The sequence below is a fragment of the Lathamus discolor genome, chromosome 4, assembly GCF_037157495.1.
Source record: "Lathamus discolor isolate bLatDis1 chromosome 4, bLatDis1.hap1, whole genome shotgun sequence".
Lineage (NCBI taxonomy): Eukaryota > Metazoa > Chordata > Aves > Psittaciformes > Psittacidae > Lathamus > Lathamus discolor.
Window position 1 is genome coordinate 111,464,582 of NC_088887.1, and position 288,358 is coordinate 111,752,939.

The 288,358-nt window shown below is 41.8% G+C and overlaps 4 protein-coding genes and 3 long non-coding RNA genes across 15 annotated transcripts; 4 read left to right on the forward strand and 3 right to left on the reverse strand.

Moving 5' to 3' along the window:
* Positions 1-656: 656 nt before the first annotated feature.
* On the reverse strand, positions 657-32,654 carry LOC136012822 (uncharacterized). The gene is made up of 5 exons (XR_010611980.1): positions 32,491-32,654; positions 28,272-28,376; positions 12,820-12,993; positions 8,050-8,247; positions 657-886 (listed from the first exon to the last, which is right to left on the reverse strand). It is a non-coding gene; the product is annotated as an uncharacterized LOC136012822 (long non-coding RNA).
* Positions 32,533-34,368, forward strand: SLN (sarcolipin). Its single transcript, XM_065675872.1, has 2 exons — positions 32,533-32,660; positions 33,704-34,368. Exon 2 carries the CDS (start codon positions 33,811-33,813, stop codon positions 33,904-33,906), a length of 96 nt encoding a protein of 31 aa, XP_065531944.1. The 5' UTR covers positions 32,533-32,660; positions 33,704-33,810; the 3' UTR covers positions 33,907-34,368.
* A 12,878-nt stretch (positions 34,369-47,246) lies between these two features.
* Positions 47,247-90,362, reverse strand: ELMOD1 (ELMO domain containing 1). 6 transcript variants are annotated; one of them, XM_065678656.1, is made up of 13 exons: positions 89,942-90,097; positions 73,985-74,079; positions 67,721-67,861; positions 62,608-62,753; positions 62,428-62,456; positions 61,131-61,228; positions 58,897-59,026; positions 55,736-55,869; positions 54,519-54,587; positions 54,179-54,202; positions 52,047-52,097; positions 50,431-50,564; positions 47,247-48,684 (listed from the first exon to the last, which is right to left on the reverse strand). In XM_065678656.1, exons 4-13 carry the CDS (start codon positions 62,750-62,752, stop codon positions 48,512-48,514), a joined length of 987 nt encoding a protein of 328 aa, XP_065534728.1. In that variant the 5' UTR covers position 62,753; positions 67,721-67,861; positions 73,985-74,079; positions 89,942-90,097; the 3' UTR covers positions 47,247-48,511. The 6 variants fall into 6 exon arrangements, with proteins under 6 accessions (XP_065534728.1, XP_065534726.1, XP_065534727.1 ...); XM_065678654.1 differs by lacking the exons at positions 67,721-67,861; positions 89,942-90,097 and adding an exon at positions 90,343-90,362; XM_065678655.1 differs by lacking the exons at positions 67,721-67,861; positions 89,942-90,097 and adding an exon at positions 90,123-90,209.
* LOC136013987 (uncharacterized) lies at positions 48,558-60,726 on the forward strand. Its single transcript, XR_010612469.1, has 4 exons — positions 48,558-49,453; positions 51,709-51,792; positions 55,664-55,884; positions 59,284-60,726. It is a non-coding gene; the product is annotated as an uncharacterized LOC136013987 (long non-coding RNA).
* An 11,323-nt stretch (positions 90,363-101,685) lies between the features above and the next one.
* Positions 101,686-148,944, forward strand: ALKBH8 (alkB homolog 8, tRNA methyltransferase). 3 transcript variants are annotated; one of them, XM_065678664.1, is made up of 13 exons: positions 101,686-101,848; positions 102,301-102,412; positions 106,003-106,140; positions 108,882-109,122; positions 110,128-110,259; positions 111,090-111,185; positions 112,576-112,680; positions 115,545-115,615; positions 134,216-134,322; positions 137,797-137,951; positions 138,739-139,004; positions 147,427-147,576; positions 148,248-148,944. In XM_065678664.1, exons 3-13 carry the CDS (start codon positions 106,012-106,014, stop codon positions 148,815-148,817), a joined length of 2,022 nt encoding a protein of 673 aa, XP_065534736.1. In that variant the 5' UTR covers positions 101,686-101,848; positions 102,301-102,412; positions 106,003-106,011; the 3' UTR covers positions 148,818-148,944. The 3 variants fall into 3 exon arrangements, with proteins under 3 accessions (XP_065534736.1, XP_065534734.1, XP_065534735.1); XM_065678662.1 differs by lacking the exons at positions 101,686-101,848; positions 102,301-102,412 and adding an exon at positions 102,560-102,668; XM_065678663.1 differs by lacking the exons at positions 101,686-101,848; positions 102,301-102,412 and adding an exon at positions 103,215-103,321.
* A 43-nt stretch (positions 148,945-148,987) lies between these two features.
* On the reverse strand, positions 148,988-164,181 carry LOC136013990 (uncharacterized). The gene is made up of 3 exons (XR_010612470.1): positions 163,880-164,181; positions 158,298-158,423; positions 148,988-149,531 (listed from the first exon to the last, which is right to left on the reverse strand). It is a non-coding gene; the product is annotated as an uncharacterized LOC136013990 (long non-coding RNA).
* On the forward strand, positions 164,018-233,830 carry CWF19L2 (CWF19 like cell cycle control factor 2). Of its 2 annotated transcripts, XM_065678660.1 has the most exons (17): positions 164,018-164,121; positions 177,705-177,824; positions 179,971-180,072; positions 182,385-182,504; positions 184,038-184,131; positions 185,299-185,414; positions 186,945-187,651; positions 188,653-188,749; positions 190,306-190,395; positions 206,359-206,484; positions 207,720-207,857; positions 223,093-223,305; positions 225,056-225,172; positions 227,866-228,021; positions 229,383-229,463; positions 232,338-232,439; positions 233,211-233,830. In XM_065678660.1, exons 1-17 carry the CDS (start codon positions 164,062-164,064, stop codon positions 233,349-233,351), a joined length of 2,580 nt encoding a protein of 859 aa, XP_065534732.1. In that variant the 5' UTR covers positions 164,018-164,061; the 3' UTR covers positions 233,352-233,830. The 2 variants fall into 2 exon arrangements, with proteins under 2 accessions (XP_065534732.1, XP_065534733.1); XM_065678661.1 differs by lacking the exons at positions 164,018-164,121; positions 177,705-177,824; positions 179,971-180,072 and adding an exon at positions 180,442-180,516.
* Positions 233,831-288,358: the final 54,528 nt, after the last annotated feature.

A 288,358-nucleotide genomic window follows, 5' to 3' on the forward strand; every position in this document is an offset into this window, starting at 1 on the left:
AGTCTAGAATCCCAACCAAGCACAGTGCCCCATTCTTACGGGTAAGGGGCAGTAAGGGGCTATCCAAGCTGGAAGTTTTACAACTTATGTGAGTGATCAAAGAGGCACAGAGAGATTTGCTTAGCAGCTATGGGAAGCCCATGGCTGGTTCAACAAATCTGTGTGCCGTGGTATCTGAAGTGTTCATCCTTTCCTCCTCTCAATTTGACTTTTTCTCTTGCACAAGAACATTCAAGAGTGAAAGTTACAGATTTTATAGAAAAAAGCCAGAAGGAAAAATATGATTTCTTGTACAACACAGGCCAACACACTGCATCCTGTTGCTCAGAATCAAATGTGTAGGTTTTAGCTGAGTTGCACCATCACTTTACAATCTTGATACTAAGTTCCCAGAGCAATATCAAATTCATCTCTTCTGAAAACAGGAAAATTGATTTTTTTCAGGAGCTGGCTCTTAGATATATAAAAAGCAAAGAGTCGAACTTAGACGTTAAAGCTTTCTGAGAGTATGCAGCCTCCAAGAGCAGGTTCCCATGCCCTTCAAGACTGATGTACTTGTGTTAAGCTACCAGCTGGGAACAGTCTGTGATATTTTCCTATTAAACGCATGCCCTGGGGTCAGTATCACCAAACTGAAGCCCATGACATCACCCTATTCAAAATAAACTTTATTTCAGCAGCTCATCTCCGGTTGGTCTCCCTAGCTGTCAGTGCCAGGAGCAGAGCTTGTGCAGCAGTGCAGAAGGATCACCAGGGCTACAGGTGGAAGGTGTGTTTTGTTCTCATAAATCACAGTGTCAGTGCCCAGAGTACTCCAGAAGAACAGACAGTGTGTACTCAAAGTACATTACAGCCAACTTCCAAAGGCGGCATGTAAAGAAGATGACTAAAAAAAAAAAAAAAATAGAGACATATTATTATTGTACAAAATGAAATTTCCACGTTTATTTAAGAAAGTTACGATGTTTTTACAGAAATACCAACGTTTATTATGTACTGATGGCTGGAAACAGTGCAACATCTCCAGCAGTACAAGTCACTGAAGGTTATGTAAACAGCAGCTAATGACAGTGGTTGCAGTTCTTTAGGTATATTATGGGTGCTACAACAGTCAAGGGTGATGTTGCTGCTCTTCAGCACCGTCTATTGACACTGTATCTAAGTGATTTTAATTAGAAACAGCACTCTGACAGGCAAAAGTGCACCTTCCAGGACACACCAGTGTAACTCAGTAAATGCACGACCAAGGGAGTGGTTGGAAGTAAGGTAAAAAGGGCAGGAAGAGGACTGCACAAGAGCGTGGCTGCTTGCCCATAGTCCAGAAAAGATTGCTTTTGCTTTCACCAGTGATTTAATAAACCAGGTAGCTCATCCATACACAGATCTTTGTAACAAAGGGGTGTGCGTTCAGCCTCAAACTGTTGAGCCAATAAAACACCCCCTCCTTCAATAAAATAACCAAAACCATGGAAAATTTGAACTGACTGAAAAAACTTGCTCAGGGTAGAAAGATGTGACCAAGCTCAAACAAGCCACCATCTCATGCTCTGATGATAATACGTGTGTGTGCATAGTGTTTGTGCGCGTGAAAAATCAGTGAATGCTTGAAAACCTGTGCGGGTACAGGACACTACTGGTGTTCTTGCTTTGCTGCAATGTTTGCAGAAGAGCTTCTTCCAGTCACTTGAAAGGAGACTCTGATGGTCCTTGAAGTTCAAAAATCTTTGTAGTTTGTCTCCTCTGCCATTAATGTAAGTGCCTGTTGGACTTCCCTGAAGAAATTACTTTCATTTAATAAAATTGCATGTGTTAAAAAAAGAAGTCCTGCTGGGTAATCCTATCTCCTGTAACATCTGTAAATTAATTTGTTTCTTGAGAGGAAGGATGATTTATAACTCACAACAGAGCTGAAGTAGCATGACTAAATTAAGAGGAGCATTCAGGCAGCTGGAATGCAATTACAGCATAAATGCGCACGCTGTGTTAATGCGATAGTAAGGTTATGAATTTAGTGAAACAGGGATCAGCATGCACGAAGATACGGTTCCTTCCCTCCTACAGTGTTTTTCTAGTATTGTTAACATGAGAAATGTCTGCATTAGCTAGATATAATCTGAGGACTGGCTATGGATTTCATGCATGCCGATGGGAGATGCTATCTTATCTCTGCGATGCACCAGCTCCTGGATGACAATGCATGCTGTGCTTTGTCAGAGAGATTTTGCTCTTATTCTGGCAGGGAGGTGTTTGGCAGGAAGCATGTGGTTGTTTTGTCTGTATTGGTCAATAAAGAGGCTGTTTTCTGGCCCCTAAGCCGAGGCTGCAGGTTGAACCCCAGCTGAGGTCTTGCTTTTGCAAAGAGGAAGGCATTCCCAGCTTCATTGCAACACATGTAGAGGGCTCTGAGAAACACAAGAGCACCACCAAATTAAATCTATACCCAGTGTGCTCCTGTGACAAAGAAAGCCAACAGGATAATGGGTTACATCAACAAGGGCATCACCAGCACAGATAAAGATGTCATCATACCACTCTACTTGGCTTTTGTCTGGCTACAGCTGGAATACTGTGTTCGGTTTTGGTCCCTGCTATACAAAAAGATACGGACAGGCTGGAGGGAGTCCAGAGAAGGGCCACAAAGATGACTGAAGGACTGGGAAGCTGTATGGGGAAAGGCTGAGAAATGAGTTTGTTCAGCCTGGAGAAAAGAAAGCTCAGAGGAGAGCATGTTCCAGTATGTAAAGGAGACTTCTTCTTTACCAGGAGTCACGTGGAAGAGACAAAGGGTATAAGTTAGTCCTGGAGAGATTCCAGTTGGACACAAGAGGAAAATATTTCACAATGAGAACAATCAGCCACTGGAATAATGCTGGGACATCCAATCTAGGTCATGCTTTGCCTAGAAACGTTGGACCAGATGACCCTTGAGGTCCCTTCCAACCTGGTATTCTGTGATTTTATGAAATCCCAGGTGGTTCTGAAGTGTTGGTTATTATTTTGGGTGTTTCTTTGGTGGCAGAGTCTGAAAAGATGTCACAGTCCCCCAGCAGAATGGTTCTATCTCCTGAAGCTGAGGCTGCATCTCACAGGCCCTGGCAGGCAGCAAGGGGTCCTGTCTAATGGGGGGAGTCCCCAGGCGCATGCTGGGAGGCTGCAGAGGGAAGCAGGAGCCCAGCCTCATGCACCTTATCTGTGCTGCCCACCTGGAGAAGCCCTTGCCAGGAGCCACGCACTGGTTTGTTTTCAGCAGAGACAGTCTCATCCACCCCAAGAGACTACCCTGGAAGGAAATGACCTTTTAGCAGCATGGATCAGGACAGCAGGATCCAGGAGTCAATGAGGAGCCGAAAATACTCAAGACCCATTGACTGGCACTGCATGCGGGTGGTGTGACACAGCTCACGGCCCTGCATCTACACCCCCTTGAAGCTGGGGCCTCGTGGATCTGCCTTCCAGGATGCACTGTTGGTCTGTGCTGGTGTTCCTTGGATTTGCCTGGGGAAGTCCAGGCAGCCAATGTTTTGCCAGCCTTTACTGTATTTTCAGTGTTTCATCCAGTGATAGGTATGGCAGAAGTTAGCTGCGCCATCTGATAGCTCATGTGATGTCAGTGGGGGAAGACCCAGCAATTCTACCATGTCCTCAGGTCTAGATGTGTAACGTTATCCTGCTGTGACACCGTTTCAGGAGATCCAGCAGGGATAAATGTACCAGGCCCTCCTCACTCATGCTCCAGGCTTCTTTTATAACGTCCTTTGCTCCCCTCTGCTGTGTGCGTTCTGCAACGAATGGTTTGGGTGCCAGGAATCTGCACATACTTCATCCAGGAGCAACCAGTGACAAGCGTTAGTGCAAACTTCATTAATGCTGGTGTGATGACAGTCTCCTAAATGTCAAGCCCACGACCATGCCTGGGCACTGCTTTCTTTCAGTGAGGTCTATTTTTGTTAGAGGGCAGCCCATGAATGTGCAGAGCACACACTCTTCATCTCTTAATGCTGCTCTGCAAAGTCAGCATTGGCCACCACGACAGGCTGCAGTGCTTGGGATGAGGGAGGAACAAGTCACCCAGAGGAGTGAGGCAATTCAGATACTCCAATGAGCTAATAAAACTGTTGCTAATAAGACATAAAACGTTGATCAAACACCCACCTGTGTTTTCTGCAGGTGTTTTCAAAACCCCTTGTAATTTCAAGGTGTCTGTTGTCTCTCATCTACAATTCCTCCATACATGTTTTGATCGCTTTTGAATGACTGCTGGGAAAAAGGGTACTGCATCGAGGGAAGGGAATGATTTATCCACGTATGAAAGACGTTTCCGAAGACAAATGTCCCAACCCAAGTGTTAACCTGAAGACTCCAATGTGAGGATTATGGTCTGCTGAGAGCTAGCAACTTTTTTGTAGAGAAAAGGGGCCTTTCATCTCAGTATTGAATGAGATGAGGCTCACTATTGATCAGACCTGGGGCTCACTGACATGGGCACGGTGCTGTCAGACTTGTGACCATCCTATTGCTGAGATGTAATCCTGCCTGCTTCAGGCATGCAAAGCTGATTAAAACCCCTCTTCACGATGAAGCATACACACTCCTGGTGCTTGCAATGGAAGCCCTGCCATTGGCAAAGCATTGCAATTGCATTTGTGCAAGGTCATGCAGTTCCAGCGCTGCCCTGCCCATGGCAGCCTTCGATCCAGCATAGCATCAGGATGCAGCAGAGTTAGGTCCTTCTGGGACTTCTTCCCATCCAATTAAGTTTCTGTGTGCTGTGATCTCTGTCTCAGTAGTATGTTGATCCTCTGGCAGGGTATTCAGTCAGAAATTAATTAGTGGGAGCAAAACGTTGTGAATACATGCAGCGTTCAGATTTTATTCCAATAACCTAGTTAATACTTTCGCTTCTTCAAGCACAGAAAAATAGTGTGAATTCCAGAGCTTTGATCAGGCTGTGACATTTTGGTGCTAAGATGTTGAGATAAGAATCTAGACCAATAGTGTTACACAAAAGCAAATTGAAAGTTGCTTCGGTAGTTTTGAAAGTGCCCTTTTTGGAAGATGGGCCAGGCACTCAGAAAAAGGTCTGTGCCCCAGCATGACACCACTGAAGGTCGGTGCTCTATGAGATGTGCATGTCCTTATTTATAGAGGTAAATGGATTGAGCTACGAAGCACTTAAGACTTTGATTATTCTGCATAATCTCTGTTGTGAGTGGAGGCTCTTGGGAATTTCAGTGATGCAGGCAGGACCATGATTCAGGGCAGGCTGAAGGAAAACACCCACTCTGATGCCACAGCTCCTTGCTCTGCTATTCCTGCCCAGCCAAGGCAGAACATTCCCGGAAAACCACGTCTCTGCTCCAGGGTCTAGCAAAATTCAGGTTTTTTTTCACATTCATGTTCCCCCAAAATGTTCATCCAGATCTTTGCTATCTGCCAGCTACATTCAATGCTCTCTTTTTATGTTGAAATTGTCTAACTGACTCGAGGTCATGTTGCAGTGACAGGTCTGCAGGCAGACCTTGCTCTGGGTGTCTGATGAAGCTGCAGGACTCAACGGAAGCACTTCCTTCTTGTTTTGAAATGGAGAGAGCACATTCCTAGGAGGGAATAATGAGTTGGAGCGTTTACATAGGTACTTATGTGAAGTCATTTAAAATAAACACCAGAGCAGGCGAGCTCCAGCATACCAATGCCCTGCAGTCTGCTCAGCAGATAATAACACAAACAATAGCTTCTTGCATTCAGCACAACAGATTAGCAAAGCTCATCTGCAGGTTTACCGCAGCAACAGGAGGTGATTTAATGTTGGCATTTTGAAAGTGGTTATTTTGCTGTCGTGGCACAAAGGCAAGAATGCGGGGGGCTCTTTTCTGCATCTGGGACTCCACTTGTAAGCTAGCAGGAGTCGTTTTGATTCTGTACTTTAATTTCTCTGTTTCCTTTAATTTAAATCTTTTATTGACATGAAATCCCTAGTATTCAGTGCAACCCACAGGGGCACTTGCCCTGACTGGGACTGCCATCATCAACAAACAGCATAGGAATTATTAACTATGGATCAGCTTGGAGCTCTTGGGAGCAGAGGGCACGTGGTTCACAACAAAATTTGCTCATGGCCAAGTGGGATCGTTCTTGGAGGAGTGAGCTTAGACAGGTGTTTAACTCATGAAGCTGGCACCAGCGTGGTGGCATTTGTGCCCTCTGCTTGGCGGAGGGTCAAGACTGGAATACTCCAGGTTCCTCCTCTCTGCAACCCTTCATGAGCTGATCGGAAACCTTCAGTCTTTCCAAACAGGAAGATGATTGGAAAAGCTTTGTCGCATTTCTCCAAGTTTCAAAACTCAGTTCTAATCTGCAACATCATGACTGGCTCCAGAAATGAGATAGTACTCATTTATTAGATACCATCTGCCTTGATACCCATACTCTCTTCCTAAATATAGGGGAACTATAATAAGGAAAGTGATGTACTACAGTCTGTTATCTGATTTTGCAGCACTGAAGTGCCTTGAATAACCACTTTCGATATTAGTTTGGAAATAATGTCAATTACTGCTTCAGACCATCTCTATCGACAAGCAGATTTCTGGAAGTGACCTGATAGTGTCAAACTTCTGTCATTTGTAAGTGGCTGACATTAGTTGGCCAAACACCAAACAGATTTGTTTGCAGTGACGTTACTGTTCTCTGTTTTGATCTTTAGATCTTTCTCCTTAGGAGTGCTGCCTTGCAGATAGCACACTTCAGTTAGAAGTCCCTGTCTAGAGAAAGACTTTCAACTGCAGAGGTGTTAGACTATTTTAAAAGCTTTTTTTTCATTAGAGATAAGATCTATACTTGCCTACAGTCAACATCTTTGAACCACCATCAGCAAAACAGAAGCTGTCAACAAACTGCATTAATAGTTTAGAAACATATTTAATTATTTATGGTGAAGCTTCAGCATATTCTTGATATAAAGCTTCAGCGTAAAGGAGTTGCCTTGAGACACACTTCTCCCTGATCAGTACTGTACCACTGGGAACAGTTTATAGGGCTTTTTTTTATCAGAGAACATCAGCAACATTTAGTTAACTTAGAAGTGTGTTAAAGGCACTTTGCATCCAGGGGTTATGGTACTGTTTGTCTGCTGTTTGAGTATGCAGGAGTTGGCACAGGCTTATTAGGTTTCTGCCTGCAATACTGGCACAGTAGGGGTGCATGAAGTGCAGGTTACTTAGAAAGCATGGAAATAAGCTATTTTATTACAGCTTCTCAGATAACACAATGAAACTGCCATGGTCTGAGCAGTTGTACAGGTAGCTGGGAATCCAGGAGCTGAGCCAAGGAGGCTCAGTCTGCCGCAGGACTGGTAGGTGGTGGGGAAAATAATCTGATCTTCCAAACTCAGGTTTACCAGGTATCAGAGGGGGACAGGAAGGCACCAGCTTTCTTTGTAAATGCTTCTGAAGTTGGAGATGAGAAGTAGAAGATCTGGTCCTCAGTGATCTCAAAGGACTGTGAGTTAGAGATGTGCTAGGAATGTAGTTAGTTTCTAAAAGCTGATTTATCTATCCGGACAAGAACAGTATTTCCTTCCTGATGTCCATTAAAGGACCCTTGAAAGTGCAACATTAATTTCATGTTGCAGCACCAGTGAATCTGGCATTATAATTTGCCCTACCTGATGTGTGTCTGTGGCTGTGTGTCACTGTCCTCCGGAGATTGCATTATAGAGTCAGGGACACAGACTTGTGGTTGAGCTTGTCCCCTTGGCTTGCCTCAGGTTTAAATTGAAGTGGGAACCAGCATGGTTGGCATGACGGCAAATGAGGAATATGGGCTGAAATGGTAATACAGATTTCCAGGAGATAAAAGCAGGTTTCTCAGCAACACTCCTCTCACCACCAGTGTATCTCTTGATACCTGGTCTGGATACTCACCCTGCCTTTCCAGGTCAATTTTCCCCCTTCTGCAAAAGAACGTTAGCATTTCCTGCATTTATAGCATTGCATCCAGATGTGCAATCCCACAGAATATCAGTGAACTTTCCCAAAAGCTCAGATTTACCAAGGCAGAAGATCTTGAATGCTCACTGATGTATCAGAAGATCATTGCTAAACCCCAAAGCTGATCACCTTCCTGAGGTTCAAGCTGATGCCTGCTCCCACAGCCTTGGGATGCACTTCATCTGCTCCAGAGGCATCCAGACATGTCACCTTTTGATGGAGCCTGGGTCACTGCATTAAACGTTTGGTGGTCTAAGTCCTGTTCGTGGGGAAAACATCATAAACAGCAGGATAATCAGGCAGGCTCACAAGCAGATTTATTGCACTTTTTTTGGTACAGCTGGGGGGGGGGGGGGGGGGGGGGAAGGAGCCAAAAAGAAAAAGAAAATATTCTGAGTAGAGAATGGTGCAGTCTTATACAGTAGCAGAACCAGAGGGAGTGAATTTCACAGCTTCTGCTGGGAGCTCATCTCTCTCACTACTGGTAGCCTATACCTGCTGGGCATCGCTTTTATCTTTGACTCAAAGGACACTTCTGAAGAAGTTTCCTTCCCTGGCAATTTTTTAACTTGAAAATATAATCTAAGGCATTTCAAAGGGGAAAAAGTGACTCTGGACCCACTTGTGAGGATATTATCACACTCTCCTCTGAAAAACACTGTTTTTCCCCCCTGTATATGAAACAGAAGAGTACTGAAGAGAAGAAACTCAATGCTTACCCAGGTGCCAATCAATGCACTTGGAAACCAAAGCAGCATTTGGAGACAGGTTTGTTTAGCGGTATGCCTGTGATTGTTTTTAGTCACCTTGGGAGCTTTCAGACCTGTGTGCCCTGGAGATCTAAGATGAGGTGAGGGTCTTACCTTTTACCTTTGAGCTTGCAGAGGAAATGTGATCCAAGGAATAATAACAGCTGAAGTCAAGAATGCTCCTTGGTTGCTGCTATTTAAATAGAATTGTTTGTTTGTATCTGGGGGAATCTGACTCATGCCATGTAAATGTTTGAAGCTGACAGTAGTAACCCAACTTCTAAGTTTCTCCACTTAAAATGTACACAGGCTCTTAGCAAAATAATCATGGTGCTGACAATACACAGCGACAGAGTCTTCCCTATTTGTGCAGGAATTCACAGTAATGGCATACCTTTGACCTTTGGTGTTTTGAAACCAAAGAACAAGAGGAAAAATAAAGCCAAGCTACAACATGAGCTGGCAGTGTGCGCTTGCAGCCCAGAAAGCCAACCGTATCCTGGGCTGCATCAAAAGGAGCGTGACCAGCAGGTCGAAGGAGGTGATCCTGCCCCTCTACTCTGCTCTTGTGAGACCTCACCTGGAGTATTGTGTGCAGTTCTGGTGTCCTCAACATAAAAAGGACATGGAACTGCTGGAACAAGTCCAGAGGAGGCCACGAGGATGATCAGGGGACTGGAGCACCTCCCGTATGAAGACAGGCTGAGAAAGTTGGGGCTGTTCAGCCTGGAGAAGAGGAGGCTGCGTGGAGACCTCAGAGCAGCCTTCCAGTGTCTGAAGGGGGCCTATAGGGATGCTGGGGAGGGACTCTTCGTCAGGGACTGTAGTGACAGGACAAGGGGTAACGGGTTAAAACTTAAACAGGGGAAGTTTAGATTGGATATAAGGAGGAAATTCTTTCCTGTTAGGGTGGTGAGACACTGGAATGGGTTGCCCAGGGAGGCTGTGAGTGCTCCATCCCTGGCAGTGTTCAAGGCTGGGTTGGATGAAGCTTTGTGTGGGATGGTTTAGTGAGAGGTGTCCCTGCCCATGGCAGGGGGGTTGGAACTTGATGATCTTGAGGTCCTTTCCAGCCCTAACTATTCTATGATTCTATGATTCTAACTCTCCAACTAAAATTCTGCAAGAGCAGAGAGTTGGACTTGATCTAGAGGTTTTATTCATCTTTCAAATTGAAATCCAGCTCTTCTAGCAACAAATCTACTTTGTAGGTAGGAAAAGGGAAGTTGCTCACACTGTTTTCAGCCCAAGAGAATAGAAGGAAGGACAACCATTTGCCATTTTGCAGATACCTTATTTTGGTGCTACCAGAAATGTGTATCATTGAAATTATTACTGCATAAAAAGTCGCTAAAGCATCATATTGAGGCATGCCAAGATCCATGCTTGTTGAGCAGCCTTTTGTTTCTGATATGGAAAGCACATGTGGAGAATTGGGAACTTATGGAAGTCTTTCCTTTAGTGGAGCATGTGAGCTCTTGGATAATTTTGTCTTACATGGCAAGCTGGCTATTGCTGTTCTAGGCAAATAAGCTGTTCCAGAACAGCACTCTCTGCCATCACTGTGTTCCCAAATAACCACCTTTCCTATAGGGACAAGTAGAGGGGAAGGTCATTTGCCTTTCTATTCACTGTGCACCTTGTGCACATACACAGCAATTCCGCATGTATGAGTTTGTTTCAGAGACCCTTATCATCCAGGGGACAAGTTTTTAGAGCGGTACTGCTGCTGTGAACCCAATAGATGTCCATGCACATCCACCTCAATTCCTGCCCTGCTTACTTGTCATCTTGTAGGAGATAGCCTGGTTAAATTGAGAAGGAGCAGCAGCATTAGCACAACCACGCTGCAGCACTCCGCCAAGAAACCTGCCTCTCCCGACGTTGTCAAGCTCGGGCGGAAGCGGGGCTGTATGTCTGTGACTCACCGAGCTGCTGCACAACACGGTGCAGATTTTGAGGTGGTAAATGTGTTCTAATCTCATTCAATCTGTAATTTACATTGACAGTTGTGTGCATCCCTGCCTTTCCTTAAACGGCAATTAGTCTGGTTCAGAACATGACTGTGGAGCAGGCAATATGGGCTCTGATAAAGCAAGCATGCTTTTCCATTAAAGACATCTGCATAATTTAATTCAACGAAGCATTTTTTCGTTTTTCAATGTTGTTTTCATTCACTGAGCTCCGTATTAATTGCTAATATAAAACAGAGCAAGAGTTTTAATTTGAAGGGCTTCCTCTGCCTTTTTGAAGTACGAAGCTCAAAGCACAGCACAATTTGGAAGCTTACATTCAGATATAGCTCAGTGCAGACCTCATCCTATTAAAGATGTTTGATTGCTCAGAGGACACTGTAATTGTAGAGTGGATACACGGTGCGTGCAGCCTGTGAGATAGTCCTCTGGTTGCTATGCTATTAAGTGCTTACCTAAAGCTGAACAGCCATGTTAGCCGTTCCCTCTCCCTGAGTTGGCTCTGGTGCTGGGACCACGGTAGCTTCCTCCCACATCAAAACTGATGTGACAGAAGCAGTCAAGATAATGTTTATCTTTCTTGGTACCCTACATACTCTGCTCTGAGGGGGCCAGTACCTTACCCAAGGGCTGGACGTGGGCCTGCTCTGTGTTTTGACTCCGTGCATTTAAAACACCACCACACAGAAGGAGAATGAATGAATCCTTTGTGTGCTGGGTGTTGAGCAGTCATATCAACATGCAGAAGCTTTTGGCCATGGCAGTTGCTTTTGCTTTTGGGGAATAAGGGAAGACTGAATGCTGCCCTTGGTAGACCTAGTGGCAAAGTACTGCATGTGGGCCAGGGGGTGAGGGTGTGGTGAGACTCTGGCACAGGGCGCCCAGAGGAGCTGTGGATGTCCCATCCCCGGCAGTGTTCAAGCAAGGCTGGACAGGGCCTTGGGTGACATGGTCTAGTGGAGGGTGTCCCTGCCCATGGTTGAGGGCATGGCCTAGATCTTTGGAGGTCCTTTCCGACCCAAACCATTCTGTGATTCTATGATAAAGTGATGAGTTTGGACCCTGGGATCTGATCTGTTTCCCAACACTCTGATGGAAAAACCTCAGGAGCAAGGAAAGGTGTGGTAGCTGCTGCGTATTTCATAGAACCACAGAATCATGGAATGGTTTGGCTTAGAAGGGACCTTCAAAGATCATCTGTTTCCAACCCACCTGCCACGGGCAGGGACACCTTCCATTAGACCAGGTTTCCCAAAGCCCCATCCAACCTGCCCTTGAAGAGGGAAACCACCAAGGCTCAGCTCTGGAGACAAAGAGAGGTGCTTTCTATGAAAACACAATAAAAAACCACAAACCATGAAGCTTTGGGTGGAAGGAGTCATGGCCTGCGACAGTGTGTGTTGCTGGGGAAACTATTTACATACTTGGAGAATAACAGCCCTCAATTTTAGTTCCTTGTAGAAATAGTTTGCAATTTTATTCACTTCCTTGGGTGAAAAGAAGCAGCTATCTAGCCAATTCAGACCGGGCTACAGGCCACAGCTCTGGTTTCCTTGTGCATCACTGCAGCAGCGTGGTGGGTTCTCTGGTGCTGGGGTGGGACAAAGCAGGACAAAGCACCTTGAAGATGAGGACTGATAAATGCAGCAAAGCAAGACCAACATGGAGAATATTGTGATCAGTACGCATCAAGTGAGTCAAGTGAATGTGGAAGTTTTCCCTGCTGGATAATTTGAATGAAGTACATTGTACTTGATTGTGTCAGTGGAAACATGGCCCCCCTCCCCCAGCAGCATCGTTAGTTTTCTTCTGTTTCCTCATACATTTATTTGCATTAAATGCAACTAAAATCTGTATGTTTGGCTACCTCTTTGTGCTGCTGTGCATAGATACAAGTTCTTTAAGGTAGGGATATTGTTATTTAAGTGCTTGGTGCTTTCTGGTGGTGTTCTGATCTTTAGACACTACCACTGCAGTAATGAAATGGTGATGATAATAATGTTTTTGGGAGGGCACCTGCTGAAATTTCTTTGTGTTGTGAAGAACTTTTGTTTACCAGATTGTGAAGACATTATAAATTCGAGGTAGTTGTTAAAAGTCTGAACTTACCTGCATGTACTTCTCGTGGAGAGAAGGGTTCATAAAATCTACAGTGCTCCATCAGGAAGTTGACAATCGTATGTGATTCAAGTGATCGATGGTATCCAAAAGTAGCAAATCACGAAGCCATGGCAGTTAGCAACAGCAATCAGGTGACAAAGGATGATGGATCAAAATGTGTTTCTGCAAAACATGTCCATTATGAGTGACAATTATTAATAAATATCACTGTTATCATGCATATAAATATCACATTAGTAGCCGTATTTCTGCTGAGGAGCAGTTCATATTTTAAATACAGTCTGTCTTTCTTGCCATTGTCTCAAAGGCTGAGAACATATAGATCTGTGCTGCACACAGCCAGGGAGCTGCTGCCCGATTACTGCTGCAGCCTCATGCCTGCCCTTGCCCTCACTGGGGCTTGGAGACTTGTTGCAGAAGGCTGCAGCTTAGCACTTGCGCACGGGCTGTCTGCACCTTGCAAGCCCTGGTGATAACTCCTCCAGAGGCTTAGTCTCCAGCAGCCCCGGCTGCTGCTGTTCCTGCTCAGCTCCCCATGCAAAGCTGGCTCTGTGGTACATGGGGAGAGCTGCTGGGTCCATGGTGCCATAGGGGGCATGCTGAAGGGGGATGGCTTGTGGAGAGTCCAACCAGCCACACAGCCTGGAGGCTGCAGCCATGGCATGAGCCAGGGCAGTGTCGCAGCCTGCCCAGCATGGCAGCCCACAGAGCCAGGGGCACACCAGCATCTGCTTTGTGGCTTCCCTTACACCCCTGGGTTAATGCACTGAGGGAACTGCATGGACTTCACCACCCTTCAACTGAGATGGAGCTGGGATTCCTCCTTTTCTTTCTTTAAAATAGGAACCCAAGCCTTATTCTGTGCCCTCTGCCCCCCCCCCCCCCAACCCCCATAACCCCTAATATTTGCAATTGCTTATTTTTCAGTCTCATTTTTTGTAAATTGCAAGTGTTTCTGAGGAAGGGAAATCTGACAGCTCTTACCTGGAAGGTGCTCTATAATCCCAAAGGTAGGAGAAATTACAGTCAGAAATGAAAAGAAAAAATGTCAAAGATATTTATCTGTCATCAGAAACCCCACAGTGTACTTGGTCTCTGGAAAAAATACATTAGAATGAAGGGTAAACCCTAGAAAAGAGTAAGGGAAAGATGGGTGTAAAACCAGGGCTGTGGGGAGCCAGTGAGAGCTGAATCCCGAGTACCACAAAAAGGTGGGCAGGGAGATGCTGAGCAGCGCTGCAGGGAGAGAGTGGTGGCTTTTTGCAAGGCTGTTTTTAGGTCACAATTGCTTTGAAATGAACATTTTTTCCCCCCGTCAATAAGTGAAACCTAAAAAAGGCAAAAGGCATCTCATAGATCTCCTTAAGTGGAAAACACCCTTTAAAGTATGTCTGATAGTGATCTCGGAAACAGCTGCCAGTCCTGGCAGACAGCAGCAGCCCAAACATGCTATTCTTAGACCAAGAAAGCGTTAAGTAGGTCGAGTTACAATTGGTACTTGTAAACACAGCCCCCACCGCAATCAGAAATCAATATGAGGTCTGAAGTTTGCGTGATGCTGAATCAGCGAGATGAAACGAATGGGGCTGATTTAGCCTCCAATCCCCAGTTCTTTTGGTTCATCTCCATTCTTATCAAATGTGTTTTGCTCCATATGCTGTCAGTGGCTGGAGTCATCCCTTTCGGAAGGGGGAGTTACCATGAGCCCTCCAGAAGGCCTGGCAGAAATAAGGCAGTGGTACAGTTTAGGGATGCCTTTAGTTATGTATCCCAAGGTAATACTAAATAGTTAATGGGACTAAAAAGGAAGTTGCAACTTGTTAAGTGCTTAGTGCGTGTAAGAAAACACACCGTACGTGTGAGCGGGGTGACTCCAGTCACAGTGTCACGTCTGGTTTGCCAGACCTCAGAGGGGTGCTCAGGTTGTGCCACCTGGGCGCTTGACTCCTGGAAATGCAGTGGGCTGCTCTTGTAGTGCTGCTGGCTGGAATGGAGGGATGAGGGGCAGCAGAGGTGGATGGGGTTGGGCAGTGGAGGTGGCTCTGCAGAGCACTGCCGCTCTGGGAGGCTCCTGACTCCTGAGGGTGGCTGTGCTTCTGCCAAGGGTGTCTGTGGTGTTGCAGGACACCCCAGCAGGGTCCTGGCTCCCCCAAAGCTTTCTTCTCTGTCTGTGCTCTCGCCTCTCTCCTTTCCTAGGGTGGAAATATTCAAACATTCAGACATGGAGGGACTCCATTTGTAGGCTGAAAAGAAGGTTTGGGGTAAAATGTGGGTAGTAAATCCCCTGCAGATTTTAATCCTGCATTTATTTTTGTTCAACTGCCCAATTTTTATTCCATATTTTGTTTGCTTTTCCTTTGGCTGGCATTATAAATCTGTTTCTTCTCTATTCCACACATGTATTACATTACAGCTCAGAGACCTCCTCCACATCCAGTTGAGCGCTGCCTAATTATAGCTTGAGCTGGCCTTTTAAATAGGCATAGCAGCTTTTCCATATAACTTCCCTCTCTGCCTTTTTCATTATGAAGACAGACTGCTACAGTTGTTTACAGCCACCTTGATGGAGGAACCAAAATCAGAATGCCTTTAGCAGCACAGAGCTCGTTCTGATCACAATAACCCCCTTCTGCTCTTCATTTCAGAAGATGAGAAGAAAATAATACACCGAAAGGAGTTTTCCAGATAAACCTGGTAGGCAGGGCAACAGGAGGAGCCTGATCTATCTCCTACGCCACAGTGTAAAAGACTGAGGCTTAGCTGAACCTGAAATGAAAGAGAGCTGTCTTAATTGTGAGTCTGAGCACTTGCCTCGAAACTCAACTGAGCCAGTGGACTGATTTAATTCCTTGCCCTTGTTAAAACAGGTCAAAAAATTCTGACACGGTTGGGCTCCCATTACCGGTCAGAAGCTGGTCTTTTAAGAACTTGGGATTTTAATTGGAGTAGACTTGCCAAGTCTTGTGATTTATAAGGATTTTCACAGTATCTTTGAATTTCTCCTTTCAGCTCCAGCACCTGGAAGCATCTTAGCGAACAAGAATCATCCATTTTAACTGAAAAGTGAATATGCATCTACTGTAGTTAGAAGAGCTTGAAAATAGGACTCCTAAGGCGCAAACCCATCAGGCAAATTACCTACTGCCCCAGCAATTTCTGTTTCACCTTTGAAGCAAATGTTCTTTCCAGGTCCTTAAATCAAAAGGCAGTAATATCGCTGTTAAGTTCGTAAGTAGCCACTGGCTGTACTGCAGCTTTTAATGTAGGAATAAAATTTTACCTATATATAGCAGACACAGGACACATTTGCAGCTTGGGTAGGTCCTGCCTGTATATCTCTCATTACATCACTTACAGACCACTGTCTGATGGGAGTGTTTAGAAGACTGGAAAATCATACCAACTTTAAAACAAAATTGTCTAAATTCATTCATTAGCAACACTTGCTAGTGGGTAATTCTTACACAGTACTAAGCATTGTCACTACATACAGAAAACTCTTAGTCCCAAACAGTCTAAATTGACTGAGTGCATGGTAACAGGGGGCTAACATTTTGCACTGGCTGCAGTCTTGGTTGTTCATAATCACTGAGGTCCAGGTCATCGGGCCTGAGAGCTCATTGGTAAGAGTGCTCAGAACCCAAGTGGTCTTCTTTGTTCTCTGATTTTCCTTGTTTATGCCTGGTGTTTTCATGCTACATACAGAGCAAGGCCTGCATGTTCATCATTACCATTTCATGTAGTGCCCACAGCAGCTTCTAGCTAATGAAATAGAAAAAGGTTTTAAAATGTTGAAACTGATGAGACTTCAGCTGTATTTACATTTCCTTGATATTTCTTAGACTACAGAAAGTCCCTTTATTGGTGAGTGGCAAAATCTCAAATGTCCAGAATAAGACCAGATCCATCATTTCATTAGGAAGGTTACTATTTGAATATAACACGCCTGCATGACAATTTGCATGTGGCCCGATTCAGCAGAGCTCCTCAAGTGGGTGGGAACTTTCACTCGAGGTGGGAAGAGCTATTCCTAACTCAGCAGCTGACTCAAGTACAGCTAAACATGCACTTAAATACTTGATGGGATGCTGCAGCACGGCTCCTCTCCCCTGCGCAGCTCAGCTGTGGCTGTGGGGAACGGCCACTCCCCAGAGCTGTACATTGATGTTGATACTAGTGTTTTGCCGCTAGCAGGAAAAGGATTGGGATCTGAAAGCCACTGGCACTGATGGGCTTCCCTTCTGCTGTCCCAGCTCCTCTAACTTCACATAGGTGTCAGCTCTCAGAAGAGTACTCAAGTGAAAACCCCTCCTGTGAAGCATTTAAATGCTTCTATGTGAAGACATTTTTTCAGGCCTAGAAAAATAGGCTTTTATTTGGCATTTACAGGGGTGTTTTGTTGTTGTTGTTGAGTCCCGTTTCATTAGCTGTGTCTGTTTTGGGGTTGCCTGTTGGTTGCCAGACAAGCACTTTCTTCACCTGGAGGTGACAGTGGGTTATTTAAGCAGTTCCCTCAGTGAAGAGTCACTTAATCCTCCTAATCCTTCTCAGAGTGTTCTCTTCCTTTGCATGCTTGGAAGTGTGAAGGCACCAACCTTCAGCTGCAACATTATACTGCAGGATCCTCACAGCAGAACTAAATAATCCAAACAAGTCCTTCTGGATCAGACAATGCCCAGACTGTCCTTAATGAGATTTTGAAGCGGGAGCTGACATGTGTCCTGCGGCAGGGACGGATGCGCATGCCAGGGATGGCTACAGGATAACTTCAGAGCCCCGGACCCCACTGCAGCAGCAGCATGATGCTGCCCCAGCCACCAAGTCGACAGTGGCTCTTGCTGTACCTTGTACCTTGGACGTTTGAAACAACACAACCACAATCCAGGAACCTGCCAGGCCTCAAACCTGTATTGGAACAGGGCTTGTGTGAATATATATAACTGTAAGCTGTAAAGAATACTTTAGATACTGCTGTAGCAAGAAGTAATGATTGTAAAGCCAAACTCTCCCTGGAATTCTGTGCCTATGAAGGCTGGCTTTCACCCCTCTATAAATTATCAGAATCTGTCCTTTGCCTCCCTGAAAACACCAAAAGCTTCAGATTATCTACCCTACAGCCTGCAAGCTCTGGTGAAAGACCCATATTCACGATCATAAAAGAGCCACAGTACCAACAGGGAAATGAAAGTTGCTACCTAGAGCCAGGGCAGGGAATTTATGGCTTGCGGATGGCCAGAAATGTGAATGTTTTTGGCTCATACATACCCATACAGCTGCCATTTTCCTATTGATCTCCACCAGAAGGCCTGTGAAAGCTGGAGAGCTCAACCTGTATCAAGGAAGAGCTGCCCCAGCCCTTCACTGTTCTCAGGAATTTCTGCAGACTTCACCAAACCTTTCCCAGCCATGCAGGGAGCTGAACTCCAGCAAGACCCTTCCTTGAAAGTGCCAGGCACAGGGTAAGCCTCGTGCAAAGGGTTTGTGCAGGCACCAGACCTAATGAGGTGCACTCGAGAAACCCCATCCCCATTGCTGCAGGGGGACCCGTTCCAACAAGGGGTGATTGGGACCAAGGCAGCCATCTGCCCTAGCACCACCCCTCTGCCCACCACCTCCCTGTCCCCGGTGGCCTGTACCAGCTGAGACCCCATGGAGGGATGTCCAAAGAGTCTCTCCATTGACTGATGGGGATCTCACAAAGATTGGCCTCATTAGCATGAAGATGCACTTTGACTGTAGACCCCTAAATCTTAATCAGACGGACAGGTGAGCAAAGAAAATATCCTGCTGGTTTTCTGTATACATCTTTCTCATCTTCCCCTGGAATTAACTAGGCATAAAGAAAAGCCAGTGCAACTCTTTATTGTCCATGAACTATTTATAACAAACAGTTTTTCACTATGCCAGTTGTCAAATGGAAAAAATAATACAGCTTGTTTTTTAGTGATACTTGAAGTTTTGAAATTCAAAACAAGAACTTACTGTATATAAAGAAAACAAATAACAGGATTTGGATGGAAAAAATACATTTTTTGGTAGAAATAATTATTCCAAGAAATAATTGTTCCAAGCTCTCCTCTTGATTTCTTTGCAATGAAGCGTCCAACATCCTGTTCCAAATATTTTGTTGTCCAAACGAAATAAGCAGACCTTGAAATATTTTCCCCTTTTTGAGATGTCTTTGCCTGCAGGTCCATCCAATTTTTGCAAGTGTATAAGAGGTCCAAGAGATGAACAGAATAAGTATTGCTTGAACTAAAAAGCATGCAAGAGTCTCTCTGGCTTTCCTGGGGTTTAAGTCAGGCCCTAGAGGGAGGTTATGTTGCCAGCTGTGCTATTTGTCCCTGAGCACACTGCAGCTACAATCTGAAGTAAACGTTAACTGCTTCTCTACTGAAATTGTCACATTTACCCATGAATACATTATAGGAAACCCAAGAAATGGTACAGACCTTACAGACCAGGTGAATTTATGTAAATGTTCATCATCTCAGCGAACAGTTCTCGTGAAAGGTAGTGAGAAATAAACTGTGAATAATTCCTCCCCAGTCCTACCGAGAGGGAGAGGGGAGAAGAGATATTTTACAGTCTCACTCCAGGTGTCGCTGACTTTCTCCAGGGCTTTCTTAGCTCAAATGGTTTTGAGCAAATTAAAACAGTATTTAAAAAAATAGTTTTTACCAAAACTTTGGAGAGAATATTCCTAATGGAAAATGGTGCATCCATGTGCCACTGTAGCCAGTTTAATATCCTGACATTTTCTGGTAGCTGGGATTATGCAGAATGAGGAAATCTGGGATGTACTTTAGCCAGGTGAAAGCCATGCAAGCACATGGACCTGTGTCCTCTTACAGCCTTCCTGCCACTAAGCTGGTTTTAGGCTGTAATGTCCTAGCTAGGCTGAGCGGCTACTGGGAACTGGCTTTTTGATTCACAAAGCAGCAGCTGCCATTGTGCTTGCATTAGGTTTCTGTGGCAGAAGCCAAGATATTCCTGTGGTGCAGTAACTCTGTGCCTCCTAACACAAATGTCCACCTGTATAACTCGCTACCCTTCATAGACTCTTGCAAATAGAAGATGAACTATTAATGATTTGCTTCCTCAGGTATGCATTGACTAGTGTATCTACGCCGCAAGCAGGAAAATGACATAAGATTCACATATTTTGGCTGCCTGAACTTGCCTAACTAGGCTTTGATTTTTACATCACCATGAAAACATAGCAAAGGCTCCTCAGGTGCTGGGCTCTGGAGAGCACTGCAATGACATGTGAATTACCGAACACCTGGATTGGGCTGGTGTGTTGATAGTATGAGCACTGGCATCGCTGAGATGCTCCTTTGTCTGTGCTCAGCCAGAGGTGTTACTTGCCTGCCATGCACTGCAGCAGCACTGGCTGTGAGGATGGTGGAGCTGTGACATGCTGCATCTCATGCTGCTCCAGCTGCCCCAGCTGTGAGTGTCTTCTCTTCCTGCCCTGGGAAGTGGGTATTAAACATCAACATGGGAGGGTGGACAAAGCTGCTGTCCAGTTTAGGAAGAGGGAGTGTTCCTGTAGCCTGCATGGACGTACAAAAGACAGGAGCATTCAAACCACTAATGATTCCCCCAGAGAGGACAAGACTCTCTCTGTCCTTCTGAGTGGGTGGTGAGACCTGGTTGGGTTTAACACCTATTTCGCCAGGTCTGCAAATGTGGTCATTGCTAATCCTCTGTCTGAAGGGCACTTGGCACAAAGGGCTTCTTGACTATGTGCCTACGTACTGCAAATCAAAGCAGAGAAAGAGGGTGGTGGCTTTCCTTCAGAGACGCTCTTTGCAATAGGACTGCGACCTTACAGTTCTCGTGCTCCATTAATCCCCGGAGGTGACATCCTATTAAATGTCCTTATCACATTCCGGAAGTTTTTGTCATAAATATTTCATGGACTATAAGTGGAACAGCTGCTCCCTCGCGGCACTGTTAACAGGTCCCCTCTGCTGGGAGTCCCCCTCCGCTGTGCTGCCTCAACCCTGCCCTTCTGCATCACCAGTGCGCAGAGAGGCTGCTGCTGCCAATTTAACCCTTTGCTTTGTATCTCAGTCTGAAAGCACCCAAATAAAGGTCCAATGAGGTCTACCAGAGGAGGAGGCCTGGGGAGCTGGGCAGGAGCGAGGAGAGGTCAGGCTACACTAAAGCTGCCCAGCCTGGTGTGGTGTTAATCCTGCATGGCTGTGTCTGTGCTACTAAATAAAACAGGTCAGGGGCAGTCCTTTGCCCTGAGAGCAGGAAGCATGGCCTAGATGCCCCATGCACATGGATAAGCTCACTTTCCTGTTTAAATGGAGCAATCATATCCACTGGTGCCTCTGGTGAAGGGTCCCAGTGTCATGCTGCCTGAGCCATGCATGAGCATGTGAATCTGTGGGGCTCAGCCAAATGTGTGCCCTGGGTGTGTTTCGTTTAGCGATAAGATGGGACCTCTGGGACTAGTGAGGGTCACAGAGGCAGGGGCCATCCTTATGGCAGGGGAGAGATCTCCAGGGTTTTGATGGGGAGCAGAGTCCTGCACTGCTCTCTGTGTCCCTGGTGGGATGGTGAAAAGAGAAGGAGCAGCAGAGGTGTGGTCCTCACACATTTAGGGGAACCTGGGGGTAGGTGAATCCTGTCACACTCTCTTATTTTAAACTGGAGCTTAGCTAAAGTTTGAGCAAGCCAATGAATGAGGATTTGCACCCAGCCATGTGGGAAGACAAAGGTCAGGTGCAGCAAGCTGTGTGCTCTTCTAAAAATGATGCTAAACCCGAGCTGATGTTGCCAGACTATGATGTGGGATTAAGACCTCCTGCCAAAGAAATTGGTGTAACGGCTGGGCCATCACAACAGTCCAAAACACTTAGATCATGACACAGTCAAAGAGCTTGCCTCCTACAGGGGATAGTTTTGGATTTGTGGTAAGCCTGGTGGGACTGAATAATACAACATGTCTTTTTATCTCACTCGCTATGTCATGTGCAACCTGGTGTCCTGGGATGGCAGTCTGAAATTTCTGAGTCAAACACAGCAGATAGGGAATAACAAAATGTAGAGCAGTGAATCTGGCAGGAGGGCAGAGCTGGTGAGCACCCAGTCTTGAAAAAAGACTTTGATTTCAGAAGGACATATCTCCTTCCCCATGGGGACAGGACTTGGTGGGTGCTCGATGCTCAATGGAGACACTCAGGGTTGGTGCTGAGGATGCTGCAGACAGATGGCTGCAATTTTCGTCTCTGTGGTGCACTCAGAAGGCTGGTCAGAAAACTCATCACCTCCTGCACGGCTTCTGTGATGTGTTTTGGACAAGACATGCAGCACTGAGAATGCAGCCCAAACTCAAGGTTAGATTTGAAGGTGGGCTCAGCAACATTTCTTACTGAGATTACAGTTATTTTACAGGCATAATCTGCTAAAGTGACAAAGGCATTTATGAAATTCATAGCTTGAGCAATTAAGATGATAACCTGGATCTGGGCTGTTTATGCACTGAACCATGGTGTTGTGAGGGAAGAAAAGCATCCCAAATAACCCTGATTTTAGAAACAGTCTCTGCAGACTGAAACTGGGGTGGGCTTTTTGTGCTCTTGCATACCGCATTTTTAAATCTGTACTAGTCTGTATTTCTGCTGAAGAAGAGATTTTGAGTTCAGTTGGAAAACCCCTGTTATTTATATAATCACCTTTTTACTGGCAGCTTTCCGCACAAAATTCCCCTGATATTTCCAAACTGATTTGCCAGGCTTGCACAATACAGCCGGAAGCACCAGCCCTGGCCACACATAATGATAAATACTGTTTAAGGCACTACTACTGAGGTGAGCTCAATCCTGCTCAAAAATATTTGTGGCTGGATGCAGAAAGCTTTGTTCTCCACAACCGTCTCCAGATCTGTTCACCCCTATTGTCAGTGGATGTGGTCCTGAGTCCTACTGATGAGCTCTTTGGCCCAGCAGCATTGTCTAAGACACTGTGTGGTGTCTGTCACCAGTTTCCCTGAATTTGAAGAGGCCTCTGCCTCTGCTTGGCCACTTTTCCCTGCAACCAAGTTTAATGCATTCTCTTTCTTAGGGCACTGCTAGGGCAAGACCTTTTCTTTCCAAGTCAAATGCCCTGGGAGAGAGCAGCCAGCCAAGAGCATGCACAGTCATGCCTTCAGGGGGGAGCAGGAAGTTCCTTGGCTCAGAGTATCCCTCGCATCCTGCCCCCTCTTGCATGCACACACTTCTCCATTGCTCCTTGGCTGACATTTCCCCAGCGACACCCCTTCCCTCAGGTTGGTCATACCCAAGCCACATGCCAGCAAACCTCAGAAAATAACTGGCTCAGAACCAGTACTTTCTTATTACAAGGAGGACTGCACATAGAAAACAACACGAGCCCTTATTGCCTAGGTAATCATCAGCAACATCAACCCCTGCCAGTGTGTTGGGGTGGAAAGACTGAACTTTAGCTCAAGATAATGAACCAACATCCCTCTAATGTTTCCTGGGATAATGAGTTTCTGGTCTGACCTGGCACAGACTGCACTTCTCTCTAAGAGCATAGCAAGACCCACAGGAGCTCTGCAGGGGATCAGAGCATGGATCCCTTGGCTGTTTCTGCTGGAATAAAAGAGATAATCTTGTTAGCCAGGGCTCACACAGATCAATGTCATGTCATTCAGCCTGAGCAGTCTGTTAGGTGTCAGAAGGTTGCTAGGTCCGATGGGCAAAGTACTGATTTTGATATATTTATCAAGTTAAGCCAAAGAGTGTACTGACCTGCCCCCCTTACCCTCTCTTGCAGGGAAGAGTTACAATGAGTAGGAATTCACATTTGCTGCTAGTTTAGCCAAACCTCCAGTCTGGAAAGTGTCTCCCATGTTCTACAAAAGGTCTGGAAGATGGCAGATAACACCTCTTCCTGTCAAGAAGAACTGGAATAGACTTCAGAGGGGCAGAAGCCAGAGGTCCTTTCAGCCAATGCTTTCAACACAGCACTTTCAAACAGAACGTCTTGTAGCCACCTGTGGCAGCATTTGCACCATGCAAATAGCCAGCACCAAGCAGCACACCCAAGGATGGAGGGGAAGTGGGGTGCCTGGTTCCAGTTGCCATCAGCTGCTCACTGTTGCAGGATTCTGTCCATGGCCTGATACAAAGTCATGCTGACAGCTGGTTTGGTAGCACCCAGGTTTGATATTAGCAGATGCTTAATCTAGCCCTGGAAGGGCAAACCAAGTAGTTTTCTGTTTCAGAGAAGGGAATGAATGATAAGGTGTTAGCAGAGGATATGATCCTCCCAAAGAAACGTATGATAGCTGAGCAGGGAGCCAATGTCCTTGTTTTTCCCCTTAGCCATATCACAGACAAGTCTGTAGGCATAAATGTAGGTGTCTGTGTACTGCTCACTTATTGCTATGTGTCTGCAGGTAATGAAGCCTCCATCTGCTCATGTCAAGATGTGTTAATTGATTCTGTAGAAAGCAAAATAAGGACTTAACTGTTTGTCAATGACTCACAAATTGTGATTGCAAGAGAGGAAGAGGGCAAGGAATATTCATCACAAACAAAAGTGGAAGCTTAACCTTACTGTTGTAGCTACCTATTATTAAAAGACTTGCTCCCAATACATTACCTGCCAGTAGTCCTGTTGAGTGTTGCTGTTCACTCTTAACACTTGTCTTGTGAAGAGCCCAGACAAACATGTCTAGCAAACTTCCAAATGGCTAATCATAATGAGCAACCAAACAAGAGGAAAGAAGCACTGATGAAACCCAGGCTGAGGGTGCTGGTTTGGGCTGTTCCACAATTTGGCTGTTCAGACTTTTTTTTTCTGGGTTAGATCCAGACAGTCCCTAAAGCTCAGCTGCATTTCATTGCCTGGAGCAAGAACCTGGGTTGTTGAGAGTAGCTATGTCTGACTTCTCATTTATTCCATAATTATAGAATGGTTTAGGCTGGAAAAGTCCTTAGGATCATCTAGTTACAACCCCCTGCCATGGACAGGGATGCCTCTTCTCCCACAGAGGAGGAATCACACACTGCACCTGGGTTAAGGGCACCCACACAGGTGAGCAGCCGCATGGCTTTATGTTGCTGCAGAGCTGAGCTATGAGCTTTCAGGAGCAGACTCTTCTGCTCATAGCCCTGTAAAAGCATACAGTCAGCTGAAAGCACCAGGCTGTGTTGGCACAACAGCTGGTGGCTACCTAGTAACTGAAGGCAAACCTTCCTTGCAGGGAATATTTACAGGCTGCCTTATAAATGACTCTGGAGATTTAAGAACTCACACAACAGCTGTATGAGATAGAGCTGAAAGCTTCTCACATAGCGGTAGCGCTGATATGGTTGTTCACAGAGATAAAAATTGTATTTCTACATGGTGCCAGGACATAGTTTATTAAAGACTCACTTCTTTTCATGTAAGAGAACTAAGCCAGGCTGTGAGCACACAGACATCTCACTCTGGGGCAGAGTAAGGGGAGAACCTGTCTGGCATCAGTGGCAGCTCTTGGACAAACGCCTACTCAGAAATAACTTCACAGTAACTCACCCCTTTTTTTCAGAGATGAGAGCCCTGTCTTTGCTTATACAACCAGTTACCAGACTGTAACCAACAGGGTGTAAGTTCTTAGACGCCCTCGTTGCTTTGTGTCCATTCCTGTCCCAGGGTGGCTGGACCCTTTGCTGGAGATTTTCAGCACGTTGATGGCTACAAAGGCACCACATCAGTCTTGATGCAAGAGCACTGAGCATCAAGGCCTGAGTACAGAAAACTGCATTTCTCTGCCTATGCCTCTGACCCTGCTGCACCGGAGTCTTTCTTTCACCACCAGCAGAAATTTCCTCCACCACTCAGAAATGAGTTAAAAGAAGACTGATTGTGTTTCCTCTTTGAATGTGTTCTACTGCAGCTTCTACCATCAATCCCTGGCAGGTATTTCTCTACTAGTTTGCAGATTACTTTGAACAACTACTGACTAGACTTTTTTCTCCGTTCCCTTAAGGCTTTGTATCTGTGGGCAGAAGTCTTCTGATTCAAGCATAAAGCCCAGAAACAGCACCCATCACAATAAGGAACTCTTACTCATGTGGCAAAGGCCATGCCTGCTCTGCCCCTGAAGATGTTGCTGGTGCAGGGGCCCATAGCCACACACATTTATCTTGCGCATGCCTGCTCTGTCTGCTCAAACTGCAGCTCCATTCAGCAGCACATTCTAAGCTATGACAGTGTGGAAGAGTGTGGACACAGTAATCTGCATCTCTGTGACCTTGACCCTGATTGCTGAAATTAGCTTTACAGGGGGTTAAGCTCAAAAGCCTCTCCATAGTTTCTGCCAATAATGGCTAGACAAGAGAGTGGGGTGAGAGCATATCCCACCACAGCGCCGTGAGTCCCCTGCTTTTAGTTATCTTCCACGAGAAACTCGTTACCTGCAAGGTCTGATGTTTAGCATCACTGCGAGAAGATGCCTTTAATGCTTTTCCTTACAGCCCAGTGAAAGATGAATGCTGTGTTCCAGAACTCAGGTCAATTCAGAACAAGTGGGAGTATGTACTGGCTGAGATGTAAAATACATTGATTTTGGCTAACTTTCTACGGCATTTCTGCATGATTTTACCTCTGCTATTTTATCTCCTAAATGCTATTCACCATCTTATTTGTCTGTGGGGATGATTGTGTCGCTGCTGTTGCAGGCGAATTGATGTTTTCTTTACACTTGACCTGACATTTAAAGTAGTTTGGAGCCAGCTATTAAAGACTAAAATTGAGGTGTCCTTCTTTTTATTCTTCTCTCATTTGTGGTGCCTTATAAGTAATTTCAAGTTGTCTTTTTTCCCCATTGTGTCCAGCTTTGGATGTAATCTTTCACTGGTCTAACTGCATTGACACATGGGTTTGTAGTTTGACCCATGTTACTGCAGCTTTTGTCCATTTGAAACTGTTGTATAGAAATCAGAGGAGTATCTTCAGACTCTAGGCTTGTTGTGAAAAGTCTAAAATTAATACAACTAAAAATGAAAACAATAAAATAAGCTTAATAAAAATATGATAAGGACAAGTCTAAAAAGAAATGAACTCAGACAGAGAAGAAGGGAGTGTGACCTGTCAGCAATTGTAAATGTTCATGTGACCTGTGGCCCATACTTGGGTTATTGTAATCTTCTCTGAAACATTTTTCTATGTTACCCTGGACTTTTCCAGTCATATTCATCTTGCATGACTGTGGAGGTAAAAAAGATCGATACCTTCCAGAGAGCTGTAAATGTCTGTCTTTTGTCAAATAAATTGTCATTTGGAGGACACTTTCTCCCCATTGACTGTAGTGTGATGCTGATTTTGGAAGAGATAATTCCCCCCATCAGACACTGAAAAATGGTGATGATTCCCTGCCTGCCGCCCATTCCCTATTGTATTCCTTTTGAGGGCTGGCCTCACTAACAAGTCAGCGTGAAGCAAAGCTGAATGTGAATGAAAGATTGCAAGAGAGTGCTGTGATCATTAAAATTTGGAAGTCTTATTTATCAATGTCCTCAGTGATTTTTAGGATGGAGGTTGGTGAGCAGCAAACATCAACAATATGGGGCAAGATGTTCTCTTTCTGCTTTCCGCACAGAAAATATGAGTCCTTAAGATCCATACTGTGCTGATGTCTCATCCTGGAGACACTAGCCATAAGTGCTTTTATTTGTTATTACTGAAGCTCCCTAAGACCTGAAAGACCACCAGCAGAGGCAGTTAGGTCTCTACCTTGTGCCTCCATTGCTGTGCAGTACTCTTCCAGTTTTCCCTGAGGGAGAACAGATCTGAATCCAAATCTTCACATCCCATGTGTGTCTATCACAGTGGTCCTGCTGCAGAAATGGAGGTATAGTTTGCTGTGGTTTGAAAAAACGATGCCTGTAGCATCTGAGGATTTGTTCAAGGCACCTAGCTTGCTGTAGATGGTGAGATGCACGCAAATGCAATTAGTAGCTACTTTTGTGACTGGGTGCTCTGAATATCTAATTATTTTTCCTTTGCTTCTGCTGATCTGATGTCCCTGTTAATTTTGGGACCTTCAGTTTTGTTTTATGCTTCAGTAAGCCTCAAAGGATATGCTGATGCTAATGTAAATGACATGTGAACTGTCCGTGAGACTCTCCTGATTTGCTGCATAGCCAGTTTTTACACAGCGATAATACATGGCATCTCTGGGCAAGGACACCATGCACTACAGGCTCTGGAAGATGAAAAGCTCTATTCCTTGCTTTGAGGAAGGAAGAACCAACCCATTTAGCTTTCAAAATACAAGGCTAGACATCTTAACTCAAAGAGGAGGCTAAAATCACCAATGTCTAAGTGGACTGTAGTGTCTCTGCAGCTGCAGAAAAGGTAGCTGGCTCTCAGGTACCTTCAGGAGGGTCACGGAGTCTCTTTCTTTGGAGACATTCAAAACCCACCTGGATGTGTTCCTGTGTAACCTGCTCCAGGTGGCCCTCCTTTGGTAGGGGTGTTGGACTAGATGATCTCCAGAGGTTCCTTCCAACCCAAACCATTCTGTGATTCTGTGAAATGATGACAGCATTTAAGACTCGTTTTGACCTGTCGTATCCTCTATCAGCTAATTCAACTGCCTGCTCACCCCGTGGCAGGTGTGAATCCCGTTCATGAGAACTCAGGTAGATTCCTATGCTAAAAATATAGACCTCTGCCACCCGACCAATTCCAGCCTTCCTAGCCCCCAGAGCTCCCTTTGGGGGAAGTCAGTATGACCTGTGATGTTTAGGGACGCTGTCCCAACAGCAGATATCTACAATAGGCAGATGATTTGCATGTATTAAGTGCCTGGGTTTCCCTCACTAACTCTTCTGAGGGTGCCTATGCTGGCTGGTTCTGTGGGAGGTTCTGTGCTGTAGTCATGCAGCCATTGTGCTAAGGCCTCACACCTCCCTGGCACATACAATCCTGCTATGGACAATGTGGCAATATTCAGGCTCCTTTGTACACCTTCAGCTTTTTGTGGTGTGATTGTGCCTGTTTAGGTGACGGTGTCTGTTCATCACGTTTAAGATCTGTTGAGCAGACTTAAATGATGTTTGTCTTCAGTTCCCACGGGGACACACAGTAGTTATGTGTGAAATACATGTTGTGATTACAAGTACAGTATGTTGCTGCAAATTTGTGTTCATACAGATAAGACATCAGTGCTTCAAGTGGGTCTTCTAAGAAGACACTTGTGATTACACTAGAGAGCAGGTGCCAACTTAAAAATTAGCCAGTTCTTAGCAAATTTAAAAGCTACATGTACTGCACTTGCATAGTGTGAAAGATAATGATGAGAGCAAAAATGAACATAGGCTGCTCCAATTATGTAAGAATGGCTTTGAAGGATTATGTGCTACTTGATTAGTAGGCTGGGAAGAACTTGAGATAGTCACAGCAACTTTAAATATAGACTAGAGCCTTAAGTTTGAGTATGTGAGGCATGAAGAGGGAGATTTGGCACGGGCCACGTGAAAGCTGAGAACATCCAGATCTGTCAGAAAAAGAAGAAAAAATAAAAGTGCCAATGAGAAAAATATTCTGCGTGGTATCTGAACCTCTGGGTTAGCATTTCAAGTGGAAACATTGGGTTCATTTTCTTTCTTTTCTTTCTGCTTTCCTAATCAGAACTAAATCACTTGGTTAAATAAACCATCCTTTTAAAGATACAGCCTTTAGTGTCTTTGGGCTCTTCGTTCATAAACAGCAGGAGTATGTGTTTTTTGAATGGGGCAGAAGTTTCAGCCCCTGGCAACTGCATACTCTAATCTATGGTGTCTTGAGGTCAGAAGTTCAGGCACATTCCAAGGCTCAGGCATGATTATTGGACCTCTGTTCAGTGCTAAGTCCTTTTTTTCCCCACAAGTCTTTGTGTGTTCATGCAGACATATATATACCTGTAAAAATATATAGGAGCGTTCTGTTAGATGACATCAAAAGTAAATGTAACATAATGTGGCTCTTCTAAAGTTGCTAGGAACTAGCTCTGTAAATCAAAAAGTGATTTTTAACTAGTTGGTCTCAGTTCAAGCAAATGAGCTGCCTTCGAATTGCTGATAGGTTGGGGAAAGTTTCTATGCTGTATGGAATATTTGAATTTGCTATTTCATTTTTGCAATGGTGCAGGTATGTAGGATGGTGTGTAGAGAAGCTGAACTATGAACAGGTTGCTTCGTGTAGAGCTTTTCACAGTATGAGCCATCGCAGCTGCAGGAGCAGACCCTTGTGTTGAGGGGAACACTAACAATGGGAGCAAGAGGCAGTCATAAACCCAGCCCTGTTTGCAGTCCCAATCTAGCAATTCCAGTAGGCTGAATCCCAGAACTAAGAGGATATCCTAGCAAAAATCATGATACATTCACTGTGTTTCTATATGCTTTCCCCAGATTTCCCTACCACCCAGTATGCTGGGTTAGATGAATCTTTGTTCTGGTCCCCTGATGAATTCTTGTGAACCCTGTGTGCTCTTCCATGGCCTCCTGTATGATCCTCAGCACAAAAAAATGAAGGAGGCATCTGTGCATGCAGAAAAGATTATGGTGTTTGCCATGTGTGCTGGTTAATGTCATGTACAGCACTGTTTCCCTTCTTTGAAGAAGGGAAGTTTTCTAGCTGTCATGGACAAAGTCCAAGAAGGACGTAAGCTGGGACAGAGCAGGAAGGGGCTCCCCATCAGTGTGGAAGTGCAGATACAGGCATGAGGACCAGAGCTGTAGGGTTTCAGTTAAAGAAAAACATTTTTTGAGTGTTCTATTGGCAGAGAGTAAAATAAACCTCCAGATCTCCAAGATGCATAGACCCAGGAGAATATTTGGGCACTGATGTGCAACATTTAGTAATTAAGATCAATGGCACTCAGATGTTTCTCGCTTTCCCTGGTGGATATTAATGTGATTCAAGGTGAAGTAGATTAGCCATTGCGTGGGAAATCCTTAGATTTCTGCTTCAGGATATGCCAGCGAAGGGAATAACCTAGGGCAGGTTCATGGCAGACATACACTCCTCTTCCCTCTGACTGACGGGGAGAATTTTGAATCTGGATTTCCCAAACCCCCTGTAAGTCTGGGGCAGGTTTGCTCAAGTATTCCTTGAGAGGACAGGCTTTGGTGGCACAGGCAGCAGAGTATGAATTACAGTAAGAGCCTGCAAACCTTCTTAGGCATCTGAATGAGGCATGGGTTAAGCCTTTGCTCTTTCATCAGTATATTTTAGCACAGGACTCCCACGCAGCATGTTGGCTTTTGTGAATGTGCTGCCTGATGCCCAGGAGGGCAGTGTCGAGGCAGACAAGCCAATGAAAGGGAAGATTTTGCTGGTTCTGGTCCCCCTCCTACCTCCAGCGATTGCACGGGGAGACTATTTAGGGAGATCATCCAGGCAGAACATCCCTTCCCTCCACCCCCCTGGTTACCCACAGCTATTTGTTTTGTTGTGTTTTGCATCGGGTTGGTTTCCAGCCCGCCTTCCTCACTGGGAACATCACACCGAGATGTGATTGCTGGTGCAAAGGGAGAAACGTGGGAGCTGGTGGAGGGGCACTGTCGCAGCAAGCTAGGATACTCTGAGCTGTGGTACCTCCCAGCATGCCCGAATGTAAATGTACAAAAGGCATCAGAATCAGTAAACAATCTTCATGCTATGCATCATGCGGTGCTTGGCAGGAGAATAAGGCCAGCGCTGTGGATAACCTTACACACTTAAACCTGATCAGGATCCTCATGTTAAGCTGGCAGCACGGTGTTGCAGGAGTGACCCCTCTGACTTCAGTGGAAATACTTGCACCAGTCACCTGAAGCAAAGGCTCTGAGTGGGGGAAACCCACAGCAGCACAAGGCAGGCAAAGTCTGCTCCCGGTTCAGTCCAGCCTGCCCTGCCAGGACTCTTACAGCTGTAGTGATTAAAAGGAAACAAAAAGCCGTTTCTTTTTGTTCACATACATAGCAAGTGCTAGCAGTGCCTTGGGCTAAGATCAGGTAATGTGGGAGTTACAGCTATCTAGGCCACAGAGCAGTGAGCTTTCTGTGAAGAAATGCTGCAGGGTGGCAGAAACGCTTCTCTGTATGCTCAGACAGATGGAGCATTAACATCAGCTTTGGAAACCGGTGGGAGAAGAGCATGCAGGCGAGTCAGTGGCTCTTTAAAGGAATGGACTGTGCTTTTCAGACCTCTTAGTCCCAAACTTTTCTATCCAGCAAATGATCCTGGATTTCAGTAGTCTATATTTAAATGCCAAGGATATTTTGCTCCTATTCACCTTATTTTAAATGCATATGAACTCCAGAAGCTGTGGTATACAGGTACGTAGGATCAACAGCTGTGTTGTACTTATGAAGATAAATATACAGACAGATCTCCATAGCCCGGCAATGATCTTAAGGCTCCCGAATTGTGCACACAGACTTCTGCAAGTGGCTCTTCCCTTTTCCTGCACTGGGGAAGACACCAACCCGCAAAAAAATTCTCTGTCAAACCCCATTGACTCCCAAGCGCTGCCCACTGCTCCGCTCTAAGCACAGCACCACCTCAGAAGAACTAAGAGAGGCGAATCAGCCCACAGAGCCCCTGCATGAACAGCCCACACCGAACCCCGCTGCCCAGCTCAGCCCTTTTAAAATGTTTTGGGGGTGATGTCAGCACCTGGGTTGCCAATGCACTTGTTGGTCTCCTCCCTCAGCCTACTTCAGTTCCCACTCAGGGACTGGCCATCCAGACAGAGTGGGAGATAGGCAGAAGCCTGGAGGCGAATAATACCTGCAATCACCCAAAGTCCAGAGGCAGAACCACTGGACTCCATTTACCTCCTCAAGGTAAAGAAAGTTTGGCTTACTTATTAGGTCAGATTTTCTCTTGTCCAGGGACATAGGAGGCTGGCAGAACAACTTGGGAATGTAGGAATTTGTTAACTGCGTGCACTGGGCTTTTAATGTTTAATCTGCACACTAAGGCATTTTGTATTCAAAGTGTCTGTCTTCACGCTAGTACAGTCTCGGGGATTCTCTTGTTTGCAGTATAGACGTTACAGCCTAATCTGGCTTCTCTGCTGGAATTTTGGTTGTGTGGCTGAAATTCTTTGTCTAGAGCTAATTTTTTTTTTTGAGGTTTCTATTATATTTGCATGTCAGCCAGATGGGATTAGTGCATGACATCCGTGATAAAGTGTTCTCATTTCTCTGCATGAACTCCAAAACCATACAAAATACAAAACCTGCTGTGATAAAGTAAATAAAACCAATAACCATGAGAAAGGTTTTTGAACACAACTTGAATGGGATTTCTGAAGTAAGAGACCTATAGCAGCGTGAAAGTGCAGGAAGGTCAGGAGGTTCTTGAGAGAGTTCTGTTTCATCTGTAGGATTAACTTACTCACAAAATTCATGAAGTTCTTCAGAAATGAAAATACCTGAGGTTCTCCTGGTGCTTTTAGTGGTAACATAAATAACTCAGATTCGTCAGGCTTCCTCTGTAATAGTTTGCACCCAGTTGGTTTTTTTTTTAATGAAAACATGCAAAGAAATAGAGGAATTTAAAGATCTCTAAAGAGTGCTGCAGGTACAACATGGATCTATCGAAAGCAATAAACGGGGCTTGGGCATGATTTGAAAATGCTTGCACAAAGCAGCACTAATTTCCACCCCTGCATATTCGGTGTATTTCGGGGTGACACCAAGAAATGCTGGAAATCAAAGAAGGTGATAAGCTGCCAGACGTAGCTTTTACTGTTTACTGTCCCCTGTGCTTCCTAACTCCTTGCTGCTGAAACAACATTTATTTACAGCAATATAAATAGCTCTGCTGAATCTGTCACCTCCATGCATCTGTTCTTCACATACTTTTCTTTTTCCCTTAAAAGAGCCTGTGACCAGAAGGCTGAGCTCCAGGACGCTCCTGTGCAATCCACTGAAGTTTTCCCTTTGCTCTACCTGCTGACCTCTTCTCTCTCCTGATTATTCCCCAAAAATGGAGCGATCCACACAAGAAATTTTCCTCAACTTCATGATTGTCCTGATTACTGTATTGCTCATGTGGCTCCTCGTGAAGTCTTACCAAGACTAAAAGACAACCAGGAACTGTGGGAGGTGATATAAGTGTGCGTCTGCGGAGATGAGTAGCACCCACAACACACCGCTGTGATTAGCTTTCAGGCAGTCGAGGATGTTGTGAATCTCTTTTTTACTCTCTTGCATCTGTTGCCTGTGCTAATGTTTGAGATGGGTCTATGATGGTGTAAGTATTTTGTTCTGCGGTGATCCACTGTAAAATATAAAATGCAAGATCCTTAGGAGCTGTTTGACTTGGCTGCCTCCTCCAGTAGTTACTGTGAATGCTGTGGCCCCCTGCCCACCATGCCAGCTTGTTTGGTGTTGGTGTTAGGTACTCAAGGGTATAAAACTGCAGTACGAAATGTAACCGTCTGTATTAGCCCGTATGAGAGGCACAAACTTGCTTAGCAGAAGGGAATGTGAAACCTCTACTTTCACTTGCTCATTTCACTTCAATAAAGAACACGTAAACCCATTTTTTGTAGCATTCCTTATCCTTCTCCCATCCTGACTGCTGTTCACTGCAAGACCTGCTGATAAACATGGTATAGGGTGATGTGCGAGCCTGGTGGTTTGCTTGTTCCTCCCACCTGCATTTTTATTTGTATCATTTAAAAATTGCTGTGGAATGGAAATCCTGCAGCTTAACACCTGTGTACTCACAAGAATGAGCTGTTCAGGTCACTTTTCTGTCCAGAGTGACTTATGCCGTTGATGCCTGTGGACGTGGGCTTCAAATAGAACTGTCCCAGCAAGGCTTTGTCAATAATTGCATTTTCTGAAGCTGGATTTCAGGCAGGGATTCCCAGGACCCTATTTTTGGCCAGGCTATGCTTGGAGCAGTGCCTGGAGGGACAAGCCCAGGTCAGCTGCAGTCGCTGGCACCCCAGCCCAGCTGCGAGCCCCGCGCAGGGCAGCAGTCCCTCGGGGTCTATTGCAGCATGCCAAGTACCATGGCACAGCCGCTCTCAGCTTCAGTAGAACAAGGCGTGAGTGTGTCAGGGTTGCTGTGATGGTGTTGTCACCTGCTAAAAAATCTTGAGCCAGCCTGAAGAGCCCACAGCCCCTGTGTTTGTGAAATCAGCAGTGTAACTCCTCCCGGGCATTCCCCATCTGTTATTTTAATGGCTTCAGGGAATCAGTATCTTCTACAAAATGCAGCTTTCTGCAGGAAGGCAGTTAGATGTGTCAGCAGCATGGCACACAAGTCTCCTTCCCCTCCAGGGACCTGCAAGGAGCAGGCAGCAAGGCAGGGCTGTGCCGAGGTAACTGAGGCTGGTCTCTATATGGTTAGGTGGAGAGATGCTGGCTGTGACAGCTGGCACTCATGCCTGAGCTTAGAGGAAAGACAGCTAAGTGTGTGTGTTGCTTAAAGTTTGCTAGTAAGTGATCCATTGCCCTGTACCATCAGCACTGGGTTTTGCAGTCACCGCTGCTGCAGCATGTGTGGTGCACAAGACGTGAACACAGCACAATACCTGATCATGGAGAAGGTTGACAAGGTGACATAATGCTTACCCTGCTGCTTCTCCCATCCCACATACTTAGCTAAAGGCACTCTGTGTAGAGTTCACAGGAACTGCCAACAAGTAAAACAGTAGTTGCTCATGACTTTCACCTGACCCCAACAAGGCAATTTTCACTCTAAGTATAGATAGATGAATTAGCCTCACCCAGAACCAGAAGTTCAGTGGTATCCTTTCTGTTTGCTTTCCTGGGCCATGGATCAGACTGTAGCCACCTAATTTTAGATGTTCAGATTTCAAAAGACTGGCTCCAGGCCAGGTAATTTGGAATTGCCAAGCACTCAGCACTTCACTCAACACAAACAGGATGTTCAACATGCTTTTGGAAAAATCAGACCACTAGTTTGTGTGCGTTGAAACCAACCTCGAAACCAAATTTTAGGCACCAAGATTTAAAGCTTTGGCTAAACATTAGAAAATTATTCAGTGGGGGTTATCAAAATGCTTGTACCAAGCATCAGTGGTTGCAGTTGAAACCAGTTTTTATATATATATATATATATATATATATATATTTTTTTTTCTGAGAAAAGTGTTTTTATCAAGGAAAACTAAGATTTATCAAAGACAAACACTATGCTTGAAGACCAACTGTGTCCATTTTGCTTCTGAATGATGTCTGGCTGCTGTAGACTGTATGGCTTTTGCCCCCTTTCTCCTTTCTTGCCCAGGCACCGGGTCTGGCAGGTTGTCTATCCTGCGTGACATAACCAAGCATTCCTATGATGCATTACCTCCAAGTCACAAGGTAGGAAAGATGAGAATGGGGAAGTGTGATTGAGACTGAGGAACTGCCTGTGCTGCATTTCTGAGCGGGTTGATTACAAACTATTTCCTGCTGTCATTTTTCATTTTGCAAAGATTGACTCAAGATTCAGTTTCATGGGGAAAAAATTGCACACTGTGTAAACTGTGTGTGCGTGCGTTTGTGTGCGCTCAGTAGATGACAGAAACAGAAGGAAAAGCAAAAAGTGTGGTTCTCACCCTTATCAAGACAGCATTCCTGTGTTTGCATTGAAGTTTTCCCTGGATCAAACCAAGAAAATGTGAAGCACGGATAATTTCCTCACTACACAGCAAGTCCAGTGTGGTTCTATTTTTACAACTGCATTTGGAAGTGCCCCAAAGGCAATAGATGCCCTTGCAATTCAAGAAGAACTTTGCACAATACTCATCTATATTTTGCTGGTGCAGTGAGCTAGAAGGGATCAAGAGGACTGACATCTGCTGATGGGGTTGCCATTGCCAGGGCTCCTAAATCATTCTTCACCTACACAGCTGAGCTGGTTGCCCCCTGTGCGTGGGGTTTACCCACAGATTAGAGTCTCGGGTCTGAGCTGGAAAAGCCTCTGGCGCATTTCCCAGGGCTGTATACAGCTGGTGCTTAAGCCAATCAACTCTGACCTCTTAGCTTAACAGTTCAGCTGTCAGCTTCTAAAGAGGGATGACAGCATTTTCAAGCAGGCTCCATTATGCTTATCATCTAATGCTAATCTCTGCTCTCACTGGGCTGATCTGTGAGGAAGTGTAAAGAAGCATAAATTCATGCAAAATGAACGGAGATGGTCAGTTTGTGCTGGTGTGTGTGCTGTACTGCACTTGTACTTGCTAGTTCTTTGCTGCAGTAGGTGGATGATGGAGATGAGTAATAATTTGGTTTTGGCAGCAGTTGTTAGCTAAATGTAAGTCTGTGCTTCCTTATACTACAGCTTGCACAGCAGGATCCAGAAGGGCGTTTATATGGTGCACATGTGCCTTGATCCATTGGCTTTGCATATATGCCTCTTTGTGTACCCAGAAGAGCAGCCGGCACTGTGTCTCTCTTCTGAATGGCTGTTTTCCTCTTGCTTCACCCCTTCCTTTTTTGGGAGGCAGGCAGTGGCTTTTCCTCTTGACTACATGGCCAGGGCAGTATGTCATCCATAGCAACAGTGTCGTGCCCTGTTCGTGTCTGCTCTGCGCTGCTGTTCCTGCCCATGTATATGAAAGCCTAGAATGACCGTGGCTCAGGTGACCTGAAGATCAAATTGATGGGGTCAGGGTATTCACAGTGACTCAGGTATCTAACAGTTTCTTAGGAAGGACTTAATCACTTGTAGAGATACACCTCTCTACATGCACTTGGCATAACTTTGGCCTTGCACATTACTGTGACAGCCTGGCCTAGATGCATCCTCCAAATGCTCTAGTGTGAGTGACCCAATTTCTAACCAAAATTATGGAACACTGAGCAATAAATAATCTAGAATGGATGTTTCATGTACCTCTTTTGCCTGCCGTGTTCAACCATTTTCCTGTTCAGTTTCTTGTCCACAGACATATGTTGGCATATCTGAAAGCAGGAACATGATTTTTTTGCAGCCAGGTTAGGAAGGACCTGTGAAACTGCTGAGACACTGGCAGAGGTTGCCCAGAGAAGCTGTGGATGATCCACTCATGGCAGTGTTCAAGGCCAGGTTGGACGGGGCTTTTGGTCAACCTGGTCTCCTGGAAGGTGTCCTTGCCCATGGCAGGGGGTTGGAACTAGAAGGTCTTTAAGGTCCATACAACTACTCTGTAATTCTGGGATCTGCTGCTGCATGCTGCAAGCTGTTTCCCTAGTGGACTCCAGTGGACCTGGGCCTGGTTACATCAGGCAGTAATCAGCCCTTTTGTGTTTCCCTGGTTCTGATCTAATCCCTACAAAAGTGTTTCAGCATCACATGGAAAAGATAGTCCACAAGTAGCTTTAGATCTTTCACTTAAACCTACTTTTGAACAGAAGAATTTCACTATAAGAACTCTTACATCCTGTATTAAGCTCTATTAAGTAACACTTATGAACATACGATTTGGAAACACTTAAGTTCCACACCTTAAATCCATAGCTGTGAATATATGTTAAATCCAAATGTTACTAATTACAAAAAATTTGGGTGGACTGGAACATCTGATTGTTAATCAGAACTGGCCTGTAAGAGGGGTGGTGGCTGGAAGATAATCAGTAGGACACAGGGATAATGCAAACATCAGAAAGACAAGAAGACGATGTCAATAAGGAAGGTGAGGCACACATTAAAGAAAGCTTTAGTAAAACTAAACTAACAGTTCAGTGAAATAATGTAGCACCTCTCTAGCTGACATTTCAAAACCAGGAGAAATGAAACTGCGACTAAAGTGTCCACCAGAATATGACATGCTACCGGACACCAGAGAGGCTGTAAGGCAGAAGGCACAGTGATCACGGAAAGCTTCAGTTGCAGACTGCCTCCACAAAGTGGGCAACGTCAGACTGGGCTCTAATTCATGCTACATTTTTTAACAACATAAATTATTGGTTTACGTGCGGTCAGACTTCGCAGAAGGAGAAACCATGCAGCCATTAACAGCACAGAGGGTCAGGATCAAATGTCACCTTTAAAATGATGGTATGATAGTGACCACAATGTGCATGAGCAAAACATCCTTTTGGGAATGGGAAGGTCAGAGGAAGAATATGCAAAGCACAGGAAATAATCATAAATGAAATACTGCCATTCGAAACACAGAAAATACAGCCGAATTGGAAAAAACAAAACCAACTCAGACAAGTTAAGTAAAAAATCATAAGGATGGCAAGGATAAAAAGTTGAGTAACACCAGACCAGACGCATTAATAATAAACCACCTCAGAAACAGGAAACCTGTCAGGAAGACTGCACAGTGTGCAGGTGGTAGATGCAGGAATGCTCAGAGAATATAAGCTTGGTACAGTGCTCACTGCAGAGGATTTCCACACTGGAACTTTTATCTGCAGGTGATGAGTTGGAGAAATGGTCTCAACCAAAAGTCAGTAGAATGAACAGTGATATATCAGCAGGACCAGACAGTGTTCACATAGCGATTTTAAAGCAGCTCAGATATGAATTTGCCTGAGTAGTTACTGTGGAGTGTAACTTATTGCTCATGTCAGACTGGTACCAGAGGAACAGCGGGTGGCAGATGCAGTACCACTTCTTAAGAGGGCTGCAGAGATCAGCTGGGCAGTTGCGGATGTGGAAGTTTCATTTCCACATTGGAAAAAAGAGCCACAAGACAACAACAGACAACAGAAAAGCAAACAGAATTCAAAGGCACACAAGTGGGGAAAAAATCAGCAAGGTTTCTGCACAGGGAAACCCTACTTCTGGTATCTATTACAACTCTGAAAGAGCCAGTGAACACTTCAGTGAAAGTGAGCTGGTGGATACATTTAGATACCCGTAAACTGTTATGGAATAGAAAGGGATGTTCCCCCTTTAAGGGTTGAAAGAGAAAGAAGGTGGCTTCGAACAGTGAAATTGCATAATAAAAGGAGGTGCAGAAGAGACTGCATAGCTTAACATGCTTTCAGGAAAAGCAGGAGGATTGCAAAATTTTCTGGTGGTACAAATGTCATAGATGAAGAGTTGTAGACTGTCATCTCAATGCCAGATGATAAGTGATAAAATGGTAGATGACATTAAAGGTTGACAACTGTGAAGCAGAACACATTGGGAGAAAAATCAGTCCAACACACAAACGATGAGCATAGCAGACACTGGCACACAGGAAAGATCTAGCTGTAAGTGCATAGAGTTCCGTGAACACATCAGCAACATGGCCAGTGTTGGAAAAACTGCGGAGAGGAGCAATAAAATGATAAAAACCATTGTGACAACTTCAGCTTGAGAAGAAATTAAGCGGTCTAGATCTCTTTGACTTGGAAAAAAAACAAAAACCAAACAGTGACTGAAGAAAGGTTATGAGAAGTGACAAATAAGGGCACATGGACTGGCTATTTACACTTTCTCAGTCCATCAAATAAATAGCAAACCTAATGGTGACGTGAAATGAAGAAAGGCATTTCACGGAGAAAACTTGAACTGTAATAAGTCAGAAGTACAAGATGTCCTGAAAGAAAATAGGACAGACAGGTTTAAAAATGTTCAGGTAAATCTGTGGAAGGAAAAAAACTCAGAACATTAAGATCTGTTAAATACGAAGATAGCTTCCTGGCTCCATAGGAAGCTTAACCAAGGACTGCTAACTCAGAAGATATTCTGAGGAGTTATTACTCCTTGTTTTACCTACCATCAGGGCACTGCAGGGGCCGGCTGCTCCCCATAGTGGCAGGCAGGGCCTGTTCCACCACCCCAGGTCAGGCCAGGGGTGACCAGTGACAGCTCCAGCAGCAGACATCAGACACCTCCCTGGGAATGGGAATGGGCCAAGTAAAAGAAAAGATGACTGTCAACAGCCTTCAAATATATATAACATGGCAACAAAGAAGAAAGCAATGAACTATTTTCCTTGCACACAAAGTAATATGCTTGAATGTTAGCAAAGGAGATTCAGAGCATTTCTCTTAGTCTAACGACTAGCAGGTAGAGTTGAGCACTATGCGCACTGCTGAGAGGTGAAGGGCTATCAATACTAAGAGATGATGTCAGCGGTTTTTAAGAATGGGTTCAAACATCCATCAGGAATAGTTTATAACAGCTTGGAGAGGGATACTATCTCCTAGGGAGCTTCCATGAAAACAAATACCAAAGGCTATTCTGTTTTTGAGAGGCCTCAGCCTCCCCAGCCTGGCTCAATGAAGATATCTTAGAATGGAGAAAAGTGCTAATAGAAAGTTGCTGCAATTTGCTTACAGGAACTAACAGTGAGTATGTGAATAGGTCAATCTGCACTTTTCTTGAAGGAATTTTGAAAATGTTTAGGTCATTTAAAGCAGTGCTTCCAGTGCAGAAAATGCTTGCCTCAGGGAAGATTGGGTGCTACAGGAATTTTATATCCTCCAAGCTGCTGCAGCCTCTTTGGAATCTCTCAGACCTGGAGTGCAGGATCCTTGACAGTCTTTCTCCAAGGCATTCACAACAGCTGACTCCTATCCAAGCACAGAATATCTCAAGTTGGAAAGGGACCCAAGTTGGAAGGGGACCCATAAAGATCATTGAGTCTAACTCCCTGTTCATCGCAAGACTGCCTAAAATTAAAACATATGACTAAGAGCATTGTCCAGATGCTTCCTGAACTCTGACAGGCAAACTGAGTTAAAATCTCCCAAATGGAGTTCCAGACCCCTGAAGGGCCACAGCCTCAAAGTGATTGCCAAGCTCTGAATTCCACCAGAAACTCAAGTATAATTAACCTAATTTGATCAACAGTTTTCTTGGAGATAGTTAAGAAGCATCCCCAGTACTACTGCCCCAGCAGTCAGCCCAGGGGCAGCTGCAGGAACGAGCAGGAGCTGGCGCACCGGGGTGCTTTTCCCGGGGGACGAGGAGCGCCGGGCTCCGGAAAGGCCCTACCCGACTGGCGCTGTCCAGGGTGCTGCACCGGCACCTCCGGCCTGGCAGCGGGGGAAAGCAGTCGTCCAAACCCTCTGGGGTTTGTTTTGCGCAAGATGAGAAAACACTTGCTTTTACCCCCAAATGTTCCATGGTTATAATTCAGATCGTCAACCAGAAGGCAGTTAATGTGAGGGTGCTCTTAAAGATATCTGTGCTCACGGCTTTGGAATTGTCTTTTGTGTTTTCTGTCTTATGACCTCAAATTCATTGCATAGTCAGACATCAATGCTGAAGACTAGATTATGGGTGTCTTGCAAGAAGAAAAGTTTTAAAGATTGACTGAGACTTTGGTTGCAGCAGGTAAGAATGCAGGTGAAAGGATTAGGTAAGGAGACCAAAGGCAATTCTCTCTCTGGGAGGAAGAGAGTCCCATCATTCAGATGTCTAGGAGCTGTCGTCACTGTGCCTGAAAAATAATGGAATAGAACCGTGGCATAGAAGTTAATTAACATTATGTATGAGATTCATAGGCAGTGATTGTAGGCACCCATAATAAATTCAGGAGGATCACAAAAAATACTGTTGCTAGACAGTGATGTTTAATTTGCACTTACAGGTGCAAAGTAAGAATATAGAATAAAATGTTGAAGTGCCAGCATCTCTCTCTATGAGTTGCAGTTCAGACAGCTCCAAAATGACTTGAAGTGCTGCAGGTTCCCAAATGCACTTCACAATCTCTCTATAGCTTTTGGATCTCTGTTGGAGTTAGAAATGAGTTTAGTGCTCCAAAAGCACTGATATTTCTATATGATAAGAAAGTCACTGTCTGGCTTTTCAAATGGTCTCCGAGGCTATGAATGCTTAGTCTAGCTTTTAATACAAGGGCACTCATACCATTCATCACGGAAGACTTTCTGACCCACTCAGTAGATAGCTGATGTTCACATCTCTCTCAGACCTGTCTTTTTATCCAGCAAATGAAGGAGAGCACCATGCTGTGGTTATAACTCCTTGCTGGGGCTCAGGGTCCCCTGTTTGCTGTTGCTGTATTCATCTCTTCTGGACAGATTTGGAGCCAGTGTACATTTGCACAGCTTCACAGCAGACTTAGACTAACTGGGGGCTGTCTCAGGCATGAACAAAAAGTAAAATAAATTCTATTCTGCAAGACAGAAGCAGCCGATTCTCTCTGGAGAAAGCCTGGTAGGAGTTTGAGGGTGCTTTAAGGGCAGAAGAACTCTATGCACTAAATTAGCAGCTGAGAAGAGCTAGAGAAGCTTTTTATTCCCCATGCAGCCACATGCTCATGTCCCTTTCCACTGCCCTCGTGAAAGGTGCAAGGCAGCTGGAGGCAGCAGCCTTGAGATGGCCAAGCTTAGAGCAACCCTTCTAAACCTGGTGCCACCATGGCCCCCCACAGGCTGGGCCAGGGCAGGATGAGAGGAGAGGGCTCATCAGGTCAGCTGGTGCCTGCTCAGATCCCTGCTCCCACCGTTCTTGGCTCTTTTTTGTGCCACAGTGCTACGGAGAGGGGACACCCACATCCTCTGCAAAATGGCTCTGCCAAATGCATGTGACAAAGGGTGAACGGGAGAGAAGCTGAAGGTGCAGTGAGTGCAGAGACATGAGAACGAGGCAGAGCGTATGTCTGTTGGCTTAAATTCAAATCAACCAACCAATGCAATTGGAAAACTGGGAGAAAGTGAAGAGGCAGATGGAGGAGTGAGGAGGAGATGATGGCTTAGTCACAACAGCTTAAAGCAACACGTGAGAAGATCCAGAGCCAAGTCTTGCTCCCCTCCCTCGTTTCAGACTGTAAGCCCTTTGGGGAATACACTGCCTTCAAATACATGTTTCTACAGTCACAGTGGAGCCCAGGTCATGGAACGCAGCAACACAAGTAACAAAGCCCTTCACCATAGTTCATTTTGATCTAAGCTGCTGTACCCAATACTTGCTTGGAGGTTTTAGAAATAAATCTCTTTTTCTAATTATAGTTTTATATAGAGAACAGTTTCCTTTACTAGCATAAGTAATGACCTGATTTTTATGTGTGCTGCTCAGAGAGGAAAGCACAAAGCCAGTCCTGCTATATTGCTATGTGATCGTGTAGGAAGGCTCCTGCCTAATCATTGGCAAGCCTTACAGAAAACCTGCACTGCCGCAAACTAAGGAAAACAATGAATAATTCATTCTCTGATCTGTTTCAGGATTGTTTTCTCCAAAATATCTATTTTAATAATTCATGTGATTTTTAGCTGCACCATGCTGCAGATGCGAGGGTACAGAAGAGAGCCATACTGCTTTTCTGTGTGCAGCCTGGAGGATTCATCAGTACAAAATTCCAGCTCACACTGGACCAATTCAAAATGAGGAATGAGAGGTAAAGATGGGTGGTTAACAAGATTCAAAGTAGAACAGTTCTCCAAACATCAGAGGTTATGAGAGCCATTCACAAAGGAGTCTTCCTATGGTGCCAAAATGGTCAGAGAACCATAGAATCATAGAATAGTTAGGGTTGGAAAGGACCTCAAGGTCATCTAGTTCCAACCCCCCTGCCATGGGCAGGGACACCTCACACTAAACCATGAAGGTGTCAAGCTTGTCAAGAGCCAACTGGGGACAGAGGAAAGTACATACAGAATTCCCCTACTTCCCAACAGAACCTGTGGAGTGCCTGAATTTAGCATATATAGAACAGCCCGGGTTTACTATTTCAGGCTGTAACTGATTCGTACTTCAGTCAGATACATCCATGTGGCATAGCTGTGGATTGAGGTTTCCTCTAGAGCTCGTGCAGGAATGACTCCAATCTACAAGACCCCACTAGTGGGCAACCCTGCATTGCTGGCTGCCCTTGTGAACGGGTCAAAAACCTCAGGGTACATTATGACAAAAATGGACAAGTCATCAAATGAAATGTTAAAAGCCAACCACAGCCTATGAAGGGCAGGATAAAGGAAATGATTCCAACTGCAAAAGGAAACCAATATGTGCATGGTGAAACCAGTGATTCTCTAGGTGAGTAGCAGCAGATCTGGGTACATTAACCTGAGCATCAGCGCTGTGTTCACATACATCCTGCTCCAACTAACAACACTTACTTCAACTAGGCACATGCTGAAAATCCTCTGCTTGCAGCAAAGTGCTCCAGCCAGCACTGCTAAGCCACTGGCACCCAGCTGTGCCCCACAGGACACACAGTACAGATGCAGCTGCTGTTAAAGATTGGTCTTCCATTAGCAAGGACAATGGATTAATCCTCTTTACTTTCTACACGACAGGAAAATTTCCAGTCCAGCTTAAGTGCTGCTGCAAGAAACAGCAGGAGTTACAATTTTCCAAGACAAGCTACATAAATAAGACGGACTTTGATTGCCTCTAAAAATAGTACCTAGAAATGCCACCAGCATTTCAAAAAATACCTTCCTAAAGAGCCAGTAAGAACCTCGGAAAAAATAATTCTCCCTTCCCCAAAGGAAAAGAAAGCTACAAGCCAAGAAGTGACAGAAAGCTGGAGCAGCACTCGCTCTCCTCCTGGCTGTAATCAAAACCCTGGGCACAGATCCTGCCGGTGCTCACCACCCCAGCTTCACAGATGCTGGTGCAGCAGTGAGGTTACTGAAGACAAATCAGTACCCACCTATGCTGTTGAAGGAGCCCTAGCAACAATTTAAATTCACATTAGCTGGCATAAATAGTGCTGTGCTATGGGAAGCGACACAGAGCATCTGCAATGTAGAGAAATACAGGCCACCCTTGTATAATTTTGCATATAGAGCTAAAGAACCACAACAGTATGTGGTCCCTTTTTCTGGCTTTAAGCAGACAAAGGTAAACATTTCCACAGTTTAAATCACATGCAACCTGCCTATATCATGTTTTGATCAACTATATTTTTATCTGCCTGCCCAAAGCAAGACATACTCTGTATTGCATCAGCACGCTATCTTGTATTTTATAAACCAAAGAGCATCTTAGACTAACAACTCGGCTGGGCCTTTTCAAAACACCTGGGTTGAATGCCACCGCCAACATAAATTATTTGCTTAAGAAAAGTACCTGTTAAAAAAGGAAGGGGCTGAAGAGCTCCACAGGCTCGCAGGCAGCACTGGCTGCCATGCAGGGCTGGGGATGATGCTTTCCCAGCAGCAAGCACCTGGGTGGCTTCGTAGGAGCCTCCAGGAGAGGAGATATCAGGTGAAGTGCAGCAACCACCAGGCTGTGGAAAGCTTTTCAGAAGATCCAACCTAAGTCTCCTCTACTCTTAGATAAACCAATACCTGCACCCTGCAGTGAGTATAAATCTTGATTCTACTTTCTTGAAACACATTTTTCACTTTTTTCTTCTTTCTGTTTCTTTCATTTTCTCCTCCCTAAGGAAACCAGCATCCAGTTCCTCACAGGTCAGCTTGGAGGTTATCTTTTTTTAATGGAAGTTCAGGTTTGCACTGTGGTGGTACCCTCCTGAGGAGGAGGGTAGGCAGTGCCAGGCAGACATTCTCCCTCAGTAGAGCACAGCCAGTTTGGCAGGCACCAGGGACACTCTGCCCCAGGTTTGACAGCGGTTTTGAGAGCAAGGGTGTCACAGGCCACACAGCTGAAGCATGAGGGGGCAGGAGGATAAGATCTGTAGGCACCGGCATGCAAAGGCTCCACAGGAGAAGGAATTTTGCACTTAGCTTCATCAAAATCATCTCCCTGCAAGACAGGAAAAACAATCACCCAAAGCAGCGACACGACCGTGACACAATCTGACACTGAGACAGATGACATGTTCTGGTTTTATTTCAAGTTGACACCTTGAGACAAGGTGTAACAATTGAGAGAATCACAGCAGTAAGGAGGTGGCAGGGACCTTCATGCCTCCCTCCCTGCCAACTCCATGAGCTCCAGTGAAGAGAGTTAAAAATAAACCAGCATAGCCTAACAAATTGCAGAAGGTATTGAAGTCAGAGTGGGGCAGGCAAAGAGAGTCTAAGATTTGAAACAATGAAAAACTGTTGCTAAAAACTGATTTCAGATGTTTCAAGAGTGATGCAAAGTCATCCTTGATCCTCCTGTTTATCAATAACCAGTTTCCAAAATCAATGGTAGTCAAGTTCAACATGCAGGTTTTATTTCTTGTATTTCATGCAAAATATGCAATAGTTAAACCTTCCAGTTCTGTATTTCCAAATTAGTCAGAAAAGACTAATTATCACAACACCCCGAGGGTTTTGCTCATTACCTCCACAACTAGTGCAAGTTTCCAGCCCTGCAGAGAAGCCCTAATGCCCATTGTACATTTTAGCAAACAAATGAGAGAGCTTGAATGCAAGGAGCTTCCCAAGAACTTTAACTACCCCCCACTGATTTACTTTTCATTTATAAAGTGACGGCCCAAGCCACAACTAGAAATGGTATAAAGAACCTGATCTGAGGAAGTTCAGATCACTCTTCGGACCAGGGAAATACCACAAAGCTGTTATAACCCCTTTTACTTCATCCGTTAAAGTAAGCCAGCTTTCCACCTGTATTAGTGCATATCTCAAAAACAAAACCCACAATGCTTCAGTTTAGAATGACATATAATTTATTAATATAATTCACAAGTAGTTGGACACTACCCAATCTCCATATGCAAGTGATTTACACAAACATATAATACTAAAATTGATTGCTTAGAAGGTAAAAAATACCATGGGTATGAAATGCCATGGTAGATGCTGTTCAATATACTACACAATCTTCATGTCAGACACTTTTACTCATTTTTTAGAAAAAAAGGCAGTTTGCCATTTTTAATTCTTTTCATAAGTAGTCTGGAAAAATCAAGTGGTTTTGCTCTAAACCTTCTAACCAATTACTTCTCCCAGTTCTTAGGAACTGAATTGACAACCAAAGCAACATTCTCGGTAGTCCAAAAAAAAAAACAACCCAAAAAAACAAACCAAAAAAATCCACACCAAAACCAAACCAGACTTCTGCTCCCCCAAACTCACCAAGCATAAGGTGACCAATTCATGTTGCCTTCCAACATGCAACACAAAATAGTAACCCCCGTATGCTCAAAGGAATGTGCAGGAATTTAGACCATGCTTCACCATGGTGGTGTTGGTGACAACAGCCAGATGATAGAATTTTTGGCCCTTGCCAGTATCTAGTGGTTGTGAGTGCGTTTGCAGTTCACTGTGGATGCATTAGCATTACCAGACCATTTGGTATTCATGCAGCTGTGGAGTCTGATTGCAATTCTGCATAAACTCTTCTCACTGAAACTTGTGTCTCATAAGCCTCATTAATTCTGCATTAAGCATATAATGGCTGCACGGAGAAAATTGGACTTTAATGTGTTTGCCTGCATCAATTAAGTTACACACACTATCTTCTAGATGAGGTCCAAACAAATATTTTGCTTGAAATGCCAGTAGTTACCTTAAAACATACCAAGAAGTTAAAAAGCTTTCACAATACAAGATCCAGCTACTTATTCCACATATACAAAAACACAGCTAGAGAAATACAATTCAATTGTCAATGCTGAATTATGAGGAAAGTCTAAAAAAATAGAAAACCTCTGATATCCAGACATCAATTTAGAACGGAACACTGCATAATGTGGCAATATGAGCACCCATTTAAAATGAGAAATCCCCAACGAGAGAAGCAGAAGGGGATCTAGTACGTGTGACAACAACAAAAAAAAAAAAATTGATGAATATTGCACCAAAAACATGCATACAATTGCCATGGTCATACAGTATGCTAGTGATGGTCTAAGCAGTGACCTAACACAAGAGTGAGACAGTGTTTCCAAATGAAATTGAATGAGTAACTACATATTGATTAAACTTTCTGATGCAGCAAAATGAGGGCACAGAGCCATTTCTGGGTTCTGGAGCTGTTTCAAGATTTGCTTGTGAAATTTCTCTCTGACACGATTGAACTCCATTATATCCAGCGGATCCTCTTCAATCCAGAATTTGTGGAATTCATGCATCAAGTAGCCTACAAAATAATAAAAAAGGAGAGTATGTAAAGATCACACACGAAATTATGAAGAGCAAATCCTGGTCACTGAGGTCTGACACATTACAACAGTATGCAGGGACAAGACTAAACCTGTTTTGGACAAACCCCAAATGTGATGAGTATCACACATTGGCAAAACTTCTCACAACAAACACAAGGAGTCACCAGGTGTCTTGACATACAGATATATGAACTAAAATATTAAGCTAATGAGTATAAAAGCAGGGAAAGATGCTGCTGATGCTACTCCACCAGCCTTCTGTTTATATGTAAGTTCTGCCTCAGACATTTCCTCACAGGTACATTGCTTACCCTTCACTAAAATAAAGGACATACTCATAGGTAATATAACTGTTACCATCACGTCTTTCTGTATTAACACTTCACCCTCATGCATAATTTTACCTTGTGTGTGCATGACCTTGCTGGAAATGTTGTTTAACATTCATGCCTATGATCCTGGAAGGATGAGTGATAAGGTGATATGCAAAACCACTTCGGTAAGACATTCCTGTTACAGGAAGAAACTTGATTCCATAGTAGGTTTAATATATAGGCTCTGATTAAGGCCTTTACCCTCTCAGTTCTGTGCCATCCTTGGACTCAAAGAGTTCCATTGACAGGAAAAACATTATATTCAGCACTAGGACTACAGTGAACTGAATCCAATCTCAACCCCAGCTTCCACAGCAGAAGAACCACTGAAGATGTATAATATTACTTCCCAACACAGCGAAATGTGCAAGTAAGTTTTCTGTATTCCAGAAAGTGAGGGCTTTTGTTGTAAAAAAAGGTTTAATAGCTTGTATCCATTTATTTCTATTATGTGACAATTACAACACACATACTTATAACTTCAATTTCAACGTATATTCGTGTAGTCATATTTTTTGCCCATCATTAATTTGCAAAAGGAATGTTACTTTCGGGAGATGTTACTTTCAAAGAAAAGCTCAGTAAAACCCCTCCAAAAAACCCCACAAACAAGCAACTAAATAGCATCCTTGTTCTGAAAAGCCTATACTATTTAATGGAACACATGCCCAGGACACTAATATTTGCCATTTATCCAGTTAAGCAATAAGAAATTATTATAGCTGCAAAGCTATAATGTAAATAGACAAACTTAAAAAAACCCAAAACAAACAAAGAGAACTGAACCTTTGCAATTGCCATAAATGTGGCAAACAGCGCATCTTGACTTCTTATCAGATTCTTACCTATACACTGAAAAATATTAGAAGTGTTGCTCTCACTGTGCAAGGATGCACAGCAGGTCTGTGCTGCAGGAGGGATGCTCTAATATGGGGAAAGGGCTGGAACAACTCTACTGAAGGGGGAGGGTGACACTTCAAGTAGACACAAATATTTTAAGACAACTGTATTTATGTCGAAGAGAACTCCAGAAGCTCTCTAAAGGACCCTCAGTTTCTTGCTATTTAAAAGCACTCTAAAATGACACGAAGATCACTCGTTCAGCTACTTGGTAGGGTTTTTTTTGAGTTATTTGGTGGGATTGTTTTGGCTTTTTTTTTTACCCCTTAGTTTGGTAGTGGCATCAATCACAACCCAGAACTTAATTCAGTTGTCCTAAAGACAGGAGAACAAGACCAGCATGAAAGTCCCTGTGCTGTGTCAGGAGATTTTGATAGCGTGGGTAGTACAAAAGTGTTATCAGGAGTACAGTTTATGTATTTCCCACACCCCTCCCCAGCCACTTACAGAACGTCTGCTGAAAGTGCGTTAGTGTTGGTGCTTCTGGAGCAACGTTGTAGAAGTGGGTCTTCAGAGCTCCACTCACAAGCAGGTTGTATGCGAGGTCTGTTATGTTAATGCCCACGATAGCGAAAGAATAGCTGTAAGATAAAGCAGCAGCAACATTTGTTGAACGTTTGTCTTATTTCATTACCCTGTAAGAAACACTGATGTCTGAAACTGCAGATTTTGTGTGCTGCTGAGGTGTATTAATTTTCTCTGTTGTGAGCTTTCAATGTGAGGGGGTTGGAAAACACCACATATTTATCCTGTCTGCTTTGTACACTCTAATGGCAGTGTTTCCCTTGTGAAACATATGGTCACAGGGAAAAACAGGAGTTTCTTCACTGTGCCAGCATATTCAGTGGAGCAGCACCAATTCATTCCTATGGAATAAGAACAAGCCCAGGCGTCCCTGTGCTCACCTCTGACACAGGGCAAACACTCCACACAGTGGCTATGTCTGCAGAGTGACCCATCATTTGCTATTTTAACCCATCTGCCCCACTGGAATTCATTACCCACAGTTAGGAAAATTGGGTTTCAACAGTCAGTCCTACAAAGACATGGCTGGAGAGCCTGTAAAAAGGATCCAGCTGAGTCACCTCCAATGTCTTCCTAAGAGAGAACTAGAAACACAGGCCAGAAAACAGGCAGAAACCTAAATCAGAGCATGCTGGAAACAGAAATAACAAAATCAGACTCATGAAGCAAACTCCTGTCCTGCTAAAAGATATCAACAAGGAAAGTACATTTAAGCAAAACACAACTCAGAAACTGGAAGTTATTTCTTGATTTGTAGGCCTGTTGCATAAAGAACTTGATGTTCCTGGCAGCGACTATTTCCCAAGAAAACCTATGATGTCCCCCACTGACATTTAGTGATAAAAGCAAACTTGTTTAGTTATTAAATGACTCCTCCCCTCCTCTAAACACAGCTGTCTTCTGCAGACTGTCCTGGGTATTTTTTCAGTTATCTCTGTCAAGCAAACCAAACACGTTCCTTTTCTTTAACCTTTGATACATTTCAGAAGGAAAAAATAATAAAAGTCCAGAAGTTAACTGCAACATGGGGCCTAATGGCAAGTTTCACAGAGAAATTAAATATGGGCATTAAAATGTTGTATTACAGATTTTCAGATGCACTCAGAAGGAACAACCAGTCCCATACTCATGAATAATGCAGCTGTACCAAACCTACTGCTTAAGAAGAAAGAAACCTAACTAATATTTCTTCCCTATTAGGCTTTCCTGAAAGCAGATCAGAACCTGGCTCTGACAGTAAGAAGTGAGGCTTGATCACATTACATGTTAAGAAGAATTAAACAGGTATTCATCACTGCACTGTTCATAGCATACAGATAAAGCTTCTCCTTTTTGGTTATTTTTCCTAATTCTTACTTTAAACTGCTTTTTCTGTAATCTTTGATCAAGGTCACGGTGTGGTTAAGACAATACATGTCAGTATGTACACCGAAATTTCCTTTAAAATGTAACCAGGAAACACCTTTTTCCCCTCAAATATACAGCAGCATTGTTAACTGTTGGCCTTGTGGCAACTTTAAAAGGATTTTTAAACTTACCCAATTGCTTTATCAAACTTTTTCTTCTCCCATTCGGCTTTGCTCAGTTGGCTAAGGTGGGGGGGAGAAAAACCATTAAAATCCAGCAATTGGCATGCATCACTAAGTGATAAATATTTTCTTTCAATTTCTTTGATATCATAACATAGACTGAACATGGTATTCTACCTCCATTGAGGTAATCACATTTAACTCTGCTTCTGACTGAATGGACTGGTATGAAAAGACTTGAAATGAGTAACTGGCTTTATAGCATTGATGATAAACTTGTTTAATCTTTACCAAGTATGCATCTATGGCAATGCTCTCAGTAAAAGCCAGTTGTTTTCTATAGTGGCCACAAAGATTTAGATTAAGTCCGAGCTATACAGAAGTTGAAAAAATTACATTTCTTTAACTCAAAGATTGTTTCAGCCTTTCGTGTTTTCAAAGATATACATGGCACTCATCACTGGAGGCATGATTCACCTGAAACACCGAACATGAAAAATGCTCCTCTGACAAAGTATTTGAGTCCAGCCAAATCAGAAGCCACTCAAGAGTCAAAAATAAAGATTAGTATTTCTTATTATTTGGCACAATCATGCAGGGCTTTTCACGGACACAGAAGGTCCCTCCTGTAAAACTGGTTAGAAAACAGACTGATTTTAGACTAAATTTCTGCTGTTCAACAACATTTTCATTTATAGAGTTGTGTGATACAACCAGTCAGCCGATATCCCACTAACCAGGTTTTAATTTACTCTCATGGAGCAAGTTTAGCAGAAATCATTGCCTGCATTTATCACCAGCTAAAAGCAGGCATGTAACCAACCATAGACATGCCTGGGGGAGTTTTGCCTTGGTAAAGCAGATCAGATTTTGAAAGCTTTAGATCCGAAATTACAGACACCAATGTGTTCTTGGACTATACTTGAGCTACAATTAGTATATATTACACTAAAAACAATACCCTGACCTTCATTTAAATACAGTATTTTAAAATGCTTGCTATTAAGTACCTAGGTTCATACCCATTCTGACCTGAGTGTTACCAGGTGGCATGAGTGAAGACAAAACTTCACCTCCTAAATGGCTTAGCATACAAGAATACCTCAGTCTTCACTCATTTCTCAAAAATCTTAACCGTCTTTGTAGGCTGTGGCATAACATCAGTTAAAAAAAACCCCAAGTAAGCACTGAATAATAAAGGTGGCACACGTAGGATGTGGACAAGCAATACAATTTAACAGACATAGAAATTACATGGATCATGATCTCATCAGAAACTAGCATGGCTGCTAAGCAACCACACCAGGAAGAGCACCACAAGCAGTATCTATCTTCTACTGAATTCCCTTTCAAGGGCTAGAAATTGCACATGCTCACACAGCACTCTAAGAAAGTCCTTGGTAATCAAACATGTAAATGAAGAACACTTGTGTGTTCCAAATGCTTTTTGTCACAGAATTAGCATTGAGAACTCAACCACAAAATACTGAGGAGATTAAAAGCTTCACAGGATTCAGATGTGGACTTTCTATAGGGAAATCTAACATTACTAGCAGAAGAAAAATGTCTTTGAAGGCAAATGATTACCATGCAACTGGCTAAGAGGCATCTCCACCCCCATTAATTAGGGAATAAATCTCCTATTCACAAATCATTCTCAACACAGTCAGGACAAGAGGCTGGCCAGATTAGACCCACCATTTGTCAGGGCAGACAGAGCATGTGACTATAAATAAAGAGGCTCTTCAGCTGTCCTAAAAAATCCTTGGCCTAGACTACTTTTGATTACCAAGTCAGTCACAGCTGTTGTGACACCACAGTGGCACTGCTTAGACTTTTTTCCTACGCATAAAAGTCCCCCATATTTGCTCCTTAAGCCTGGTACTAAATAAGTCTAAACCACAATGCTTTAGCTACATCAAGTGAGGTTGATTTCATTCTTTATATATAAGCATATTCTATATATAAGCTCAGATGTTGCACCATCAGCTATGTTTGAGTTAACTTTAGAGAAAGGAATATGGATCTCTCCATGTTGCAACAAAGACTTTCAGTTTATAACATGCCAAATTTGCTGTATGTTTTGATCTTTATTTCCATGTAGGGTCTCATAAAAATAAGAGAAAAGAAAAAAAAAATACCTTAGTTCCTTCTTAGTGACTTCCCTTCATTATGAAAAGATAAAAGAATTAAAAGAAAGGTAAATAAAAATACAAAATCACTTTAAATTAGAAGTATAAATGAAAACATTTAACACTAAGTTTAACTATTTCTAAAGATTCAGTATACAAGTTTGCCTCTTGGACTTGATCAGTTATCATGGATGGATCATGATCATGATCAATCCAGTACTTGAAAACAGATAGCATGTGGCAAGACCCAAGCGTATGCCCAACAAAAACCACCTCCCCCCTCCTGCCCCAAACTCCAGCCAGGACAGTGCTCTTTCAAGTTATTTTTTTTACTGATTTCAGACATTACCTGTATTTAGGATGAAGAGAATCAGAGAGAACTTGCTGAGCTATCTCAGTGTCCCATTCAGCAAAATACCTGCAGATATATATGTTTAGGGTGAATTGTTAGAGAAATACAATCAAAAAAGCATCTTGACTTATCCTGATATGTCCATGGTAGGACACTACATGTTTTGTGCAGTATGAATAGCATTTAATGTGTTAAATTCATTAAGCTACTACTTAGACCCCAAAATGAAAGTGCAACCCCATGAGTGCTTAGTGAATGTGCATTACTAGAGTCCCCTTTCTATCCATCCTACAAAAAAACCAAAATCGGTTCTTATTACTACAGCATGCTGGCTGTTGAGCTCAAGAGAAAGCAGTTCAGGTTTCTGGATGTGGCAGATTCATTAAGCAAGATAAGAGTCATCACAGGAGACTAAGAACTGAAATACATGGTACTGATTCATCTCAGTTGGAAGGTCAAAGCCAGAGTCAAGAGTCCAGCTCCTCCACTGAGCTTCGCTAAACAGTGACGTACAGACAGTGGATGATTTATGTCCTTCAATCTGTAAAAGGGGAGGTTATTTTCCTAAATGTTTCCAAGTTATGTAACAACCTGCAATAGATAAAAGGGCTGGAGGAAGTAACAGTCATTGATTGATTCCCAAATTACCAACCGCACATGGTACCAACACCTGGTATGCATGAGGCAGAAGGGAAAAGTGATGTAAACTCACTGCTTGATTTTGTATATAGACAGAAACAGAAGCAGCAGTCTAACTACAGAAGTCTGCCATCAAGACCACATTTCAAGTGCTTTGGCCAAGAATTCAGCATGAAATTCCCAAACAAGAAAGCTGAGCAGTAACATAATCCTCCCACCTATTCACTTGCAGGGCATTTTGCTTAATGAGATCTAGATATTTGGTGAAAATATACTTTACAGTTTCTTTCTTGGGGGAATAGAGCGCTAAATTACTGTGTCACAGAGAAACTAAGACTAAAAAAGGGTTTAGCAAGTGGTGTTACTGAGTTGAATTAGGAATACCAAAACAAAGGAGACCCCTTCAAGAAGAGAAACCCTTCAAAAACTGGGCTAGCAAATAAATTCTTTTAGTTTTTTTTTTTATATCAAGTCCCTAACACTTTTATATGTTATTTCCACAGACTTGCTAAAAACCTGCAAGTAATGCTGCTTTTCATGACTTCAGACACACATTGACAGAGGAACATACTTACACCAAGTTATATAAGCCCAGGAGACCCATCCCTCTAAAGTCTGTTTTAGGATCATCACCTTGGAAACCAATTTCACACCACTGCTTCGAAATCCGAGCTTTCAATGGTGAATTGGGCTTCAAGCATTTCCACAACTAGGAAAATTACAGGTAAAATGTAATGAAACTTCCACACATTAGTAAGGCTTCTTCTTCTTTTTAAACCAAGCTATGTTCTGATGTAACATTACTATCCCAGCAATGCAGGCATCAACTCAAACTAAATTCCGGGAGGTGAGGAAAGTGGGGAGAAATCCCAAACCACTATTAAGTACTGCAGACATTTCAGCCCTACAAGGCCCTTCCGACCTTATTGGCAGCTCTTGTAATGTCTCTCAGAAGAGCCTGTTTTGTTCACACCTTATGCATCAAACTAGTGTCTGCCTCCACAAGCACAAAGACAGGAATGGGCTGCAATTTGGTTGTAAATCATGGTCAGAGCCGCAGGCAATCAGCCCTCAAGTCCCTGAGGCCCTGCGGTAATTTTTTCTCCAGCATCTTTTGCAAGTCTCTGGAAGGGTTATAAATCAAGAGTGCTGACTTGGCTACCACAGTGCTGAAAAGCAAATCAGAGACCATAAACCAAAAATCCATACAAGAATAGCATGTGCCACCTCCATACTTAACTAAGGGGTGAATCATTCATTGATCTTGCATAAAGAGGAAAAAAGACAAAGTGATTTAACAGGCCAGATCCTCATCTGGAATAAATCCACTTAGCTGCACTGGTCCAGGAACTTTAGTGCCTAAATATCATGTTTCTAGGCACCTACAAGCAGCCTAAATTCACACATTTGATAAATACATAACTTTCTGCACATCTCATGTGCCATATCACAAACTCTCCCTTTCCAAAGTGTATTAAGAAATCAGGTGTTCTCCATAAACTACGAGTAGGTAAGTAGGGCCTCAAGAACTACAAGACAAGGCCTTCCCAAGGGAAGGAACTATATGCACGTTTCCCAAATAAGAAAACCCCAGAAACTGTGTTAATTTTAGCAATTCTAACTGCACTTAAAATGAAGCACCTTAGGAAGGTCAATAATTTCACTTTGTAATGACTGCATAAAGCATCATTGTTTAAAACAAATTTGCTATCTTTCTCGCTCATCTATTGACAATAAATACAGTATTATTCATTAGTTCAATCACATTAACTTAATCTTTTTCTCATTCAAGTGCCCTCCTGGTAAACATGAATAAGTGATAGACATTAGGAACTTCAATTACCCATTGCAGAGATCACTTAGCAGAACACCTAGAAGGAATGAAAAGCAGCTGGCCTATTCTTCCCCAGCATGGGTTGGAAATGGAATTACACCCTTGGATATATTTCCATTTGACATAAGAATTTGCAAAAGCAAAACTCCTGCTGTAAAAGAGTGCTAACACACAGGTTATGCTAAAGGCTGATAGCAAGACCGATACTTTCTTTGAAATTATGAATTTTACAGCATAAACTGCACTGCTTAATCTCCCCTCAGATAAATACTCAGTTTCCATTTTGCTTTTACTCTCATGCAGTTATGTTCTTAAAGCACTTCTGTGACTACACATCATCACTGACACGAATCTCAGGAGCATCCAAGAACCAGAACCTTGCCCTCCACAGGACAAGGGTGGCGAGGGAGGAGACCACAGCCAGCTCCCTTGTGCTTCTCACCTGTGATCCTGCCCTCAGACCCAAATTCTTGCTCTCTGGGCAGTGCAGATGACCAGTTTATTTAGGGATGCTTTCCTGGAGTCAAAGGCCCTCATAAAACCTGCAGACAGCTACCTGGTATTTTCAGGGACCAGCACTGCAGGCTGGCACCTGGATCTCTCACGCCCAGCACACAGGCTTCTTCACTAGGTAAATCTGTGTGTGCTTTTAGTTAAAAGCCCACTCTACCCCCAGAACTTTGTATGTTTGGCTGTAAAAAGGCAGGACTTGAACAGGAGAATTCCATCTGCCCCATCCTACCTGGTAGCTAGAGCACTCCTTCAGGGGCAGCTCTGGATTTTCACTCCTAGTTGGCGAGACTCCCACCTCCCAGCAAGGAGCCAACTTTAAAGACAGCTTTCCAGACACCTACAGGAACTCTCTGACCATTTGAGGCATTTGACAGAAATAGTTACTTACATCTGTAAGTGTTTATATACAAGACACCTACTGGGATTTCTGGAAGTGACTGGAAGCCCAGGTAATAAGGTAACATTTCTAGAAGCTCCCACTGTAATTTGTGTGAAGCATTATGCTGCAAACCAGAGTGTGGAAAACAGCTTCATCATAACACCACCAAATAGGTGATATGTTTTATAAGCCCTCTGAAAATTCTGTAAAAAGGCATTTTCCTGCAGATCACTATTTTATGTTTCTTGCCATTTCTCTTGAACTAGCTATGGTGAGAAACAGGATCAGAAGAAATAATGGGACTTGCTACTAGACTATTTTCTACCTCCTTTATTTCTTTCTCAATTCCTTTCTAATACAAGAGCTCTCTGGCTCTCCCTCTGCTTATGGCTTCAAGACTGTCTTCCTGAAAAAATACTTTCATCATCTGTTCCAGTGCAAGGCTTTCCTGAAAACATGAAGTAAAACCCAGCTGCATGGTTGTCATCACTCTGCATGCATTAGCTAAAGAATGGTTTCATTTTGTTTTCATTTGAAAACAGACTTGGTAAATATAAGTGCATAAGTCATAATCTCTCGCCCTTCCACCCTATGCAATGAAAGCTAGAGGGCTGCCATTGTGATACACAGTACCTTCAAAAATGCAAGAAATTGAAGAAAAATAAAGTTATTCCAGTTAAGAGAGAAAAATACCCTTCACACATTGAAGAAAAGGGTACTGAGGTAGGACATCAGCCTACTTTTACAGGGTTCATAGCGCAGAGCTGTTATCTGCAGTAAGAGCTGGGTATCCAGCGCATAGATATAGTCCAGCCAAAGGACAGGCATTCATCAAGCTGCTTGCTTGGCAGGGGTTACACTTACACCCAGGCCAGATTAATATGCTATATAACCTTAAAACAGGTACACGATGGAGAAGGCAACAATGCCCCTTGATGTTTCACAGAGAGGCTGTTTGGAGCTGACACACATAAAAAGGGATGCCCTTTAAGTACCTCTCAAGCACCTACCTTCAGAAGCATTTCCTCATGTTGCGGATTCTCTGAGTCATACGGCTCTCTGCGAAGCTTTTCAACCTCTGCAATCAGATTTCTGTACCCCACAATCTGCAGCAGGCATGCTTGAAGAGATACTCCCAACCTCAGCAGAGGGGTAAAGAAGCAACATAATTCAGCTCAATCATATGAGCAGCACTAGTAGGTACCTACCTGTTTAATTCATTAACGTGTATGAGTAATATTACATCTATTAATTGATAGCCCAAGACTTTAATTACAATGGGAGAATTTCAGAGATCAATATTATATTAAACAAGGTTGTGAAATGCTTAGTGCCTTCCTTAGATGATAAAATTGGGGATTTTTTTCTAAATATGCTTCACTTTTTATACCCTACAGGTGTACAAAAAGGCTGCATTTTAAAGAAAGCTGAAAAGCCTGACAAGACTGCATGTGCAATGTTGTAGTGCATCACTAAACCACAGCTGTAATGTTTTTAACTACTCTATAAACTTGGAGTAGTTTAGAACAGAGCATGACAGGTGGTGGCAGAGCAATTTTACCTTAAAAGAAAAAAATCGTATTTTTAAGTTCCAAGTTGCACAACATATACAAAGTAAGCCACATTTGCAGTTTATCTAAAGCCAGTCAAATGCTCTATGCAGTGTTATTCATGGCAGGGGGAAGTGGGTGGAATTAGTTTCCCCACTCTCCTTTTCATTAAGGAATGTTCTCCTTGCCAAACAGAGGAGGCAGGTGAGCTGCTGATGCCCCACACCTCCTCCTTGCCACCCTTGTGCTGGCAGTTTCAGTTCTCAGAGCACAGGAGCAGCCTGCCTAGGCTTGAGCTCAGCTCCAGGTGCTCCACCAGAGAGAGGAGAGTCCAAAAACTGGGAGTATTTCAAGGACTGCCTGCACAGTTACTGTAGACTGTATGTGTCACCTGGTTATTCAACCTACTTCATTCCACCACTAAATATACACACTTATCTGCGAGACATTGATAAAGGGAAATTACTGTGGGTCTCCTCTTCAGGACACAGCAGCCCACAGCCTTCAAGAACAGCTCAGTGCAAACCCCCCTAGAATGCTAGTTCAGCCCTGCAAATATGATACATTAACAAAAAAAAATTCACTGCATGTAGATTTGCAGAAGCACACACAGCATGGCACATGTCCCTGTCTTTACCACATGAGATTTCAAGTCGCTGCTATGCAAGAGAAGGCCAGAGTTCCTGAACAAGATGGTTTGGATGCAGGTTTTCTTATGTTCAAGAGTGGGCAAGTTGATGAATTTTCCTTAATTGTGAATGAAGAAATACTGACCTGCTTTTGCTGAAATTTCTCCAGAGAACTTTAGTGTAAAATGAATGGCTCACAAGCAAAACTGCAGTGCAGATGCTTCAAGTTTAGCAGAACTACGATTAATTTAATATAAAGAAAAATTTCGTGGCAAGGTGTGTTTCTGTGTATGCGGCACCACCTTGCACACCCCAGGCCCCCCATTCCCTACTGCAGATGCTGCTGAGCACTTAAAGAAAAGCAGCAGTCAATTTATGGGTACTCATTTTGGATTATGTATATCAATTTCAAGCTTAGAAAGAAGAGTGAACCTCAGACTTATCACCTGAATAATGTAATACTCTACCACAAATTCCTGACCTAGACCATCTTGTGCCATATGCTAAGGGCTGAGAAATAATGCATCACTGAAGTGGTTACTCTTGCAATATACACTTGTAAATTTAACGGTTTGTTGTCAATCTCTTCAATCTCATATCAGCTACGTTGTATCATTAAAACTTGAGCGTGGATAATTAAAGGCACTTTTAAAATTTAAAAGAGTGTACTGTTTATACCAGTTACAACAGAATGATTTCTTCCCTTCTCAAAAGGCCACGTACAGCCTTGCCAAGAAGCATCACTGTCACTGCCAGGACTACCTGCCTTGGTGGTATTTTATCCCTGTGGAAGTGGTCCCCATAAATCAATGTATCAACAATATACTAAGACAGCATGATTCAGGAAGCACATAGAGACTCAGGACTTGCCTGTTACAGTCGCCATAAAAGATCATTCATTTTTTCCATCAGCTTTTTGACAACAAAGCTTAAGATGGAGTTTCATGCTGAGAGATGAAATTCATCTTCAATTTGTGTGCCACAACAACTACAGAGAACTAGTTCTCCATGGACCTAGGCACTGAAGTAATTCCCATTTGTTTTGTAAGGAAACCAGAAACTTACTGTGGATTTATATCTGGATTAATCCTTTTCAGCTCCATGATGTCATCTATCGTTTTTTCAATGGCATCAGGGTGAACACTTACTGAAGTTTGCAGCCGCTAAAAAGATATTAAACACGTTAATTCTTATGGAAGCTATTATCCAATAGGAGTTAACAATGGTGAATTTGATACCCAAAAGCTTCTAGATTAAGAGCCCAGAAGACTCAACATGAATACACACACCTTTCCACTCTGTTCAACCTTACTAACTAGTTTCAGGCATTAGCCCTATAAGAGCTCAAGTTACTTCCCATGCCCTTGTAGTCAATCGCATTTCTGTGGTGGCTGCCAGAGAAGGTTAGCTGCACCGAGGCCTCTGGTCAAGAAGCAAAGATCATCTCCCTGACTACACTCAAACTGCTAGCCTTCCTTTGACAGCTCTCCCAACACACTGCAGTAGGACAGCAAAACATTCTTCCTTTTTCTTGCACGTCACTGCGCTTTGTAGAGATGTCCCTGGAAGTTCAGTGTTCAAAAACCAACATTAAAAAATTAAAAGGTTGAACCTTCTGGTGCTTTGATTCAAAGCTACACAATTGCCTAAATGGAAGCTTTTAAATAAGATTCTGCCTTTCTGTTTGTGCTACAAGCATATCTGGAAGCATTACGCTGAACTATGAGCTATGCGACACTGGTTTTGCTACTGCTGAGGTAAGCTTTTCAGCATCACTGATTCTCATGCCAATGAGAAATTAACAGCTAGCTGAATGATGCTGTTTAACGTATACACAAATGCTTTGTGAGAATTTAGGACAGCATACCCAGTGCTACACCGAAAGGATGAAGCAAAAGAGGCTCTTCTCTATTAACATATTTAAACTGAAAGCAAAGACAGTTGTCTCAGTTATCTAGGAGCTCCTGCCCTCAGCCTCTTTTATCCCCGCTTTCCACACAAAACCCCTGAGGTGTAAAGTGTGTAAGTGACTGACTGCAGATTACAAAAATTCTAAGACAGGATGAGGAATCAAGCTAGAAGCCCCCAAATATATCACATCATCTCCACCACAGCTTGCTGCCCCCTTGATTCATCAGTGCCACAGTGCGCCTGTCCCTGGAGCACAGGACACTCTCCCTGAGTTCAACAGGAACAAGATCACCTGCTGTTGTGGACACAAGACTCTCTTCAGTAGAAGATGGTTTTAATGAAAATCATATCAAGCCTTAAAGTGTTTTTTGGGGTGAGCAAACAGCAGACTGAACAAACCAAATGCACAGGACACAACAGAGAAAGGTCAATGAGGAGATCTTTCACTCACCTTACTTTTTGAACCTTTCAGTGACGCCTCTGTAGGAGAACAATATTTGAAAGCATCATGTCAGACAAGCTAGGTTTATATTTGATTCATTGAACAATTATTTATTTATAAGAACAAAGTCATACTATTTTTAGCAGAGGCAGAAATGTACAAAGGCATGCAGAAGTATTTTGCAGTTACCTATTTTCATAGTTCTGGCAGCTCCAGGTTTGGTATTGTAGCAAATCCTTTGCAATTCACATTGGCCAGTTAGTTTCCTGACCACAAATTTCAGGCAGCGCCACAAGCACTTGCAGTAGAAGTACAGGCATACCTGGACAAACATCCTGGCAAAAGAAGAAGCCTTGATAATTAGAGTCTTAAGCAGAGTTTATTTCAACAAGGTCACCACCCAAGCAGAAGGTACTTTCTCAGACCAAATTCCCATTGCCTAAGGACATTTTTAAAGCAAAAGGAGCTTTCACACTGCAGTTATCCTGGTAAGTGTTAAAAATGGTTTTTACTCTTGGCATGCACAAAGTGCCAGAACTGGAAGCACAGAAGAAGTCAACACCAGAGTTCTCAAAAGGGTATTTCTGGAAACTCTCTGTCCCCTTAAATAAAAGGCCATACGCTTTGGAGAAACAGGACTACATGAGAAGGAAGCACAGCTCACCCTGTTATGGCTGCTGAGGATCCAAGCAGCCACTACATCCTGGCCTAGCTTTGCCTTTGCATGCAGCTGCTCCAAGCTGAGTGGTTATCCTGATGAACAGGAATCAACACTCAGGTGCATAAGAGTGAAGAGTGATGATTAAGGAAACCAAAGCTCCCCACACCTTTAGGAGAGAAGATGTTTAAGAGCCTGTCCTGAGGACTGCCAGTTCTCCCCAAGATTGGCTGTTATACAGCACTGATGCTGCACAATTTCTCATAGTGCAGAACTGACAATAAGCCAAGAAAGCCCTTATTTAGATACTACATCCAGTTTTGAGCCTCAGCAATACAGGACAGGCTCTGACAAACTGGATAGATTTCAGAAGCTCCTGAGATAGTAGGACTGGATCACAGACCCTGGGAGGAGAGGCTGGGAGAGCTGAGCTTGTTCAGCTGCAGCAGAGATAACTTCAGGGGAACCTATCAGCAGCCCCTAGTGCCTGTGGGAAGATCATGGAGGAGACAAACCCAGGGTCTTCACAGTAGTGCAGGGCAGGAAGATAAGGAAACACAGGCATAAGCTGAAACATAAGAGGCTCAGCCTAAATATAAGGAGAAGCTTTTTCCACATGAGGACAGTCAGGCAGTGGCACAGGCTGCACAGAGAGGCTGGGCAGTCTCCTTCCTCAGAGTTTAACCCCGACTGAAAGAAGTTTTGAAGGGCAGACACAGGGACTGTGGGAATGAAGACCCTAGGCCCACTGTAGGAGAGGATCTGCTCCAAGACCATTTTAAGAATCTGAATGTACACAAGTCCATGGGACCTGATGAAATCCATCCCCAGGTCCTGAAAGAGCTGTCAGACCAAGTTGCTAAGCCACTGGCCATCGTATTTGAAAAATCATGGCAGTCAGGTGAAGTTCCCAATGACTGGAAAAAGGGAAATATAACCCTCATTTTCAAGAAGGGGAAAATGGAAGAGCCGGGGAATTACAGACCAGTCAGTCTCACCTCTGTGCCTGGCAAAATCTTGGAGCACATTCTCCTGGAAGGCATGCTAAGGCACATGAAAAACAACAAGGTGCTTGGTGACAGCCAGCATGGCTGCACTAAGGGGAAATCCTGCCTGACCAATTTGGTGGCCTTCTATGATGGGGCTACAGAACTGATGGACAGGAGTAGAGCAGTTAATGTCATCTACTGGGACTTGTGCAAAGCGTTTGACACTGTTCTACACCACATCCTTGTCTCTAAATTGGAGAGATATCAATTTGATGGATGGACCACTCGGTGGATAAAGAACTGGCTGGATGGCCACACACAAAGAGCTGTGGTCAATGGCTCGATGTCCGGCTGGAGACCGGTAACGAGTGGTGTCCCACAGGGATCGGTGCTGGGACCGGTCTTGTTTAACATCTTCGTCGCTGACACGGACAGTGGGATTGAGTGCGCCCTCAGCAAGTTTGCCGATGACACCAAGCTGTGTGGTCCGGTTGATACGCTGGAGGGAAGGGATGTCATCCAGAGGGACCTTGACACGCTTGTGAGGTGGGCTGATGCCAACCTTATGAAGTTTAACCATGCCAACTGCAAGGTCCTACACTTGGGTCTGAGCAATCCCAGGCACAGCTACAGGTTGGGCAGAGAAGAGATTCAGAGCAGCCCTGCAGAGAAGGACTTGGGGGTGCTGGTTGATGAGAAAATGAACATGAGCCGGCTTCAGTGTGCGCTCGCAGCCCAGAAAGCCAACCGTATCCTGGGCTGCATCAAAAGGAGCGTGACCAGCAGGTTGAAAGAGGTGATCCTGCCCCTCTCTGCTCTTGTGAGACCTCACCTGGAGTATTGTGTGCAGTTCTGGTGTCCTCAACATAAAAAGGACATGGAACTGTAGGAAGAAGTCCAGGGGAGGGCCATGAGGATGATCAGGGGACTGGAGCACCTCCCGTATGAAGATAGGGTTAGAAAGTTGGGGCTGTTCAGCCTGGAGAAGAGAAGGCTGCGTGGAGACCTCATAGCAGCCTTCCAGTATCTGAAGGGGGCTTACAAGGATGCTGGGGAGGGACTCTTCATTAGGGACTGTAGTGATAGGACAAGGGATAATGGGTTAAAACTTAAACAGGGGAAGTTTAGATTGGATAAAAGGAAGAAGTTCTTTACTGTAAGCATGGTGAGGCACTGGAATGGGTTACCCAGGGAAGTTGTGAATGCTCCGTCCCTGGCAGCTGTTCAAGGCCAGGTTGGACAGAGCCTTGGGTGGCATGGTTTAGTGTGAGGTGTCCCTGTCCATGGCAAGGGGGTTGGAACTTGATGATCTTAAGGTCCTTTCCAACCCTAACTATTCTATGACTCTAAGTTCCAAGCATCCCAGTCTGACCTCAGAACTGACCTGCTGTGAGCAGGAGGTTGGACCACAGACCTGGTGACATCCCTCCTAGACTAAACTATTCTGTGATCCTACAAAGCCTCGAAGAGGCTGTGTACATGAGAAATGCTCTATTTTAAAGTTTGTTAGCATTGCAGCTGCTACCAAAGCCCACATACTGCTACCACAATTACATAACACACCCCAAGAGCAGATTTCATGGGCTATAACTTATTTAGACAGGTTTGCTTCCTCATTTTTACAGCTATGAAGGCACAGATCCTGCTATGTTATCCAAGATGTCAACCCCTATGGGGTGTACCAGGACCTGAGGTGTGTGTGTGGGATCTACCCAGGGTCATTGGCTTCAGAAGCACATTCCAGGAAGGCAAGTTGTAAAGGCCTGACAACTGGAACTTCACCATCTGGACATGGTCTTGGGCAACTAGCTGTAGGTGGCCCTGCCATAGCAGGGGTAGTGGACTAGATGGCCCCAGAGCTTCCTTCCAACCTCAAACTCTCTGTGATTATAGTCTATGATTATATTATGGGAAAACATCAATACAGCTTTGATATGCTAGCTTGCCATTAAACAGTCAAAAATAATTGGGTCTCAGAGCCCATGTGTGTGCATATTCATCATCAGCCCATTATTTTTTCCACATGCTGTTGATGTTTTCAAAGGACAGTTATTTGTTAGGAGACTCGGTATTATTCTTTTCAATGGAGTGCAGTGGTTATTCTGAAATACTGAATTCCAGATAGCTTTAACACAGCTTGAAGACTCCATCACTTCCTGAAAACATCCTGAAGTGCATGGTGTAGAAGGACATTCAGGGAAGGGAAGATAAGCTAACTCATGTTTATGTCCACACAAGAGTTTAATCTGCTTTATGTTCACTTTGGCTTAATTGCCTTTGATGGGGGATTAAGCTAAGAGAACTAAAGCCATTTTACGTTTAGGTAGAGCAGCCACACAACTATTCAACATGCTTTAAAAGCATCCACTTTATCTTCACACTTTAAATTACTTCACTTAACACTCCTAAAGGCCTGCATGCAGGCAACCCCCTTGTCTTTATGCATCAGGAAGCCTCTATTTTAGATACAAAGTGAAACATAAAGAATGAAGAATCCTTCCTACACCCAATCAAGTTTTAGACAAGCAAAAAAGCTTCAGCTCCTGACACTGAAATATTTGGTCTGCCCCTGTCCCTGCAAGATGTGCCAGAATACACTACTGAGAGGAGTCTGCATACGCTTCCCAGCAGGTTATGACCTTCAGTATTAAGAACAAGACCAGTTACCAGGAGGCAGGTCTGTCATCAGCCAAGCAGCCATTCTTTAAGTTAAGTTTCCAACAGTCAGAAGGGTAAGTCAGTCTCATATAAGGTCAACTAATGCCTTCAAACTGAAACCTTTAATAATGGCTTGAAAAAAAACACAGGCTAACATTTGGCATTTTGGTTTTCCAACAGACATTTGCTATTGACCTTCACAGATTTGACTAGTCCACCATCCCTGAATAATCTAAACACAACCCACAGCCATTCCCCAGCCTCCTCAGAACAACCCAGTTCTGTAGTCAGGCTGAAGGTTCAGAGAAATTAATACAAGAGATTAATGCCAAACTCCACACAAAAGGTGGAGTGTGGCAAAACAAAGTTCTGGGTTTTCACCTTACATCTGTAATAGAAATTAGAGTTGCTTTCTTTTGGCCTGCTTTGTTTTCAAAGGTTAGGCCTCTATTAGTGCAGCTGTCTGGGTAGAGAGCTCTTTTATACAAAAGAGGGGAGGAAAGACTCATGTCATGTTAACAGCCCATGTAAGATTTCCTTCTAATGAGGAAAACTGTTCCCATAAAAAACACACAAAGTTTGTGACTACAGGACTAAAACATCACAACCCATTTCATTACTGAAAACTTTGTTTCCTACTGTATTATGCGATGTGGATAAGCTTTGGAGTGTGTGGGGAGGTATTAGGTGCATTTAAATGATATGTTGCTGCCTTCAGGCTCAATGACAGATTTGTAAATCAAAGGAAAAAAACTCTAAATGGGGCAGAGCTGCGGCCACATGGTTGCAACTACCTTCCCACTAAAGTTTTGCTTCATCTGTGGTTTGCACAAAGATTAACTAATAAAAATGCTTCTACTAAAAACATGTCACTAAAGCGCTCAAACACTACATCTCTGATTCACTAAAATATGCTTGGCAGCTAATACTAATAAAGCAAACAAACAGTAGTTTTCTACTAGGTGGCTTATAGAAGAAAGTTAGCCTTTGTCGATACCTTCAATTTTCTACTACTCATCCATCTCAAGCTTACAACAGTGGAAATCTTCCATTTGTAACATGAACAGCACGAAAAATAACACAAGTTGATTTTCAAAGGGTTGTTCTTTATAAAATGGAATTCTTGCTTGCAGAAGTCCTGTAATAAAAGCACACTAGTGATTATAAAACTTGGCTTACATGCTAGCAGCTACGCACTTCAGTTCATGTAAGCAAAGTGGAGACACTAGCAGCTATAAAACAAAACATAGTGTACCACGAACATGAACCCACATGGAAGTGGAGCATGAGCCATATGTCTGACTGCTGTACAGTGGCAGTAACTTCTGGTTTGTTTTAGAGTCCAATTCCAAACCTTTTCTCCACTCAATCTATGTCTTTACTTGTTCTGCTTGACTTTGCTAGTTTTCTTAGCATAGGAGGGTGTGCTTCATCAGTAGTTTGCATGCTCATACACAGCAATACTTCATATCCTGAGGTGAGCTCTAAGAACAGAAGTATTACAGAAATGAAAGTGTTCCTCAAACTTGCACTCTATTCTTCCCCATCACAATACAAGCTCCTCCTCCTATATTACTTGCAGCTGCATAGCCCTACAGATTTGTGTTTATACATGCAAAGTGCATTAAACGAGTTCATACAAACATTTATTCAGGTACAACAAAGAAAAAAACCGCATAATAAGATGCTGATGTGCACATCATTGCTTGCCAATCAACAGGCAGTTCCCTTGCCAAGGATGCTGTATGAGTAGACACACATGCAATCATCCTCCCACAGGAAGTTAGGACTACTCATTCCCAGTTGTTGATGCCAAACACTTGGGTATCAGTGCTACCCATTTGCTCCTCAGCAATATCAGTACAACTCAGTGTACTTCTTCAAGTTTGGCCCACAGAAAGGGTCACTGAGCTCTGAGATCAATACTACAGAAAACTGTACTTCTTACTTGGGTTCCAGGAAAACAAGAATTAATATCAAACCAACACAGTGTTCTGAAATGAGTAAGTATTGTCTTATGGACTTGTGGAACACTACCCAGTGCTTAGAGCTACCATCACAGCTACAGAAATGTAAAGTTTTCTTCTGTGTAATTAGCAAACATCAGTTAGGGGCTGGTATTTGCATTTATTTCACCTCTCTTTCCCTGCTCCTCTATGTTTAAGCCTTTTATATCTTCTCTGCTGTATGTCACTATTTCTGAGCTCTGATTTTCTACTAAGAACAGCTTTAACAGAAAAAAAAAAAAAAGAAACAACAATATTAGTCAGTCAGTACCTTGCAAGGACTATCAGGAATGCTGCAAAACCAAACAAGCAACCCATCTCTATCAGCAATAATGGGGCTCAGCCGAGGTTCTGGAGAGCTTTCTTCCACAAGAGAGGGGGTAAAGAAAAGGGGTTCTACAATTGCTAGGATCCTTTCAAAACACGGAGAAATGTAAAGCCAAAAAGAGCACAGAATAAGAGTATGGCTGCTGCAATCACAGCACTTCTGTTCCCCACAGCACATGCTGCTCTGCCTGGCATAAGGAAGCACGCAGCAGCAGTAAAGGTTTCCAATGTGGTCTAACATTTCTGTGAAGCTCTTTCTTGTGTAAGGTGTATTCGCCTAAACAGCAAGATGTATGCACAATGCACATGCAGTGTTTCACTGACATGAAAGGAAGTAAAGATTAACTACTGTGCAACGTTTTGAAACTAATAAATTAGAAGGTGCTTATTTCCTCCCCCAGTAATTTCAGAACCATAGTATTTTCAGAGCTAGCGACAAAAGGAACAAATACTTCGGGTAAAATGAAAACTTCAACTAGATACTGTCGTGGTTTAAACAAAGTCAGCCATAAATCGCGCAATCGGTCTCTCACACCCCTCCCGCCCCCTTCTTGCCCTCCCCCTACTCCTGGAGGGACAGAGAGGAGAATCGAAAAAAATGCAACTCCCACGGGTTGAGATAAGAACAGTTTAGTAACTAAGGTATAACACAGATCACTACTGCTACCACCAATGATAATAATGATAAAGGAAATAACAAGGAAAGAGAATACAACACCTCAACACCAGCTGACCAATAACTCACCCAATCCCACCTGACCGAGCACTGACCGATACCGCGTCCAACCCTGCAGTCCCCAGCCCTTCCGGGTAACTCTCCGTTACATCCTGGGCATGACGTGCTGTGGTATGGAATACCTCTTTGGCTAGTTTGGGTCAGGTGTCCTGTCTCTGCTTCCTCCCAGCTTCCCCTCCTCCCTGGCAGAGCGTGATGCTCAGAAAGTCCTTGGCCAGACCAAACATTTGAGCAGTAACTAAAAACATCGGTGCTATCAGTGCTGTTCCCAGGCCAAAAGTCAAAACACAGCACTGCACCAGCTACCAAGAAGGAGAAAAACGACTGCTACTGCTGAACCCAGGACAATACCCAGTGCTAGTGACTGCATTTAAAACTGAGGGGAAGGGAAGAAGCAGGTAAAACAAAAAAAAACAACTGTAAACCCTCCAAAATCACTAGTTTAAAAATGAAATGAAAGTCACTGAGTCTCCTTACATATTTTCTCTCCTATGTGTCCTGTTTTAGGTCCTATGGATAGGAAAGATTCTTACACAACTATTATTCCTGAAGGACATATTGAGCTCAGAGAAGAAAGCATTATGCATCGATATTTCCTCCCTGAAAATTCTAGTTATGGCTTGAAAAGCCAAGGACACAGAAGATATGGGTGACAAGCTGTCCAAATATGTGAGTAAGCAAGTGACACTATCCTGTTAGGGGCTAATTAATTTGACTACCTCTGTTTATTTGTGCAACTTACAGCATGAATAGAAGGTCCAGCAAGGAGTAATGTACTGATGAGTTTTTCTGCTAGACAAACCTGTTATCAGCTCCTTTAAAACACAAGAGATTCTTTTTCATTCTGTGCCTTTGCATGCTTGACAACTGAAATCCACCTTATTTCTCCATTTAGACATGAAAGCAAGTCACTGTGGCAACTAAGGAAGACATAAGAGTAGTTTTTAACAGCAGCTTTCCACACTTCTCAACTTTCGTTTTTTTTGCTGATTGATCTTCATTTTATCTGACTCCAGTAAGACAGAAATTACACTTAAAATATGATAGTGCTCATGCACTGATTTGCAGTAGATTAAGAGAAGGTGTCAAGTTCTTAGGATTTATTGAAAAAAACCCCTAAGTATCTGCTACATTTGGTTCTCCAAGTTGTTCTTATTTCAGATGTTTAAGGTAAGTTACAGTAAAAGTGGAAGTATCACTGACAGAAAGTTTTGATTGTCTATGGCTTAATGATGCTAACAATAGGGTTCAGCATTTATGGATAAGAGTCAGGAGGAAGGCCAATCACTAGTCCTTGTTCTTATAGAGGACTTCAATTTTCCAGATATCTGCTGGAAATTCAATACAGCATAGAGGAAACAGTCTTGGAGGTTCCTGGAGTGTGTGGCAGGTAACTTCCTGACACCACTGGTGAGGGAGCCAACTAGGGAAGGCACCCCATTGGACCTGTTATTCTTTGTTCACAAACAACTTCTGCATGATGTGATGGCTGGGGGTCTGGGGCATAGTGATCATGAAATGACAGAGGTTACTGTTCTTGGAGAAGTAAGGAGGAGGGTCATCAGAAATGCCACCCTGGACTTCCAGAGGTCAGACTTTGACCCATTTAGGAGACTGGTTGACAAGAATCCTACAGGAGGCAGTCCTGAAGGGCAGTCCTGAAGATGAAAGCCCTGCTCTGCTCTCATTCTGTTTTATGGCATTTTCTATGATGCAGTCAAGATGATGTCCTGCAGTTTGTGTAGGCTTAATGCAACTCATTGGTTTTAAACACAGAGGTTACCTATGCTGTCAACATTAGCCAGTCTGGTGTGTGCTCCATGCTGTGCAACAAGGAGAACACTGTGCCACTGAGAAGTCCTCACTATCAGCACACCACATTCAGACCTGCATCTGATCTTCACAAACAGTTAAGGATGCTTTTAGCAAGCTCCTGGGTGGCTCTTGGTAATGGACAAACAACAGGGGACACAATATACGTTAACTTGTTTATTTTCCAGCTGACTTCCAAGCTGGAAGGCTTAATATCCTTGTCTTGCAGGGATATCTCCCTGCAGCTTCAAACTTCACTGCTTTATACCCTATCACACAAACCTGCAACTGCAACACATACAACAGAACTCACTGTCCCCCATGAACACTACTCTTGGACGATAAACCCAGGTTATTTCTTGATCTCCCCATATTTCCTATATATTTACAAAATATGAGGTTATATTACTCATATCAGTTTGTATCAAAGCATTAACCTAAAACAGGAAAATCCAGGTGCTTGTATGTGAACAGAATAGCTTTCCTATTTCAACAGTGTTTTCCTATTTGAGGTGCTCTGTATTACCCACTCCCCACCCCTTAATCCGACTTTCTGTTCAGCATTTGTAATACTGGACTTTGTATAACAAAGTCCTAGTCTGTGCTATTTAGATAAGCCATTGCTTTTCAGATGATCTACCTTGGCTACTTAAGAAAAGCTAACGCTATCGAGACTTCTGAAATCTTTTATAATTCACTGACTATAGAAATACCATGAAAAGAAGTAGGAAGCAGTTTCTTCAAGTCAGCCTCACGAACATGGCTTCTCCAACATGGAAAGGAAACACCAAGGCGCCAGGACATCCAAAGGAGGGCAAACCAGACAGTTTAAAGGGAGAGGCAACATGTTCACTGTAGTCGGGGAAGAGCCGGTAGCTTAGAAGTTGTCGAAAGCTCAGCTTCTCCATCAGGAGGGAGCAAAATCGCATTATGCTCAAAAGATATCAGGCCATTATGGGGGAAGCTGTAAGACCCTCTGTGACCCCAGCTGGGGGCTCCCATCCAATTCCCAGGATGGTAGAGTTCTATTTATGCAGGATTCATGGCCCAGACCCCATATGGTACCAATTTGTGACCATGGGCCAGGCTGCTGAGCAACTCTACAGAGAGAAAGAAAGGTAAAAATTATAGAGGCAGGGCTAGCAAAGAAAATTGTTAGCAGGCTTTAAGAAGGAAGACTCCAACATGGAATGTTATAAAACTGTAAAGGGGAAAAGCACCATAGTGATGTTAGCCAGGCTAGTGGTGAACCATTCAGTCACTGGACTAGTACCAGTGGAGTTTATGGAAGACTTGTGACTATCCAGTCCCAAGATCTGGGCCTCAGAGCTACAGGTGTCAATCCTTTCCCTCCTGACTGGTGCCTATTGGGGTGGTGAGCACACTAACACTTGGCCTAATGGCTCATTAAATCTTAGCTGCCTTTTGTGGGTGGGGGCAAATAAATATTTGTTGTATGCTTTTAACCTGTGTGTAACCTATTTACAGAGTCCTTTTGCAGCTTGCTCAAGATACCTGAGAAAACTGACCCAAACACCCCATAGAAACGCTTAAGCCACAGCTGGCTTGGCAGTAAGGTCATTGGAGATGATCAGCCTAGAGGTGATAATGCTGATATACAATTATTTACTATAAACAGCCTAAAAAGAGAGAAAAATATAGTGAGAGATGCTCTATACAGAAGCCTATGTTTCAGCTCTCTTGAAAAGGTTCTTCCCATCCAGACAGAAAATAATTTCTTTGGTTTATACACAAATTATATTCATTATCTCTGTTAGTTTCTAGGAGTGCTCAACTCTCTCTGCTGACTGCACAACAAAGAAACCATGGGCTTTCTGCACCTACAGCTGGTGCCTGCAAGGCTCCCACAGTACCTCGGTTTATAGAGAAAAAACTGCAAGTCATATAGGAGTAAGTAGTAGACATTCCCCTCCAAATTGAGCACAATTTGCTTCAAAAACATTTGCACATTTTTGCCAGCCATCTCCCCTTCTCTGCTTTCACAAATAATACTTCAAAAATACAGACAGCAGACTGCATTTTTGAATGGGAAGAATGGGAAAGAAAACCCAACCTTTTTCAAGAACTGTTGCAGGTTACGGTTTCTCCTATTTTCCCCTGACATATCAGGTACTACTGATTTGATACATCTCTGCTCCAGTCCCACAAGACAGCTCCCACATTATTTGCTTCTATAAAATCTGGAAATTTTAAATTAAAATAGCTTTAATTAAATAGCGAAATCTAGGTCAACAGAAAGCAATCTAGTATAAACTAGTTTACACCTTCTGTATTACTGCTAACAGCTAAAACTGTTAACTCACTGCAGCACAGAAGTAATTAGAATAATTTAACATGTGAAAAAATGCAGAACAGTTACCTCAGGAAGTGTTTCATGGTGACGGTTTGGTTTGTGTTGCTGGAGCTGTAATCGGTTGATCGCTGATGACCTCTGCTTTGCAGGTAATAATGATGCTGTAAAAATAGAATTGAGATGTATTTACTAAGAGAAAAACAAAGTGGTGTTTCAGTTCACTAAACTGCTCTTGAAACAAACATCTATGGACATACATGGGACAGATGTCAAGAAATCTCATGTCAATAAGAAGAAAGTGAAAAATCATGGTCTGTTCACACTGTTCAGCCTGAGCACATACTTCGACCAGACTATACTACCCATGTCTTTTTTTTTTCTGACAAGCAAAAAGTTTGAGTAGGAGTACAGAAATAAGCAAGAATGCGTGAAGAAAAATCTACAAACACTTCTTGTGTTCCTCAAAAACCTGTCTGGTTCACAGCAGCTTCCAAGTGGCAGTTTCAAGAGATGTTCATTTCACTCTGCTGCTAAAAGCCCTCTGTTCTCAGAATTTACAATACCATTTTGTCTAAAAGTAGCATGTAAGCAAAGAGCTACTGAGTCCTGATTTAACTCACTATAGGAGATGTCAGGTAATCAATTTTTCTGGTGACCTGCTTTATTAAGTGAGGTCTTACAACAGACACAGTTGATCAGGTTGTCCATCTGTTCCGAGATCTGGGGTCCTACAGTTAATTTTCATTGTGATTAACATTTAGTTCCAGTAGAGGAGGAGGAACAGGAATAATTCAGGAAAAACACCATAAATATAGCCCTGCTCATGTACTACAGACACCAGTCATCACTTCTTTACTTCAGATTTCTAAAAGGGGGTATTTACATCCAAGTGGCATTTGAATAAGAAATGAAGACCTCTCAGATTGCTGTACTTCATATCCTGTAAAAGGCAATAAAACATCTTTATTTGCTGCCAGAAAACAGGCTACTGCTACAGATCTTCTACTGGGACAGCTTAACCCAAGACTTGAAGAGAACAAGACCACACTTTCAAAGTGAACAAAAGGCCTGAAAAGCCTGAAAGCTGCATAGTTAAGAGATCATTTAAGAGACCAGTTTTTACTAGCACTACATGCAGCTTGCTCAACAGTACCTAAGGGCCTTAAAAAAAATAATCTGTCCTCTTTTGTCACAAGTTTATAAGAGCCTCAAATCTATTTTTCTTTTGAGGGACTTACCAGCACTGATGGGATAAAAATCATCTTACCCTACCTTCTTCTTATAGTCTTTCCCTTTTGTAACTTGCAAGTTTTATGTTATGCTGTTGCCTGCTGTCAGGAGCAGAGCAAGCATTTAAATTCAGAAAAATGCAGCTATCTTGTTGGATTACATCACATATAGCTTACTAAAAATACCTAATCCCTAAACTGTGAAAGCTTCATTCATATATATTGTTTTTGACTGGCTGAATCATGTTGCTGTCCCCTGAATACAGCTGTAATTGCTGCTGGCTGCAGTGACACCTGCTTGCAAGGGCATAGAGATGCTAACATCAAACTCTGGTTCATTAATGAACACAGTAGGCAGGCTCCTAGCACTTCCTGCTACAGCTTTTGATAGGCCTTTGACGACAGCAAGCACAGGAAGCACAGGAGATAGGCAAAAACTGGAGGGGATGTAACCTGCTCCCCTTCTCCAGTCTAATAATTTGCTGTTTAAAAGATACAGTTTGTGAAAGATTCTTACAACCGAGTCTCAGCTTTTTAGCATCAATTCGAACAAAGCTTCACCACAGTATTTGACCCATAAGGGCAGCAGTGTAAGGAACACATCAGAAGTGCCAGGAGCTGTCAAATCAACCCCTCTAAAAATGTGTGCTGGCCTCAGCCTCTGAGGTCAGCTCCTTCTCGTTCTGAACAAGGTCCTTGCTGAAAGTGATGCTGCTTCTTTGCTACTGCTTTAAAGGGAAGAGAAGTTCCACTTGCCTGAACTCCAGAATTGGCTCATTCAAGTGTGGCATGGTAAGAGCTTTGAAATACTTCCCCTTCAAGAACAGGTACCAGCTACAGCCAATTATAAATTTGGTTTGAATGCTCATTAAAAACTAGGCTGTTTCAAAAACTGTATTTTTAAGAAGTCAACATTGCTGTTCATAAACTCCTGCTTTCTTCCCAGAAAGCTAAACTCAGAGGTGTGTCTTTGGCTTTGGTAGCAAAGAAAAAGCATAACTGACTCAACAAGCATGACAAATGGTTAAAAGTGCCAATTTTGGATCCTTTTAAAACCCACCCTTGAAATTACAGGAATAGTTCTCCTTGCTCTCTTTATTTTAATTAAGAGGGCAGGAGTGGAAGTCACCGTAAAAACTGTACAGCAGAAGTCCTGAAGAGACAGAAGTCAACATCAAAGCCGCCCAGCTTAGAGAGGAACAGTTCATCCTGCAGGCTTCAACAGCTAGTGCCCTACAGCACAAGCACAGTCAGTAACAAGGTCCATAGAAAGGCTGCGGTCTCAAAAGCAGTTTCCTCCACTCAAGCACAAAGCAGTCAAATTCCACCTGACTTTACCAAGAAGGTTTCAAGACCTAGAGGCAAGACTTCCAGCACAAATGAAAGCACAGACTACACTGCTGTCTTGGTTCATAAAATAAAGAAACCTTGCTTTAATGTCTGGCAGACAGGCTTTGTAAATGCTGTCATCTGCTATGTACAGGGATAGAAATGAATGCCATACTCTGCAATTCTTGCAACAATTCACTTCTGTGGATTCACACACACACACACAGCAGTAAGCTATTGATATCGAAGTTAGACTGGGAAGCCAAATCAGAAGGTGAGAATCTACAGTCATCTTCGAGCAAATAGGACTGGAGGTCAGCGTTCCCGATTTCCATACATCTCCATAAGTGATCCTCTGGGGGAGCTTGGTAAAGATTCTCTGTGATGAAAAGTGTTTAAAGTCTTTAAAAAGATTGTTACCACAATTCACAGATAAGTTCAACTATTCATAAACCTGTAGAGCCACAAGACCTAATTTCTGCCAACCTCTTTTCCTCGCAGAATGTAATAGATTTCTCCTAAGTGAGGAGAGAAAAAAAACAAAAAAGAACAAAAAAAAAAAAAAAAAAAAAAAAGAGAAAATTCCATACAGAATAAAGCACTACTCTATCTTACTCTTAGAAAAGCTGTTACAGCATCTCAGTGAACAAGAGCAGCTGTAGCTTTGGACAACACTTCAGTTTGCCAAAAACTTTCAGTCAGTTGCCATTAAGTGTGCTCAGAAAAACACAAACTAACAAGCAAACCCCAAAACCAAACCAACAAACAAAACCCAACCAAACCAACCAACCAACCAAAAAAACCCACAACAAAAAACCCCAAGCTTTGTGGCCAGAGAGAGGGACTTGATTTTCAGACTCCTGTTTTCTTAAGGAAAGAGTTTCCTCATTAAGTTGGATGTCTGCAGATCAGGAAGGCCTCCCAAGTCCACTTGTGGGAAAGGAAGACACATGTGAGAAAATGGTTTCTGCAGGTGACAGATAAGCAGGGTACTGCATGTTTGTGGGCTTGCTGACAGAAAAAGTACAACATTTACACAACCTAGTTGAGAATCTGGCGCAGTTATGGATTTGGGGAGATGCAAATACAAGTTTCTGAAGACTCCCTGCACTTAGGAAATGCCACTTTGTCAGAAAGTGCCAGACTTGCAGCAGGACTGCCAGAGCCAGCGGGTACCTGGTGGGGAGCAGCCCGTTGGCCACAGCACCCACCCACCACTCCGAGGGCCTCAGTCTGCACTCCTACATGCTTTCATTCATGTGAACTTGCAGCTGGTTTTCTGCAGCCTAAAAAGAGTGTTCCAGCTTTAAGTTACACACACTCTTATTTTCTCACTGAGGAACCTGCAAGGTACTCTCCCTGTTGTTTATAGGCAACTTTTCAGCCTTTTTTGATTAAGCCATGAAGCTGGGATAAGCCTAAAGACAAACAGGTTTGACTTTGTTCCCTAGCTTTCATTAATCCCCTAGAAGAACACAGATCCACCACTGAAAACCTCTTGGCCCAATGTTTAAGGTTAGCTCTTTGGCATGAAAATACTCATGTTTTAAGGCTTCACATTGAGGATGACTGAGCAAGAATGCAGTTTGGATCTCCCATAAACTCAAGTTTCTCAGCTTGCAGGATTTTATCCCATACCACACCACTTAGACAAGTCAATCTCCTCCCTCCAACAACACACTCATGTACCCATTCACTGCCAATTGTTTCATCCAGTTTATCTTAAACCAGACAGGAACTTCCCCTCCTAAAACTAGCTGCAGCTTTTCTTGAAAGAGAAGCTGTACTACTACAATCACATAGAACAGCAAAAGCATTGCAAGATCTGTCTCCAAATACAAATTAAGCTTTCCTTAAATAAACATTAACTATTTTAGTCCTGGTGACTATGCTCTTTTAAGCTGTATAGCAAAATATGCATCAATCTGAAAGGTTAACAGTTGCTGAAGGCTGAAAGAAGTCAAGAATAAGCCTTAAAAGTCACCTCTATCTGAAGCAGAGGGTTTGCTTTGTTGTCTTGAAGAAAGCTGCAGATACAGCTGAGCAAAAAAAATTGTGTTATTTAATATAAATCACCGTATTTGCAGAGTAAATATAAAAACAAGGTATTCCCCCCCCAAATGTTTGTCTTGCAAACTAATGACTCACCTGGCATACTGCAAACTTTTTCAGAAGGTTTATATTCTAACTATGATGAAAGAATAGCTCTGCTGAACAGACAAACCATCAACCATTAAGATGAGCAGGCAGAATATAGGACTTTGTTTATGTGGATCATTAGATTACAGTTCATCCAAACTTTCCTCCTCACAAAAAAAAAGACATATGTTTGAAAGAGAAAGCAGTAATTACATCTATTATCTTGAGTGCAGAGGAGGGAAAAAATCATTTCTTTTTAGGTTTAGTTGTTAAGAGTTCCAAAGTAGGCTCTTCTAAACTACCTTGATGCTGACTTCAGGTTGCAACCTTTCTTAGTAGCATCCTCGCTTGCAATCTATCCCTCATTCACCTCAAAAGTCTATGTGTATTTATTCGTGAGTGGTAACAATCTTTAGGCTAACACCACCAAAAGTGTTTTGCTACTACATATTCCTTTTTTGTTGTTGTTGATGGACCGTTAATGCTTCTCTAGCCTGAATACCAACCTGCAATAACTAGAATTAGAAAGGGGAACAACAGCTATACACATTGTGAAATGTCCCCTGAGGTCCTGGTGGATAGCATGCTGGCCATAGGCCAGCAGTATGCACAGACAGACAGCAGCATGCTAGGCTGCATAAATACAAGCAAAGCCAATAAGCAGATTGAAGTAAGGGATTATCTTCCTCTGCTCAGCACTTTGGACCACATTTAGACACTGTCTGGTTTTGGGTCCAGGAATACCCAAAAGATACCAATAAACTGGACAGTGGTAAGCAGAGGCTACAGAGATGGTGGGGGAGAAGCTGGGGGAGATAGGCTTGCTTAGCCCAGGGCAGAGACAGCTTTGGGGGGACCTAACAGCACCTCCAGTGCCTTTGGGAAGGTCATCAAGAAGTCTTAGATGGGCTCTTCACAGCAGTGCAGGGTAGGAAGGTGAAAACCAGCAGACATAAACTTAAATATGAAAGGTTCAGCCTGGATACAAGGTGAAAATGTTTCCCCAAGAGGACAGCCAGGCAGTGGCACAGGCTGCCCAGACAGACTGTGCAGTCTGTATGCTTTGAGGTTTCAAGCCCCAACTAACTAAAGTCCCAAGAAGCCTGGACTCAGAGCTGATGCTGCTGTGAGCAGGAGGTTGGGCTTGAGACCCTTTGAGGTCCCTTGCCACCTTTGATTCTGTGCTTCCCCCCAGTCACTCTTATGAGATCTCAGATACTTTGAATTATACCCAAGTACTCTATGCAACACACAGGGTGCCCAAATCCTTGCTATTTTACTAGTTTAAGAGCTACCAACATCTCACTAAAATCCCATATAATTTGCAGTGTTTGCCATGAAAAAAGGCTTAGCTTGAAGATGGAATAAGATTACTCTCTTAACCTCACCTCTCCCCACCTCTCCTGCCTGAAAGCCTCCTCAATTTGACCATACAATTTAAGAACAGGAGTTTATAAGAGTCCTGCCATTATCAGTGTAACACACAAAATCCCCAAATACAAATAACTCCCCAACAACAACAGGACCCCAATTTGGTCAGGCATATTCTCAGCAAGTACTGTTTATCATAGAATCATAGAATAGTTAGGGTTGGAAAGGATCTTAAGATCCACTAGTTCCAAGCCCCCTGCCATGGGCCGGGACACCTCACACTAAACCATCCCACCCAAGGCTCTGTCCAGCCTGGCCTTGAACACCGCCAGGGATGGAACATTTACAGTTTTCTTGGGCAACCCATTCCAGTGCCTCACCACCCTCACAGTAAAGAACTTCCTCCTTATATCTAAACTTCCTCCGCTTAAGTTTGAACCCATTACCCTTTGTCCTACAATGATTACAGCCCTAAGCAGGCTGTCCCATGGAACAGACACATACCTACTTGCATCTTCCAACTTGTATTCACATCCAAAGGTGGCATAAAAGTCACTTAAAGATATATTTAGAACCCAGCAACATGGTAATTTAAAGGTCTTCAAATCTTATAGCAAGAACAGTACTTAGTCCTCTCCAACTCAGAAAACATTGCGGGAGACACCTCGCTCTATTGACAGAAGGCTATCAGGAACAGGTTGCCTCAAAAGTGGTTTGTGTGCGCTTAGAAGTGGCTTCGCCTGACACCAAAAGCTGCAGTCACTGGCAGGACCTACTTCAAAGAAAGATCATTGGTGGATGCCTGTTTTGTGTGAGCTCAGTTCCTCATCTCGCTACAGAAGGGTATTTTCATTTCCATGTGCTTAAGACAAAGCTATATTCAACTTCAAGCATTCTATAGAAGAAAGTCTTGGAACAAAATGTCACACTTGATTGATGCAGCTAATAAGGAAGACTTGACTTCAGTCACACTGTCACAGGTAATAAGATTTTTTCCTTCCCTAATCTCCATCACACATTGACATTTTATGTTTCGATATTTCACCAGGAGAGTGATGGAAAGAGTAGGCATGAAGGCAAATCCTCTGAATTTTAGTTCTGTGTAAAAGAGCCTGTGAGCACGAGCATACACAGCACAATTAAGTAACACAAAGACAGAGCTCTGAATAAAAGCTTAAAACCACAGCAGAGTTGGAGGGTGAGAAAGTATAAATCCCCACATTTCCTCCAAGCCACAGAACAGTGCTTTAGGAGCCCCTAATTCTACAGTCCTAACTTGGCACTTCAGTCCATTACTGCCTCTTTAAAGTGCCAAATACTTCACAGATAAAAGACAAACACGGAAGCATCAAGCGGGTCATAGACATAGTCACACAGGGACTGCATGTGGGTTCAAGAAAACTTACTTGTCAAACATCACATGGTAGGTTACTTCTAATACCATCCAGTTCAGCCTAAGCACTGCAATTTCTCAGCAGACTTTTGTTCAGTGACAACTCAAAGGCTGATGAAGATAACATCAACCCAAAACTCAGCATTTGTAGAAGCATATCCACAGTTCCTTGTGGATCTCTGCCTGATCTCTGATCTCTTTGACTTCAGAACTGGGAAATAATCTACTTTCACCAATTTCTATTAGCTCTGCTCTATTATAATGTTGAAAGATATTGAGTACAAAATTATATGAAGTCACTTCAGGCCACCAGTGAAGACTTCACTGGGTATGTTCTATTTCTAATGCTAAATATGAAATTAAAAAGCAGAGGAAGCTTTCCACACCCCAAAGTACTGTAAACCTCTAGAAATGTAATCAGATGCTTAACTTCAAAATGAATTAAAGCATCCAAGTGTTGTCTCGGTCTATAATGTTTCCATTGTTAACAAGTTTACTCTGCTTATTGAGGAAAGTGTATTTTATCCAGAAGAGGCCTGAATAGATGATATATCAGCTAAAAACACAGACTTGTGCTTGAAAAGAGCCTTCAACCCATAGCAGCTTCCCCCCCACCCCTGCATACATTATAAAGAGGCATAATTTTTAGCCACTCCTCATGAGCCACTTCTCACTTGACCACTGAATAGTTCACCCAGGAGAACAGCATCATCATCTGGGTGGTTCATGTGCGCCTAAGTAGTTTTCAGTGCAATGTTTCGGGCCTACTTGCTCTGTTTCCAGACACACCACACAACAGCTTGCACTGCAAGAAAATCTGTTCTAAATAAAACATCACACTTTGCAACAACATTCCTTCAAGTTTAGAACAAATCCTACAAGACTGGATGCATAAAATCCAAAGAAGCTGCCTAGTTAGCTCCCAGAATAATTACTGCAGAAGCTTCCTGGAAAAAAACCCAAAGTGACTATTTCTAAAAGTGAGTGACTCATGCTCTTTCCCCTTCCCTTCTTAGCTTCCACCTCATTGCCTAGGTGAGAAGAGTGTAGAAGGTAAAAGGCCACCAAAATTAACGTAAGTTTAGATTTGATTTAGAGCCCTACCAGTTGCTAATACATAATAGTTTGTGGGGAAGAAACATCATCCTATCAATGGGTCACATGCAGATCTGCAGTGTCAATAAAATGACACCAGAGATGCTTGCTCTATCCTTTGCTCTACTTTTCTAACAGCCGTTATGTTTGCTTGGACCATGCAGTTAATTCAGCCATCAAACCAATACAACCACAAACCAGGCATCAGCCAGAAAGCATGTAGGAATAAAGACTTCCATATTTATTTTGTTAACTGTCAAACAAAAAGACAAGGACAGTAGACATGTCAGGAGAAAGGCCAGACAAAGCTTGCAGGCTAGAGAAGCATAAAGCAATTTATTCACCCAGAAACTTGGTGAAGATCAGGCACAATTCATACTCATCTAACAGAAAACTGCTGTGGTGCCCAGTTTCCCCGTCACTGCATCCAGATTACTTTGGCATGCAGGCAGCAACTTCATCTCCGAGACAGACATGCAAGAGTAGGGTACGTGAGAGTTTCTTCATGTCCTACTGTAATTTTACAGACACGCTGTTCCCCAAGCCAGGAGTCAAGAATAATGATCTCTGATAATGCTGGACGATATTAGATGAAGCATCACATCTGTGAAACTGTGAGCATCCTATAACAAGTGTTATGCACCAGCTCTCTGCTGCCTGTAGTCCTGCAACCTAGAGGGACCACAATAAATGAGCAACTTTGTATTTAATCTGCAGACAAGAGGACTAAAAATCCCATGGCAGGTTTTTTGCAAACTCTGTGGCCTAGTATTTAATCTTCAATTTGCTGCTCAGTGGGATGGTCTGCAACCCAAGAGGCAGCAAATCAGGACAGCTCCAAGTACATGACCTTGCTGGAAGTTCTGGTTATGCACTTGCTGTCCAGAACAACATGCTCAGAGTAGATTGCTCGAATTTTACCAATGTCTGGGGTGAGAAGTGGAAGAAATAGTCTTATTTTCCTATGGAAACCAGGATGTTTTCTTAAGTTTCTGCAGTAAATTCTGCAAACTCCATGCTTTGTGTAAAGTTTTGAATGGTAACACAGTCAAAAATAGAAATCACTTTAGGGGCATCTTCCCAAATCTGACAGGCCTATGTACCAGCAGCTTTCAGTCTTCAACTTGGAAGAGTCACAAGTATCTTACCAAATTTTAGTTTCAATTAACATGGGTTGTGAACAACTGTAAAACTGTATTAAGACTCACTTCACCCTTCTTAGCTTAAATTAGCTTAAGCTAACTACAGGCAGCGCTGTGTATGGAGCACTGCTCCATAAATAGTGGAGAAAGCAAGCTAGGATGGAGTTTGAGGCAGAGACATTCATAGCAAGGAGCAACACAAACACCCCTCTAACATGATAAAGCAAAAGGAAAACATAATGAAAAGCTGCAAAACAAAGATTAAAAGAATGGTTTGAAGGTCAATAAAGTTACACCAGCTGGTGAGCAAGACTTATGAAACACGCTTTCAGACATTGCCCAGGAACCATCCTTCAGTAGTTATTGCACAAACTGCCTTTTTTCGACCAAATAGGAAAAAAGCCAGTGGCAAGGGAAACGTGCAGTGCCATGGTGCTCTCCTCACCTTTGCCACTTCTTCCTCAATCCTACGGGGCATTTGCTTTCTTTTTGGCACCTAGTCTTAGACAGAAAAGGATGCTGGCAAAGATTTGATAGCAGAAAAGTGGAGAGAGAGGAGAAGACAACGCGGGAAGAGAAGAGAAAGAGACATGAAGACCATTGGAAACTGTTCCTGTAACACCATTTCCAAGAGGGAAGAAGAGCAAAGCGGAGCAAGAATACAAACTAGGACAGAATGATTGACAGCATTGCCATAACACACTTATTCTTAACACAATGCAACAGTAAAAGTCTCCTTCCTTCAGCATCTCTTTCTACTTAGAATAGTGGGCATTCATTTTTTAATGAGATAAAGGGTAGGACTACAAGTGTAAGAGTTAGAAAAGCTTTTAAAAGAAACTAAATAAAACAAGTTGCCAGAACACTTGCAGCAGATACAACCATAATTCATTAGCATGACCTGATCTCATCCTTGAGATAGTGCCATATCATACAGGTTCCCATGTGCACACTGAGATTTTCTCCACATTCAGTGGGTTTGTTGTTTTCAGTAGGGTTTTTCTGTTGTTGTTTGTGGCTGTTTTTTATACCAAATGGTGACCACAATCATATCTTTCAAGCTTTAGACCTAGTCCTGAATTGTTTGGTTTGCTTATGATGTTAACTAGACGTTCAAGATGCACAGGAGCAAGAGCACTCCCTTGCTCATGCTGCATCACTCAACTTCCCGTCTGGAAAAATATGCCCCCAAGTTTCAGACAGTCCCTACAACATGATAAATAAGGATGATGTGGGGGTAGCAAGAAAAGCCACTCTAGCTAAAACAGCCTATGGTATAAAAAAAACCCCACCAAAACATTTTTCCTTTTCACAGTGAAACCTCAATCTTGTTTGCATATAGGTGCCTAAAGACAGCAAAGATGCTGTATAAAAACAAGCCCTGACCCAAAACATTTGTACTGTAGGTGATCAGGACAGTGTTCAAAGAACATGATTATCTTAGATTCTTGGAGATGTTGTTGTCCCCCACCAAGTAGCTGGAGCAGACTGCATGGCCTTTTCTTAATCTGTGCCCAGGGTATGCCCCTTTTTCAGTATCTTCTTCTGGGAGCATCATCACTCCTCTCCCTTCATCACTCCTCTCGCTTCCTCAAATGGTTCAGCAAGAACTCCTCTTTTCCTCCTTCAATCCATCTGTTCTCCACAGGCTGCCTTAACACTGCCAGTGTGAAGGCCTAGCAAGCCCAAATTTAACAAACCCCACATTGATCTTAGCGTTTCAGAGGCACAACCTGTTTGATGGCACGCATCCAAGCCAATGTTGATATGGATGTGGCTTTGTGAAAGCAGAGTGGGAGAGAGAATAAGAGATTTGCTCTTATAACTGCCTACCAGAGCTATGGAAGAGGACTACAGTTTCCATGACCACAGGACTGCTTTGTACTAAGGTGCCCAATTCTTACCATCTGCATGCCCACTAATTGTGCAAGTATTATCACTGCAGTAACAAATGGTTGCCACACCATGGGAAAAGTCTCAATACCCAAAGCATCCTGGAGGACAATGAAAGGTAGGGATATTTGGTTTTAAATGTATAAACTGGGGGGGGGGGGGGGAGGGGGGGAATACCATATAGATGGTAGAAAAGAAAGTCTGTTTTTAAACAAAACACCCAATACAGATGCTGCAGTAACTGCAGCACTAGCAACGTCAGGTTGCAGTTAACGTGCCCCCAAAAGAGTTCCTCCCATTTATTCTCAGGTGCTCCAAGACAAAGTGAAGTGAAGAACAAAAAGGCAGGGACAACTGTGACATTTGCTTCAAAACCACAGTTTGCCTCAGCTAAAGCTTAGTGTAGACATCTGTATTAAGACTGAAAATGCTATGAAGTAATTCTAGGTACAGTAGCACCAGGGAGGGGAGCTCACAGGTACACACGGTTTCCTACAGACACAGTCATGAAGACTACAGTATCCTGTACCTCCTAAATCTGCTCTAACAAGTCGTAATTTCACCTGCTCAGTTTGCTGATTGTTTTCAAATGCAGTCTTTGCACCTCCTGTATTTCTCCTATTCTCCAGGCTCCCTTGTCCCTCTGTGACTGCAGCTGGCTGAACCAAAATGGAGTGCTCAGCCTGAGGATCTGCAAACAGATTAGGACATGTTAAAAACAGCATGCCCAACCACTTGGTTCCACTCAGGTACTAATCCTCCTCTAAGTGCGAGAAAGCATCTTCTTGAAGGGTGTCTCAGCTGTAACAGACAGAGAAAGTTGGGGCTGTTCAGCCTGGAGAAGAGAAGGCTGCGTGGAGACCTCATAGCAGCCTTCCAGTATCTGAAGGGGGCCTATAGGGATGCTGGGGAGGAACTCTTCATTAGGGACTGTAGTGACAGGACAAGGTGTAAGGGGTTAAAACTTAAACAGAGGAAGTTTAGACTGGATATAAGGAGGAAGTCCTTTACTGTAAGGGTGGTGAGGCACTGGAATGGGTTGCCCAGGGAGGTTGTAAATGCTCCATCCCTTGCAGTGTTCAGGGCCAGGTAGGACAGTCTTGGGTGACATGGTTTAGTGTGAGGTGTTCCTCCCCATGGCAGGGGCGCTGGAGTTCGATGATCTTAAGGTCCTTTCCAACCCTAACTATTCTATGATTCTATGATTTTTCAGGGGAGTGGGATGTAGCACTTCAGAATGAATTGCCAGAAGTGTTTGAAGATAACAAACTTGATGTGGGACTCTTCATTGGTTTCATACTTAAGTGGATGAGAACTGCTCACTCGATTACAGCTGAGAAGTACTTTTAAGCAGTCAGTCTCTTTCATGCAAGACTCAGTAACTGCCTGGGAGTGCTCCCACAGCAGGACTCCTGGCTTAGTTTCATTGGGAGAGTTCAGGTGTCTTGCAGCGACGCTGCTCTGAGACCTGAACCAGCACAAGGCACTGGAGAAGGTCTCCAGAACACATGCCTGATACTCAGACTGGACACAAGCCAAATCACAAGTGTAAACATACCCATAATTTGTTTCAAGGCAGTCAGACAGGTCAGCTCACCACTAAAATGCTTGCTCTGCCCTGAAAAGGAGTGCTCAGCAGTGCCACATACCACTGAGAAGCGACTTGAGAAGCTGCTCCGCAGCCTCTGCTGTCAGATTACTCTCTCCACCACCTGGTATGAACAAGCACAAGCAGCGTTCCCACCCCAGACTCAGGCTTGGCAAGTCCTGTGGTGCAGCACGGCTCAGCAGGCAAGCTCAGTTATTGGCTGAGCTTAGATCATGTTATGTTGATGCTGAGGATGCTAAGCCTGAACCTCTGCCCTGCACTACCACAATCATTCTCCATGTCCCTCTATATCAGTCTCATTTTTCCATTTTATTTTGTCTTAATTTATCCTTGTTTCCTGACTCAAAGCTCACCACTTGTCTTCCTAATATTCCAGCAAACCCTACCCTCGGTTTTACTCTTTTTGCTTCCTTCCCAAAGCTTTCATTCAAGGGGGTAACATTTGGCCGACATCACCAAGCAAAAGAGTTCAGAGGAATGTCAAATAAAACAAGCTTTTCAACCAAGAAGGCTGAGCAGATGTTCATAAGAACATAAATTAAAAAAATAGAGTCTCATGAGCCAGAGGGCATTTAATCCAACAAGATTTGATCTCCAGGCAGCCCAGGCTTGTTCTTATTGCAATTTTCTGCTAACACTTCAAATGACCCCTTGGGAAAAAGAAAGCTTGCCTGGCTCTGAATAGCACTTGTGCCCTGTCTGTATAGCTAACCAGAATTTTTGTTAACATTGGTTACAGCTGATCACAGCTTAGCTGTAAGTACAAGCTCTCCAGACAGCTCTAAAATACAGGAACACTTAAATACTAGCAGCAGTCTTGAAAAACTAGCATTTATACAACAGTATTTTCTCTGCTTCCATCACTGCAAGCAGCAGCAAGACTCTGTTGGTGCAGGGGAGATGACAGATGACAAAATAACCCCCTAATACAACATAGCCCTGAAGTTTCCCCACTCAAGTATAGTTTAGCTCAAGGGGCCGTAATTCCTTGGCAAAAATGACAGATCTGTTTGATTAGAGGAAATTCTCGGATCCACAAGCGTCAGTGCAGCTGATGTGATGCTGTCCCATGGTTAATAAAACCCTGTCTCAAGAGCTGAGCAGGCAAAAGATTTGTAGACACCTTGTTTACATGCTTATCCCCAGTAGGTTTATACACTAACAGAACATGTTCTACTGTAGATCAGTGAAGCACCAGGAACAGTGAGCAGATGCATTCTGTTTGATAATTTTCCATTGTTTAGTCCTTTCCTGGAAGTATTTTCTGCCGAGTTTCTGTGATTGATACATTCAGCATCTGATGCTGTCACATGATTTCACTCCTGAAAATCATAGGCTTCCTGCCTCTGAGCATCTATTTGGCTTGGTGATAAGTCAGTTGCTACAGCAGTGTGGCTTTGCTTTGTTTCAGTGGAAATACTGCTTAAAGTGATATGCAAATTATGAGAATTAAACAAATCAAAAGATATTTCTAGATGTAACTCCACCTGTTCGGTTTGGAAATGCAGCAGTCCGCATCTTCTAAGATAGTCAGAGAAAAGCAGGCTCTCCTATCAGCAAGTCTGCTCTGACCTGCACTTTGCTAAATAAACATCAGTATGCAACACCTACCAAATTACTGCACATGACAGGTCTTTTGTTATTCTCATCTTAGGGAGATGAGATGTTCTTTCTTGTCACAAGCACATTCAACTGTTTCAACTATTCACAGATCTACCAGTACAAAACAGTGTTCGTTTTAAAATGCACAATGAAATGTTTGAAACAGAAGGCAACCAATATGCTTGCTGTAGTGCATGGGAATGATACAGGATTTAAGAGATGCCATTTCTTCTATTTATTTCATTTTAGGATTGATTAGGATGGGGAGAGTGGAGGGTGTCGACACGCAGAACAGAGAAGAGTGAAAACCTGAATTTACTAAAGCATGCAAGCTACAAAATAATATTTTCAGTTTCTAAAATGGCTCCTTTGTTTCAAACGCCTTTGTCACACACACACACACACACACACACACACAAAAAAAACCAAAAAAAAAAAAAAAAACCAACCCAAACCCAAAACCACACCAGCTTGTTGTGATTTGACTGTTGACTGAATCGGGACAAAGGTGTCATCCCCATCGCCATCCGTCCCGTCTCCTCCCCTCTCTTCTCCCCTCTCACCCCCGCCTCCAACAATTTAGCTACTCTCTTTTTAGCCATTTTCATAGAAATGGTAAGAAAAGCAGAAACGGTGAGGACAAAGAGAAACATAAAGACCACAGACATCAATCCCAGAGTTAACTCAGGAGCAAGTGCAACTTCAATACACAATGACCGTGCGGGGGGATGAACGGGAGGCAGAGAAGAAGAGACTGCCATGGAAAAACCCCCAAACCCAAACTCAAAACATCGCTCTCATGCCCACATGTCAGTGTAACCCAGGTTCTCAGCCCTCAGGACAGCTCCCAGAAGCGGCGGGGCGAGCCCAGCCGAGCCCGTGGCCCCCGGGGTAGAACGGGCTGCCGGCGCAGGGCGTAGAGCCCGCTGCGGAGCCGCAGAGCCCAGCGCCCGCCCGGCCGCCCGGCCCTGCCCGGTTACAGAGGATGGGGCGTTAAGCCCACAGACCAACAAATTCCCCAGCCGCACAAACCAGCCAGCGCCCCCCAGTCTCCTCACGCCACAAGGTCGCCCCAGGCACAGCCCCGCGTTCCAAGGGGCAAAACTTCGCTCCCACCGCCGGGAGGAGGGGCGGGGGGGCTGCGTCGCGGTGCCCGCAGCCGCCTCCCGTCTCTCGGCGACCCGCGGGCAGGGCCCAACGCTGCCGCGGCCGCGCACTCACCGCTCCCCTCCGTTACATCCTCGCGGCGCGGCACAGCGCAGCCCCGCTGCCGTCCCGGGCCACTCCTCGCCGGGCGGGTGCGGCGCTGCCGCCGCGATCTGGGTCACCCAGCGCCCGGCGAAGGTGAGGAGGAGGAGGAGGAGAAGAGGAGGAGGAGGAAGGCGGTGGCGGTGCCGCCTACCGGCGAGCGCGGGGGGAGGCTGCGGCGGGGCCCAAACCCGCCCCGCGGAGAGGGGAGGGGAAGGGGACGCGGCCGGCTCCCGCGGGCGCGTTGGCTCCTTGTCCCCGTGAGGGTCCCCTGCGCAGGATGCACCTTTCTGACCTTCCCCTTCCCAAAATGAAGCCGGACTTCCGAGGCCTTCCCTCCGGTCCTCCCCACGCCTGCCGGGGAAAGGCGATACCTGTCTGCGCTGGAGAGCAGTCCAGCCACAGTTCAGGTCCTACGGGAGACCAGGGAACGTCTCTGTGGGGTTAAAGTCCCGGTTAGCTAGGGTGATATCCAAGCAGGGAGTCAGCACCCTGCCCTCTTATCCCATCCCACCCTCCTGTCAAGGAGATCTGCAGCCTTTCTTTCCCAGCAGTATACACTGAAGGCTTTTGATCTTCAAAGTTTAAATTCTGCTAGTCAGGATCACAGGCAATGCCAGTTTATCTATATGGTGCTGCCCTCCAAGAGAATAACCAACGTTGTCTGAAGCATCCACAGAATAATTTAAAGTTGTCCAGCGCTGTAACTTCCACCAGTAGGCAAACAGTCTGTGTTGTTGTTCATCCCTACCATCTGTCCGGAGGTGCCTTTGAAGCTGTAAGCAGGCTGTCAGGCCACACTGGCATCCCCACATTGTCCAATAGTCTTGGGTTTTCAGATGTCCTTTGAAAATGCTAATTAACCTCGATTTCAAAGTGTTTTCTCTGCCTAACCTGAAAATAGCTTTCTGCATGCTTGTTAAAGGGACATGGTTTCATTTCTTCTGAATCTCCTTTTTTTCAGTTATTCTGATCCTATAATCAGCTGTCACATTCAAGAAAGTACAGTGAAAACACCAGGGTCACAAAGTTAAACATTTAATGACTAGACTGGTCATGTCTTACTCAAGGGAAAGCAGACTGGTACTTAATCCTCCTCCCAGCTATGTAGTTCTTCTTCCACTTCCCGACAGCAGCATGCCCGATGCACCTAGCTGGCAGATGCTGTCATCTGCAGAGCTGGTTGAATGACAGGGATGGGTGGACAGGTCTCAGCAGCCTTCAGCATGGCCACACCATCCATCAGCAAACAAGGGCCAATGCTCAAAGAAACCCACCAAATGATGGGTATCAGACCACAGCTTTGCTACCCCATCTATTGTTTGTGTCATGCTTTGCACATTGAAGTAACCTTTCAAGCTTAATTTCATGTACCAATGCAGCTAGAAAAGCAGTTCTTTCTCCTGCCTCCAGCACCACAGCAGTGTTTCCTATTACTGTATTCCAGAGATATCCACTCCCAAGACCTAGGTTCTTGCTCTCAGTTCCTGAGCCTGTCAGGAACTGCTCTAGCACAAGGAGCAGTCACCACAGGTCACTACATCTCAGAACAGCCTAAATCCAGCATTTGGGAACTTCTCAGGTGTTGCAGGAGCAGAATTCAGTTATGCTTCCCAAAATAAGTTTGGGAACAGAGTTTTGCAAGACAATGCATTCTTAATTATGCAAGATGCATCCTCAGCATGAAAAGCCAGATCCATATCATGGAGGTAGCCTTACCTTCCCAGATATCATACTTCTCATAGAATCATGGAATGGTTTGAGTAGGGACTTCAAAGTTCATCTAGTTCCAACCTCCCTGCCCTGCGCAGGAGCACCTCTTACTGTACCAGGTTGCTCAAACCTCCATCCAGCCTGGCCTTGAACTCTTACAGGAATGGGGCTGTCCACAGCTTTTCTAGGAAACCTGTCCAGAGCCTCACCACCCTCACAGTAAAGATTTTTTTCCTACTAAATAATTTCTCTTGCCCACAAACACGGAGGAATTTAAACTGTAAAATAGAAAGTCTCACTGACTCTAGTCCCTCACAGGTATGGCAAATTTGGGGGATCAGATCAACGAGTCTGGGGTTTCCAAATGACCTCCTGCCCATTCTCCAGAATCATGCAGTAGTACATAGCTATCCTGGAGTCATGCAGTGCCATTTCAGACTTGACTGGGTTTTTACAAGATCCTTGTTATCAAATTGCAGCTTGATGTACGCATTCACTCAGTGTCTGTGATAGAAGTTACCCAGATTACTATGCCTCCTTGCTCAGCACCATAGTTCTCATGGAAAGTTGAGGCAAACCAGCATTTGAAAGCTAACAGAGGCATGGATTAAAAAGCCCCCAGCTCTTTTGATTATAAGCAGTTACAGAACACTTTACTATGCTGTACTTTCCTTCTAACAGCATAATTATTTTTAATTTATGGCCAGCAAAAGAAACTGTGCATGACAGCAGAAATACAGCCTGTACTTAGAAGTGGCAGTAAAAAACACATTAGAAGAAATAGATACAGGACCCCACTAGTCGAGCAATGTCACACTTTTCCAGCAATAGCTAATACAGCCTTCCATGTGTAATAAAAGCCAGCAAGGTCACCTGTATGATTAATCTAGCACTGCAGACAAGGTGACAGAAGCAGCAAAAAATCCCAGATAGCAACATACCTAGCTCAGATATTGGTTAAAACCCAACAGTTCAAGTCCTTTTTGGATAGAAGCTCTTGTTGCACAATTTACTGATAAAGGCAAGATTGATAAAAAGTACATGTGCATTCTTTCCCTTGGGAAGAACCTAATGTGTTTTGACACCATCCAGCACATCTCTGAGAAGACATGCCACCCAAGCATTATTAAATACGCCATAAGGACTTACACTTTAGTTAAAGCTTTTATAGTATTTTATTTGTTTGTTTCAACAAATAGCATTTTTCTTGTGACAATACAGATGGTGGCAGAAGCACTTCAGATATACTTGTATTTTTTTCTTAAAACAGACAAGAGAAAGAATACATTTCACATAACAATCCCAGTACTGCCAAAATAGTCTTAAAATTGGCAGTAAGCATAAAGTACTTCCTTACCTTAGTTCTGCAAAATCTCTTGTACATCCAGATTACCAATCTGTTTTGGTTTTACTCAAGATGAGATCAACTACGCTCAACATAGAAGAAAACCTGCTTTCAACTTTCCTCACCCTCTTTGGGCATCAGGGCACCCTTTTGTCACCTGGGCATTATCAGGGTGTGATAAACCACTCCCTTGCCTTTAGCCTGCCAGCAATTTTCCTGATACCTCTGGATCAGCTAAAAATTTTTGTTTTATTTCTTAATGTTTGATCTTCTGGCTCTATTAGCCCAGGTGCGATTTAACAGACCATAATACATTAGGCAACTGGTGACAGTGCTGTACATTTTAAAGAAAATCGCTGTAATGGAAGCATACTGCTAAGTATAACAATACTTGTGATATCAAAGGAACAATAGTGGAGTAAGTACTGCTAGACCAGCTGCTGTGTTTCGTTATTACTTTGATTGAGCTGATCAAATGTTTTTGCTTGTGGGAAAAAGCTTTGCATTTAAAAGGCTATACCTTTCTCTTAGTTCTCTCATCTATTGGAACACATGAAGTCTGATTTCAGTTTAAATAGCTATTTGCCCTAACTCCATAGGAAAAGGCATCTCACCTCTTGTCGTTCGGAAACCCGTATGTTTATATGAAACTGTATAGGATCTTGGTGTTAGACCTCTGTAAGAAATGACCAAACACTGGTATGTGGTGAAATGGAGCCTTTCCAAAGCCAGTATCAAGCAGATGACCAAAAAATTGCTGCAGTTAGTGAGTCTGATGGTAACTACAGCTTTTGTTCACAGAAGGATAAAGCTCAGATTACCTTAGGTGTAGAATGTCATCAAGCAAACCTCCAGCTATGTCTTCTGGGACGTGTTATATCATCCAGGTGAATGCGATGCTCACATAAAGTTGCAGATGGGAAGACAACATTTATCTGAGCACAGCTTGTCACTGCTCTGCACGTATGGAGTACCTTCTATATGAGAACAAGCTGAGAGAGTTGGCACCCTGGAGAAGGCTCAGAGGAGATCTTATAATAGTCTTCCAATACCTAAAGATGGTCTACAAGAAATCAGGAGATGGACAAGGGCATGTCGTGACAGGACAAGAGGGGATGGCTTTAAACTGAAAGAAGGGAGATTTAGATGATATAAGGAAGAAGTTCTTCCCTGTGAGAGTGCTGAGGCACTGGCACAGGTACCCAGAGGAACTGCGGCTGCCCTATACCTGGCATTGTTTCAGGCCAGGTTGCATGCGGCTTTGAGCAACCTGGTCTAGTGGAAGGTGTCCCTGCCCATGGCAGGGGATTTGAAAGTACATGATTTTAAGGACCCTTCCAACCCAAACCATTCTATGATTCTATGCATTTGTGGTGGAAGTTAGTTGCTGGGAAAAAACCCAACCCTTCATTGCCAGGGGAGGAATCTGGAGTCTTGGAGGCTGCCAGTGGGAGCAGGAATCATCAGGGGTATACTAACTATAGCAAGCTCTCTAAGTGAAAAGTGTCTGAAGTAAATAAATTTCCAGCTTCTGAACTTGTCCAGCAGGTCCAGCAGAACCCAATACAGTTCTTACTCCTACATCAGCATGGCCAGAAAAGTACATATATCTGCCTGGAGCTTTATAGTTTACTTCTAATAAGTAATTGAAAGATTTAGAAGATTTGGAAACAGGCTGTCTGGGGGATCCATCAGAATCTAGACACAGAGTAATAAACATCTAATTTTCTTATATATAAGGATATCACACTTTTGGAGCCTTTCATCTGAAGATGCTCATGTGCTAGCATGAGTTAGCATCTCTGTTTGATATAGCACAACATATGTAGGAGCCATATGTTTTTATCCTATATAGTCATATCTATCCATGCTTGGAGTTAGTGAGACCTGGGGTTTGTAGTTCATTCCTCCCATTCCAAGCAGTGCTCAGATAGTGAGCATGATCCTGAATGATGTGATTCAGTCATGGATTCCTCTCTTTGGTCTCCACACATGTTCAAGTAGGTGCTGGTTGCATTCCTAAGAGTGTCCTGTGCAACTGAGAGGTGGATGGGGACTTCTTTGCAGATATCCCCCCATAAAATGCATTTCTACAATTGAGCTTCAGAATGCCATAGAAGTGTGTCATAAAGAACCATCTTGCTGTGATAAAGAGAAGGATAGGGTGACAAAATATATTTCCAATCTCTAACTCTGTAATTTTGTTTGCTTAAGAAAACTTGTCCCCCACATTCAATACTATTTTCCTGCTGTGTACGAGTATCTATTTGAAGTACCACAATGATTTCACAATCATTGTGATATTTGAAACGGTTTCATAATCATTGTGATGCTTCAAATCTGTGTCAGCACTCTACTTCAAAATGTCAAACCACTGGTAATTCTTTGTTCCTAGATCAGGACAAGTATTAAATACAGAATTGTCCTAAGATAGCATATTACATGCTCTTCTGCACTGATATTATAGCAACTAAAGCAGTCTACACACAAGCTTAATGATAATTTTTTAAACCTTTCTCCTGGTTATTTTGTTAATTTACAGTGCCATGCTTTGTTTCACTTATATTCCTTTGACTGAAGATGCTGTAAAGTTTAGCATGGGAGACAATAACAAAAGTATTTAGATGATGAGAAGATGAGAGATGAAGTGTGTCAGGCTTACTCATATGGCCTTTAGAGAGTTGACAGCTAAGTGAAGCAGCCAGTATGCTCATTTAGCTTACCCATCTCTTGAAGCAAACAATTTTGCCAGAAAGGACTTTGTCTATGGATTAATTAAGAGCATTTAATGTTATAATGGTTTTCTTTAAATCCTTCTGTTTGATATTTCTATATAGAAAGAGTAAAATAAAGTGATGTAGTCACGAATTTCAAATAGTATATCCTAACACCGCCTGCTTTTTAATCTTAATAAAAGTGAAGAATATGAGTATCCTGGGCTGCATCAAAAGGAGCGTGACCAGCAGGTTGAAAGAGGTGATCCTGCCCCTCTACTCTGCTCTTGTGAGACCTCACCTGGAGTATTGTGTGCAGTTCTGGTGTCCTCAACATAAAAAGGACATGGAACTGTTGGAACAAGTCCAGAGGAGGCCATGAGGATGATCAGGGGACTGGAGCACCTCCCGTATGAAGACAGGCTGAGGAAGTTGGGGCTGTTCAGTCTGGAGGAGAGAAGGCTGCGTGGAGACCTCATAGCAGCCTTCCAGTACCTGAAGGGGGCCTATTGGGATGCTGGGGATGGACTCTTCATCAGGGACTGTAGTGACAGCACAAGGGGTAACGGGTTAAAACTTAAACAGGGGAAGTTTAAATTGGATATAAGGAGGAAATTTTTTCCTGTTAGGGTGGTGAGGCACTGGAATGGGTTGCCCAGGGAGGTTGTGAGTGCTCCATCACTGGCAGTGTTCAAGGCCAGGTTGGATGAAGCCTTGGGTGACATGGTTTAGTGTGAGGTGTCCCTGCCCATGGCAGGGGGGTTGGAACTAGATGATCTTGAGGTCCTTTCCAACCCTAACTATTCTATGATTCTATAATATGCGATTAACATCAGACTGTGTCCTAATCTTCTTCACTAAAATGTGTACCAACCATATTATGCCCATGTGAAAAAGGAAGATTTGCATTTGTAATAGAGTTTTTGAACAAGTTGGGGGGGGGGGGAGAAAGCAATGTTGTAAGTTTTTAATCCATTTTTATTTTCATTTATCCTCCGCCATTAATCACATACATACTCTGAATGCATATGCTACATTTCATTGAAAGATTACAAACTGTTACACAAACGATGCATAAAGATTCACAACCCTTGTGAGATGGGTAAATATGTAAATGTCATACAGACTGGCAAACTGAGTCACAGAGAAGTGCTTGTAAAAAAACCCCACTGTTTTGATGCTTTATATTTTTTGCCTATTCAGTTGAAAAATATGTAACTTCTATTTTTCAGATGTGTTGAGTGTGCATGCAGAGCCAGGGAACTCAATGAAAACTGGGTCTCAAGAGAGTAAGTGGGGTGACCCAGGTAAATGATCGTGGTTTTGTGTAGAAAATTTTAACTTCTGGTTACCCAGCTCTTCTCCCAAAGAAGGTGAATCTATTGCATGGGCAACAGGTAATGAGGCCTCCTGAGATAATGCCTGAAAGGGAGGGAAAGGGTAAGGTCCCGGTCTAAGGAGTGCTTTGTAATATTCTCTTCAGTCTTACTGGAGGAATTGAGGATCTCATGATGGAAATGTAACATTTAATTCACTGTAAACAATACCATGTTCTTAAAATTAACTTTGCAGATTGTGTCTGAACTGCAAGCACTTTATCCTTAAAAATGTATTGATTGATGGAGCAGACAAATTCACTGCCTGATATTCCATGTTTGTCCTTATGACACACTTATACCCTGAAGTTATAACTGTGAGAAATGATGGTTTCCAAGGATATGCAGGAAAACAGACTGCCTGCCTAGTGTTGAGACTAAGGAGGATCCCTGTGTAGGGTTACATTGCTTTCTGAATGCCTACCAAATCCTAATTGTCTGTGACAGAACTACAGTTTTGCCAGGTTAGTGGAAGATTTTGACTGTAAGGCCAGAAAAGAATAATATAATTCAATCAGTAACTAAAAGAAAAATAAAATTCCTATTTTGGCATGGAAAACAGGCATAAAGAGCAAGAAGAGAATGTTAAGTATGTGCAGGCTTTGAAGAGGATATGATAATTTTCAGCCTTTGTGCAGGAAAAACAGAAATATTTTCTTTGAATCTTTCTAACAAGATTGCCTTCAAGGCTAAACTAAACCATGTGTTGATGGGTTCACTCTTTGGGAGGGAAATCAATATTTTGTATGGTTCTTTCAGTAGTTGATATTACTTTTCTGACACCCTGAGAAGTGTACTTGACTGGCACAAGATCTTCCATAGACTTTGCCTGAATTGCAGAAAAGAGTCACTTGGGTAGTAAAAGCAGCAGTTCCTGTTCAGGAGAGAATTACCATCTGTTCTTCAAAGCCTGCATGGCTTTGGAAAGGCCCAAGTCTCCAACATTGCTTATGGCCAGAGAAAATTTATAGAATTAAAACTGAGGGCAAAATAATTGTCTGCAATGTATGATTTGCTTAGTATTGGTGCATGTGGGACTTTGAAGGCTGGGGACCATTCACTGAGATATATGCGAGCAGAAAAAGCTGACAGCAGCTGCCTGGGGAGCTTTTAGTTGATCTTCATGGATATTACACTTTCCAGTAATTGTGCCTAGGGAATTTACACCTCTTAGATTCTTCCTTAATCAAATGAGGAAATTCTCTGTTGACATCTATGTGCGTGTGTTGCAGGAACCTCACAAGAGCTGGTGGTACTAAAAGGTCTAAGTAATGAAAGGTCTTCAGACTTGCAGCTTGCACATCATAATTACAGTAATTTATGTCTCGTGCCTAAGAGTTTACAGGAATATTCTGAGGACTCTCCAGGAAGGGATCAAAGATTTTGTGTTTATTGAAGCCTACAGAATTGTGCCCCTAGTTCTAGGCCAATATGGTGACCCAGCACTGGACACCCCTGCAGTATGTCTGACAACAGACATTAAAGCTGTTCCTCCCTGCCTCTGATAACACAGGTTTGTGTTTCATTAATAAAATCTCATGGCATAGCAGGAGTGCCCAGTTTAACTAACCTCTGCTTGATACTAAACATTCACTGACTGGTTTTGGTTCTCTGGATAACAAGATCTGTAGCTGTTCCAAATACAGAACTGAAATCTCCCCTTTTTCTTTTCAGAAAGTAGTGTCATCATGCTAAAGAAACTTGCTTCACAAAAGGGTCTTAACTTGTAACGAGGGACAGGAACCTGCCAATAATTGTGCATTTGTGCCACGGAATCAGTGTTGCCAGATCTTAGAATTTTATCATGAAATCTATGCTATTTCATGTATTCCTTAAAGTTCCAGTACCCTGAGTCTAGAGATTTCAGGAAAACGTCTGCTTTTATTACAGGGGGTGGGGTGGGGTGGGGTGGGGGGTGGGGGTGGGGGGGGTGAAGTGAATGTATTCCAAAGTCTTACGCTCATGAAAAGAAAAAAAGCATGGCAGTATGAACAGAGCCTAAAGGTTAGAAATCAGAACGCATAGTGATACTACTTGATGTTTTAAGTCTCTTGAGAATAAGATTTTTGTTTGCTAGTACTTGAAAATCCCATTGATTTTACCAGGGCCTAGATTTCTCGCATCTTTTTTTTCTCTTAAGCAATTGCTAAAAAAATCTTCAAGTTGTTTTTTGGCTGTTTTACTTTTTTAGAAAGAAATATGAAATCTAGCATTGAACAGCACAAATGCAGAATCAAAATGACATGTAGCACAGAGCCAGTTCTGCTATCTTTTTGAAGAATATAAGCCTTTGGCATTGCAGAGGTTTGTTAGGGAGAATTTTACTATCACAAGCAGCAGCAGCACATTTTGAATTTAGGTCAACAGATATTTGTCAAGGTCCTTAACTATTACATGAATGCTATCCTAAAGCAGTCCATCTTGTGTCTCATCAGCTAAGAGGTTTCTACTTACTTCTGTAACAAACTGCTGTCCTGAAACATATCCTATTTGTCGTGATTCTTAAACTGCATGCAGTTTCTTAAATCTAGAGATTTGATACAGAAAATCCTACTATCTTCTTGTGATTTTCTTTTAATTGGGCTTGAAAGTGATGGAAATCCAGTGTGATTACTTTAGGCTAAAGCATGGCTTGACTTGCTTTGGTATAAATGTGATTAAGATTGTTTTTCCATGTCTGGACCAGTAACCTCTAGTTTGTTGAAGAAAACAGAAGTGTTTACTTACTATTGTATGAAGTTGATTCCCAGGGACTGACAAATACCTTGACTCTCCCTGGGAATAAAATAGCTATCAGGATAGAGAGCATTGTAATTTGCTCCTGGGAAAAGTGAGTAATCAGCAACATTTTATTTCTCACCCTTGAACAAATGGGACCATGAGACTCTGCTTTAGATGACATTTCCTGGTTATCCATTTGAAAAAACTCCCAAAACAATAGAAACAGAACAAAAATTTTCTGATATAAACTTTTTTTTTCCTGAAGAAAACTATGAAACCTTAATTTCAAACTAGAATATTTGCTGAATTTTAAAACCAGAATATTCTCATTATAAAAATTGCATTTTTTTTTCAGAAATATTGAGATTTCTGCCAAGGCACATTTAAAGAGATATTACATTAGTATCAAATGTATATGAATCTCCACTTCTATGAACTATTTAGTGCGTTAGTCAGTGACAATTTTCTTAACCATATGGCGATGTATTTTTACTTGCGGTCAATAAGCACTGTGGTGTCTCTGGAAGGAGTCTGTACCCATGCTATCTAGCATGAGAAGGGATTGCACAGTGCTTCAGGGCTTAAATTATAAAGGGAATAACAATTCAGGTTTGACCAAAATAAGCTTGTATTTAAAACCTATAACCAGTCTTTAACTGTTTTCCTTTTAATTGGTGGAATTTTCCTATATGAGAATGTTGTTTATAGAAGTAAAATCTTGATGCATTTACAGAGGAAATGTTATTGCAATATGCATCACACATTCTTGACCATTGCTAATCATACAGAGATATTTCAAGAAAAAAATCCACATCTGTTCTCCCTCAGAAAGCAGTTTTAGAAATAAATCACAAAATAAACCCAAAAGTTGACGGGTGAGCACAGGGTCAGGCAGCTGCCAGAACATCGTGGTTTGCACTCTGAGATGTTCCACTAAGCCTATGTTCTACTTCTCACCTACCAAAAATGCATCCCAGTGGAATAAACCACACATGGACAGCCAAGAAGAAGAAGAATGGAGAGCCCACACAGTTAGAGCTTTGAACCGGAACACGGGCGCTTAACAGGAACGACCTTTGGGCAGGTATTTTCCCCTTGTCAGAACAAACTGGTAATGAATCACAAACTTATTTCATTAGGATCATCCTTTCAGTAGCTTTCAGGTTTGCTGGTTTCCAAGACTGAGGGCCTCAGGGAATCTTTCAGTAAAGAGAGCAATTGTGTACATTGCCTGGCTATTCCTTACCCCTAGCTTACAAAAAGATGATGCTTAGTGTTCGCAAGGTTAACAAGATCCATGCTCTGACTAGGCAGCTAACAGTCACACTTTACATATAAAAAACTTAAGCAAAAGATCTGTGCTATCACAATACCTTGCCACCCCTCACATGGGTTAAAGATGGAGAGTGATATAATGCCACAGGCTGTGGCAGAAGGACAGAAGCATGACCACCTTTCTGACTAAATACTACCTTCACAGACTGGTGGATATGCCCCATCAGCCTCATATCCTTAGTGTGCTTGTACCTCCCACACATGGGGTATCTGTGGCCCTGGCATAGGACATAGTATGTACTCCAAGGGAAAGAGAGAGATACTTTTTCCTCTTGATAAGCACAGCCTTACCTAACAGCATAGATAAACTTCTCCAGAACATGGATTTGGGATAAATTTGAGGAGCTGGCTTCTGACTACAGGTTTAAAAGCTCATCAATCACCTCACACACCACCCACCTGAGAATCCCACATCTAATTGATCTGTAGGAAAGTTAAACACCCACAGGATGTTGGGGGTGTTATTTAAATAGAGGAGAAAAAAAATAATTAAGCTACAGTGAGAAATAGGATACTTGTCAGGTAAAGACAGAAGAAGTAGGTAAACCTGAACTTCAGTGTTTTGGATAAAGAATCATATGAAGCTCAATTAGTCTATGATGGCAGAGAAAAACAAAGAAAAGACTTATGTGCTCTATCTCTGATTTAAGGGATCCTTTTCTCATGCAGGGAGCAGGTGAGCTATGGAGATACTGCCTTTCAGTGAGGGAGGTTGCTCAGTAGCATGGGTTTACTAAGCAGCATTAGCAGGGTTGCTTACAAGTTGAAGAGTGGCATGGGGAAATATGCATGCACAACCAGAGACTTGGTCTTTGTGTGGTCTCGGCTGAGGTGACATTGTTTTGTCTTCCTCTGCCCCTAGTGTGGGGCGTACCAAAGGTTATACATGGTCAGTGCTGGCTGTGAAGGTGGCATGTCTCAGTGATGGTCTCCCGGGGTGAGCACCTCAGTCTGAAGCTGTCTTTAATCCACTGCATGGATGTGGCTCCCAGAGATTGTTTGTGGATCCCCTGCGCTGGAGGAAGCTCTGCCCAAATTGCTCTCAGTGAACACGCGGAGCCTGTCGTGTGGCCAAGGGAAGGTGTCCCACTGCGGGTGGGTTGAAACATCGCTTTTCTTCTGTTGCAGACTCAGAGGAAGGCTTTATTGGTGATAAGGAGGGTGACAGGAGCTGGCTCTGCCTGGAGAGGAAAGGTGGCCGCGGAGGGCAGAGCAGCTGGGCAGCACAGACGGAGCAGAGGTAAGGAGCTGGAGCACTTGCACCGAGTGTGTCAGCAGCAGAAGAGGCCGCTTTCACGTCTGGTCACCAGGAAACCGTGGCACCGAACACCGGTTGGTATCGGAGGCGCTTGTCTCCCTCCACCGAGAGACAGCGGAGCAGGCACTTCGTCTCGCACACAGAGACCCACCGCTCGCCGGGGCGGGGCGCGGCGCCGCCATGACGGAGGGGCGGAGGCGGGCGGTGTGCCCGCCCCAACATGGCTGCTGCCAGTCAGGTAACGCGCCGCGCTGGCCGGGATTGGGGCTGTAGCGCCCGCCCCGACCGGCGTCCGGCTGGGGAGGGAGAACAGGAGCAGGCGGGGGCGGCGGGAGCGCGGGCTTCCCTCCTCCCTGCCGTGCCGCCTCTGCGGGGAAGTTGAGTCCGCTGCGGCCTGGCCTCGGCCTTGTCTCTTGCCGTGTCGGGGCGACGTGCTGTGAAGTGGGACAGGGCCAAGTCAGCCCCTGCGTCTTCCTCGTAGCTTTTGCAGCCTCCCCCCGTCCCCGCCTCCCGTATTCACTCAGGGCAGAGCGTCACGCGCACATTCCTGTTGTTATCCCTGTTACCGTGCGAACGCCCGGAGCCCGGGAGTTTGAGGGGTGTCGGTGGGAGGCTTCAGTGCTGGCGGAGCTGGGGTAGGGATGGCCGCAGGGGTGTACTGGAGCCTTGACCGGTGTTGGAACTCCGACATCTCCATCAGGGCTCCTGGATTTCGTTTTCTCCCCTGAGGTTTGATGCCGGTGTGTATGCAGCGGCTGTGTACACTACTGCTTGCGTGTCTGCGGCACAAAACCGAGCCCAGGCTGAGCAACAAGCTGCCAAGCTTCATAGCCGAGCGCGGCGCTCCCTCTGCTGACAGCTGCCGGTTAGCTCCGATGCGCTTTCGTTTTCGTAAGTGGCTTTTGCTGCAAATAAGGTTCTTACTGCATTAAAACTTTACATTAACAGTAGTTGTTTCAGGCCAGGTGTGTGACCTACTGTACCCTGAGCTGCCATTGCAGGGGGAGATTCTTTCAGTGTGTTTTCAGGAGCTGTTTTGTTTGTAGTACTTGTGAAAGGTGACAATGGCAGAAGTGACTCATCTACTGCTGCGTGCTCTTCTGTAGTCGTTGGCCTTTGTAATGGGGACGTGAGACGCTACCACACAGTTTTGCACTTCTGTGCAGCTGATTGTGATTCCTTAACTTGGAAATCAAGGTTTCTCCGCCTGCAGAATTGAGCCTCATGTAATGGTGCAACAAACAAGGCAGAGAGTTTAGGCCCTGTTTAGATGGAAACCAAGGGAAGGTTCTGGTGTCTCAGCAATGCAAATAATACTGTTTGAGATCCATTCAAGGGCTGGAGCCATCTGAGTGATGCTGGTAAGCATGAACAGCATGTAGGGAAGATCTTAAGCTTCTTGAGCAGCAAGTCAAAGGCCAGGTAGTGTGGGGTAGGGCCTCTCTGCCAAGTTTAAAGGCTGTTGTTTAGGCAGCTGAGTCACACCTCATCTGTTGCTTGTTCTGTTTAGTTCAGAGGTTATGAAAAGATGGAAAGAACTCTTCTCAGCTTCAGTTTCTGTGCTGATTTGCCAAATATTGGGACACGACTCGTTGGTGGTTTTTTTTGTTTGTTTGTTTGTTGTGGGTTTTTGTTTTTTTTTTGGCTGCAGAATGTGAGATTTTGCAAGGATGTCGCTAAAGGCCTGACTAAACTCGGAGCTCCTTTTCCCTGAGGTCAGATGTTATGGCAGTGGTCTGAGACTCAGTTCAATACCCTTTTTTCTGGCAGGGTCTGTTCTGCAGAGGCTGCCTGACAGTGGTCTGACCAGTATGGGTGATGTACATATGCATAGCCTTCATGCTTTTCCATATGAACCAGATTTGTATGAGTTGTCTTTGGCTGCATTTATTCTGCTTCTTTTGGGAGGATTAGAATCTGTTATTTCCACAGGTGCTTTTCACATTCTGATTCCCTTTAAAAATTTTTCTCTTTCAGTGAAATTAATAGTTGTGCATGTTGGGGATAGTAATGCTGCAGCAGTCACAGGGAACATATACTTACAGCTCCTGTGCAACTCTTCAATATTTTTATAACAGTTTTACTAGCTTAATTACATTTGGCTAAAAGGAAACATTTGCTAAGTTGTTCAATACAAAGTTGCATCAAATAGTAACATTTTTTTTTTATACCTTTGCAATTTTCCAGTGGTACATTGTTATTATGATGGTGTCTATAGGGTGGGTATTGGGAAGCAGCTACATAGTCTTGCAAGCCAGAAGGCATGCAAGTGGACAGTCGGAGCAGATGACACCCTTAAATAAGTACACACAGTGGTGACTGGTGTAGGGTTTGTGTGTGTGGTTTTTTTTTTTTCTTTGAAAAAAACCCCAAACAAAATATTTACTGGCGAGAAGAGAAGATGAGGTGGAAGGATTGTTGTCAGATCAATGATAATAAAAGAACGGGAAAAGACAGACAACCACAGTTGGATTGTCTAGCTGTATTATTAGGAGGATTTTTTTGGAAAGACAAGAAGAAACCCCTAAAATATGGGTAAGGGATTATGTTATAGTGAGACAAAAAGGGAAAGTCAGAGCTTAATCACATCAGTGTCTGGGAGCTTTGTCAGTGTTATGTGAGGTCTGGACTCTTCCCTTGCATGTGAAGGAAGTGGGAAGAGAGGAAGAAAAAGAAAGGCTGAAAGGGATGTAGGAAGGTGTTATATGATCTCAGTATAGTGGTAGACCAGAAGTGACAAAAGATGCAACAAAACCTGGAGAAGGCCAGTGATTTTTGAGTAACTCACTGGCAGGTAAATGCTGTGTTGCTACTAAATTTAGTAGTTAATATATGTACAAAGTTTTCTGTTCCTCCTAATGATGGAAATGTGATTTGCATTTGGCCTTTGGAGGTATGCTAAATGAGGTAGGGAGCATTCCTGGCTGCTAGTTCTTGAACATCTAATTGTTGAACACATTTTGCTACTATCAAAAAGAGCAGTTTTTGCCAAATGTCATATTCACTTGAAAGTGGCAATTAGGAAAAAGGAGCCAAATGAGAACAATTAATTTTCAATTCAGGCATTCAGTGAGGCGTGAATAACTTGGAAGATGAGATGGTGCAAAGCTCATGGCAGTTCCATGTGTATTTTTTTTCTCTCATTCTTCTCTGGAGAGACTGTAGAAAGAAGGAAATGAACAGCAACTACAATGTGAAAACAGGAGGGGCAGACAGGCTAAAAACTGCAAATGGATATAGTGATATTGTGAAGAAGAAGAGAAAAACTGGAAAATGAAATCTAGCATCCTGCCAGACTTTATAAAGCTTTATTTTTGGGAGGGATACTCTTAATAAGACAGTTTAATAATGCAACCTCAGAGATGGGGAAGACTGGTGTTGACTGAGGAACGTATTTTGCAGACTTGGTTTTGTCAGCCCTAAGTAATTCATAAAGTCTGTGATTTATCCAAAGTTCTGTTACTGTTCTAGAGGTGATATACAGGATGGGAAGACTGTTTTTCTAGAGCAGACTGAAATACTTGATTTTTCAAACAGGACACTTACTACGTGTTGTTACTTCTGCTTCCCAGATCACCAGCATGGAACTTACAAGCAAAGAGCATTTGAAAGTCCAGAAAATGAAGAAGAAGGTATTGAGGAAGCAAGTCAGAGCTCAGCACACATTGATGAGACATGAGGGCATTGAGTGCTCCTCCCATGCCACACAGGTGACTGGTACTTCTATTTTTGATGGTAGCATGAAAATGCTGCTGATCTGTGATGTGTTCTGTTCTCATGTATGCTTTGTCTAAAATACAGTTCCAGTCTAAAATACAGTTCCCATCTAAAATGTGTTTCCTGATATTGAGGGTTTTCTGTGCCTCTGATTTCAAAGCAGAACTGTACTTGAGCAGTTTAACATCTGTGGAGAGACTGTTGAAATTTTGGAAAAGTTTTTTGATCTGAACCAGTAATTCCTTGAGTTGGGGAGTAGGAGGAAATGTGACAAATGTTACCTTGTTGACGTAGATAAACATTTATTCTCTTTCCTTGATTTCTTTGGCTTTTAGCTTTTGTATTTTTCTTTCCTCTGTATTCTCTATCAAGTATAATTTGCCTCATCTAAACTCCTTGTTAAAAACATGTCTATCTTGGAAATCTTCTTTCCACATTGTTTTCTTCACCTAAATTGATTTAGGCTGCGGTTCAGTGGGAGTTGAACTGATTGACTGACTTGCAGCTGTTGAAAAGGGGCCAACATTCTCTTCCCTTGCACAAAAAGGGACAAGATGGAAAGAATTCTGCTTTCTTATGATGCTCAGTAAACTCTGCCATAAGCCACTTTATTTGTTAACCTAACAGAAAACTACTCAGCTTTTTGATTTGTTGCTACAGTAAAGAGTTACAGCAGGTCAGAGGGTGACCTTGCAGATACTGGTGTAGCAAAAAATGACAGAAACTTGCAGGCAGGAAGGGAAGAAGTCAGAGTATCATTTCCCTCCCTAAGGTGTGGGGAGATGTTAATGCCTTGAAACACTGTAGAGCAGTATCACTTCCTCTAGCCTTGTTCACCTTCATCCTGTAAATTATCCTGCGGATTCTTCCCATTCAGATACGAAAACTTCCATTAGATCTTTATACTTTTTTTGTAACAAAATTAGGCATAGTGTTCACTGGGATTTCACACCACATGGACATACGCTAAAATAACACAGTAGTCTTGTTCCTCTTTGGAGCAGAGGCCATAGTCCAGGACTTGTTCCCCTTGATAATGCCATAGATACCAAATTATCCATTTAATCTATCCAAAGAGTAATTTTAAGGTCCAGCAAGTTCCTCATCAATGATGGAACATTTGAATAAGTGATAAATGAAACAAAAATCATAGTGCTACAGATAAGCATGTGTCAAACATACGGAAAATGCTTTCAGGCTTTGTGCAAGAGTCTGATTGTGTTGAAATTGCTCAGCTGGGAGAAGACGATCAGTTGCTGTACATGCTGCTGCTGCTGTGTAGTTACAGTCTTTGTAGGTGAAGTACCCATAGCCAGTGAAAGCACTGGTTTGACTCTCTGCATTTTCTCTGCACACATGGGCCTCTCCATTGATAACAGTTCAGAAAATAACAATAATTAATAATGTGGTCACCTTTGAAAAATGTGATCAGTAACAGCCAGCCTGATGCAGTGCTAAGAACAAGTGTTAAAGGAGCCATTGCAATAGGTGTAGTCATAGCAGTACTGTATTTTTTGAAATAATCCTTATCTTCAGTTTTAAACCTAATTTGCTGTATTTTAGATAAGTGAAATTCTGTTATTTGGAACAATTGAACATTTTCCTAGCTGCCTTCAGAAAAGGTCATAGAACATTTTGAGGCTTTAAGGAAAAGATTACCTGAAAGCTTTCTGGAAAGGTGTTATGGGATCAGAGTAAATTGTTGCTGGTTGTTTGCAGTCCCTGGAGCTCATTCAAAGCTTTGACTGCATCCTCATTTGGCCTTAAACAGGGACTTAAACTTTTTTCAGTCATGGTGATTAGCCTAAACAACCATTATAGCTTGAATAGCCAATATTGAATAGCCAATAGCATATAGCTATATATATATAAAAGAACTCGCACATTTATTTTGAAAAGGTCTATGTATTAATCTAATGATGTTTCTTGAATATTAGCCCTTAGAAGAAACAATAAAACAGAACTTTTCAAACATGCGACAAACCAGCAACAGTCCTCACAAACTGCATACTTCTTGATAATTTTGGACATAAATCACTATGACAGTGTAGAATTAAGCAGTTGGGCCTTGTTCATGAAGTAATCTCTGTTAACCAAGGATGGGACATAAATCCATTTTGTTTATAAAAACTAGGGAGCATTTTTGGTTGAGAGTCCTGGAGCAGAACTAGGTGCATTGTTTCTAGAGGCTTCTGCCTTTTTTTGGTGAGCCTGATGTATGGGGGACATGAGGTGGAGCTGGCAATATCAATCTCTGTGCTTGAAAAAGGTCAGAAAGTCTTTCTAAAAAAAAAAATAAATCACAGTCTTCAAAGGTTTTTTTGTTTGTTTTTGTTAGTGGTAACAGGTCTCCAGAAAAAAGTCCATTGTAGAAACCTCAAAAATTGTATGTGCCAGTGTCCCCCCTGTTTGTATGCAGTACACTTGAAGCACGTGTTCTGATTTGAAGCTGAAGTGCTCTTGTAGTAATAATCACATGCACTAATTGAGTAGGTATCTCTAACAGAGGTTGCAAGCCTTTCTGCAAGAACATGTGCTGGGCTAACAAAGGTTGCCTTAGCCTCATATACCAAGCTCATGGAACTGTAAGTATGTTGTGTGGAATAAAAGAGTACTCACTGGGTTAAATTTTCTTTATAATGCTGCTCTCTTGGTGCAAAGTGTTAGTTTTAAATGAACTGATATTAATCACTATTTCTCCATGTATTTCCTTTTTAAATTCCTCTTCAATTAGAGCCTGGTTATTGCCAATGCTGGTCTTGGTAATGGGATGAGTAGACACCAACTGCTTAGTATAATAGAAGAGTATGGATTGGTGGAAACAGTCTTAATGCCACCGAGTAAGCCATATTCATTTGTGAAATATGGGACAACAGAAGAAGCGAAGAAAGCCTTTGATGCCCTTAATGGAAAAGAAGTAACACTGGAAGACTGTGGCCAAAATATTGTTCTTTATATTAACTTTGTGGAAAAAGGTATCCTTTTTTTTTTCTGCTGTCCTATATATCCAACTCCCTGTGTACTGTTTCCCTTTGATTTATTTCCTAGGCTAGTAAATGCAGCTAAAAGCACACTTTGTAAGTAGACACAGAATGAAAAACAGAATTTAAGATTCAGGACATAAAATAATCTTTGCTCTTTGTATTTCATGATAGGATACTCTAATTTGAACTCCTTTACTTGGAGGCAAAAGGAAAAGGGATTTAGATAGTTTCCAGACCATTTGAAACTGCACATGAGGGTTGATTAAGGAGCTAAAATGGGGCCTGGGAGATCTCTGGGCAGTTCATTGGATTTCTTGTGTGACCTTAGTTTTGCAATCTCTATCTTGAATCCAAGAAGGAAAGTAGGTACAGTAAGATTTCTGTCTTGGTTTATTTAGCCTTTCTTTAAGGCTGACTATAAGCAATTTAGTACAATAATCTTTGCCCTTTCTATGAGCTCTTACAGTGTCTACTGAAAAGGGTTTCTGATGTTGATCTGTACATTCTGCCAGTGCATAGCTTTTTTAAGCTATTATGATAGTAAACTGTCCCTAAATCACCAGTATTCTGTGTTTACATAGGCATTGCAATATACTCCTCTGTATATGATTACAGATTGTTTCTCTGGAAGTGTAATCTGGTGATTTGGTAAATCAGTAAAGTTATAGAAAACTAAAATGCATGTAGAATCCTGAAGTGACTGGGAAATTCTTATTACTGTTATTTTGACAGGAAAATCACAAGTGGTTGTGTGTTTGAATAGCATGGACTCTTACTGATCTCATGCAGTAAAATTTTTGAAGTGGTTTGCATGATGCAAAACTTGGGCCTTATCCTGTTTTGTCATGCTAAAAAGGGTCGTTCATTTACCAAATAAGACCCCCATGAGGGTTCCATTGCATCATTAAAGTAAATACTTTTACAACTATACTACAGGGAACACATGATTTTACTTTCTCAGACAGTAACAATATTCTGTTTTTCCATACATCCTAGTTTTCTGGAAGGATGCTGTTCCTACAAGCTTGCCTCCAGGCCTAATGGTCATTGAAAAGATTATTTCTCCAGAGGAAGAAAGGAGAATATTGGAAAGTATTGACTGGATAGGTGGTGAAGATACTCAAAATGGTGGGCAAAACCATAGGAATCCATGATTTCCATACTTTCATGCTGTTTTTTCTTACAGTTCAATTTACGAGAAGTCAATGTATTGGTAAATGTATTGCTTCAAGTCATTGTGTATTTGTTCTTAGTATTTTAGAAATTAGGTCTTTATACTGGAAGTGATTAAACTCCTGGGGGCAAGTGGTCCAAACTGATATTCTGGTATGGATTTACTTGAATAATATTCCTGCATCTAGAATCAACTAAAATATTGTTTTGGTGTCTTATGCCAAGCACAGTGCTGTTCTGTGAAGGTTACCCGTGTAATTTATGTCCAACTGAGCAGCCGTGTCTTCTCTTAAATCAAAAAATGTCAGGCACACACACATTCTAGATGCTTCTGTCCTTTCACTTGAGCTCTGTAGAGTTAAATCTCTCAAGTAATTTTAAAGAACAATTAGTCTATGAAAAGTTTCTGTGTATGAAAAGTTTTGTTCCTTGGAACAGCACAAACAGTTATATTTGCCTTAGCTGACATGTAACTTGGTGGTTGGTGAAAGTGAAGAATCCTGCTGTATCCATAGTGTGATAATCAAGTGCAAGTTCAGAGATCAGGGCGAGAATAAAGATGCATTAAACATAGCTCAAGAAAATTGATTCCCTCTACTTCTTGCATAGAGAAAAACACCATCAGTTTGACTTCAAACAACAGTGAATGTGATGCCTGATGAAATCTAAAAGGTAATAAGGCTTAAGAAGTGTGTGCTGTGAAGGACAGTGGTCAGGATAGGGAAGCATAGCAAATTGCCTATACTATTTTATGTAGTTTAATTTAAACTTGTGTGTTTTTACAGCTCAGAAGACTTTAAAGCATAGAAGAGTAAAACATTTTGGCTATGAGTTTCGCTATGATAACAACAATGTCGATAAAGACAAACCTTTACCTGGAGGTGAGAATTTTCCTTTTAAACTCACTTTGCACTGATGTTTGAACCATTATACAAAGCCTTTAAGCCTCACTGATATGCGGTTGTCAGATTCTCATTAAAGAAGAGGTGAAATTCTAATACAGTGAAGGCTCTCCTTTTATCTTAAGCACACACTGAACAGTGCTTTTGAATAAGACCCATTCCAAATTACCTGAAGTGTTTGAAGCTTGTTTTCCAGTCAGTTGCAGCCAGGGGTTGCTGACCTTTGTTGAGGTCCAGTCTAATGAGGCTTTTGGGATTGCAGTTGTCATTCATTTTTAGCTTTTGTTTGATAAAACAATTGTATTACAAATTACATGCTCATTTGTTTGGGAGTTATGATGTATATTGCTGTGTATATTTATCTTGATTAACTTGAAGCTTGCTGGATGCACACCAAAAAAAAAAAATTTCCTTTTGGACTAAAAGCAATTTGAAGAAGTTTGAATAGCTCTTGTTTGGAGTTGAGAGCTGTGAGTCAGAGCAAAGCAACTGAGTCATCTTGTAGTCTTAGATTTAAAAATAGTGAAATAGGGGAGTTAAATGCCTATAAAACTTGAAGGTGGTTAAGGTGTTGCATGTGTAATGGGATGGATGTAGCCTCTGAGAGGAGGATTCTGGTTACATTGTGGTTTTAAGAGTGAAGCTATATAATCATAAAACATAGATACTTGAGCTGTTTTCTAGTCTTACAGCTGGACTATTTTATATGTGAGAAGTATAAACACTTCCTTGGGGACAACAACTGAAAATCAATAGATTAATTGAAGGGCTATGACGAACATGCTTGTGGGTGTTATCTCCGACAGAATTTTACAATGAAGTCCTCAGGTAAAATAGCAAACTAAAGACTCAGTGAAGGACCGCAGCTTTTATTACTGTTTCAAGACCAGTTTAACCTCAGCAGATTTTCTTTTGTTGTGATATATGATCTAATTCAGTAACAAATTTTTAGGGGTAAGTTTTTAGAGAGCTCTCTGCACAGCTTCTTATTTTCTGCATAATAATTTTGCTTCTTGCCTGCAACTTTTTAACTGTAGTTTATGGAAACTTTGATTTGATATGTTTTTATTTGCATAGGGATAGTGCAGCTTGCATTTGTAAGGAATAATCTGCTTCTGAATGTGGAGGCCTTGGGGGAATGGCTTTTCTAATTGTGAGGTGTTACTAATATATGGGACTTGCAGATCAGGCCCCCAGTTCTGATGCATGTGCATTACAGCAAATGCAAAGTGGTCATTATCAAAGATGGATTTATGTATCTACAGAGCTGTTTGTATGTATCTTGTCCAGTTATTACATTTATTGTAAAAAGAAAGGGTAAATGTAAAAAGCTATCCTGTCTTGCTTATAGTTTTGTTTCCGTAATTAGGTCTTCCTGCAATCTGTGACCCATTCTTGGAGAAATGCTTGAAGCAGGGATATATCAAGCATAAACCTGATCAACTAACTGTAAATCAGTATGAACCTGGACAAGGTAAGTTAATTTGCCCTTCTAAAATTTGGAGCTCTTGAGCTTACATTGTAATTTAACCCTGGTAGGCCTCTAAGCACCTTGCTTGCTCCCCCTCATTGAGATAAGGGAGAAAATTGGAACAATAAAAGTGAGAAAACTCCTGAATTTTGATAACCCCCCTGTTTTATTGGTGAGCATGCCATTACATGGTATGCAATACCTCTTTGGTCAGGTATCCAACCTGTGTCACCTCCTAACTTGTTGTGCACTCCAGCTGACTGCTAGCAAGGATGCATGAGAACCGGAAAGGACCTTGCTGGCCTGTAAGCACTGCTCAGCAACAACTAAAATATATCTGTATTACCAACACTGTTTTCATAATAAATCCAAACATAGCCCATACTAGCTACTATAAAGAAAATGAACTATCCCAGCCAAACCAGTACAACTTAGCTAAAGATGAGAAGAGAGTTACTAAATGTGACATGGCACAGGGACAGGATTTAAGCAGCTGGTTAGTGTATTTCCTCTGTAACCACAAATGCATTGAATCAAAACTGAAGTCTTCATACTGGTTTCTGAACCTGGGAGCTTGTTTAGAAGTTTTTGATACCACTGTTATGGAAATCGATGGCGTTTCAGACTCCAAGGCCATAATATGGAAATAACCATAAAAAGATATGGGAATAAATAGTCATATTTGGTTTTTTATTCAAGTGCATTTTTTTTAACTCTAAACTGTTCTTGTTCCTTGTATTGTGCATACAATCTCCAGGAAACATCTCTTGCTGTTAGTACATGTGATGTAATGTTAGCATATACGATATATAGGCTCTTAAAGCATGATGCAAGCAGTGTTCCGTATCTGAGGAATAAGGAATTAGCCTATTTCTGTAGACATCTGAAGAGAAACGTGCTCCTAAACACACCTCTGGGGAATGAATGATATGCTGTTCTTTTCGTTTAGGTCAATCATCAAGGGTAAGTGTCTGGCTAGCTTTTTAGAGTGGCTATCTCATTTGTTCTTAGGAAGAAGAGACAAGAGCTTTTCTTTCAGAATTAATGCCTGTCAGCTAATATAGTGTCTGCCAAAGAAGGGTCTGAAAAGCTGATCCTATTTGTTTATCTATGAAAATCTCTTAAATTGATACAGTCATGTAGTTCTGGCTGGGACACTAGAGATTTGTTAGAATTGTAGATTTTCATCAAGAATAGAAGCAGGGTTGGTTTCCTTTTTTTTTAAAATAAAAGCCCCATAAAACCAAAGCAAAATGTTCTTCATTAAGTGCAAATTGGTACGATATGAACAAGCACAAAGTGCATTAATTCCTTTAGTATTGGTGTTCTGAGCCAGATTGTCACTGGAAATTATACTTGAGATTTTAAAGATGTGACTGGTGCCTGGGTATTTAAGCTGTAGGGGCCACAATTAAGACATATTAAATTAATTCCTATTTGAGGGCACTTGTTTTCGTTCAGGGTCAGCAATGTTTAAAGTTGTAGATTATACTTGAAAGTTACCTTCTGAATGCATAGGTGGTCTGTCTGTCTGCTTCATATGTGGAATATAAACAGCAGATAGGTAGGTCAGTAGGATCTTGATTGAATTCTCTTGGTAATGCTGAAGAGAGCGATCAGTGTTCTGTTGCATGGTGAATTGCACTGACATGGGTGTGCATCTGAAGGCAGAGTTTGAGTGCTTTATTCTGAGGCAGAGTTATGAGCAAACACAAACAGATATGGCTTTGGTTTTCAAGTCTCACTGATTTTCTGTCAGATTAAATATTGACCTCATAAAATGCTTGTATTGCTTTCATAGAAACTAATGGAATTGTGAATATTTATATATGGAGGTAAAATCTGGTGTATAATAAAGATTCTTTATAGGGCTGATACTGTTAGGAAAAATGTTTTCAGCTCAGAAATTCGATAGTGTCCAAAATGAATGTGGCTAGGATTTTAATAAGCAAGTATGACTGTTCTGGTTTGGATCACAAAGAAGTTAGTCGATCTGTCTGGGCCTGCTCTGGTGTCAAAGGAAGGTGTAGTTGCAGTTCTCCCAAGGCTCACGGCTGAATCCAGTTCCCCACCATGTGGAGAGATCTTGCTGCAACATGCTCCCTCTTCAGCACCTAGTGTTAAGACGTGTGGCACAAGCTTCAGGGAATGGCATTTTCTTTCCAATGAGCAGATCTGAAAGAAAAATGAAAATAAAAAATTGCTGTCATTCTGGCAGTTCTCAGCTCTGTGTTTACTCACACACACGGATGGGCTATCCAGGGGTTGGCTGAGCAGTGGGGTATGGAGTTCTGGGGGCTGCAAAGCAGAGACAGGGTTTGACTCTGGCAGTACCTGCATTTGCAGTGGTGGTCCTAACTTTGAAGTGGAGAGCCTTACCTCAATTATTTGCTTAGTAATACAGGGAGTATTTAGGATGACTTCTCTATGGAGAGAATGAGGAGAAATAAATGATCATGAATAAACTAGGGCTCAAAATTCCCTAACATAGCATAGCATAGTAGTGCTAAGTGCCATATTGCCTGAGAGGAGAGCATAATGATTTTTAGCTGCTCTCTGCGGCAAGAGAGCATTTTGAGTCTTTAGAGGGTGAGGCAGGCCTTTGGGTGCCCCAAACTATCTCCTAGGTATTTCCACTGATGATACAGGACACTTGCATTAACTAAGTACATCTGATCTGTAGCATGTACTTCAGTTAGTTGGCCTGATTTCTTTTGGAAGGCAACTCACTTGTGCATGGTAGTTTTGTTTGTTCAGCCATTTGTTCATCCCAGTCTCCTGTATGGACATCCATGAAAGCTGAGCTTGCCAGCAGAGATTGCACTCTATTTCTATTATATTGACTTTTTTTTTTTTCCCTTATGCAGGAATTCCTCCTCATATTGATACACATTCTGCTTTTGAGGATGAAATAATCTCTCTCAGTTTAGGAGCTGAGGTAAACTTAATGTCTGTATGTGTTTTGATGATGCTTTGCTGAGAATTTTAATTTTTACATTGTTTAATTGTTGTGGTTTAAGCCCAGCTGCCGTGCAGCTGCTCGCTCACTCCCCCCCTTCCTCCTCCCCTGCTCCTGGAGGGATGGGGAGGAGAATCAAAAGAATGTAACTCCCATGGTTTGAGATAAGGGCAGTCCAGTAACTAAGGTATAACACAGTCACTACTGCTGCCACCAATAGTAATAATGATAAGGGAAATAACAAGGGAAGAGAATACAACTGCTCACCACCCACCGACCGATACCCAGCCTGACCAAGCAGTGATCTAGCTCTTCTGGGTAACTGCCCCCAGTTTTACATCCCGGACATGATGTGATGTGGTATGGAATATCTCTTTGGCTAGTTTGGGTCAGGTGTCCTGTCTCTGCTTCCTCCTGGCTTCGTCTCCTCCCTGGCAGAGCATGGAACTCGGAAAGTTCTTGGTCAGAGTAAACATGACTTAGCAACAACTGAAAACATTGGTGTTATCACTGCTGTTCCCAGGCTGAAAGTCAAAAACGCAGCACTGCACCAGCTACTAAGAAGAAAAATGACTGCTACTGCTGAACCCAGGACATTAATACAAGTCAGTTTAATTTTTCCATGGTGTCTGTTCACACTCATCCAAATTTAATATAAAGCATGTATGGTAATGTGATACGCTGATTAAATAAGTAACTGCAATGAGATGTTGTCACTGGAAGATTTGCCAGTGGTATCAGTGATACCCCTCTTTTTAACCAGTTCTCCAATGACCTTTTTTAATTTTGTATTTCTCTTGAAGCGCATCACTCCTGTTTATGTTTCTACTTATATTTTACCTTGTGTCATCCCTTGTTCCCTCTGGTCTGCATAAGCCTCCTATTATATATTCAATATACATATTACCTGTAGAAAGTCCAGTCAAAGTCTGAGCCTGCCGAGCTAGTTGTGGTGCAGGCAGAGGTAAACTCTTATCTCATGAGCTTCTAACATGCGCAGATGATGTAGACAAAGTGTGAGAAAGGAAATGGAAGAGCAGTGGACTAGCACAGAGTTTTGCACATACCAACAGCAGGGCTGAGAACAGTCTGTATATTGAGTCTTAGTGTGCTAAGTAGTGCCTAATTAGGTGCAACCCACGGTGAGGCACGCTGTGCCCCTGCAGCATGTGGAGGTCCATGGTGGAACAAATATCCTCCTGCAGGCAGGGGGAAGCCCGAAGGAGGCTGTGACCATGTGGGAAGCCTGTGCTGGAGCAGGCTTCTGACAGGACCTGTGGCCCTGTGACCCTGTGGGGGACCCATGCAGGAGCAGCCCGTTCCTGAAGGGCTGCACCTCATAGGAGGGCCCCACAGTGGAACAGTTTGTGAAGAACAAACTGGGAAGGGGAGGTTTCATGTTGGAGAATCCCATGGAGAACTGTCTCCTGTGGAAGGGACCGCATGCTGGAGCTGGGGAGCAGTGTGAGGAGTCTTCCCCTGAGGAAGGAGTGGCAGAAACAATGTGTGTTGAACTGGCCACAACTCCCATGCTGTATCCCCTGTGTTGCTGGTGGGGAGGAGGTAGAGAATTTGGGAGTGAAGCTGAGCCCAAGAAGAAGGGAGGGGTGGGGGGAAGGTGTTTCAGGATTTGGTTTTATTTCTCATTATGCTACTCTGATTCGATCGGCAATAAATCAAACTAATTTCTCCAAGTTAAGTCTGTTTTGCCTGTGATGGTAATTGCTGAGTGATCTCTCCCTGTCCTTATCTCAACCCATGAGCCTTTGGTTGTGTTTTCTCTCCTTTGTCCAGTTGAGGAGGGCAGTGACAGAGCAGCACTGTCACTGGCACCTGCTGTCCAGCCAGCATCAACCCAGCACAGCTTCCTATCTTCCTATCCATTTCTTGACAGTGTTATATACACATCTGCAGGGCCTGCTTTCATTGCTGTCTTGGGATTTTGTGATAGGGGTTACAGGTATTGCTGTGTATTGCCATGGAACTGAGTAGCTAGAAGCTTAACAGGGCTGAGAACAAGTTACTGCAGTGGGCAATAAAGGTTTGACTTCTGAATCTTTTTTTTTTTTAACTGAAAAAAGCTATGAATTCTGTAAGAGAATGTTCTAATCTGCTACTTGGTTTTTTTCTGGCAGTGGTGTGTAGATGACAGACGTGTGTGCTCATGGAGTTGTACCTATATTACCGATAGCATTCTTCTGCTACAAAACAACAGTTTGATTATTCTCTTGGTTTGTTTCACTTTTTAGGCAGTGAGAATAACATGGCTGGATATTCTGAGCATTGACAATTTTTGAATCTTTAGTCTGGGCTTTGGCATCAGCTTCCTCTTTTTTGCAAGGTGTGTGGTGCATGTGGAGCTCCTGGGATTAGGGGTGAGTCTAAGAAAGAGTAGCTTTTTTGTTAACATGTGGCAGTGGCACGTCTGTGTCAGATGTCTGGCACAGACCATGTCTGTGGTCACTTGCAAATCAGGTGTCAGTATTGCCAGTCTTTCAGCCTGACCGTGGACAAAAGCATCTACTTTAGAGTAGGAACATCTGGGATTAATTGTGGTCTACTCAGTGACAGTAGAGTTCTTGCTACTTTTGTTTTGGAAACTTCTAACCTAGGGGCTACTTTCTCATGTGGCTTCTGCACTTAACCTTGTCTCAGAGGTAGTGTATTGTCCTCTGTTCAGCTGCAGTATTGTCTTTTAACAGTGCCAGCACCTCCATGCTAGGGAGCAATTTCTCTATGAGAAAGGTGCTAATTGATCTTCTGTGCAACTTGCCCATATTAACTTTAATTTTTCTAATACATGCTGAGCATTCGGAGAACAGTAGATGACCCCAACTTGCAACTCTTCTATGCTGATATTGTAAATATGAAAAAAAAAGTTGCTTTAGTTAGTAAAAACTGTGTTGGTGCTGTGATTTCACATACTCTGCCTCAGTCTGCAGCCCAAAGCTTTCTCAGCCTTTCCATTTCAATTAAAGGGCTGAGTCTGGCCCAGATGCTCTATTAGCTCATTGATAAGGCACCACAGGCAGTGTGTTTCTGGATGATTATATTACAGCACACCTTTGTGATAGTCTCAGAGATGGCCAAAAGCCAAATGATTTTAATCACTTGAGAAATACAAACCTTTCTCGGAAGTGAACTGCCTGGGCATTATGAAGCTGTTAAAAATTGGAATGTGTACATTTCAATCAGGGAAATAGCCAGAGTTGGGCAATTTCTGAATATTTTGGGCATAGGCATTGGGCACAGTCTGTTAGATAACTCCCAGGTTTCAGTGCCTTTTCCTAGTGGGCCATTAATATACTTTTCAGGTGCACAGAATTAATTCACAGATGTAGTAAAACAAGCCAGTGGCCCATGAAATGCTGTATTAATGAATTTTCTTTCTGGTACATTTACAACTCTTTGATTTCTTTTAATATGTTTTGTGCGCTTAGCTCTTCATCTGATTTTAGAATGTGAAAACCATTTGCAGTAATATGCAAGTTAGCTGTTTTAGGAGTGAAGCCCCCATTAAAGCTTACCATGTGCAAAATTTACCCACTGGTAATAAATAATTTGAGATGCATATACATCGACAGACTCTGATACCCGTTTCTTCTCTCTGTACTGTGCCTTTTTTTATTTACCTGAATAAATTAGGCTGCAGTGTACTGGAAAACACAGATAAACAAAGTTATCTTATCTTTATTCTCCTCAACAATAAATGCATGCACTGAAATAAGAAGTGCCATAAAGAAATAACCTTGCAACCCAGCTGGTTCTGCACCATATTTGGAAGTTGGCTAACTAGACACTTCGGAGGATGAAAAGAAAGCACAATGCCTCATATAGTTTATTTTTACACTAAGTCATAAAAAGAGCTTTTCTTTCAACTATTTGTATGCTTGTATTACTAGAATCTACAGATTCTGCTCACTAAAATGGTGCCCGTTGTTTCTTGTCGTGTTGGTGGGCGCTACTAGCAAGAGTCTGGTTCCCTGTTCCCTCCTGTTACGTATTTATACACATTGATAAGAGCCATCTTATTTGATGGCTTTTTTTTTTTTCCTGTATCAGTACTTTGGTGGCTCATGTACATCTTCTTGTTCACCAGGACCTCCAAGGTCCTGATACGTAGGCAAAGCTGCTTTCTAGCTGATCAGTCCTCAGCGTGCACTGATGCCTGGGACTTTTCACGTCCATCTGTTGGTCTTCATGAGGTTCCTTTCCCATTTCTGTATTGCTGAGGGTGTGCTCTGCCCCATCATACAGGTCATTTAATGAAGATGTTAAAAAGTGTTAGCCCCTATATCAACTCCTATGGTACTCAACTGGTGGCATGTTTCCAATTGCAGTTTGTGCCACTGCCATCTTCAGTGATACCTTGCAAGCTAAATAACATTATTGAGAATCGGTCTTTTCTTCAGTGGTGAGTGAGTTTATCCAGTAACAAAGCACTTTGTACTACTTTGCCAGAGGAATAAGTCTAATTTGTTTCTGCAAACTTGATTTAAGTTGAAAAGGAATAGTTATTGTTATGTGGCATATGTGTTCATTTTAAATATGAACAAACAAGCTTGAGAAGAAAATAAGTGCTTGATTCTTCACAACACTGCATTTATCTTGCCGTCAGAAAACCTACAGCAATCCAAATTCTTAACACTTGTATAAAATGAGGTGGAAATGTAGGTGTGAGATTCTGTGATTCTCCTTATTTCAGACACATGGAACAGCTTTGTCAAGAGGCGCAGGGAATCCAAGTGTCTCAATTTTGTCCTAGTTGGAGCAGTGTGTGTTTTGAGGTGTTTACGAGACAGATTAAACTCGATTTGAAGGAGAAAAATCTCACTATTACTTTGTACTTCTTCCTAGCTTATAAAGCCCACTAAATGGTTAGAGGGCAAAGCAGTAAGATGTCTCGCTAAGTTATGTCTTATCCCATAATACTCCAGGAAAAGTGAGGGTCTTGGGCTAATCAGTTCTTTGTTTTTGACCCATTTCTTTGGCATCTCCTGGGAAACTGCAAAATAAAGTGAGACTTCCAGAGTGTCCTCTGGGCTTGTAATGGCATTTTATAAATCTCCACATTCATGCTTCCTTTATAGGAGCTGATGCACTGAAAATATTAAGGAATATCAGTTTCAGTGTTGTGCTATTGAATATGACTTTTTCTTTTAATTCAGAAGTTGTCATAATAGGAGAAGAAAGACAATGGGATAAATTTAATTCAGAGTGATTTTTATTAAGGTTAACGATAAAGCCTATGTCCTCTATCCATGAATTTGAGCAAAGTACTGCAAAACAGTGAACAGTTTGTTCTGTTGAGCGCTTTCTCTGGTTTAGTTAGGTGTTATTTTCAGTGCCTCCATTTGGTGTCTCTAAAGATATATAGTTTTACAGAATTTCATTTTAGGAGCCTGGCCAAGCTTGCAGTTGTCTCCAGAAACCCTAGTTAAAGCCTGTGTCAAATTTTCTTTTGCAGCTTTGCAGCAGGAGCTTGATCAATATTGAGATTTCTGCTTTTCACTTTTCGTAATTTGCCATTTTACATGCTGTCTTGTAAGCCTTGATTCATTAGAGTTTTAGAAATACGGGGCAGCATTTCTCTAATGAGCTGAGTAGTGCTATGAGTGTATCCAACCCATAAAACAATTTTCCCTTCCTGGATCTTACCCCCACTAAACAGCTACTGACATACTGCAGTCTCTCCTTATCAGCTCTGCCCAGTTCCAAGACTGCTGTGGGTCACCCACAGCCCCATGGTGTAGAGGGTGAAGTGCAGTCATATTTTTCTTGAAGAGTGTTGTGTTGGCACCGTAGTATGATTTATGTTATTCTGTCCCATTTTCTTAATATCCAGCCCTGATCTGGAAGCCCCAAGCTTGTCATTCTCTTCTCTATAGCTTCTGCTTCTCCTGTTTGAGTGCCTCACTCTGGTTCCTACCCCTGTGCTTTGGCCTGGCAGAAGGCAGGTGTGAACACTGAGAACTGCTGTGATTCTCGGACAAGGCCCCTGACTGAATGTCTGTGAAGGGGAAGCTGCAGGGTTTTGGGTCAGGTTTGTGGCTTAGGGTTAAACAGTGGGGCCATGTGTGGATCATCCTTGATTTCTGCCTAACTTCTGTTCATCTGAACACATATTCATCATCCCTTAGCCTGCAGATATCAAGTGCCTTTATCTATAAAGGAAACTGTGACCCTCAAGCCTTGAAAGCAGAGTAGTGTTAAAATAAAAATCCACCAGACCTTTTGAAATGTGTCTGACTGGTGTTTGTCCTAGAACTGATAGAAAGAAGTACGCTGTTGTTACTTGTCTCTCAGGGTGATAATTGACCATTTTTTCTGGCACTTTTGCTTCCTACCTATTTTCAGCCTCTCTTGGTTAGCAAACAAAAACCAGTAGCTGCTTGAGAGATGTTTAAAAGCCTTTAGAAAGTCTAGATTGTACCTAGCCTTTTACATTAGCATTTCTTTCATGTCTTGTGTTAGCTCTAACAAGGTAGGCAGGCACTGGATATAGTTTTGTTAACTTTGTCGTCGCACTCTTTCTTTAGTTGCTGATTCAGTTTAATTTACTCTCTACATTTATGGTGCTTTATTATTCTCTTAAGGGAGGGCAGAAAGCATTTAATCTGTTTAAGGAATTACTCTGGCAGTGGCTATACCAAACTTTTTTCTGTGTCCATTGCAGTAGATGAAAAAGTAGTAGCAGCAATCAGTGCTTAAGAAGAGATTGGGTTGGAAGAACCAGTAGAGCCCAAATAGAAGACATTAATTTTAATGACTACAACCTAATGCTGAACTCAGAACTTTGTTCAAGTGAGTCTAATGGGATTCTTGTAGCTCAATAGTGTTCTTTGCAGATCTGTAAGACACATTTCCTGAGCTGTACCCTTCTTACAGTCATGGATTTTCAGTTCTTGAAGAACAGTGATTGGCATGGTTTCTGTATCATTTATCTGGAAACCCGAAGGGACTGTACTTATACATGTATGCAGAATTTGGTTTGTGCCATTAAAGTTTTTTGAGAACTACTGAGACAAAAACTTCCATGTGAAAGGTATCCTGAGTACCAAAATTTAAATGCATCAGGCTTCATAAATCTGTCCCTCCTGTTTGCATTTACTCTGTATAAATGTCCTGTGTGTTTCTTTCTCTCTTGTGTCATACCTGTCACTGAGCTTGGATGGATACAAGACCCATCAAAACCAAGGGAGAACTTTTTGTTGATGTAATTGAGCATCGAATTGTGCCCTCTGAGATAAGCAGCAAAGCCCACAGGTCTTCATGGGGATATTTATAATAGTCTGTTTTTTTGGGAAAGGTTGATATACTGTTCTGGGTTTTTATTTCTGTGCTGGGTGTCTCTTCCCTGTTTGTGTGCAGGATTCTGTTCCCATATCAATGTGTCATACTGATGTTTCCACCTGATCAGTTATTTTAACCTTTGTAAGGATCTTGAGAGCTGGGCTGTCATGTAAATGTTCAGAGGGAACCTGTCCTGCAGTACCTATTCACCTCCTTCCACAGTCTTGGTTGCTTATAGGGTAACTCCTGTTTTAGCCGAAGATAACAGCAAGGTACCCACTGGGTGCAACTAATGCAGATAAACATGTATTTCTCAAGTGCTGTAGGAATCTGCTAAATCTTGATTTGCCCTGAAATGCTACAAGAGCGTTTGGACAGAACTGCCCCAGAAGAATGATACTCACATTATTTCTCTGTAAGCTGTGTAGCAGTAATTTATTGAGAAACAAGACAGCAACAAGGAGATCCTACCTTCTCCACTACCTTCTCAGATATTTTGGAGGAACAAAATCAAAGTTATGCTGTGACAGAGCCTCTATCTTATTTTTGTATGTAAAAAATATTTACTTCTCACCTTTCATATTGGTGAGACATTACATTTTCCAGGTGCATCTTTTGTGTGATTTGTGCCTGTGGTGAGTCTCTGAAGCCTGGCGTTTACTACTGGTGGGTCAGTACTGGGCAAATACCTCTGCAAAGCTTTGTCTCCTGCCCCCATTTTGTTGGATTCATATCAGCCTTTCTTCTTCACAGAAGAAAGAAACTTGTCATCTCCCATACCTTTCCATAAAGCTATTACCCACTATGCAAGGCCTCATAAGTCCTAAATAGGCTGGAATCCTACTTCAGTGCTAAGGGAGGTCAACCTGTAGTTTGAGTGCTGGGGATCTCTGATTTGCAGAATATGCAATGACTCCCTGAGGTATTTCTCCTGGGTCTGCTCGAGTGGGAAGTTGCCTCACCCCTTTCTGCGTTGCAGTTTTATGTTTCTTGCATGTGGGCCATTATTTTGGCTGCTGAGGTGGAAGGCAGAGCTGTAGCTCCTCCTGCTTTGTACCGCTCTTCCCAGTCAGATGGTTGCTCTTTAGCATCCTGTGTTTTCTTTGAGTTATTGGTGTTGAGAAAGGGATGTGGGAAGAATGTTCTCATTGTCTTCTCAACCTCCCTGGGCAGTTGCACCAGCAGCACATCTGAGATGAATATGGAAAGAGAGGCAAATTTCAATTAGGAGTGATTTGGAAATGAAGTCTACTCAATATCACATGGAAAAATACATAGGGATGTTATAAGAAATGTCCTATAGCTCCAGTTAATTTTTTCACGATCACACAGAAGTCCTACTGTGAGCGAAACATTCTAAAGTGTTTGAAGTCTGCAGTAGGGCTTACAATTTTCTGGCTGTGGTCATAGTTGCTAAATAATGAAGGAAAACTCCTGCATAATGCCTTTACCAACTTGATTGTCTTTTAACAGAACCTGTTGTCTCCAGGCTATGAGCTGTTTCTGTGATGTGCTTACCTTGTATGCCGAGGCAGTGTCATTTCATTTCCAATTCTCAGGCATTTGGCTGTTACAGCTTTACTGTGACATACAAATACAGATACCAAATTTTTCAGTGGAAGCAAATGTACCCTCTGAAAAGGATCCTGCTGTTGCTGGAGATTTCTAATTGGTTTTCATGTGGTAGGAAATACGTAGATAAATAAAAATCTTAGAAAACGCTAGATCACGATGTACAGTATAGCTGTTTTTAAATGAAAACTTTTTTTTGTCTAATTCAATTTCATTTGCCCCATGTACCCTCTCACTATGATACATGAACTACTTTTCAGTGATGACAAGATGAATTAACGGTTTAAAGATGAAGTTGCTATTTATTCATGTGCAAAACATAATCACTGTAACAATAGAAAACTAACAGAGCATTTAAATTTTCATCTCAATACTTTTGCAGCTGAAACTATTTTTGAGTCAGGTTTTGGATTGTTGCTCTTGAAATAGAGTTAATTTTCTTTTTTTTTTTTTTTTTTTTTTTCAATAGAAACCTCTGCATTGTTGAGTAGTTACTAATTTTCTTGACTAATTTTTAAAAGAATTTTTGATTTCCACAACAGCTGTATCAATGGAAGTTATTTCTATTCCCCGTCTTATTTTTAGAAGATCTGTACTTGATGCATGAATTCTGGCGTTAAATTAACGGAAGCAAGCTGAACTCTGGGGCATTAAAAACTTGTTATCTTTAGCTGTTGCATTTCAGCTGAACTTCAGTTCTGGAATTCAATAAAGAAATCTGATTTCATTAGCTGGTAATGTCATCTCTATTGTCTTAGGAGCCTATTTTAAGTCTATGGCAAATTTCATGTAGAAATGACAAGTCGTCATTCAATAATAATAATTATAATCACAAGTAATCTGTAAGCAAAGAAACAAGCTTAACTTGTTGAGCTCCTGCTCTCGTGTATTTTCTCTTAGCTTTGATCTGGAATTTTATAATACCAATAAGTGTAGCAAATGAGGTTTGAAATCTGTCTACATTTGTATTATCTTTACGAATCTGAACATTTTGCATACGGCAGTGTTCTGTTTTTCTCTCCAGGTGTGTTGAATTTTTCAGGGGGGGTTTCTCCACAGAGCTCTTGTTTCAGAAGAGTTGACTCTGGAAATTTTTATTGGCAAACTGGCAATTTAGAGCAGTTAAAAGCATGCTGGAGCCAGAGCTGTCAAATCTGCGATGCTGATGGACTTGACAGAAAGATTCTGATTCAAGGCAGGGGAAGAGGTGTGCTCTCAGTGGAGAAGAAAGTAGGCAAGCAGCCTCGTGGTGCACTGCAGGGGCAATGCAGGTGAAGCTCCAGTCTGCTGGGCAACAGAAGAATGGTTGGAAGGAACCAAGGGTAATGGTGCAGCTGAAAGCAGTGGAAAGTAGGTACTTCAGAGTTCCTTGTGAGTTTCTCCTCTGTTGCTGTGTACGTCTCTCTGCAGTTCATGCAAGCCATTGTAAATTTGGGGCTGCATGCCAAGGCCCTGGTGGCATCCTTTTGTATCACTTTTGTCTGCCTTATGTGAAGACACTCATTGCGCTAATGAAGCAGATGGAGGGAATGAGGGAATAAAGAGATGGCATTGGCTGTGATGAAAATCAGCAGTGTTGGAATACTGCCTAGCCAAACTTCAAAATGCAGTTTTCCTTTTTTGATTTTTTTTTTTCTTTTATCTGCTTTAAAATAATACCTAGATGTCAGATACGTGGTACTTCTGTGGGGTGAAACATGGCAGCTGTGGGAATTGAGAAAAGTTTTCTTCAAATGATTTTAAACAAGTCTTTCTGCGTCATGCTCTTTTGAGTTGTACTTTATGGCCCTAGGAGACTTCATTAACCAAGAAGATGACTTTTGTTCATTCTTTGTTTTTTTGATTGTGGTTTCTTTTTTTTCCCCTTCCTTTTTTAATTTTTGAGAGAGTTATATGCTTTTGTCTGCTAAGGAATGATTTTTCTTTATGTATTTATGCTATTTCTGCAAACTTGTGCCCAGATCTTTGTTCCTCAGCAGATTTCCTTTTTACAGTGAAAATGTAGAGGATTAAGAAACAGGCCATATGGTAGTTTCTATAGCAATAGATTAAAACCTGTGTCTTGTCAGCTCTTGTGAGTTATGATGCAGGAATTAGTTTGGGAAGGCACAGTTTGCATATCTTGTATTCTGGCAGTTCTCTGTCATAGCAGTGGTTTCTGAGGCAGTTGTTAGATGGAGTTGTGAGAAGGGCTTGTTGACCTTTGTTTCAAACTCAGGCTGAGTAAACATGTAATTTCATTCTTTTGAATTGCAGATATTCAGCACTGGATTGTTTACATACTACTTTCTCAGCATGTTTAGGGCAAGATTATAGTGAAAATAGTGCAGGAAGAAGTTTTAATTAAGGCAGGACTGTTTCAAACAGAGTTGCAGCATCTGCTGAATCCATACTTGGGTGCCTTATTTCATAAGTTACTGTCAGTGGTATTCTTCCAGGATTAAGACACTGAAATTTTAGTGTTTACAAGTATGTGTCTACATATGCACTGCATGCCTGAGGCCCTCTGTAATCAATGGGGATTGAGTCAGTGCAGCCAAAGGGGTGTTTCAGCTAATGCTAAACCAGACTCTAGTGTCTGGTTTCACAGGTTTCAGTTCTCTAACAGGATTTTAAAAAATATATGCCCAAATGTAGATGTCTTAATCCTGAACTGAATTGACTATTCCCACCTTATGACTTATAGTTGGCTTGGGTTCCTGTACTATGGCATTACAAGCAGAAAGCTGAGACCTCCAGAGGAGAGTAAAGTTTGATGAACAATCCTAATGCTTGTAAAGAGGGAGGGAAGACTGTTTTCCACTATACAGAATAATGAACATGCAGCATGCTTTACCCTTGCCTTGAAAAATACCTTCAACCTGTAAGGATATGGGCTGTCATGCAACAGCTGCTGGGTCTGTGTCACCTAGAATCTTAAGTGTTTCAGGTCCTCTTGTGTTTCTTCTTTCTTGTCTTCCTTTAAATGCCTGTCTCATTACCATAGGTCTTTTATTCCATGTCTGTCAGTATTACTCAGCCAAGGCCTGGCCTGTATCAGTTATTGTTTGTTATGGAGGTTCTATTCAGTCCCTTACACTGTTTCTGTTATAGAAAAGTTGTAATTAAAGGTTATAACGGTTGATGACAGGATAAATAATGTTGAGGTACGGTGTCATGGAAATATAATTATGGCTGAAGAGTCCTGCTATATGTACTTGCAACTTTGTTAACATGAAAAGGGCTGATTATAGTGTGTGTTTCCACAGATATTTGTAAATGATCAGTGATTTAAAAAGGTGGTATACTCTTTTCGAAAGTATTTATTGGCAGTCTCTTGAGAACTTGGAAGTTTTTAATGTGTGCAAGAATTGCAGATATGCCACAGCACTAGACACCCAGATGTGCATACCAGAATCCTGTAAACGTCATCATGCTTGCATAGAAAGTTGCACAACAGCTGTGTTTCTGTTGTAAGGGCTTGTTCAGTGGTTTCTTGGTAGACATTTGACACAGCATTAATTGTGTAAATAAGGATTATTTGCTTTCAAGACATAGAGTGATACAGTAAGTGCAAGTCCTAGGAGATGTATTTGAGGATGCATAACTGCTTTCATGTGACATCTGGGCATTATATGTTGAACAGATTAAGCCTTCTGGAGGCCACTAAGATCAGGGTATCTGAGTCCTCTTATGCTCTTCCATTGAACTGTACTCCATTAGACAGCAAGTGATACAAAATTTTGGCAATTTCCTTTCCGTTAGAGAGGAGAATGAGGGCTTTTGTACATTTGAAGTATGTTGTACCTTGGTGTGAGTGGATGCAATTGCCTTTATGTCAGTGTGGTAGCACCCATGGATGTAAGGGAAGACATGACTTGAAGAATGGAAAGTATTGCAGAGGAGGCTAAGTTAATAAAATAAATGAAATAAAGACTAACAGCATTAGCCTTTCGCTTTCTGTGTCCTAGAGGAGTTTGAGCTAAGAGCTAGGGAGGTAGTTTATTAAAGGATGAAAGTGGAGTGTTAGCGAAATTGAATAAACTGGATGTTGTTGAGAACTACACTGAGTCTTTGGACTCACAAAAGGAGATCAAGGTCATATGCTGGGGTTGGATAGCATTTTCTGGAAAGGAGAAATTTATACCTGTTTTGACAGAGAGGGAAGCAGTGGTAATGCAACTGTTGCCTTTCACTGTAGGGATTGGAAGTTGTCTGTATAGGAATCTAATATTCAACATTGAGTTTTAACACAGGTAATGAGCTGGGAAGGTGCAAAGGCCTCAGGTAATGGCCTGACATATGAAAGAAATTCGATACTTTTAGAGTTAGTAAGAACTGCCATATTTGATGGGTAGTCTTTAATGAATTGGGTTTGTTGTGTACTTTTAGTCTGCTGTTCAATCAACAAGATTAAACAGTAACCTTGGATTTACAAAGAGGCTTTTAAATCAGTCAGCTTGAGAAGATGTATGAGTGAGGCATAAAAATTTGTAGCAGCATGGAAAGACCTTGGAATAGAAACAGCAGCAGTCAGAAGTTGGTGTGATGCTGCCAGAGGTACCACCAGCATCCCAGCCTCTGCCAAGGCTGGGCAGAGCAGCAACCCCATTGGACACCATAAGGAGCCAGCATCCAAGGAGTGAGATAACTAATAACTTCTAATACCTTGGTGAACCTAAAGAGTTGCACCCCAGGGTACAGGAGAGTGGTCTATATTCCATCTAGCTGGCATACACAGGACTGGAAGCTCCTTCATCCAATAGGAGTTAGCTTGGAAACTGCAGTAGTTTTCCTCTTTTTGTGCAGTACCTGAATCTTGTAAGCAGCATACAGACAAGAGAGTTCGTATCATGAAGTTGGTGGTGCCATATATAATAGCTAGGAGAGATACTGGTATGCTGTTCAATGGATACACTCTCCTTGGGGTTATCAAGAAAATCTAGCAAGGTGAGGCCTCAGAGAGAAAAGTGAAATGCTGTCTGTATGTTGGAATGTTTTTTACACATTCCTATGCTAGACTTCAGTTAAAAGGAAAAAGTATAGATACTTCAAATGACACAGAAAATTTAGGAAGATAGTAATGCATTGCATGGGTGGAAACTTTAATATAACTTCTGAAGAAAGAAAACCTAGGAGTACATTAAACATCTGACAAGCATCACCATAGTGCTAAAGTAGATAAGCAGGCTTAGCAGGGCATGGTATGCTTCTAATTCTGTTATGGGGGAGGCTTGTGCATGTGTTGAGAGATTTTTGAGGTAGGCAGCACTGAAATATTTCATCATCAAGATTGTCAACTTTGCACTTGTTTTCTAAAGTATGGCTGGAGACCATGATATAGGATGTAAATATCAGCATAAGTTACCCAAGATAAATTTCCTTATTACAAGGGTTATTTAGAAAAGACATTCCCATTCTCCTTTCCTGTAAAATTCATCATTTTCTGAGTTCTAAATTTTGGGATTTAGCATTGGTTTTTGCAGTGTCCTGTGTAAGCCAACAGGCTCTTGTCTCCATATAGAGCCCCACTGTGCTGTTCAGGCTCCATGTGTGGGCTGTAAACCTCTCAGCTATCTTTGAAGTAGACATTCTTTTTCATCTGTTTTACATGTGGGAAACTGCTGTGTAGGCTGATAATGTCTTTGCTCTCTGAAAATACAGTAAATAATGTCAGGAATACTTAAGAAGCATTCCACATTGTGGGGCTTTTTTTTTTTTTTCAGCTTTAGAGTGTGCTTCTTCTAAGTTGGTCTGTTAACAGCAAGTGCAAACTGCATCAAAGTTTGATGAAACAATTTTGTCATTGCACGCTGTGGCAGCAAAATCCTTATTGACACTGTCCTACCAGCCCCGCTGCATTACTGCCATTTTGCCTTTGGATTGTTGCTTATTTGATAGATGAGTTCTTCATCTCCATCCTCCTGCTCTTTCATGAAGTGTAGTGCCATTGCACTGAAAGGTGATGCAGACTTCTCATTTCCTGAGAGAAAGCATACTTTTTCCTTTTCCTTTTATACTGGATTCTTCTCTAGCTTTTGCGCTTCACTGTATTTTATGCCAGAGGAACAATGGTCAGGATGTGGGTGTCCCTTTGCTTTGATGTTTAGCCATACTTGAAAGCTGTTTACTGCTTCATGTGCTCCCTTGTCATGAGCACTATCTCTTAAAATACCTGGCATCATGACAAGTAATTTAAATCCGCAAGTAGGTATTATTAGCTGTTTGTTTCTTTTATGGGTTTTTTTGGTATGTTTAGAGACACTCTTTTTCCACTGTACTGAGAAAGAAGGTAAAAGTTGTATAAAATAAAAGCATCCTCTATTTTTTTTTTTTTTTTTTTTAATGCAATCCCTGGTGATGCACCATGGGCTAGCTGGAAATTTGATCTTTATCGACTCTGCTATCTGAGAGGAAAAAGAAAATGGGTAAAACCGAAAATAGTAATTGGAAATATCTCCTATGGAGCAAAACTGTCATGAAGAGATTGATTCAGCAGTGGCAGAGTTGCTTTATTGATTGTGAGTCCTTAGTAAATTAAAAAGAGGACCAAATACGTTAATCTTTTGTGTGCGTGTGTGTGACAGTGACAATTTAGAATGTTCTGCCTCAAGCTGTGCCACGGGAGGTTTAGATTGGATATTAGGAAAAATTTCTTCATGGAGGGTGCTCAGGAGTTGGAACAGGCTGCCCAGGGCAGTGGTGGAATCACCATCCCTGGAAGTGTCCACAAACTGCGTAGACGAGGCCTTCGGTGACATTGTTTAGTGGTGGACTTGGCAGTCCTGGAATTATGGCTGGACTTGATGATCTTTAAGGTCTTTTCCAACCTGGTTGATTCTATGATTCTGTGATAAAGACACATATAGTAGTGTGGGAACATTATCTGCTTCAGTCAGTAATTGGCTTGTCAGAGATATGAACAGAGTTCTTCCAAACCCCTTCTGAGTTAAATGTTCTTTACTGTACTGTAAGCAAAGCATTGAAGTACTCTTGCTTGGGTTTTTTTAAGCATTCAGAAAAAAGAACGCAGCACAGGAATTGCACTAATTGTCTTCAGATGTTCACAGTGGGTTTCTAAAATTTGATTCTCTCTGAATTGCAATATCAAATTTATTGCTAATACAAAAACTGTGAAACTTAGAATCATAGAGTCATAGAATAGTTAGGGTTGGGAAGGACCTTAAGATCATCTAGTTCCAACCCCCCTGCCATGGGCAGGGACACCCCACACTAAACCATGTCACCCAAGGCTCTGTCCAACCTGGCCTTGAACACTGCCAGGGATGGAGCATTCACAGCTTCCCTGGGCAACCCATTACAGTGCCTCACCACCCTCACAGTAAAGAACTTCTTCCTTATATGCAATCTAAACTTCCCCTGTTTAAGTTTTAACCCATTACCCCTTGTCCTGTCACTACAGTCCCTAATGAAGAGTCCCTCCCCAGCATCGCTATAGCCTCGCTTCAGATACTGGAAGGCTGCTATTAGGTCTCCACGCAGCCTTCTCTTCTCCAGGCTGAACAGCCCCGACTTTCTCAGCCTGTCTTCATACGGGAGCTTCTGTCCCCTGATCATCCTTGTGGTGTTCCAACAGTTCCATGTCCTTTTTATGTTGAGGACACCAGAACTGCACACAATACTCCAGGTGAGGTCTCACAAGAGCAGAGTAGAGGGGCAGGATCACCTCCTTCGACCTGCTGGTCATGCTCCTTTTGATGAAGCCCAGGATACGGTTGGCTTTCTGGGCTGCGAGCGCACACTGAAGCCGGCTCATGTTCATTTTCTCATCGACCAGCACCCCCAAGTCCTTCTCTGCAGGGCCACTCTGAATCTCTTCTCTGCCCAGTCTGTAGCTGTGCCTGGGATTGCTCGGACCCAGGTGTAGAACCTTGCACTTGTCATGGTTAAATCATAAGGTTGGCATCAGCCCACCTTACAGGCGTGTCAAGGTCCCTCTGGATGGCATCCCTTCCCTGTAGCGTATCAACCAAACCACACAGCTTGGTGTCATCGGCGAACTTGCTGAGGGCGCACTCAATCCCACTGTCCGTGTCACCAACAAAGATGTAGCAAAGAGCTACATCTTTTTACAGAGGCCTGCACTTAGTCGTGCCTTATGGGACAGCCTCCCCATCAGATCTGTGGAGCCACTGTGTTTTCTCCTCCTTCACCCCATGCTTCTTGGAGGATACCTAGAAGAAATTGTGAAGTGCAAGGAGAAGAGTATATTAGCAAGTGGCTGCCATTCATCTATTTATATAGCTATTGAAGTGTTTCATAATTATTAATTGGAGCTTATAGGTAGGCTTCATTCCTGTTTCCCCATCTCTCTTCCCCTTTCAGCCCCACTGTTTGTCACCCTTGTCATTTCTTGCCTTAAATTTAGATAGCTCAACAGAAACTGTGTCACTCTGTGGGTGGTATTACAGCATAAATAGGGTTATTTTTTTTCCTAAAAATGTAAATGCCATTGTAGTTTGCTTCAGTGTGTACAGCATTAAATAGTGAATATTGTAAGTGGTAATTTTTAGTGTTTAAAAGTCTTGCTTATTCAAGTCTCTGTCTTGCTGGGTTTTTGTGCTGAATCATTACACCGATGTTTTGTCTTTGTTAAAAGCATCTGTATGCAGGAGCAGAACTGCTTAATTCATTTCAGTTTGGCATAGTGTAGTAAGCCTGTTTTTAAATTGTAAACTTAGTAGGTTACAAGTCAGGTGGCAGCACTTTCATAGTGTTGATTCTCCAGTGTAGCTGGAACTGCTGACTTGAATAGGTTTTGACTAGTTTTCTTTTATGGTAAGTCTTCTGTAACTCACTTGGTGTGTTTATTATTTTCCACAGCGAGAGTTTCTCTCATTTGGGAAATGTGAAAGGATAACATTCCTAGCCCAAGCAGAAGCAAAATGTAGCACTGCCATCTGGGCTGTGAAATTGGAATAAAGCCCAAAGTGTTACCTTGGTATATTGCCATCGCTAGAAGCTGGGTGGCAAATAATAAAAGGATGGTCTGGTAGTTGGCATCTTAGTGAGGATCTTGGGAGACTGTGCTTGCTGTGCTGTAAACCTCCAAGAATGTAGGCAGGTTGGAAATTACTTCTCTCACCCATTCCTGGTAATCTGAATGTTATGCATCTATGCTGAGTTAGTTGTCTGAGCTCAATCTGCTGTGAATGGATAGGCATTTCCAGAGGTCATAAAGGTCACTCCACTTCACTTAGCTGTACATTTTAGACTAGGATGAGTCACTCTGTGGAGATGCTTGTCTCCCTGCATAGACTTCACAAAAAGACAGCAGTTGACTGCCTTAGCCCAGGTACCTACCTTTCAGGTGTCTTGAGTTCATCAAATGAGCCCTTTTTTCCTTTGCAGTTGTCTTTAGCTGAGGGGTAGTAATCCTTTCCTCCCTCACAGGTATACGGTACACACAGAGGTTAAACGATGCTCCTATGTACTCACAAGGGAAGTTATTACTGTTAAGTAAAATACTAAATATTTTTTTTATCTGTACACATGTATTTGTGACTGTCTCAGATTTTTGAACACAGTGCTGAAAAGGAGGGATCTTATGGACAGAAACCTAGAGATTTTTGCATCCTTAGGAAATACGTATCTGTTTCATGGCAATATTCTGATGGACATGTTAAAGAGACAAAGAAAGCTAGAAACTGTGAATGCCTGGCATGTATATGAAGCTCATGCTCGTTCATGGTGGCTGGTTTTGTTTCTTTTTAGATTGTGATGGATTTCAAGCACCCTGATGGCCATACAGTGGCAATTATGCTGCCCCGATGCAGTTTATTGGTGATGGCTGGAGAATCCAGATACCTGTGGACACATGGGTATGTGTAAGAGTCCCTGCATTGCTGATAGTAGAATAGTATATGTCGTTTGCTTTGTTAATGACACTGTTTTTTAAATTGCTCTGAAAGAAATCAAGTAAAATTTTATAATAAATATACAAATTCATTCCTCTGCTCAGGTTAAACTGAGAAAATTGGGGATTTTAGGAAGTTAATTGCCAGTCCCTGAGCTGCAGTTTCCTGCTGCTATCACAAGTTAAGTTTTGCTCAGAAATTGCTCTCACATCTGCATTGTGAAAGAACTCAATGAGTCTGAGCTGGCAAAGGATTGATTGTAGTGCAATTAGCTTTACCATTTCCTTTCTTTCTTTTCAGCCCACAGCTTTTCCTGTTGGATCAGGTATGCCAAAGGCTTTAGAGAAAGGCTGCTTTAGGGACACTTTTAATTACTGATAAGGCTGTATTGTACTGAGCATGTTTGGGTTTTTTAAAATACATCTTGAGGCTTTGCTTATTGTAGAGTTTAAATACATGCTTTTTAAATTATGCAGCACTGGGAGCTACCTACAATAGGAGTGCTGACATTGGCAAAAAGGCTAAAACCTTGGCAAGCTCTGTGAGTGACAGCAGTGTACTTCAGGAGAGTATAGAAACCGTCATGTTGGACAGAAACGCCCATGGTAAATGTTTCTTCCTTTGTTTGACCCAAGCTGTCACTGGATGCAGCAGTCAATTGGAGACACTAATTACATTCTGTGTAAATTAAACACCAAATCCTTTTATTGGCAAAAGATTTTCTGCCTTTTAATTTTGCTGGTTAATTTGTATTGTGAAGAAGGGTGAATATAAAGGCTTATACCACCTGTATATTCCCTCGTTAAATGAAATACCTGTAAAAAGCAAGTGGTCCTTGTGATGTGCATTGTTATAGATGCACAAGGCAGTGAAGTCCTTTGTTTTTTGGTATATAAGACTGAACACTGATATCAGTGTTATAAGCTACTTATTTTGTCCTGTCAAATACTGTCAGTTGCCTTTCGGAAAGGTCATTTGCAACTTTGAGAACTTAGTGCAGTTTCCACGTCATTGCTGTTGCCAGGGGAGCTGGGGGCCAGTCCCCAGCCCTGGGCATCAGGCAGCTCTATGGGGCCAGGCTGGGATGTCAGCCTGGAGGTCAGTGGGGCAGTGGCTGTGCACAGACAGAGCTGAGGTTGGGGCTGGCCCAGCAAGACAGCCTCTGTTTAAAAGCAGATCAAGGGAAAGAACGGGTGGCCCTTGCTTGAGGCCCTTGGCTGTCTTCATAACAGCTTTCTCCAAGGCCACCAGCTCTGCTATTCCTAAGCTTGTCCTTGGCAGCCAAACTTCCAGGAGAAGGAAATACTCATGCAGAGCGCTTGCAATACTTGCCAGCAGGTGTTCAAGTTGCAGTAGTGTAACCTGCCTTCTAACAACTGGAATGAGATCATTACTTGTACCTTCAAGTGGTAGTTATCTTTTGAGAACCAGTGACATAAACTAGAGTTAAAACTATGATCCCAGATCTTTCTACTCACGTGTAAGTTCCTGTCCCAGTGCGAATCCACCTTTCCTAAAAGTAGCTTTTCTGTATATTTCTAACAGCAATAGTGTGTCAATATACTCAGGTGAAGTAACCTTTCCATCATGCTGTGAGGCATCCTATTATAATCCGCAAGATTAATCATCCAGCGAGTACAATTAATTCACTTGCACACATAATGTCAGGATGTATTTAAGATCACTTGTGATGCCTTTTATCTGCCCCTTCAGAAGTCCAATTAGAGAACAAAAGATTCAGTTTTGGAATTATTCTGGAGAACAGGGAACCTGCAAACTCAGCATTTGAAGTTCTGTAGAGGGAGTTTTGGGCATCCTCAGCTGATTATTTCATCATAGCTTCATTATCTGCCATGAACAAGGCAATTCTTTATTAGATCCCATCATTTCCATGGCTGACATTGGGAGATTTCCATTCTTGGGGCTGCTCCATGTCTCCCTTTTGCAACATCTAGATGGAGCATCAATATGCTGCTCCCTGGTTTCCAGACAGAAAGGACCTGCACACTTTCTCCCTGTGGCTGGGCTAGAGGTCAGTTTCCCTGCAGTAGGAAAGATGTCTTAAAGCAGAGTACAGGAATGCTGATCAGGCTGCAGGCTACCTCTCAGCATTTGGATCATTCTTCTTGGTTAAGTACAGCCACTGGTCAGCAGTTTCATGTGACCTGCAGAAAGGTTCCAGGAGAAATCTGAGATAAGTGCTGTGCTTTATTAAAACATATAAAGACACTTACCCCGTGCCCCAACTTCCCTTTTGGCTCAACCTATAAGGGTTAAACTTGGCTAACCAATGTGGAAGTCAGTTTTATAGTGAGAGCTTGTCCTGTTGGGGGTCAGGTACTTTGTACCTGACTCCCAAATTCAGCAACTCTGAAGGGGCTTCACTGAGAGGCCAGTTCCTTTGTGATGTTTTTTGCTTGACGAAACTTCATCATTAGTCTCCTTGATGACGTAAGTTCAAGAAGTGCTTCAGTGTGACAGTAACAGCTTTGAGGTGCTAAGCTGTTTCCCTGATGAGTTTTCATTTTGTCCCAACAGTATCTACTTTTTCCCATGTGCAAGCAATGAGAACCTACGTGTGGGTGCAGCTGTTTCTCTTCTCTCATGTTGTGTTTCACACTGTACTTGGTCTTTTTCCTTTTCTCAATTTTGAGAGACTCATTTGTAGAGCTATTAAAAATTCCTGGGTTTGGCACTTTTACATAAAACTTAATAAAATTATTTGAAACTTTTGTCATCCCAGGAAAGTTCCAAATCACTTTTGTCTCCTGAATTTTGTTCTGCAAACTGCTTTTCTGTACCATTAAGATCCATGTCACATCCCAAAGTAGCTTAAGCAGCTCTGTTCCCAGTTTGCTTGATAGATTTTGGTCAAGAAAGATCTACAGCAGAGTTTGTCCCTTTAGGCATTTCAGCAAATCTCCGGGAGTGCCGCATTCTTTGCGTCTTCTGTTGTCAGTAAATGGAAAAGGCATTCTGTTGCAAAGCAGAATTCACTGGAGAGGCCTATTTGCAGCAAGAAACTTCAATCTGCTAATGTAGAGCTTAGTCAGTTCTATGCTTCTATACCCACACCCACCATTTCTAGTAGTGTATTTTATCCTTAGCAAATACATATTTTTGTAGAAAACAAATATTAAAAAAAAAATAAGTCCTAGGAAAATAAACAGTCAAACTTTTATGGAAGGAAAGGAAGGGAGGGAAATGTAATTACTTGCAATCGAATAACACTTTAATTAACATCACTGGTTTCTGTCAGCTCCTCCTTTTTTTCATCTGAAATTGAGTAAGTTGAAAATTGAAAAGCAGCCGTACATTAAATAGTGTTATAATCACACATGTCACAGTGTGTAAGAATTGCTGCCTTATAATGATGGATTGGATTTTTTTTCTGATGCAAATTGAATTATTCTTTTATTTTGTGTTACTTTGTTTTAGGATTACACCCCGAAAATATGATGTCATTCAAGCATCTGAGCTTGGGCAGAAAGTTGGAACAATTACTGCTGATGCTGGAGATTTAACACTGAATCGAAGGGAAACGAGGACATCATTTACATTCAGGAAAGTGAGGAGAAGCCCTTGCAATTGCAGTAAGTGTCTTGAGGTGATCTTCAAGTCAAAATTGTTATTTATTGCCAATATGTAAGCATTTTATTAGCCCAACCAGTTTATCCCTTTGGGTAGTTTTGGTAGTTGTGGTAGCCATTCCTGAACAGCTCAAGGTTAGGCATACTATATCGTTGGAGTTCATTGCATCTGTCTGATTGCTCTATACAGGAAAGCATTTTGCTTGTTCCAGAGCTGGGCAAGTAATCTGGTATCTTGCATTTCTGTGGGGACCTCAAGTTCTGCAATAATGCAACAGAATAGAAAGAGCAGCCAGTTTTGGTTGTTTTTATGTGAAGAGGACTTTTGTGAAATTAAGTACATTAGAGAAGAAGCAGTCAGATCTGCAGTGATAGCCATGTAAGTGCCTTAAGGCAGGACAGAATGTAGGAGATAGGCGGCTCAATGATTACATGGAATTGAAGTCCATTTGTGCCCTCAGAAGAGAACTTCAGAGACTGAATTGCAGCAATGTCATGATCTTTGTTATTACGGGCACCATCTCAGTTTTGAAAACATAAACCTTGTTAACATAGCAGGATTACTGATCACTGCCAATAGCCTGTGGTACACGTGGGCAGGCTGCTTGTTCTAAAGAAATCAGACACTTCTGCAGTTCAACCCGCATTTCAGTTTTTAAAAGGTAAAGGAGGAGTGAAGCATTTTGTGTATTTTAATGTTTCACTTTTAATTTTATTTTGCTAAATAAGTTTAGTCAACAAGGAACCACTTTAACAAAATATTTTTTTGTGTATCTGTTGCTGTATCTAGTTTACCCATCTGTCTGTGACAGCCAGAAAGGACCGCAAAGCTGGGTACAACCTTCATTTCCTCACAGTGAGATGGAGGCCTCTAAGTTGGAGCAAGAATATGTACACAATGTGTATGAAGAGATAGCCACACACTTCAGCAGTACTAGGCATAGCCCCTGGCCCCGAATTGTAGAGTTTCTCAGGTCCCTACCAAAAGGATCAATAGTGGCTGATGTTGGTTGTGGCAATGGGAAGTATCTAGGCATCAATGAGGACTTATACATGGTAAGTAGTAGCTACTGTCCTTTGTTTACATTGGTACTAGTGTTTATTCCATCATGCATTTGTAGCATGTTGGAGCTTCACTTGTGGGAAGAGTGCCAGGAACAGAAAGCTGTTTCCTAACCCAAGATCAATTACCAGTTGTGTTAGGTTTTCGCATCCATTCACTATGTGCATTACCCTTTTTTCAAAGCCACTTTTGCTTTGCAGGTCAAAGTATGTTAATTAAAAAAGAAGAAAAAGTAATGGGTGTTCTGAGTTGAAAATTTGTAATGGATGCTGTAGCCTTTTATGTTGTTGTTGTTTAAACTTATTACAAGGGAAAATGGATGAAGAGTTTGAATGCTTCCAAGTAGTTTTTCACTTGACTGGTGGGTGAGAAATGCAATGTACATGTCCCTGAAATCTCCAGCAGCACTACTTTTCCTATATCCTCTTCAGTTCCCTTCTGTCTGGTGGTGAGGCTCATCTGTGAATGATACTGTGTTTGGCTGTCCCACCTCTGACTCTGTACATAGGCCCAGTAAATACGACAACATAAAATTCATGGGGATTCTCAACTTCAGCACAGATTTGTGGCCTTTCTCTCACTCTCTTCACTTTTAGACGGTTCTGATGTCATTCTTGCTGATCTTGCTATCACATTTACTGCTTAGTCTGTACTTAGAGCATTTTTACTTCCTTCCTATCAGAGAGGTAGGAAGCACATGCAAATATGAACCAAGAGATAGTTTTTATTGCAAATATTTAAAAGAATTTTTTGCAAGGATCAAACTTCCCAATTTTCATTTATTTTTTATTTTCTTTCCCCAAAATAAATCTAAGAGGTCTGCATTACGGTATCTGCTCTTCCCTGTTCTAGAATTGTCTCAGTCTTTCATATTCTTGTACTGTGAAACACTTTGAAATCCACCAAGCCTGAAAACTTCTGTGTAAGGCAAAACATTCATTATTAATAATAAAAGTCAGGCTTGTTTGCCTGTCTCAGGAGTTTCTGTCCTGCTGTTTATATTCCACTATAAACCATAAATTTTATATGGCTAATACAGCCTTGTCTGTATTAGTAATGGATTTATTTCCATTACTGTTCTTATAAGCTAGAACAAAATCAACTGATTTATAAGTAGGCATGCCGATGCCTGGCTGCTGTAGCCTGAGTATAATTATTAATGTTCAGTACATTCTTTCACTCATTTCTTCTGTAAGAGAAATCAGCAAACCTAACTAGAGAGGAGAAGTATTTAGCAGGGTACCATGAAGGTTACCGGGTCCTAGAATGAATTTAGTAAAATGCTGTTGTGTAGGTTTGTGGTAGGTTTTTAAGGTGAAATCTGCAAGATGTTGTGTTCAGAAATTACCAGCACCAGTCTGTTTTAGGAGCCCACTGTTAACCAACTAAAGGAAAGAAAGATCTACTGGCAGTCAGAGGAAAAGCAGCCCCTCTTCTCTGTTACTTTAGGAGTTATCTCATTTCATGGGTACCTGCAGGAGAAATCCAAAACGTGAAAAGCAACAGTGAAAGGGAGTAAACTTAAAGAAGCAGTTGAGGTAGTTTTAAAAACAGGATCTGGGAATAGCTTCATTCAGTTGGCCTTCCTTGATGTTTTATTTTCCGCTGGTGACAGCGAGTTGTTCTTGTTTGGAGCTAGAGTCTAGACATTGCATTTGCTTATTTTCATCTGCAAGCCAGCACTGAGTCTCAGGAGGATGGATGTGACTCCTTTTTACTATATTTATTTTTATGTGTCAGCCAAAGCGTGGTTAAAGAAGAGTGCGTCTGTATCATCATTACAGATATTTTAAGCTTTTGACAAGGTATCTCAAGAAGGGGACTGTGTTATTTCCATTTACTGTGGGCTGTGCATAGAGCTGAGGGTGAGGGGTTACAGAACATGCTTTGTATATCAGGTAAACTGATGGGGTAAGAGTAGTGCTCCCTAGAAGCAGGGCATCAGTTTCCTCCCTCATTTACTCTTCTTGACTTGAGGGCATAAAATCCAGGGAGAGACTTAACTACTGCAGCCTTTCCCTCACAGCACTTGCTGTGGCTCTTGGTAAGTTTTTATGCACAGTGCACTGGAGCTCTTAGCCTGGGCCCTGCTGGGAAAGAAGCAATAAAGCAGTGCTGTGAAATTAGGAGTTATTTAGGGGTGGGAAGAGCACTGTTAGTATAGCTATGTAGCTCAGAGTGTTTTGACTCAGAAATACTGAAAACTGGAGGCAAGTACTTCCTGGAGGCAAGCAATGTGCTCTAAAGGGTACTATACTTTTTTTAGATAGGATACTTTAAGTAGCAGCAATAATGATAGTAGATCAAAGCTAAGGTAGCTCATTTGATGGTTTTCATCTTCAGACACCGTCTGAAAATGTCTCCACTGTGGCCTATTGTATTTGCTTCAGTTTCTTTGGATGATTACACATAGGCCGATCTACTTGAGTGTTGTGTGACAATGAAATGCACGTTAAGTCCATCTATGCTCAATGAAAATGACAGCACTGTAATGGCTGCATTTATCTGACACAGTGAAAGAGCAGCAATTTCATGACAAATTCAGATTGAGTGAGGATGGAATCAAAGTCTGATGTAATTAGGACAAAGACGGGAGAAAGATTGAATTTAATAAAGTTTCAGTTTATTTTTTTTTTCTGTCACATCCACCTTTATTATTTGAGTGAACGCGAAAGAGAAAAAATGGTTTTATGGTTGCTTTTATACAATCCCTTTCCCACCCAACCACTTTTAGGAAATTGTTTTAACACTTTATTTGAGTTATTTTATACTTAAGTGAATTTAAGTGATTAATATTCATATCTATAAGCAGGGCTTTTACTTTTACAGAATGCTGAGGTTCAGCCTTACCCATCCCTCCCATCACCACAAGGGTTTCATTCCCAAGGCAGTTGACATCATTGCAATATAGCTCATCCATTTTTATGAGCTTTAGCTCTGTCTCCCAGTTTCCAGCCTTCAGGTTGGTGTGGTGATGTGTAAATCCCCACAGGAACATTCAGCATCCTTACAGCACCAGGGTGTGAGTGAAGGACATTGAAGCCTTCCAGTTTTGTGGTTTACATTTTTAATTGAACTGGTAAACTGGTGGGAAATCCAGTTACAACTTAAAATGCCATTGGGTAGGTATTTTTTCTTTATCTATATAATTACTCTTCGTTGTCAGAGTACTGACGCTAGGAATAAAAGTGATGGTGTTGCAGGAACCAAAATGGTTTGCTTTAATACAGACATTTCTCTCTGTAATGCATGTCATTCGATGGTAATAGGTAATGTAGCTTGTATTTCACATGACCTTGTAAGACACCCTTTTGCTGTTAGATACACCTCTTCTTTTTCTTTCATTATTGTACTAAACTGGGATCCACTGGAACTGTATGCAGGTTTGATTTTGTCAGGGTGTGGGGAAGAGGGAAGGTGAATATTTGCTGCAGTATGGTTGCGCAGTGATGGGAGTTTTAGTGTCACTGGGTCCCTGTTGACTGAGAACAGATTCCTATCCAAAGGACTTAGTAGTAGTGAGTAAAAAGCAGGAAGGACAAAACTAATTGGTAAAGATACACCTGGAGCAAGTTCACTTGCTCTTAGGGATCAGAGGGCAAAGCAGAAGAACCTCTCCTGCCCTTTTCTCTCAATAAATTGGAGCCGTTAAAATGACGGAAGATGTGGAAAAAGAGCTCGGAAGGAACTGGGCAACAGCAGCACAAAACCAGAATGAATACTGAATTGCTTAGCTGTGTTCTGATGCTTTATTATTGAGAAATGAACTTCAGGTTTTAGCCATAGGAATTCCACAGGCACCCTGACTGTATGCAGTTGCAAAGCAAAACACTACGTGAAAGGAATGCTAAAGGCCTGACTCAGACCAACTGGAGCAAGGAGATTTGTTTGTCTTGCTGTGGCTGTGCTGGTGTCTCTTTTTCTAGGTATGTCTGTGTTTGCTGGAATGTAATTTGATTCCTTGAGGCTCTCATGCTATTAGTTATAGCTGAGGTGTTTCTCCAGGGAGCCACAGAATTCCATTTGGCGGCTGGATTTCAGAATTAGATGTCGTTTTCTTCATCAGTTTCTAATGTGCTGAATCAATCAAGTTTCCAGATACTTAAATGAACTAATTCTACAAGGTAGAGTTAGTTATAATGAGATAATGTAGGAAAAATAATACATCATGGTGGGCAGCACTGACCTTTTTAAGGTCTTTTATTTAAGCTTGCAAAAGGATTTTTCTCTTGCAGATCTGCAGCACCATTACAAAGCAAACTATTTGGCGCTTTTTGCCCCCTAATGATCTATTCCAAACCACTGCATGAGAGAGGATATACGAAGATATACGAAACTTAGTTTAGCTACTCCTGGCTGAAATGGTGGAGGTGAAAGTGCCTGGGAATGCAAAGGAGCAGGATGGGGTGTCTGCTTACATTATCCCATTCTCCGGAAGCCAATACAGAGCTGCTGCAAACTCAGACAAACCACAGGTGTTATGTTTGTTTCTCCCTTCCCTTATCTTCTTTGTATCTTGGTCTTTTTTGATACTTGTTAATCTAAAGGTTTGCGTTACCCAGCACCCTAAGGAAGGAGTGCTGTATGCCAGGATGATGACATGCTTTTGCCTTTTCTGTAAGTTTTGTGTTTGCTGGGGTTATAGATGCAGAGTGACAGGCCTCCATACTAATACAGATTTCCTGACTTAAAAGTTGATACCAGAGTTGGGTGTAGTAAGTGTTTATCCAGGTACATTTTTAACAGGGCTTTCAGGCAATGACTTTTATTGTAAGTGGATTTTGAGCCCCAGTATAGTCACCAGTGGCCACTCTGGAGCCTCCTGTGAGCCATTATCCACATCACAAAAAAGCAGTGAAGAGAGGGATGGAGGTACTCCCCAAAAAGGCAGGGATGTGGGAATGGCTGCCTGGAGTAAATGACAAGAAACGTGGGAAGCCACCCTCCTTTGGGGAAATGCTAAAAGGTGTTGAGCAAGTTATGGGGAGGTGGACCTGCTAAAAAGTACATTCAGCTGAGTAGTAAACAGTGCTATTTGAGATACACATAAGAAATCAGGGGGGTTGAACAAGGGATTTGATTTGGGAAACTGGGATAAGGAAAACAGGTATAATTATGTATAATTTGGAAAACAGGTATGAGGAATGATTGAGAAGACTCACAGATAATAAGAAACAGGGAACCTTAAAATGTATGGCTGACCAGGAGATTGTCCAAAACCAATGGAATCAAGTACTATGAACTGACAAAAATTGTCTACCTTCCTCCACTCTTTGGCACTGTCTTGTGCTGAGCATCAACATCAGAGTTACAAACCGGCAAAAATTAAAGCGTTTCAGTTGTATTTTGAGATTAAAAAATAAAGTTTTGATTACATGTTTAATTAGATGAAAATGTCTGTTCTAAATTTAAAAAGTCCCTTGAACTGTTTTCTGTAAATGAAGCTTCATCACATCAAAGCTTCTGTGAGCTTCAGAATGCAGAAATCACTAGCAGTTGTGAAAAGCTGAGTTTAGGGTCTCTGCCCCAGTTTTGTGTACTCGTAAGAATCAGAGGCTCATTTTCCAGCTGGAAGCTGGCACTGTGCCACTGAAGTTAGCTGCTTTGTGCTGGTTTGTTTTCTAAGTGACTGAAACCAATGTATTTCGTTTTTTAATGAATGCATGTTTCTTGTAAACTAGAAAATACAGGAATGTGGTGATAATTCTTTTAAAATATTCAGAGATAATTCTAGTGAGGATGTTACATTTGCTTAGCTTCAGCACCAGGCAGATATGCAGTGACTCCTTGTGTTCAGCACTTACGCATATATGCATAGCACCTATTATGATGTTTACAGTAAAACTATGTTAAGTTTTAGCTTGATATGCCTATTTTAGAGCAGCTGAGTGTTCAGAGTGATCCATTTTAAGATCACAATTTTCATCATGAAACAGAATCTTTTTGCTTTGGATGCAGAATCACTTTAATAAGTCTGACAATACATGTAAGCCTGACTTCGTAATTATTTGATATAATTTAGATGCAAATGAGGAGCTCACATTCTGGCAGCCATGCCTTTGTTCTCATTCTCAGTGCATTGGATTTCATCAACATACACTGTAGTCCTTTTCAAGGTCATTTTGACAGGGGATGATTGAGTTCCATTATCCCGCCTGTTTTTACTCTAGATGCACAGGGCCAAAGCAGTTCTTTGTGGGAAAGCTTGTTGTCACTGGAGTTGCAAGTATCCCTCTCCCTTGTGCCAGCAGTGAATTCGGTCCTTTAAGTTTTATTAAATACTGAATGCTAATGTCTTAATTGCAGAAGTAGTTGAAGGCACTGGTAATGAGGTGTGGAATCTCTAACATGCAAGTTGTCACCTAAATCCCATTCCATGATGAGAGTAATTAAAAGATGCTGCAGTTGGCTTCCAGTGTGAAATGGCATGGATTTATGTTTTCTTCCAAGTAAACAAGAGTATACTTTTTTAAATTCATAAATAACACTCCTTGCTCAGTGCTTCAGTAAACACAGAGAAGCCAAGGAATAAATGGGAAGAAGGCAATGCTAGGATTGATCTTACCAGCTGTGTTTAATGCTAACTGGAAGGACAATATGTGCATATTCATAGTACTGCTTTTGTGGAGGATTATCTTGGGTTGTCAGGTTGGCATTTTCACAACTGTTTCATTTCCTTTGGACCAGAAGTCAGGGACCTGACTAGAAAGAGCTCACCTGGAAGCTTTCAGGACATATGACTGGAACAGAATACTGGTTTTCTTCAAAACTCTGATGGAAGACTAAAAGCTAAAATGATTTGGACTGGTAACATGAAAAGTCATAATGGAAAATAAACATATTTTCATTAATCACTGAAAACCAGAATTTTAATTTTAGCAGTACTGTTGTCTCTGCTGGGTTGATTTACCAGAGCAAATTGGAATCATAGAGCCATACAATAGTTAGGGTTGGAAAGGACCTTAAGATCATCTAGTTCCAACTCCCCTGCCATGGGCAGGGACACCTCACACTAAACCATCTCACCCAAGGCTCTGTCCAACCTGGCCTTGAACACCGCCAGGGACGGAGCATTCACAGCTTCCCTGAGCAACCCATTCCAGTGCCTCACCACCCTCACAGTAAAGAATTTCTTCCTTATATCCAATCTAAACTTCCCCTGTTCAAGTTTTAACCCATTACCCTTGTCGTATCACTACAGTCCCTAATGAAGAGTCCCTGCCCAGCATCCTTGTAGGCCCTCTTCAGATACTGGAGGGATGTTACAAAGTTGTTTGCTATTCTTCTTGCATCAAGTATTCTTTCTGTGTCAAATGCAGTAAACATTGTCATGAGTAAATGTTTAGGATTCTGAATCTGTTTTCTGCTATCTGCCTGTTGTTGATCATTGAAAACAAAAATAAATTTAATACTCTCATGCAAGCTGAGTTCAGTATACATCTTGTTAGCAGGGCTTTGGTTTGAGTATTCATTGTGTGTGACAGGAATGAAAATGAGGGTGGTACGTACCCCACTCTTTGTTCAGTTTGGATTTAGTGGATTTATGCAAGCATGTAAAAAAACTTTCTTACCATCTTTGACCTGGACACTTGCAAGGTTCAAAGTGGTGAAAAAAGAAATGTTTTATGAGGTGCTCTGGAGTGGTTTGTAGGGGTCACTTGATTGTGGCTATACAGAACCTCAGAAAATGATACTGTGCTTACGTCTTTGTGGGTTGTGATACTGAGGCAAACAGGGCTGTACCTGAGCATTTCTTTTCTTATACTGAAATGGTGAAACTGTGTCACATATTGCAGTGATCATAGAATCATAGAATAGTCAGGGTTGGAAAGGACCTCAAGATCATCTAGTTCCAACCCCCCTGCCATGGGCAGGGACACCTCACACTAAACCATCCCACACAAGGCTTCATCCAACCTGGCCTTGAAATGGTGATGATGCCACCAAAGTCACCAGATTGTCCTTTGAAGTTGCACATACAGCTTTTGTGAGTTCAGTATTTGGCTGTTTCAAATGTTGTCAGGTTACAAAGGGCAATTGGAAGGAAAAGAAAATGCTGAGTTTAGGTCACCTCTTGTTTTGCTGGTTTCAGGATACCTTAAGGACAGCTTTGAGAAGCTGGGCTGAAACCTGTTCTGTCTTAAGCTGGCTCAAAATCAGGGTGCTCCAATGAGCTGTCTAATACTCAATCTGCCCTGTTTGTTTTAAAGCATCAGGGTTTTTACTTTTTGTCCACACCTGGGAACCATATATGCCTCTTGAAGCCGTTTTCTCACACTTGCTCTTGTTTTTATTTTAAACTATGTTACCCCAGTAGGAGACCGTGATGACTCTATTACTGTAAGCATCAAGTGAAAATCATTTTCCAGTCTTGTAATTATCTTACGAAAAGCCTAATGAAACACTTTGTTATAGGTTGGCTGTGACCGCAGCAAAAACCTGGTGGATATTTGTGGAGAGAAAAATCTGGAGGCTTTTGTCTGCGATGCGCTGTCAGTGCCAATGCGCAGTGGTTCTTGTGACGCCTGCATCTCTATTGCTGTAATCCACCATTTCTCAACAGTGGTAAGTCACCCCTCTCTGTGCTCAGCTGTAAGGCTGTGCGCAGCTACTAGTTCTACTAAAAAGTGCTGGTTTGGGCTCATGGAAGCAAAAGGGAAGAACAAAATGAGGAGAAATCAAAGGTTTGCATTTGGTATAAGTAGATGTCAGAGCAGAGATAACGCTGCTGTGCTGCTGCTTCTTAAGACTTCACATTCTTCTTTTGCTCGGCAGATGCCCTTTGATCTAGGTGTTTGTGTTTTATTTTCATCTGCTCACAGTTAATGTCACTAGAGAAGGGGGCTCTGCTTTGACAATCAGAGGTATGTTATTCCCAGCTCAGATTTTAAGCAGATCTCGTATGTGTTTTTTCTTTTTCTCTCTGCCTTCATTGTCCATCTTCAAGAAATGGGACAGTACTCACTAGTCTGCTGTATTCTGGGCTGTGTAAGCTTCTGCTGGCAGGAACTGTTTCATTGTAACAAGCTTCTAGAATATGGAGTTCTAGTCTTGTGCTTAGGAAAATGGCCTGGCTTCCTCCTCTTGATGGATTATGCTATGAATTAAAATGAACAGTGGAAAAAAGTTCCTCTGATTTTTATTGTATCCTGGGGAGGACAGTAAGGCAAAGTTGCTGCCATTCTGTTCTCCTGTCTTTTACATACTAGCTTCATACTTCCACTTTTCCTTTGTAGGAGAGGAGACTGGCTACTATCCGTGAACTAGCCCGGCTTCTGAGACCTGGTGGAACAGCACTCATTTACGTCTGGGCAATGGAACAAGAATACAAAAACCAGAAGTCTAAATACCTGAAGGAAAAGAATGGTAGTAAAGACAAAGAGGAGGAAATTAACATTGGCACGGCCCAGAGACCACTCAGTGATCAGCTCCCTGATAGCAGCAGTCAAGACTCAGTGTGTTCTGACCGACTCCTTAGTGACCCGAAGGACAAAGGCTGTGATGCAAAGCCCATAGCAGACTCCACACTGCCCATTCACACTAACAGAACCTCCTTTCACTCTCAGGATTTGCTGGTTCCCTGGCACCTGAAAGGTGGCTCAAAAAAGAAAGGGGAAAGCGTGGATGCAGGGTTGTTTCCAGTTGGCTCCAAGGAATCACAAGAACTCAGCCCTGTTTTCCACCGCTATTACCATGTGTTCTGTGAAGGGGAACTGGAAGCAGTGTGCAGATCCCTGGATTGTGTGAGGGTTCAAAGGAGTTACTATGATCAGGGAAACTGGTGTGTGGTTCTAGAAAAGTTGTAGCCTGTGGCATTTCTTCCACTCTATGTGGTGTTTTGTTTGGTTTTTTTTAAAGGTATTTTTAATGCAGGCTGCAGCTATTACCTCTTTTAAAATAACAAAATAAAGATTGTTTATTGACTTAATAACAGTAACTAGTACTGTGTGCATGTTAAATAATGGCCAAACTCAGGTACTTCCTCAGCAGAGTATTTATTTTACTTATGTGAATTACAGTGAAGAGGATTAAGTGGGAATATACCGGCTGTGGAAATCAGTAAGGGCAGGGTTGAGCTTCTGAAAGATAGAGGGCCTGCCTCTCCCTTCTTTTGCTCCAGTTGAATGAACGAATGGCATGTGAAGCAGTTTAGCTGAAAAGTCAAAACCCTGCCTTAAATTATCCTGCCTGTTTTGGTGGGAGTCACAGATGTTTTTCAGTTTGGAATTTACTCTTTTGGTTGTGGTAGTAGTGATTTCCACAAGGGCAACAGGAAAGCTGCTGAGGACACCAGAGCCCTTTTTCTCTTCCTTGACCCTGAAGCACCCACAACTCATGCTGTTACTCCCCAGATTTCTCTAGCTCTTCACTGTAGTGTTGACAGCTCCTTTGGGGTGTGAGGTTGCTCAGCTGGAACACCCTGACCAGCTCTGCTGAACGCCTGCTCTCCTGTGAGCACAGGGCTGTGTGCCTGTAGCACCAGAGCTCGTGGGATGCCAGGAGTGTCAGTACAGATGCCCCTGGAGAAAAACAGTGAAAAGATTAAAGTGAAGGCAATATTGATGCAAATTTTCTGCAGGGTAGCTTCAACCCTGGAATGTAGGCAGTGGAACAAGTTGTATTTATTGTACTTCAGAGGAACAAAGAGCTGGAGGAGAGGGGAACTGATGCTGGGCTGGCTGACTCACAGTGGCTGTTTTTGCCATTGCCTGCAATGACCAGCACAATTTAACACAGCTCCTGTGCTATCAAAGGAGTGTGCCCCCTGCAATGGGTTTCCAGAATCAAAGTATAATGGACTGGCTTTTGCAGGGTGAGCAGCTGTTGGTGCCTCTGGAACCCAGCATTGCTGGGCTATGCCCTCATTGCCCTTTTCATTGATAATTGCCCACAGTTACAGCAATATCTATGGTATAGGCAGGTCACTGCTGCTGTAACTTATGGCATCTAAACAAGTCCCCATCCTGAATCGTGTGGGGACTTGGAGGACAGCTGAATGTACTTGGCCTTCTCCTGCCTGCCTCAGACTTGCAGGCTACAGGCAGCTGTGCTGGCACATGGCTCCCAGTCGCCATTCCTGTTTCACCCTGTCCCAGGCAGCCCAGATGGATTTCAGCAGGTCCTGGTTCTGGAAGGAGGTTCTGGCATGGAGAACACCAGCTTTGGGCAATGTTAATGTGTGGGTTGAATGTGCAGTATGTAACTGAACCAAAAGGGATTTTCCTCGCATTCCTAAGAGCTGTGAGCAAGGGACTGGGTCCAGGAGTGTGTCAGCTCTTCAAAGACATTAGGAGAGTTGAAAGAACTCTTGACATTCTCCAAGGCCTGGAAATGTTATGAACTATTTCTTTGACTGAAGTCAAAGAATGCTCAGAGAGGAATCAAGTGGTGAAGGAGAAAATTACAAGGGAGGACAGAAGGTAGATGTTAACAAAATCTATTGCAGAGGTTTATCGAGGACCTCATTACAACACAGAATTACCTGCCACCACAGCTGCCCTATGCAGTACTCATCCCTTTTACCTCCTGGAAGTGTAATGAGCTGAAACTCTTTAAGGTCAACGATTGGATTTAAATGTTACAGGTTTCACTGTGTGGTGGTTTTCATAATAATTATGTTCCTTTTTGGCCTTATTTAAATAACAAATGTGCTTAAATGGTTATTCACTTGCAATCTAGAAGATAAAGGGAAAGTAGAGCTCTGTGTGCCATTTCCTGTGCTATAAATGCCAGTGCCTCTCCTGTGCCTGTTTTCCCTGTGTCCCCATCATCCCCAAAGCGCCTTAGTGCACCAAGGATGGGGAGGTGGGAATTTTTGCTATGGCTGGACACATGCAGGCAAACATCTGATGGTGTGCCAGAGGTGGCTCTTTAGGGGTCACTGCCCCTGGGTCCCAGCCTCCTATTCCGGGAGGAATACACCAGGCCACCACACTTCACCCTCCTGTCAGACAGATGTGTTGCACTGCCCTGCCCTGACAAAACAAGTGCTTCAGAGCATCTGTGGCTTAAAGCCAGGTATAAACCAATGTGATCTATTGTCCTGGGGGCAGGCAAAAGATTAAACCTGCAAAGCACTGAGGGCTTCTCTTAACTTCATAGAGGTCCTTCAGGCTGACACTCTGGTGCAGCGTTGCCAGTGACAAAACTCCTGAGACCTCAGAGGGGCTGGATTTCCCTGAAAGTGCTCAAGTTCAGCTTAGCAGGGAAAGGCTTAGGACAGCAGATGGCGAGGGACAAAACAATGTGTTGCTTTGCTGAGTGAGAGCCTCAAAAAGCTGTGTGGAGACCACAGCCTCTCTTCAGAAAGCTTGGAGGACTGGCCTTGGAAGAGTGAGCAAAGATGAACTCTTGTACTGCTCCTCAAGGCTGTATGAAGTCACCATAGAGGAGAATGCAGTAGGAAAGGCAATCTTCGCTGTTCTGGAAAGTCTCCAACAGTTTTAATATGATGGAAGAATTCTTGAGAGATTTATATGTCAGTCCTTGATCAAAGCATCAGAAGCTACTTAAGAACCTATTCCTGGTGAAGCTTCCAAGTCATCATTCCAAGTCTTTACCAAGCAACAGAAGTCTCAAGTTTGATCCTTGCCTGTTATTATTATTTTTTTTCTATTTAGTGTTTGTTTATTTTAGTTGTTTTTTTTTTTTTTTGGGGGGGGGTGTTTGGGTTTTTTTCAGAACTTTCTCTAATTGTAGTGATTTTTTGAGACCTTTATGTGCACAACATCTGTGATGAAACATTTGTGCGTGTTTTTAGTGAAGTTCTGCATATGGAAAAAAGGAGTAATAGCCATGTGCAAGAAACAATACAAAAAGATTTAATTTTCATTTTAAGTAAATTCTTTGTTTCACAGAATAGTTAGGGTTGGAAAGGACCTCAAGATCATCTAGTTCCAACCCCCCTGCCATGGGCAGGGACACCTCACACTAAACCATGTCACCTAAGGCTCTGTCCAACCTGGCCTGGAGCACTGCCAGGGATGGAGCATTCACAGCCTCCTTGGGCAACCCATTCCAGTGCCTCACTACCCTCACAGTAAAGAACTTCTTCCTTTATCCAACCTGAACTTCCCCTGTTTTAGTTTGATCCCGTTACCCCTTGTCCTGTCTCTACAGGTCATCAAACATGAAAATAAAATGCCAATACAGAAAGATCCCATCCCAAGTACTGTCCCTTAAGGCAAACCAAGCTTCATCCTCTGGACTGGCTGGTTAGTCTCGTTTTTCCCATTTTATGTGAATCTGGGAGGGGTCTCAATGTACAGCCTACAACTTTCCCATGTTACTGGGGTCCGTATTTCTGCAAATTCCAAAATGGATTGGGTTAACTCACCTGCCTTGTCTTCTGTATGCTTTAATAGTACATACTATCTTGTCCCCTTACTTCTGCCCTTTGCAGTGATGCAATTAGTAGCTACTGCCTGTCCCACAGCCAGCTGACTCCTTGCTTCCCTCGTCTCTATCTCTGTTTCCTTTTGCCTTATTTTGTACATTCTCTGTGGCATGTGCTCGTCATGTTTGTGTAGTGTGAGTGCAGCTGGCTGCTCCTCTCTGCTTGCATTTCACACATGGTTTTTGGTTCCTCAGGCATGTTCCTCACTGGCAAAGGCAGACTGAGATGTGTCTTCTCTTAAGCCACAGATCTACCTCTCAGCTATGCTGAAAACTCTGTTTGAGATGTCTGCATGGGGAAAAATTCCATGAGATAGGTGGTTTGTAGGAGGAAAGAGGCCTGAGACAGACAAGACTGTCCAAGCTCAAGGTTCTTCCATGGATCCATGTAGATATGTACTGAGGGTCCAGATAGCAGGAGATGGTATTTGACCCCCTCCCGAGCTTTGCTTTGCCTAATCTCTCCATATTTTCTACAAGTATATTGGCATGTTTATAATAAGGTTTTTAAGAAGTGACAGCTGAATTACAAACCATCAAGATAGAAAATTCACACATTGCTGGTTAGCAAACAGCATTCCAGTTTCTTTCTTGGGTGACATGGTTTAGTGTGAGGTGTCCCTGCCCATGGCAGGGGGATTGGAACTAGGTGATCTTAAGGTCCTTTCCAACCCTTACTATTCTGTGAAAAGCTATTGCATGGTAGGATGTATAGCAGGAGGAAGATGTAGGAAGATGTGCAGTTCAGAAGAATCTGCCAGGTATTCAGCCTTTAATTCTGCAGACCATCAGCCTGCTTTTAGCAGACAAAGCAATTAATCTGTACAGGAGAAGCAGAATTTAGGTCAAGGTCTTGTATCCCAATTTATGGTCTCAGTGGTTTGAGAAGTACAGGAACAAACTGTCTAGGGCTGAGCATAATTCATCCTTATCTTGGAGACATTGCATACCTATTTAGAGGGGCAGTATTTTAGCAAGGGTTTGACAAACAGATTGGTAGACTGATGCCAATGCACAGAGAAGCCAGTGGTACTTCATGTTGAAAGTAATGGATCTCTTAGGAAGAGTGATGTTATTTATACTGCATCTGCATGATGGGTCCAAATCGGGCCTGGCTACTGATACAGGGTGCTCATCTCCAGGCTGAACAGAGCAAGGTCTCCCACATCTGTTCAGGCTATGACTGGTTCATGATTTGATCAAGGTATCTCTCAGCCTCCAGGAGCTGAAAAAGCAGAGAGATTGTAAGAACATGTCATAGAGAAGAACTTGGTGAATAGAAACTACGACATACTATCAGTAGAGCATGATGGCAGAGGGTGGAGACTAACAGTGACTGATTAAATGGCATGATCCCAGTGGTAACAATTAAAGTAAATGTCAGAGATACTGAATATAGGTAAGAAAAACAGCATTTAGTCTGAGTGATAGGAAGCTGCTGGTGTGCGTACAGGATGAAGAGAACCTTTGAAAGTCAGCTATATAGGTAAATCTTTCCTTAGCAGAGCTCAGACATAGGCTATATAAAGTAAATGGCAATAAGCATGTTTGGGGAGCTGTGCCAGAAATTAATGTAATGCAGCTGTCACTGCATACAGCAAATGTTCTGATTTGTACAATGTGTTCCCCTGATGGACGTGGAGCTGTTGGAGCAAGTCCAGAGGAAGCCACAAAGAAGCCACAAAGATGATCAGAGGTTGGAGCACCTCTGCTATGAAGACAGGCTGAGAGAGAGGAGCTTGTCTGGCCTGGAGAAGAGGCGGCTTCTGTACCTAAAGGGGCAGACAAGATCTGGAGAGGGACTTTTTACAAAGGCATGTAGTGTCAGGACAAGGGGGATGGATTTAAACTGACAGAGGGAAGATTTAGATTAGGTATTAGGAAGAAATTCTTCCCCGTGAGGGTGGTGAGGCACTTGCACAAGATGCCCAAAGAAGCTGTGGCTGCCCCATCCCTGGCAGTGTTCAAGGCCAGGTTGGAAGGGGCTTGGAGCAACCTGGTCTAGTGGAAGGTGTCCCTGCCCATGGCAGGGGATTAGAACTAGATGAGGTTTAGAGTCCCTTCCAGCCCAAACCATTCTTTGACGGCAAGCCATCCCAAGCATTATGAGAGATTTAAAGTAATAATATTTCCATACATTACAAGATTTTCAGATTTAACAGAATCTGAATGAGTTTCAGTCTCAGAATCCCAGTTCGGGTATGTTATGCCTGTAAATATCACAGAAACAATTTTCACTTGCAAAGAGAAAAGAGTAAAGATTTGTCTAAAAATACTAAAGAAGATTAATAGTTACTGTCGCCAGTGTGCTTTGTTTTGTGTACACTTTTTTGCTGCTGCAGTTGAGGATTTCTTGTCATTATTACTTTCTGTGTGTCACCATAGTTTTCTATAATTAACTGGGGAGAAAAGAGGGAAAGACATTTCATTCATCATTGCAAATCTCTTTCATGTGTGCTAATGTGCTTTATATGAAGTGATTACACTGACGACAGCAGCATTTGGACCCTAATGTATAATGCAAATAACTTGCCCTTCATTAACTGATGTGTGTCCTCCTGGGGCAGAACCGGAATTGCATGGCTTTGTCCAGGCTGCTCTGAAAGTGCACACCTGACATCTCATGTGGCCACAAATGAATCATGTTCCTTCTCTCGCTTGCCTCCTCACCAGATACTTGCTATAGAGATGTCTGTTGAATGCAGACAGCTTCTTCCAGTGCCTGATGGTGCTCTCATTGACAAACTAGATACAGATTTCTAGACATATTACCTAACTTGAAAAGATATTAATGTTGAAGTCCACATCTCAGGTCAGCAGCAAAATATTCAGTACATTTCCTATTAGACAGTTACAAAATTAAGACTTATTCTTAGCCAAGATTTTGAAGCCTTCTCTTCACTGACTTTCCTTGTACCTTTGAGAATGTAATCTGTTCTTGTTTTGAAATATTGTCCTCCCCTTGCTCCTGTGATGCTTTTCCTCCCTGAGCTTCCTGCATTTCTAATCACTTTGCGTATGTCCTTGAGTGAGCCTGCCTTCCTGCTTGGTCTGCTCGCCTCCTTTTCCCTCCCCTTCCCCACCTTTTTTTCCCTCTTTCCCCTTTTGCCTCCTTTTCCCCATCCCTCCTCCCAATATACTCCATAAGGTCTGCCATTGTAGTCTCATCCACAAGCGCAAAACTAATTGTCATTGGTATGCAGACAAGCTGCAATCTTCTAACAAAACAATCAATGATATCAATGTATTTATTCTTAGTTATGTCTTTGACATTCCTACTGAAATCTCAATTGAAAGGGGAACTACCGAACCAAAGCATAAGACAGTAGAATAAATTAGTGTGAAATATATACTTTTTTGTAAATGATTTTGTGCTCTTCATGTGATGTCTTGTTCAGAATTTGGAACAAAATTGATGTTGTGATTCTGAAACCTAGACAGAGTTTAGAAATTATTAACATTAAAAATAGCTCAGTCTGTTGCTGAGCCATCCTGTCTCCTTCATCTTTGATGCCTTGCGCACAGCAGAAGATGGAGAGGTACGTTTCTCACCACACTGAACTGCTTACACATCAGACCTTAATGTCAGACTTCTCATACCCTTAGATGAGTTCAAAGTATAAGCTTGCAGCCAAGGAACTGCTACAGCATTCATCTCAGGGAGACAGAGTCCTTTACAGTATGCTGCAGCTCTTGTCAGTGATCATTCAAGTTGTAATCTGACAACAACTAAAGCTCTGTTAGAACAATTACAGCGAATCCTGCACTCCTGCTATTGGAAGGCAAATCTTGCCTTCAGTTTTCCATTTTCAAAGCTCCTCAGCTTTTCACACTGCCTTATTCTTCTAGTTAAAGATGGCAATGATGAGAAACAGAGGTGGTTCATTCTTTTTTTTCCTCTTTGTCTCTTGCTTAGTTTCCAGAAGTGATTCGCACAGTGCATAGTCTTGGTGTGTTCTTTTGCTCTCTCTAAGCCTAGCAACACAGAACTGCTATTTTTCTTTCTCTTTTTTTCCAAATCAATCTTCTGTGCACAACATCCTTTTCTGAGGCCTTGTTTGTGTGTGCTGTCCATCTTTGCACCTTCATGAATGCTTCCTCTCTCTGGCCTCATGGCCTCTAAACTCTCACCTGCATTGTATTTCCTAACATACCAACACTGAAATAATCCCTTGATTCACAAGTAATGCCATGCCTAAGTTCCTTGAAAATCTTAGTACTTTGTATTTCCCATTCAAATAGCCTCTTCAGATTATTTGTTCCTCCCTGCAGGACATTATATATGTGCAGTCTTTTGCATACCTGCATCTTTTTGCTTCTAACCATCTCCTTTTACAGAACTTTTTTAATCAAGCACTGGCTTTTAAAAGGATATTGGCCATCCTCGGAAGGGCTCTGTGTGAAGGAATTACGTGAAATGTGAACCCTGGAGCCTCGAAGAACAGGCCATCTCATCACCAGGTCTGCAGTCCTCTGGGGGTGGATTACTCACAAGCCTCAATACTGTCCAAATACTGCTCACTTTTTGGATGAGCCTTTGAACCCTCTCTCTGTCTTAAGTATCCACAGAGGAGCAAGCATGACCAAAGACCTGACTTCCACAGAACGCAAAGGAATTACTCTATGAATTTAACAATTGAGCTTTAAGCCTACACAGATTTTCTGAGATCAGTTCTTGGTTCCTGAAAAATAAGTTTTTTTTATGTATCTCAGGCTGGGAAATTTTGACATAAAGCCCTTTAGTAAATAGCCTGACTGGTAACTAACCTTATGCTGTTTTTAATTTACCAGAAAAGCTTTGTTTCTAGCATGACCCTTTTCTTGAAGGGGTCTTGACCTTCAAGAAAGTATAATTTATTTAAGGAACGCTCCCTATCTCATCTTTTTATTGCTACTCTAATGATTTTTGCTCAGGAAATTCACTTCACATCTCACTTTCCTTATTCTGCATCCCATATTCTGAGGAAGGATCAGAGGATATTTTATTTGCAGTTCGTCTCACCAGGCCACCAGAATGAGAGGATATATGTCACCTGACCCAAATGTCTGGTTCCCTGTCTTCCTTCATATTGTTGTCTCTCAAACTGTCTTGAAGTTAAATTACTGCAAAGACACTGGAAACTGGTATCCATATTCAGAACACAGGAAGTATTTTTGAGTCCTCCAACCAGTCTGATATTGCTTTTAATTAACAAGAAATGAATTAGACTCTCCTCCAGTATCAGCATTCTCTGTTCTGGCCTTTGTGAACTGGGATTTGCAAAGAGAGCTGCACACAGAGCATTGAAAGGCAGCTGGTTCTGGTAGGTGGCTTGGTTTAAGACCTCTGGCACACTGGCAAGAGAGGACTGTCACCTGCGAGAATCCTGCTCCTGGGCTAGACTTGGTGCCACAGTTACATGGACCAGAGGAAAACTGTTATAGTACTTGGTGTTCTGCTTACTCACAAAGTAACATGATCTCCTTCTGGTCTAGATTAATTTAAGCCTCAAAGAAACAATGTTTCTAAGACAGTCAGAGCATCACATTGTCTGTATTCAATTAAAATTAAATGGAAAGAGACTGAAATGCATACTAAGATATTCCTAGCCCATATCACCTTATTCTGCATTGCAAACATGTTCAGTGAAAGCAGTGATTTAGCACACCATTCATTAAAAGCAAACCTGGCTTCGCATGAATGGTTCTTGTGTCAGTGAACAGCAGGCATATTTTTGAACATGGGCTTGAGTTTTCTTTCTTGGTCTTATAGAAAATATCTCTAACTCTTCTTTCTGAGGCAGTGCCGTTAACAATGCACTAAAAAAAGCATGTTTGTTTATTGTGCACATTTCTTGGGCCTCAGGCTGTATGTGGCAAGGATGTAAATTAGAAGCCCCAGCTACGCTTACCACACCAGGATCCCTCGTAGGAGCATTGTTAGGATGGCAAGAGGTCTTCCTGCATCTCTGCTCTTCCCAAATAGTCCTCTCAGATGAGTCAATACATATGGCCAGGCTGACAAGCAAGGCAGTCTCCTGGAGGAACAGGCAGGAAGAAATACAGGGCAGAAGTCACTTCTCACCAATCTACCCTGTCTAATATGTGCTTAGCTTTATAAGGCATAAAGGCCTTATTAATAAGGCACTATTCCTGTGTGACAGGGTAATTTATATATATGTATAGATATGAACATATCATAGAATCATATGCATATATTTATATGCATAATTATTCACATATATATCTTAGTGTGCATGCATGTGTTGGTTTAGTTATTGTTTGGAAGTGCATGTATATTAGCTTTAATAATCAAGTGTTGCTAGAAATCTTGTGATTCATCTTAAAACTGCAAATTGCTGCTAAATGATACTTGTAACCCTTTAGATGAATACCACTGACCAGGTATGAAGCTAAGTCTAGATCCAGCTGAACCTAGATTCCTCTCTAAGGAGGAGTTTAGAAAGCAAGAAGATCTAGTCTGAACTCATGACTCAACAAAAGGACTTCCTAATTCCTATATTTGTTCAATTAGACATAAATCATTGACCAAATCTGAGACTAAAATTGGATTCAGCTGCACCTAGGTGGCTTGGGATGTCAGCCACATTACTCAATATTTATAGCTATTTCTGGGTCAAGGGCTGAGACAAGGACTGGATATGAAATTACACTTCCCTTTTAACACAGTAGTATTAAAAAAAAAGGAGAAAAATTAAAGGTAATTTAAGGAATTGTGGGGTGAAAATTGGAGAGAATTGTTTAAGTTGCTGCCCAAAGAGACAATTATGGACACTCTTTGTGGCAGTTAAATTCCCTTTACAATTATCATTAAAGGTCTGGAGTGCCTTGGAGCCCTTTCCATGCAACAAGACCTCACTGGTCCCAATAATTTTTTTTCATGAGTGTTCACAAATTCATTGGAGAAAGACATGCTCCCATCTCCATGCTGTTTTAGATTCTCTATTGAAATTAAAGGAGGAGACTCCCCGATTATACTTCACCTGTGGAGTCCAAGTGGGACTGCTGCAGCATTGAACTGAGCAACAGCAGGAGAAAAGGGCAAAGACATCCCCAAGGTCTCTGGAGCAGCCAAAGGCTGTGGTTTCTCCCTACAGAGTGTCTGTCATTTCAGCTTAAGGTATTGCTGCTCTTTTAAATAACGGACTGATACAACCGCCTGTGGGACTAGGCTACAGCGTGGCTTCTGGAAGTGACCTACCTTTAAAAAGCAAAACTATGCTTTAATCTCACTTTAAAACCAAAAGCAACCCATTGCACTGCCTTGAAGCTCTGCCCAGGACTGTTTGAGTTATTACTGCATTCATCTGATGCATAAGGACTGACAAACTAAAGCCCCAGAGTTTTAATTTCTGTCCCAGTCAGGTGACCTGAGTCAGTATTTATGTCTCATTTTGAAAGCATCTGATTTGAAACTCCCTGAGACATGCACCTCTGGACCTCCCAGGTTGAGCAGGAACCCATTTCCCTTAAAGAAATGATTTCTGAAACGGTGTGTTACCAGAACCATAGAATAGTTATGGTTGGAAAGGACCTTAAGGTCATCAAGTTCCAATCCCCCTGCCATGGACAGGGACACCTTGCACTAAACCATGTCACCCAAGACTCCATCCAGCCTGGCCTTGAACACTGCCAGGGATGGAGCATTCACAACTTTCTTGGGCAACCCATTCCAGTGCCTCACCACCCTCACAGTAAAGAACTTCTTCCTTATATCTATCCAGCAAATCAAGGACAGGATGGGTGTTATCCCCGCTGTGAGCTTCCTATCTGATGAAAGTCTTTGGTTTTGATTTCTCAAAGGAAACACAAAGCATGTAAAAGCCCGACAAGAAATGAACTGAATGAGTTGTCATTTCACATGTGGAACAGCCTTCTCACAAAACATTTATTAGTAGTATTTGTCACTGAAGAATTTCCCTGATGAAAGAGTCTCTTTAGTGCAGTTGTGAAACTGAGGTGGGGAGAAGGAAAATGGATGTTTCTAACTTCCATACCCCTGGTCTGCTGAACTACAGCTGAAGAGAGCACTCACTTTTAGAGTAGCTGAAGAAGTTAACAAAATAACCCTCTCTTAGGGGCAAACGACACATGACTTGCTATTGAACATGGAATAATGGGTGAATCATTCTTCGATCCAGCACTCTCATAATTTGTTTTCATTGCAAGCTGAACTCTCTCTTCCAAGGCAGGCTGTCAGGATCCTCAGTGTCATGGGGGCTTTTTATTGCTGCCAGGGCACTCTTTATGATGGACAACAGAAAGTTGTCTGTTTTTTCAGCTCAGGTACTCACTGCACAGTTCAGGCATGACCAACTAATAACCCAGATATTGTCATTGCATTGATTTTTGAGTAAGGTGTTCTACCATTTTATGGCACTAACTTCAGACACAATGTTTTTTATCCCGCAAGTGGGGACCCTGATGATCAGTACTGGGCCCCACGCTGCTCAACATCTTCATAAGTGATCTGGATGATGGGACTGAAAGCAGCCTCACCAAGTCTGCTGATGACACCAAACTGGGTGGTAAGGTGGATATGTCAGAAGGGCGAGACATCTTATAAAGACATTGACAGAGGCTGGTCAAATGTATTTAGTTACAGAGTGCTGAAGGCAAGCAGTGAAGGTTAGCAGCAGGTTTATAACACAGGTCAGTTGGAGAGTCACCAGCTTCTTTCAGAGGAAGTGTAAAATATGCTATTAAATAGGAAACCGTAACTGACTCTGCAAGGTCAGTGCCTCCCTGCTGGAGTTCAGCAAAGATCAGCATCTCTGAAGCATGGCTGTTTTATTAGTGTGTTTAATGTTGGCACTGACAATGAGACAACTGAACAGAGGTGCCCAGCTGACCATTAAAAGTAGTATACCAAGGACATCTGTAAATCGATGGGTCCGGATGGAATGCACCCACGGGTGCTGAGGGAGCTGGCGGAGGTCATTGCTAGGCCACTTTCCATCATCTTTGGTAAGTCGTGGGAAACGGGCGAGGTGCCTGAGGATTGGCGCATGGCAAAGGTCACACCAATCTATAAGAAGGGCAAGAAGGAGGACCCGGGTAATTATAGACCGGTCAGCCTTACCTCCATCCCTGGAAAGATGATGGAACAACTTATTCTTGACTCCATCACTAGGCATATCAAGGATGAGGGGGTCATTAAGAACAGCCAACATGGTTTTATGAGGGGGAAGTCATGTATGACCAACCTTATAGCCTTCTATGAGGAAGTGACTAGGTGGAGGGATGATGGTAGAGCGGTAGATGTCGTTTTTCTTGATTTCAGTAAGGCATTTGATACTGTCTCCCACAGCATCCTCATAGATAAGCTAAAGAAGTGTGGGCTTGACGATCAAGTAGTGAGGTGGATCAAGAACTGGTTGAAAGGAAGAAGGCAGAGAGTTGTGGTCAATGGCGCAGAATCTAGCTGGAGGTCTGTGACTAGTGGAGTTCCTCAGGGGTCGGTGCTGGGGCCGGTGCTGTTTAATATTTTCATCAATGACCTGGATGAGGGAACTGAGTGCACCCTCAGCAAGTTTGCTGATGACACAAAACTGGGAGGAGTGGCTGACACACCAGAGGACTGTGCTGCCATTCAGCGAGACCTGGACAGGCTGGAGAGTTGGGCGGGGAGAAACTTGATGAAATTTAACAAGGGCAAGTGTAGAGTCTTGCATCTGGGGAAGAACAACCCCATGTACCAGTACAGGTTGGGGGTTGACCTGCTGGAAAGTAGTGAACGGGAAAGGGACCTGGGGGTCCTGGTGGATAGGAGGATGACCATGAGCCAGCAATGTGCTCTTGTGGCCAAGAAGGCAAATGGCATCTTAGGGTGCATTAGAAAGGGAGTGGTTAGTAGGTCAAGAGAGGTTCTCCTCCCCCTCTACTCAGCCTTGGTGAGGCCGCATCTGGAATATTGCGTCCAGTTCTGGGCCCCTCTGTTCAAGAAGGACAGGGAATTGCTTGAAGGAGTCCAGCACAGAGCCACAAAGATGATTAAGGGAGTGGAACATCTCCCTTATGAGGAGAGGCTGAGGGAGCTGGGTCTCTTTAGCTTGGAGAAGAGGAGACTGAGGGGTGACCTCATCAATGTTTACAAATATGTGAAGGGTAGGTGTCAGGATGATGGAGCTAGGCTTTTTTCAGTGATATCCAGTGATAGGACAAGGGGCAATGGGTGTAAACTGGAACATAGGAAGTTCCACGTTAACATCAGGAAGAACTTCTTTACTGTAAGAGTGACAGAGCACTGGAACAGGTTGCCCAGGGGGGTTGTGGAGTCTCCTACACTGGAGATATTCAAGGCCCGCCTGGACAAGTTCCTGTGTGATGTACTGTAGGTTACCCTGCTCTTGCAGGGGGGTTGGACTAGATGATCTTTTGAGGTCCCTTCCAACCCTTGGGATTCTGTGATTCTGTGATTCTGTGACTTGTTCTTTAGGCTCACTGGAGATTTCTGAGCATGTGAGGAACTCTCATACATAGTAAAATCTTGAAAGGAATAAGACTAAACTTTCAGATCTGCCTGCTTCATCTGAGAAAGTCCTCCTCTTGGAGGAGGAGAGGAAATAGCATTAAATTCCATCACCCTTTCCCTACTTGCTGACTTCAAAATTAAAGTCAGCTCCCAAAACCCCCACCAGCAGATGATTATGTTTATAAAATAGCATTCTGGGTTTTATTGTTCTTCAGTTTTTGAGATTCTACAGTGTACCTGCATTATGGTTTATCTCCTAAACCCAGGAGTACTGGAAATGTGTTTTTAAATGAAAATATACAGTACTGCCTTATTACGATGTGGAAGGTTACAGATATTAAGAATAACACCAAATGTTGCATATAGCTAAGGACTGATCATAGCATTAGGCAGTCTTACTGGAATGTCTTTTATATCCATCTGTTTGCTTTGTAAATGGCTCCCCAAAGGGGGTTCACGTGCTGCTTCTCCAAATGGTGCCTACAAAGCTCCATCAGTTATCATGCTCTACCTAGTGGTGATCTACAGCAGGTTTTTCTTGAGATGATGTTAACTGTCATAGCATAAATTGATCAAAAATACAATTTACATATTTCATACCGCCATGGAGATGATCAAATTACCATTATCCCTTTGCAAGCACACTGTCTTTGTTTGCATACTGTCCATACAAACAGCTGACAAATTACCCAAGCACTTGTTAGACCTTTACCTGAATAATTTCTTGCCAACTGTGAACACATTTGGTGTCAGACACATTAATAATGCTCTGATCTCACCCCAAAGAAACCGTGTCTCAGATAAACATTTGCTTCACCCGAGATACAGCAGCTCTACCAAAACCACTGTTGGCCAACTGCAACGTACAAGTGCTTGAAGGTGACTTTGAATTCCCCTCTTCCCCCCGCGGGCACATCCCTGCGGTTGCATAGGGCACTCGGGTACACGGTACCTGCTGTGACCGTCCCCTGCTAGGCCGTGATAGCCTCCACAAGCTACCTTTGGTGCCGAAGCTGTGAAGGAAGTTGAGGAAACTCTGCCATGGGACCGACAGCTCAACAGCTCCGCCGCCTCAGCCGCTGCCACCCCGCCGTTGTCCGGGACGCGGTTTACGACAGTTTTGCGGCTTCGCTGCACGGCGGGGCTGCTGCACGGCGGCTGGCTTCCGGCGTGGAGCAGCGATGGCGTCCGGGTGTGAGAGCGAGCAGAGCCCGGCGGCTCACAGGGAGCAGCGGGCGAAGGTAGGGGCACGGCACGGCCCTTCCCCGGGTGCCACCTGCCCCGGGCCGGGGTGGGGCGGTCTCGGCTTGCGCAGGGCGGCCCTGCCCGCTGCCTTCCGCCCGCACCGGAAGCTGGCGGAGGGGACGCTTTGGGCAGAGCCCCTTCTGCCCCACCGGGGCTGGGCTGCGGTACCGCGGGTGGCGGAGAGCAACGGGAACTTAGTTTTGAGTTAACCCGAGTTAATGTGTTTTGCCACCTGTAGTGGTACTGATCCGCGTGCTGTTTTACTTACTGTGTGTTTCTGTGCTTACACCTTTGGAAAGAGCCAGGGCCTTACACCCTCTTTTCAGATATTTGTATATATGTTGAGGACACCATCCCCACTACCCAGCCTTATCTGCTGTAGGCTGAACAGCCCCAGCTCTGAGCTTTTCCTTAAACGAGGCATAAAAGGTAAATTGTTCTCCTTGTCATCCAGGCCTGTCTTTTCTAAAGAGTCAGCATCCCTCAGTTACAGCTCTTCAGTCATGGAGTAGTAGTAACTTGGAACAGAATTGGGACGGCTGGGTTTTGTGGAGCAGAATGTTACTTGAATATTATTTGCTTGGTTATATGTTGCTGTAGAGTTAGACAAGAATTGGGAGGCCCTCACTGAGAGGTGCTTTGCTGGTAGAGTTGTGGTAACTTGGAGACTTGTGCTGACCCTGGTGCATTGTATTTCAAATCTGCCTATATGTCATGTTTGGTACTTGTGCAGTAAGCTGCTGATTCTCACTGTAACTCATAGGTAAAATGAGTGATAACATAGGAAATGGCACATCAGTTAGATGATGTGACTTGTTTTGAAGTTTAAGGAGTGGAACTATGGAAAGAAAGTGTAAGAGAAGGACAGGCTATGGAAAAAGTATGAGGTTTTGCTGGTGGTGTTTTGAGTGAAGAGGGCCAGAGTAAGCAGCAACTAAATTTTACTGGGCAAAGATATTTTCAGAAAAAAACCAATGGCAAAATGGCCTGAACAATCTGAGGCTTACGTGGTAGTGGGGGCTTTTCTCAAGGCAACACAGGAAGACAGAGAGAGGATTTTACAGTTGTAGAACCACTTCCTGACAATAGGACTTCCCTTCAGTGTCTTCAGAAGTGTGGGGTGATCCTGCTGTACTGTGCTTCTGCCTTTTTGACAAGCAGATGAAGGGAAATTTCTCAAACTTAGTGAATAATACTATCCTGCAGAAGTTTGTTGTTGCTAAGATGTCTTTTGCTCTATGTGAACTGCTGTATGATACATTTAAGAATGCTTCTTTGCTCAGTTCAATTTCTTGGATGTTCAGAGAATACTCTTAACTGGAAGCAAAATGTATATAGGACACCATTATCTTACTTAACCTTTTTTTCTCAGTTGGTGCCACTTGTACAGCATGCTGTCTGGGGCATTGCAACTCTCTTAGAATCATAGAATAGCCCTGGTTGGAAGGACCTCTGAGGATCACTGCGTCCAACACGTTGTGGAAAAGGGACCCTAGATGAAATTATCTAGTGCTCTGTTCAGTTGTGTCTTGAAAATCTCCAGTGATGGGATTTCAATCCTTGTGATCTTCATGTGGCTTCCTCCTTGTGAAGAGAGAGCCTCCTTCCTCATAAGTGCCTTTAAGTACTGGAATACTGGGATGAGGTCCCCCTCTTAGATGCCTCTTCTCCAGGGAGAAAACCTTTTTCAACCTTTCCTCATAGGGCAGGTTCTCCAGCCCCTTGATGATCTTCATGGCTCTCCTTTGGACTCAAACCAGCCTGCCCGAGTCTTTCTTCAGTAGTGGGGACCGGCTCTGGACACAGTACTCCAGGCATGGCCTGACAAGTACTGACCAGAGTGGGATGTTCACATCTCTTATCTCGGCTAGTGATGCCTCTGCAGATGCAGCTCAGGATTGGATTTGCCTTTACTGCTGCAATGGCATGCTGCTGACCCCTGCGCAGCTTGTAGTCCTCCTGGACCCCAAGCTACTTTCAGCAGGGCTGCTTCCCAGCCACACAGATCTGAACCTGTACTGTGCTCTTTGGTTATGTCATCCAAGACGCAGGACCTTGCACTTGTCTTTGTTAAGCTTTGTACAGTTCTTGATAGCCCATTCTTCAGCCTCTATCAATATGCCTGTAAGATGTCTCGCCCTTTTGGTGTGTCCACCTTGCCACCCAGTTTGGTGTCATCAGCAGACTTGGTGAGGCTGCTTTCAGTCCCATCATCCAGATCACTTATGAAGATGTTGAGCAGTGTGGGGCCCAGTATTGATCCTTGGGGACCCCACTTGTGACAGCCTGAGTATAAAACATCGATAAATGGTTGCTTTTTGTAAAAGCTTTTTACAGTGTCAGAAGTTATTTGAGTAGTTTATTAAATAACCATTTTCCTCTCTTCTTTTTTGCTTCTATTTGCATGAACAGCTTAACATGAAACAAAAATGTTCTTTGAGGATGTTATTTAAAATTTTTGGTATAACTTCCTCTTTCCAAATATCTGTGAATTTTTTTTTTCTTACTGTCTCTAAAGTTCTTTAATTTGCAATAAGAGATATAGCATTAAACACTTTTTTGACATTTAATAGTAACTGGATTGTGGTATAAAATATGCTGCAATCTATGGAAAAGACAATCAATTTGCATTTAACCTCTCATCGTGTTTAGGTAAGTCTCAATTTGGGGTGACAATAAACCTGAGAAAGGAGGTTTGGTGACAGTATGTTGGAGAAACACTGCAACAATGAGCCAGAGCTACTCTCATAGAGAAAAGGTTGAAGTTGGGGTCGAGAGCACTTATTCATGCAGAGGGTGTGCTGGGAAAAGGCTGAAGGTTGGTGTTGGCAGAGTTGACTTGCTACTAGAAAGCATGGTATCTTGAGTGTGGGGGCTACACTTCTTCCTGTTAGGTTGTTTCAAGAGCTCTTTGATGGTAATATGGCTTCATAGGTCCTAACTCTCAGTGTTAATATGTTCTTGCAGGTTTAGATGCTGCTCATCATTCTTGTTGAAGAATATTAAAAAAACTGGTTTGGAGGTGTTAGGATGAAACTAAATCTGGTGTGGTGTGGTTCGTTTGCTTGGTTTTTTATCAATAGGATTTGCTTGATTACAATGTATATACATAGGAGCTGCGCTGAATTTTGTGATTTTTGAACGAGAAACAGACCATCATTGTATTGTTCGGCTTATTTTTAAAATGCCGTGAATACAAATTACTCCCAGATGGAAATCTTAAAACCATATCTGCAACTTTTGTATGATACTAAATAAAAACAAATGCAGAAGCCATATTTTCTAGAGGAAGGCAGCCCTAATTTTCTATATATAGCAGTAGGCTCAGAGTTGACTTTTACCCCTCAAGGCTAAGAGTTGGGGAGTAAATAGCTCCATAAGTATGCTACATCATTGCTCAGACAAAAGCTAATCAAGTGTTAGAAGTTACTGGGAAAGGAACAAAGAACAAAGGAAATGGTTACACAGATATATTACTGTTTTTTTTGTATAATATCAAATAGCATATGCAGTCTGTGTGCCAGCATTGCAAGGAGAACACAACAGCCTTGACAAGGTGGGAAGAAAGGTGTCAGATATGATCTTGGTACAGACTGTCCTGGAAACTAAAGTTTTTAAGATGGGGAAAAATAGGCTGAAAAAAGTTAATATGAGAGAGTTGTGTTAAATAATAAGTATTATGGAGAAGGGAATGGGGAATTGCTCTCTGCTGTCTCTTTCAACACAAGAACTAGATCATATTAATGAATTTGCAGGTAGCCAGCCTAGAGCAGATGAAATAAACGCACTTTCAGATGATGCACAGTGAACTTGTCCAGCGTGTTGCAAATACTGACACTTCACATATATCCAGACAAGAATAAGCTAAAAGAAAAAAATATATGTTAAAACTTACTGTTTGAAAAGCTGCTGAGCATTCAAATTGCTGGAGGATATGGGCATATTTTGGAGATACCTCACTTTGGGTTTAACCCTGTATCCACTTTCATCAGCTTCTCTGGATATTACTAAACATTTTTGAGTTGGGATACTAGTGTGTGGAGTTCTGAGAAGGGCACAGCACTGAGAAATTCAATACAAGGAAGCGTGATGGAATAAAATTTGTGAAGTATCAGGTACTATGGTTTTAAAAGTCCTTTTTTTTTTTTTTTTTTTTTCAGTAGAGTGTTGGAAAGGATCTTGAGGCAGTGACATGGTTTTCTGCGGGATTTAATCATTAGAGGTGTTTTGTCCCTGTATCCTTAAATCATATAATGGTTTGTATTGGAAGGGACCTTAAAGCTCATCCAGTTCCAACCGCCTGCCATGTGCAGGGACACCTGCCACCAGACCAGGTTGCTGAAAGCCGCATCCAGCCTGGCCTTGAAACTGCTAGGGATGGGGCAGCCACAGCTTCTCTGGGCAACCTGTGTGAGTGTCTCAGCACCCTCACAGAAAATAACTTAATCCTAATATCTAATCTAAATCTCCCCTCTTCTCATTTAAAGCCATTCCCCCTTGTCCTATCCCTACTTGCTTTTATAAAAAGTTCCTCTCCAGCTTTCTTTTAAGTCTGCTTTAGTTACTGGAAGGCTGCTCTGAGGTCTCCTTGCAGCTTTCTCCAGGCTGTACCGCCCCAGCTCTCTCAGCCTGTCAGTGAGAAACTTCTTTGGTATTACTTTTTAGCTTCTTACTGAAAGTGTGCACTCTAGAGTCTGTTACTTTTCCATGGTATCATCTTTCTACTTCTAAGCAACCTAAAGCTAAGTCAGACTCCATGACTTCCAGGGATTCTCTTGGGTGCATTGAGTAGTTTTTGTTGCTATTGCTCATGAAACTGTTGTCTTTATCATCATAGAATAGTTAGGGATGGAAAGGACCTTAAGATCATCTGGTTCCAGCCCCCTGCCATGGGCAGGGACACCTCACAATAAACCATGTCACCCAACTCTGTCCAACCTGGCCTTGAACACCGCCAGGGATGGAGCATTCACAACTTCCCTGGGCAACCAATTCCAGTGCCTCACCACCCTTACAATAAAGAACTTCTTCCTTATATCCAATCTAAACATCCCACGTTTAAGTTTTAACCCCTTACCCCTTATCTTGTCACTACATTCCCTAAGGAAGAGTCCCTCCCCAGCATCCTTATAAGCCCCCTTCAGATACTGGAAGACTGCTATGAGGTCCCCACACAGCCTTCTCTTCCCCAGGCTGAACAGCCCCAACTTTCTCAGCCTGTCTTCATACGGGAGGTGCTCCAGTCCCCTGATTATCCTTGTGGCCCTCCTCTGGACTTGTTCCAGCAGTTACATGTCCTTTTTATGTTGAGGACACCACAACTGCACACAATACTCCAAGTGAGGTCTCACAAGAGCAGAGTAGAGGGGCAGGATCACCTCCTTTGACCTGCTGGTCACGCTCCTTTTGATGCAGCCCAGGATCTGGTTGGCTTTCTGGGCTGTGAGTGCACGTTGAAACTGGCTCATGTTCATTTTCTCATCAGCCAACACCCCTAAGTCCTTCTCCTCAGGGCTGCTCTGAATCTCTTCTTTGCCCAATCTGTAGCTGTGCCTGGGGTTGCTCCGACCCAGGTGTAGGACCTTGCACTTGTCGTGGTTGAACTTCATAAGGTTGGCATCAGCCCACCTCACAAGCATGTCAAGGTCCCTCTGGATGGCATCCCTTCCCTCCAGCGTATCAACCGGACCACACAGCTTGGTGTCATCGGCAAACTTGCTGAGGGCGCACTCAATCCCACTGTCCATGTCACTGACAAAGATGTTGAACAAGACCGGTCCCAACACTGATCCCTGAGGGACACCATTCGTTACTGGTCTCCAGCTGGATATTGAGCCACTGACCACAACTCTTTGCATGCAGCCATCCAGCCAGTTCTTTATCCACCGAGTGGCCCACCTATCAAATTGATGTCTCTTTAATTTAGAGACAAGGATGTCATGCGGGACAGTGTTGAATGCTTTGCACAAGTCCAGGTAGATGATATCGACTGCTCTACTCCTGTCCATCAGTTCTGTAGCCCCATCATAGAAGGCCACCGAATTGATCTGACAGGATTTCCCCTTAGTAAAGCCGTGCTGGCTGTCACCAAGCACCTTGTTGTTTTTCATGTGCCTTAGCATGGCTTCCAGAAGAATCTGCTCCAAGATTTTGCCAGGCACAGGGGTGAGACTGACTGGTGTGTAGTTCCCTGGGTCATCCATTTTTCGATCATACATGTGTTCTTCAACTGTTTCTTTTCCTTGCCCTAGGAACTGAAAGTTGAAGTAAGGAAAGGACATGTTGAAGGTTGGTAGTTTCCCTCCTGCCCCAATTTCTGCACCAGAGTTTTAGAATGTGTTAACAAAAGTGTGTATTAAGCACTACATGGACTATTTAAGTCCATGGGGGATAAAGGAGGCTATAGTGTTTCCTTTATCCCTATTTTGGCTGATAGAAAAATTTAGGAACAAAACTGTGTAAAATAGAAACATTTCAAAGGCTTCTTGTGTAGTTACTCTGTTATATCTGTCAAAATCAGTTTAGAATTTTGTAGCATGAAAGCATAAGGATGTTGTAGTTGCCACATCTCTGTACTACAGTACTCTGCTGTCAGCTTTTCAGAAGTGGAGCTGACTTGCTGCCACCTTTTCGCCAATGGAGCAATGTTTCTGTCTTGAAGTTGAAAGACACTGTAACTTGCAAGGCATATAGATGAATATATATATATTTAGTATGTATAAATATATAGCGTATAGATATATATGTAATATGTACTAATAGTTCAGGCATAGTACTATTTAAACCAGCTTTGATAAAGTGGTTAAATCTTCTGTATTTAGCTTAAGTAATTGATACCCTGGTTCAGTATCATGCAGTTAGCAGTAGTCAGTACTTAGCTGAGTTTGAACTCCATTTTTGTTTTCTATGTTCTGAACACAGGCAGGCATGAAAATCTGTCTTTTCCTCTCTGCATTCAGAAGAAGAAAGCAGTAAACAGACAAATGAAAACAACCTCCCCTTGAGGGTACTCTGCCTGAACTCTTATGCAGGAAAAAACTTGCAGATGTATTTTCTTCCCTCCTTCTTCCTGAGGAAGGAAAAGCAGTCCTCATTTGAAGAAAATAGACTGTTTCTGAAGTTTATGAACTCCTAAAGATGTAAATTTGTTCATTGAAATATGTATATTATTGATAATATCAGTGAGAATGGGTTAATGTCTTAAGTGTATTGATTTTCTCTTCTTTGCTTATGTTACTTTGATTATGGTTAGACTGCCTGCTTGCTATAGTGGTTAACAGAACTGGGAGAAAACTACTGCAAGGCTTTATCTCTGTGCCTTTTGATCATATTGGTTGCAAAGGCAAGAAAAGAAATGTGCAAGGACTTTTCATATGTGGCTAATATAGTCAAGACAGTTACTTGGTGCTTACAATCTTGGAAGCTCCTGCTTTTTGCTTTGGGAGAGACACTTGGGAAGCTGCATAGGTCTTTGCTTCTGATGATCCAAGAAATTTGCAGAAGTTACTGACTTTTGCACTTGTGTTTCTGGAAAGATGAGATGTTCAACCAAATCGCCTTAAGGGACTTTTTTGTTATAAAACATTAGAAATCATTAGTTTGTCTTCTGTTCTATAGAGTGTATATTTGGGGCATAAAAGGGAGCGCTTTAACTGTGTCCTTGATAGATAGGACGGTGAGGACTCTGAGAGAACCTTCACTATCTCTTCAGAAGTAATTCTTCCCCAATGACCAAGCTCAGTAGAAGAATCTGGGATTAGATCACTTTTGCAGATTCCATACCCACAATAATCAAGAGATTAAATATATAGTAGATTTTGAAACAGTTATAGAAATAGATTTCTTTAGTATCTTTTACCTTTAAAACAAGCTGAACAGAATTGCTTTTTTGTTTTATTCACTAGTCATGTTTTTTGCCGGTTACAATCTTCCACTTCTTCTGAAGAGCCAAAACACTGCCCAACTTGTTTATTGAGATTTCTCTTTTAAATTTTGGGAACATATTCTTTTATTTATATCATCTATCCTCCCAACTGCACTGGTGGAACCCAGCAGCTGGTAGTGTTTATGATAATGATTAGTAATCAAATAATTAGGTGTTGATATGTAAATTGCTATTAAGCTCTAGAAATAGCATCTTGTTTTGATGAGTGCAGTAGTTCATGACACTACTGTTTTAGTTTGCAAGTTTAGAACAAGAAAATAATTTGCTGGGTATTTTGGTAAGTGCACAGATGTGTGCTTTTCCTAGACATGAATGCTTTTAATTAAAAATAACCCCTAATAATTCAATTTTGAATTATTCTTGCATCTGTACTATGACGTGGTATTTCTCTCCTTTGGGGTTGCTCTTCTGTTACTTGTTGGTTTTCACACCACTTTCACTCAAGTGTTTTTCACTTGAGGTTTTTCACTCTTTGGCCTCTGAGGGTGATGTGATTTGACCATTGCTTGTGCAGCAAATCCTGTCTTTATTTCTTAGGGATTACTGATAGATTACAAGTTTCTCTTGATAGTGGTACTTACTGATTTAAAAAAGAAAAAGCTGAATGTAGGTAGATAAGACCTTACTCAGTATTTCAAATGAATAAAATATATTCTTGATACAATGTAAATAAAATGATACCTTGGAACAGGATCATTACACAAACAAGAAACTGTGTGTTTCGTTTTAATTATTTAGGTTTCTGGAAAAAATTGATTAGAAATCTGCAAGCCATTATTTTTTGAAACATCTTGTTTGATGCTTTTGACTTAGATCTTTTCCTGTATTGTTGGTTTGCATGTTTTGATTTATTTTCTTTGAAAGTATAACATAAAATAAAAAGCCCCCAAACAACAAACTGTATCGATATCACTGAGTTCACTGTATTGGAGCTCTAAACAAGCTGTGAAGTCAGCAGGTTTTCCTGGTGAAGTACTATCAGGTATTTCCTTGTAAAAGCCTAACCATTGGGTTGATGCAGTGATCTGTTTTGCCTAGGTGATGGAATGCTTTGTCAATATTTTAGACTTCAGTTATCAGTCGAAAATACAGAATTTAATACAGAAAATACAGAAATTAATAGCAAAATATATCACTGGTAAAGGTTATAGAGCTGGTATTTGTGGAAATTGCTTCTGTGCTGTAATACTAAGCACCTTCCTTTTTGTTCTTTCCCTTTTAAATCCTGTTATTAAGTGTTACATCCTTGACTCTCTCTGTCAAAGGGAATAAGCATGTTAGTATTACTATACTCGTATCTTTGAGTGATGTTAGGAGAGTAACAGCCCTGAGAAATGAATACTGCAGGTTTTCAGACTTCTGACAAAACACCTCTGTATGCATTTTTGTAAGCAACATCTTTGGTTTAACAGATAGGTAATTTTAGAAGGTGAGTGATGAAGACATGTCTTCACTGTTATCTTCTGTGAGTCCTTCCACTACAGTTTCCGCTGCCACAGGAGTGGAGACATCCTACATTAATGTGAAGTATCTGTCTACAGTTTCCTAGCAGTAGTAGCTACAATAGTGTATATATTTATCTGTTGTGCCTGCAGGTGTACCAGCAGAAACAGTTACTGCCTTCCAGATGTTTCTGACTGAAGGCTGACCATCTCCTACAGTCTGCTCTTGTCTGACTGTTCTGTAAGGATTATTCATCACAGGAAGCTTAAGTAATGTAAGCGGTGATCATTTCAGTGACCTGTATTCTGTGCCTTTTGCAGGTGAAAATGACAGCAGTGGCACAGCTGTGTCTGGAGGAAGTGCAGGTACAGGCAGCACTCTATTGTGATTCGGGTGGAAGCTAAGCCCTTACTTGTATTTCCATTCCTATACTCCTTCATGGATGTAACAATAATGGGAGTATTGAGGGCAGAAGAACAGCCTTAAGCATTCACAAAAACAAGTGTGTTACTGAGAGAGTTGGTATAAGAGCATCAGAACTGCAAGGAAGAGTATGCCGAAGTATCCTTAAGATAAGCAGTCATGTAACCAGGGCTCCTGGCCCTGACCTTTGGGGTGATGGAAGCTGGGAGGGTAATACAGGCAACAGCAACCTTTCCGGTAGCTGAACTGGTAAATGAGTGGATTGTATGATAGGATGGGAAGTGATCCTGAAATTAGAAAGAAAAGCTCATTTTTTAAATTTTGTGTGCCTTCTGTCGATGTCTGGATGACATCAGGTGTTAGATCTTTTGAACTTGTCTAACAGTAAGCTGTTGCCAAAATGAGTTTTTTCCCCATGCTTCTTCCTCCCTGAAGTGCACATTTTCTCCCTTGATCCTTGTGTTTAAACTGGCACCCTTGATGACCTTGCCAGAGGGGCACCTAAAAAGCTTGATCTGCAGGAGGCTGCACCCTATTGTTGGTGGATTTACTGTGTCGGGGTGGTCCTTGAAGTGGCTTCCCCTGAGGCTGGAGTACAGGGACAGGCTGGTGCAGGCAAGGTGGTGGGAACACAGGAGAGGGAGTGTGGAGAGGAGAGCTATGGGAACGGAGCCCTGGCCTGCAGTGGCAGGTAGCCATTGAGCAGTTTATTGGATATTTTTGTGGTATCATAAAGTGTTAATGAGCCTTAATGTGTATTAAATGCTTAAGCTCCTGTGGGTTGGCAATTTGATGGTAGAGGGAGCTAGATAGGTTTTAGAGATAGAAAGGATCAGTATCGCTGATAACTTTCTAGTCTCCTGTATAAGTGATAATTTAGATGAAAATACAGCTGCTTTCACCTTTTAAAATCTCTAGGCAGCTTTTTTTTTTAATTTTTTTTTTATTTTGCATACAGATATTGTTAGGAGTCTTTTATACTTTGTATATTTGTCTAAGAAGAAACAAACTTCAACCTAATGCTTTTGTGTCTGTCTTTAACAGTCTGGTGGTATTGCCACTACAGATTCATCTTGCCCGGTCCTGTTTCATTGCTGTTCAGGAGACAATAGGCTGCAGTTTGATGATGATTTCTGATCATTCTGTGTTCTGAATATGTGTTTGTATACTTCAGCTAAAATGATGATTCACCTCTTTTATTAGGCTCATGTATCTCAATTACCTAAATACTTGCCTATTTTTTGTATTCTTAGATCTAATAAAAGGTATAAAATCTCATTTTCTACTTTATTTATAATGTTAATTTCGTTTTATGCAATATATATTTGTAATTTTGGTAATAGGAAGGAAATAGTAATTTAAAAAAAAATTGTATTCCTGTTATTATAGAGAAGGAGAAAAGCCTAGATCTTCGTAGGCAGGCAAAGAGCAGATCAGATGTAGGCATATTAACAAGCTGAGTCTGGCCTTTATTTAAAGTGTTAATATGTGTATATACCCAAGAACTGCTAAAGGGGTGGAAGGGAACCGTTTGATCCAGCTGCAAGTCGTTCTCAACCAGAAGTGAAATGGAGTATTGCAGCATACAGTGAAAGCTTGCCCTTTACCCAGTGTAACTCTTGGCAATATGCTTTGCGTTTGCTTGCGGAGCAAACATTTTTGGAGTCTGTTTTTCTTGCATTTTCCCATCTAGAACTATATTCAAGTTTCCTTTATCTCCACTGTTTCATCTCTGTGCTGTTATAAGCTTAGGTTTTGTGTATGTGTGACTTGTAGGCATTTTGTGAGGGTTATGACCTTTCACTTGAACATGAATGTTTCATGCTCAGTTACCTGAGTGTTTTTTAAGACAGAAGGGCCATCGTCAAACTGTATGGACTAGAACAGAGAATATCAGTCAGTGATTTCCACATGAACTTTCAAGGGTGTTGTCCCACATGGATAGATGTGTTAGGGTGGCCAGGGTTAGCCAGTGAGCTCTCTGGATCATGGGGAGATAGCAGGAAACACTTGTATTTTTTGGAGTCCTGTGTGGTTTTGGTGACCCTATGTTATGCTCAGCTGCTATTTCACTCACTGAATTTCGGTCCTGCTTATTCTTTTGTTGTTTTGTTTATTTATGAACTGAAAAGCTGTTCTGATACTGGAATAAATGTCCCAATGTGCTCGTAACTCATTCTTTCTTAATCCCTGCCTTTTGAATGTTAAACTTTGGTATTCACCCCTGTAGACTCTCAGCTTCATTCTAGAGATGGAAGTCTGTGTCTTGGCCTCTTTTTTTGAGCTAAAACGTTTGGGTGTTTTTTTGGTGTATGAGTAATTTTTTCCCCATTCTCCAAAGTCCCTTCTTTTAAAATGAAGACATCTGGGTAGTGGCCTTGCTTGCATTTCAGTGCTTTAGTTTATCACCTGGGGCTTCTAAGAAAGTAGATGATGAGGGTTTATAAGGGTGCTTTGTTTGGGCATAGGTTTTTTTATTTTTTCTTTTTTTTAACTTACTTTTTAGCATGTGTTGCTGTTCATTAAACCCTTACAGTGTACTGGTTATCTTCCTGCAAGCCTTGTTTTCTATTGATATAAAAGCTGCAGATTTCCTTCCTGGCTGTGTCAGAAAGAGAAAACTGGCCTGTGGAGGTAACTGTTGTGAAGTGCAAAGGCTTGCATCTAGAGTGTGTTGCAGACAGCTAATAGCTGACCAGGAGGAAAGACTTCGACTGGTTGTCTAATCTGCTCAGATTTTGTTTGTTTGTTTTAAATATTGGTCTTTTTAAAATTGCATGTGATCTCTTGGCTTATGATTGAGCACACTTTCTGGTAAAACTTGGACTTCGAGGGTGAAAACCAAACTGTGCCTTTAGGTTTTGCTCTGACTTTAGTTATTAAAAACCCCACAAACAAACAGCACCACAAACAAAAAAAATCAAAAGCGAGCTCAATCTTGCAAGATTTCTCACACACAATTAGGGGTGTAGTAATAAAAAGTAACTTTTCTCCTGTTTAATCAGATGTAATTATTGCACTTTGGGATAAAGAGTTTTCTAACGGCAAGTTATATTTAAGCATTAAAGTTGCATGGGAAGGTCATGTTTCCGCTGAAAGTAATTGAGAGGGCTTCAGAGGCTGTAAAGTTTGTTATTTATGTGGTTTATAAAATTCCTTTTCAGGAACTGAAACTCTCTGCAGTGAGTATTATTTTTTTCAGAAGTAGTAGCAAAAGTATTTCTGGCCATTAGCTCCATACTGTTCTTTTCAGAAGGCAAAGAACATTCTGCAGCCCCAAGTGCTAATTCTTTTATACTTGCATTGTCCTTGAGAGTATTTATATGGAAATTCCAAGTTTTGCGCTGGCTGAGATACTTTCAAAGGTGAATGTACACTAAGGTAAGTTTGCTAACTTCTCAGATTAACAGGTAGTGAACTGTGCTTTGCAATGGAGTAATTGCCTGGAGAATTTTGTCAAAGAGAAAATCGGAAGTTCACTATATTGTATCATATGCAGTTCACAGAGTTGTAAGAACAGAGGACTTCTCAGAATGAAGAACAGAAGTTTACTGTCTTCATGTCACTCTTGTTTAGGCTGAATGGTTTGGGTTGGAAGGGATCTTAAAGATCATCTAGTTCCAACCCCTTGCAATGGGCAAAGATTGCTCAAAGCCACATCCAACCTGGCCTTGAACAGTTCCAGGGATGTGTCAGCCACAGCTTCTCTGAGCAAGGTGATTTTCTTTCATCTGGGTGCTTTACTTATTTACAAATATTTACTTGTAGGAACATTCTGTGCAGAAAAAGAAGAAAAAGGATAAGCATTCGAAAAAAGCTAAGAAAGAAAAGAAAAAAAATAAGAAACAAAAATCTGAAAAGAAGGATGACTTACTCGATAGTTCTTCGGTAAGTAAGACGCTTTAAAATGCTTCAAATAGCATTTTTAAAACCTGTGGCATTTTAGCCTCTGTGGGCACACATGGTTAGTAAAATTATGCCTTATTCTTACCATTTTCTTTTGGGAAAAATGGTGGTAAAGTTTGTCTTTTTAATGTACTATTTAATCAATTTAGAAGTTGCTGTTGTAAGTGCTTGTGAATTTTATAATACTGAATTCATTCATTAGGATCTAAGGAATTTATAGTTTTTCATCAGAGAGAACTTGAAGAAAATCTTCATTCTAAGATAAGAGTGGAAAAATTCGTGGGTTTCTTGTAGTCAGTGGTACGTGGCAGAATGAGGTGTCTAAAACTGCAAACGCTTGACTTCAGTTTTAAGCATGAGTTACTGCTGCATTTTTCCATGGAAACACTCAACAACATGGGAGTTGTATGTTGGTCTGAAGGAAGGCTCAAATTTGTGCATTTGAATCTGTAAGCAGATGCCTTCATATGGAGAGGCATTCTGTCAAAACACTACAGTGACTGTTGGAAATCTGGATGTTGCTTTCTGGCAGCATTGTGTCAAGCACCCTCCCAGTATTTCTGTGCAAGTCAGCACTGTGATATTTATTTAATTTCATTATTTTATTTTATTTTATTTTATTTTATTTTATTTTATTTTATTTTATTTTATTTTATTTTATTTTATTTTATTTTATTTTATTTTATTTTATTTTATTTTATTTTATTTTATTTTATTATTTTCTCTTTGCAGACAGTCTCTCTTATTGAGTAAAGGAACACGCAGTATGAAATCTATTTTCTAGGGACTGGTATCAGAGGTTAACTATGCTTTTCTGTGTGGGAAATACCCTAAGGTACAAATGTCCCACATTTCCCATCAGAGTCATCAAAATCCTTCAGATCACATCAGTGAGTTCTAGGCTGTCACTGACTGATACCTTCAATCCAAAGTCTGCTATTCCCATGACAGGTTCATGTGAATAGCAAAAAAACTGTTCAATAGAGTCCTATTTGCTTCAAGTGTAAAATATCAGTGCAGTTTGCAAGTGTAGGAAGTTGGATATGAAAATAGGAGATGGCATGTACAGTGCTTTATATTGTACTGTTACTGATTTTACATTTTAATGTAAAATATACTTTGTAATGAATTTAGATTTTTAAAATTTCGGGGTTTTTTGTAATGTCATAAGAACAATTAGTTTGGGTTTTATTTTTATTCTGATAGTTTTAACTTCAGCAGTGTTATGCTAATAAAAGGTCAGTATAAGCTAGTGTTACATACTGTGATAGACGGTAGAATGTTTTGATCATGAAGGAGCAATCTCCTATGGGAATATCAGTATTCTATTATCATAGAATGGCATTGGTTGGAAGGAACATTAGAGATCATGTAGTTTCACCCCACCTGCCATGGACAAGGGCACCTTCCACTAGACCAGGTTGCACCAAGCCCTGTCCCACCAGGTCTTGAACATTTCCAGGGATGGGGCAGCCACAACTTCTTGGAGCACCCTGTTCCAGTCTCACCACCCTCATAGTGAAGAATTCCTTATGTCTAATCTGAATCTACCCTCTTTCAGCCGTTTCCCCTTGTCCTTATGAAAAGCCTCTCTCCAGCTTTCTTTAGGTACTTTCTCCAGGCACCTTTAGGTACTGGAAGCTGCTTTAAGGTCTCCCTGGAGCCTTCTTTTCTCCAGGGTGAACAAGCCCAACTCTTTCAGCCTGTCTCCATAGCAGAGGTGTTCCAGCCCTCTGATCATCTTTGTGGCCCTCCTCTGGACTCGCTCCAACAAATCCATGTCCTTCTTAGGTTGGGATCCCCAGAGCTTTTCAGTATTTCTAAATAATAAGCAGTATTTTTTTATATATTTATATATTTCTTTATATATATATCTATATATAATACATATGAATATATTAATATATAATTAATTTATATCTATTAATTATATAATCTATATTTATAATTAATATATATAATAAATATGTTATATATTTTATATATATAAATATATATTTTTATATTAGTAATGCTAATCAGGATCAATATTGATTATCAGTATACTTGGTAAAGTATTGCACTTTATCAACATATAATAATATGTTAAGGTGTTGTTATTATTCTTTCCATTTAACTCTATTTTTAGGATTCTTCAGTTGAGTGGGTTGAGTCAAATGTGTCATGCAACACAGAAGAGGCTTGGAAGGTCAACAAGCAGTCAGATGCTGTGAATGAACCCTCCCTGCAGGTGAGCAGTCTGATAAGTACTCCAGAAATAAATTCAGCATGACCGAATGTGAAATGTGCTTAGGTTTCTTGACAGCTGTTTTGCAGTCTGTTGAACAAAATCTGTTTTATAGACAAATGTCTTTGTTTAGCTAGATAATTTTACATTTCATTTAATGGGTGACTTCTCTACCTAATAGTTGATTAGTACTTACCTACACTTAAAGTTGCCTTCCACCAATGCCTTTCATAATGTTTTGAGGCTCTAGCAACTGAGCTTAATTTTCTTAAAGAGGTCCACTTAAAGACCTTGTCTAGCATTTTGTTTTTTCTGCGCAATTTCAGTGGCTATTCTACAGTTGAACAAATTTTTGCTTCTGTGATACTTAAACAGATACAAGGAAGAGAGGTCTAGAACTTCCAGCAACAATATTGATGGAATCAGTGCTTCTTTTGATCACCCTAGGTAAATCCTGTGCCCAGTAAGCAGTGTTTATTCTGGAAAATGGAGTCGTTCTGAAATGAAGTCTTGTGATTTTAGTAACATAGATGTAGTCACATATCACGACATTCTCAGTTGTGTGGAAACTATGATTTTTAATTTAGTGTCCAATTCCACTCCTGAAAAAAGTCCACTTTTCTCATTCTGAATTTGTGCAACTTGTTGAAAGAAATAAAAAGGATCTCCGAATCATATCTACTTGGAAAAGTATAAAGTAATGAAATACAGATCCTTCTGTATGTCATGATAATTTATACTGCAAAAACAATTTTATCCAAGTGTTTCTTGTATAAAGTGTGCCTTGTGCTTTTCTGCTTTTGGATAAAGAGTTTGCTTTTGAAAGGAATATCCTGGTCATTCCTCCTTTTTCTATTTTGGCTCACATTAAGAAGAAGTCTTGGTGCGTATAAATCTATTTTCTGTTGGATTAAACTAAATTAGAAGATACGGTCTCAAAGTGCACCCAAGATGGTCCATAGGACCAGTTTCAGACTAGTCCGAAATGATTACTTGAAAAAAAGACAAGAGAGAGAGACAGAGAGACACGCCACTCCCCATCCTCCCAACTGTAGATCTGAAGCCTGTGTAGAAGTCACAGCCAGACTCTTTTCACTGGTGCCTGACAGGACCAGAGGCAATAGGCAGAGATTCAGGAGTTTCTTTCTGAACATCGGGAAACAGTTTTTTACTGTGAGGGTGACAAGGTGCTGGCACAGATTTCCAGGAAAGCTTGTAGAACCTTCAGCCCTGGATATTTTTACAGGCTGTCTGGTCATGGTACTGGACAACTGCCTCTAGGTGGCCCTGTTTGAGCAGGGGAGTTTGGCCAGATGACCTCAAGAGGTCCATGCACATCCACTTGTGTTGATCCACGTTGCTTACTCACGTGGGCATAGACACTATTGAATCACTTGAAGATAGATTATTTTTCAGTTCCTTCTCAGAGGACATCTGAGAAGTGGAATGTTGTGTTTCACCTCTGAAACTCTCTGGTGTATTGACTAATACAAGTTTTAAATAACAGAGAAAGTGCGACATAGCATCTGTTTGGATTGACAACTCAGATTTGAACGCTACTGAAGATACGAAGAGTCTTCTGCAAGGACATACTTCAAAATAGATGCAGTCTTGCCATTTTGGTTGCTTTACTATCCACTGAATTGTTCCAAATACTTAAATTTGTAGAGTATTTTTTTATAATGTCACTGCTTTCTTTTGAGGCTTCAGGTTTTGTGTGCATAAAAGTAGTAGGAATAGCTAGGCTTTTTATATGTTGCTTTTCTTCAGAGAGTGGTTGTCATTTTTAAAATATCAGTGGTTTTGTAAATGCAGTTTTGTACCTGTTATTATGGGTACAGTTCACAGAATTTTGGTGTGTAATTGTTTAATTTGAGGGTGCAGTTAGTGCCTAGATACTTGAGGTATGAACTATGCTCAATTACTGATTGTAGATTTTGTATATGCTAGAAGGGATGGAAGAGGTCATGAACTCATAATTAGCGAGATGAAAAGGAATTGATCTAGATGTACACTGTTTAAGCGAATAGTAAGCTTTTATATGGTTTGCTTGTTTACTGATACCTTAAATTCACTGTGAAGATGTATTTCAAATTACAGAAAGACATTTATGAAATTTATGTAAGTCAATATTAAAAAAATGAAAGATTTGGCTTACTAAAATCATGTTTGCTTTTCATTGAAGTATTTAATATATGTTTGTAAAACCTATGCTGTTTAAGTAATGTTTGTCAGTAGTTGCACTGGTTTGATTTGTACCGAAGGCATGTTTTTGTTAGAAGTATGAACACTGATTCTTTGTGTTTATTTTAAAGAGAGAAGAATGGATGAATTTAGACTTCATGTTGTTGAAAACCACTTCCTCAGCAGCTGTCAGAGGTGAACGGCACAAAGAAAAGATCTTGGAACGGCAGAAAACTCAGGAGCTTGAGCAGGTAGGAGGAATTAATAGAGCAACTTTTTTCTGCATCTTACTAAATTTTGTGTGATGAATGAACCAATGAGTAGGTTCAAATATGTAAGTCTTTGTATAGTTTCTGAACGAATGCCTGATGCATTGTGTGATAGTGATTTTTAATTGAATTTGTCAGTTTTTTGTTCTGTTTGGGATGGGAGGGTTTCATATAGCAGGCTTATCTTGTGGAGAAAAGCCTTTGAACTGTCTTCTGGGTCAGGAGAAAGACGGTTTTGTTAGTACTAAGTTCTGTGATATTTGAAGGGCTTTTAGGACGTTTTTACTTAATAACAGTGACAGACTGCTGGTCTGGCCTTATCTCCATGTTGTGTGTGGAAGGAGCACCATTCTTTTGTGCCGTAAAGTTTACCTAATTTACTGTATTAAAGTGGAGGGTGCAGCAGCTTGTTTTTTCCTGAAGAAAGAATTCAGAATAGTTGCTGTACCTTTCATGCTGCAGTTGTGCATGAACATGTGGGGAGATCAGGGTCTGGATGGGGAAGTGGTTGCTGTCACTAAATTAGTTCTGTTTACATACAGTTGCTGGCTGCTTCATTTGCTCATTCAGCTCCTTAAATGCAATGCAGTCCGACAGGAAAACATAGTTGCTGATCACTATCTAGTAGTTACTTGTCCTCACATCTTACAGTAGGCCATTTGTTACTCTTAGGTTTTCCAGTTAGTTCTGTTGTGGCTAGGAACCAGATTGACTTGATGTGCTTTTCTTGTATAGTATGCAGCACTGTTGTCTTTTGAGAATGTATTAATCTATTTGGGTTTTTTTCCCCACATAAGTTTTTGCTGAGCACTTTTTCTGAATAGTTGAAGGATGAAGGAATGTGGAGACATTAAATCACAAAAATGTCAGCATGTATTATATGGTTAATGACAATTTATATGTATTCTTCATCCTGGAAGAATATGATTTTTGTAGACTCTCCTACCCAACTACTTGTTCTCCATGCAGGTTTATACTTTTGTGCTTTCTTCACCAGAATGTCTGTCTTTTTTTTTTACACCCAAAACAATGCGGAGAACAAATGCATACAGCATGCTGGTGGTGGTGATGAATTGAAGATAGACCATAGACAAATTCAGAATTTAGAGCTGGAATGCCTAATCCTAATCCACTGCCTTTTCTTAAGTGGACTTCCTTACCTGGTTCCAGAGAAATTAGTTGACAGTATCATAATAAGCAAGCTTGTTTGAAGGTGGAAAGCAAGAACTGAGGTAAAACTAAGAGCCCCCATAACAGTGGTCCTTCAGATACAAGTGCTACAGTGGCAGTGCAGTCAAACAGTAAAACTACTTCTGTGTATTAAGGGTACCAACTAAGCACATGTTCAAGACCTTTGACTCAGGATGGAGAATTAGGTTTATTTCCGCTGACTTAAGATAGCAGAAGATATGAGTAAGCTGTACTATTCCCACACTGTCTCTTCAAAATATTTATCAAATATTTTAGAAAATACAATCCACATGCTAAGCACACATTAAAATTATTTCTGTTTAGGCCATGCTGTCTGAGAGAGAACTCAATCCCTATTGGAAAGATGGTGGTACAGGTTTGCCACCAGCGAAGGATGAGGCAACTTCAGTTAAGAAAGGTAACCAACAACTTTTAGTATGAATATTAAATTTCTGTCTCCAATCTCTGTGTTGCTGACAAGTTACTACTAATCTTAATGTAAAGGAATTACAATAATGTGTAGTAAAATCTGGGTGAAAATTCCATAGTGAATGTTGGGGTTAATATCATAGTATGCTGTTTTGCAGAATTACTTTTCACTGCATTTTAATCTTGAGTGGTTTGACCTTCAATGTCTTTACAGAAATTCTCCATTTTGAACTAATTAAAGGAAAGTATGATTTAACCAAGACAAGATAAATTGTTGTCATCTCATTTGGTTCCTTTCATTCCATTACACAAATTATAATTTTAAGATATTCATCCACAGAAGTCTGAGTCACATTAAAATGAAGTATATTACAGATTCAGTTTGTGGAAAATGTAATTTCTGTAACCTTTTCACTTTTTTCCTTACCCTAGGGCTATTCTGCTTATTGCCAGCAAGAGCAGTTACAAAAATATTTTCTATAATATGATGAAGTGTTTAGTATGTGATAAGAAGGGTGCTTGTATTCTGTCAACAGGGAACAGTGGGGTCCCTGGATTTTCTCTATTTGGGAGTCTTTTCTTGCCGATAGGCTGTCCTGCAAACTATTAGCCTCATGCCCACTTCTAGGAGTCACAGAGATCAGTGGTCTGTAAGAGGTGACAGGTATCAGTGAATATGTGTTTCCAGTGCTAAGACCTCTGCTAGCTTCTCAAATGAAAAGCAGTGTGTTACTCAGATTTTCTGAGAAGGGGAATGCACATGTTTGTAAGTAAGGGGTATGCCAAAGAATGGATAGAGGAAGTGGAAACAGTAAGAAGGTTCTTTAATTTCATAAGAAAGCCCCTAGAACTTCTCATATGCCACTTCTGTCTTGGAAACTGCTTGTTGCATTCTGTGATAAAATGGAGAAGCTTAAATTAAATCAGTGTACTACTAACGTCTATCCAGCATAAGCTTAAATTAAATCAGCGTATTGCTGAAGTAAATCCAGCATCAACTTATAAAAACATGTAATTGTATTACTATATTCTTTCTATTTTTCTTTTGCACCCCTTCAATTTTTACATTAAGGCTTAATATTTTGTACAGAAAAAGGTTAAATAGCAGTAACTATGGAGATATAAAGCTACAACCTCTCATTGTTTTCTACTTTAGTTACAGTGGTAGAAGATGCTGGATTAAGTTGGTTACGAAAATCATACCAAAGGATGAAGGAGCAGGCTGAGAGAGAGAAACGAAATGTTAAGGAAATTGTAGCTGAGAGATATGGGGTAAGAATCTTCAGCTAAATCTTTTTCATACTAATAAATGTTTGGAAAAGGTTGCTTTCATCTAAAGGCACAAATACTTAACATGTAGTATAAGACATATGGAAAAGAGCAGGAAAAAAGAACCTCTGAAGCTTCTCTCGAGTGATGAAGAGTTTAAAGCTACCCGGCCTTTTTTTTTTTTTTTTTTTGTTAAATATTTTTTAATGTATGGGATCCTACACCAAATTTGAAACACATACTTTCTACATGAGGAGGTTCAAATGATCCCAGTTACAAAGTACCAGAGTGCTTCCGAAATTATTATATATGCTAGAAAACATATTTTGTTCTTGTGCACCTACCAGATAATAATGCACATTGAGAATAACAATAATGCCAGGATAATTTGGAGAGCTGTGTCAAATTTTACTGAGTGTGATTCTTCTGGCCACTTGTGTTCTGCTCAGTCGAGATACCCAGAAAAAGCTGCTTGCTTCTGAAGGGCTTAAAAGTCTTCAAAATTTATTTTTAATAAGGCAGCCTGCAATAACAATATGAAGTCTTCAACCTTGCCCCTCCTACGTATTAGATTATTGTTTTTTAAAGCATTCATTGAAGGTGGGAGGTGTTGAATTTTGGCCATGGTGTTACATTTGAGTTTTCTGTGGGCTTTTTGATAAGGCTAGGTTGGTTGTGGAAATCCTGGGTAAGACGCTATGACTCCATACTATTGTCTTCAAACTGAATTGTAGTCACTTCTGAGTGACCAACCTAACATAGTCAGTGCTGGTAGAACTTATTCAATACCAGTGCTTGTAAAGAATTTTAATTTTAAGAATCTTTCTCAAGAATCTGAAGTTCAAACAGTGTGAACTACTCTGGCTGCTGAAGTGCAGGGCAGTGATCAAAATAGATCCCTGTCTGACTTGCTTCAATTTATAATGTTTTGAGGGGAAAAAAATTAATTTGTGGATTTTCAGCTCAAAAGAGGGAAGAGGAACAGTCTGTATTTTGCATAATTGCCTAATGGATAGAATATTTATCCAGAAAGCCAGAGACAGTTGTTCAAAGACTGAAGCTAAAGATTTTGCACCCACTCTCCTGTTTTTAACAGTTAAACTAGATTGTGAAGTGGTTTAGTGGGAATAACCATTGCTTCTGTAGAAGCTGAGCATCTGGTGAGCATAAGTGCAAAGTTCATGAGTAAGAAAGAGGAAGCCTTTCTCACTTGCTCAAGTTTCCAGCTTGCCAGGAGGAGACAGTTCTGAGGCCCTCGTCCCTGTTCTCAGGAGGGCTTTAGCACTTTACTTTAGAGCCGTGGGATGGAAGTTAGAAATAGTCCAATCAGAAAGCCTTCCCAGCAGCGTATCTTAGACATGAGGCTCTAAATTCCCTTTTTCATGCTGGTCTTCCTTTCCACTACATGCCTTTCGCATTGCACTGTGATTAATTTTCACAGAATGGTGCCCTGCTTGTAATACTTTGTAGGAAGCTTCACAACACCCCATGATCTGAAAAGCAGTATGACTGTTCTTTTATTCTTTCTTGCAGTCAATGGAGATATTTCAGTCACGATTAGATGAAGCTGAAAAGATTGCATCAAGAAAGGAAAATTACTATGGAAGTGGAAGATGGAAGAAACCTTCCTATTCAGAAAGTGAGAAAGAGAAGAAAGAACGATATATGAAAAAGGAGACACGAGAGGAAGATGGTAGGAACAGGAACACATTTGGGGGCTATACTAGGGAGAAGTATGGCAAGGGATGGGCGCAAGAAGACAAAGATCACAAAAGAGATACACCAAGAGAAGACCAAGAACGTGGACACAGTAGCACAGACTCAGTATTGAGAGGCTCCAAAGCAGAACAATATTCCCATGAAAAACGAAGTCAGGGAAAGAGTTCATCTCTAAGCAACATGAAACACAGATTTCTGAAACCCTCTGAAGATGATTTATCATCTTCATCTAGAGTCCATGAGTCACAGCAGTCCTCTTCCAAACTGACAGTTCATAGCTCTTTGAGTAGCCGTTTCCAAAAACCTAGGGAGGATACTGCACTGTGGAACAAAACGCACAAAGAAGATAACAATGAGGAATTAATGTCTGATCAGAAATCATCAGGTACTAAGGAACAAGTGCATGACAATAATAGGGAAAGAACTCCAAGTAATGTAAAAGAGAAGTTGCATCAGGAGCACCCAAGCGATATCTCCGGGAAGAAACAAACATTATCTGACAGTAAAGCATCGGGTTCTAGGTATTTGGCAAACATCATTACTTGTCTTTGCTGTATTTTTCATGGCAAATTGTACCAGAAACTCTGTCTTCTTTATGATAGTATTATATCTGACTAAATGAGATCTTTTTAGTTAGGAAGAGGCTAGCCTTCCAGCTGAGGCAGCTAAAATGGACCACTGTAGAAGTGATGGACCCCTACTTGACTTGTCTCAGCATATTTGAGAATTGCTAATGATTGGTTATTTTCTGCTTCCTTCAGTTCACACTGCAGTAAATTAATCTCTTAGGTAAAAAGCCTACGAACTGATAACTGTTGTTGAATTTATAAAATTGAACTTGAAATGTTAGAAAATGCTGACTATAACCTGAAGTAATTAATGCAGCAGGGATAGTTTTGCCACCTGTGATAGGAACTCATGTGCTAAAGTAGTAGCATTTGAAAAGTAGTAGAAGATATTGACTACAAAAGTGCATTTCTGTGGAAAAGAGGGAAGATGAATAGGAGTGGAAAGGGATATGCAAACTAGTAAGTGGTAGGAAATACAACCAAGAGTAGTAAGGAGGGGTTGTCAAGAAAGGAAGTGCTAGAGAACTGAGCTTTTGTCTACTCAAGGACTCATGTTTTCCAGTATTACCAGCTTGCTGGATCTTCCAGTGATATGAGCAGTGGGGTTGTTACTGTGAATGTTTTCCTTCAGATCTTCCAACAATAGGTAGGCATGTGCAAAAGTATTTTATAGTTAGGATGGTGTGACTTAGTTGCTTGGGAAAGCTGGATAAGTAAATATTCTTGGTCGGAGTATGTAAGAAGGATGATATCTAGAAGTGTTCAAGGCTAGGTTGGATGGGGCTTTGAACCATGGGCAGGGACACTTCACTAGACCAGGTTGCTCAAAGCCCCATCCAACCTGGACTTGCAGGGATGGGGCATATATATCAGTACAGTAGGCATATAGTATTTGATTACACAGGTAAATATGACTGTTTTTCTATGGGTTTAGTGCTGCTGGTGTTTTACAGAAACACATCAAATGATGAGCCACCTCGGATCCTTACTGAAGAGGAGATGAACAAGCTGGGAGCAAGGATTGTGAAAGCAGAACTCATGGGAGACATGGTAATGCCTATGAAAAATTTTTATGATTTACTGCAATTTTTCTTGAAAGCTGATAGTGATTTAGTTGTTTAAAGAAAAAAAAGTATTCAAACAAATAAAGTCCTGCAAAATTTATCAGTTAGGACTTGCTTTTACTGTAACTTCTGTTTTAAATGAAGTGGTTCTTGGACTAGAATAGGGGTTCAGGTCCCCAGGTTTTGTAGGCTAGACAGCATAACCAAACCCAGTTGTTCTGTGCCTTTGTTATAGTATTTAATGTATTAAGCACGTAGCAGGTGAAAACTACAAAGCTCCCAGTCTGTGTCACAACATAGACGGTGTCTGGAGCTTTTGTTGTTTCATCAGCTTTGTCACAAGTAGATGTTTGTGGTCCATAGATCTTCTGTATAAGTATAGTTCCTAATTATGATACGGAAATGCAAAAACTGAAAGGAACCACAAAGGCCATTACATCCAGCTCTGCAATGAGAACAACAGTTAATAATACTGTTAATTTTATATATGCAGTTTTTCAACATATGCACTCTATGTTAAAAAAGAAAAAAAAAAAAAAGCAAAGAAAAGCCCAAACAAAACCTCACAAACACCAATCGTAGCAGACATAATAAATCAGCTAATCTTTGCCTTGTTGCTCTTTAAATATTTTTTTCATGGCCTTTCCTTGACCAAATTGAAAATGTAGCTTGTTTAAACAAGTTCACCCACACACACTAGAATAGATGGTGATGTAACAGCATGTCCTGGTGGCCAGAGATTATGGTTGACCATGTGGGACAAATATATTCCGAATCTGTTTTTGTTACTGACTTGCTGCTTGGTGTTGATCAAATGATTTAATTTTGGGGCAGCAAGTATTGTTTTGATTGTTGGAGTCCAAGCAATGAAACTGGCAAAGTGGTCAGAGTATAAATGGTTGTATTTCATACAGGCTGATAAGTTGTGACTTCGCAATTCTTAGCAAACCAAGGTATTCTAAAATGATTTTAGTTGCTTGATAAACAGGTGGATGAAAAACAATTTACGTTAAGACTATAAACAGTCCTTGTTTTCTACCTCTTGTCCATTTTAGTGCCCAAAGTAAGGTTTTAAGTGCCAAAGTTGGGCATGTGGGGTCAAGAGATACAAAACTGCATAGCAAAAGTGTTTAAGGGATATTTCCTTAGTCTCATTACAAAGGAATATGTAGCATAACCTGGGAAGGTTATTGACTTGATGTGTTTAGGCTTCCTTGTTTTGCTTCCTATGCACCTAATCTTAGATATAGAAAGCATTTGTTAGTATAACTGAATAATGTTGAAGCATAATTTTGGTGGGTATTTTTATGACAGTGTATGTTTCTGTACTTTAAATGCCTCCGTTCTGAACATTATTTTTTATTTTATCTCCAGTAAAGAATTGTTTGAAATATATTGAGATGCTTTCTTCAGTCTTCTGTGTCATTACAGTTTTAAAAAAATAACCAAAACACGAAGAAAGGGAATGAGTAGTTAATTCAGATACAAGGTTTCTATAAGTTTTAAATGGTTAAACTAATGAAGTACTACACTTCTTTGAAGGAGTTAGCTTCAGAACTTCAAGAAGAACTTCGGAACGCTCGCAAATTGAGAGAAACTCAAGGGCAGATTCCATCAAATTCTGGCAGAGAGGTAAGGGGAATTCTTCTTTTCTTTGCACTACACAATGGTATAGTACAGGTAGCAGCTGAATTACAGAGAACACAAAATGTACTCTAGGAAAATTACAAGGTGTGATTTTAGGTGAGTTACTTTTCAAATTGAATTGTACTTTTTGGTGGTAAACAAAACCTTCTCCTTTGTTCTTAGCAACTTCCATAGGAATTTTTTTACTGGTAGTATTTTGTAAGTGATGATATATCTTCCATTAAAAATAAATCTTGGATGTGCCATGTTGACTGTGCTGGCTGTTGCATAACTCTGATGTTTCTGAAGAAGCTGGTGCTTCAAATAGTGTTCTTTTTGAAGAGTGGTATTCAAGAAATGTAATCTTCTTCCATACCAACTTTGATATAGCTACAAGGAAACAGGGTTAATATCTTCATTTATGAGCTCTGTCCTCAAGATGGAGAAGAGACTTTAAGGCAAAAACTAAAGTTTTAACAATCTTTAGTTTGTGAGAACCAGGACTGTTGCCAGTCCTGCTGTTTTGGACTTTCCATGGTTTGCCAATTCAAATAGTTCAGTGGAAGGTGTCCCTGACTGTGGCAGAGGGGTTGGGAACCTTTAAGGTCCCTTCCAACCTGAACCATTTTATGATTCTGTGATTCCCTTACAGATACAGCAGTGTGGTTTATGTTTGTAATTCTGTGAAGAGTGGCTCTTGAACTGCATCATGCAGAACAGTATCAGCCTCTTCACAACTTGCTGTAAAGTTGCTCAACTTCCTAGGCTTGTGGTAGATTGGCAGACTCCCCAAACCATGGTGAAATCCTTGAAGTCTATTTGAAGTCATTTGAGTTTTAATTACTGCTAGGGCTTGCTTTCCAGAGAGTGAGGGTCTTCCTGTATATTTTTGAGGCTTGCTGGCTTTATGAATATGCTTTGTCTGTGCCTGTTTCATGGCTACTTCTAGCCTGTATTGTGCGATATCCTATCCTGTGATAGTTGCCAGGGCAGTCCTACTGGTTTTACAGCATCAAATTCAGTTTGGAGTACTGGGACACAAGCAGAATGTGTATTAAGGGCCAATTATATAACACCGTGTATCTAAACAACCTAGATGTTCCGAAACCATCTTGTAACACCAGGGGTTGATTTATGCAGATGTAGTTGATACTGTGTGAATGAGTCTTTCTATAACATTGATGCCCCAAAGTAATAGCCTTGGTCAGCTCAACCAGATGTGTTGCCAGTAAGATACTTGGAACAGTTTCCACAGAAGTGGTTTTCCAAATGGATGTCTCACTGTTCCAGAAGTTTGATAGCTTTGCCTCTGCTATGAATAACAAATATGAAGCATTTTGTCTCAGGCAGGTCTGTCTCTAGTATCTTGTAGCGGCATGGCCAGTGTTGTGTTGTGAAAGGTCCTGAAATGTGGCTTTGCCTTATTTTCACTTCTGTTGAGAGAACTGGGGAGATAAATCAGGAAGCATGAAGGCAATTCTGAATACATCTCTGTAGGAAGGTTTTTTTCCTTCTTGACTAATTGAGCATGGATCAATTTCCCAATTCAGTTCATGCTGTGACTGAATGAAGACTCATGCTAGTATTAGGGAGTGTGCATGCGTGGCTGGGGCTTGTACAGAGGAGATAGGATCAATTCTTTTGACAGCAGTGCTGATTAATTTTGTGTTAAAGTGATGAAGAAACTACAGATGAAGGGACTGTCAAGTGGTAGCTTAAATCCTGGTTTTATTTATTTGTTTGTAAGTGAGAATAGAGGCAAATCTAGCTTTTATAGTTAGTTTGATTTAGGCAAGAATTCTACAGCAAGGAAGCTGAAAAATGCTGATTTTAAGTACAGCTTTTCAAATACTGATGTTTGATTTTTAAAAACCTTGCATTTATCAGGTGATGTGTTTCACCAGTTACAGATCCTGGTAAGACCGCTTTGTTACTAGCTTACATTTTGGCTAAAGTTATCTGAAGTTTGAAGATCTGCGGTTTGTGGTGCATTTAGATGTCGCAAGCAGGTATTTCGAGATGAAAGAAGCCAGAAAGCATGATGTATACATCTTTCTGAACCTAGAATACAAGAAAATTGTAAAAGATACTGAAGCAGAAGTCCATAGCTGCATTGTAAGCCCCACTGGGTAATTTTATAACAGAAATTTTCCTTGAGGAATAGTTGTTGTTTTCTTTTTTCTTTAGATTTTTTTTTCTTCTTTGTTCTTAGTAGTTAGGCTCATATTTCTATTAAATGAAGTGAACACTCATGATTAATAGTGTTGCAGGTTTTCTGTGTATGAAGGTATTCTGGATTAAAATTCCCTGCAGACTAAAGGATGTTTCTTGATACTGAAAGAAAATAGTAACTTTTTAGCCTTGAACCATTTTCAGTGGTATTGAAGTGTTTCTTTTATGCATTACAAACCATTTTGCCTAACATTTGATTTGCTGGCTTTCCATGTGTCCAGTGCAGAAAAGATGAAAATCTATTAGCTGTGCTTAACTTGTTTGCAGCTTTTGAGTAGCTTCATAAATGGAACTCTTGCATGAATTGAGAGATGAATTGTTCAATAAAATTTGCGTGGGTTTTTTTGAAGAGGTTAGTTTTAAATCTCTTTGAAGAGAGTTAGTTTTTATATATATTCCTCTTGAAGGTATGTTGTTTTTTTTATATCACAAGAAGTACTATGGAATGTTGTTTGGGGATATTAGCTCACTGAAGTTTTTCCACAGTAGTTTGCCCCCCCCCCCAGCAATTTCCAGATCATCTTAAATATTTAAATTCTCAATTGTACTTTTCTCTACTTATTTCCTCTAGCTATTTGTTAAATAATATATCTATAAATAAATACAGGTGTGTGTGTATATATATATATGTATATGTGTATATATATATATACATGAAAACTAAATAGAAAATAAGTTATTTTTAATAGCCGCTGAACTGGTGTGCTGTTGTAAGTGTTTTCTTAGTTAATTGTGCTAGGAGAGCTAAGAAACATTGCTGTTATCAGGCTTAATGCCTAAGAAAATAGAAATTTTCTGCTCTGCAGTAAGTAGAGAGAGACTGTGGGAGGACACCAGTATGTATCAGAGAAGAGAAGGCTGCGTGGAGACCTCATAGCAGCCTTCCAGTACTTGAAGGGGGCCTATAGGGATGCTGGGGAGGGACTCTTCATCAGGGAATGTAGTGACAGGACAAGGGGTAATGGGTTAAAATCTAAACAGGGGAAGTTTAGATTGAATATAAGAAGGAAGTTCTTTCCTGTTAGGGTGGTGAGGCACTGGAATGGGTTGCCCAGGGAAGTTGTGAGTGCTCCATCCCTGGCAGTGTTCCATGCCAGGTTGGATGAAGCCTTGTGTGGGATGGTTTAGTGTGAGGTGTCCCTGCCCATGGCAGGGGGGTTGGAACTAGATGATCTTGAGGTCCTTTCCAACCCTAACTATTCTATGATTCTATCAGGCTACCCTAAGTTCTTCCCTATTGAGGGAAAGGCCCTCAACAACAAGGATTTGTGAAACAGAACACAAGACTAAACAAGAAGATAACTGGGGCCACGAGATAGAGTTATTAATATTTCTTCACACCTCTAAATGTCTCAATATCTGATGTCCTTAAATGCATCATAGATTATTTTCTTTATTATTAAGTAAACATTTTGATTCTAGTATCTCTAGATTGAAACATGAAATTAGATTGGAACAACAGTTTAAGTGCTCTAGACACTGAACAAGCCTGACTTACAGCACATTGGATGAGATTGCTCTCATGGGGTAGAGTCTCTCTTTGTGTTGTAAATAGAAAGTCTGTGACTAAAGGCACTAATGCAAATGCACAGGTGTCTCAGCTGGTTTTGTGTGCTCAGCTCTAGTGAAAGACATCAGGTTGTCTGAATGTACCATCCTGACAAAGTCCACAGACAGAAGTTAACTGATGTGGTGTGTCTGCTGCACACTGCCTGGGTGTCTCAACTTGGGTAGACCTCCTTGTTGTTCACTGCAGGTTACCTTAAGCGTGTAGTCCTACGAATTTTAATATGATTATGGTTATATTATCTGTTAAGTGAAATTTGGGGCCCTAATGGCTACTGTACCTACATGCTTGAGTTGTATGTTGTCACAAGGGTGAATTAATATCTAAATTGTGCTTGTTTTGCCTTTATGCTTGGGCAGGAGGCAACCTTCAGAGTCTACTGAAATGAAAAAAATGGGTGAATATGCAAAAGAGGCATCTGGGCTGTATGAAAGGCCCAAACCAGAATTAAATATTTTCATGGATAAGAGTATGTCATGGTTATCTTCAGATGCTTATGTCCAATTTGTCATGGGCATTTTGAGAAACGTGAAGTTGCACTTTGAGCCCTAGTGAAGCTGTGTAAGAGTTGGCTGCTGTACCATAGGGTTTCTGATTTAGGATAGGTGATGAAAACAACTATTTAATGAATGTAAGGAGACAGAAAATTGTGGAGATTTCAGTGTTTAAAAAAAACTTTCATTTGTTCATGGTTTACCTCTAAGTACAGTTTGTGTTTCTCTTATCTGAAAGTGTTACACAACTCTTGATATGAGTGCATTGGTTATAAGGATGTCACCTCTACCATTGTCAGTACCAGTCATAACTGATGTAATTTATGTTTTTATTGTGTATTATTACTTAACAGAATATATTTTGAACATTAATAGCCCTTGAGGCCCATCATTTGCAGTGGTTTTTAGAGGTACAAAAGATGGGAGGTAAAATTTAAATGAGTAAGAGGCAGAATATAGAATATTTAAGTTAGAAAGGACCTATAATGATCACCTAGTCCGACAGCCATTTAGTCCAAATTGAAAAGGCAGATTGAAAACAAGTGGAAGAAAAGGTGATTCTTCACAGAATGGTTGCTCCAGGAAGTTATGGATGGTGAGAGCTTAAGTAGGTTCAAAGAGAGATTGGACAATGTTCATGAAGAGCAAATTCCTTGAGAATTGCACAGAAATGATGTCTGGCTTTTAATTGCTGAGTTACAAATGCTTGGAGGCATTCTTTCTTTTTGTACTCTTCATTAGGCATTCACCTTTGGCTGCTGCTGGAGAAGACATGTTGGATTTTGGTTTGATCCAGTATAACTGCTTTTAGGTTTTAATCTGCATGTAGAAAGTGTTCTTTATGTAAATTCTAAATAATTTATGATGTGCATTATTTGTGTGTTTTGCTTTTTCATTTTTTTTTCCAGGATTTCGTTCGTCTTATGTTTCATTTAGTATGGACCTTGCATAAGAATTAGAGTCAAATCTGCTAAATGAAAAAGAGTTTGCTTTTGTGTTGCTACAAACCGACTTAATTGTGTTTATTTTTTTAATCAGGAAGTATATTGACATGATGCAAAATTAGGTGAATCTACGCGCAGTCAATCGTGTTGGATGAATGAAGTATAAGTGTATGCATCTTTTAAAACTGTTTTCAATTTCAAATGAAGTATGGCCTATAAGAAAAAAACTTCTCAACACTAAGCTTGTTATCGTTTTCTATAGCAATTAATCTGTCTGCAGGAAACAGAAAGTAGTCTCTGCTGAGAAACTGATAGAGACAGTTATTAATAATGATGAATTGTGTTTAAAATAAAAAGTCAATACCAAATTGAATGAAAGGTAGAAGGTAGTACCTTAAGCACAATAGCACGGTGGAGGATATATTGTCAAAGGGTATTTAAAAGAAGAGAGCGAAGTTCTGAAAAAATAAAAAGAAACAAAGATAAGCTTTTCTGTCCTGCATTTGAGAAATTGTAAGGCAGACAAGAATGATTTCAGCATAGCAAATCTTCATATGAATAACTGAATTCTCTAGGAAAGTTCATCAGCATTCAGTCTAGTATGATTCATTTAATAAATGTGTTTGAAACATAAGGAATAAAACAGTGATTGAGATATATATATATATAAATAAAAATAATATAAATATATATTCTAGAGGATCTATACATTACTCAGGATAGAGCAAAAAAATCAGAACAAAATCTCCTGAAGGGTATGTAGTGCTTCTGTGAAGCCTCTTGGTCATGAAAGATGCCTGTAGTGCAATAGTATTCAGTTTTGGCAGGCACTGTATTTCACTTTATAGTAGGCATCTGACTGATGTGATGCTGCTTCAAAGGAGAAAACTTTCTCTAGTTTACTTGTTACATCTGTAAGAGTAACACTGTTCAATCTATTGCTTGTGCATCATGGGTGGAGAAGATTTCTAGTGCAAGGAAAATACAATTTAGCTAGTTTTATGGCGTAAGTAGGGTTCATCTTTTAGTGAAAACCTTAATAATATCAAGTGTTTCATGTACTTCAAATGCTTCTGTTTTATTTAATTAATCTTCCTGAATCTAAATAATAATGATGGTTAGGTTTCCAACACCTCCTCTTACAAACTACATCTGAACACAAATTTTAATGTATTGAAGGTCTGATGTCCAATTTGGATCCCTGAGATGCATTACAGTCCAGACTGAGAGAGAATTCTTAGAGAACAAGCTCAGTATAAATTGTTTTTTCTTCTTTTTGAAGAAGTAATGCCAACTGTTTTTCAGAAAGGAAACTGAATCCAGTGGCTTGGCTCATACCTCATATCCTATTTATGATGAAATACCGTACATTGCGTTCCATTGTATATAGTTCTGCATTAAGGGAGATAGGATGGAACATGCTGCATCTTTGTCTAGAGAATGTTATTTGCAGCACAGTTATTACCTGAAACAAGTAAACCACATGACATGAAGAGTAGCTGAGAGGAATCTACTGTGGAACAAACCTGAAATAATGTTCTGTTGGTTCCAATAATAATAATAGGAAAAAATGAAAATATTTATTTTTCACATTTTCATGATTCATCTTTTCAAAAACAGCTTAAAAATAGCAGTGATTTCTTGGAGAAAGAGCCAGTTACCTGAAAGTAAAGTGCTGTGTATGTGTGTGCATGTGTGGTGATGTATATGTACGTATGCATGTAAAATTTAGATAGTGATTAATACTTTGGATTAGGAAGTGAAAGAAAGAAGAAAAATAATCAGTACTTCTGATATATATATATATATATATATTTTGTTTTTGTTTACAAAACCCATACCCAACACCACAGAATACCAAATGACCCTGAAAATTAACATTCAAAATTGCAGGTGTTCCAACGTGTTTAATTTTAGGTTTGGGAACTGAGGTTATAATCACAGATCTTTTTCTGCAATAAAAATATTTGGCTTTTGAAATTTACCTGAATATATATTAATAATGCATGGTTGGGTTGCCTTTTGCAGACATACCCACTGCAGTTGTGGTAATGTTTTTGGACTTTTGATATATAAAGAATAATATATAAAAATTATTTAAAACTGCTTCTTAGAAAATACAGCTGGGACATTTGTATGAAAAATAGAATGCTGAGGATTAATGATCCTCGCTAAAAGCACAATAAAAATCTGTGCTTTCATTTGGAACTTCAGATGGTGGGGAGATACAGCAACAGATGGCCTGTTTACTCTCAGCTGTTTTCAGCTCATCATAATTTCTTGATTCCGCCTGTTCCATCACACTTGAATCTTGTCTGAGGGATGGTTGCACCATTCTTTCTTCAGCAAAGCATGTTTTCCATACAAAGAGTTGACTGGCTGTAACAGGAACAGGGAATAATAAAGTGGGTATACTTTTGCAGAACAGCTTTAATATCATCAGTGCATACTTTTGTTGCTGTCAGTAAGAGAAGATTACACAATTATTTATAAGACAAAAGCATATTAAGACAAAGTGGCTTAACTTCCTTAATGTAATTTATAAGAAATTGTTTTACACAATTTAAAAAGTACTGGAGAAGTTGTATCAGTAACTGAAGGCCGTAAAATATCTTCCTGGTTTCAGTATATGTAACGGTATAAAAGGACAGAGTGGATAAAGCTTCTTAGAGTTCAAACTGATAAAGGCTTTGGAGTATGCTTTGACACTAGAAGCAAAAGCCATATCAAAGTGCTGCGCAGCACTTGTAGCTGGTGGTGCCATTTTTCTAGCTCTGTTTTTCTCCTAATACTCTGTTGAATTTCTGTGTATTTTTACTGCTGTATCTACCCTTTCACTGTTTCCTCAGAGTAAATTTTGGTTTTCCTAACAAATTTGACACCTCCCAAAACCCAAGAAAAAACAAAAGCAAAAACCTTTCTGGAAAGCCTTTCTGGTGCAGTGGAAACTTCCAATCTGAAATGGAAGATTAGAACCTCACTGATCCTTCTCCTGGTCTTGGCACAGCCTTGGTAAATAAATAGTATTCAACAATGATGAACTTAAGATAGTTTACATGTAAAGCCATTTATAAAAGTGTGAACCCTAAATTAACAATGTATTTTGTATGTGTAAGCAATGAAACACAATTATTGTGTTCAAAATTAGGTTTTGAAAGGAGAATTTGATCAACCAATGACTATTGGGACCACCTGGTCTTTAGTGTAATTATGTGTTAGGTCTCATTGGCTGTTGCTACCAATGTAAAGCAGAAGTATTTTACAGAAATAGGCTGTTTAAGAGGAGCACTTAAACTACGCACACATCCTTCAAAAGGAATAAAGTGTTTGGTTTTGGGCCAGTACATCTGGACAATGAGATATTGTTTGTGAGGCTGCATGTGTGAGATTTTTAGAGGTTCTTCATAGGTTCTGCACTGACAGCTGTGGAGAGTGGGGGCTCTCCACTGGTGTGTGGAATGAAAGTGCCACTACTAACATCAGTATTAAATTTGTTGTTCTGTTCTGCCTGTCTAGGTACGCAGATGTTATAGGCTCCTTGCTTTTTTAAGTCTTTCACTTTTCTTCTGATGTCTCCCAAAATACATAGGAGTGATAATGGCTTGAGGATGTGGATGTAAGTGAGTAGAAGCTCAAAAGGATGCAGAGTGAATCTTTGTTCTGCAACATCTAATTGTACAAATTCATCCTCTGCCTTTTTTTTTTCTTTTTTTTAACCCTTTTTTGGTATCCATGCTCCTTTAAATCATAGAATCATAAAATAGCTAGGCTTGGAAAGGACCTTAAGATCATCTAGTTCCACCCCCCCTGCCATGGGCAGGGACACCTCACACTAAGCCATGCCACCCAAGGCTTTGTCCAACCTGGCCTTGAACACCACCAGCGATGGAGCATTCACAACTTCTTTGGGCAACCCATTCCAGTGCCTCATGACCCTCACAATAAAGAACTTCTTCTTTATATCCAATCTAAACTTCCCCTATTTAAGTTTGAACCCATTACCCCTTGTCCTATCACTACAGTCCCTAATGAAGAGCCCCTCGCCAGCATCCTTATAAGCCCCCTTCAGACCCTGGAAGGCTGCTATGAGGTCTCCACGCAGCCTTCTTTTCTCCAGGCTGAACAGCCCCAACTTTCTCAGCCTGTCTTCATACGGGAGGTGCTCCAGTCCCCTGATCATCCTCGTGGCCCTCCTCTGGACTTGTTCCAGCAGTTCCATGTCCTTTTTATGTTGAGGACACCAGAACTGCACATAATACTCCAAGTGAGGTCTCACAAGAGCAGAGTAGAGGGGCAGGATCACCTCCTTCGACCTGCTGGTCACGCTCCTTTTGATGCAGCCCAGGATACGGTTGGCTTTCTGGGCTGTGAGTACACACTGCTGGCTCATGTTCATTTTCTCATCGACCAACACCCCCAAGTCCTTCTCTGCAGGGCCGCTCTGAATCTCTTCTTTGCCCAATCTGTAGCTGTGCCTGGGATTGCTCCAACCCAGGTGTAGGACTTTGCACTTGGCATGGTTAAACTTCATAAGGTTGGCATCAGCCCACCTCACAGGCGTGTCAAGGTCCCTCTGGATGGCATCCCTTCCCTCCAGCGTATCAACCGAACCACACAGCTTGGTGTCATCGGCAAACTTGCTGAGGGCGCACTCAATCCCACTGTCCATGTCACTGACAAAGATGTTGAACAAGACCGGTCCCAACACTGATCACTGAAAATCCTTCAGAAAAGTCTAACATGGCTTTCTCCTGCAAAGCCTCTTTCCCAGTGTGCCACATTTGTTCAGTTCTGGAGGAATACTGGTCTTTATTATACTTGTGTGAGCTTGTCTGTTACAAACATTAGGTGCTCCATTGCACTGTAATTCCCAGAATCAGCCTTTGGCCCATGTTAAAGGTTTCTGTTATAATTGCAACCCTCCATTATTTTTGTAATGAGACCTATTTAAGTGATACATTGCATGCTGAAGGATTTGGATGTGATGTATTGGAATTCTTTTTTAGGAGCTTTAGTGAAGATCATCTCTCATGGCAGTTTGTTTGAAAACTCTTTTTACTGATGTTTCAATTTAAAGGAAATTCCTAAAGTTTATTCTTTTTTTAAAAGAAGGGGGGAGGGGAAAGTTGTTGAATAGGAAAATCTTGCATTTAGAATGCAAATAATTTTTTATTCAGATGTCATCTTCTGATCCTGCTGTACCCATTTGAGCATGGGTTGTTTTGGTTTTTTTTTTTTTCTTCTACTAGAGAGATCTCTGCTTCTGAGGTGTTTAGAAATAGCTTCAGTAATTATTGTTAGTAAGATCCTCCTGAAAATCAACTTTTGTCTTGCCCTTTTATGTGAATACATTTAACTTTCTATATTTATGCTGTTTTGTATTCAGTTGTATTTAGTGAGGATTTTTACTTCTGAAAGATGACATTACCTCTAATAACACCTTTAATCTGAGTAATCATGCCTGACATGTTTGGTCCATTGGATTCATTTTGGTTTGTGGTATTCATTTACTTTTAGTCTCTAGTATGCCTTCAACATTAGTCTTCATGCTGTGTATAATCCATTATTTTATCCTTTTATCTGCCCCTTCTACTTTCACTTTGATAGACCACTTCCTTTTTTGTACTTTGTCTTCTAAAGCTAAATATTACTATGATTTTTTTTTTTGCCTTTTCCTTTTCTCTGGGATATTAAATCTAAATATGTTATGGTCACTCTCATATGCCTCGTGCCAGGACTTTGGACTCTTTGAAATTAGGAAAAAACCCCAAACCCTCAGAAAACTCATAAAACCCTTATAGGGTTCTGACTCAAATGATTTAATATGTATTGTATCCAGATGTTTTATTCTGGATGATTTCATGTTGCATAAATGAGAGCCCACTGAAATCCCTCATTAGAACTTTCTAATGCATTACTGTTTTCCTCTCTAGTGCCATTGTACACATCTGTGGTTCTTTTCTTCTAGTCCATCTTGGCTAAAAAAAACCAACCCCAAAAACCAACAAAACCAAAAACCAAGCCTCAAACGCCCCCATGATGATGATTTCATATTCTTCTTAGGCAACTGTACTGTTCAATAGTTGTTAATGTTCAAGAGCCTTTCTAGTATGTAACTTGCATTTCTTTTGCAGTTTAACTCTTTTTCTTCTTATTCATCACATACTATATTTTGACAAAACCTCTTCAGTTCTTTCAACCTACCAGCATGTGTTCCCTAATTTAGTCTTCATTCTCTTCTAACTTTTTTTGTGACCTCTAGTAATTCTTGCTTTTTTCCAGTTTCTCTTCTGTTACGTTACATCTTTCTTGAAGTGTAATGCCCCAAATAGGATGTAAGGCCATCTGAAGTCTTGCATGTGGAGAAATGGGAGTACTTTGCAGCTTCTTTGACTTTCCTCTTCCCCATCTCCTTCAACCTTTAAAATTGTTTTTACTGTCTGTCACAGTACTGAGCCTTGCTAAGTCACAGGTTGTTTAAGCATAACAGTTTTTACAAAAGTCCACCTACTCTGGGTGGTTGGTTTTTTTTCATATGACAAAATAAATAACCAATTCCTTAGCAATTGCATTGGTTACCTCTTTGTTACTATATCCAGAATACTCCATTTGCATTTATATCCCATTTAAAAATGTACCGTACAGTCTTTTTGCTCCTATTATATTTTTTTCTGCAACCTGTTATCCTCTTTTTCATCTAATGCTGATTGGGTTTTCTTTTTTTGTTGCTATGTTTTCAGATTAATAGTGCTTAATTAATGCTGCATTGATAACTAGATCTCACACCTGTCTGAGCAGCACAGTGATAACATGAACACCCAGTCGTCTTCCCTCTGGCAGTCTGCATCTCTAGCCTTGTTTGACCTATAGCACATAGCAAGGGTGGGGTAGAAGCGTACAGCTTTTTTCTCATGTTGCAGTGAGTTACCTCTGCGCCCGCTGTCAGTAGAGAGAAAACACCTTATCTTGTACAAAACTAGCATCTGAGTCACGTATCTGGTGGCTGCAGAAAAAATAAGTAGTGGTGTGTGTGAATTTTCTGAAAATACCATTATTGTTATTGGAGCCAGACCAGTGTTGAACATCTTGGTTTCCTTTGCAAAAGGAGATTTGCCTTTGGTGATACAGAAGAGAGAAGTTTGGCTTACCTAGACAGCTTTTTGGTCCGTAACTACTGCCTTCATGTGACTTTTCATGGGAAAGTATAATTAAGCTGTTGAAGCTAGCATATTTCAATATCTACAGAATTCCCAGACTTCACTGGGGTTTTTGGGACAAGCTTTCATTAGGCAAGGGTAACAGATGTAAAGCAGACATCAATAGTTTGTTGGAAAATAGCTTCAAATTGAGATTAATAAAGTCGTTTATAAGATCTGACAAATCTTATAATGCAATCAAGAAGCTCTCAGGCTTTTTAAAGGTTTTTCTTTTTTTATACATATATGCTTTTAGAAAGTTAAATACTTATTTTTTCTGATGAAGAATTTCTGCCTTTTTAAAGTATTATTTTTTTGGGGGGTGGGGCATATGTATATATCCTCATTTAAGTCTGAGAATAAGTGGGAATGTACTGTTGTCCCTGTTTTGGAAGGAGCTGAGCTGACCTGGCTCTTGACAGAACATCCATCATCTGAATGGATGTCTGTCAGCTTGAAAGCTGAAAGGTAGTAAATTCCATTCTAAATGAGAAGGTAGTTGTTGGGATGGTATGCCCTGAAGCATACTTTCATCTGCTGATGAATGAGGGCTGGGCACATAAAGGGAGTGATACGGAACAACAAATGGCACTTGAGTACTTCACTGGTAACAATATTGTAAGCTGCAACTGTGAGTACCTAGAAATGGAGTTTGCAATAGTTGAGATGTAAGGTTTAATGAAGTATTCAAGGAGTCATTTGGGAGATGGGTATATTAATTCTCCTCCCTCGTGTTTTGTCTGAGGGATTGGAATCCATGGTAGTGCGTTCATCACTGAGCTATATGATAATGTTCTATTTTCATACATGCTGATAAATTCTGTCTGGCTTAATGCGTCCTCCATGTCTATTCTTCACTTCTGCTGTACAGCTGTCCCAGGCTGTTCCTGCTTTCTCTGCTTGGTGGCTAGAGAAGTCATGGGAGATAGTCTTGTAATCTTGCTGAGCTGCATTGAAGTTAAATGAGTGGATGATATTACTCCAGATTATTTTTACAAAAGGGTATATTTTTCTGAGATGAATCTGTGATTGGGGCCCTTTTTAACAAACTCAAGAGTGTTAATGAGCACTGGATCTGAATGAAGTCGACCAGGGATAAAATGAAGAGATAAGGGTGCTTAGCCCAGCATGCTATTGTACAAGGAAATTGAGGGATCTTCTCTGTGCTCAGATGAGTGATGATGATTTTACTATCCATTCACCTGTCACTGGCAGACAGATTGATCTGAAGCCAAGCAATTGGCAGCTTGCTTCTTGGGTTCTGATAAAGAAAAATCAGCATTACCAGGAGTTTTCATATTGACCTTTTGTATCTCTGTCTACTGGTAAGGACCATGCTATGAACTCCTTTCTTTCTGATAACCAGCTTTTAATATGTTCACAGCTGCTCTGTTTTTCATCTTTGTAATATCATCTCAGAGGAACTGTCAGTCATAGCTATCAGGGGTTTTCGTGCGTGTGTTTTTCTTCCTCACCCTTCAACTGAAGGAGCGTAATGCAGAATGGACACACACTTTTTTATGTAAGTTGTGACATGGATCTTGCGATACCTCTTCAGTTAACAATCTGCTTGAAATCAAGTTTGAACTGAAAGTTTAGAAAACTCAAAGCAGAAGACTAGTTCTGGGTCCTGGCTTCTGTGAGTTTGGGTGCTGGAATGTGGTGCTTTGTGAACTCCAATATTGTAAAAAAAATCCCCCAAAATTACGCTGACAGGAATAACGAAAGGAAAATAAGGAAAATTACACCATATATCATTAATTTCCTCTTGGCCTTTATTCAGTTTAAATAACAGATGTATCTCAGACAAAGGATTCCATTGACTGATTTCACTATTTCTAGATCCGGTGGTTCCTATTTAGAGTTTCTGAACTCTTACACCAGTTGTAAGATGGTAAAATGTACATTTAGCGCTGTTTGTCTCATTAAAGTGCTTCTGTGGTCCTCCGGAGTGCCTTGTCTCAGGTTCCACCTTCTGGAAGCTTCCATTTTGGTTTTGAGCTTCATTATCATTTGTCCTTGAAGATCAACCATCTCTCTTGGGCACCTTTGTCATTCGTGACCATCCCTCATGAGATGAAGCCAAATAGATCCCTGAATAAACTGAAGAGCATTTTCCTATAATCCAAGGGATTTTCTTTGCTCTGTTACTTGCCTTTCTCACTTCCCTTAGGATCTTAAGCTCCACTGTCTCTTGGTTGCTGCAGCCAAGGCAGCTGCTGACCTCCATGAGCCTGATTAGGCTGTTTTTTAAACTTTCTGAGTGGAAGATCTGGTAGAGCAACATTCCTAGCCAAGTTTGTCAGCATTTGTATCAGTACTTGCCCTCAATACACTCAAAATCTGGATTGTTCGTGCCCTACTGTGCTGCTCTTCTGGCAGATGAACTGATGGTTCTATTCTACTGTGAGGACCAAAGATTGGTGTGTGAAAGCTTTCCTTGTTGCCGTGTCCTGAGTATGCCTCTCACATCTCCAGCACCTCAAGAGATTGGTTTAGTCAGGGTTAGAAGATAATTCCTCATAATTCCAAAATTTCTATGTGGTATATAGAAGCAGTAACTAAGTATAAGGGTAGTTTATATGAGACTGAATGTGTTTGCCATCCAAAGGCGTTTAAATGACTTATTTGGCATATATCTGAGGTGTTCCTGCCCATGGCAGGGGGTTGGAACTAGATGATCTTAAGGTCCTTTCCAACCCTAACTATTCTATGATTCTATATCACGTAAGTGCTTGGGTTTTTTTCTGTGTATTTTGGCACACGAACAGATGATTTAAATGTTGTTACTTCTGCCTCAGTCTATAATTTAATTTGACCTAAATAACCAAGGTACATCTACTCATTTCTTCACCATAGAGAGATACTTGTTGAGCTGTTTGTGTTTCCTATTCTGCATACCCTATAATCAAGATTAAAATATTATCATTATTACATTGTGATGAAAGCGAGCTGTGTCAGTGGTAGGTGCAGTGTAGGAAATAAAAGTCGGATCTAGTAGAATCTGTTGAAAATCTATAGCTAATGTTTTGTTTGTTAGCCAAGTTTTCAAAGGAAAAAAATACACCAAATCACACAACACGCAACACAAGACCCACAAACTACAAAAAGGCCAGAAGTGGTAACATGTTGCAGATTTCCAGTGGTTTTCAGGAATATCCTGTTATAACGGCGGCAGTGTATATTAATTCACTATTATCTATTTGAATCTTCAGAAGCTTTGTATTTCTTCTGGGGATTAGGCTTTATGAGAAAGTACCAAGAATACAAACTTGGTTCTTTTAGGAAAAGATTGGTTAACTCTGCATTGGTTAACTAGCTTAATATATGTTCAATATTCTGTTCGTTTTGAATGTGGAAAAGGAGCCTTGTGTGAGGTAATAGTGTCTGCTTTGAATTACAATGAACACGCAAAATTTTAAGAATCTGTTATTTAGTCTTTAGAATTTGAAATATTAAATTTAGTGTGGATTAGGTGTTTCTTTTGGTTTTGTCTGTGTCAACTGTTTTAAAATATGTTTTAAAACCTGACACAGCCTTCAAGACATCAAGAAGCAGAACAAGTTGTCCTTGTCAGAACAGATCAAAGTGGAAGGGCATGGCCTGTGACCGCACCAGCTGAACCACAGGAGCCCAAAGGAGGAAGGAGAAAGCGACAGATGGTAAGTTTTACAAACGTATTAAAGTGTAATTCTGAAATGATTTTATAGTTTTATGATGAGTAATATGAGTGTCTCACCAGAATGTCAATAGGTAGTTAAAACGTTCCTGTCAGAAGATGGTTGTAATTGTGTTAGAGTATGTATTTATTAAGCATATATTAAGTTTATTTTCAGACTCTGTTTCCCTAGGGATCACTTTAGGATGTATTTAAATGCACATTCAAGAAAAAGTAAGTTTTTCAAGTTATCACAGCCAAGGAGTTTCTATTACATAAAGTTATGTAAATAATGAAGATTAGCAGAGGTGAACATTTCCAAAATGTGATTTTACTGAGATACTCAACTCTCAGGGGCTAATTTTCTTTTGCTTTTATTTGATTCTGATCAAAAATACTGCTACTGCTGATAATAAAAATTATTACCTAATCTTTGTAACGGTGGTTTGGGGAACAGTGAGAAGCTTGGAAACTGGAACAGTGTTTGCTTGCAGCAGTGAATAACCTAATATTTCGATCTTTTTGCTGTAAGAGGAGATAACAGTAGTTTGTATTTCTGGCAAGCATGTTCTTGATTAGTAGGACATATCAGTTTGTAACACTGCTACAGAGGAGTGAAAGGCACAAGAGGGTGAGGAGTAGCTTGCCATCCTCCTATTGTTTTCTATTTTGGAAAATATCATCTTGTTTTACGTTAATGACCATTCCCTATGCTCCTTCAAGATTTAATTTAATCCCGCTCTAAAGGACAAACTCTGTTGTTTTGTGCAGTCTAACATGACAGCATTTCCCAGCAGAGGTACCACATATATCAAGTTTTCACTACTGTGATTGCTGTGTTTCAGTAGTGTCTGTGACTTGACAGTTCAGAAGCTTCTGTAAATAATGAAGATTACTTTTTTGAATAGTCTGTTTTTTGTGGGCTGATCAACTGTTTCACTTTTCTTTGGTTGTTTTCATCTTTCCTGAATGGTAATATTGTAGCTCTGGTAGCTTAAGGATATGATAGATACAGCAGTTCTAGGAAGAGGCTATGTTTTTATTTCAGTGTACTGATGCAACTGAAGAAAGGGGGAAATGCTCTTTTCCTTAAGTGAAATGAAGCAGCAAGCCCAGTTGTTTCAGATGTGCTTAGCTTGATTCATGATTCTTTAAACTTCCTGAAATTATTAAGTTCTGAATTTTATAGTTGATCATTCTCACTAGTTTAATATTTATTTTCAATATATTTGCTTCTAGATTCCTACTCATGTAGATAAAGAAAGAGTAAGGTATTTTCAGGATGATGATGGTATGAACCTAAAGGATTTGGTCAAAAATGAGAAGATGAGGACAGCAGAGGATCAAAACTCACTGTTCATGCGTATGGCATCAAAGGTAATGTGTTGTGTGTTTGGCTTTTTAATTAAATATTTTATTATTAGAAATGTCAGAGTAGGACATGATGCCTCAGTGCTCTAGGTATGTTGCTTTTGGTTGAGAACTCTGTCTTGAGTAATAATCAAGTCTATTGTAAGATGGTCCTGGTAAATGTTATTAGTGGTGGCAAGCTGCATGCACCTTCATAGAGGAGACTGTGTTCTGCCTGTGAAATTCAACACTTTTGAGGTGACCACTCTTAGAGTCTTGTACATCAATAGGTTACTTATGCCCAACAAAGCAGGTTTTCCGCAAATTAGTTACAAATACAAGAAGCATTTTCTTAGTGTGTAGAAGATCTCTTCCCTCTAGGAGTTATAAGAATCAATGAGATTTGAAGCAAACTACCTGAAATTCCATCAGGATATCCTGGTTAGTGAGATAATTTATGCTCACAGGCCACACAGATTTATACATCATGGTTCCATGAGTGATTCTACTTAAAAGAGGGTCCAACTCACAGATAGTGCAGTGCAAATAGAACTGTTAATTTCTGTCATCCAAACTGAATAATAAAAATACACTTTCTGTGCTCGGTATGGAAGTGTTTGACAGAGATGATTTCCAGTAGCTACGACACAGTTTCTCTAGCATGCTTCAGATTTTACTGGGTTTACTGCTCCAGTATTTTGTGCACTGTTGAGCAGGTTTTGAAAAAGCTTGTTAGCTTGGAATTAGTATCATCACAGACAGAATTAGTTTCTTCCATTTATTTAGAAGGCAGACAGGGTCCTAGGAAGTAGATTTTGGTTGGTTTGTTTGTTTTTCTTTTTAAAATTCTCCTCCCTTAGCCAGTACTTAGAACAATCGGGAAGACCGCGATAGTGCCCAGTAAAACATATTTAATCTGATGCTATAAACCGTGTGGCAGGAAATCCTTCTGTAGAGATTATCAGAATTTAGTGTGGTTTATGCATTTTAATTCAGCTGCTTCTGGGAGATGTTCTTATTCACTGGCATACTCAAAAAAATGGTGCCCTTGGGGGTCCAATTAAATAAACACATCTTCTTGGCAGTATTTGATTTCCTGATTGACCTTCCCTTCAAAAAAAAAAAAAGTCCAAACACATAAAACTTTGCTTCAAGACATGTGTAATAGTGCAAGCTATTAACTAGAATTAACTAGCATATCTGCCATGCAAACATTTACAAGTAAATGAAAATATAAGGACACAATATTAATGTGTCTTTCTGAAATCAGTATTAATGTGCTTAATCTGTCCTGTGTTTGGTCTGATGTTTTCATGTGACTGCTTCCACTGAGCAGTTTACGGATTGCTTTTTGTGCTCTGATTCTTTTCAGAGACGTGAAAATAAAACTGGGCTTATTTGAGGTTCATGAATTTGGCAATAGCAAATGTTTGCTGTGCCCTTATGAATTCACAGTGGAGAGTGCTCTCAAAAAGAGAAATTTTTTTTTTGCTTGGATTTTTCAAACTGAAATGAAAGGCCATTGGGGCTTTTCTGAGAAATATGTGTGCATTTAGGTACTTGGCTTGCCCCTGAAATTTCTAAACTTTGTGGAAAAGCATTATTTGTGTATTCATGTATTTGCTCATTCCAAGCTTCAAACTGGAAATAATGTTTGACTTTTAGAGCATGTTCAGTGCTCAGTGCTAATTGCACATGTATGACACTTGGGAAAACATCCTAAGAGGGTGGACACCTTCCCAAAAAAGGCTAAAACTGTATTTAATTTATTAAAAATAAACTGAAGGGTGAGTGAACAGAAGAATAAAGAATTTCTGGAGGTTAAAAGAAAAATCAAATCCAGAACCCAGACATTATTTAAAAAGTACTTGTCATATCCAAGTAAGGAGAATGGAAAAGAGTTTGAGCTTTGCAGGCTTAGAAGTAAGCTTTCATAAGAAAAATCATCTGTAGAGAATTGCTTTAAGTAATTATTTTGAGTTTGCTAAAAGCATAGAACTAGGAGCTAAACTCATTGGAAGCAAGAAGCCTCCAGGAATGTGGTGTTGAAAAAACCTGCTCAAGGCCCAATTAAAGCATTTAGGAAAAATAAGTGCATACAAGAACTAATGAACTGTTTGTATTAATGTCCTCTATAAATGAGGTCAGAGAGATTCTTTTGCATGAGCAATTATTTACAGGGAATAAGTAAAAAACTATCTCAAGTTGACAGTGTCAGTAAAATGAATTTTAGCCCAGATTTACAGAAATCCATTAGCTTAAAAAGAATCCTGAATTTGGGATGAATAATAGCAGATGACTAAAACTGAATGGTCCTCCTCCTTAAGTTGTCTGAAAGAAGTCAGGTGTGACATGAACTGCTGAATGTAATCTTTATTCATCCTGAGGAACAGAAGATGGCAAGTATAATGGCAATCTTTAAGAAGAAAACAGGGCAGAAGTAAATAGTTATTTTTTATTTTAAAAAGAGGGTTGCCAGTGGGTTAAGAACATAATTATTCAGGGCTGTCAGACATAGAGGTCATTCTAAATTCTAGAATTTCAGAATAGATAGCTGGGATTTTTCTAACACTATGAAACTTATATCTGAATTGGTACGTACTTTAGAGAGCTGCTGGAGACACGTACATGTTTTAGTGGTATGAGTCATCTGTCCCATTTTGAATGCCGTCTGAAAGACATTATGGGTATAAAAGTTATTAAGATGTCTAGCTCAGACACAGGAGATTGTGCTATAGACCTTTCAAATAAGGAGAAAGACATCCCACCATAGGTATCGAGGCAATAAATTCAGATGAAAGACAGGGTCAATAAATGCAGAATGATGATAATCATGAAGCTGAGTGAAGCCATAGCTGTGCATCTGCCACAGGAGGCTGTTACTGCTTGTTTTGAGAATCATTGCAAGTCTGCAAACGTCATCTCAGTGCTGGTGTAATTAAAAGGAGAAACGGAATTTTGGAGATTGTGGAAAAAGGAAATTTAGGACCAATCTGAAACATATATGGTACCCATAGCTTCAGTGCTACCCAAGCCTGTAAAGCATACCCTGTCATAAAATGGTGGCCATTTGAAGTAAACCTAAGTAAGCAACATTTCTTCAGCCTGGTAGGGGGGAAAGACAGCTGGTACACTAGAACACAGTTAGCATAATAAGTTTAGTAGAAACCAGCTATTTTTGTTTCTCGTATGTGAAGTATTCCCAGGGCAGAGTTTAACATGAAGGGTTTGGGGTATTTTTCACTGAAGGAGGAAATTGTAGAACTTGCACTGTAGCTAGAGCATGAGATGCTGAGGAGGCCTGAATTGTGAGGTGTAAAGAAAAAAAGATACAGACTGTGAAGTGCAGTTTCATTGGTAAATATTAAATAGGGAGATCTAGACAGGCTTTTGGTGCAGGATTTCCACAGTGAAGTGCTGAGAGCTGCAAGTGTGTAGCAGAAGTGTCAGTTCTACGTGCTTTGTTTATGCTTTCCCCCATATGTTTTAGCCATTGCTGGAGATTAATTTTGTAACATAAAATGATCACAGTGCTTGGAGTAAGCAGCTGAATTTAGTTATGTTGTATTCTAGAGGCTTTCCGTTGTTTGGTTTTGGTATTGTTTTATTTAAGGATAAAATTTCTTATTAATGTTACAAGAATGTATTGTGTTTCCTTGCCTTATGCAACTGCTTTATATTGTAGTTTGGGAAGACTCTGAAGGTTCCTACTGACTTCAGTAAACTTTGGGTCAGATGCTGTATACCATATGTACTGTTTTTCTTTTTTGTGTTCTTTTTTTTGGTGTTACATTACATTATTTTATTAGGACCAAACCTCTTTTGTCAAGTTTTACTTGGATAACAGTACACAAATTTGACACAGATGGGTTACTTTCTCTTTGTATATTCATTTGAGAAGTGGAAAAAATATCCACAAAAAATGAATCTGCCATCTTTCAGAAGAGCTTTGGGAGAAAACTGCTGAATGTCTGTAAATGGTATCCTACCCAGGACAGGAGAAGGGGGATCCTACCCCTTAAATTCTGTTGAATAATTTAATTTATCTTACCAGTCTGAACTGCTTTTGTTGAGTGGTTGTTATGATTTCCCTGGAGTGGCTACTGGGATAGAAGTTATCTACTGCAGATGAGGGAGTTGCTTTTGATGAATAAAATGTAGGGTATATTTTTTACCACAGTCTTCCTGTAAGGGTCTCTACTGCACTAATACTTTTCGTTACAGTGGTGGTTTTGCTACCCTGAATTCTAATGTCAAACCTGGTGGCAACATAATTTGTGGGAAAACAGATATTCAACGTGTGGCTCATCCTTAGGTTCAGTTGGATGCCTCTTTTCAGCTTAATGGAAACCAAAACAAAATTTGTTTGAATTGCTGAAAATAGTATTCTTTTTTAAATCTGTTGCGTTTGTTAGTTTTCTTAAAATTGCTGACTGCTCAGTCAAGTAAAAAGAAGAGACTAAAAACTTAAGGAGCTTCTGCTGCCATAATATAGCCAAATATGTCTGTGCTTTTGTCTTAGAGCATCTATCTTATGATCAGATGATATTTTTCCATACTGGTTTTATCTTGTTCAGTCCAGTGAGTGTTCAGCATTTGGTAGCGAGGTGGCTCTCCAGTGCTTACAGCTCTTTGGTTATGCAGTGTCATCACCCTTTCTTGCCACCTTTACTCCAATATGAATCTATCAATGTGAACAGAGGAGCCTAAATCGTCTCTGCCTTCATCACCTCGGTCTTGTGTTATGTGGTTGCTCCTTCTGCTGTGCCAGCCAGCAGTGTAATTCCCTATGCAGCTGTGGCTGTGGTTACCACTAAGCATATAGACTACAGCACTATTACTTCCTTCATGGATTTACCCAGGGCTTTATCACATCCCCAGCTATGCCAGAAAGAAAATTCCAGAAACACGGTTGTTGAGGATGGAAGAAATTACACTGCTGTCACAAATGGGAATGGAAGGAGAAAGATGGACCAACATATTTTCTAGCTTTTATGCAGCTGAATGCTGAGCTCCGTGTGAATGATACTTTCCCAATATTTCGCGTTTTAATGCTATTTTAAATTATATAAAGGCTAGTTGTTATGAATCTCTGAAGAATTTTACAAAGTTGCAGTTTTGTAAAGGGACGTCATAGAATGGTTTGGGTTGGAAAGGACTTAAGATCATCTAGTTCCAGCCCTGCTGCTACGGGGCAGGGGCACCTCACACTAGACCAGGTTGCCCCAAACCCTGTGCAGCTTGGCCTTGAACATTGCCAGGGATGGGGCAGCAACAACTTCTCTGGGCAGCCTGTACCAGCTCCTCAGCACCCTCATGGAGAATTTCTTCCTTATATCTAACCGAAATCTCCCCTGTTTAAGTTTGAACCCATTGTCTCTTATCCTGTCACCACAGACCCTTATGAATACTATCTATCTCTCTGGCATCCTTGTAGGCCCCCTTCAGATATTGGGAGGCTGCTATGAGGTCTCCCCTAAGCCTTTTCTACTATAGACTCAACAGACCCAGCTCTCTCAGTCTCTGTTAGGAGAGGTGCTCCAGCCCTCTGATCATCTTTGTGGCCTCCTCTGGACTCTCTCCAAGGGGTCCACATCCTTATTTTGAGGGCCCCAGAGCTGAATACAGTACACCAGGTGGGGTCTCATGAGGGCAAAGTAGAGGGGAAAATCGTCTCCCTTGACCTGCTGGGCACTCTCCTTTTGATGCAGCCCAGGATACGGTTGGCTTTCTGGGCTGCAAGCACACACTGAAGCCGGCTCATGTTGAGCTTCTCTTCAGTCAACAGCCCCAAGTCCTTCTCCTCACGGCTGCTCTCAATCCATTCTATGCTCAGCCTGTAGCTGTGCCTGGGATTGCCCCGACGTGGGTGCAGGACCTTGCATTTGGCCTTGTTGAACTTCATGATTTTGGCATTGGCCCACCTAGTCTTTTTCCCACTTGTAAAATTTCCTTTTCTCAAGAGCTCCACGAGATCAGATGGAGGCACTATGCCACCTGCTAGCTATTTATTTACCTTTTGAGCCAATGTTTTAAATATATATGAAATGCAAGTTCAGATTTACCATCCCCCTCTGGCTCACTGTTCTTTTTCTCGTTGTGGTTCTAACACAACCTTGTGGTACTTGACTCTCTTGAGTCCTGTTACTTTTGGCTTCTGTTCAAAGCACGCTGATGTGGATGTCAGTTATCTTGGACAGTCTGAAATACAGCCTCTCCAACAGGCATCCTATGCATGCTATTATGTCTAATTTATGACTGGTGAAAAAGATTCACTTGAAAAATTTTCACTGGTGAAAAAGATATTTTTTTTCCTTGTTTAAAGAAAAAATCAAAAGCCCAACACTAATCCTTTTAACATATAGGGAAAAAACCCCAGGCCTTAAATCTGATTCTTTCACTTCACTGTTACTGTTAAAGAAAAAAAAAAAACACTGCCTTTTTGAAGTTACTGCATTCTACTTTTTACTTTCTTCAGCTTGAAATCAGTGCTGCAGAAGCATGATTGTAGGATACAAGAAAAGTCAACAAACTATTTGAAAACTGGTATTTTTTTCCTGCCAGTTTTAGAGTACAAAATGGGTGTGAAATCTTAAGTTTTCACTACTGATAGCTTTAAGTACCCTGTCTGTAATTCCTTCTGCCCTTGACTGTTGTAAGTAGTTCAATTTTCCCAAATTCATGCTGTTAAGACTTACGTAATCCTTTTACTTATGTCAATAGATGCTTGTGGGTGTACAAAGACTGATTTCTAGAACATTACTTCAATAGTAATTACCTTCTATTTGTACGGATAGATTTTACTAAGGCTTTTTTTCTTCTTGTTGAGTACATCTCACTAAAAGAAAGCGAGAAAGACTAATTGGTGTTGTTCATCTGGCCATTTAAATTTTGTACATAAACTGCTTTTATTTAAGAATCTCTGAAGTCATCCATAACATAAATTTAAGCATTGAAAAAATACAGACCTGTGCTAGTAATGCTGACCTTCAGTTATGGATTTAGTAAAGAGATATGCTGGTATTACAGGTTTGCAAAAAGCAAATTTGCATGTTGCCTTTCTTTGGTTCTGAAGGCTGTAAAATGGAAAGTTGTTTTAAGCCCTAATCATTTTTATTTGCTGTGCAAACCTACCTGTTACTTCATAGAAAGTTAGGGTTGGAAAGGACCGTAAGATCATCTAGTTACAACTCCCCTGTTGTGGTCAAGGGTGCCTCACCCTAAACCATGTCTCCCAGTGCTCTGTCCAACCTGGCCTTGAACACTGCCAGGGATGGAGCATTTACCACTTCTTTGGATAACCTGTTCCGGTGCCTCACCATCCTTACAATAAAGAACTTCTTCCTTATATCCAACATGGACCTCCCTGGTTTAAGTTTAAACCTGTTACCCCCTGTCCCTGGTGAAGAGTCTCCCTCTATCTTTGCATTTCCATCACCATAACCCAAAATAATAGTCTAGAAACATTTAGAAACTAAAGTGAAAAATGCAGCATGTTGCAGCTGCTCCTATTATGTAATAAACCTTTTTTATTTTTTCACACAGTGAAGCTGTTCTAGCACAGTATGTAATAAATGTGATAAAACTCTAACAAAGCTCTAGTGCTCTGTTGCTGTGAAAGAATATGAAAACCCAAGATAAAAATAATTCTGAAGTCCTTGTTCTGCCTTCTGCTGCATTTCAGTTTAATTCACAAAACACCTTTCTGTGTATATTGTGTGGACACAAAGTTAAAGCTCGTCCTGCATGTAGAAATAAATCAACAGCAGTGACAGCTGGATTAGGAAAGAAAACCTTGGAACAGGAGAAACTGTGTAGATGTGGCCTGTAACAAATGACTGCCTGAGCATTTGGCATTCTTCCTGAATTGTGTTAGAATTACAAGAGAAGTTATAAATGAAGATTTGTGCTGGACAGGCTTTTCTAAGCATTAAAATTACGGCCAGGAATAACTTAAAGTTAAATGCTAATGAGAGCTTTAATAGCAGAACTCTGTGACTGAAGGTGTTTTGTTTGGCTTACATTTCACTGACCTGCAGATAAAGTTTTGTCTGTCCTAATAACTAAATATAGCAAAATCTACAGCTTTCATTTCAAATACCTGAAACAAAAAGGAGATTGGTCCCTAACCATTGGGCAGTACTCTGCTCTACATTTGTTGCTTGACTTTGGCTGCTCAAAGGTAGTCCTGAACTACCTTGCTCATCAACATGATTCATACTATTTACCTGTCAGTGCCATAAGCCTTAAAGCATTTTGTGGATCGGTACTGTGTGTTCAAAATATTATTTATTTCACTGTGATGATAGGTTTGAGAAATGCCTATATGCTGAATTATATGTGGAATTAAACCTACAAATTCAGATGTCTGTGCTCATACAGAGACTGGAGTTACTATAAAGATAGCATGATAAAGTTCTGCCTTGTTTTGGCTTAAGCAAATGATATTTGAGATCAGAAGGACTTTTTTATGAGATGTTTTTTGTTGTAAACTCTAGGTGCTAAATGCTAAATAAATTTAAATGTGATGAGATATATTCATGTCACCCAGGTTCATATTCTAAAATAATAGTTTATTCTTCTTTATTGCAGCTTCCCAAAATATATTATGAGTACAACATTCCACAAATATTAACGGTGTCATTTCAAGTTGAAGACGTCAGTGTTGCCATGACAATTTAAAACCAAACTGATACGTTTTATAAAATCTATAGACTTTTTGTTTTCACTGATTCTCCAAGCAGATGCACTTTTATTAGCTTATATGGAAGTAACTTCAGCTATGATTGCGTTAGCGAGAAAACAGGAAAAGCAGAAGTTCAATAGTTGCATACAAAATGGAATAAGAAATTAAACAGAAAAGTAAAAATACAAAAAAGCTGAAAATAACCCATGCTAGAAAGATGCAGGTATGTTTTGCTACTGTGCTAATTGTGCATAATGGAATTTCCTGTTTCATCCCCAAATTTCAGAGAAAATTTGAAGAGAAAAGTATACTCAGGGTACTACGTTGCACTAATCCCTGATGATTAGGAGTTCTTTTTCTTGAGGTTTCCTTTAAGTATTACAATATTAAATTCTTTAGTAGGGCTTTCTTTCCAAAGGGCACACCCAAGGAGCAAGTAATAGCAGCTAAGGGCAAGATAAGAGATACAACACACAGCACACTTCAGATGGAGTGTGTAGGCAGCCAGTGATGTATAAGACTCCAGGGGTTTTACTTTGGAATAAGAAAACCAGAACTGGGTTAAAATTCAACCATGAGACGCAGTTCCAGTGATCTGCACGTGTGTTGACAGAAGAATGATGCTGACCCTGGAGTGTGCCTTGCACAGATCTACAAGAGTCACTTAGGAGGTAGCCCTATGCCAAGGTGCCTCATGGCTTTGGTAATAGAAAAAAAAATACACACCCCCCCCCCATTATTATTTGAATAAAATGTTATTTCATTGAATTATTCATGTAATATATTCACATTATTCATGGTAATTATCATGTTAAGGATTTAATTGGCAAATACAACATTGTAATTTTTCCCTCTCTCAAATAATTTTCATTTATGCATAGTCAGATGCTCATCTCTTTCTGGATTCCTGTTCTGAATGGTTAAGAGATCTCTCTCCTTTCCTGGGGTTTTGCCACAGTTGCACTGTATTTGAGCTGTCCACATGAGAGCCCAAAGGCTGATTTTTATCTTCTCTTGAGAGAAGCTTGGATGCCTTCCCTGACTGCACTTTGAATGCTTGTGTATTTCAGGCCATCTTGGCCAGAGCAAGCAAAATTGTGATGCTGTCTCTATTAGTTAAACCAAAACTGCATCCTGGTTGTGGAAAATATGGTCCCTGTCAGATGGATGGTGGAAATTTCACAGTTGCACAATTACACTGAGGGGTAGGAGGCTTTGTAGTTTTTAATTTTGCCTGGTGCTTTGAGTCCCGAAGCCACCTGCGTGTTCTCTGGTTAATTGGTGCTTGCCAGAAGAAAAGGGAAAGTTAGAAAATAGAGGGTGCATACAAAGGAAGAATGTGGCAGATGAGCCCAGAACAAGTTAAATGGGAAAGAGAAGACAAGGGACTATGGAGGTGATCTGTCTTAGGAGTATGCCAGCCTAGGTCAGCTGTTCGTTTTGGCTGGTGTCTGGTAGAAACAAGGACTCTAGGTCCATTGCCTTTATAGATATCTGAATTTCCTGTGTTAGGAAAATTCAGTGACGTTTTGTAGGATATAGCAACTTAAAACTGGTTTATCAAAGTGACTTCTTGCTTCTTTCTGATCTCTGCAGCACCTGAAATACAGTGAGGGCAATACTGGGCAATATTAAGCATGATAAGGGAACTAAATACACAACTTCCAGAATGCACTGGCTTCCACATATAAAAGGTGTGAGGCTTCAGCTGATGCAGAACAGCAGCTTTCCAACAACTCTAATAGATTAACATAGTTCCATCTTTGGATTTGTACTAGCTCCGTCTTTTGTATGGAGAATGGTATGTGTGAAAGAAATCAGTTTTGAAGTGATTATTTGCTTTCCTTCTGGCATTTTGGCTAACGCTTTCTTCTTGTTCTTTCAATTCCCCTTTAACTTTTTTGAAGAGATTTCATTATAGCCAAATAATGCAATTGGCAGAACACGCTGGGCATCTTACTATGAAAGAGTATAATTTTTTGAAAGGGAATGTCCATTTTCTTCCTGAATAACTTTTCAAAAAGGTCAATATTTAGAGTAGCACTTGAAGAGTATTCTCTAGTCTGCCTTTGTAGCAGCTACATTTTGTTTTACTTCAGTTCTGACACACTGATGTTTGGCATTTGTAGGATTCAAGGGATAATAATATTTTAGGAATTATGGCCTTAAAAAAACCTCCGACTTTTTTGCATTGCTACTGACAGGGAATGTGTTAGTGATATTCATTGCTACTATTCCAGTATTGCAGACTAAATGTCATTAGTGGTTGTTTTTTTTTTGTTGTTGTTGTTGTTGTTGTTTTTTTAAGGCAGAAAACATTGGTAAGTGGATTTTCCCACTTAAATCTGTATCATATCTTAATTTCAGTAGGAACACTCAATTCTCGTTGGATGATATTTTTGCCTGTTCTTAGGTTTCTGTATTCCTGAAATGTCTTGAGGTATGTAGGAAGGACACTGTGGTAATAGGAGAGTTGCAATGAAATTCTTACTCCTTTCATGACTGTTATTAATAGAGCTGAATTTAACACTCCTGTTTTAACACTTTTTTAACATCATCTAAAAGATGTGATAAGACATGACATGAAAGGAAGATTCAGGGACGGGGTGACCATCTGTAACTTGGTCTCTTTGTCTCAGAACTGCAATATAATGGCCCTGTGCACTGATGTGTTAGACTTTACAACTTGAATAAAGGCCTCGTAAACTTCTCCTTAAAGGTATGAAAAGGGGGAAAGGAATAACCCCTCATTTTTCAGCTTTATCTGTTTTTCTTCAGCAGAGGAAAGGTATAGAGCTTGAAGAGCATCCAACTGGGCATGAATTATAAATGACTAGGCTTTTTATTGCACAAGCAGGTTGAAATGCTTAAAATATTTTTTTTTTATTTTTTTTAATTTTTTTTTCTTAGACCCTGCTTATTTCAAGCTCTTATTTAATCTTTTTGAACCTGGGGTGTTGGTTTCCTGAACGTCCTTGCATTTCCTATTAACTTCTGGGTTTTGTTGGTATTGCAATAGGATCTATAATTTTTGCTGCTGGTAGAGACTGTATGGTAGAGCTAAATTAAACCTGATCTGTAAACACTCTTTCTCTAAATGTCCCTTTACTATGACTTCTCTCCCCCAAATGCTGCCCTGCTGCCTACCTTTTTCTTGTTTCTTTACTTCTGCCAATAATCTTACGTTTATTTTACTTCCCTCCCCAATGTGCTTCATCTGATTTTGTTGACCAACATATATCTTAAACCAGAAGTGCAGTATTGTCTGGCTGCCATGGACTCTAGCTGTATGAAGAAATCTTGTACACATCTTTGGATTTCTAGGAGAAATAATTTCCACTGACTTCTGTAGCCTGATGCACATACCTTAGGTGGGATCCAGGCTGCGTTAGGAGTTTAAATTGAAAGGGCAATATATGCACATGATTACACTTATGTATATAGTCTGTTTAGTAATAGTAGAAGTAAAGGTATTATTTAATTTTTTTCCACTGTTTTCCTTTGCTTTTGAGGACTTTTAATTTTGAATCCTGAAATACTACCATTGGATTTCCAAGAAGCACTAGGAGAATACTGGTGCATCTGGGGAATCTTTTTCACCATTCTTTTGGGTGACTCCAACTTTTGCCAGTAGCTGGTTGTCTGTTTTTCTTTCCTTTTCCTTTTTTTTTTTTTTTTTTTGTTTGTTACATTTGCAGATTATTTTTTTTAAGCCTCTGTCTTAGAGGACTCAAATCATGTATTGGACCTTCTGACCTGTTCTTCAGTTTTGAGTCATTGAATTATGAGTATCTTTCCGTACTGTGTCAAACACGATGGAGAACAGTATGACTCCTAAAGAACAGCAACATAATTTCTTTTTGGTCTTTCTGAATTACCATTTGAAATGTAGTGATCTTGTGTTGGTCATGACTGTACCATGAGAAACCAAATCTGGTCTTTAGACAGCACTTCCTTTATTAAAGTTTACTGCTTTTGTGATGAGCATTCTGAGTTTTGTCCCAGATGTCTAATAGTATACAGCATTTTACCCAGTGTTGAAGAAAGGCGTAATCCAGCCTGTTTAATAAGATGAATACTTATTTCATCACAATAATAGAAACTTTAGAGTGTTTTGAAAAGTACTATTATTTAAAAGAGGCCATGGGTAACAAACCAGGAATTTCCCTGACTAGTTCTAAGTGCAAGCAGAGCAAAATAGTGACACCCTGTGCTGCACATGATACTCCTGTTAGCCAAGGTGTTTTGAATTCCACTCCTTCTTTTGTTTGTAGTCTTCCAGCTGTCTTCTTTCATGTGTATTTGCATTCTTGTGACAGACTTTTTATAAAAAAAAATCCCAAAAGCAAACCCAAAGCAAATAGTAAACCTTTGCTTTTGGTAATAACAAAATGGTGCCATTCTCTAGGTAGTCTTATATGTGTTTCTTCTACCAAGGCTCTAATTTTACCTTTCTTATGTTTACACGGCAAGAGAGCAGAGACTTCATTTTTGGTGCCCAAACCATTAAATATTTTTTCTAAAGCTCAGGAATCCTGTTTATTTTAAATATAAAATTCCAGTATTACAACAAAACAGAACAAGAATGGAGTTGAACTATTGAACTGTTATTTCAGTCTGCAGTGGCTTCCAGTAGGAAATGCATAAGCAGTTAAATGTATTAAAGCTACATAAAGTAATATTAAGGAGGCTGCTTCTCAGTTGTTTGTTAATGAAAGTACCAAGGATATTCAAAATAAGCTATTGGTTTGTGTTAGAGGATTGCAGTATCCAGGAAAAGCAAGAGCTGTTTGTGGTTTTGGAGAGGGGAAGTTACTTATCTGTCCTACAAAATAAGGTCACGTTTAAAAAAAAGAATGAGATTATCTACACAAACTGTGCCTGTGATATTTGGAAGATTTTATTTTACTTTGAGACTGTGCTTCAATTATGCTAGTATGTTTTCCAGATGCCTTCAGCTAACATTAGTCCTTTCCTAGAGCTACCCCGGTCAGTATTCTAAAATATATTAGGATTTGCTGTGAAGGCTCCTCTACCATTTCCTTAACAGTTCTTGGACCAAAACTATTCGCACATGGATCTGCCAAGGCTCTAAAGGACCAGCACCTACAATGTCAAGAAATCTGTATAGCGTACTAGCTTTCCCCCCACGCCCCCCCCCCCCCCCAGTCATTTTAGTAAAGAGATTACTATTAATCTCTTTATTAATAATTTATTATTATAAAGAGATTATTTAGTAAAGAGAAACTATTCAAGGTAAATTACAGTCAAATATATCCTAAAAGTATTGCAGCGGTGGGATTTCATTTCAAGATGAAAACCTGAAAAAAGTCTTTTGAATGCTTTTTGTATTTGCTTTAGCTGCATGTATTGAATGTTTAGGGTATTAGTGACGCATAATTTTAAAGTCATGTAGAGCAACCAAAGCACGAAATGGAGAAATGCTTTCTTGAGTCCTTAAAAAAGTTAATCTTTACAACCACGACTTGTGAAGTCTTGATTTAGACAAGATGTCATGGGGTTTGTTTCTCATAAAGCTGAAAGAAAAGATTGATAAAGCCTAATGCAATATATATATATATATATATACACACATATGTATGTTTTCTATGAGTTAATGAAGCTTAGTGAAATCTACTGTCATTTGCATTTGTGTCCTGTGACCCCCATACTTCTCTGGCTTTCTGTTCAACATCTCTTGCTGCTATTGCTGTAAGCCTTCTTACCATGTCCTCTGTCACCTTGCGTCACCTTCAGTTCCTCCAGTTCCCATCTACAGACTTCATCCCTCCTAAATATTGTTTAGGTGAGACTTAGCCAGTTTGTGTAGGTCTCCACTATTAAGATCCTGTAAGATACCACTGACTCTCAAGCATGTCTTCATAAGAAATCTGGTATTTTCATTGTTTAAAAGTGCCACAATTAACTAAAATATAGCAATTAACAAAAAACCTTTGGATCATTCAGCCTTGTGCCTGGTAATGTGCTAGTTGCGTTCGTTACCCATATGTAGCAACAGGTGCATTGAAGAAAGACTAAATACTGAAGACAAAGAATGTTTTCTTCACAAAATGGCTTAGTATTGTTCACTTGGTAAGAGTAGCTGTTGGCCTGTTTTCACAGAATATGAATGAGGTGCAGAGTCGGGGTCTAGTTCTTTCACAAGAGATGATTTAATGGATAGTGATAGTCGTAATAAGAGAGTAGGAGGAGGGGGAAGACTGAAGTAAAATGTACGATAATCTATGATTTAAATAGTGGTGCATCTGTTTAAAGCTGAAATTATGCCATGATAATATTGAAATGTCTAGCCCTTAACTTGATATGGAACATAGTAATTACTTTTCTCACTGCTGTCAGACATCTATATTTTAATACGTATGCTGTTGGAGATTGTGTATGACTGCTCTCAGGAGAGATACCTGATGACTGCATATGCTACAGATGCCATATGGAAGGAAGCAATCCTACTGCTTACGTATTTCATGCTTGTCTCAGTAAAGGATGCTGCAAAGAGCTAATTATTTTTTCTAGCTTATTTTCATATCCACGTAATTTTTCTGTGTATCTTTTCAGCTCATGGATAAAACTGACAGAGAGTACTACACTCTGGATGACATGTTTGTTTCCAAAGCAGCCAAAAGAGTGCGCAGTGGGGAAGAGGAAGAGATACAAAGGAGAAAAGCAATACGTGAGCACCAGCAGCTTGCTGCACGCATGGAAAAGTGCCCATACTGCTATGATAGTAGTGAACTTTCTAAACATCTTATTGTTGCAATTGGCACAAAGGTAAGAAAATAGCAATTTAACACAGATGTAAAAACCAAAAAGAAATAAAGAGAGGCTGTGTTGGGGCTAGAGTGCCTAAGATTAAGAATGAAATTATTTATTTTTCTTCACCTTATTTTCCTTGCCCTTCCAGTTGATTTCACAAATTCCTAAAGGGTGAGGGAGAAAAATATATAAATCTGTCATGAATTTTAAAGATAATCTTTGATATCAGAACTTCACGCTTGTGGATTTGTGGAAGACAGGAGCAATAATGGAAGATCTGAGTTCAGAGATTAAACTGTAGGTGGATTTGTGGAAGACTAAATCACACTGCACTGGAGGAAATTTGAACTGGTAAAGAACTGTATCTTAATGATATCAAAGAAAATTAAATGGAGAATTCAATTTTTGAGACTAAAATCCATTGAAACAGAAGTTTGCTTTGAGGGAACCTTCCTGTTTCTGTGAATGCTTTTAAAAGTTGCATAAGAATTTGGATTTCTAACATCTGAAATGCTTCACTGTAGGTTTTTTTGTCTTTGTTTCTCCAGAGTTTTCCTTTATCATTGATGTTTTTCGTTTGACTTTTTATAGGCCAAGAAATTGAATGCATAGATACATATTATAATGCACTGCATTTGTATTTTTATATAGACAGATATGTGTAATGCATACAGATGTTTATCTGTCTCTAGGTATGTGTGTATGTATAATTATAGAGCCAACTCGGTTGGAAAAGACTTTTAAGATCATCAATTCCAACCTTTACCCCAGGACTGCCAATTTTACCGCTAATCTGTGTATTTATATGTGTTTATATATCTAATATATATATACACAGATATATATACAGAGTGTCCTGAATTTGGCTGTGATAGGGTTAATTTTCTTCTTACTAGCTAGTTCAGTGCTGTGGTTTGGATTTAGGATGAGAATTATGTTGATAACACACCAGTGTTTTAGCTGTTGCTAAGCAGTGATCAGGGACACTTCAGCTTCTCACACTGCTCTGCCAGGCAGGCTGGAGGAGCACAAGAACTTGGGAGTGAGCACGGCTAGGACAGCTGACCTCCAGTGCCCAAAGGGATATCCCATATCATATGACATCATGCTCAGTATAAAATCTGGGGGGAGAGCTGGCCAAAGGCTGGGAGTTGGCTGGGCATCGATCAGCAGGTGGTGAGCAGTTGCATTGTGCATCACTTGTTTTGTGTATTCTAATACTATTATCATCATCATCATCATCATCATTAATTTGTATTCCTTTCCTTTTCTGTACCATCAAACTGTCTTTATTTCATCCCCAAAATTTTACTTTTTTCTAGGTTTTATCCCTTATCCCTCTGGTTGGGGGGTAGAGTGAGTAAATGGTACCTGTGTGGTGTTCAGCTGCCTGCCAGGTTAAACCACAACACAGAGCTATATCTGTGTGTATGTATTTCATTAAAATACATCAGATATATACTAAATTCAGAAATTATTATTGTGGATGAAACAGTATGATTTCATAATAGTTAGGATACTAGTTGGTCTATAAGGCAGACATTACTGCCTTGGTGTTGCCTCTGGATACTACTAGTTCACTGGAACTACTGATGGATAATGGGATCTTTTTAAAAACACTGAAATTACTAATACCATGTTATAATTAGAAGGTAGTAACTTCTATTGGTTTGAATTTGAATTGGTTTGAAATGGTGTACCTCAGCAATGGGAAGGTTTTTATGCTAGAGAAATGAGCACTTCAGTTTTTGTTCACTTTTCATAGGTATACTTGTCTCTACCAAGCAACCAGTCCCTTACTGAAGGTCACTGTCTGATAGCCCCTCTACAGCACCATACTGCAGCCACTCTTTTGGATGAAGACATCTGGGAAGAAATCCAGGTGAGCTCAGAAACTGTCTCATGTTCTAACAGTTTTGTAAAATAATGTTATTTTAAATAATAATAGACTTGTCATAAGCATCTATTTTAACAATTTCCAGCCTGGTAGCTCTTCTCGAATTCCACTCTTCTCGAATTCAATTCTTGCATTATGGATGGAAATTAGTGGACAAATACTGAAAAGGGAAGATACAGGGTAAACACAGAAGTTCCCATTTATAAATGCTATAAAAAGTTGCCTGGAATGCTGCAGAACCTCTGTCATTGGAGGCCTTTGAAACCAGGTTAGAGGAATATCTACCAGAGATGATGTAGATAGAGCTGTTCCCTTACAGAAAGTGGAATAACTAGCTTCACAGTTAAGATTTCCTTGGGAAAAGAAAAGGATTGTCAGGATAGAAAGATCACTTAAAATGAAACACAAGCTGGAGGTCTTTTGTTTATGTAGCTTCAGGTTTTTTAAGCTAATCTTGGGTTTGGCTGCATATCAGTTGAGAAAAAACTCTCATTCTTCTTCAAATCAGGGAGGTTGCCCTAACTTTTTCGAAAAGAAATATTAGAATGAAGTGCCAAGAATGACGGTCATGTTTTCCAGCTCTCTTATGAAGGCAGTTTGAAATTATTGAGAAAATCAGGGGAGGAATGTAACAAACTTCTGTCTAGGAGATTGTGATTGTCAATCTTCTTTGCCCCCAGTCAGAATTATTGCAAGGGAAAAACAACTTGCAACCTTTTATATCAAAATGTTGGAGACTATTTCAGACTACAGAAAGACATTGTTGGTTGCAGTTGCTTAGATTAAAAAAGAGAGTAATTCATGATTTTGAAATTATTTAAGTAACGTTAGTCTTGCCTCAGGACTGGCAGATGGATTCTCTGGCTTTCCAGATTTGTTCCCCACATTAATTCTCATGGCAGATGTAATTTTTATCCAGTGTTTCCTAGTAAATTATGCTTCACCCAAGCAGGAGGGGAAAGGAGTTCTTTTGTATATGACAGAAATGCCTAAGAAAGTTGGGTAAGAAGCAAGTTCAGCAAGTGGGATCAAGAGGAACAGCAGAGCATGGGAAAAAGTGATAAATATGTTTCTTCTACATCTTCTATTTATCCCAACTTCTTTTAAGTAAATAAATGAGAATTTTTCTAAATCTAGATGAGAAGGAAAATAGCATAAAGAAAAGATAAGCAAATGCAGTTTCTGTATTCAGCACTAGTCTTTTCCTTGCTAAAAAATGCAGCTAGTTGGTGCAACCAGTATCCATTGACGCTGTGACAGTTTAAGCTTTTCTTTGCAACAAAATAATTTGGAAGCTGATGGACACAATTTTTTTTTTTTTTGCTTGTATATATTTCAGTAGGAGGAGTCTGTAAGGCTTTAGCATTCAGGAAAACTATAAGCATACGGTTATTCAGTGATGAAACTAACATTCTGATGCCAGAGCCATATTTGATATTGCTGTTGAGGGGAACAAAATATCACACTTCAAATATAAAATGTTGTATTGAGCAGATGTTTTAGCTAACTATTTTTGCTGGTATTTTTTTTTAAGATAGGTTGGAATAATGCAATAATAATTCCTTTCTATTGCATGCCTTCAAGCGCGTGAATGTACCATTTGTGTGATTTAGACTTGTGCTCACTTGCCAAAGTAAATGTGCATGTAAATTTTTAATACAAAAAGATAAGTTTTTACATATTCTGTATTGACTGAACTGTTACATGTACCAGTGTGTGCATCTGAGCATGATCCAAACACTCATATTTGCTCCTATGAATGATTTTGTCGTTTCCATTGCTAATTATCCTTGATATTTTGGCCCACTCAGAATTCGGGGGAAAAGTGCCATTTATTTAAAAACAGCAAAATGTGATCTGGGAAAAATTAGCTAACATCTGCAGATATTCTAGGCTTTTCAATGGCGTTGAATTTCAGTTGATATTGCAGGGTAGCAACTGTCTTTCCCAGCCTTTGGTTTAATGTTTCTCTTATCTCACCACAGTTGTTTGCTTCCTTTTATTTCAGACATAGAATTCTGGGGGCCAGGTTTGAGGGGCCCCAAAGCTATTAATTCAGAGTTGCCTGTCACTCTGCACAGTTAAGTCCTATATTAGTTGTGGTACAGTGGTCTATTAACTAAGCAGTATCTTCCAGCTGTGTTTCATCAGTTGTATTAGGGGGATGGTGGTAGTGTTTTCTTGTCGCAGCGTGGAGCACCTTATTTGTGAGGAAAAATTCAGGACACAAGGGTGTTGGAGAGCTTAAATGACCTCTCTGCTGTGAAGAGAGGCTGAGAGGGATTGTTCAGCCTGGAGAAGGCTTCAGAGAGATCTTAGGACAGCCTTGCAGTACCTAAGGGGAGATTTTACAGAGGCATGTAGTGATAGGACAAGGGGGAATGGCTTAAAACTAGAAGAGGGTATATTTAGATATTACCAATTTTTTTACTGTGAGGTTTCCCAGAGAAGCTGTGGCTGCCCTGTCCCTGGCAATGTTCAAAGCCAGGTTGGACAGAGCTTTGAACAACCTGCTCTAATGGAAGGTGTCCCTGCCCATGGCAGGAGAGATAGAACTAGATGGTCTTTAAGGTCGCTCCCAACCCAAACCATTCTATGAGTCTATGAATTAATATAAAATATTATACCTGAAAGCTTTGAAAAGTTAATTCAAATTTTTTTTTTTTTTCTTTAAACAGATGTTCCGAAATGCATTGGTGAAGATGTTTGAAGCTAAAGACTTGGACTGTGTGTTCCTAGAAACAAATCTGAGTCTGAAGAAACGCTATCACATGGTATATGAATGCATTCCTCTTCCAAAAGAAGTAGGAGATATGGCTCCAATCTACTTCAAGGTATGTGAAAACATTTTTTCTTTGGTCATTTGAATGTATGTATCGTAATTCATCTATTTCTGGAAAACTTTTTGATGTTCAAATACTTTTTTTGAAAAGATAGATTCTTTGATCCTATTCCTTGATCCATTCTTTGATCATATTCCTTGATCTTAAAACAAGCCCTGTGAGGTGATTCTGTTTCCTAAGTTTTTCACTTAGTCAATGGAAGAGCTGTATGTTACTGTGCAGTTGTCTCCAGTCTGACTGCACTGACAAATAAGTGAGGAAGATGAGAGGATTGTAGTTTCTTGAGGTGCTGTAAGGATTGCAGTAGTTCTCACTTAAGTCCTGTAGTATAAACTAAAACCACCATACATGTGTCTAGGCAAGCATAAACTGAGAAAATGATGTCAACTGTTTTAAGAAGTACCAATATATGATGTTCCATTCTCATTTTATTTCAGTAAGCCCACATGTTACATGAGTCTTAGGTCTCCAATGACCATTAGACAGCTTGGTAGATGTCTTTTGTAAAGCTTTTCTGGTCTCTTCCCCCTGACTCTGCGGGGAAAGGTTACACTCTTGCCTGGAACTGAGGCCTTTTGGCTTTCAGAAACTGGATTATGATTTGCCTTTTATAAGTAAATTATTTTACTGGTTCGTTGAAATATTATTTTTGTTTTCTGGAAATGATGTGATTGGTTTTTGATGAAGTGGAGCAGTCAGTATGAACAGCAATGTAGTAACTTTTACCATATTTGAAACTCTCCACCTGGTAGATGTCATTGCTATACTTCAAGCACTGGTAAAACTTGTTTTCCTAAAGGAAGGACAAAGTACAAGACTTAATGCAATGCCATGTGCATAAAACTTTATTTCAGAAGTGTCCACCATTAAAATACACAGAAAATGAAATTTAAAAGATACCTACACTAAACCCACTTCCCATACTATGGAGAATACAGAGGCAGACTTTGAAGGCTTTTAAGTGCAGCCTTCTAAGCTGGATTCTCCTTTTGGTATTTAAAAAAGGAAAATAAAAAAGACTAATATTGTGTAATGAATTCACAGGAGGATTTGTATGAGCTTAGAAAAAAGAGAATATGACCTTTTAGTTGGAACTTTTTGGAAATAATTTATGTCAGGCAAAAGTTAATTTTCAGGAAAAAAAAATAAAAGCAGAATTAAGTGAGTCTGAAGATATTGTATGATGCCTTCTTAAGTAAGTTGTGGAAATTAGAAAGGTTTCCAGAAATAAAGTTACTTTGTTAAGAAATAATTGGTACTTGCAATGCAAAGGACTTGACTACATCAAAAAGTTAGTTCTTTGCTTGCTGTATGAAGGACTATTTTCACATTTAGATGAAATGATTTTACAGAAAGCTATAATGGAATCTGATGAAGAGTGGTCCATGAACAAGAAGTTAATTGATCTTTCTTCAAAAGACATTCGGAAATCTGTAAGTAAAGAAATGCCTTGAACACTGAATTTCTCAGCAAATTCTTTTAATGTCTTTTCATTATTAACTGTTTCAAAGAGAGAAGAAAGGGAACACAATTAGATTAGCGCATCAGGAGATAGCATAGGTATGATGAGAATGAAGAGTTTGACTGAATTCCTAACTGACATTAGGGAAAATAATCCCATTAATTTCAACAGTTGATGGACTGAGCTGCAAGCATTGGTTACGAGCAAAGCTGTCACTTTGAGGACTTGTACCAGCATAATTTTCTTGATTAAGAATTAAGGTAGATCAAAGATCTTTAAATCACTTTCCTGGAAAAAAAACCCCAACATTGATGTGTCTTTTTCATTGACCTGAAACAGCCTTTTGTGTTGCTAAGTCTAAGAAGCAAAAATATAAATAGCATTATAAGTCTTTTTTTCTAAAACAAGAGAACAGAGCTCTGTCTCCTGGATACTAAACTGAAACATCTGTGTATATGCAAATGTTAAAGGTCTAGTGCTGAAACTGTTCCGTATTTTTAACACTAAAGTGAAAGATGTGTGGTATGTGGGCTTTACCACAAATAGTTTACTACTATGTAGCAATAATACTTACTTTCTTAAAGAGTCTTTTAGTAAATACAGCACCTTTGCACTAAGAAATCCTAGCTTAGATGAAAGAGGAGATGGGTTTAATTATGGGACATGAAGCTTGATATGACAAAGAGGGAGACAATGCTATAGAGTAAGGGACTGGGTGGCTGTATAGTATTACTACATAGTGGCTGTATAGCAGGAGAGGTTTTGCATACTGTGATGAGTCTTGAACTAAACCGACAGTGGTAGCAAATGTAGCAAAAAGACAAATTATTCTGCCACATAAGCTGAATGTCATAAAAATGTAATGGGAGTCAGTTATGGGTCACCTTATTCAAAGTGGTGAGGCTTCAGCTGGAAAATTCAGGTGTGATTTTGGGCATAGTATTTCAAGACGGTTACAGAAGGAGAGTAGAGGTTAGAAAACTGAACTAAAGCTGGTTTAGGTGTTAGTGCAGACTAGGAAAGAAAAGACTGAAATGGGATGTGATGGTAGCTTTCTGTATATTTTTATATGTATATTTTTTTTGTTTTAAAGAAGATAGTACTTAGTTGTTCTCTAGCACTATTGGGTGCAGACAACAAGGAATTCAATTAATTTGTAGCAGTGACATAGGGAACATTTTATACTTAAGGTGGATGTAAACATAAAACAAAATATTAAGATTTGGGTGTATTTTTCTCATTGGTGTTTCAGAACAGGGAAAGCCAACATCTGTCACAAAATAAGGTATACTTTTTTGATACATGGTAGGGCATCAAGGCATTTGATTTCTAGAAGTTTCTTAGCTATACATACTGTGACTACTGTATTGCCATTTGGTGGTAAACCACGTGAAGTTTAAGGTATGACAGTTTCTTTAAATTGCATCTTTAAATGCATCTGAGTGTAAACTGTTATACATTTGTGTGATTTTAACATTATTTTAGGGTAAAAGAAATCTCTGTAGCCTTCAGGAAGGGCTGAGTATAGCTTAGGAGACGGAGGTAAGGTTTGGGAAGTTTGGATAGTTGTATTAGGATATGGTTGTGCATAGAAGAAGGGTCAGACATGGATGAGATGTCATCTAATGAGTGGATTGTATGCAGAAATTGAGACTGTGGTGTCCAGAAGCAGAGCCTAAGCATTCAGCCCTTGCACAGCATCAAGTCCCTTTGCTTCTCCCTCTCCTCCCTGCAGCGAGGGAACTGGTCAGTGGGCTGGGAGAGGGAACACAGCCAGGAGAGCTGACCTGGCAGCAAGCATTGTTCAGTGACAGCCACAACACTGGCAAGTTACCAACACTGGTTTAGTCACCAGTCCAAATCTCAGTGCCATATGGGCTGCTATGACGAAAATGAACTATCCCAGCCAGACCTGACACTGCTAGACACAGATAAAGCTGACATATTTCTTAAGGTGTCAGCTGCTGACCCATTTTTCCTTATTTATGATTCTTTTTTAGTTCATTTAAAATGTTTTATGTTTCTTGCCTTGCTACATCGCCCTTCTGTGTTAAATCTGCATTATTTTTAGAGTGAATTTTCAAGCAGTATATGGGTCATGTCTTGTGAAAATTGGACTGTAGCAGAGGAAATGGTTATAGATTTGTGACTTTGTAAATCTTATCAGGAACATCCTTAACAATTAAAAGAGTGGAAAATAACATTGCAGTGAAAAGCAGGAATTACTTAAAATATGTAGCAATAAACAAATCCACTTCTCACTCTGTCAGACTGAAGGGTCTTTTGTTATGGCAGGATAACCAGCATCTCCTCTGTAGCCCTACTGAATTATTGAATTATCCTGTTTGGCAAGTTAATGATAACTTCCAGTCATGTAGTGGTGTTTTCCCTTTCCTGAGTGTCAGTGCTTCCCCTGGGTAAATATTTCCTGTTATCACAGAACACTAATAAATGCGACTTGCTGGTGGTTGTCTTACAATTTCTATTCAACCCATTCATTATAGAAGTGTGAAGTCGGGAAGGCATTTACTCAGTGTGCGTGCTGCTGTCTGGTCTTTCCCTGTCTCTTACCTGGTGCTGCAGTGGTGGCCTCTGCAGGTTCTGCCACCTTGTAATCATCTTCTCAGTTTACAGTGTCTTTTCACGTAGTTTCTGTGTGTTCTTTCCCCTTACCTGCTTGGTTTTTGTTTCTCTCTTGCAATTTTATACTACATGTCCTTCGTTTGAAAGATGTTTTAAAAGAAAATGTGATACTGTAAAACCACTTTCAAATTCATTAAGTTGTGGGGCTTGACTAAATATCTACAGTCTTCAAACGTCTAAAAATGTGGTTTTGCATGTATAGGTTCCTAAAGGTTTACCATACTTCTCTGTGGACTTTGGTCTTCAAGGAGGATTTGCTCATGTCATTGAAGATCAACATAGTTTCCCTCATTACTTTGGAAAGGTATTGTCATGTAGAAGATCAATTTACAATTATACTGTTTTGTTAACTTTCGTTAAAGCAGATGCTGCCAGAACAGTCACTTTGATGTATCTTATCCTTATTCATAAGCTGTCTTTTATTGTAAAGTCATTATAACTTTGCTCATTGGTGAGTAAAGGAGTAATCTAATAAATGGAAAATACTTGCATCTGAGTTTTCATGGCCACAGTGTTCTCATGAACTGGCTCCTGCTTGTCTGAATTAGGGTGCCTACACACATAGACTCATGGACAACTCCTATTAAAATATTTGTGTGGTTAAATTACTCCACGTAGTATAGAGAGTATAGTATATACAAGAAGAGCTGCAATAAATTCTTCCTTTATTATGTCACAGCAATAATTTATTGACAGAATTAATATTGCAGAAACATGAGGAGTGATTGGGGTGAATATAGCTTCAGGAGTTAAGAGCAAAGTGGGCAGCTTTTTTCTGAACTTTTCTTACAACTGCACTAATACATTAGCAGTCTTGCAGTGTTAGGATATTTATTCAGTGCACTGTTCTGTTATACTTACAAGAATTTTGCTGAGGCAACTGTCTAACAACTACAGTCCTAATATTTTGATAGGTATTTTTTTCAGAATTTTGATTTATGATAACCATACATGAAGAAAACAGTGAAAAATAATCTCACATTTTGAAAACTCGTATTTCTTTACTCAATGGTAAAATAGTATTAAGTAATATGATAATTTTGTATTTATCATTCTCTTTCTTCTATTTGTGAAGGAAATTATTGGTGGCATGCTGGACTTGGAGCCACGGCTTTGGAGAAAAGGAGTCAGACAGAACTTTGAGGATCAGAGCAAGAAGGTGTTGCAGTTTGCACAGTGGTGGAAACCATATGACTTTACCAAGAAGAAAGAATGAATGCATCCCTGCAGTCAAGGACTGTGTATAAGCCATAAATGTTATGAATTATATGTTAAGAATAACATATGTTAACATATGTTAAGAGTAACACCAGTGTGTTATGTATTGCTAATATATTTTAAAACTCAGGATATTGTTTAATTGTTGATTGCCTGTTCCTGATTTGAACACTGGACACCGTGGGTGTCATGAACCTGCAAGCCTGACAAACCAGATGTGTACAGTGGTTTTAGTTTTTCATTTTTTAGCTGAGCCAAAAGAATAAAATCCAGGTGGCTAGAAGGAAGATTCTGGTTTTGGAGTTTTACAGTCTTTGAGGCAACTGATTTTTTTTCTATATTGTATTCAGCATAGAGCCAGTGCTCAGTTATCAGTGTCCTTTTGTAGAAAATGGTGTATATTTTACACATATTTTGATTAATACAAATACATTGTTGCAGAATGAAGCTGAACAGAAACACTTTTTTTGATTTTGAGTCCTTGTATTCTTTAAGTTGAGGTCATTGGAGTAATACTTTCACATAGGATGTGGTTGATGTACCTGCTGCTGCCCCCTGGACAAGAATGAGTGCAGTATTTTGTACTTTCAATATGAAGTAATATTTTTGAAGCTTGTCTGTTGCTCAGAGGATGATGAGAGAGTCTCTAATTGTGGCAAATGACAGCTTTAATGGTAACAGTTATTTTTGATGACAGTAAAAAAAAAATAGAGTGGAAGAACCTTAATGGAAAACTCTCCGATGTCCTGCAAAGAAAAAACCACAGGGATTTCCCCAGGTGACTCTTCTCCCCCAGGCTTCCCCTCCAGTGTGGCAGGTGGTCCACCATAATACTTTTCCAATAATAACTACATTGTTTTCATCAGGACCTGCTCAAACTCCTTGCTGATTGTTCCTGTTTGTGATGCTGTTAGCACTGATTGGAGCAGTCTTTCATCAAAGGCAAGAGTTGCCCATTAATTGATTGTTAAGCTTTGTGCGTGGATATCACTGGGAAATGCCTGTCCACTGTTTAAGGGACTACTGTCTACTGTGGTATTCACTAGGCTTTTCTTTTTCTTCTGTCTAAAAGTTAGCAAATGGGGGTAGGGAAGCATGAGGGTAAGAAGGATGATTTCTTGCATCAGTGTTAATCACTTCCATGGGAAACCAGCCATAGCAGGTTCAGGCTTTGCAGGTGCAGAGCTGGGAGAAAAGGACAAGGACAGAAGGACACAGATGAAAACATTGCCACAGTGTCCTCCCAGTGCGTAAGGGAAAGGGTGCAGGCTTGCGAACAAAGCGCTGCAGTGCTACAGGGAGAGGCTTCAGGTGGCAAGTAGAAGGCCTGTAGCATGGAAGTTAAGAAATTGTGTAAGTGTCTCAATGTGCCTTCTGATTAACCATTGCTCTGTACAGGTCTGTTAACTACTGTGAACTGCTCAGATTAAGAAGTGGATCCCTAAATATTATGGGGTTGAATAAGTGTTCATTTCTAGTCCCTTTTACAACTTTCCTGAAGAGACAGTACTTTCTTTTTTCTTTTCTCTCCATTTTTGGCAAATAAGTCTGGTAGAGATAGAAATCTACCATGCTGTGAATTGTTTTCTGTAGCATCTTTTGTAAGATGCTGTGTAAATTTGTGTCACTGCAAGAGAAATAACTTAAAAATAAGCTATCATGATAATTTCAGTGATTTAATACCTGATTTATACTATTTTTTACCAACAGGCTGTGGATAAAAGGGCCAGTTCTACTGTTCTCCAGTAAGTTTTGATCTTCCTTAGGCTACTGGGGAAATTACAGCGCAAATAGGACATGAAATAGTAGCTGCTGAGTCTGGCAGCGGTTTCAGGGAGGGTGTCCTACTGCACCAGCATAGCACCATTACTGCTGCTCCATCAAGGCCTGGGTGAGGTCTGAGCAGGAACTTAGACTCCAGAGCGTTTTAGTCAATTATGTTTGCCATCAGGTTCTTTAGAGAGAACCAGGGTGGATGCTATAGTCAAGTGGGTCATCTGCCTCAGGCCCTGATAACTTAAAGATTCCCAGCCTGGGTTTGTCTTGGGGAAAATGAGCTAAACAGGCACCTGTGAGGTGTTCACTTTCCTGTTTGCTTTTTCTCAGGCTGTACTGTTCAATCTCAAATTCCCAAGGCTCATGTGATTGCTATAAAAAGCTGCCTGAAGCATGAGGCAGTTGTTTTCGTATTAAGGACCCACATTTTGAAGTTGTTATTTTCGCTTAAATTGAAGGAAAGCACCACTACATTAGCTAAAAAATTAAGTAAGTGCAAAAGCTGCCACCGTATCATTATTATATTCTTAAAGTAAGGCTTTCTGCTAGTTGCTGGTGTTCTTCAGACAGGTAGCTCTCATTTATCGTAGAGTCGTAGAATGGTTTGGCTTGGAAGTGACCTTAGAGCCCAACCAGTTTCAGCCCTGCTGCCACGGGCAGGGACACCTCCCACTAGGCCAGGTTACTCAAAGACCTGCCCAGCCTGGCCTTAAACACTGCCAGGGATGGGACAATCACAGCTTCTCTGGGCAACTTGTTCCAGTGTCTCCCCAGCCTCACAGTAAAGAACTTCCTAATATCTAACCTGTATCTACCCTCTTCTAGTTTAAAGCTCTTACCCTTTGTACATACCCCACCAGCTTTTTAATTCTTCTTTTGTGTTTTCCTTTGACATAAGACTCTGAGGTGCTGCATTTAGTGCAGTTTTGGTGTAACAATGTTGGATTGTTGCTTTGTACTTGTTAAATATTTGGAAGAGAACAATGTGGATTTTTGTTGCTTTGCTATAAAATGAAAATAGCAACATACAATCTTAGGTTTATTTGGGCTAGTTATTCTCAGATTGTTCATGCATCTAAACTATGCATTATTCCCAGAGTCGTAATCAAATGTGATTTAGTGGGATTTTACATATTGAGTTAAAGTAACTTGGTTTAAATTTCATACAAGTTTTGATTGGAAAATAAGTTAAAATAAACTAACTCTAATGGCAAGAGATCACAAATCTCTTGCAGTCTATGAAAGAAGAAATATTTTGATGGGTCCCTTAAAGGGTTCTGTCTTCAGCTGAAATTTCTTCAGCATTTCCTGTCTTCTACATCTGTATTTTTATCATTAAGGCATGTTTTCTCTTTCTAATTCCAGCTGGATTGCTGGATGAAAAGATACGGAGACACAGGCTGCTATAGTCTTACTTTAAGTATTGCTGTTTTGGAAGCAAGGTCGTTAGTATCCTAGCTAAAAGTGCCATTTTTAACCCTCACAAATCAAGGCGGTCTAATCCAGTATGAAGGAACATACTTGAAATCCAGGCTTGCTGATGTCGTAATTCTCAAGTGCACATTGATGTAGCTGTGTGATAACATTACTTTTCTAGATGTTGCGTTTGTTTATGTTGTTAGAAGTGCGAAGGAAGGGTAACATGCTTCCTTCAGGAAAGTCATGTGCTACACCTCTTTACGGAGAAGTTGGTTCTAAAAAAACATTTAAGGTTTTCTTGTGTCCCAGCTTGCAAAGTCAGTAATACAGTCCCAGGATTGCCCAACGGAAATCTTTGGAAAAGAGTTGTCTGTCATTGTAGAAGCTGATGAATTTGTAGTTTTGAACACTGTGTCCTGCTCGGTGATCAATCCAGCACAACGTCCCTGCTACCTCTGGTTGTTCTGAGACTTATGATAAAGTGTCTGTGAAGTACTAGAGCTATAATTTAAAAGGACTTTGTGGTTGCAGGATATCTTCAACTACAAACATCATCACCTTCCTTGGTGTCCTGCCTCTCGGGTGCGACCTAAGCGCTGTACACAGAGAGCTCAGAGGCACAGCACGCAGCACAGAATGAGTATGTTGGTTACGTTAGAGAAAGCACAGTCTGAGCTCTTGATGTGTGGGCAGATGTAAAACATTCATTCCCCAGTGCTCAGGCTGTCTGTGCCTTTGTACGTGTGGTCTGAGTGCAGCTGGTGGCCTGAAATGGCTCTGGTGCATAACATTCACATAATATTCTGTGTTGGCCTAGTTAATAAAGTAAATTGAGCTTTAGATAGTGATTCCTCTTATGCTAAGTAGACGACCTGATAGGTTAACTGAATAATTCACTAGGGTCTAGTGACTCTGTTGGTTAGAGACCAATACCTACTATCATTGAGTATGTAAAAGCAGTCTAACTTTGGCTGAGGGAAGTGCTTGATGGAGGTTTAGCCATCAACGTGGCTATCCTCATATTGTATTTGTCTTTGTTCCATGTGGATGCAAGGAATCTCAAATGTTGCAAGGTACCTTTGTGTTGAATGGTGATTTTACAGTCAGAAATCAGAGGTTTTTTTTGTTTGGGTTTTCATTTCTAATAGGAAGGGATCAGAGCACTAAACTTTAGTCAGCCAGCAAAGAAAACTTGGTCAAAATCAATGTATTTCAGTGAAATGGCTCAGCTTCATTGAAACAACTTACTGAACTAGATTTTGTGGCTGATGTTGTTGGCAGTTCTTTGCTTATGTATCTTGAAAATTAGTGTGGTATTCCCCTGTTTAATATTTTTAGCCAGTTGCATTTAGAGTGAGTGCTAAACAACTGCCCATGTAAAGCAGATCTGGAATGCTTGAGGTTGGGTCCTAGCTTGGCCCATGCTGGTCTTGGGGCAAATTACCTACTTCCTTGCTCTTGGCAAACAGTGAGAGGACCACCGCAAGCAACAGCAGTTTTGAGAGACTTGGTTGAAATTATGCACATTGAATACTTGCAGTGATTCCCAATCAGGTTGGTTGAATTTAAAGCTGTATACTGCTGGCAGTTCCTGAGAACTCGGGGTGGGGGAATGTTATCTGTAATTACAACATAGATTCAGGATTTCAAAAGCCCTAAATAAGTTACTACACTTGTGAAAGCAGAGTAGAGAATTTGGCTGTTCTCTTTCACAAACAGCACGTGCTTCTTGAGAAATTTCTTTGAACCGGCTCTCCACTTTTCCTGATGTGTAGTCTTTTGTGGGAAGCTTTTGGGTTATTTTCTTCTTAGAGCAAGCCAGAAACAGATGATACGGAATTCACCTCACATCTGTGTGAATAGTTCTTGTCTCTCTATGTAGCTGTCTGGAAGACTCTGGATAAATGACATTTTACATTTCCTACTGAATGTGAAACCTTTTAACACTTTTGGTTAAAACTGAAAAAGAGCGAAGCCCTCCAAGGAAATCTTTCTTAATTCTCAGGACTTTCATCTTCACAGCTCTTTGCAAACATTAATTTCTTATATCGGAAGGCTTTGACCAACAGAGCTCCCTCTGACAGCTGCAAAACTGCTGATGCTTTGAACCAGGTGAATTTGTCTTCAAACCTGGGCACATCCCCTGCCCCAACCCAGTGCTTGGGCTTTGGGTTGCTGAGAGTGCCCAGAAGGTCCTCTGGGATCCCAGCTCCATGACCACCACTGAGATCCCATTCACTTTAGCTCATCACATCCTCTTTGAAGTGCTCCTTGTCCACGAGCACTGTTTAAAATGATTTATGACTGCAAAGTCTTTTTATTTTTAGCTTCTGTGCGAAGCTTCCAAATCTAATCTTAGTGGGAACTGTGGTCTGTGATGATTTTGCTGTCTTCCTCTCCACTAATGAAAAACAAGTTCAGTCTTGTAGTTAAACTGCAGTTGTCTTCCTTGGAACATTTCTGTACAAATCAAACAGGAATACAGGTAGATGAGAACAGTAATGTGATTCTGCTGTCTTAAATAATTAACCTTTAAAAGGTCAGTGAGTCCCTACCTAACGAAACAACAGTGCTAGAAAGCCAGGACTCTCTGGGCTCCAGAGCTCCGGGATCTGGAGGCTTTCAGAACAGGCTGAGCCACACTGTGGGAGTGTGCATGTTGGGAGTGGCATGAGTGGGATGATTCTGTTTTGGAGCAGTGGAGTGCACATTGCTGAGTCCCCCATGGCCCATGGGTTTTAGGGAATTTATGCACGTCTTTTGCTTGGCAGTTCAGTTACTTTGTCACAGGAGCATAGGATTGGGAAAGGGGTATTTTTGTCACCAGTTCCAGGGGGCACGTTGCCTGCAGTACATCTTCTAATTTGAGGGTGCAACTAAGAATGCTTCTGCCTGGTATGATGCTTAGCATCTCTGTATGTGAATTCCTCTTAGTGAAGTAGACTGGCACTGCCTGTTCCTGGGGTATCCTTGGAGACCTTGTACTGTTCCCTTTCCTAATAAGTGGGGGTCTTAGGGACAGGACTTGCTTATTGGAGACTGGATTTGTGGTTATTGATCATCTTCCTCTTCTCAGAGAAGAGCATTATGAAAGTGAACAGGTCTTGCAAATAATCTAAACATGATTACTCACCTTCTTAGGGAGCGTGTTCCACATCTGGATCAGCTTATTAAGGATATTTACTAACGAAGGCCTAGTGTGGTTACACAGCAGCCAATTATTTTTTGCACTGAGTTCCTGCTTGTTTAGTGACAGCAGGACCTTTTAAAACTTCAGGCCTGACAACTTTGTGTTAAATCTGTTATTTCAGTTCAGCCTTTAACAGCATGTCTAAACCCCAACCTGAATCCCCAAATATAATCACATTACAGACCAATTATTTTGCTTGCTGAGTCACTTTGTCAGTTTGACAGCATGCCTGGCAGAAAATTTCGATTCCTTTCAATTATTTGATTGAAGAAATTAATTCAGACTTTTATTTTGTTTGGAGATATCAAAGTCTGACTCTCCCACTGACTCATAGTCCCCACTGATAGCCACTGGTGTGGAGATACCTCTTTTGTGGTGAAGGTAATGAGCAGTCATGTCTCTGGGCAAAATCGTTCCTATTGCCATGCTGGGGTGCAGATCCCTGATCTCCCTGTATTTGAAGACCTGCTTCCACCTTACTGCTTGTACTAGCCAAAGTTGACTGTCTTTCTCTCTAGCAGCCGTGAATGGCCAATGACACAATTTGTTGTAAAGAAGGGGTTGATCCTTATGAAGGGTGTCTTCCTGATGGCATGTTACTTAAAACAGGGAATGCAAAGATGTGTGATGGAGCTTGGGTAAGAATCTTTTAGATTTGATCAAGCTGGTCTTGAATTTTGAAGTTAGCAAATACTCATAGTGTTTGAACTTCAGAATTTTTGGTTGCTTAGAAAAGTTGGGTATCTGCAACTTTTAGTGAAGACTGAAAACTGTTAACAGAAAAATACTGTCACAGCTCTCTGATATGGTTTTCTACTCATTGTGATGGGAAATGAATAGTATTGGTATTGGCATTTTGAAGCTGTTTCTCAAATACAACAAATATATTATGGTTTAGAATTTATGAATATTGTATTGCTATCAGCACACTGCAGACCAAACTGGCTGTTGTGCTGGCTATGGCCCAGTCACATAACTGGGCCACCCATGTCATAAAGAGTTCAAGCTCTAGCCAAAAAAACCCAACAACACCACAGAGCAGAGGAAAATTCATACTTTTCACTCCCATTTTGCTAATGACCCAATGATTAGAGCTTGTGGGGGTTTTCTGCTGGACACTGTGCAGCCCTTCCTGCTAAGGTGTGGTCAGTACAGGGCAACGTGTAATAGGAGGGATGATAATCCACTTCTACATTATGGAAAGAAAATGATTAAAGATATCTGTAAGGACGTAACGGGAATGTGTAGGGATAAAATCGAAAGGGCTGAGATGTGAAGTGGATCTAGTGACTTGTCATAAAAGACAGGGAGAGAAGCCTCTACACCTACAGTAAGAGAAAGGCAACAAAACCATGGCACCAGTGCTAGGTTAGGACGAACAGCAAATAACGGGTGGTGCCATAGGCAGATTAAGTACTATTGGCTTCTAACTTTGTAAAAAACTTAATTTGTCCAGATGATAAACACAATTAAGTTTTCAAAGGAGAAAATAGTTGTCAGGAACGAGGAAAGAAGAGGTAGAACAAGCTTCAATAACTTGCATGCATGCCAGTCTGAAACATGAGCAAGAAACCGGATGGTTTGGAGTATTTGGGGAGATGTGAAAATACTGTTACCACAGCCTAGTAAGTATTTACAGGGACTTTCAAGTATAACATACAGTTCCAGTATGTGTAAAGTTGCCTAGGCTGATGGACCATAGCTTGGTTCCTTTGGTCAAGAACATTTTCAAACAAACAAATAACAACAATAACAAAAAAAAAAAAAAAAAGCAAACTTTCAAAACGAATGAATTATTTTACATTCTCCCCACGGGAATCTTTACTCTTCCTTCAAGTTACCTTTCCCTCTGACCAAAGCTGGCAGTATTTCCGAGTTTGCTGTCATTATGCAGTCCAAATAAAATGAATCTGTGAAAAAATACATTCAGATGGAGCTTTACTGCCAGAAAAGGGGTGTAATTTTCACTGTCCTCCAGGTGATTTGGGCAGGAGAAAGGTTGTTCTGACCTGCGCAAACCCTGCTCTTTGTGCTGGGTAATTTTGCACCTTCTTGTGGCCATGAGGCTCCTTTTTTAGTCCTAAATTCCCTGGAGCAGATAAATCACTTCTCTGCAGAAGCAAAACACTCAGATCCTGAAAGTGATCTGTGTGCCCTCTCCCTGTAATCAAGTAATCCACATCACTTTGCAAAAGGATAGATTCAAATAATTTTGTGCTTTTATGATTTTCTTCTCTTTCCTTCCACAGTGCTCCCACATGAATCTCACCTGTGACAGTTTATGATGAACAGCTCCCGTAGGCAGACAGGAGCCCTACAGGGCTGCCTTGTCACCTTTGACAAGCTTTGGAGTATCACAGAAAAATGGTCCTTGGGAATTAAAATAACCCGAGCTGCGGTTCTGTGGCTGCACCTTCAGGCATTTTCCTTCTGCTGGGACAAGCCCTCTGAGAGGAGAAGTTGCTTCAGTACTGAAATAATGTGTGTATTCTTTCCAAGGCAGGAATCAGTGACAGGTAGTGCAGGCCTGGATAACTCAGTAGTTGTGTATGTTCCTTCTCCACTAAATGACAGAGCTGCTTGAAACTTTGTACGTACACTGTCCATACGTGGAAGGAAACTTCTTTCAAATGCCCATCAGCATCCTCTGGAAGAGGACCTGATGTGCTTTTGTGGATAGTAGGTGCATTTCAGACAAGACACCTCTTGAACCTAGTTTTTATGACAATTTACCTTTCCTTCTCTGCAAAGCCACTGAAGACTGTTACCTGTGCTGGCAACTAACCCTCAGCCTTTGCTGTTAACCTGGGCTAGTAAGTAACCCTCAGCCTTTGTTTCTCCTATAACTTCCAGAATTTTCTTGGAAATAAATTCTGCAGTTTCCCTAAGAAAAGTAGCAAAAAGTGTAGGCTTTTCACTGCTCAGTGGTGAGATGCAAGGAGTAGAATACATGTCACCTTAAATTTAGGGGGGTGACTTAGCACTAGTATAAAGAAGGTGTCTGCCTGTTACAATCAGTACAGTGAGCAGAGTCAAGAGAGTGATTCAGCCCACTGAGTGCACATGGTATTTTTGGGATGAGTCAGTGGACTCTAAGCTGTGTCCTGACTGGCTCTCCATGTTCTGTAATGAGAGATTGGAAACCTTCCTTATATGTAGACATCTGCATTGTAGAAATTCAAATCCACAAAGGCTGGATTGTAGCCTGTATTTCCATGCAGAAAGATATAATTGTGATTTTGTTCTGCTATATAGGAGTTATATCCTATAGAATATAACTTTACTACCATGAGTCTCATAACAGGCATCTGAATAGGACTGAATTTCTTGTTCTAAGATACTGGCCAAATTGTGTCTTCTTAAAGATGGGGAAGTTTAATATGGTTTATGTATTGAATGTTTATGGTTTAATGTTCTAATGAGGGATGGGGACTGCGGGGAGAACCAAAGGCTCCTCTTTCTGAAGGTGCAGGATCTTAGATGAGGCCAGCCCCTACTAACTTGAGGGTAAGTGTTCGTATAAACCAGTGGTTATATTTCTGAAGTCAAAGGCGTTGGGCAACATCCCAAGGACTTGAAGAAGAAAACGTTTCAAAAAGCAGACTAAAGAGAAACCAGGGACCTACACTCTTCTAACCTGTGCCTTGGAACTGGAAAGAAAGCAAGTAAACATCTAATGGTGATATGCATGGGTAAGGAAAAACACCCAAAGGATTTTGGAATTTTCTCCAGACTATTTTTTTTCTTTGAATGGCCTTCAGAGAAAGCAATAGATATGTGTGGAATTTTAAGGATTCTGTAACTGCCATATACAACCTATGAGGATAATGAAAACCTGAAAAAGTTGGTTCATTCCATTGTTCAATCCATCTCTTTGGTCTTACATAGTAGTGGAATCCAGATTCCTATGATGCTATTAAATGTCACGTGGTTGTTAGGTTTAGGATACATGATTTGTAAAGCTTTAACACAACCCTGAAAAAGTGACTAACAGCAAGGAGGTAACTCTGGCAGAAAGGAGGTTGTTTTCAACTTGTGTTCAAATCCCCAGTTAAGACAAAGCACGTCAAAGGACCATTTTGCTCTAGATGGGATGAGGCACTGTGGGTAGCAGCATGTGGTGCTACTGGAAGGTAGTTCTGCCTTCTTTCACATAAAGCCATGGTGACATACTGGAGGTGATAAAAAATAATGAAGGCTTGGCCAGAAGCAGCCACAACCTTCTTCTCCTTTCCCCCTGCCCTTAATGAAAAACAGCATGGGAAAAGCAGCATACCCTTTTGTGGCTTTTTTTTTTTCCCCAGTTAGAGGCCAGGCTGAGCCCTGTCCCTGACCACCGCATTTGTCCTATCTTCTTCTTAAATCCTTTCCTAAACCACCTCATCATGCTGTGTGTCAGAGCTGCGAGGTCCAAGTACCAGCAGCTGGAGAAGGGACTGTGGGTCCCAGGGCCTAGGGGTCTAGCTGTCATCAACTGGAAAGACGTTGTGTATGAGAAACCTACATGCCAGCAACTGGAAAAGCCTGAGTGTGTTAATATTACCACAGTGAATTTAATTCTGTGTCCATACATGCTTATATTTGCCACCAAACTTTGAACTGGACTAGATGGAGGAGGCTTGAGGTCTGCGTTGGGGACTGGGTAAGCGTTGTGGGGTCTGGGTTTAAATGTCAAGTAGACTGAGAGCCTGTGCTGCTTCTTGAGGGGTTAGTGATGTACGGTACCTGTGAGATGCGTGAGTGTGTGTGTCTGTTTCACTAATAGCAGCAGCCTGGGTGAGCTGATGGGTAGGAAGAGTCCTGTGTATGGTAACGGGGGCCAGGCTCAGGCATGGACATTAGGTGGACTCAGGGGCTGTGCTGACATCTGAGGGATCTGTGAATGGCAGCAAAGGCATGTGTGTTCTCATTAGCAGGCTTCAATCCTGACGAGCCAGAGGAGGGATGGGATCAAGCAATCCGTGCCTGTGTGTGAGCACTGTTGGTGGATGTGAGGATGCTGTCAAAGGCTGTGTTGTCTGTGGCAGTCTGCATGACAGCCTGTGTCAGTGTCCTCTACATGTGCCTGGGATACGCTCTTAGCCCTGCTACTGGCCAAACCTTCAAGCATCTGAGATATTTGAAGACTACTTTGTAGTTGACTGGCATTCCATAAGGCTCCAAGTATAGGGTATCAAAGGCATGGACTTAATTAAATGACTCTCTTAAAACAGTGGCCATATGGTATCCTGCTTCCCTTGACTGCGATGACATCTGCTAACAGTAAAACAAAAAAACAAAGTCATGTCAAAGGTCGTGTGTTATTTCCCTGAGTTTCAGAAAACACGCTTTCCTAGAGCTCTCACAGCACCATATGCAATGACTCATTGCCTCTGTTTATTCCTTAATTACAAAGCTCATATGTGGGGGTCTCAGTTTTATGACAACAGATCTCATTGCCATCACTTTCATAATGACTCTGCTCCATGGCATGGGATTAGGCTCAGAACAAAATGTACCATGGGGTTTCCAGTGATTGAAACTTCTGTCATCCACAAGTTCAGCACCACCTGACTCACAGCTGAGGATAAATGAGTGGAAAGTTCTGGGGATACTGCTGTAGATGCCAAGCAGGAGAAGCAATAAACTTGTGAGGTTTAAGGCAGAGCTGAGTGATGTATGGTGATACAGCCAGAACCACATAAAGCAAAAGGCCACCACTTTCAGGTACGTTCCATTATCGTGCCCTTCGCACAGTGCTGCTGGACCAGACTCTTGAAAAGAATGCTGGTTTACAACGTGTAATTCGAAAGCCATAAAGAATTGTTGCAATTATCCAGTCAAGTGATGCCCAAGCCTTTAGCTGAAACCTGCTTAGTAAAATGACCTTGTTTTTCTGACTGCCTCTAGTTGCAGCCTGATGTGTGCTCCTACCTGTGGCAGAGCCAAGATGAATAGTTTTGGTGGTGATATTGCTTCTGTGATAGGAGGTCCTGCCAACCCGAAGGGAAGTTAATCCCAAAAGAGAGGCATGGCAAAAAGATGAAGCTGGACTCAGAGTGCTGGGAAAGCTAATCAGAGGGGACAAAGGAGCACCTCTGAAGGCCCTGAAAACATGCTGAGTGAGCTTGTACAGAGAAAGTACAAAAATGGTGTGTGGAAATGAGAAGCAAAAGGGAAAACTGGAAGAGCAATTCAGAGACGAAGCTGAGGGTGAATGCTTTCCCTTTTAGTTTCACTCCTGATCTGTACGAAAATTAGAAGAGACAAGAGTTTTGAACAGGCCTGTCATTTCTTCTAATTTATAGAATCATAGAATAGTTAGGGTTGGAAAGGACCTCAAGATCATCTAGTTCCAACCCCCCTGCCATGGGCAGGGACACCTCACACTAAACCATCCTACCCAAGGCTTCATCCAACCTGGCCTTGAACATCGCCAGGGATGGAGCACTCACAGCCTCCCTGGGCAACCGATTCCAGTGCCTCACCACCCTAACAGGAAAGAATTTCCTCCTTAGATCCAATCTAAACTTCCGCTGTGAAACATTCTTCTGCAGAGTCCTCTCTCCTCTTCGGGGTATGCTTCTGGAATGGGTGTGCCTAACTGAGGTGGCTTTAGGCCTTGCAGAGAAAACCGCAGTTGCATTAAGTCTTCTTGCTGCCTTACTACAAGCAGAAGGACATGCGTTTGGGGTGGTTGCTGAGCTTGGGAACTCCCATTTTGATGGTTTTGGTTTCAAAGGTGGCATGTATTAGCACTGAATAATTAAAGTGTTATCTTAATTAATCTGGACCTACAGATTGCCTGACCAAATTGGTGGCCTTCTATGATGGGCCTACAGAGCTGATGGACAAGGGTAAAGCAGTTGATGTCATCTACCTGGACTTGTGCAAAGTGTTTGACACTGTCCCACACGACATCCTTCTCTCTGAATTGGAGAGACATCAATTTGATGGATGGACCACTCGGTGGATAAAGAACTGGCTGGATGGCCACACACAAAGAGTTGTGGTCAATGGCTCAATGTCCGGCTGGAGACTGGTAATGAGTGGTGTCCCTCAGGGATCGGTGTTGGGACCGGTCTTGTTTAACATCTTTGTCGCTGACATGGACAGTGGGATTGAGTGCGCCCTCAGCAAGTTTGCCGATGACACCAAGCTGTGTGGTCCGGTTGATATGCTGGAGGGAAGGGATGCCATCCAGAGGGACCTTGACACACTTGTGAGGTGGGCTGATGCCAACCTGATGAAGTTCAACCATGACAAGTGCAAGGTCCTACACCTGGTTCGGAGCAATCCCAGGCACAGCTACAGACTGGGCAAAGAAGAGATTCAGAGCAGCCCTGCAGAGAAGGACTTGGGGGTGCTGGTTGATGAGAAAATGAACATGAGCCGGCTTCAGTGTGCGCTCGCAGCCCAGAAAGCCAACCGTATCCTGGGCTGCATGAAAAGGAGCGTGACCAGCAGGTCGAAGGAGGTGATCCTGCCCCTCTACTCTGCTCTCGTGAGACCTCACCTGGAGTATTGTGTGCAGTTCTGGTGTCCTCAACATAAAAAGGACATGGAACTGTTGGAACAAGTCCAGAGGAGGCCATGAGGATGATCAGGGGCCTGGAGCACCTCCCGTATGAAGACAGGCTGAGAAAGTTGGGGCTGTTCAGCCTGGAGAAGAGAAGGCTGCATGGAGACCTCATAGCAGCCTTCCAGTATCTGAAGGGGGCCTATAGGGATGCTGGGGAGGGACTCTTCATCAGGGACTGTAGTGACAGGACAAGGGGTAACGGGTTAAAACTTAAACAGGGGAAGTTTAGATTGGATATAAGGAGGAAATTCTTTCCTGTTAGGGTGGTGAGACACTGGAATGGGTTGCCCAGGGAGGTTGTGAATGCTCCATCCCTGGCGGTGTTCAAGGCCAGGTTGGTTGAAGCCTTGGGTAGGATGGTTTAGTGTGAGGTGTCCCTGCCCATGGCAGGGGGGTTGGAACTTGATGATCTTGAGCTCCTTTCCAACCCTGACTATTCTATGATTCTATGATCATAGTGCCTTTGAAATGCTTTTCCTCCACCAATTAATGATTTTAACAGTGGGGTTGGGTATTGCAAAGGCTGCCTTTCCCTGGCAGGGAATATGCTGTAGCTTCTGTGATGTGATTTTCTCAAGAAAATCAAATCTCATTTTCTTTTTGAAAATCTTATTTGGACAACCTTTCTTTGTGAAATTCAACCACGAGGAGTTTCTTTAGACCCTTAACTGAAGGCTGCATAAAGAAATAACTGACACATTCAGCCCAAGGAGCTGGAGGTGACTGTTTTCTACCAGCCTTTTAACCAAGCTGCTGTGGGTTGCCCAACACAGAGCCTGCAGCCCAGCAATAAAGCTTTCCTGGTGAGTCCACAGACAGTACTAGCTCTCAATTTGCTTTTTCCGTGCTGTTCAGGACAGCATCACCTAACAAGGATTTATGATAATCTATCAATTATGTTTTTATGTTAAGAAGCTTCAGCACATCTTGATATGTAACTTAGTTTATTCCTCCTGTGCAAAGGATTAACTCAGGTTCTTGTACCTGTTGTGGCAGCTTAAAATAAATTACTGCATGAAAATTAATACTGAAGACCCATGACCCCTAACGGCTGCTCTGTAGCTATTTTGTGGTCACTGGTTCACTGCTTTTATCAATCTCGTGTTTTGGAGGTATTTCCAACTAGCTCGTTGAAAATTGCATCAACCTGATGTTCAATGTTCAGGATGTTGGTTAGAAAAATTATCCAGGAGTCAAGAAAGATGCAGATGCTTTAGTCAAAGGTAAGCTCTCCCGAGACATAACATTTCTTCTCATAATGATTGGAAATCACACGAAAAGCCTTGGGGAGGGAGGCAAGAGCAGAAGCCCAACAGCTGCTTGATGTAGTTTGAGGGTCTAGGTAACTTCCTACACTAGACACATAATGAGACTGTGCTTTGCCTGACAGTTTACAGCCCAAAGAGAAGCATAAACTAGTGAAAGAGCTAGGGGAAAACTGAGTTTTGTGGGTACCAGACCAAACCCTCTTTGCTCAACTGCAGAATTGTTCTTGATAACCTGGAGCAATTCCAGGTGCTGGAATTATTTTTTGCCATCGTTCTGTTGGAGTACAAATAGTGAAGTAGTGGTCTTTAATCCCCATTACGAGAATGGCTTGATATAGGTGGTCCTAACAGGTATAAGCAAAACTAGCACAGTTTGAGGTAAGTGAATAGTGAACAGTTTTGGTTAGTTTTTGTTTTAAACTGAGTTTCTCAATAAGAAATGTGCCCAGTAAATTGACTGGGGGTTTCATGCTTACTGGACAGCAAAATCAGTCTGCATTCTGGATCTTTCAGGATGTATATAAAACTGACGTAAGTCAAGGTCCGTTTACACAAAAAGCAGCCTGGCAGTACACTGTAAGGTGGGACAGATGAGTGCATTGGAATTAGAACCTGACAGTTTGCTGGGAAGTTGCTCTACATAAGGAAAAGGTCATGTCTCCAGGGATATCATATTCAAATGTGTATGAGCATAGGAGGAAGAGAGTGGGATAGGCATGCCAGCACTGGGCAGCTGTGAGAGGACCCTGGCTGGCCCCACTGGAGCAGCACGGGGACCTTGCTGTCTTGCTCAGGGCAACAGATTGCATCAGTGACACATATTCTGGTAATTTGTCCTGCTTTTCTCTCCTGTCAGGCCATGGTTTTATTGCTTTTTTTTTTTCTCTTAGCTTCAGCACACTAACTACAGCTATTAATGAATGTGTCATGCCAGCAGGGCTGCTTCATTATCTGAGCTCCAGGCAATCCAGGCTGGACACTAGCTCCTACCAGACTGCATTGTGTGGAATTCTATGGGCTGTTTAATTAGTACAGGAAATACAAATGACAGATTAGGTGGAGATATTGACCCTGAACTTCGCATGGGGATTTTTCAGCCCAAGACAATGACACTAACATCAGGAGGGTTTTATGTTCTTTCTCCCTGTTGCAGTTACTGGGAGATGGTATCTGAAAGTGCTACAAGGAGCAGAAAGAGGTGTAATAAAGGCATCAATTTAGGTTTAAAACGTCTTCTGTACCGAGGGGGAAGGTGCAAGATGACACTAAGTAATATTTAGGCCTATTATCTTATTAGACATGACAGAAGTGCATATAGACAAATCTGTATGAGCAGACAAGAAATATTTAGAGAAGAAGGGGAATTGGGTGCTCAGACAGTAGCTGTTTTTTGACAGGCCTTTTCAGTGAACTGGGAAAAAAATAGCTGCATAATGAGATTTTGGAATATGTACTACAAGTGCCGTAGAAACACAGATTTTAGCAAGAGGATGGAATTGTAGCACTTTCTTGGCATCCTGTTCTTGTAAAACCAGATGTTACTTCCGCAAATGTGAGTCTTGGAAGCACAGTGAGAACAGCAAATGATGCTGTCTGCTTTCTTCATACCATCAATTGTCTATTTTTTTTTAATATACTTAAAAATCATGCCAAAGAGAAGAAGAATGAGCCTTGTAATGCTTTGTTCTTCCATTAAGATTCTCCTGCAATAATACTACTACTGCAAGTTGGTACTTGGAAGCTTTCTAAAGGTATCCTTGTACCCTGAAATGGCAAAAGGAAACCCCATCCTCCCCCAGCACCACCAGACGCATACACATCACAGCTTAGATAGAAAAACTGCTTTGCTAAAATGTTCTGGTTAAAATGTGTTACTGAATGGCTGTAAAGAGCAGCAGTGCCTCCCTAGAAACGTGTCCTTTCATCTCCTTCAGCAAGGCCACCTCCAGACCTTGGCATGGGTCAGCCCTGTCACACACATACAAAGGAACCTGCTCCAGGCGTTGGCAGACTGGCATGGATGGTGTGATGTCCCTCCAGTCGTCTTTCCTGAGGACAGCAGTGTTTGAAAGCTGCATAAGAGTCTGTGTATCCCTATATCAGCTTCTGAATCCTGCACAGGGAAGGCAGCTGCTCTCCATGGAAATACCCCTGCAAACACTGTGGTTGGTGAAGAAGGGCAAAAGAAGGAAACCTCCAATACATCAATGAGTGCTAGAAAGCGTGGATCTGAAATCCCAGCTGAGGCTGACCTCTACTTTTGCTAGAAAACCCAAGGTAAGGTATGAAAGGAACAGACAAGGTAAAGAACAGAAAAGAACAGAGAAAATATTTAGGCCAAAAGAAATGAGGGACAACGCTGGTTTGCATCAGTAGAGATTACAGCCCTGTTTTAACTAATGAACTTTCTGAGGTAAAGAATTACATCAATTTGTCTTGAAATGACACTTGACAAGGGAAAAAGTGTCTATTACAGTCTCATTTAATAAACTGTTCAGCCCACTTAAATATGCTTTCTGTCTGCTTGTCCACTGGAAATGTGCATTAGCAATGCATTAACCTCCCTTCTAATTACGCGGATATAGACAACACTCTGCTATGAGCCCACAGAGCCACAACACAAGAAATTTTGTTCTGTTGCTCAAAGTACATGTTTGTTTCTGCAGAGGGGCACAGACAGGTCAGAGAGATGTAGCTGTTTGTACCCTCCCTTGGATTTACTGGAATAATTACTTGCTTGTTCGGATTAGCCATTACTTCAGTACAGATTTTATTACAGGTCAAAGACACAATGGTGGAAGCAAAAACAAATCTCCTACCAAAATAAAAAAACCCAGATAACATCAGATACAGTATTTCTACTTCAAGGAAAATGTAAGTAAATACTTCATTAAAGTTGTCTCAGAGGAAATGAGCAGGCTTGGAAGAGCTCTGAACTTCAGAGGCATTTACTCAATGTGGAGCCAAGTTCAAACTTTTGCCGCTGGAGATGCATTATAGTTTTTCTGAAGGGAATGTGGTGGGCTCAGAGGATGAGAATGCTGATAAGCACAAGAGAGCTTCCAGGCTGCAATGTCTCCCAGTGCTGCTTATTTTCCAGTTTAATCTGAAGTCCGACACTTGCTACTTTTAAGGAGGAAACAAGAAACTTCGCAGGGCAGTTTCGGGGGGACTGCTCTCATGGAGATAGTTTGAAATGCCCAGTGCCTAGACGAGTTCATGCTATCTGACGTGCATATTTTGCAAAGCTTTGAAGACTGCTATTTTCCAGATTAGTATTAATTATTTCAGCTTATATGATCTATAGGCAGATTTAAAGCCACTAATTTCAGAGTCTTCAATGTGGCTCCTACCGCATGTTTTATCTGGCAGCGATGTCCAAGGCTGCTAATGCACAGGGGGAACCAAACATTGGAACGAAAATGGGAAAGATCAACATAATCTGTGTCTTCTTTCAGTACTCTCTGGAGAAGCAGTAGGGAAATTTCCAAGGCATTTTCTATCCTGCTTTATTTTATGGCTTCTCTCACTCCAGGAAGGGTGTCGCAGGTGTTGTTTCACCCAGCTGGGGGACAGACCTGTGACTTCTAAGTGCACTGTCGCCTCACTTAGCATGTGAAAATGATGCCTGCAAATGTGTGTGCTTGAATTGGAACAGATTAGAGCATGGAACGTCCTTCTGCTTCTCGGTTGCACAGTGTCAAGTGCCACAAGGGTCCTGGTCCGTTACTGGGTTTCTGTCACCAGAATAGACAGTTAGAAGGAGACAGAGCTCCCTTAATAGCAAATGTGCTATCAGACCAAAATAATAAAGTATAAATGCTGCTCTAAGCAGCTGTCATAGCCATACTCTTGTTCTCCGTGTGGCCCTGCACTTTGTGAATGAGAGGTTGAGAGACAGCAGGCATTATACTGCATCTAGCACAGAAAGAGGATCAAGTAGAAAGTTCTGCGCAAAAATCTAGTGTAGAAGTGTGGGAGCAGTGGCAAAGCAGTGCTGAGAGTAGAGAGAGAGGGCTGAGGGCAGAACTAGGCCTATGTCTTTGCAGACTTGCTCTGGACAGGTATGAACATAGCGCTGCCTCTGCTCTGGACTGGGTACTGGACAGCTGTGATGAGCGTGGTGCTGGACTGGTGACACTGCTGGGAGGTGATAGCTGTGGATTCAGGCTCAATGCCCTGTTAACCACTACAGCAGAGCTAGCTCATGGCTGGATGTCTATGGAAAATGTGCTACTGCACTCAAGGAAATATTTCCAGTTGGTGCATGTCTAAGCTCTGTGGAGACTTTCATGGTTTGTACTTCACTCACTGGAGTGTAAATGGCACCGTTGAATTGCCTTTACTACCTGTTCCCTCAACAAAGATTTTAGCTAGAGGATATTCCCTGTTGCACTTCTTCACTACTGTGTAACTCCGTTGGCACTTCTCTGACTGAATCAGGTGCAGGTGAGCGAGGAAGTGTTGCTTTCAGCTGGAATGGTGTTACCCCTTGGGTAAAATTATCAAGATCCCCAATTACTCACAGCACCCAACAGGAGATAATGAGGATAAAGGTGTTGATGTATCTTATAGGAAGCAGGAACCTGGTAGAAAGAAGGTAACAAGGATGAAGGGCTGTTTGGTCTGCTGGTCTGGAGAGTGGATAGTTCATGGATAATTGGCCAGTCTGGGTGGGACAGGACTTTCTAAGCTTGAGGTGTCAACCAGATTTCCTCATAAGAGTGGCAGCAATCATAGAAGTGAAGAGGGTGTAGCGCGGCGAGGAGGTATGAAAGTGGCTGATTCTTACAGTGCATAGTTATATCCACAGAGCTGAACCTTGGGTCTGTTTTCTCTCTTGAACATTCACAGCTTCTCCTGTTTCCTCTGTCAATCAGTGTGAGCTCTAACCCTAGATACCCTGACACTGCAGGTAAGAGAAGGTGGATCCTGGCTGCAAGAAAAACCACTGTTCAGCTGATGGTTTTGTTGCTTCCTTTTGGCTGCCTGAGAATGCAGCAGCAGAGGCAGTGGCACCAGGTCAGTGGTCCGGTGATATTCCAGCAGGAAGCAGTGAAAACAATTCACACTAGTAATTAACTCTGCCTGGGGGAGGAAGCGGAAGCCTTATGTGTTTCTGTAACTTCAGACTGGGGAGCTAGAAAACAAACAAGGAACTAATCTCAGCTTTATGTTTCCCTCTCCTGCCTCTTATTAACTTTCAACCCTTCCGGAGCAATGAACCTCCTTCTTGAGTCAAAGAAAACCTTCCCAGCATTAGGACTAAGGCATGGACTGGAATGAAAATGTTGGGATCAGTGCCAGCAGTTAAATTTGTATTGCTGGGGTGCAAGGCCAGTGAGTACTTTTGCATAAATGCACTCATACGCTGAACTTCCCTGAGCATCCAGTGATGTCTCCAGCGTCCTTGCTGATGGGCATTTTCTCATCTCTGAAAGCTCTTTCTCTTCACCCCCTGCTTCTTTTTCTCTTCTGTTAACGCACAGTCCTCCAGTCAGGCAGGGAAGGTGCCAGCTTGCAAACCCAGAATGAATTTTTCGTTATGTTAGATTGGGAATTCTCAGTGAGTCTGGCAACTTCTTAGCTGATTGGCTTTGACAGCCAGTTGTAGGGTCATGTTATGAGGCATATCTTTTAATGGAAGGGAGGATAGCGTCAGACTTGGCAGAAGTGAAGCCATGATGGCCAGTGTAGAACAAAGACCAGTTCTGTATTTTTGCAAAATATAAACAAAAAAGAATTATCTCTTAATCTGTTGACAACTGAATCCTCCTCGCTAGGATAAAATAGAACTGCAAGTAACAATGATAAAAAAATCTTTGAAAACAGTGCAGGTGCTCAAGGTAATCAGAAATGTGGTCTTGCAGTAACTTTAAATAGCATGTTATCCATCACTGCTATGACCTCAGCACTTCCAGTTTACAGACATCTTAGACCTCGAGTACTTATTATCAGTTCTAGTTATTTACTGGCCTGGGTAGAGTACAGGGATGTTGTCCGGGAAGCTAGGGACCAGCTTAGGAAGGCTAAGGCCCAGTTAGAATTAAACCTAGCCAGGGATGTTAAGGATAACAGGAAGGGATTCTACAGGTATGCAGCAAACAAAAAACAGACTAGGGACAGCACAGGCCCCCTGAGGAAGCTTTCGGGAGAACTGGCTACGCAGGATTTGGAGAAGGCTGAGGTTCTGAATGACTTCTTTGCCTCGGTCTTCACTGGCAAAGGCTCTGACCACACCACCCAGGTCTTAGAAGGTAGACGCAGGGGCTGTGAGAATGAAGACCCTAGGCCCACTGTAGGAGAGGATCTGGTTCGAGATCATCTTAAAAATCTGAACGCGCACAAGTCCGTGGGACCTGATGGAATCCATCCGCAGGTCCTGAAGGAGCTGGCGAATGAAGTTGCTAAGCCACTGGCCATCGTATTTGAAAAATCATGGCAGTCAGGTGAAGTTCCCGACGACTGGAAAAAGGGAAATATAACCCCCATTTTCAAGAAGGGGAAAATGGAAGAGCCGGGGAATTACAGACCAGTCTCACCTCTGTGCCTGGTAAAATCTTGGAGCACATTCTCCTGGAAGGCATGCTAAGGCACATGAAAAACAACAAGGTGCTTGGTGACAGCCAGCATGGCTTCACTAAGGGGAAATCCTGCCTGAGCAATCTGGTGGCCTTCTATGATGGGGCTACAGAACTGATGGACAAGGGTAAAGCACTTGATGTCATCTACCTGGACTTGTGCAAAGCATTCGACACTGGCCCACACAACATCCTTGTCTCTAAATTGGAGACACATCAATTTGATAGGTGGACCACTCGGTGAATAAAGAACTGGCTGGATGGCCGCACACAAAGAGTTGTGGTCAGTGGCTCGATGTCCGGCTGGAGACCGGTAACGAGTGGCGTCCCTCAGGGATCGGTGTTGGGACCGGTCTTGTTTAACATCTTCATTGCTGACATGGACAGTGGGATTGAGTGCGCCCTCAGCAAGTTTGCCGATGACACCAAGCTGTGTGTTCTGGTTGATACGCTGGAGGGAAGGGATGCCATCCAGAGGGACCTTGACACGCTTGTGAGGTGGGCTGATGCCAACCTCATGAAGTTCAACCACGACAAGTGCAAGGTCCTACACCTGGGTCGGAGCAATCCCAGGCACAGCTACAGGTTGGGCAGAGAAGAGATTCAGAGCAGCCCTGCAGAGAAGGACTTGGGGGTGTTGGTCGATGAGAAAATGAACATGAGCCGGCTTCAGTGTGCACTCACAGCCCAGAAAGCCAACCGTATCCTGGGCTGCATCAAAAGGAGCGTGACCAGCAGGTCGAAGGAGGTGATCCTGCCCCTCTACTCTGCTCTTGTGAGACCTCACCTGGAGTATTGTGTGCAGTTCTGGTGTCCTCAACATAAAAAGGACATGGACCTGCTGGAACAAGTCCAGAGGAGGGCCACGAGGGTGATCAGGGGACTGGAGCACCTCCCGTATGAAGACAGGCTGAGGAAGTTGGGGCTGTTCAGCCTGGAGAAGAGAAGGCTGCGTGGAGACCTGATAGCAGCCTTCCAGTATCTGAAGGGGGCCTATAGGGATGCTGGGGAGGGACTCTTCATTAGGGACTGTAGTGACAGGACAAGGGGTAACGGGTTAAAACTTAAACAGGGGAAGTTTAGATTGGATCTAAGGAGGAAATTCTTTCCTGTTAGGGTGGTGAGACACTGGAATCGGTTGCCCAGGGAAGTTGTGAATGCTCCATCCCTGGCAGTGTTCAAGGCCAGTTTGGATGAAGCCTTGGGTGACATGGTTTAGTGAGAGGTGTCCCTGCCCATGGCAGGGGGGTTGGAACTAGATGATCTTGAGGTCCTTTCCAACCCTAACTATTCTATGATTCTATGATTTTTTTTCATGTCTCTTCTAAAGTAACTTTGACTTTTACCTAACCTTTCCTAAGATTCCCAGCCCCCAAGAGTGGTTGGAACCATCTGAGCACAGATTTTATTCCACTATGAGCGCTGATGTAAATAAAGAATTTTTAAAATGGCCACATCTGCTATGATATTCTTTTGTACAGTCAGATGGCCCTGCAGATTTTCTGACAGGCTTCTGAATCTTTGATGTGAAGAAACATTATTAGTGTTAAGTCCCTTTGCCTTTTGTTCCTCAAAGTGCTTTTTATCCTGCTGTGTTTTTACATGCAATCTGCCACCAGATATGTTATTTCAATTTTTTTTCCATTTGGCCATAACTTCAGCTTTCAGTGTGTTCTGCAGTCTCCTATTTCCTTATGGTTTAACACTGCCTATTTCCTTTTACGCTTCCTCAAGTTCTTGTTCATAAGCTGTATGGTCATGTACTCTAGTGTTTCCTTTGCAGGCTGCCTTTTCTCAGGAAGAATGGAGAAGAACCCTCTGCAGGGTGTGTGTCCACGGTTTGTGGGCGAGGGACAGAGAGAGCCAGTAGCTCTTCTGAGCACTCCTGAGGACTTGGTGACTGAGACCTGCAGCATCACCTCAGCCCTGAGATGGCAGAGACAGATGTGCATCCTGCAGCTGTGAGCCTGCCTTGGGCCAACAAAAGTCTCTACTACTTTTTATTAGATTTTTATTAGATTACTCAGAATATCTTTATGAAATAACATGCCGCTGAGCAACAGCATAACACGGTTACAGCTGCTGCCTGGGGAAGCAGGAAGACAGGTCAACAGCTTTCCTGGGGACTTGTCTACATCTTACCCAGCTGTTCCCACCTCATCCATGAGCAGAAGTCCTGGCTGCAGCTGGGCAGGGAGACATGCCCCCACAGAGAGCTGAAGATCTGAAGAGGGGGGAGGGTGCCAAAGTGAATTGAAATTAACTGGGAGTTAAGTGCTTCTCTTTGTGTATGAAATCTGCTCAGAAACGCCGTGCAGGTGGTGAGCCCTGGGGACTTCATGACTAGCTGAGTTTTGCTGGTATTTCATACCAAGCAAAGCCATAGCTATCCTGGCACTATGTATTGCTGCCAGCTCCTGCTCACTTTGAAGAGGGAAAACACACAAATTTGATGCAAGAATTTTTCCTGGGGAAAAAGTCCTTAAAAGCTTTCCTGGATATGACCATGGGAAACTTGATCTTTCTTTGAAGTTGGCTCTCCTTTGAGCAGGGTGCTCAGGTTCTGTGAAAAAGCTGCATGCTGAGATGCTGTCTGGGACTGAACTGGTATAAAACTATATATATTACAGTGTTACTGACCTAACTGTGATGGCAAAACTCTTCTCTTGACTTGTCCTCTAAGTTAATTCTGAACACATTTCTCTCCTGATTTATGCTCTTCCTTCCAGTTTACACAGTGACTTCTCTACTCGCATCAGTTTCCAGACGCTATCTCATCCCTTCCCTTACACTACACAGATTTATCCTTTCGATCTCTTCATTTGCACCTCCTTCTGATATTTGTCTGGGAACTTTGGACATTTGAAGAACTAACCCCCCGTAAGTGTTGTCTGCAGTCTCTAAATTCTTCTGTAGTAACATTCCTCCAGTCTCAAATCTGAGTTTTAGGTATTCTTTAAGCTAATATACAATAAGGGCCTGTTTGTTGATTGCAAACAAGTGGAAGAAAAGAAAACCAACAATGAAAATACATCAAACACAAAGGAATTCTTCTTGTGAGACTGGATATTGAAATACAACGGCAAAAGGGAGATCATGGAAAAGGAGAGCTTTTTTACTGTGAATGTGAATCCCTTGGTATAGCCACAGAAGGAACAATGCATAATCCCTCTTGCAGGGGGTATTGTGCCCCAGGAACCTCCATGGGCACAGCAGGGACAGAGCTGTGCTGTTAAGTCCCTTTGTCCTGAGCAGAGGAGGAGAGCAGGGAGAGGCAGCTGCAGGAGGGTTGCACAACGACTGTTCATCTTGAGCCTACTGAGAGGGTAGTTGCTGGCTAGCTCCCAGCAATTCATACTCCAGCAACATAGGGTGTTACAATCTTCATAACCATCACTGCTTTATGCTCCTGTTCCATCTGACAGCAGCTGTCAGGGTGACGAGAGCCACTGCTCAGTGTAATAGCAAGACAGGAAAACTGGCCATGTTTGCTGAGAATGAGCTGGGACAGTTGGGCACCTTCTTGAAGTTCACTGATAGGAGAACCGGACATAAACTGAGTGCTCTGGCCAAGCAAAGGTGTGGCCAGAGAGCTTTTCTCTTTTCTGGACTGATGGCTCTTTCCTCCTGACCCCTGATGTCAGCAGTATCCCCTTTTGTGTGGGCTCCACCAGCATGCACCAACCTCTTCCATCTTTCAGCATCTGCCTGGGACACACTGGTATATGAAAGGTGGCCTTGATTTGGTGGGCATGTGAAATGCCTGTGGCACAAGGACACTAATTTCTGACTTGCAGCTGGCTAGGACCACTAAGATGAAGCAGATGACATGTATTACATGTTGCTGATTTTTTTTTGTCCTCACATGGGAAACAAGTAATGACCCGAGTTTGGCTTTGTTTCCTTGTGTCTCTTGCTCTGTCTCATTTATTGTTCTGTTCTTATAATGAATTCTCTTGCCTGACCAAGCCTAATTTCTACAGGAAAGCTTGATGAAGAATGGCCAAGGTAGCTTCTGGAGAGAAAGTCAGTCACAGGGAAATGCCAGGCCAGGTCATTATTAATGACTGCCCATGAAATAAATAACAAGCTTATTAACTTTGCAGACCACAGCAAGCTAGAATAGGCTGCAAGTACTTTGGAGGACACAGCCTGAGCTTGACAAATGGTCTTGTCAAATTGGAGAAGCAATATGAGAAAAATAGGATGCAGTTCTGCAGGGACACGTGTGAGCTCCCACCTTACGCAGAAATAAGCAGTGCATGGGGAAAACGTGCATTAACATCGCTCTGCAGAGCGGGGCCTGGGGGTCACAATGGATCAAAGGCAAAGCATGAGTCAGCGGCGTCAGGTCGTCTCCGTGCCAAGATATACGAACCGAATTACAGCCTGCAAGACAAATGGAGTGAATTTTGTTCTCAGCATGTGCAGCCCCCGGCAGCGATGCTCTGCTCAGCTGAGGGCACTGAACTTCCAGGAGGATGTGGCCCAGCTGGACAGAGTCCAACAGAAAGCAACAGAAATGGTCAGCAATGTGGAAAACGTGACCTGTGAGGGACGAGTGTGAGAGCTGGGGCCATATAACTGAGAGATGGGAGGACTGGGGGAGGGAGTCATGGGAAGAGCAGTTCAGTTATGGGTCTGCAGCCAATGTTGCTATGGGAGGGTGTGTGAAGGGCAGAGCAGGGAGCGATGGGAGAAAATCTATCCCAGGTTTTCCTGTCTCCTTCTTTACTGGGCTGCCTTCCTGCCATGTAGAGCCAGACTGGGTGCCGAGGTGGGCTGAGGAGGGTCAGTATAGGGATGGAGAGCTCTGGTGGCTGTATGGGAACTCCTGTTCAAGAGATGTAAGGTGTATTTTGGGGAGGTAGGCATTGCTTCAGGGACTGAGAAACCATCTCACAGTATGAGTGCTGTCACTTGGGGTCTGCAGAGCATGAGAAGAGCATCAAGTCCCTGTGCCAGTCATTACAAACAGCTCTTGGTCACTGTTGGACACAGGATAAGAACCTGCAACAGTACAAAATATAAATGCACAGAGGAAGCGAATGACCCTGTCTCTGTCTGGCCAAGACAAAGATCAATGGATGAACATTGTAGCAGGCTGAGATTGGACACTGGGGTGCACCTGATAATAATTGTTATACCTAGGAAGGCTGTGAGATCTCCATCCCTTGAGGATTTCTGGCGATGTTTGAGGAAACATGCATCGGGGCGATTAGAGTGCAATGACTGCTTTGGGGTAGGAATGCACTACAGGACCTCCTGAGCATCTTTCCAGACCCCTTTGCTCTGACTGATTTTTGTGCAAGTCAAGTGGCTCAGAGCAAGGAACCCATCCTGACCTTCAGCAGGCACAGTGCCCCAGGAGTTGCTTGCTCCTCTGCAGGCTGCACGCGGGACCCAGAAGAGAACAGCATGAGGGAAGAGCCTCGTGGGGAGCAGAGCAGCTGTCCTAGACATGGCTCTGCTCCCTGACCCAACGTGCTGTCCATGCTCACCACAGAGACTCTGCAGCGAGAGGCTCTTTGCTGAAGCACTGGTTTCTGGAGGTGTGAGTGAATGGACTGGGGTGGCAGGGAGATGCCAGTTCTCCCCCTCAGCCATGCATGATCAAGTCATATTTGTCTGCAAGCTTCCTTGGGACAGCTTTCTCTGGGGCCTTGCCTGGCTGCCTGCCTCAGCCCCTGTGCGGCTGTGCTCCCAGGCAGCACAGCCTCCATCACTGCCACAAAGAGGAGTGTGAAATAGCAAGTGACGGGCTTTTGTGGGAGCTTCACACCAGCAAATGGGTGAAGGCTGCTGCCAAAAGCATCGCTATAATGTGTTTATTTTCTTTGTAGTTGCAGGGTAAAATTGTCCAACAGCAAGGGCTGTTGGACAGCTGGGATCTAACTGTTTACACAGACTGTTGATGGGGAATGTAAGTAACCAGGGTCATATATACACTACAGCATTTGTTAGATTAAGGATATGAAAACATTTATTAGATCATGTATTATTACATGCCTTATGTTTTACTGTTACTGTAAGCCTGTACTGAACCAAATTTTCCAGCTCCTCTGCAACTGGCCAGCAGAATGGAAGTACTAAATAACCTTGAACCTTTATTAATACAAGCTGGATGAGAGTTGCAGATAAGAAACTGTTGGACATCAAATTCCTGCTGCCTGGGGAGTCCTTTTCCTGACCAATAATGTGAGCCTAGCAAGGGGTAAATATTCCCCAGGCAGCAGTGAAGAAAACAAAGAAGGAAATAAATCCTGCCTAGCACTGACATGCAAGAAGTACCACAGAGCCACTTTTCTAGGGAAACTCGACACTTCCCTCTAGCTACTGCATTGCTCATGGAGCTGGGTGAGCCCACGTGTGCCTGCTTGAGCTCTGGCACAGGTCTGGCCTGGGTTGTGATTAGGAAACACCCTCTCAGACTGGCATCAGCTCTTTTCTAAGGTAGCGATGAGAGGTGAAAAGACATTCAGGGACAAGAGGAAAAGGAAAAGAGTAGAAACGGTGGTTTGCTTGGGCTGAGTTTCTCTGCCATTGCCAGATCTGGAGTAATTAAATGAAGGCGCAGGACTTGCACTGTATGTGTGAACTGGAGAATGTTCACTTTTGTGCAGTGGTTCTGTGGGGCTGGAAGGCCTCCCCACTCTGTGTGCCTGGTGGTGCAGCAGCGGTGAAAACCAGCATGGGAGCAGGGGCAGCAAACCTGCAATGCAGCAGTAGCAGCCGTTGTCTTGGCAGCTCATCTCCACTGCTCTCCTCTAATGAGGTGGTGGATTTTCCAGTTTGGACCATGGAAGTGCCAAGTAATACTGAGCCTCCTGGGAAATCCTTGTGCTGCCACCAACTGCGAGGACTTGCACGTCATATTTGGTGAAGCTGCTCTAAACCCAGAGAGCTAATGGGGAAAGCTTCTTCAGACCTTGTAGGCAAGAACAAGGGGTCTGCTAGTACTCTGAACACTGGATAGTTTGCCACCCACAGCTATCTGCGCAGGAACTTGTTCCTGGACATGCCAGGTAAAAGTAGAACAAGTCATCATCAAGAGCCGTGATGGGAAAGATGGTTGTGGCCCCAGCCTGGGATCACTGTGGTTGTTGCAGAGGGAAGAGTAGGATGGCTGGGTGGTGGCTGCTGCTGGGGAATGGTCTTCCTGCAGTTACTCCCTCCATCTGTCCCATCTCCTCTGGCAGCAAACGGAGAACCATATTGCCCCATGCCTGTCCCATCCTATCACATTTTGACAGCAGCAAGGTACAGGGAAGTGACAATTATTGTGGGGAAAAGTGTGGCCCCTGCCAATGTTCCCAAGTGTCCATGTGCCCTTGCACCAGCAAGAATAACAAACCTTCGTCTATTCCTCCCTCCCAGCTCTGCCTCTTCCTGCTAGTCTTCTTTTCCCATGGTAAACATCAAAGCACACTATATCCTCCTCCTTGGGGTCTCAGAATTGAACTTTGCTGTGCTGCTGAGGAGATTTGAACCATCTCTGATACCTCTTATCAGTGCACGTTGGTTTCCTGAAAAAGGATAAAACCCAAGGATGATTTATTATTATGGTTTGTTATCACAACTTGTCTAGGTAACATGTTTCCAACACCTGGGGAAAGATTTCTGAAGCCAAGCTCTTTAATGTATCAGACCAAGCATCTGACGTGTGTCTGTGACTATGCTTGCTCTTTCTTTCTTCCCCGCTTCTTTCATTTTTTATTATTCCTGATATATCTGAAGAAGGCATTTTCAGGGACTAACATTTGAGTTCTCTGTTACCTCCAGGTGAAACTGAATGCCTTGAAATACCCTGCACAGGGTACACTGCGGTTGATGCTGAAGGCTCAGATTTTCCTCCTGCACTTCCCTTTCCTCCTCAGCCATCCCATGGGATGGTCTCCGATGAGACCTTCCTGACATATCTCAGCCAGCCATTACTCACCTCTGGGGAAAGATGTTCTGCAGAGCCTCTGCACACACCATTTTCCCCAAGGCCCATCCACCACCAGGTGCACTGATAGCTCTGCACTGGCAGCTGTGTTCTGCTTGTTGAGACAACAAACCTCCTCCATGGATAAATCCTGGTAATACGAGCAAGATCTCTTGGGCTGGAGGTGAAAACAAGAGAGGAGAGGCAGCACTGCCTTGCAAACACCACTTAGCCCAGGGGCACAGAACTACAGTAGGTACGTTTTCCCATTTTCCTCTCTCTTGCACACCTATAGCACCCTCCCCAAGTGCTTTTCTTGTCCTCCTGGTAACCCAGCCTGCTTCTTTGCTGATGCAAACTCTTCTCCTGTTTTTCCTCCCACAGCTTTCCTGAAGAACTCAACCTCTGTTTCTCCCTGAAGAGATGAGGGCTGTCTGCCCTTGCAGAGAAGGTGCACCACTCACATGTACATGGCCATGACTGTACTTGAGCTGCTGCATGGCGGGAGGGAAGAAAACAAACTGCGACCCACAGCAATGGCTCAATGGCTTTGATACCTGCACAGTAAAGAAGGGTGCTTTTCAGGGCCGTGTCACCTCCTCTACTTTGGCAGACTCCACCCGGGAGGAAGCACAGATGTAGTGATAGGAGACTGAAGAAAAGGAAAATGCCACCTCAGTGTTATCCAGGGGTTCAATAAAATTATGTATTTGTGTGTTTCTCTTAAAAAACCCATTAAAACTGAAGCTGACACACTGCATGGTTTTAACATCCATCCACAAAGCCAGCTCTGCCCTGAGCATTTCCTTCTCTTCCAGGCTGCAAAGCTGAGGTCCTGGACCTCATCTGGAAAAAACGAGGGGAGTGCCTTGCCCTTGTCTCCACTTTCATCAGCTTGTTGTCCCCAGGTGCCAGCAGTACATTCGTTTCTTGCAGCAACACAGAGAACGTAACAGCTCCAAGAAGCATGGGAGGGGAGATCCCAGGCTTGATTTGCATTGATTTATGCACTAAGCTTTCCCTTTGTCTGAGGAGCTTTTAGCTAATAGGTCCCTCATTGGCAGGAGCCAAGGTCTAATTACATGATAAAATTGTGCAGATGTGCCCTTAGAAGAGGCACACGCTGTTAATAGAGTATTTTACCACAGTGGCTTGTCCCAGTTTGGAGAGGAAAAAAGGCTTCCTTTTAATCCTTTTATTTATTTTTCTTCTAATATCTTTGGGGCTTGTATAGCTGTATCTCATGTAGGCACACAGTTAAAATGAAGAAGACCTCAGCCTCACTGGTAAAGCTATTATGGCCAACATGTTTGGACCTGTATTTCAAGAAACAGGGGCTTTGCCCTTCCATACCTGGACAAGGGTGAGGACGTGACAAAAGGATCATAACACTGAGGAAATTCCCCAAAGCAAGTGTTACTCAAGTGATGTGTGTAGTTACCATTTGTAGTGTTCAAAGCACTTCAAAGACCAAGTGCAATCCTACTTTGAGGGGTGGGTAAAGATGAGGGGAACAGAGCATTTGAAAAGCCGACATCTAGGGCATTTGTACAGGAAGTTCAGAGGGTTCATGCCTTCATGGATAGGATTGCTCTATTTTTGTGAAAGATTTTCTGGGGGAATATCTATGGATAAAACCCATATTTCAGCTGCACAAAATTACTGGACCTGCAGGGAGAAATTTAGATATGAAAATTATGTTCTGGGAGGTGGCCCCATTTAGTGCTACCCTTTTAATGACGTGACTGTTCCTCTTTTCCTTTTATTTACAAGTCTTTGGGCAAGGGAAAAAGCAGAAAATGTTGCAAGTGGGGCTGGATCTTGGCACATGCAGGGAGCAAGGGTATGGATACCCTTGGTCTGGGATGGCTGAGCAGCAAAACAGGGCATGGGGACTGAAGCCTGAGCTCCGGCTGAATGCGAATGCTGCCTAGGGCACCTCTGTCCTGTCTCTGGTGCTTCAAGGAAGATCACTTCAGTCATTCGTAGCTGGTTTCCTAATTACTGGTTGTTTCCTGAGTTGTTTGTTCGAGGCATGAGGGTCTCAACTGTGGAACGGAGTTGTAGCTCTGCCTTGGATTTATTTTCCATATATATATATGCACATATATATATATATATGTATACTACATATGTAACACCCGAAACCTTGAAATCTAGTCAAGGTAATCTGTCACTCGGAGTGAATGGGTTCTTTTGTCTTCATTTCATGCACTTTGGTGCTTAGACTAATACATGGAGAAATGTCATTCCGTTGTTTCACAAGAGCAACTAATATTTGTGGAGCCCTTCTCAGTGAAGAACACTATGGGAACTCCCAAAGCACCTTTCCAGATTAGGGTTTTAACAGAGTGTAAATAATAAGCAGATCATGCCCCAAACAGCTACCATTGTTTGCAGGTTGTGACCAGTTCTTGCTCTTGATGTTTATGACAGAGGTGAGGCAAGAGATAGAGTTTTGGACCAATGCGCTTGAAGAAGTTGAAGCCAGCCAGATACATTTAAAACCACAGAAGAAATGCCTGTTATTAACTTGGAAGGAATACCTTAATGTTTTCAATTCAAACTACACCCAAGTATAGGATATCTGGGTTAATCTGTGCCTGACCAGCATTTCCCCCGTTATCCGCTCCTGACAGATACTCCAGAGTAACTCATCAGGGAAGTTGCTGATCATGTATGATTTATCTCCCAGTTAGTCCAGAGCTTCCCATGTGGTGGGAGTCCAGATCCCAAGAAAAGCTTTTGGGTCCAGCCCATTGTGGTCCACACCTTTTCATAACAAAAGAGAACTGAAGCAGTGTCAAGATCAGGGCTGCCTCCCATCTCAGTGGTCCACTGGTGTGCAGTGAGGGCTTTGGGACCTTGACTTAAAGTCTGCTAACTGAAGGTATTAGCTTTTAAGGTGCTGCAGGCTCAAGTACAGCAAAGCCCTTTAGCACTTGCTGAACTTTAAGAATATAAATGAAGCCCAGCAGATTAATGCTGTGCTTAAAGGCTTTGCTGGATCAATATACCTTGCAGCATCAATTCCAGAGGTGGATGGCTGTCAATGACGGGGTCTGTTTCACAGTAAATTCTCTGGATCACCATGACTGCCTGTGAAAAGCTCTTGAGAGAGAGGTCTTTTGTTTGAGTTGTCCCATCAGGGCTAATGTTCAGAGTGCAGTGGCAAGCAGTAACTGCACATGGTAATTCCTAATGTCCATGAAGTATTTTTGCCCCATTCCAGAATGGAGGGGGGTTGTAATGCCACATGTGGGTTTCCTGTAAGAACATGGACTCTCTCCCATGAGCCTTCATGTTAGGATCACAGAATGAGTGAATCGTTAGGGTTGAAAGCAACCTCTGGAGATCATCTAGTCCAGCCCCTCTGCCAAGGCTGTGTAACAGAAGGTTACACAGGAAGGTGTCCAGGCAGGTTTTGAATATCTCCAGACAGGGAGACTCCACAACCTCCCTGGGCAGCCTGTTTGGTGCTCTGCCACCCTCAGCGTAAAGAAGTTCTTCCTTATGTTGAGGTAAAACTTCCTGTGCTTTAGTTTATGGCCATTGCTTCTCCTCCTGTTGCTGAGCACCACTGAAAAAAGTCTGGCACCATCCTCCTGGCACCCGCCTGTGCGATAAGGCTTTGAGGTTAAAGCTTATCCTGAGAACTTCTCCCAGTGTATTTTCAGAATAAGTTGCTAAAGTTTTCGTATGTGAAGTGATCTTTAGTTGAAGATGATACAGTCATGGATTTGCAGTAGGTGTAAATTGACATCTGGTCTCTGGCTGTCAGTAAATCTGCACTACAGGAGGGTCTGTCTGTTCCTTTCTGTATTTATTTTTTATAATTAGCAATTTGAATCAATGGTAAAAAAATCTCCAAAGCTGGACCCAGTTGCAGCAACATTTATTGAGCCGTGTTCCCCAGGAGACAGTTCAGGGTCTGGAATTACTCGATATTTTTATTAATGACTTCACAGCAGAAGAGAGTTTGCTTATTAAATTTATAGAGAGTTTGCTTATTAAATTTATAGATGGCATCAGCGTGGGAGATGCTGAAGACACTAGGAGATGGGGATAGAATTCAAAATAAGCAAAGTGTTACACTGACATGAGAATAGCCACCTTCAAACAGTAGAGAGAGGGTGACTGGAGAGGCAGCAGCTCTACAAGAAGAGAGGTGTTGATCCCTCCCTTCTACCTAGTGGGGCATTTTAACTAAGCAAGTAGAAAGCTTCCACCTTTCAAGTATTGTGCTGCAATGGTAAGGTCTCTGTTGAAATGCTGGTCAAAACAGGTGTGACCAGATGAGATCAACAAAAATGACGAGAGGTCTAGAAAACAGTGTCTGCAGGATTAAGCCTTCAGAGTCAAGTGTCAGTGCCAAAGGAGACAATGTCTTGGTTTCTCTGTCACCCAGTGGTGTCCTGAACCCTGGGTAGAAATGGACTGAGCTGTGTGCTGTGGCTTTATCTACAAGGCCCAGCTGTTCTATTTGCAGCTTCCCTCCACCTCCTTCAAGCCAGACTGCACCCTTCTCCGTCCCTGACTCCCATTGTACAATCCTGCTGGAGCAGATATTCCTACTTTTTTAGCTACTATTCTCTGATCCTGATTTGTGAACCTCCTTTCCTGCCGATTTTGGCCCTTGATGGAAAAGAAATGAATGTCTTAATTCACGGAGTGTAAACAACCATGAGACAAGAGCAAAACAATTTCTTCATTACTGTCAGTGGTTTCTGCCTCTCTTTCTACTTGACAGATTTCTTAATGATATTTGAGCTACTTGCTGACCATCCTATGCAGGTGGAAATCACAATGAGCTCTTAATGACAAGTGGACTCTTTATGTGTTTTCTATTCTTGTGTGGGCGTGATGGAAAGCAAGCAATTCTGACATTAATTTAGTATGAAGGAAAAGGGTATGGGTCCTCTGTAGCAATTCTGAGTGTAGCAGATCATGACCTGAGTGTAACACAACCATGTCTCACTATTGTGAAAATGATGTGAGCTGTATTGGAATGCCTAATCAGAAATGTCCAACCATGCTGAATAATCCTTTTTCAGACCTTGGCATTTTTGGTTTATCTTAGCTGGGATGTTGGGTACGGTTCTGGACTATGAAATTCAAGGAAGCTGCAGATCGATAAGAGCAAAATAATATCCCCAAACCCCCAGAAACACCATACCTACAAAATGATGTAAGCAGTAGGACTGAAAGAACTTGGATTATTCAGTAGTAGACAAGACTGAAGAGGGATGTCTTCATGTGTGTAAATGGTTGTGAAAGGAAGACATGAATAAACTATATTATCATGAGCAAGAAAAAAGAGTAGTCTTCCATTTCAGCAGATGTTAGGAGAGTCAGTCCAATAGTAAGGACAGCTGAACACTAGACTGTTTTGCTTCAAGATCTGCGATGTGTTCATCCCTGAAAGTTTTTAAGCACAGGTTGGACAATCATCTTTCATGCTTCAGGAATGCTTAGGTGTGGGCTAATCCTGCCTTAGGGCTGCACACATGAATGAGCTGTCTTGTTATGTTTCTTCAGGTTCTCTGTTTTGGCTTAATTTATAGACAGGATTGGTTTGTGGCATTGCCTGGCAAAAATAGAGAGTTTTGGCATGCTGACTCCCAGTCAAGGATCAGGCACCAAAAGAAACTGAAAACTCCCACTGAGGGGAAATTAGGTTTTCACAAAACTGTGTTAAAACAGTATTGGTCATTGTAAACAAAAAATGCAATAAGCAAATACAGAATAAGGCTATAGAAAGAAGACATGCATAATTCCTAGATAAAGTAAGTTAGTTCTATTGTTAATACAGAAATAAAAATATGAGAAACTGTAAAGATTGTGATTTATGTGTTGACAAGCAATAATGATGCTAAGCCTAGTAGGTAACTAAGTAGTCTATGTTTCCGAGGAAAAGTTTTATGTGAAAGATGGAGGTCGTGGACAAGTAGGAAACTGCCTGAAAACAAGTAAAACAGGTTCACAACAAGAAGAACACCACCTCAGAGTGGGGTCTTCTTTATATGCATCACTAATGCGAAACTGTCTCCTCCTACATCTGAGAAATAGCTATACTTAGTCTGTTGTCTGCTATAAAGCTTCTTTCTCTGCTCATGCATCTAGAAAATCCTGGGTCTTGTCTCACTTCTGACGTCTCTCACTTGCATTTTTCCTCCTGTTCTATTTTCTATTAATCTGAGTCAATTTAGCAAATGAGAAAATGAGGACCAGACAGCACATAATTGGATTACTCATATTCTCTTAAACATTTGCCCATATTACTGAACACTAATTCTAATTCAGCACTATTGTTTTTAGCCTACTAAAGTCTAAAAAGAGACTGAGGTTATAAGACTAGTCCAGATGGGATCATGCCTCCTTGTAGTCAGCAGAGATGAATGGGTAATTTTAGGGAAAGGTTCATGTGAAGGTATCTGTTTCTCTCTATTGTCGTCATATTGTCTCCCTCAGCAGCTATAAAGGGAGCCCATGGTGATTGTTCGAGATGAAGATATCTGCACGGTAGATGTCTACGTTCATTAAGAATCACACCTCTTGTTTCTAAATAATGCAACCCTTTGCTTATTTGTACTTTCATAGAATAAAATAGATTATTTAATGCATTTTCATGTTTCTGTGGCAATAGGTGTGATTTCTGTGTTTGTTGATGCACTGTTTTCATGGGATGGTGTGTTCTTTTGCAGGAAGCAGTTACCTGTGAGTATCCCATCTTCACCCTAACCTGCAGATGAGGGAGGTTTGACAGAGCCAGATTGCGTTCTTTGCACCTAATTGTAATGGCCAGTTTTGACATTCGATCTGCTGAGGATCATGGCGACTGAGAGCTGATTAGTGGCAACCAGTCTCTAGGTAACAAAGTGGGAGGAGTATAAAATGGCTTGCAGCACACAGAAACAGTCATTCAGCCCAAACTGTCCCTCTGTACTTTTCAGCTTGTTTGGTAGATGCCGTCTACCTCCGCACCTCTGCTGAATTCCTGGGCACTTGCTGCCTTCAACTTTTCTATGGGTCACTCGAAACACATCACTGAGAATATCTTCATGAGCATTTATTCTGCCTTCTTGTTTCTCTTGACTTCTCTCTTCCAGTTCACAGAATCAAAGGGTCAGAGAATATCTGAGTTTGAAGAGAGATTGTCTGGGCCAACAGTGCTTAAGCAGGGCCACCTAGAGCCCATTGTCCAGCAGCATGCCCAGATGGCTTTTGAATATCTCCAAGGATGGAGACTCCACAGTGTCTCTGGGAACCTGTGCCACTGCTTAGTCATCCCCATTGTGAAAAAGTGTTTCCTGATGCTTAGACGGAAGCTCCTGTGTGCCAGTTTGTGCCCACTGCCTCTGGTCCTGTCACTGGGCGCCACTGAAAAAGACCTGGCTCCATGCTCTTTGCAAACTCACTTCAGGTATTTACAGATTTTGATAGTAACTCCTCTGACCCTTCTCTTTTCCAGGCTAAACAGTCCCAGCTCTCAGGCTCTTCTCATAGAAGAGTTGTTCCAGTCTCTCAATCATCTTTGTGACCCTTTATTGGACTCTCTTCAGAATGTCCCTTGCCCCTCGTACTGAGAAGCCCTAACTGGACACAGCACTCCAGGTGTGGCCTCACCAGTGCTGAGCATAGGGGAAGGATCACCTCTCCTGACCTGCTGCAATGCTTTGTCTGATGCAGCCCAGGATTCCATTTGCCTTCTTTGCTGCGAGGGCACATTCCTGGTGTATGATCAAGCTGGTGTCCACCAACACTACCAGGTCCTTTCATGCAAGGCCGCTTTCAGCTGGGTTTCTCACAGCATATGTTGGTGCTCAGTGTTGCTCCTCCCCAGTGCAGGACTTTACACTGCTCCTTGTTGAACTTCATGAAATTCCTGTCAGCCCATTTCTCCATCCAGTCGAGGTCCCTCCGGATGGCAGCACAATCCTCTGGACTCCTCCCAGTTTTGTGCTGCCAGCAAACTTGCTGAAGGCACACTCTGACACATCACCCAGGTCATGAATGGCAATATTGAGCACGACTGCACCCAGTATTGACCCTTTGGGTACGCTGCAAGTTGTATGCTTCCAACAAAGCTTTATCTCTGGGCCCAGAGACGGATCACCACTCTGTGGGCTCAAATGTTCATCCGGTTTTCAATCCACCTGAGTTTCCTTCAGGTTTTATTTTCTTGTAGAGGAAATTAATTCAACAGAAGTTGCTTTCACCTCTTCAGCCCAGTGGGCCTGCTGGCAGCTTAACAGATGGTCTATGAGCAGATGTAGTCCCTGGACTTCAATCTAAGATGCAAATTCTCTCTTTTTAGCTCAGAAAGATTTCGTATTATAAGAAACATCCCCATGGCCAAGTAACTGCGCAGGTAGAAGCAGGAATCTGTATTAAGCCTCTGCCATAAGCACAGCTTGGAACACATAGGTCTTGCTGTAGCCCTTCAGCAATGGTGCTTACGCCTGCAGCTACAGCATCTGCTTCATGTCGGCTGTTGAACTCCCAGGGGAGCTCCTCTTGGGCACTGTGAGTGGGTCAGCAAATGCTCTGTCACTGCCTGGATGGAAATTACTGTTTCTATGGTGTTTGTCAATGGACTATTGGGAAAGGCAAGCTGCCTTGGCAGGGTATAAATTCCCCTGTCTATACACCAGCTCTCTTTCAGCAGATGCAGAGTGCAAGAGATGAAGCTCCTCATGCCAGCTATCCTCATCCTGTTCCTCTCTGCACCTTAGGTACAGGGGAACAGGAGCACGCCTGTGTCCTCACTGTGCACAATGGAGGCCACTAGGGCAAACTGGGGGAGTCGGCAATTTTGTCACTATGGCCATGCCAATGGAGCTGAAGGTAAAATTCTCCCTATTTCCCAGAATTTCTTGTCCCTGTGCCCTGGTCTAAGGCTCTCCACCTCCCAGGATGGTCTTGTCCAGAGTCTGAGGGCTTTCTGCAGTGGTTTTCCTCTTCCTCACTATGGCACTCTGTACACAAAAATATGAGTCTTCTGGAAAACGTAGCCTAGAAAATGGAGCAAAATCTGCAATATATGTGGTTTGCAGACCAAGGTAGAGCCCTCACAGGGCGGCAGAATGACACAGTACTCGAGAATGTGAAGTTTTTCTGCTGTAAATGAGCGCTTGCTTCATCTTCATCACTGCCTACACATCCCATATCCCACAGCTAAGGAAACATAAGTAAAGCTTGGCTCTAGCTTTACACTGGGACATACCTGTGACTTTTGATTTCTTGTGTCTTGCTGAGCTGGTTAATGCCTCAGATGATGATGTCTGTAACACCTACCACTATGTTAACATAGCTTCTCATAGTTACCGACGTGTATTATGTTCGCAAGAATAATCACACCACCTAGCTGCTGGCAGATAACCAAAATTCCCGATCTCTGACAACTGCTCAGAGCTGAGGAACAGATTTCTCAACTTCTTTTTTCTCTCACTGGTGAGTTTCTTTCAGGTTTGCCCTGCCCATGTTTCTCTTGTTTGAAACGATATTTAACCTGTTGACATGACAGACAGGGAAGAATGGGTGTTAATCTGGGTCTACCTGGGATTTCTGACCAAAAAGAAAATGATCAATGAGAACTAAATGGGATGAAAAAGAAATTTGGATGGACTTACAAAACGCATCAAAGGTTTGGTATCATCACCCACTCCTAATTTTAATTGCTTCAAGTCTTGTACATGTGTTTTACAAGCAATCTTTTACCTCATACCTGTGCTCCTGCCTTAGGAAGCTTGGCTGGAATGTATGCTTACACTGAGCATTTACCTAAGTGTGGCTACGGTGGCATCTGGGTGGGCTGTAGCACCTAAATCTTCCTTGTTCCTTCTCCGCAGTGTGCTCCGCTGGCTCTCCTAGCTGTTAATGCAGAACTCACTTTCGCAGGCCTTGTTTTTTTTTTTTGTTGCCTCTGGCCATTATGTCCTCAATGGAATGGGGAAAACCCAAACTAAAAATAAACTGCATGCCATTCATCCATTTTTTTATGATCCTTTTTTCTGGATATGCTTAAAGTTATTGTCTTGTCCTGATGTGCTAGATGTAAAGCATGTACTTTTGATTTAGGGAAATATCGTACCTGGAGATCATTATTGTACCTTGATGTCTGAGCCACCAGGCCTCTGTGGCAGGAGTTCAAGAAAAGTCTCTGAGCACCTCTTAGGAAGTGTAGCTGTTGCCTTTCCCTCAAAGCAATGAATTCTTCATCTTCATGTACTTGAATCAAGGTAGGGGCATGGTGGTGTCATTCTCTAGGTCACTGTTTGGCCTGTGGGGGTGTCATGTCCAGGGCAACAGCCACATGGAGCAGCACAGAGCTGATGGATGGAGGTTCCTCCTGCCAGTTCGTGTCCCCTCCTTACCACATACACAGCAGCCATCACCACTGGCTTTTCATCCATGTGAAAATGTCTTCCTGTCACTTACCTCAAATAATACTTGAATAATATCAGTATTATCTTAACAGAAATAGAATATAGCAGGTGAAAGAATAGAACAAACATGATATGTACTTTAGATGAAAGGGTTTTGATAAATAAATCGGGTTTGCTTTTGAGTAAATCACTGGTCTGTCTGTATGCTGTCTTTGGTGCTCAATATCTAATGCTTGCTGCAATAAAAAGTTCCTGTGATTCAGAGAAGTGATGAGTATGAATTTTATTAACAAAGCCAACAGCAAACACTGGCTGTTTGGTGTTTGATAACATTCTCTAGTGCTGGCCTTTGGAGCACACAGCAGTTTCCCACGATGCTTGTGTCATTTTTTCTCCCAGTCCCCATTTTTGACAGCACAGGAATTTTCTGAGTGGTGGGTGATGAGGAGAGAAGCCAGCCCTACAGAAGTCAGGACTGATTGCATCTACTGCAGCCTGACAGAGGATAAAGCCATTTCCCTTGGGTCTCTCTGTACAGTAGAGGGTACTGCTTCCTGTCTTCTGCTTCCTGAGGCACAGCTGGGGGTAAACTGGTGCATCCCCAATGACATCATTCAAAGTTACTTCCAGTGAAGCACTTGCCAAAGCCTCAGTTGTGCAAGAAGAAATCTTAGAAAGATTCCTGTATTTAATTATTTTATTAAAAAAAAACCCCAATATTAAACGTTCCAGCCAGACATTTTGTTGAAAATTTCTAGAGCTCTGATTTATTGAATCTCAGGATCGGACTTATTTCTTAGCCTTTTTTTTTTTTTAAATTGTTTGTTATTTTTTAAGTGATCCTTTAACTGCTTTTCTTCCTCTTGACTACAGGCATTTCAAGCATGCAACTGTTTTGGTTCTGTTTAAACAAATGCTTATTTTGCAAAACCAGCCCAGTTAGCTCTTGAAATACAGCGATTATTAGCTTCAAGGAAACATTTTATAACTTCTATCTATCTATCTATCTATCTATCTATCTATCTATCTATCTATCTATCTATCTATCTATCTATCTCTATTTAGAAGTTTTTGAAAAAAAAAAACTTGTTTATCGTAACATCAGCTCTCTGTAAACAGTGAAATCCCTCAGCTCTACTACTTAGGTACACCCCCAGCCCCAGTAGCAACCTTTTTCTAACAAGCTGAACTAAACTGAAATTAAGACTAAATTCTGATGCTCTCACAGTTAACTGGGGTGAAAAATGGCCACACTGAAACTTACCTTCCAAAATGACTGTATTTTCAAACCCCAACAGGGACACAACTTTACTTGCATCTAGTTGCTTGACTTCCATTTCCGTACGAGGCAGGGATGGTTTCAGCTTGCAAACTGACTGTTCAGTGTCATTACTGAGGTGATATTTGAAGACATAAAAGTAAAAATAGCTGCACTGAACTAAGCAAAACAGACTTCATTCAGTGAAAGCGAACAGGAATCATGGCGAGGTTATCATCTGCATCATCTTGCAAAACCCAGGGAATCACTTAGCTCAGGCTGAACCAACTCTATCCACTTCACATAAGGCGTAGCAGGCCAACTGCTGGTCACCTTCCTACCAGAGCAAGTACCAGGACAAGCAAAAATCACCAAGTGTTTTATATTACAATATTTTATGATCAGTGTCACTATAAAATGCAGCAACATTGCATTGCCAGTGCTTTTTTTCTCAGCACGTGAGTAAGCTGTGTGAATCTAAGTTGTGCATGCAGCCAGCTATGCATGGGGAAAGAGGTTTGGTGGTTTCTCTTTTCTCCAGGTAGAGCTGGTTTCTAAGAGAGTTAATTCTTGAAATGGCCATTATTGCTGAGGTGAAGTGCCCAAAAGAAGGAATGTAATTCCTTTTGAGTGATTTAGTCATGAAGCAGTGCTTGTTTTCCTATGTGCATGTGTGCGTGCACTCAGACAACTGAAAAACTTGAACTTTGTACCTCACATTTCTTCTCCAGAGGGTAGGCCAGGCTGGAAGACTCTGAACATCTGCTGCTTCTCTGCAAATGAATGATTCAGTTAAATTTTGAGGCTGCACTGGGGAAGGACTGCTCACATCATCAGAAAGAACTGACCTTTTATGTTTCCATCTTGCGCCATGTGTAACATAGCTTCATATTGGTGTGTGAATAGAAACATTCAAGAGCTGTTCCAAGTAATGCTCAGAAAACAGAATACTGCCTCCCTGTCACATACTCTCTCGTGTATTTATCAGCAACTTAATAATCAAATGGGGATGTTTTTTGCTCTCTGAATACTGATGGAATACCTCCATCTGGTCTTCCTTTGATGGTCCACTTGCAAAACATGGCTCATATACAAAAAAGATGGGTTTGCCATTTAGAACCTTGACCTGAACAGGCATTTATTGCACTCGGGGTGGAGGAGTCAAAATTTTCAACTGAAGCAAAGTGTAAAAGCACCACCAATGTGTGCTGGAACTGATGTGGCTGAAAGTGCACACATCTGAGAAGTGTGAGCAGCTACATCTGCATGACTTCAAAAAAGTCACTGTGTGACCCTGGCACATCCAGGAGTCAGTAACACATTGTCAAAGAACTGACAGACACTTCTTTGGGATGACAATGGGACCAGTGGCCAGACCAAGCAAGAATTACCCCTGCATCTATTGATAACGTGGCAATTTTGGGGCTGGAGTATGAGTAGGCTTGGGGAAGGCAAAGAGGAGTTTTCCACCCATCCATGCACATGTGGCACTGCTACCAGGGAGGCCAACACAAGCAGCAGGTCTGTAACTTTTCAGAAGTGATATTTAAAAGCCAATTCTATTGAATAAGACCGAATCAGATCCAGAGCAAACCCGCTGTTAGTGGTGCCCCTGTGAACCAGGCTTTGAGACTGCTTCTAGAAAGCTGACCTTAGAAATCTTAGCTTTTATGGCTGCATTGCTCCTGCTGCATGAGGAAAACAAAGATTCCATCCATCACAGGTGTTCTGAAGCTTAAGTTACTAGATTTTGTGAGGCACAGAGGATGCTTTAGCTACATATAATTATTAATGCTTTACATGATGGAGATGTGCACCATGCAGCCTATGCTCAGTCTGTCACAGTTATTTTTGCTAGTCCTTAAAGCCAACCCTAATTAACTGGCACGTTTGCCAGTGAGGAAACAACTCAAAACATCTATTTTAGAATTTTCTGAGTATAATTATTTGGAAACATTGTAATAGAATGTAAGCAGCAGAAAATATTAACCTATGGGTCACGGAAATTAAAACAGCAGGGCTTTGGAGAGGTGATTCATGAAGGACTGAATTCTGGCTTGCATCCTCCTCCACAACCCTGAGCCTGTGGGCAAGCCCCTATCCCACTGGACTACATATCTACGGTATTGTGATTAAATCCTAACTTTTTTTCTGGTCAGTTGTCGCATGGTTTATACCTGCCTGCTTTGTCTGTCTCTGCAGAAATGGAGCCTACCCAAGGAAGTCTGGGCTTTAGCAACTGGTGTTAGAAACTTGTCCTGGCAGGAAGTGGGGGTAGAGAGTACCTCTCTGGCTCAGTGGAACCTGGGGAGAACGAATGAGCTGTCTGGCAGTTGGGACCAGATGTCTAGGAGCCATGCTTCTCCTGAGCAGATAATGCGTAACCTTTCTTAGAGACTTTTGCTTGTGGTGCGTATTTCCTGTGCTTTCTATATCCTGCCAGAACAAAACTCGGTAAACCTCGGTCACCGCACAGAATCACAGAATCACAGAATCCCAAGGGTTGGAAGGGACCTCAAAAGATCATCTAGTCCAACCCCCCTGCAAGAGCAGGGTAACCTACAGTACATCACACAGGAACTTGTCCAGGCGGGCCTTGAATATCTCCAGTGTAGGAGACTCCACAACCCCCCTGGGCAACCTGTTCCAGTGCTCTGTCACTCTTACAGTAAAGAAGTTCTTCCTGATGTTAACGTGGAACTTCCTATGCTCCAGTTTACACCCATTGCCCCTTGTCCTATCACTGGATATCACTGAAAAAAGCCTAGCTCCATCATCCTGACACCTACCCTTTACATATTTGTAAACATTGATGAGGTCACCCCTCAGTCTCCTCTTCTCCAAGCTAAAGAGACCCAGCTCCCTCAGCCTCTCCTCATAAGGGAGATGTTCCACTCCCTTAATCATCTTTGTGGCTCTGCGCTGGACTCCTTCAAGCAATTCCCTGTCCTTCTTGAACAGAGGGGCCCAGAACTGGACGCAATATTCCAGATGCGGCCTCACCAAGGCTGAGTAGAGGGGGAGGAGAACCTCTCTTGACCTACTAACCACTCCCTTTCTAATGCACCCTAAGATGCCATTTGCCTTCTTGGCCACAAGAGCACATTGCTGGCTCATGGTCATCCTCCTATCCACCAGGACCCCCAGGTCCCTTTCCCCTTCACTACTTTCCAGCAGGTCAACCCCCAACCTGTACTGGTACATGGGGTTGTTCTTCCCCAGATGCAAGACTCTACACTTGCCCTTGTTAAATTTCATCAAGTTTCTCCCCGCCCAACTCTCCAGCCTGTCCAGGTCTCGCTGAATGGCAGCACAGTCCTCTGGTGTGTCAGCCACTCCTCCCAGTTTTGTGTCATCAGCAAACTTGCTGAGGGTGCACTCAGTTCCCTCATCCAGGTCATTGATGAAAATATTAAACAGCACCGGTCCCAGCACCGACCCCTGAGGAACTCCACTAGTCACAGACCTCCAGCTAGATTCTGTGCCATTGACCACAACTCTCTGCCTTCTTCCTTTCAACCAGTTCTCGATCCACCTCACTACTTGATCGTCAAGCCCACACTTCCTTAGCTTATCTATGAGGATGCTGTGGGAGACAGTATCAAATGCCTTACTGAAATCAAGAAAAACTACATCTACCGCTCTACCATCATCCCTCCACCTAGTCACTTCCTCATAGAAGGCTATAAGGTTGGTCATACATGACTTCCCCCTCATAAAACCATGTTGGCTGTTCTTAATGACCCCCTCATCCTTTATATGCCTAGTGATGGAGTCAAGAATAAGTTGTTCCATCATCTTTCCAGGGATGGAGGTAAGGCTGACCGGTCTATAATTACCCGGGTCCTCCTTCTTGCCCTTCTTATAGATTGGTGTGACCTTTGCCATCCGCCAATCCTCAGGCACCTTGCCCGTTTCCCACGACTTACCAAAGATGATGGAAAGTGGCCTAGCAATGCACGGCACATTACAACACAGACTGACCCTGTGCAGCTTGCTAAGGTGGCTTCTGCAACAGTTCAGCTAGCTGGATGACATTAGGCTGCACTGACAACTGGGCCTCTCCAGCACAAAATGACCATTTCTGTTTGATCCCTCAAAACCAGTTCAATGGCAGCAATTGAGCAGTGGCAGTTTGGCCCGTTTTTTGAAGAACATACACTATCACAATGGACATCAGTGGCCCCGTTAGTGGCTGTGTAGCTGAGAAAACAAGTGAAAGTGCTGCAACAAAGCTTGCATGATCTCATTAACTATCTGTGGAAAGAATGTTTCTGAGGGAACATGACAGTATGAGAAGTTCAGTCACTGCAGGAGTCTTTTCAGGGTCAGACCCTGAACAGGTCTGAGATATCCCCTTTGTATTCCTGCTGTTCTCTTTTCTCAGGGGAGAAAGCAGCTGTTTTGTAAATAACTTAGTGCACTGACAAAAATATATGTGACTGGCTTTGTTAAACTCCAGAAAGAGTCACTCCTGCCCTAAAGGACCATGTCTCTCCATGCTACCAAAAGTATTTTAAGCCATTGCACTTTTTCAAGTAGTAGGAGTAGATTAAAAAATTTGCTGCAGCACTGTTTTCATAGCAGTGAATTTTTGCGGTGAGATAACCAAAAGCAATTTAGAAAGCAGCTTTCCTTCTCAGCTTTTGCCGATATTGTGGTTCTCAAGTAAGACCCGCTCTGCTATTTCTAGTTTACTGCTATAGCATCCGCAGCATCACTGGGAGTGCTGTCAATGGGAAAACATCAAATAAATTCTAAAAGTTGATTTGAACTTTTTTTCTGAAGAGAAAAGACAAAAATAAATTATGACTGCTGCCTGCTACAGAGTTTGTGCTTCACTGCAACAGCAGCTTCTGTGTGCTTCCTGGGAAGAGCAGTGTTGAGGGGACAAAGCGCTTCTTAATTTCAAAGGAGACTTTCATCTCAGGAATGGCAGTAACTAAGTGAAGAAAATACCACTTCTGTTTCTAGGTGTTTGCAAACAAACAGCTGGGAACACCTCAGTGTTCTATGAAAAACCCCATAACTGTGTATCTTCTCTGGGTGTCACACTGCAGTCTGTGAAGTTACACATGTATAAAATAGGGGGTAAGTGAGAAAGACATAAACTTATGAAATCATTACTGTATGATCTACCTGATGAAAAACTTCCTTTCGAGTCTAGCCGAATGACTGCAACTTCCAAGTGAGATTGTCGCACCTATGCTCTGGTGTTAAGTAGTTACCCAGCAGTACCTGCTGAGTCTCACTCCTATTAATTAGAGGTGTAAGAAATCCAGTGGTGTCCTCCCAGGCTTTAAAATCCGGTTGGAAGTTTATCAATGAGTTATCTTGGAGGTGGCTCACCTTGAATGAGATAGATACAGTGTCACACTGTTGATTGTTAAACAGGCTTTTATATAAGTGTTATGGTTTCCATAGAAACATAACTAAATCTTTCCTCCAGCATAATCCCAAAGGATTTCACAGACCTGGAAAATATGTGGTGCATAATCAAATAATTTTTCATGCTGACAAAAAGAATGCCACAGTTGTCATCCAGACAGGTTTCTCACGTGGGGTAAAATAAGTTTAAATCCGACATCAGAGAATTGCCTTGCAGCATTCAAACATTTCCTGGAATCCTATTTCCCTGTGGGCTTGTTTTGGTTGGGATAGAGTTAATTTTCTGTATTTTGAATCTTATGTAGCAAGGCAGTTTACTGAACCTGGAGATCCTGAGCCATTTGTCATAAAGTCTTCCTGTCCTCCTTATACTTCTGTATGTTTTTCATTAGTACCTGCACACTAGGTAACTGATCTATCACAAGCAGGCTTCAACTGCAGTTCATACCCAGCAGAGCTTTCACAGAGCATCTGCAAATATGTAAGGCAAATAAATGTTGAGGTCGATGTTGTCTGCAGAAGCATGTAGTAACCGTGTCACTGCTAGTCTGGAGGTTTATGGCATTTCCAGTTTTGAGCAGGAGCACTGCTTTGGCTGGGTGCTCAGGCCTGCTAGAAGTCAATGACAAGAAGACATGAGCATCTTTTTATTTGAAAACAGGCTTATTTTATTAAGTGCAGTGAGAAGAGCATTTAACTGAGACAGGATTAGCCTGTGCTTTTTAGAATGTGCATGAAGATCCTAGCTATGAGACTGTTTCCATTACTGCTATCTCCCTACAGCAGTGCCTAAGGAACACTAACTGTTTGCTATAGAATTATAGAATAAACTAGGTTGTAAAAGACCTATAAGATCATCAAGTACAACCATTACCCCAGGACTGTCAAGACCACCACTAAACCATGTCACTCAGGGCTTCATCATGTTGGTAATTCTTGATATAATAAGTACAATTAGTTTTGTGTAAGGGATAATGGAAGCCACATGAGGCAGTTGCTGTTTCATGGAAGCTGCGGTGCAGGTGGGCACCAGGGGGTCCATTAGTCTCTGGGTGGGCCATGGAAGGAGGATTTGGGGTCTTTCAAGAGAGGGAGCTTTGGACTGCAATGAGAAACAGGGTGTGAACATGGCACTTACCTAAATAAAACCTACTCTCCTCAGTCAGCGGAAAGATCATAGACTCATAGAACAGTTAGGGTTGGAAAGGACCTTAAGATCATCAAGTTCTAACCCCATTGTCATGGGCAGGGACACCCCACGCTAAACCATGTCACCCAAGGCTCTGTCCAACCTGGCCTTGAACACCGCCAGGGATGGAGCACTCACAGCCTCCCTGGGCAACCCATTCCAGTGCCTCACCACCCTAACAGGAAAGAATTTCCTCCTTATATGCAATCTAAACTTCTCCTGTTTAAGTTTTAACCCGTTACCCCTTGTCCTGTCACTACAGTCCCTGACGAAGAGTCCCTCCCCAGCATCCCTATAGGCCCCCTTCAGGTACTGGAAGGCTGCTATGAGGTCTCCACGCAGCCTTCTCTTCTCTAGGCTGAACAGCCCCAACTTTCTCAGCCTGTCTTCATATGGGAGGTGGCCCTCCTCTGATCATCCTTGTGGCCCTCCTCTGGACTTGTTCCAGCAGTTCCATGTCCTTTTTATGTTGAGGACACCAGAACTGCACACAATACTCCAGGGGAGGTCTCACAAGAGTAGAGTAGAGGGGCAGGATCACCTCCTTCAACCTGCTGGTCACGCTCCTTTTGATGCAGCCCAGGATACGGTTGGCTTTCTGGGCTGCAAGCACACACTGAAGCTGGCTCATGTTCATTTTCTCATCAACCAGCACCCCTAAGTCCTTCTCCGCAGGGCTGCTCTGAATCTCTTCTTTGCCCAATCTGTAGCTGTACCTGGGATTGCTCCGACCCAGGTGTAGGACCTTGCACTTGTCATGGTTAAACTTCATAAGGTTGGCATCAGCCCACCTCACAAATGTGTCAAGGTCCCTCTGGATGGCATCCCTTCCCTCCAGCGTATCAACCGAACCACACAGTTTGGTGTCTTCGGCAAACTTGCTGAGGGCACGCTCAATCCCACTGTCCGTGTCACTGACAAAGACGTTGAACAAGATTGGTCCCAACATAGATCCCTGAGGGACACCACTCGTTACTGGTCTCCAGCTGGACATTGAGCCATTGACCACAACTCTTTGCATGAGGCCATCCAGCCAGTTCTTTATCCACTGGGTGGTCCAACTATTAAATTAATGTCTCTCTAATTTAGAGACAAAAGATGACTTTTCTATTTATAGTGAGACCTCACAATGGCCTTCAAGTGCCATGAAAATCTTAGAGGGCAAATAACCTTTTATTATGATGACTGAACTCTTACCTGCCATCAGAAAACTTGCTCTTCTGCTTACTTGTACTTACGAAAAGCAAACCCCCTTGTATTTCAGATCCAAAGGAGTTTGTGTTTTCTGTGGATATCTTGTTGAAGCAAGAGGAAGGAGATGGTCGTGCATGCAGACTATAAGTTGTAAATCTATCTGATTGGTATAATCTGTTTATGTGTCACACATGACATTCAGGTGCAATAAAATCATAGATTTCTGTTAAAGAGAGAGAGACGAATGTCTGTTGTGGTTGTAAAGACATAGAAAGTGTTACCTAACTCCCAGGCTGCCTATCATAATCATCTAACAGCTCTGAGCGGTATGGCTGACCCATCTCATTGGTTTTACATTCATTACATGAAAGTATTGTTTTAAAGGTCAGCTTGAGAATTCAATACCAGCAATTAATTACCTTAATGCCAGTCATGCTACTGGATGGGGAAGAAAGGGAGCAGGAGTGAAGAACAAAGGGAATTAGGTCTGGGCAATAATACAAAGTTTTGCCATTACAACTGGCTTTTGACGGCAGGCAATAGGCATTTTTGACTACCAGTGCCAGAAGCTGAAAACTGCCATTAATGAATTTAAGCCAATTAACTTAGTGATGCTAGCCTTCTGCCAGACAGACTCCCTTCCCTGTCCCCTCCCCATGCCTGCCTGGAGGCAGAAATCACTCTCTGTCAAAGACAACCCTTAGGTGCTGTCTTCCAAGCATGTGATAGTCAGAAGCTCTGCAAACTAACATGTGGGCATGCCTGGAGCACCCACACATTTCTTCCTCCTTTGCATTTCTGTTGGTGAAAGGTAGGCATCTGAATGTTTCCAACGGCCTGAGTCAAAGTCATTAGCCATTGATCACATACCAAGTCAAAGCAGAAACTGATGTACTCCAAGGTCCATGCTGGTATTATTACATCAAAGTATTCCATTACCTTGTAACCTATGGCAGCTTTCCAACATATTTCTTTATGTAAAATTCCAGTTGATGTCTTGGCAAAGAACAGAAAGGATCTGCTTACTTTCCTTTATGGTCAACAGAGTGAAGAGTTAGGCTTTTTAAACACCAAATCATTCATTAGTTAATTGCAGAGGAAACAGTGGAAAAAATACAGCCACATGAATCTCCACAGCAAGAAGAAAGAAAAGTGTTTTCCATATTTAACACAGCTGTAGGTGAGCTATCAATCACTCTTTTCCTTGATATAATAAATATGAATATATTACCTGCCTCCAGTCGAAGGAATAACCATGAAAGGAAAATAGGCAAACATCAACAGACACCATTAAGTATCTGTCCTGAGTTTAAAATTCTCTTTATATAAAAATAAAATGCAGCTGCAAAATAATAATTAAAATTGCCTCAGTCCTACTGACAAGACAAAGATGTTCACAAGGGTGAAGTACTCATAGAAAAACATTGTCCCATAATGTGTGTGATGAGTCAACCTCCACTGCACAATGGCAGCTTGATGCCTGTTGAGATCATGTTCAGAGCATTTAATTTATGTGATTATTCAAAATGTCAATGACAATTAGAAATCCTGACATTAGATTAGAATTTGACAAATATCGCACCCAGACAAAGCAGTATTTTGGCATGGACACTGAACTGGCATACATATGCCAAAGCTGCTGCTTTGTGCTAGAAGTGGAGCAGGTCCTAGTTGAGCTTGGGTCTGCTTTAGCCCAACTAGCTGTAGACGTACCAAAATATCCCAGCAGTCAATATTCCTTCTTGGCACAGGCTGGAGAGCCAAGTGTTTGCCCAGCTTTGGAGGTGGGCTGAGGGGAAACATGTCTGAGGTGTCGTGAGCTTCTAAACATGTCTGAGGTGTCGTGAGCTTCTAAAGTGTTTTTTTCCTCTTCTGGTGATCTTCCTGCTGCTGTGGCTTTGCTCCTAGTAGCACTGGACTTCCCTAATATGAAGCTGGGACCTCCAACTTCATAAGTTACAGGTATCTTGAAGGATCCATTATAGATGCTCCCACTGTGGGAAACCGTCATGATCTCTAATAGCCTAGAGTAAATACAGGAAACCATGGACCAGTGATGGGAGTGAGGTCATTTGTTTGATGGTATCCAGCAGATCGGTGTAAGAAATTATGGCATAAAAGCTGGATCCTCCTGAAGGCAAACTGGGCACCTATAATTTAAATTCCCTGGTTACCCATGCTTTTCCCAAGGAGAGCCTAAGTTCTTTTCACATACGTATTTATGACATGCAGTCTGCATTATAATTGTCCTTTGAGGGACTAAGCTTCAAGAGATGAATAAAGAACAGTAGTACAATGATGCAATTTATGTAGTATATTACATAATAGTATACAGTGCATCATATAGAATGATGTACAACATATATATATTTCATATAGAAACATGACAAGTGTCCTGTTTCCATTAGCCCTGAAAGCTGTGTCCTTGGTTTCAACACTGGGAGTGATTCTGCAGGAGCAACAGCAAACTGGTATTGATAAAGAGAGTCAGGCTCTCTGCTGCTCCTAGAGACATGCAACAGGCTGGTGAAACTGCGCTGCCTGCCAGCATCCTCTCTGAACACAGCTAAGTGCAGGCCACAGCCAGGGACTGTGACTGCTTTGTGAGATGTCTGGTAAAAAGTATGTCTCAGGGGCATGGCCTTATGAGCCTTTACCTCGATTTCTGCTACACAGCATTAAATAAGAGGAGCCACTGTCATGTGGAATAGATATCCAAATTAAACAAAGAACAGAAAGCTCAGCAGAAATAAAGTGCTTCTCTAGCATCACTGCAAGAACATGCCACCTCCTGGGATGTGAAAGAAAGGAAAAAACATCAACAAACTCCATATAAAGCACTTAAATCCTCACTAAAGACCAGAGGCATGCAGGCTGAGATGCAAATGCCACTGACTCTCTCCTGAGTTTTTGAGCTACCTCCTGAGAGAAAGCTATTCATCAGAGTAAGCTGTAGTTCGGATCTCATCCTTCAGCTGATCCAAATGGCCGAAGCTGGCTGACACTTCATCTCATCTGGAGGTGAAGCACTGCTACCAGCTTTCCCATCACAGGACTTTCAAGATCTGGTGAGAGGTGCTGGTCAGGACCTTCGGAAGTGAAAAGGGAAATTCTTGTTCCACCTTGGAAAGGAAAATTACTGTCCCAGCTGCTGAGATCAAAACAGACCTGTCACTGCCTGCAGTACTTTCCAGCTTCCTTAAAATCCCCTAGACATTGGGGCACACATATCAAGTACTTCCAGAGTGCTAAGGATGTATTCGTTGCTTCTCTTTAGCAACGACAAACACAAAGAAGCCCAGTCTCTATTTATATTAAAGGACAAAGGCCTCTAGAAGTTCAACATCTTGTGAAAGACATGTTCAGAGCTATAGACAGGCAGCCTAGATGACTATTTATCATGTTGTGGCTTGAAGTGAATATTGCTTTTATGACCAACTTTTGATTCGGCACCAAGTGCCTCTCTCGGACTGCCTGTGAGACAAACGCTAGCTTTGGATTAAAGCTTAGTTTGGGGAATATTTGAAGCTTGGGTACTTTCTCTGGACATCTATTCATCAGACTCCTCGAGCTCTTTCTGTCAATCACCATCAGGGCACCAAGTCCTGTGCCAAATTCAGCAGAGCTTTTCTATAACATTTTTCTCCTGTAGATGCTGAAAATCACCTCCAGGTGATCTACAAAAGAAACACTGCTAACTGTATTTCCAGTCCTTTTAAACACTCATAGAAAAGGAATCATTTGCCCATAGCTGGAATTTGAGATATGCTATCCATTGGCTCACTCACCCTGTACCCTCTTTCCTCTCCCTCAGAGCCCTGAGTTATCAAGATGATTGCTGTGTGCCGTTAGTCACCATATGGAGCACAAGGGTTGTAAGATACATGTATACTCACCCAGGTACTGCAAAGGCAAAAAGTCTCCAAACTTTCTGCATGCAATTGCTGGGAAGAAGAATGTGTTGCTGGGAAGGAGGAAAAACCCTCCTGAAAATCAACCTTATCTGCAGGAGCATCTGTGTGATGTGTTGATTCTGCCAGGTTGTTGCCTCCACCCCACGCACTGGCATTTTGAAGACAGGAGCATCGGATCCCTTATGCAGCGGCTGTGATTCATTTGTCAGCAGTGACTCTGACTGCCGGAGCACAGTTGTGACCTATGAGCTGCCTTGTCAATGTGTGAACACTGGCTATTTAAATTGACAGGAGAGAAGCAGCAAGTATCTTCCAGCAACTTCCCAGCCCACAGTGAGACCCCTCTGTATTTTCCTTCCAGCTGGGGATAGGGGATCCTGAAAGAGGACGTACAAACACTGTGAACAAACAGAGCATGCTTCAAAAGCCCTGCCTTGTCTTGAATCAGTTTGCTTTGGTTTATCTGAGAGCATGAAGAAGAAACCAGGCACTGACGATTTACATGGCACATAACCCCTGCAAGCAGCGATCCTGCCAGGCTCAGTAGTTCAACAATACTGAAGAAGTATTGCAACAGTTTCTCCTGAATATTGGCTACAAACATGATTTATATGACTGGTAGCTGCAGGGTCATTTCATGTGTCTATAGAGGACTGGTAAATTCTGTCCCATCCAAAAGCCAGTCTTAGTATGTGCTAGCATCTCTTCTCAGGAAATATACTCCCTTAGGTGCTATTTCTTTTGTATTTTAGTTGGGTTTATCATATCCGGTGAAAACAAACAACAGCTTTTTGTTTCTCTTTGTGCATCCACATGCCCTTTATATGGTGTCTGAGTGATGCAGAAGTCTGGGCTGTGTTGTCCCCACCCCGCCAAGAAGCTCCAGTACTAATGTACAGTTACAACAAGAAGACGTAATAAAATGGAACATATGCAGGATGGAGCTGCATGCCCAGGGTGAAACATGAAAGCAAACAGGGCATTAACTGATGAAACCATCAGTTCAATTCAGCAGCAATTCTGATCAGTGGTGACATGCTGCAGATCGTTATCACTGCCTGGCTACCAATACAGAGTTCCTTTGAAGAAGGGTGATGATGTGAAATAAGCCTGTAAGATAGGACTGGAGCAAAAAGGTTGAAGGAATGGAAATTGTATGGAGATGCCTGATTCGGGCATGATCAGGCCTGATTAGCACTAAGCAAGAGTTTTATAGACTATGGTCTATTCTTAGCTCTTCAAAATGCACTGTGGCTTACCTCTCATTTGTATGCAGAGTGCTCTGCTCTGTGCTGCACTTCACAGCCCTTTCTCCCTTTAATGAAGATCCAGCTTCCCTTCTGGTCATTCTAGCTGAAAACGCTAGGAGGGGAGAGCTGCGTTAACACTCGGTATGTGTTGTCAGCCTGCACTGGATGTACAACCGTGCCCGGGCCCCTCTCTTGCTCTTCCAGCAAGCTCTGACTGCTGCACCTCACTGCTGCCCTGCAAGGAGACTCCTCTCTTGCCCCACTGCGATGTCACCCACCTGCAGGGCTGTCACTCTTCACCTTTGCTCTTTTGTGCAGCCTGCTCTACTCAGACCTCCCTGTACACTGAGGCCAACAGGAAAAGCGCTGCTATCAATCGGACATCAAGGCCCCATATAAGAGATGACTATGTGGAGCAATCAAAATATTCTATGATGCTCTGCCTGTATTTTGCATCCCTGCTTCTTGGTCATGGGTATTTTACTAGCCATTACTCTGTCCACAGATTGAAATAGCATGTACTTACATGTGGACTTTAACAGCTCAATGTTTAATTTCTCCTATTAAGCAAATGTCATCGTCTTGTTTTAAACAAAGTTTGGCTCAAAACAAAGTTAACTGCATGTATATAGCAAACTCATATATAGTATTTCAGGGATCTGTGATATTCTGTCTGCAGCATAAAGGTTAAACAGTGTTCAT

Excerpts from the sequence above, each read along its gene's own strand:
- SLN (XM_065675872.1), top strand. The coding sequence starts at position 33,811 with ATGGAGCGATCCACACAAGAAATTTTCCTCAACTTCATGATTGTCCTG.
- ELMOD1 (XM_065678654.1), bottom strand. Across the intron at positions 61,229-62,427 it reads TGAAAGGTTCAAAAAGTAAG|CGGCTGCAAACTTCAGTAAG; the intron begins GTGAGTGAAAGA and ends ATATCTTTTTAG. Across the intron at positions 50,565-52,046 it reads AAGTTTGATAAAGCAATTGG|CTATTCTTTCGCTATCGTGG; the intron begins GTAAGTTTAAAA and ends TTTATCTTACAG.
- ALKBH8 (XM_065678662.1), top strand. Across the intron at positions 111,186-112,575 it reads AGACAAACCTTTACCTGGAG|GTCTTCCTGCAATCTGTGAC; the intron begins GTGAGAATTTTC and ends TTCCGTAATTAG. Across the intron at positions 134,323-137,796 it reads AGATACCTGTGGACACATGG|GATTACACCCCGAAAATATG; the intron begins GTATGTGTAAGA and ends ACTTTGTTTTAG.
- CWF19L2 (XM_065678660.1), top strand. The coding sequence starts at position 164,062 with ATGGCGTCCGGGTGTGAGAGCGAGCAGAGCCCGGCGGCTCACAGGGAG. Across the intron at positions 188,750-190,305 it reads CAGAACTCATGGGAGACATG|GAGTTAGCTTCAGAACTTCA; the intron begins GTAATGCCTATG and ends ACTTCTTTGAAG. Across the intron at positions 232,440-233,210 it reads TCCCTCATTACTTTGGAAAG|GAAATTATTGGTGGCATGCT; the intron begins GTATTGTCATGT and ends CTATTTGTGAAG.